The 288,358-nt window shown below is 36.1% G+C and overlaps 1 protein-coding gene and 2 pseudogenes across 1 annotated transcript; 2 read left to right on the top strand and 1 right to left on the bottom strand.

Annotated features, from left to right (window-relative positions):
* The first annotated feature begins 127,744 nt into the window (after positions 1 to 127,744).
* On the top strand, positions 127,745 to 257,440 carry LOC149559653 (SNF7 family protein). Its single transcript, XM_089824232.1, has 8 exons — positions 127,745 to 128,197; positions 161,625 to 161,684; positions 173,942 to 174,115; positions 253,458 to 253,640; positions 253,779 to 253,909; positions 254,360 to 254,528; positions 255,018 to 255,147; positions 256,795 to 257,440. The coding sequence occupies exons 1-8, from the start codon at positions 128,009 to 128,011 to the stop codon at positions 257,058 to 257,060; spliced, it is 1,302 nt and encodes a 433-aa protein (XP_089680358.1). The 5' UTR covers positions 127,745 to 128,008; the 3' UTR covers positions 257,061 to 257,440.
* On the bottom strand, positions 136,685 to 147,835 carry LOC149559655 (BTB/POZ domain-containing protein At1g30440-like; annotated as a pseudogene).
* On the top strand, positions 244,252 to 245,657 carry LOC149559654 (aspartate--tRNA ligase, chloroplastic/mitochondrial pseudogene; annotated as a pseudogene).
* Positions 257,441 to 288,358: the final 30,918 nt, after the last annotated feature.

Here is a 288,358-nt window from a genome sequence, read left to right as displayed (position 1 = left end):
TTTACAATAATAAAACCATAGCTCTGATACCACTTGTAAGAAAACTTGGCAACAAAGAATGTAACCGTTTCCACATAACCCATAATAGATCTGAAATAAACACGAAATTAAAATCCACATGCAAGAGAATAGAAAACATACCCATAAAATGTGACACAAGATATACCCTGGGAAACCCTCATTGAGGGAAAAACCCAGCCTCCAAAAGCATCCATCATCATGTATTATTCAGCAAAAATACCATTGCCATACAACCATGGAAGCCTTCATGGCCATAGCCACAACAGAGCAAACTATGTGAACAAGCATGAATCCACACATCCCATGCCATGCTCTCAACCTTCACAAATGCTCCCTTGGCTAACCTATCAAGCCTTGTCCCGCTCGACTCTTGCCTTTTGTCTTCTCCTTGTCACTCTCTATATACAACAACTACCCTTGTGGTTTTTTATATAGTAGCAAGTCCCACAAAACCACTTAGTGGTATTACATAAACCATGTGCTAAAACCATGTGCTACCTAACCCACTGACCCCACATTTAATATTGGGCATTTAATTCTTTTTTCCCCAATATTAAATAATTACATGAAATATTATCACAATGTTACAATACAACTCATCAAGAATATTCCATGGGAATCTTTACATGTTGCACGTCCATCTAGGTACAACATTACATAATAAAATATAACAATATTATGCAATGTGTGCAACACCCATTATCTCAACAAACATAGGATATGGATGGATATATTTGCCCAAAATGGATGGAGGGAAGGAAGGATATGGGTCCAAAATAGATGGAAACGGCGAAGGTGTAGGTCCCAAAATAGATGGAGGGGATAAAGGATTCATATTAGGTATGTAAGGACCCAAAATGGATGGAAAGGGGGTGGGATTTAGATAAGGGATATATGGACCCAAAATGGAGGGTTGGAGATAAGGAGTAGGATGAGGGCCCAAAATAGATGCGGAATAAGATGGATGGGAACTTTGTGGAGATGGAAGGACTTGGGACCATGTAGGAATAGCGGGGATACCAACATCTAGAAATACATTTTCATTTCTTTTTTCAATATGATGTTCATTATTTGGAACACAAGATGTGATTCCATTACTAGCTGAAGGAGTTGGAGCTTCGAATATGATAATTAGTTCTTCTTCGATGGATCTATCATCATGGATTATGGGAGATGTATGATCATGAAGCAGAGGAGATGGGAGGATAGGATCTTGAGTTGGGTGGGCTGAGGGAAAGGGATCTTGAGATGGAGTAAGTAAGATGGTAGGATTTAGATATGGAGGGGATGGTAAAAGTAGATCATGTAGGGGAATAAGTGGGATGGCGGGATCTGTTGTTCTATCGGAGGATATTTCAACATGCTTTTGGACAAGATCTTGACAGGAATCGATGGGAGTGGATGCATGAGGTTCATTATATGGGATTTGGATAATGCTTGGAGGAGGAGATGTGGATGGGATTTGGAGCAATTTGATGGGTGGTGGGAATTTGATGCTTGCGGGAAGTGGAAGGATTTTAAGCAATTTGATGGATGGTATGGGGATGATAGTTATGGGAGATGGAGGTGATATTATAGATGGGGAAGCTTCATTACTGACTACTTCACATGGTTGGATTAGATGACATGGCTTATCAACTACTGGAGGTGACTTTTCTTGTATTTCCTCTAGGAGATTCCTTGGAGACTCGTGTGTCGGAGGTGGAGGTGGATTGACAGGAATAGCTAGTTTGATGGGGATGGAAGATTGGAAGTTTGGTTGATTGGGTGATGGAGGAGAAGCTGGGATATCAGATGGCATGACTAGATAGTTTGGAAGAATGCATGGATTTTGTGGGATGCTTGGGGGAATGTTTCTAAGGCTTTCAATATACCCGTCATAGTCAACAAGATTTTCATCATCGTTGGAATAGGAGGTGGCAGGAGCAAGGACAATATGACTGAACACATCATGATAGGTTTGGGATTTCATGTTTTGATGATGAGTCAGATGGGGATGGGGTCTTGCATATGGATGAACACGAAAGCTCATGGTTGGATTTGGATTAAGCGCAAATTTTGGATTGGTTGATGAAGGATTTCCTAGGGAGAGTCAAAGCTGTATGACAAACCTAAGGAGGATTGGCTAGAGATTTTTGGCTTTCCTGTGGATGGAAGACTTCAAGGGCATGCTATCAAAAAGTGAGAGTTTTGCTTTCGTATGCACTGGATTGGTGGAGATTGTGTCAACTTAAGGATAGATTAATGATCCTATGGGCATAACACGAGATTGACCACTTGTGGATCCCAACCTTTAGCTCAAGGTGATGAGGGATAACAAGTGACAAAGCTAGATTACCCTAGACAAAGCTCTGTCAAAGGGATAACCTTGGTGAGGCTGGTGGATTGGTTGGATTGATTGCATAGCAAATTCTAGCAGAATGACAACAACTCTCTAAAGGCTTGGGTGTGATTTTGGATTGGGTTGCTAGCTAGCTGGGGGGGATGATTTGGAGAGACTTTGGATTTGGGATTGTTCTAAAGCAAGGAACTGGATAAATTCATTTGCGGCGGGGGAGCTTGGATGATATTCTAATGAGGTAGTGACTACGCTAAGTATGCCTTGAGTTGGGATATTTTTTCTTTTTTGGGATTTTGACCAAAGTTAGCAAACATTCATTCAAAAGCTATGAACAAACAAGTAGAAAAAATTTTGGAGCAAGCACATCAAATACACCAACATCCTAGGAAGCTTTCTATAAGGATGAAATTTGGTTTAGCTAGGGAGTCCTCGATGTACGCAAGGTACGTGAGGCCCAAATTCATAGATGAAGCCAAAAAGATGTCACACAGCCGAGAGGAGCGGTAACCCACTTCTCCTCTTTCACTTCTCAAAGGTATAAAATTCCTTGAGGCTTAGCCCGAGTGACAAAATCTTGATCCCAAGAGAGGTGTCTTTCGATTCACCTCCCGGTTCTTATACTCTGTCAGAACATTGGAGTTGAGGTCATCCAAGGGGTGATGAAATCCTCAAGCAGGCCTCCTAAAAAGAGAAACAAGGTTTTGGATCCTAATCTTATGCACCCAAGATGGCCTCGAAAGACGAAAAGGGGAGAGAAGACTTGGATGACCTTGGGCTAAAAAATACACTTGCTCCTTTTCCAACTGACTCTTATGTTTGTTGATCTAGACTTTGCAAGCACTCATGTTTAAGAGAGAATGTTCAATTCCAACTTTGAAATGTGCCAACAAAGAAAAATCGATCAAAGAATGAATACAAGAAGAAGAGTTAGGGTCAACAAAAAAGTAAACCCACGCACTTGGAGGCCCTCCAAATCAAGTATCGGTTAATTTCCTTTAAAGCATTCAAGAGTTGGTGTGATTTTGTTTTAAGCCCAAAACAAAGATGTGTGAAACTCAATTGTCAAGCGTGCGCCCGGAGGCCCTTCACGTCAATAGTTGTTCAATTTTAGTGCCCAAACTTGAAGTGTGATTGATTTAATCTAGAGTTTTGGTCATTTAAAATTTTTGATAAAGTTAAAGCAAACGTTCAAAGACCAAGTGAGTGAGTTAGATTGTGGAACATTTAACCCCTTTTTCAAGTAGACCCATCCCCATAAATGACGCTAAGATTGCAACCAATGGTTGAATTGATGGGTGATTAGAAAAGAGGTGAGTCCAAGGAACTACTCAAATTGATTTTTGCAAATTTTTATTTAACTTAACGAGGTTTCTTAAATGTCCAAAAATAAAACTTTGCCTAAATTGCATGTGGAAAAGAGATTTGTTTTGTTCAATTTTAAAACCTCCAAATGAAGTGTTTGATATTGCAATGGTTAATTGACCTTTTGCATTCAAGATTGGATTTTTTGTTTTAATCATACATTCATAAAATTAAAAAAAACTTGATTTTAATCCACGGCACCCAAGAGTGATTTTAGCAACATGCATTCAAAGACAAGTGATTAAACATTCAAATTTTTTCCTTTGAGCATTCAAGATTGAGATTTTGTGTGTTGTTTTAAGAACTTTGAAGTGATTTGTTTTAACCTTGGATCATTCAAGATTGTTTTGGACTCAAAAGTGAAAATGACTCTTTGGACTTTGGTTTTCATTCAAGATTTTGTGTTCTAGTTTGCATATTTTAAGCCCAAAAATGATATTCCTAGATTGTTTTGATGCATGAAAAACCTAAGAAACATTCAAAATTTTAAAACAAGACATTTGTTTGGAACAAATAACAAAGCTTTTAGGACAATTTTTGGCAACCATTTAGGACTTTTAGTTTTCATGAGATTTTTAAAAGAACTTTAAAATATTTGCAAATGAGGTTCATTTTATCCTTGATTGATGCTTTGAGTTTGATTTAGATTTTAGTGTGCACTTAGTGTTGATTTTGAACCTTTTGAAATGGAAACTTGAAGTTCTTTTTAAATTTCCAAAAATGAAGTGTTCCTAACTTTGCATGAATGCATCTAAAATCTTGATGTTGCAAGGATGAAAATGATTGAATTGGTTTAGTTTCACTTGTTAAAAAGCTTCTTCTTTTTTTTTGCAAATTTTTAGTTTTTAATGGATTTAAGTATGATTTAGGGGTTCATTTTAAGCACTAAAAAGAAGTGTGTATGATTTTTCTTCCTTCAAAAAAAAATGGCCAATATCTCCCACAAGAAGAAGAAGAAGTAGATGGAATAAGAAGAGGAAGAAGAATTCCAAGTGCTTTGTCCACCTATAAGCTTGAAAAATCTGCAAACACTATGAGATAGATTATGAGTTCCTTTGTCTTTTTCATGCTCATGTGGACCTACAAAACCAATTTATACAATCCTACCAATCACAAAAATAAACAAAATTAGCCAAAATTAGCAAATGACATACAAAACTTGACTAAAAAAGCTAATGAAGATGACCCATGCGAGGTACCACCGGGCGTGCCAAAATGTATATGAGCAATTGTAGTATGCTAATAGAAACCAAATTTAAATAAAGCTTCTACAAAATAAACAAAATTCATAAACTTCAAGATAGACTAAGATGATCTCTCAATTGAGAATATGAGCCATTTTTGGGCTCTCTCAATAAGAAGCTCTCTTGTTGAGTGGCTTTGTCTAAATAGATAGGATGTATGCTCAAGCTTATGCTTCAAAAAGGGCTTCAAATGGAGTTGTAATTTGGGTCTGAGTGTATGGTTTTGATGTAAAATGGCTTCTTAAAATGGCATTATGACTTTACTTCATGGATTGTGTTATTTTGCAAAGGGGAAGGATCCAATTTATAGGCAATAGGCTTGAGGGTTTGAGGGCTAAGATGCAAGGATGGGGAAAAGCTCATGGAGGGCTCAAATTGCATGAGAGGAGAGCACATGGATTGTGCTTCCTTACATCCAATCAGGGAGTGACACATGTCACAGGGTGAGAGGATGGAGGAAAGGGGAAGGATGAGTCAACAAAGGAGGCTCAAGGGATAAAATCTTCATAAAGACCCTCATAATGGCTTGTAAGAGCAATAAAAGGGCTTTGGAAGAGTCATTTATGGCCTAGTGGGCTTCATAAAATTTTATGGTTGGGATATTCTGAGGGAGATGAGAGAAATTTTGACTTGGACTTGATTAGGAAGGTTTTAAACTTGCTTAGGATGGTGCAAATGATTAGAGGATGGATTAGGATGGTTTAGGATTAGCTTAGGGATAGGCAAGTGGATGAGATTTAATGAGGGTGGGTGAAGGAGGAGATATTTGTTAACTTTGGCTTGGGTTAGTAAGTCTTAACCCATGTTTAGAGAATGTGACAAGGTTAGGAGGGGATTAGGATTAGGTCTAAAGACATCTTCTAGAAGAGTCTAGACTTTGGATGAGGATAAAGACTTTCTAGAATAGTCTAGAACTTCTTAGGATGAGGATGAAGACTTTCTAGAAGAGTCCAGAACTTCTTAGGATGAGGATAAATTAGATTTTTAGGAAATAAATAAAGATTTATTTATTTCAAGGGTTTGGGTTGAGGAGATATTTATTAAAACTTTTTTAATAAACATGAGGATTAATATTTAATCTTAATTAAATATTTTGAGTTGGGATTAGGGGTAGGAAATGATGGAATTAGCCTTTAATCAAAATTAAAGAAGGATTAGAAGATTTTGGAAGAGGTTAGTGGTCTTAAGGAAATTGGCCAAGTTTTGGGCAAAAAATAATTTTTTTATTTATTTTGGGTTTTTTGGTCAATTTATTAATTAAATAATTAATAAATAAAGAAATAATGTTTAAATAAGATTTAAACATTTTTGGGAGGGATTCCTTAATTAAATATTTTTAATTAAGATAAAGGGATTTAATGGCGTAAAAATAAATTAATTAATTAAATAAATAATTAATTAATAAATGATGATGTCATCGGGAATTTTTTTTAAAATAAAAATACTTTATTTTCTAAAAGTTTTTAGGTGTCTACAAAAGGTACATGTTTGCTTGTTGAATTTGAACCTAGAAATGTTAAAGATTCTTTGGATAATGAAAGTTGGATTAAAGCTATGAATAAGGAAATAGAATAGATAAAGAAGAATAAGACTTGGACTCTTGTTCCTAGACCCAAGGATAAAAATGTAATTGGCACAAAGTGGGTATTCAAAAATAAGACAAATAAAGATAAAGAATTTTACAAATATAAAGCAAGCTTAGTATGTTAAGGTTATTCTCAAGAAGAAGGTATTGATTATGGTGAAACTTTTTCTCTTGTTGCAAGATTAGAAGGTGTTAGAACTTTACTAGCATATGCAACTCATAGAGGATTTAAAGTTTATCAAATGGATGTAAAATTTGCATTCTTGATGAGGAATTGTTGGTAGGTATAGAGATAGAAATCAAGGATCCAATGGTTATCTTTTGTGATAACATCAATGTAATTAATATATCAAAGAATCCTATGATGCATATAAAATATCATTTTTTGAGAGAATTGGTACAAGAAAAGAAGTAAGATTAGAATATGTGAAAACTAAAGAACAAATTTTAGATATATTTACTAAGTCATTACTTAAGGATACATTTTTGTATCTAAGAGGTAAGTTAGGTGTCATTCCCCAATCTAAATTTTGCTAAATTAAGTTTAGTGATGCATCAATTAGAGTTTGTTTAATATCAATAAATTGATGCAGTATTGACAAGGGCGTATTGCAAATAAATCAATACATGAGGTACAGTGATATTCACTAAATATTATCTTTGGCATGAGATGTCAAAGAGGAAGAATTTTACTATCATATCTCATAGAAATTTTATAAAGATAAAGAGAAAGAGATGTCAAAAAGGGAGAATGAACTTGGTCTGATATCAAAGACAAAGTTTGCTATTAGAGGAAGATGTTGAAGACAAAGTTTTGTTGATAGAAGGAGGAACTGAAGGTAGAAGGAGTTCACACTGATAGAGGGAGTTCTCATGGATGGGAATCAGAATAAAAATAACGATATGTTCCTCATTTTATTCTTGCTCTAAAATTGTATTGCATTATGACATGTTGTGTTGTCATCAATATCAAAGAGGGAGATTGTCAGAAAGAATTGTTTAATTTTGTAGTATCTTTGATGTTACACAAAATTTCATATCATTTCTAGTTAGTGCATTCTAAGCTCACTTGGGCATTGAAGACAGTTTCCTGTGTCTATCAAGCATTGCAGAGTTTTCCTAGTTTAGAAGACAGTGTCTACTAAGTTCACTTGGGCAACAAAGGAAATTTTGTAGAAGTTGAGTGTTAACAAAAAATACCACACACACTAATGAATGTCAGACAATCAACAAGGATGAGTAGACCTCCAAAAATATTTTCTCCCTCTTTGTATTCTATTTTACTAATAGATATTGGTGAACCTGACTTTTATGATGAAGTTGTGCAGGTGGATACCAAGATTTAGTGGGAGTCTACCATGAAAGACGAAATGGACTCTTTGCCAAAAAATGAAACTTGGAATTTATGTAAATTGCCTGTAGGTAAAAGGGCTTTACAGAATAAATGGATTTATAGGTTAAAAGAAGAGGATGGAGGTAAGAAAAGATTTAAAGCCAGGTTAGTGGTAAAAGGATTTGCATAGAAAAAGGGTATTCATTTTGATGAGATAATTTCTCCTGTTGTTAAGATGACTTCTATTCACACTGTTTTAAGTATTGTGGCTACTAAAGATTTGCATTTAGAGTAGCTTGATGTTAATAATAACCTTCCTTCATGGTGATTTGGATGAAGAGATATATATAGCACAGCCACATGGCTTTGAGGTCAAAGGTAAGAAGAACTTAGTGTGCAAATAGAAGAAAAGTTTATACGGCTTAAAGAAAGCACCTCGGCAATGGTATCTAAAATTTGATAGTTTTATCCATGAGCATGGATATAGCATGTCTCATTTAGATAATTGTGTTTATTTTAAGAGGTTGGATGATGACAGCTACATTATTTTATGTTTATATGTTGATGATATGCTTGTAGCTAGGTCTAACATGGATCACATTAAGGGGTTGAAATGTCAGTTAGCACATGCATTTTCTATGAAGGATTTGGGGGCAACAAAAGAAATCCTTGGTATGAAGATTTGAAAAAGATAGGAAGAATAGGAAATTGATGCTATCTCAGGTTGATTATGTTGAAAAAGTGTTGTTTTCTCTATGGAGAATGTTAAAGCTGTCAGCACACCTTTACCTAGTCATTTGGAGTTGACTAAAGAGATGTGTCCTAAGACACAAGAAGAAGAGGATAAGATGTCCAAGGTACCCTATGCTTCAGTTGTAGGAAGTTCAATGTATGTTATGGTATGTACAAGGCCAGATATTGCACATGGAGTGGGAGTTGTTAGTAGATATATGAGTCATCTAGGAATTGAGCATTGGAATGCAGTAAAATAGATTCTCAGATATTTGAGAGGAACATCCAGTAAGTGTTTACACTTTGGAGGCTCTACTACTGACTTATAGGCTATGTTGACTCAGATTTGGTAGGAGATATTGATACCAGGTAGAGTAGTATAGGCTATGTATTTACTATTGGTGGGGCAGTGGTGAGTTGGGTTTCTATGTTACAGAAGGTTAATGCTTTATCCACTATAAAAGAAGAGTATGTTGTTGCTATAGAGGCAGCCAAGGAGATGATATGGCTTCAATTCTTCTTGGAAGAATTGGGACACCCTCAAAGGGATAATTATTTGTTTACATATAGTTAGAGTGTCATTCATCTTGTTAAGAATTCAGCTCTGCATTCAAAGACTAAACACATTCAGTTGCAGTACCATTTCATTCGGTCAATTTTGGATGATGGACAGTTAAAGATAGATAAGATACATACAGTTGACAATCTAATGGATATGTTTACAAAGGTAGTGACAAGGAAGAATTTGAATTCCTCTTTAGCTTCGGTTGGTCTTCTAGACTAAACAAGAATAAAAGAACAACATAGTCTAGGGTGGTTTGATCTAGTGGGAGCCTCATGGAGTAGTGGTATAGCTATAGGATTAGTCCACAAGTGGCAGATTATTGTCTTGTGTGGAGTCTGATCAGTCCCCAAGTGGGAGATTGTTAGTTTGTGGTGACTAATTAGGAAAGTGGTGTACATACTTCATAAATTCTTTGGGGTTCAAGGCATTGCCCTGAAAAAATTAGTAGTATTCACTAATTCACCACTAAATTTTGGGCTAATATTCACCAATTTATGGACAACATCTTGTAACCCTAAAGCGAAAAAAATACTCGTATAAAAGGGCTTAGGGTTAGAGATTGTTTTAGTGTTAGTGATGTGAAAATTGGTTCTTGTGGCAATATTGAGCTGTAAGGGATTATGGATTGTAATCATGTTGTAATCACTAGATCATAATAATATCAAACTTGTTGTTTGGTGGACATAACCCAAGGTTTGGGTGAACCAAATTAGATCTTAGTTTCTTGTGTTCTTTTCTGTGTGATCTATTATTTTCTGATCTTGTTTATATTTGCATGTAATTTTTATTTCTATCTAAGGTTTAATCCTAACAACTTGACTAATGAAGGAAATGTTGGATGGAACTGGTGTTAACCTATCTCACTTGGTTACCAAAGGAACTATGTAAATATACAGTGCTAATCAAGTTCACTTGGTTAACATAAGAAAATCAACTTAAGTTAGTATCTACCGAGCAAGGTCAACTAATGAAAGATTTTCTTGTTTTGGCATATTAAGTTCAATTAAATTGTTTGTTGGTTCTAGCCAACTGAGGATTGAATGTGTGGAACATAATTGAAAATTTGATGATGCTTAAAGGAAGAGAATTAGAAGGATAAGTAGAATATCCTTGTTGATATGCAAAGATACATTCAATTAGGAAGGATCAAGTATACAATCCAAAATTGAGATCTATAATTAGTAATTTAGTTGCATAAAAAATCAGGCCATTTCATTGTTACTCTCTAACCATTTTAGAAATGATCTAAATCTCTTAATAGAGTTGCCTTAATAGCTATTTGTAAATCCTCTAACAAGGTGGCATTTCTATTGAATTGTCTAAAGACCTCTAACAAGGCCAATCCTAAAAAGGTGATTAAATCCTCTAATAGGATCACACCTAACAGTGTGTTTTGTAACCTTTAACAAGGTTGGCTCCTAACAGGGCTCACTTCAGAAGAGTGAAAATCAATAACTAGTTGCAATTGGTGATTTTTTCCAAATTGGGTTTCCACATTAAATCCTAGTGTCAATTGTGTTCATGTTATTTCTTTTATGTGTATGCAAGTAAGTTAAAGTAAGATCAATCATAGGTAATATCTTAAGATTTAATAAGAATTTTTCAAGTTATTTTAGTGTTTACTGAGTTACAACATTTGTTAGTGTAAATTGAGTGCCTATATATTTGTCGAGTTACAACAGACTTTTTTTTACACTAAGTTTTGATTTGTATTGACATCTAAGGGATCTGGGTTATATTTTTATGGCAACTAATTCACTCCTCCCCTCTCAATTACTCTTATATTTCTAACACTATGTTGGTGCCACATTTTGTCAAATCTTTTGATATCCTTAAGAGGATTGGTCCTATTGCTTATCAGCTAGCATTGCCACCTATCCTATCACATATCCATGATGTTTTTCATGTTTCTATTTTGAGGCAGTATATTCCTAATGTGACCCATGTTCTTAATTGGGATGTTTTACGAGTAGTGGACAAGAAGCTTGCTTTGGATCCTGTGTGTATCCTTTAGCATCAAAGGTTGATTTTGAGAGATTGGGACATCAAGTAGGTAAGGGTCCAATGGGACCCGAGCAATGTGACTTTTGCAACTTGGGAAGATGCTACATGTTTGAGAGGATTGCGTACCTATCTTTTTTTGGCTTATAGGAGTAAGCCTATGCTAGTGGGAGAGGATGTAACGCCTCTCATGTTTTCAGTCTATACCTTGTTTATTTTGATTTGAGAGATACTTGATACTCTTGTTATATGTACTTTGGGATGACCTTAGGGTCGGATGCTATACTTTGATTTCAATACCATAGATGTTATACTGCTATGTTGTTTAGTTTATCATATCTACATGTTGATACTATTTTGAGATGATAGTAGGTCTATGATGATGTCTGGTTATCTAGTATTTTTGATATTTATCTGATTTGGTTTTATGTGGACTTATGTTATGGTGATTTACTTTATTCTTGTTTCATTGTGCTTTATGTGAACATGAGTGATGTAAATGGATTGTTTTAGTATAACTAAATAAATGGTTAAATTAGTCATTTAATGCATTTATTTCTTTGGCTATGATATTATATTTAATTGCACTTTATCATGTGTTTGGTGTGTAGGACTTATATCCCTAGTAGTGGCACATGGAGTTAGTGATTCAACTATCCATATTTTACCAATATTGTCCCTATATAGTCGATGTATCCTTAATTAATTATTTAAATTAAACATTTTGGTGATTATTAAATCCAAACTCATTTGCATTATGTGATTATACCAATGAGTGTGTCTATGCATTTAGAGGTTCGCATTGTCATGAAGGTTGTTAAGGTAATTTTTGTGATTTTGGATTTTCGGGCTTTAATTTTTACTAAATTTAATTTCTAGCAACTTTTTCATAGATGAATTCCTATTTCTACAAATAGCCTATTTTCTTTTGGGTGGATTCAAAGTTTAGCTAGTTTAACTGGCTATTTTCCCTAATCAATTATTCACTCAAAAAGTGAATAAGTATGGAAAGAGGAATTTAATTCCTCACTTTTCAATTTTGCAATTTAGAAATTTGAGATTTTTTTCTAAAATCCATTTATGAAGGATTGGTCTCTTGTTCATTGTGAGAGCTACAGGTGTGGGATCTTCATGAGGATGAACTCGTTGGATCCATCTTGGGGAGATCTTGCTTTGTCATTATTTTTGGCAGTATCTACAAGTTATTTATTTTACTTGGTTGTTTTCCATTTTAGCCCTTTTGGCTGTCAGGTAGGACTTTCCTGTTTTCTTGTTTCTACTATGTTTTAGCTTCTATTTCTGGTAGTAGTTTTTTAGGAGGTTGAGAACTAGTGTTCCCCTCTATTTCTATTTGTTGGTTCTACCCGATTGGTTGGGTATGAACATTTTCCCTTTTTTTGGGATGATGGTTTAGGGTTTCACATTGTTATATTGGTTGTTTTTGCATACGATGTCTAAACCAAATTTTATTGGATTTTCAAGGCTTATGTGCCATAAGAAGAAATGGGCATTAATTTCAAGTTTTTATAGTTTTGGGGGTTTTTACCTTGTTTTACGTGTTGCCCCATTTTCTTGAGTTTTCTTGGCATGATGTTGGTCATGGACTTGGATCATCTATTTGGATGTCAATCAGGCCATTATTGCACTTTTTATATTGCATTGGGATGTGTGTCACATCTGTTCTCTTGAATCTATTTTGGTTAAGTTATTTTCTATATTGTGTTCTCATCCAATCCTTGTGTTGTGATCTTTGTGATGGTGGTGAGCCACACACATGAGTACGTCAACGTACATCTATTGAGTGACTTGTAAGTCCCAATCTTTTGTAGTACTTCCAAAAGTTATGATTATTTGGGGTTATGTTGGGAGTATGCATGCCTATGGGCACTCATCATTGGATGAGAAAGGGTAGGGTAGGGTAGCATATGGAGGGGGATTCTATCTTGCATCTTGGTGACCATTTCTTAAAGGGTTGGTAGAGGAAGTTTTAATCAAGTGATAACTAAAGAAAATATTGGGTGGTAATAAAACTTAAGATAATAAGATGTATGTGTGGGGCCCTCTATTGAGGAGTTGAAACACATGATCTAAGCTTGGGCTTGTTGATGTCAAACGACTCTCTATGATGTAAGCCCCTACATAGTTGCCCATTGAGTGTCTGAGCAGGACCTATAGTTTATGCAGTGTCTATGATCTTGGTTTCATTCATCATACTATTGGGCATGAGTGTTAGCCATGGACATTTTCTTTATGTGTGTTTTTGGCTGGATCATTATCTCGATCAGCATGATGGGAGTGGACCTACGGGTTTCACATGGTTGGCAGGCATAGCTACCTTCACCACTACTGGAGACCAGTGTACAAAGATGGTTCTTTATTCTAGTATGACCATTGTTGGATGTGTTCACTTAGTACTTTAGGTTCTAGAGTATGCTTCCTTGTGATTTATGCTTTCATTGGAATGCTTTTATATGATGTTTAGATGATGTTAGTATTAACACATTTCTTTATAATAATGTTTAGCATATGATGTTATGATGTTATCTTCTTTGTTGAAGCATCTTATGCTTTACTTCTGGCATGTTAGCTTTCCTTATTCTTATGTTGTAGCACATTTTAGTAGTGACATCATCATAAGATAGCTCTGACAATCTAGTCAGTAGTTTGGGATGTTACACACGAGGGATGGATAGAACCCTCAAGGTCTCATGATGTTATTACGGTTGGGAGGAACTGCATACTTAGCTTATTTTTTCAATTATATCGATGTTGTTTCAGTACATAGCAATGTTGCTTTCAATTCTTTCCCTTCACTACTATGATATATGGTTAGTACAATTCCCATCATATAGCTATTGTTTTGAGTGCCTTTGCCTGGACTTTAGATTTGGTACTCCCTAGTGTGGAGGTTTAATTTCCTATTTTATCCCTTATTTTGGTTCTTAGAGTAATTATTTCTTTCTCTAGGCAACCATTCATTAGCATTGGATGATACATTAAAGTATCACATGTTCAAAGGAGAAGAATCATGTGATACTAGAAAGTATCGCATGCCCATATAAACTCTATCATGCGACACTCTATTGTATCGCACACCTCTTGGAGAAATGTTGTACGATACTTGTAAAGTACTGCACACCTTCTTCAGAAGTATCACCCACACCCTAATTATATTGCATGCCTTCATTAGAAAGGTCATACATTTCTAGAAAGTATCATACTGTGCTAATTTAAAGTATCACCTAGGTTTTGGAAAAACTTGTCTGGGTAGACAACGAGCACTTTTTGGTTGACCAAAAAAAACTTTGAGGTGTTTTTGATACCCTTTATGGTGTTCTCAAATACCTTGTAATTACATTTCAAATTTGGTACAGTTTTGGATTCAAAATCATTTGTGTCCTTCCATGAATAGTCATTTTGGTCAATAGTGGCATTTGGAGATCCGTTGGTGTTTGGGTGTTTGTTTAGTCTTCCATTGTGATCTTTGTGATCCTCATATATTTTATGTCATATACATCTATACTTGTTTTTTCAAAAATTATCTTGGCTTATATTTATCCTTGTCCCAAGGATCTATGGGTGGGTCATTATATATTCACCAAGTGGTTAGCTTCGTTCACTACTATAGTTCTATGATCACCAACCTTTCTATCAACTTCCAGGCATTCAAACGATTTGTGTCCTTTTTCACCATATTTGTAACAAGTACCTTTAAATCCACCTCTACCTATTCTTCTCCTCTATTCAAAAAGTTTTGGCTCATCTTCGACAATCTATTTATCCTTCACCAAGTGTTCATGTTTCTACTTCCCTCCAAAAATTCCCTGATGTCTTCTCTTCAACTTATCTTCTACCTTTAGAGCATACTGATAAGCATCCTTAATCAAATCAATCTTCAGCATACCAATTTCATCCTAAATATTGAATCTCAAACCATTAACATACTTAGCCATCTTTCACTTAGAAAATTCTCTATGTCCAAACTGAATAGTTAACTTGTAAAAATCCTTAGTATAATCCTTCACAAACATATCCTTTTGTTTCAAGTTCTGTAATCTCTTAAATAACTCAAGTTCATAATTAGCAGGAATGAACTTTTCCTTCAATTTATCTCATTAATCTCCAATGGGTGATCTTCATTTCACCTTCCTCTTCCCTATATTGTTGTAATTCTTTCCACCATAAAGAAACATGTCCTTTCAACTTATTTATGTCAAACTCACTCTGAGTGGATTAGAAATATCCTCTAACTCAAACTAGTCTTCTAATTCATCGATCCAATCAATTAGTTCTTCACGATTCAAAGTACCTGGGAAATTAGAAATCTTTGTTTTATGCTTCATCTTCAACCAAGCTTCAAATCTATCCAACCAACTAGTTTTTTCTTCCATAGACCTCTCCATCCTATCAACTCTATCCTCACCACTAGATATAGCAACCTCAAAGTCTTCAACAAATTTCTCATAACCAACTTTAGTACCCAAAATCCTTGGTACACCAGCTATAGCCCTCAAGATCTCAATGACCATATCATTCTTTATCAACTCCATCTTAGATCTAAAATCCTATCTAACCTTCTCTAAAATCTTAGTCTTCACAGCATCATAGAGATTTGTAACCTCCCTAGGGTCCAATCTTCTCAGAGGCATCCTCTAAGATCTTCAAAATCCCCTCTGCAAAAAATCCTACCTAAGAACCTAGTGACAAACTTGAGTTTCTTTCAAGTCAAATTGTAAGCTACCACCTTGCATAAACAACTAGGAACAAATCACAAGTCTAGGAACATAGATCTACAATAAAAATTGCATGAACTCTCTATGATTATGCTTTGACATTCACCCACTAGATCAACCTTTTCTGTAATATGACTTGACACTATGTAAGGCCATGAGAATACCCAAAGGAGATGTCCAAGCCCCTAGCTACTATCCAAACATTAGAAACACAACAACAACACAAGATCTGATACCAATCTCAACTCTTTAATAATAAATCAACTAGTTACATGCAGTGTGCCAAGTTGTAAGGCCTTCCTAGTTATAAACAATTACAAAGAAAATAAATCTTTTACAAGACCTCACAAGATCCAACCCAACCCTAACTAGCCCAAATCTATAATAACACAAAAATCTAATAGAAAAAATAAGAAAGATCTAAACTTGTGTTTTCAAGCTACCAATAAATCTCTTTCTTTCCTAAGCTCGCACTCAGCTACTAGCACTTCTCACAATTCATAACTCCATATTCCTTCTTGAATCTATGCTACTCCCACATTCTCAAGCATGCCTACAACTCTATCTAGAGCCTCCTTTTATACATGCATGATAACAAGTTTGAATGTTGTAGTAGAATCATCTAGAAACCCAAAGAAATTCAAAATTCCTTAGTCAACTTACAAAAATAAATAAAAGCACATATAATAAATAACCAAGACCCCAAATAGGTCCTTACACATCCCAAGATTGATCTACATCATGATCACATGCAACACAAATTAAATGCACCAAGTTAGTTGATCCAATCTCTCATTCATTGAGAAAAATCACTCAATGTCAACAACAACTACTGAGCAAGCATATCCACTAAGCTCCCACAAGCATCACTGAGCATAGGTTCCACCAAGAAAACCATCAACCAAGCTTCACAAGCATCACCAAGCCCCTTTAGTCATCGATCTCCTTGGGAAAAACTATAACCAAGAACTCCCCAATAATGATCTAGCATTTCCATCTTAGAACCAAGTTCCCTAACTACAAGGTCAAAACTATTCCATCATGTAGGATTGCCAACTACCCCAGGATGCTCCTGCATAACAACACATGCATGAAGGTTTGTGGTAAAGGTTTTATTCCTATGGGAGAGGGGACATTTAATGTTGTTCTTTGTGTACCATCCTTAACCACTAATCTCTTTTCTATTTACCAAATTACACATGGGGCACAAGGTAAAATTATTGAGTTCACTCATGATTATGTTTACATTAGTGACATGGAAATTAGAGAGGTCATAGCTATGGGATTTTTTGATCATGCATCAGACTTGTATTCTTTTTATTATTTTTTGTTGATGATGATAATATTCCTATTGTATCCACCCCTTTACCAAGGCTGACTTTTGCAAGTGGGGATAACTTTGGACACTTTCATCATTATATTCTTGATACAAGTGTTAATAATTCCACTCCTCCACCTCTTGCTTCTTCAGCCATGGCTACTTCTAGTATTCAACAAGATAATCATAGTGATTTAGATATTACAGTGTGGGATAACTACTTGGATGGCATTTCAACTTTTTTTGTTGAGTCTCCTAATGTAGATTTGGGAGACATATTTGAGGGGATTTCTCTACTCTTTAATGATAGAGTTGTAGTTTGAGATACTTCTTTACCTTCTCTGGAGACTGGATTTCCTAACTCTTCAACTTTACTTGGTTTTTCAGGTCTCATAGACCAACTTGATGCTGTGATGGAATCTTTGAGCTTGGAGACACAATTTAAGTCTTCAGAGATGCATGCTTGGAGACCTTCTACCTCCTTCCATTTGCACATATATTGTCTTCTTCGTCATTTGATGTATTTATCTCTTCCTAAGGGGAGATATGTTACTTATAGGCATCAAACTATCTTTTATTTGCAAGCACTTTTCATCTACATTAAAGCTTCTTCATTATGGGGGGATATCATGTCTCCTTGTTTCCTTTCTATGGGGGAGTCATTGTGTATATATACATGATGCATATAGTTCTTGGAGAGCTCTTGAGTACTTCATCTATGCATTGTGGCTAGTTTTTCATCTCTCCTTTTGGAGAAGGGTTTTTCCATGAAATTTTCTCTATTTCTCCACTTTATGAGAGATTTTATTTCATCTATTTCTTTGCATATTGTACATGGGTACCTAAAAGGGCCTAGTAGTTGGGACCCATCTTTCATTGTGAGTTTAAGTGTATTCCCCTAAGTTACACTTAATGGGGGGTGTTGGTGTAATTAAACATTCACAAGTTATATTTACTTAAGCTTAATTAGGATAATGCATTGCATAGTAGTTATTCATTGAGACACCTAGGATTTTACACCTCAATTAAGCTTATGGTATAGGAAAACTCTACTTTTGGTGGCTATAGTTGCTATCTCATTCCTGTTGAAATGAAGAAGATTGTTGAAGTATAGCAATAAAGGAGATTGATGAAACCTATAATGGAACAATAATTATTTTATCACTGATGTCAAACCTGCTACTTGATGGTAAGACAATTGTTAATTTGGTCTAAATGTTATCGTTTGATTGATTGATGAAGAGGATTTGAAAAGAAAGGATAACAAGAGTACCTAGAGAAGGGTTGAGTTATATAGTGTATAAAAGGAGCACTAAGACCAAGTATGACTTTAATGATATAGTGTATTGTGTATTAACTTAAGGATACAATGAAAGGATACTTGAGAAAAGACAAGGAAAAGGCTAAGCAAAGAAATGTGCTTGCCAAGCCTGACCAAGAAAATAGTGCAAGCCAAGAAAGTTAATGCAGGTCGAGCAGAAAGTTTGTTGCGACCAAGAAAATTCAATATTTTCCAAGCAAAGATAAATCTAGTAAGTGTCAAGTGAAGGAAGTTTAATATGTGTCGAGCACCAATAAGATAGTGTGTATGCTGAGCAACCTAGTGTTGACCAAGCATCATAAGACAATTATTATCAAGATAACAACATGTTATTACTAAGTGCCAATAAAATGAGTTTGATCAAAGATTTAATGAATCTGAGGCAACAAAATTGATTTCTTGAATTGTATGAAGAGTGTGGAAGATAAGTATGATGAGTTGGTGGCACAGAATTCAAAATAAACCATTTGAAGATGAATGTGAAGCGGATTGTAAGGGAAGTTTCTAGAAGGGAACAAAATGGAAAAGTGGGTAGATTCAATGAATCTAGCCTAACCCTAAGATGGATGATTGTGGTTAAGAGGAAAAAGATCAAACTTCTTTATACAAGGAGATAATAGGCCAGAAGCAAAGTGTCATAGTACAAACTAGAGATAGACAAGGACTCTTAAGGTGTTGCTTCATTTGGTGGCTGAAGGAATGGACCTACAGTTGGCATACTAAGAAAGAAGGCTTAAGGAGGTGAAGGTTAGAAGGGTGAACAAGTTGTCATAGTTAAAGAGGAATGAATGCCAAGCAGAATGGAGGATTCAATAAGAGATCTATAATCTACAAGTGAGTTGTTTTGTTATCAGATCTAGTCCTATTATTACTTTCTAACAATTGTATCAGTCTAGATAAATCCTTTGGATTAAGGTTGACCTAACAGTCATGAGTAAATCTTTTAATAGGGTGACATTCTAATGGAATGTTCTAAAGTCCTCCAACAAGGCTCACTCCTAAAAAGGTGATTAAAATAGTTTAATCAAGGTATAATTTAACAGTGTGCATTGTAACTTGTTGTCACGAAAGTTTGCATGCTTGTCCAAAGTTTTTACCTAAGAACAACCTTGTGAAATATGGAAACAACCTCCAAGCTATCAAACTTGAACTATGAGGTTGAGCCTCTAGTGAAGGTTGGTTCCCTTTACTATCAAGGTGCACCTAACTACACTTGGAAAGAAAAAGGGAGATGGAATGCATGAAAGAAAATCTACCTACTCTAACCTAAGGGGGTGATGCACCAAAATAGAGTGTTCAAACCAATCTCCGCCCATACATGCACTATTGAACCATCATGACACCAAAAGGTATACGCATCTAGACTTTTTTTAATCTAACAATCACATGTAGACCAAAAAACCCAAATAAATGACACAAGGAAGAAGAGATTCACTTATATATCATTCATAGGCCAAAAGGAGATATAGTCATGCAAGATTGGAGATATCCAATATACACTAATGAGAGGAAAATAGGTCTTTCACAATACATCAATGGCTAAAGGAGATAAGGAAAAATGTCATATAGATTCAGAGGAAAAAGGAATTTACAGTGAAATTGTAGAGAAATATCAAAGAAAGTAGATAAGAGTCTAACCTTTACAAAATTTTCAAAATCTGCCTTTATAGCTCAGGCATAATTGAGATATTTTTTGCTAGAGTTACTCTAAAACCATTGCCATTAAGGCTTCCAGAGAACAATCATGTAGATCTGGAGAAAATCTAATCTTGGCATAGATTTAAATGTAGTGAAATCTAACATCTTGCCAAAACAGAACCTTGAGAAGACAGAATTGATTCTATTAAACCACTCTAACAAAGTAGATGGATAAAACTAGAGGTGGTGGAGTGTTTTTTCATTGTTTCTAGTGTTGCATTCATTGGAGAGTGGTTGAAATTGATTGTAAAGCTTAGACCGCGCAAGAAAACCCAATTCCTTTTTTTTTTTGGCTCATGAATTAGCAAAGTTAGTAGGTCAAACAAGTTTTGCAACTGTGATGAGCCACATGGTCCAATATTCCTCTATAATTCTTCCACCTCGTGAGGTCTACATAAATTTGACTATCCCATTGGCCAACTAACCATGCCACCTTCTTAACATAACCACCAACATCACAAGAAATTGTGACCTAACCGTCATTGCAAACTGTTGTTGTTGTCACCCACACCCACAAGGACACATGTCCTCCATGAACTTTCCTACAATGTCTAAACATATTACAACTCCATGATGTGAGAGAGTGTCGATCATTGGTCTACGAAAGATAGACAATTGACAAAAATATGCATTAATACTAGACTTATTCTTTTACCTTTTCAAGCCCATGAACCACTCAACAACCACCTTAGCAACTTGGCATCCATCTAGCATCACCTTGTGGCCCATAAAATAAAACCCAACTCCATAGAGACCTATAGTAGTAAAGCACTTGCTCGCATTCCTTAACGTTTGGACACTTCCACAATGTAGTGAAGTGCCACCTATTGATCTTGGGAGATCTAACGGTTGATGAAAACCTGCAGTCTGCTGATAATCTATGTCAGTACCTTGACCAATGAAGTTCCTTTTGTATGCCAACTCAACTAACATCCCTTTCTTTTCAATGGCCCACAAGGAGAACATGAACCCATAGAGACACGTGGCAGTGAGGCACTTGCCTACATTGGTTAAAGTTTGAGCATTTTCATAAAGTGGGGATGCGATGAACATTGATTTGGGAAGATTTGGTGGCATCTAGAAACTTTGTACTATTTTATGTGTTCATTCTTGGCTTTACAATCCTATGATATCCTCTATTTCCATAGCATCGAAGCTTTGTCTCTTTCCTTCCATGATTCTATGGCATCCTCAATCTAACGACTCTTCAATCTGATGACATCCTCGTAACATCATGACACTAACATTTCTCCCTTCTGATGCTACAGTTCAAGCTTTGTCATAACATCCCAAATGACCCCTTTAGGGATTACAATCACTTGACTGGCATGGAATCTTATGACTTTCTCTCTCCTCTTCCAATGCTACTGTTCCTCGATCCTACAACATCCTAATCTTACAAGCCTTCATAACATCGTGAACCTTAAAATTCACCTTCCTGACCCTATGACCACATCGTGGTATTGGAGGACCCCAGCTTTTCCTTGCATGATCTTATGCCATGTCGTAATATCAAAGGACCTTGAAACTCACTTTACTGATTCTACAATTACATTGTGGCATTGTGAACCTTTGAATATTGTCCCACGATCTTACGATGGACCCCCTGTCGTAGCAATTTGAACCCTTAACTTTCATCTCCTAACCTTATGGTGTCATTAAATATTTTAAATATGGAAATTAATTGTTGTCCTTTAAATTCAAATGTGGTAACTTTGGAAGGAAGGTAATTTTGACCAACAATTTTGGAGACTCATAAGGAATGCAAGCCAGCTATGCATAGACCAGTGACCTTAATCATCCATTAGGCTATAGAGTTGTGAAAAATGTGGATCCTAGTATTATGAAACCCTAACCCTACCTTTGTGAGAGAAAAACCCTAGAAATCTTGCCTCTAACTACAAAACAAGAACTCTGCAACTGGAACCAAGCAACAAAACCCTCTACAACCTCAAAAAAACACATGTGCTCATGCACTTATTGGAAAGTAGGAAACAACTAAAAATAAAACTACTCTAATATATACAAGGAGAGGGGTCAAACAAACCCATTGGTTGGTTTATTGAAATAGCTATCCTTCCTCACGAACTGATTTCTTGTTCCATGCATAAGGGTAGTCAAGTAAATCAGTAGGTATGACAAGCATATTGTTGCATAGAACATCTTCCTCCCAATGTTGAAAATAATGAAGCTCTCCAACATCAAGGCATTACTTTTTGGAGCAAAACACACTTTCTCCTCTTTGTGATAATCTTCATCATGTTCTAGAGTGAGCATAACTGAGGGCAACTTGTTGATTTGTTTCAAAGCTAGATACCTTATGGGGCATCCTCTTGATGGTGTGGGGCCAAAGGAATCATCTTTGACCACTTGATTGTGCTTTGTAACGGTGGAATCTAACTAGTTTGGAAATAGCTCTACCTCTTGTGAAGAAAATTTTTTCACATCTTGTTCATGTTGTTCATGAACCACTTCCTTTGGAGCTACTAGTATGGATGACATATTTGGGAGAAGGGGTTGCCTCTGCTTCTTTAGTCTAAAAATGAGATAACAAGAGCCTCATTTCCTCCTCTCTTGTTGTAGCAACTTGCCTTGGAAGATTCTCCTCAAAATGTCTCTGTCTCTCCCTCTCTTCTTCTTGTTATTTTTGGAGATATGCCTAGTAGGCCATCTAATCCTCTTATCTCTCTATCGCTTGTCGCCTTGCAACCTCAACAAGCTACCTATTAATCTCCTCAAGCTGTCCATCCCAAGCCAATAACTACTCATCTTGTTTATGAAACTTGAGCTCCACATTCCTCTAGAATTCCAACATGACATCCTCAAGTTCTTTATATGGGGATATTGGGTTTGGAAGATTAGGGGTAGGAAGAGAGTAATAGTTTTGAGCAACTTGGCTATAACAAACTTGGGGCTGAGATTGAAATTGGCAATATGAGGGTTGAGGAATAAAATTTTCATGATATGGGGGGAGTAGTAACTATTTCTATGACATGGGTCCATGATTAAGCTTCATAAAAACTACCAACTTGTCAAAAACTTCTGTAATTGAAACTTCTAGTCCCATCGAGTGTGTCAAAAACTGTGGTATGACTGGTGGAGGTTATGGAACTAGTTTGAATCTTTTAATATCAATCCCACCGGGCATGCCAAAAAATATTTTCACAAAAGTTTGCATACTTGTCTAAAGTTTTTACCTAAGGATAGCCTTATGAAACATGGAAACAACCTCTAAGCTGTGGGACCTGAACTATGAGGTTGAGTCTTTGGAGAAGGTTGTCTTCCTTTACTATCATGGTTCACCTTGTAGACACCTAAAATCCCTTAGAAAATAAAGTATTTTTATTTTTTGAAAAAGTCCCTGATGACATCATCATTTGTAAATTAATTAATTATTTAATTTATTTATTTATTTTTATGCCATTAAATCCCCTTGTCTTAATTAAAAATATTTAATTAAGGAATCCCTCCCAAAAATGTTTAAATCTTATTTAAACATTATTTCCTTATTTATTAATTATTTAATTAATAAATTGATCAAAAATCCCAAAATAAATATTTTATTTTATTTTTTCCAAAACTTGGCCAATTTCCTTAAGATCACTAACCTCTTCCAAAATCTCCTAATCCTTCTTTAATTTTGATTAAAGGCTAATCCCATCATTTCCTACCCTTAATCCCGACTCAAAATATTTAACTAAGGTTAAATATTAGTTCTCATATTTATTAAAAAAAATTTAATAAATATCTCCTCAAACCAAACTTATGAGATAAATAAACTTTATTTATCCTAACCCTAAGCCTATCCCTAAACCCCCTTTTTAGCCTAATCCACCCCATCCACCCATACTAACCAAGCTTAGCTACTAACTCACCCACCCTCATTAAATGTCATCCACTTGCATATCTCTAACATCCCTAATCTAATCCTAAATCACCTCTAATCCCCCCCCTAACCTTGTCACATCACCTAAGCAAGCTTAAGACTTTCCTAAGCCAAGCAAAGTCAACAATCTCAACTCCCTCCAAAATATCCCAACCACTAAGCCTTCAATGCTCTTACAAGGCCATAAAGACTCTTACAAGCTCATTCATTACTCTTACAAGCCATTTATGAAGGGTTTTTATGAAGATATTATCCCTTGAGCCTCCTTTGTTGACTCGTCCTTGCCCTTTCCTCCATCCTCTCACCCTGTGACATGTGTCACTCTCTGATTGGCTGTAAGGAAGCACAATCCATGTGCTCTCCTCTCATGCAATCTGAGCCCTCCATGAGCTTTTCCCCATCCTTGCATCTTAGCCCTCAAACCCTCAAACCCTTAGCCTATAAATTGGATCCCCTCCCAAGCCATTCCATCACAATCCTTGAGTTAAAGTTATAATGCTAGTTTAAGAAGACAAAGCCCTTAACCATACCCTTATAATGCCAAATTGAGAGCTCACAAAGCTACCAATTTGCCATTACCCATATCCACCATTGAAGAAAACTTGAAGCCCTTTGAGCATACATACTAATCCTTCATTTAGACTCATCTACCAAGCAAAGAGCTAATTCCTATTGGGAGAGTCCATTCATTTGGCCCACATTCCTAATTAGGGGTTCCTCTTTAGTCTTTCTTATATGTTATATTAATCTTTGTTAGTTAATGCTTTGTTCTCTTAATAGATTAGTGTTTCTTACTAACATATTAGTATATATATACACACCTAACTACACTTGGAAAGGAAAAGGGAGAAGGAATGCATGAAATAAAATCTACCTACTCTAACCTAAGAGGGTGATGGACCAAAATAGAGTATTCAAACAAATCTCTATCCATACATACACTATTGAACCATCATGACACCAAAAGATATACACATCTAGACTTGTTTTAATCTAACAATCACATGCAAATCAGAAAATCTAAATAAATGACACAAGGAAGAAGAGAGTCACTTATATATCATTCATAGGCCAAAAGGAGATAGATCCATGTAAGATTGTAGATGTCCACAATACACTAATGAGAGGCAAATAGGTCTTGCATAATACATCAATGGCTAGAGGAGATAAGGTAGAATGTCATATTGATTCAAAGGCAGAGGGAATTTATAGTGAAATTGCAAAGCAATATTAGAAAAAAATAGAGAAGAGTCTGACCTTTACAAAATTTTCAAAATCTGCCTTAATAGCTTAGGCATAATTGAGATATTTTTCACTAGAGTAACTCTACAACCACTGCCATTAAGGCTTATAGAGAACAATCATGTAGATCTGGAGAAAATCTGATCTTGGCATAGACTTAGATGCACTGAAATCCAACATCTTGCCAAAAGAAAACCATGAGAAGAAAAAAATTATGCCATTAAAAAACTCTAACAAAGTAGATGGATAAAAATGGAGCTGGTGGAGTGTTCTTTCATTGTTTCTAGCTCTGTATTCATTGAAGAGTGGTTGAAATTGATCGTAAAGATCAGACTATGAAAGAAAACCCGATTACTTTCAAAAACAATTGTCTCATAAATCAGCAAAGTTAGTAGGTCAAATAAGTTCTACAACCACGATGAGCCATGTGGGCCAATCATCTTCTATCTTTCTACCACCTTGCAAGGTCTTCATAAATTTGACTACCCCATTCGACAACTAACCGTACCACCTCCTTAACGTAATCACCAACATCACAAGAAATTGTGACCTAATCATCATTGCAAACTGTTCTTGTTGCCACCCATGCCCACAAGAACATGTGTCCTTCAAGAAATTACCTACAATTTCTAATAATCTTGCAACTCCATGATGCAAGAGAGCACCAATCATTGATCTATGGAAGATCAATGATCAAAAAAAATATGCATTGATATTGCACTTATCCTTTTACCTTTTTGGGCCCATGAACCACTCATCAGCCACCTTAGCAACCTTGCATCCATTTGGCATCACATTGCAGCCCACACAATAAAACCTAACCCCATAGAGACATGCAGCAGTGAGGTGCTTGCCCACATTCCTTAAACTTTGGACACTTCCATAATGCAATGAAGTGCCACCCATTGATCCTGGGGGATCTGACAGTTGATGAAAACCTATAGTCCATTGACAATCTGTGTCAGTGCCTTGGCCAATCAAGTGTCTTTTGTATGCCAGCTTGACTGATATCCCTTCATTTTTTTTGGGCCACAAGGAGAAAATGGACCTGTAGAGACATGCGGCAGTGAGGTACTTGCTTGTATTGGTTAAAGTTTGAGCATTTTCATAAAGCAGGAATGCATTGGCTGTTGATCTGGGAAGATCTAATGACATCTAGCAACTTCATACTATTTTATGTCTTCATTCCTGGATTTATGATCCTATGACATCCTGATCCTATGATATATTCTACTTTCATAGCATTGGAGCTTGGTCTCTTTCCTTCTACGATCCTATGACATCCTCAATCTTACAACACTTTAATCTAATGACATCCTTGTAACATCATGACACTAATGTTTCTCCCTTCCAATGTTATAGTTAAAGCTTTGTCATAACTTCACAAATGACCCCTTTAGGGTTTCCAATCACTTGACCAACATAGAATCCTATGAATTTCTATCTCCTCTTCTAATACTACGGTTCCCTGATCCTATGACATCTCGATCTTACAAGGCTTTGTAACATTGTGAACCTTGAAATTCACCTTCTCGGCCCTGTGACTGCATTGTGGCATCAGAGGACCATACCTTTTCCTTGTGTGATCTTATGCCATGTCATAATATTGAAGGACCTTGAAATTCACTTTACCAATTCTATGACCACATCGTGGCATTGTGAATCTTTGAAAATTGCCCTGTGATCTTATGATGGACCCACTGTCATAGCATCGTCAACCCTTGACTTTCATCTCTTGACCTTACCATGTCATTGAATATTTTTAATATGGAAAGTGATCATTGTCCTTTAAATTCAAATGTGGCAACTTTGGCAGGAATGCAATTTTGACTAACATACCCTTTAATAGGGTTGGCTCCTCAAAGAGCTCACTTCAAAAGAGTGAAAATTAGTAGTATGTTATAGCTGGTTTTTCCCAAATTGGGTTTCCACATAAAATCCTTGTGTAAAATTGTGTGAATGAAATTTTGGTATTTCATGTTTACATTTCTACAAAGTTCATTTGACCTAGGATAGTAATTTACTAAGGTTTGAGAAATTGGATGATTAATGCATGCACATGTATTTGTTAAGTACTGAACATTTGGACCTTGGATAATTGATTCACCCCCACTAGCCACCCCCCCACCTCCCCCCCCCCCCATGCCCTCCCCTCTTAGTTGTTCTTAAGTATTCCAACAATTGGTATCAAAGTGTTTAGTGCTTGTGAAGGAAAAAATTTGAAGGTACTTAAAGCTAAAGATCAAGATGTAGAGAAAGGAGGTGCCCAAGTTAAACAAGTAAAACTTTTCTACATGGAAAAGTTTGATGAAGCTATATCTAGGAGGACTTGGAGATTATGCATAGATAACTATCACCACTAAACATGTTAAAGTAATTGGAGCCCTAACTACTAAACAACTGAAATAGAAGAAAGAACACAATCAAGAAATGTTGGATTGCATATGCCCTAATCTATTCAAAGTTTGAAGACATCAAAATATGTACCACTTCTAAAGGAATGTGGGATGCTCTAAAGAAGATATCTTGAGGAGACAAGGATGTGCTAAGAGCCAAAACAAAAAGTCTAAGAGGAAAATTTGATTAAATGAGAATGCAAGAAGGTGAGACTATAGTCTAGTATTGTGCTACAATCATAGATGTTATAAATGCAATCAAAGGAGGAAATGGAAATATTCAAGATGAGATTGTGATCAATAGAGAATTGAGAACCCTACTACCTATCTATGATATTAGAGTCTCTTCTATACAAGAAGTGAGGTGTACTCCTGATAGTAATCTAACCCTTGAAGGACTGTGTTATGATCCTAGTGGGTGGCCTTCACTAGCACCTTAGGGTTTTGGTACAATGGTTCATACCATGTGGTATCAAATCCTCCACCAAGGTTTGAGTCTCAGAGTGGGTGGAAACACCAACATTGCGGTGTTTATTCAAGGCTCATACGACCAAGGGAGGGCCCAACATATGGGCACACATCCAGCCCAAAGTCTGGACTATAGAGTGTAGTGGGATGTTATGATCTTGGTGGGTGGCCTTCACTAGCACCTCAAGGTTTTGGTGCAATGGTTTGTACCAAACTGGTTGGTAGACTCACTACTTTTGAACTTTCAAATTTTGATAATTTCAAATCTAAGAATATTGATTCTACTTTCGAAGCTAAGCTGATATTGAAAGAACCTAAAGGAAAGAAAAAGTTTTAGCATGTTGCTAGTGACAATGACACAGATTATGAAGATCTAGAAGAATTGGAAGCATTGTTGGCCAGGAGATTCCATAGAGGCAAAGGAAAATACAAAGGTAAGTTACCCATCATATGTTTTAATTGTTATGAAGTTGGGCATATTGTAGCAAGATTCCCTGAGAAGATAAACAATAGAAATGAGGAAAAATCTAGTAGAAAAGATGAGAGTAACAAAGGCTATAAAGACAAGGGAAATAAAGCTTGTTACATTGCTAAAGAATAATCTAATGATGAATTAGATGATCATGATGATAAAGTTGTGTATGTTTCTATGAAAGATGATTCAAATGAAGATGAGGCAACTGCATTAGTATCTTATGTAACCAAATCTAAAAGATGGATCATTGATAGTGGATGTTCTCATCATATGACTAGTGAAAGTAAGTTCATTACCCTTGAGGATTACAATGGAAATAGTGTTAGATTTGGTAATGATGTACCTTGTCTAGTGAAAGGTAAAGGATCAATAAGATATGGAAAGACTTAACTATAATCTATTGAGTGTGTCACAATTGAATAGTTCAGGATGCAAAGTTGAATTTGAACACAAGAAAGCTAAGATCTATGATGTTGATGGAGAACTCATTGGGAGTGGAGATTGGACTAGAGGTAATCTATTTAATCTTGACATGAATGAAGCTACTTTTCTTGTTGTATAATCTGATGATGTGTGGTTGTGGCACAAAAGATTATGTCATGTAAATTTTGAAAGATTGGTTAGTATCAATAAGATGAAAAGAGTCAGAGGTTTTCCAAAACTGAAGAACATAATAATGTGGTTTGCAAACAATGTCAGTTAGGCAAGATGACAAAGTCTAGTTTTAAGAGTAAGACTCACACTTCAAAAGAAATTTTAGAATTAGTTTATGTTGATCTATGTGGACCAATTGATGTGAAAAGCTACAAAGGTGACAAGTATTTTATTCTATTTGTTGATGATTACTCAATAATGATGACAATGATATTTTTGAGATAAAAATATGATGCTCTTCAAATATTTAAGTGGTATCTAGAAAAAGTTAAAAATTAAATTGGTAAAAGCTTGAAATGTTTGAGATCTAATAGATGTGGAGATTTTACATCAAATGAATTCAACAACTTCTACAATGATAGAGAAATCAAGAGACAAACTCCTACACCTAGGACCCCTCCACAAAATGGAATAGCTGAAAGGAGGAACATATATGTAATGGATTGTGCTACAACATTGATGATGGAGAAGAATGTTGCTTTAAAATACTAGAGAGAAGCTATTAGTATAGTTGTTTATACCTTGAATCAAGTTCAAGTCAAGAAAGGTACAAATTTCGCACCTTATGAATTGTGGGATGGACACTCACCCAATGTCAAATATTTTAAGGTATTTGGAAGCAAGTGTTACATTCTTAAGGACAATAGGAATGGAAAACTTGATTCTAAAAGTGAAGAAGGTATATTCCTAGGTTATTTTACAAGAAGTAAAGCTTATAAGTGTTTAAATACTAACACTAATAAAGTTGTGGAAAGTGAAAATGTAAAGTTTGATGAACATATAGAAATACATGAAGAAGATCAAAAGAAGGAACCTCAAAATGACAAAGCCTTTATGTAATACTATGAAGGAATGTCTACTAGTGTTGATGATATTGTGAACCAAGCTGCTAATCAACAAGAATCAATGAATGTCGTGTCACCTACAATGGATGTTGAGTTGAATTTAGGGGTTGAGTTACAATTAGAAGTTGATGTACATTTAGATGCCAAGATCAATTTACATAAAAGGAATATCAAGTTACCTAATAAAGAAGTACATAGTGAACCTAAGATTGAACTTCATGAATGACCTATTGTTGAAGAAAGAAGAATAGAGCCAAGATTATCTAAATATGTGAAGCATACATGAAACTAAATTAGTGAAGGATGCAGTAGAGAATGAAGACTAGAGTCAAGCCATGAAAGAAGAAATTGATCAAATTGAGAAGAACAATATCTAGACAATAGTACCAAGACCAGTGGACAAGAATGTTATTGGAACCAAGTGGGTGTACAGGAAAAAAATTGGATGAGAATGGTGAAGTAACAAAGAGTGAGGCGAGGTTAGTCTACAAAGGTTATGCACAAGAAGATGGAATTGACTATGGAGAGACATTTGCCACAATTGCAAGATTGGAAGGAGTAAGAAATTTTCTTTCTTATTCTACCTATAAAGGATTCAAAGTTTATCAAATGGATGTTAAGTCAGCATTTTTGAATGGTCTACTAGAAGATGAGGTTTACATTGAACAACCTGAAGGATTTTTTGATCCAAACAATAAGAACATGGTCTATAGACTGTACTTAGCTTTATATGGTTTAAGGCAAGATCCCAAAGCATGGTATGAAATATTACATAATTATCTTGTGAAGATTGGTTTTGAGAAGACTGATGACAACAACAATCTGTACTTCAAGGCAAAAGGATGTAAAGGAATTTTACTAGCTGAAATATTTGTTGATGATATCATATTTGGAGGACAAAATGCATTGTGTAAGACATTTGCAAATGAAATGATGAAATGATTTGAGATTTCTATGTTTGGAGAAATAAAGTTCTTTGTTCTATTAGAATTTTATCATAGGAAATATGGTATTTACATTACTCGGTCCAAGTATGTAAAGGAAATCTTGAAGACTTTTGATATGGAAGATTCAAGACCAGAAATCTAATACTTTCCAAATGTTTAAGTGGTACTTAGCAAGAGTTGAAAAGGAAATAGGTAAAAATGTGAAATTTTTGAGATCTAACAAAGGAGGAGAAATCACATCAAATGATTTTGAGATGTTCTATAATGATAGAGGAATCAAAAGACAAACATCTACCCCTAGAACCCCTCCACAAAATGGAATAGTTGAAAGGAGAAACAAATCTATAATGAACTATGCTATAACACTAATGATGGAGAAGAATGTTTCTTTGAAATACTAGAGAAAAGCTATGAGTATAGCTATCTATACCTTCAATCATGCGCAAATCAAGAATGATACTCATGCAACACCTTTTGAACTATGGTATGGATACTCACCCAATGTAAAATACTTTAAGGTATTTGGAAGCAAGTGTTACATTCTTAAAAATGTTAGGAATGGAAAACTTGATGCAAAAAGTGAAGAAGGTATATTCCTAAGTTACTCCACAAGAAGTAAAGATTATAAGTGTTTGAATACTAACACTAACAAAATTGTGGAAAGTGCAAATGTGAACTTTGATGAATATACAAAAGTGTATGAGGCTGAACCTATGAAAGAACCAAAATAAAAAAATCATTTGCATACTTTTATGAATGAATTTCTCCTAAAAAAGATGCTACGAATCAAGTTATAAATCTACTGCAAGTTATAGTGATTATCGAGTCACACCTTATGAATGCCAAGTTGTATTCAAGAACTGGGTTGCATTCAAATGCCGAGTTATAGAATGAAGTGGATGCACATTCTGATTCTAAGATTAGTACACATGAAAGAGAAGTTGAGATACCTAATAGAGACATGCACAATGATTCTGAAGCTGAGAGATGAAATGAAGAAACAAGAGATGAACCAAGATTGTCTAAGTATGTCAAAAGAAATCATCCTGCTACTCAAATCATTGGAGATAAAGATGCTAGACCAATGATAAGAAATATATTGAGAAGTGAAACATGTTTGCTAAGAATTGAGGAACCCAAATCAGTAAGAGATGCATTAGAAGATGTTGATTGGTACAAAGCCATGGAAGAAGAGATTAAACAAATAGAGAAGAACAAAACATGGAGTCTAGTTCCTAGGCTAGAAGACAAAAATGTGATGGGTACCAAGTGGGTTTTTATAAACAAGCTAGATGAAAATGGTGAAGTCAGAAGGAACAAAGAAAGATTAGTTTGTAAGGGATATGAACAAGAAGAAGGAATTGACTATGAAGAGACATTTTCCACTATTGTTAGATTAGAAAGAGTAAGAACTCTACTTGCTTATTCTACATACAAAGATTTCAAAGTTTATTAGATGGATGTTAAATCTACATTTCTAAATGGCATATTAGAGGTAGAGGTTTATATAGAATAGCCAAAAGTTTTTATTGATGTTAACAATAAGAACATGGTATGTAAACTATACAAAGCTCTATATGGTTTGAAACAAGCACCAAGAGGATGGTATGAGAGACTTCATAATTATCTTGTGAAGATTGGATACAAAAGGACTGATGATAACAACAATCTATACATGAAGATAGAGAAAGGAAAATGTATTTTATTATCTGAGATATTTTTTGATGATATCATATTTGAAGGTCAAGATGCTTTATCTAAGGATTTTGCAAATCAGATGAAGCAAGAATTTGAAATTTCTATGTTTGAAGAGATCAATTTTTTGGTGGGTTTGCAAGTATATAAGATGAAATATGGTATATACATCACTTAGTCAAAGTATGTCAAAGAAATATTAAAAAAATTTGGATTAGAGGATTCTAAACTAGTAAGTACACCTATGGTGATAGGACACAAGTTGTCAAAGAATGATGATTCTAGTGAGGTGAATCAAACATTGTACAGGTCTATGATTGGAAAATTATAATATGTAGTACATAGTATACCTAACATTGCATTATCTATAGGGATAGTTGCAAGATTCTCTACAAATCCTAGGGAGAATCATTTAATGGTTGTGAAGAGACTAATGAGATATCTAAAAGGAATAGAAGTGTTTGGTCTATACTACAAGAAGAATGAAAATTTTGAATTGAGAGCCTATACTAATGCTTATTGGGCTGGAAACATTGATGACAGAAAGAGCACCAGTGTAGGAGCATTTTTCTTAGGAAAGAGACTAGTTACATGGACTGGCAAGAAAAAAAATTGTACTTCACAATCTACTGTTGAAGTTTAATATGTTTTTGCTATTGTAAATTGCATAAACATTGTATGGATCGAATAGCTACTCAAAGGAATAAAGGAAGAAATCACAGAACCAGTGATACTTTATTATGATAATACAAGTGCTATCAATATATCAAAGAATCCAGTGATGCATACAAAGACTAAGCACATTGAAATCAAGTATCATTACTTGAGAGAGTTAGTTCGAGACAAAGAGGTGAAGATGGAATATGTTAACACAAAGGAACAAATTGTTGATATCTTCACAAAAGCATAACCTAAGGATGCTAATGAGTATCTAAGAGGTAAATTAGGGGTGGTACCCTATCAAAGGCTATCTAAGTAACAAGAGGAGTGCCTTGTATCAAACAAGTTGATGTTCATATACTACACATTGATGAAGAGATCTTACTTTAGGAGCTGCCTAAAGTAATCACAAAGTTGAAACTTCAAATCAGTCATAAGCAAGGTGATAGAGGGAGAAACTAAAAAGGCATATATTCGCATGTTTAAGATGACAAGTTTTTGGTATATGTCTTTGGCATTGTTTTCAAAGAGGGAGATAATATTCCTAATCAACAGTATGATTTACTGATAAAGAGGGAGAAAGATCAAGCCAGTATGTATAATTACTAAGGGGGATATGCATATCAATAAATTGTTGTCCAAGAGATAAAGAGAGAGAGAGAGAGAGAGAGAGAGAGAGAGAGAGAGAGAGAGAGAGAGGGATGATATTGTTGATCAGAGGAGAACACAAGTATGATGAGGGAGAAATCAAGAATATAAGAAAGAAGGAGAAATCCTAATCTACCTAGTAAAAGGGAGTTATGAGAAGAAATTTTGTAACCTAATTAGAAGATGGAAGTTGTTGATAAAGGGAGAGATTTCAAAGTTTTCTTTTTTTGGTATTTTCTTACTATTTTAACCTAGTTAGTTTGGCTGAACAAAGTTGTTTACCATTTTGATTGATTTGGTTGATCAGTTTGGTTTTCCTTTAATGCCAAAGAGGGAGATTGTTGAGATATTATTGAAAAGATCATTGCTAAGAGAGATTATTAAAAGAGGGAATTTTTGAAGAAGACTATGTGTTTCAATCATTATTTTGTCATTGATGTCAAACCTACTATTTGTTGGTAAGACAATTGCTTACAAGATTCAAGTATTGTCACTTAGTTGATTGATAAAGAGGATTTGATCAAAAGATGTAACAATAGCACCTAGAGGAAAGGTTGAGTTATAATTATGTAATGAAGTACAAGGATCAGTTAAGACAGTGATGACATGATGAATTGATAATATACTTAAGGTTACAAAGGTTGGTTACACTAAGAAAGTTTAGAAGAACAAGTTACACAAAGTTTGTCTACCAAGCTTGACCGAGTGGATAGTAGGTGCCAAGAAAATTCAATGCAAGCCAAGAAAAAAATTAGTTGGAGCTGAGTAAAAGTTCATTCTAGTGTATGCCAAGCAAAACAGTTGATGCCGAGTAAAGTTTAGTTGATGTCGAGCAATAGTAAACTTTAGTAGGTGCTGAGTAATTTCACAGTGGATGTCGACCAACATAGTATGTTCTCAACATCAAAAGGTTGATAATGTCAAGCTACTCAATTATTTAAAAGATCAAAGATTCGATGAATCTAAGCTAACAAGCTTGTTTTTTTGAATTTTGTGAACTAGGTAGAAGATAATGTTGATTAGCTAGTGGCACATAATTTGAGATTAACCATTTTTAGATTAATTAAAATGGATTCTAGAAGAATTTTTAAAAAGAGATATGAGATATGGGGTAGATACATTGTATCCTACCTAATCCATCCAAACCCTAATTTGGATGATGGCAAATGAGCAACAAAATATCTTAATTTCCTATATATAGGAATGACTGGTCATGAAGCAAAGTTGTCATGTGCAAGAACCTCAGGGAGACAAAGAGTCATGGGTCAAAAGAGTCTGCAATGACATGTTAAGCAAGAAGGCTTAAGGAGATGAATGCTTGAAGGGTGAACAAGTTATTAGAGCTACAAAGTAGGAAGGCCAAGTAGAATTGAGGACTAAGTAGAGATTTGTAATCTACAAGAGAAGTTGAAAGTTGTATCAGATCAAAGCCTTACTGCTACTCTCTAACAATTGTATCAATCTAGGGTAAATCCTTTGGATTAAGGTTGACCTAATAGTCATTTGTAAATCCTTTAACCCAGTGGCATTCTAAGTGAATGGCCTAAAGTCCTCTAACAAGGCTCACTCCTAACAAGTTGATTGAGATTCTTTAATAGGGTCACATTTAACAGTGTGTATTGCAACCTTTAACAAGGTTGGCCTTTCACAGGGCATCACTTCAGAAGAGTGAAAAAGAGTAGCATGTTACTGGTGGTTTTTCCCAAATTGGTTTTTCACATAAATCATCATGTCAAGTGTGTTGATGAATTTATTATGTTTCATGCTTTACATTTTTGCAAGTTGATTTGGCAATAACTTAGAAGTTTTAGTGAGTGCATAATCTTATGGATGCATGCATGAGTATAAATGTTTTATGGGTTCACTAGAGTTGTGAAAAATTTTATTTATACATTTGGGCCTTCGATAACTGATTCACCCCCCACTCTCAATAAGTCTAAAGTATTCCACATTTATATATATATATATATATATATATATATTTATTTATTTATTTATTTATTTATTTATTTATACATATAGATGTACATCTGTATGTACATATATGTACATATATGTATACATATATACATATATATACATACATATATATATACATATATATATACATATATATATATATATTTATTTATTTATTTATTTATTTATTTATTTATTTATATTTATATTTATATTTATATATTTATATAATATTTATAGAAAAAGTCAAGAGATAACAAGGCTTTAATTTTCAGTGTGGTGATATTTTTCAAAGTAAATTAAAGCCTTGATATTTATAGGCTTTTTCTATAAATATAATATATATATAGCTAGTAGCATCGGGAGACGACATTGTACGAATAAAATTCTAATATTTATTATATAATATTATGTTAGTAAATTAATTTTATAATACAAAATTATATTTTTATTATATATTTAATTTTATGTGAAGCTATTTTTAACTTGTAAAATAGGTCTAATTTAATGTAGGGTTATGGTTGGGGTTGTTTAGTTTAATATTAAAAAATGGTCAATGGTTTTGTGTAGGATTCGAGATTTTTTATTCAACTTTAAGATTATAATTCAATTAAATTTTGGGTTATGGTTCATTATTATTTTGTGTTAGGGTTAAGGTTATATATAGAATTGGATTTCTATAGGATTAGCTATAGAATCAAACTTAGGTTTTAGATTAAAATCTTAAACCTAATTGAATGTATGGGTTAGGGCTCAATATGGTTTATTATTCAATTAGGGCTAAGGTTATCTTTCAATTTGGTTTACTGGACAACTTATTATTCAATTAGGTTTAGTGGACAACTTATTATTCAATTAGGTTTAGGAATATTATTTGAATTTATTTCAAGGTCATAATATATTTATTTTATGATTATAATTTGATTTTATTGAGCGTAAGTTTGAGTTAATTTAGCTTTATAGTTAGGGTCCAAATTAGTTTAGTGTTAAGGCTAGAGTTCTATTTTTTTTAGTGTTAGGGTTAGGGTTCATTCTTGTTTAGTGTTTTGTTTGGTTTAAGGTTATCACAAGTCAATTAGAAGAAAGGGTAAATATAAGATCTATTCAATTTCCACAATCCATGTTGATGCTTTCAAATTTTTGGATTTGATTGTGTATAATTTTTTTACATCAACATTTCGGATCATACTACATGATCCATCATTAATATGCTAGAGAGAAAAGAACTAGAATCTTGATGATGGATCCTCTAGTATGATCTAAAATGTTGATGTAAAAAAACTATACACAATCAAATCCAAAAATTTGAAAGTAGCAGGGTAAATATGGTTTATCATTAGCATTTAGCTTCAAATAGAATTTAGTTTTCTTTTAGTAAATTAATTAGTCATAAGGTTATTGTATAATTATCATCAATAGGATCTCATTGGTTTTTTCAGGGTTACCCATTAATAGGGTTTGATCTTGTTTGTGATAATGATTTAATTCTATGTAAGTGCTCAATAGTAATTGATCTAGTTTAGTATTAGGATTATAAATATTTTGGCTATTGATGTCATTCTTTTTGTTTTATTGGGTTGATCATGATTTTAAATGAATAAGGGTTTATTTTGGTTGCATGTTAGATTTATAGTTCAATTTGGTTGTATAATGAATTTGGCTAAAGTTTAGAATTCAATTCAATTTAATATTCATATTATGATAATATATTCATTCAGTTATAGTTTAATATGGTACTATGATAGTTTTATGGTATATTTGAATTTATAGTTAGGTTAAGGTTTTTGTTGATCATAATAATCAATTATGAATAAGGATAGACCTAATTTTACCTTAGGGATATGATTTTAAGACAATTTCATTTAATGTGGAACAATATCATGACATAGGGTCCAATTATTTCATAGAGAAAGAAAACTTTTACTATTTAACACTTTTAGCCTAGCAATCAAGCCTTAGTAGATGATGTTTAAGCCATCCACTCTTAGATACACACACATGTGCCTCTCATAAATATTCTCTCACTATTGCATTCCCTAATTGTTTTCTTTAGCTATTACCTTTTCTTCTCCCCTTTCTCTATCTACCTCATCTTTCTTTTTCTCATTGTAACCATATATTTACCTTAATTAACATATATATCCAACTTGCATGTTTAACACTTTCTCTCTTCTCTCAGTCTCTCCCTCCCAACTCTCACCATCTATCCCCCCCTCTCTATCTAATGCCCTAATTACTCTCTTTATATCTCAACCTCATCTCTTTACTTATTTCTCTCTAGCCATCCCTTCCCTATAAGTACCATATATCTTTCTATCCATCTATTTTTATTTCTCCCTAATTACTCTATTTCTCTCTCTCCTACACTTCACTCACCATATCATCTCATGTTTATGCTTTATTTCAACCTCAAGTCTCTCATCCTCTTCCACTTCTCTTTTTCTCATTTCCCCCTTATAATCATCAATAATCTCATTCATATTCCCCCCCCCCCCCCCCCCTCTCTCTCCTCTCTCTCTCACACACACACTCATAATTAACCTTTCTCACTCTCTTGATTTATTTTTAGTCCAATCTATAACTCAAGTTTCTCACCCTCCCCCCTTTTTAACTATTTAACACATGTCTCCCTTGGAACTAAAACTCTATTTCCATATCTTTCTATTATAATCCCTACTCATCCTTTTTTTCAAGTACTATTTCATTTCTATCTTTGTTCTCTTTTACTCATATCCTTGTCTATCACTTTCTCATACCTCTCTCTCCCATTAATAAAACTTCATTTTCTCTCCTCCCAAATCTAGCCTTCTATTCCCTCTCTCTCATCAGATAATTACTCTCTTCCTAATCTATTTACTTATTTCCCTCTGACCATCACGTTGGGCTATAGTTACCATCTCTCTTTCTATCCCTCTCTTTTTAGCTCTCCCCAATTATCCTCTTTTGCTCTCTCCTACACTCCATTCACCATATGATCTTCTATTTATCCTCTATGTAAACCTCATGTCTCTCATCCTCATCAACTTCTCTTTCTCACATTTCCTCCATTCCCCTCCTGCCTCCACCATTGTTTATTATTTTTCTCTATCTATCTCATTTCTATCATTCCCCCTCTCACTCTTAATTACCATATGTCCCTACATTATGTTTCTCCCCCTCTCTCTACTCCTTCATCAACATATTTATCTATTTTGATCCTTAATTTTTATCTATCTCATCTTGCTACACATTCCCCTTCTCTCTACACCATCTCTCCATTCTCTTATATCTCCACTTATCCCTTTCTCTAATTATTCTCATCCTAACTCTCTTTCTCACCTCTCTCACTATACCCTCTCCCCTTTCTCCCCTTCATCCCTTCCCTTCCACATATATTTAATGTAATTACCATCAATCTCTCTCCCAAAAATAAATCTCTTTCACTCTCTCCTAATCATTCATTTTCTCTCTCTACATCATCTCTTTCCTTCTCCCCCTCTAACTACAACTTGATTATAATTGCAGTCTCTCTCTATCCCTCTCTTTTTAATCTCTCCCCAATTACTCTTTTTACCCTCTCCCATCCCTTTTCAAATTATATTTTTCTCTTATTCATCTTGCATGTGTTAGAGTAAAGCGTTGATTTAATTTCATTTATGAAATTCGCTTTACTCCCTTCTTAAGATTTTACTTTATGCACCTTTTGCATCTATATTTAATAATTATTTAGTAATTATTAAATAGCCTTTCCTTTTTAGGTTACCCTTTTTTTGGTTTTGATCTCCTTTTATAAAGATTGATCTCCTTTGTATTGTATTTGATTAGCACATTTTTTAGAGCAAAACACTTTGCCTCCTCTTGTCTTTTTCTTCTGTGACAGGTTTTTGCATGCAAGTATTCAAAGGCTTTGAGGATTTGTGTTGATCAAATCCTTCATGGTATCAAAGCCAAATCTGCTACAACTTGTTCGTTATTTGGAGAAAAAGGAGAACGAGGGTTTGACAGAATAGATCTAGAATTTTTTGGGTATTTTTTGAGAAAACAAGGGGGTTACTGATTTTTGGAGCAGGTTGAGGCCAAACAGACATCACGGATGGATTCAGAAGGCGTCAAAACTAAAATTTGTTCGATTTGGACAACATTGCTCCGAGAGGTAAAAAAATTTAGCCCAACGGGGCTGTACAGCCCACTGCATGCAAATCGAGGCATTTTTATTCAAAAAAAAAATTAAAAAATTTGTTTTAGCCGCTCAAGCTTCTAGCCACCCTGGTGCCACCTTGCGGCCATCAAAGCACCGCCTGCTATCGGTCAGTGCTCAGCCACAGTAGGTGAACCACCTACGAGCAGCCCTACCTGGCACTCAACCCCACTACCACCGGCGGGCCACCCACCGTCCGCCTGCACCACCAATGCCACCAGCATTCATTGTCACGACCTCGCCTCCATTAGTGGCACAGCTGCCTGCAATGACTGGTAGCCATGTCACATCCTGACAATGTGACATCACTTTTTTGAAACTGATATCAGCATTTCCTGGTATGACCTCCTTTTCAGGCATAGTGACATCATCCGATCCTTAGGCTCGCTGATGTCATTTCTTGATGGTTGACATCATCAAACTGGAGACCAAATTATTTTTTCCGACGACTGGCTATTGACAGCCATACTGTCAATTTTTTTCCCCGCTTTGTAATTTTCTAGAGAGTTGATTTTTGGACCTACAGTTGTTTTTTTGCGATAACTCTCGCATTTGGGGGTCTTTTTCAATTCTGAAAAAAGCGTCAAAAAGCTGATTCCGAGATGGAGATGATGGAAAAGGAATTTTTTTATTTTTATTCCAGATTTATACCTATTTTTGGTGTTTGAAGTCTATTGATGACTTCTATATTCTTGGGGGCATAACTTCTTCATTATAGCTCCATTTTTCGATCCGAAAAAAGCACTGGAAAGCTCTTTTCAAGCACTTTCTAGATTCTCAATCTTTTCACTAGTATTTGGTACCAGGTATTTTTGATTCATATCTGAAGCTTTTTTGCTCTTAACTCATTTACGCAATCTATTTGTCAGTTGGGGTTTGATTTATTGCATTGTGGGGGGCATTTTTATATTATTTTTTGTTATTATATCAGTATATCAGAAAACAAAACAAAAATAAAACCCTTTCTAAACCAATGGCCGAGACCACTTCTTCTCTAGAACTTTTGACCCCTCATAATTGTCACACCTGGAAGACCTCAATGACTCAGCTTCTCTGATCAAAAGGGTTATGGTCATGCTTGGATGCAGTTTAGCCTATTTTTTAGAGGCCTTTTGAAATTATGCAGCATCAAAACAAAATGGATGAGGCAATCGGATTGATTGCATTACACATATTAGATAGTTCACAGTTTCATCTGAACAGGTGTAACACTCCTGTGGCTATGTGGACCAAGCTTCAGGGCTTGTTTGGTACTATAAATGAGTTTAGGGCACTTCAGATAGAGACAGAACTTAGTTCACTTACACCAAATTCCTTTTTGACTATTGATGACTTCTTGATGATGTTTACTCAACAGAGATCCTTGTTGCAGAGTTGTGGAAAGATGAAGACTGATACTGAGTGCATCTATTTAATTCTCTCAAAACTTTGAGGGAATTTTTAGATATTTGCTTCCACAATATATTCACCAAAGATGCTTTGGGGAATCGATTTGTTATGCCTTCTTTTGAGGTCTTTTGTGATCGCTTGAATAGAAAGTAGTCAAAACTCACACAATTGGATACTATGACTAGTTCTAAGACAAAGGCATTGGTAGCTCAGAAATCTACAGGAAAGTTGAAGCCCAAATCGAAGGGTAAGATAGATTTAGCAAGCAATGAGAGTTCCTCCAAGCCTCCTCCAAAATCAGATGCTCGAAAACCCTCTCAGAAGGGTAATACTTCTAAATCTAGTGAGTCTTCCTCCAAGACTAAGAATTATACAGGTGAACCTTGCAATTTTTGTGGCAAGGAAGGACATCCAGTTTCTAGGTGTTGGAAATGTCTTGTGGCATTAGAAGAGGCTATGAAATAGTCTACTATTGCTTCTTCGAAGCCTCCACCTCCACCTACAAGGAAAGGACATGCTCTTTCTGCACGTGCATTATCTTCTCCAGCTCCTTGGATTCTTGATTTCAGAGCTTCCCATCACATGACACACTCACCTGATTTGGTTACCTCACTTGCTCAAAGTGCTACTACATAGATTGCAGTTGGTGATTCTTCTCAGCTTTCAGTCACAGGTTCAAGAACTATCTCTTTAGAGGGTGGTTCACTACAACATGTTCTCTTGGTTCCAGCCATTTCTACGAACCTCTTGTCTGTCTTTCAAATTTGTCATTCAGGCTCTAGAAAGATAGTTTAGTTATCACCACATGATGTGGTTATTCAAGATCTCCATGATCCTAATTTGATTGTTTCTACAGGAAGTGTTAATCTTTAGTCTCACTTATATCAGTTTGATGGCTTTGAGAGCTCCAATTCTATAGGTGTTTTTCTCATTGCTCATTCAAACATAGTGAGCAAACTTTGGCATGACCTTTTTGGTCATGTCAATTATAAATATCTACAACAGATGAGTACACAGGAGCTAGTGATTGGGTTACCTCAGATCTCTTGTACTGATGGTGTGTGTCAAGGTTGTGCACTTGGCAAACATCATAGAGATCCTTTTTCGACAAGTAAATCCACATGTGCTAAGGCACCATTGGAGTTGATACATAGTGATCTGATGTCATTTCCCACTCCATCTTTTTTTGGTGCTCGATATGTGCTCACCTTTATTGATGACTTCTCCAGACGCACATGGGTGTACTTTTTGAAGTACAAGTCTGATGTCTTTGATTCATTTCAAATCTTTAAGACTTTTGTGGAGAAGTAGTCTAGTCTTTCAATCAAGCGTATCCACACTAATAATGGGGGGAATATGTGAATTAGTCTTTCAAAGATTTTTGAACTAAGCATGGTTTACAGCATCAGTTCTCTGTTCCCCATACACCTCAGCAGAATGGGGTTGCTGAGAGAAAGAATAGGACATTACAAGAGATGGCCAATTGTATGATACAGTCTCATGCTATGAGTTCTTCATTTTGGGCTGAGGCTATCAATTGTGCCAACTATATTCAAAATCAGATGCCTCATAAGGCATTGTGAGACATGACTCCTGAGGAGGCTTGGACTCATGTCAAGCTTGATGTTTCTACTTTCCACATTTTTCGTAGTGAGGCTTGGGCATTTATTCTAGATGCTCAGTGAAAAGCCATTGAGAAGAAGAGCCGACCACTCATATTTGTTGGCTACTATGAAGATGTGAAAGTGTACAGGTTGTTTGATCCTAATTCTAGAGATGTCTTGTTTCGGCAAGATGTTCAGTTTGATGAGCGTTATCCTTCTATGGATCCTCCATCTTCTCCTTCTTCTTCACTACCTAGTACTTCATCTACTCCTCTATAGAATTATGCCTCCTCTGAGGAAGATTTAGAGATTGATCCTCCTCTGCCTCCTCCACCAGATGTTTTGCGAGTGCCCAAGTGGGCTCATGATACTATTGATGCAGTTGGACCTCTGGCAGGTGATCCTACAGATGTTCATCATACTCGTTCTCAGACTGTAGGAAGTGGCCTTTTGAGTCATGCCATTTCTAATGATCCTCAAAAATTTTCACAGGCAATAGGACACTCAGAGTGGGATAGGGCTATGGATGAGGAGTACTCTTCTTTGATGAAGAATCACACATGGGAACTGTGTCCTCTTCCAAAAGGAAGAAAGTTGGTTCAGTGTCATTGGGTGTATCGTACCAAGTATGTTGCAGATGGTTCTATTGATAGGTACAAGGCACATCTTGTTGCAAAGGGTTTCACACAGGTTGAGGGTATTGATTACTCTGAAACCTCTGCCCCTATTGCCAAGATGAACTCTATTTGCCTGGTACTCTCTCTAGAAGCTTCACCGAAATGGATAGTTTTTTAGATGGACGTGAAGAGTACCTTTTTGCATGGAGACCTACATGACGAGATCTATATGGAGTAGCCTCATGGTTTTGTGCAGGACTCTTCATTAGTATGCCAGCTTTGGAGGTCTTTATATGGTCTCAAACAGGCCCCTAAGGCTTGGTATGAGAAAATGGATTCCTTCTTGCTTGCTTCCCACTTGACACGGTGTCATTTTGATCCTATAGTTTACATTCAACATCATGGGGCTAACTTATTGATACTTGTGCTTTATGTTGATGACCTCATCATCACAAGAAGCTTAATCTCCATGATACAGGGTGTTCAAAAAGCATTGAGAGAGCAGTTTGAGATGACAGATCTTGGCCTTCTACACTATTTTTTGGGCTTACAAGTTGTTTAGTCTTTAGATGGGATAGCCATACTCCAGCAGACGTATTCTCATGACATGCTTCAGAGATTCAACATGCTTGATTGCAAGCCCACCCCTAAACCTTTTCAGTCAGGTGTTGTTTTATCTACCACTTGCTCTACTCCTACAATGGATTCCACTCTATATAGATAGCTTGTGGGTAGTTTGTTGTACCTAACACACACACGTCCTAATATTTCCTTTGTGGTTGGACTTGTCTCTCAATTCTCCCATGATCCTCATGAGAGTCATTGGCAAGCATCCAAATGTATCTTAAGGTATATTAGATGTACAACATGTTATGCCATTCACTACACATTAGGGGATCCTCACATTGTTGGTTTCACAGATTCAGATTGGGCTAGTGACATTGATGATCACAAGTCTACTTCTGGTTTTTTATTTTTTCTTGGTTCTAGTCCTATCACATGGTCTTGAAAAAATTAGAATGCTCACACATTATCATCTACAAAGGCAGAATACAGGGCAGTTGTATTAGCTAGTCAGGAGGTTTTGTGGCTTCGACAATTGATGACAGAGTTTGGATTTCCTCCTGATAGTCCCACCTTTCTATGGTGTGATAGTTAGAGTGCTATACACATTTCACGCAACCCTATTGAGCATTAGCGGACCAAGCACATCAAGCTTCACATGCACTTCATCAGGCATCTCATTCAGGATAGTGCCTTGAGCTTGGAGTATATTCCTACTGCTAAGCAGGTTGCAGACATCTTCACTAAACCTTTTGCATCCCTGTGATATCTTCATCTGTGTTCTATGCTTGGGGTGAAGGAAGTTGTCCTTGGGGGGTCTCAATGATGATTCCTTCCTTCTTTTTTACCACTATCTCTTTTTGGATTAGAGTTTTTCCCACTGGGTTTTCTCTATTTCTCCGTTTCATAGAGATTTAGTTGTTATTGGGTACCTCATCAGGCCTTGTTGTTGGGACCCAAGTTTTCTTTGTAGTCTCCTTGCTCCTTTTGCATTGTTTGTAGCTGCATTGTTGCTCATCTTAAGGTGGGGTGTTAGAGTAAAGCATTGATTTAATTTCATTTATTAAATTTTCTTTACTTCCTTCTTAAGATTTTACTTTATGCACCTTTTGCATCTCTATTTAATAATTATTTAGTAATTATTAAATAGCCTTTCCTTTTTAGGTTACCCTTTTTCAGGTTTTGATCTCCTTTTATAAGGATTGATCTCCTTTGTATTTGATTATCTTTTTCATTTCTAAAAATACATTAGCACATTTTTCAGAGCAAAACCCTTTGCCTCCTCTTGTCTTTTTCTTCTGTGACAGGTTTTTGCATGCAGGTATTCGAAGGCTTTGTGGATTTGTGTTGATCAAATCCTTCATTATGTATACCTCATGTATCTCATCCTCTTTGACTTCATTCCAAAGTATGTCTTCCATCCTCTTCAAATTCTTGTCCTCACATTTACTCATTTTTAATTATCAATAATCTCTCTCATATATCCCCTTGTAATTACAATCTCTCTCTCCTTCCAAACCCTTATTTATTATTTTTCTCTATCTATCTCATCTCTATCATCGTCCCTCTCACTATTAGTTACCATTTGTACCTACCTTATGTCTCTACCCCTCTCTCTCTTCCCCCATCAACATTGTTATTGAATAGATTTGTCCTTCAACAAAAATTACAAAACTTGATGCAATATGCCCAACAAGAAAGAAAAAATGCACTAACAGTTGAAGCAGTTATCATTGATTGATAATTGTCCTCTAAATTAAGAGGTACAGCTCCCTCATTTATAGATTTGCAATGAATTTAATGATAGGATATACCTTTAACCTAGAAGGTACTAAGGTTTACTAGCATTCATCCATAGACATGAAATGAATGCAATTTCAAGATTTATAAACTAAATGAAAAAAGAAACACAAATAAGAAACCACATGACTACCTAAAAAATCTTTCAAATTAAACAAGGGAGAGAGAGAGGAAGCTAAAAATATGTTTATGCAAAAATGTGAGTACATAATCACAAGATTACATACATTACATTCAATGTAGTAATACAAGATTGCATCTAAAATAGAAATAAAAGGACTTAGTATCCTTCCAAATCATAAATGTAAATGTGCAGATCATAAGACTAAGCACATTTATATTCCTCTTTATTTCAGAAACATGATAAAACAACAATAGTGTTGTCTCATCCCCCTGTTACAATCAATATGCATAAAATAAAACTTCTTCCCCTATTACAAAATAGAATTGTCTTCTCCCTAAAGAAGCTATAGAACTTGAAAATTAGAAAAGAACCCTTTTACAAATGATTTGCCCCCATTAAATAATTTTTCAAAGAAGTTTGGCAACTACCCCAACTTCTTACCGAACTCCCTTTTAACTTCTCGAGTATATTACTATAATAATTGATCCCATTAAAGAATTAATTATTTTACATTCTTTTGCTATATCCCCCACTTCAATTTCACAAATCTTTATGCACATTATGATAATAATTAATTCTATTAAGAATTAATTATTTTACATTCCTCTTCAAATTTAACCCACTCCTATCAACTCCCCTGATTTATTTCTTTTCACATTATGATAATTAATTCTTCTAGAATTAATTATTTGAGAGGTTAATGTTTTTTTAAATAAATTTGACATTTAATTATCTTGCGTTTGAATATATTAATTTTTAACTCTTTTAAGAATTAAATATTATATAGACCAAAATAATTAATAAATGATTAATTTAAAAGCTTTCTTTTTATTACTTTTTTTTTTGCATAGTTGAATGGGAGGGAAATATTTAGGGTTCCAAAACCCTAGGTAATAGTGACTCTCTCTACGGGTTGCATTATGTATCAAGATGTAGAGAACTCTAGAATCTCTGTTTGTTGCTATCCAGTGTCTTCCTCATTGGGTCATAGAGTCATTAACCTTGAATACTAAAATTTGTCATCTTGGTTTCAAAGTTGGAGCTCAAACTAAATCATTAGTCTCTTCAAGAGCTTTCTAATTTCAACACATCTTTATGTCTGCTACAAATTCTTGAAAAAATGTAGAAGGGATCACCCATGTGATTTCTCCAGTTCTGATTTTCCAGACTAATATTGACAATAAAAACAATACCAAATATTTATACTCTGAATGTGAGGCAATCATGCATAATCTTTGTAAAAGGCCCATTGGGCAGCCATCGCAAGAGAGAAGATCTCCTCCATTTCCACATTCTGTGTAACATTCTCCTTTATCATTAATGCACCTTTGGTGAGAGGCAACTTGTGTAGATAAAAGTATGCCTTTGGTGTTTGTCATTTCACAATTCAATTCCAGATACCTTCATGAAAAATTAATTACACTACCTTTATCAAGAGATTGTGATGAAATGTTTTGATAGCTCTAGTGGTTGCTTTCGACAATTAGCATTTTTGAAGGAACATATATACTTTTTGGAATAATTGGTTGCTTCCAAAAGTGGATGTGATGGACTTAGGGCTTGATACTGCAGATGATCTACATGGACAAGAGAAATTTGAGCTTTGATACTTTATATTTTGGAGCAAGTCGAGATATTACTTCAAACCAAATCTTTGTGACTAGATATAGACGAGAGCAGTCATGAGTAGCATCACAATTTTGAACACAACAAAATAATGGTACAAAAATACCATGGTTACACTTTGATACTTCTATCTCATTTCAACTATTCTCCCAATCTGCAAACACATTCTCATCCTCTCCTCAGGAAGCTACCTTCTATTGCTTCCCTGCTTCAAGAAGAGATATCCTATTTGTTTCTACCTATTGCAAATGGGATTCAACTTCTAATTTTAGTTCTCGCTCCCTCTCAACATAGAGTTACACTTCTACTTTAGCAGCTTGTTGATTCAACAACCTAAAAAATTCCTTGCATTGGAACACAACTAGGAATCATGATTGCATTGGGCATCTTCATGTTTGATTGCAAGGATCATACCATCCCACCTATGTACACAATCTTGTGCACTCCAATAGCAAGATGTGCCTACTCTTTACATTGAGTTTGACACATTGTAGTGCAACAACCATATCATGCTCAAAGGTTAGTTTCTCAGTCACGTGAGTTGAATCACCAAGACATCCTCCAAATCTAGCAAACTCTAGGTTTTCTTTGGATTCCTTGGTAGTCTCTACCACAACTTCATTGCTAGTTTTCATCCTATTGATCTCAGAATCTAAATTTGTAACCTATTATGAAAACCTAGAATTAGACATTTCAACATATTCCAGTATAATTCATTTATTAGGCTCGATACCTCATTCACCTCAACCTTTTGAGGATTTTGTTGGGTCTTGTAGTAGTTACAAGTTGGGCATCTAACCATGAGTAGATCTCACATGGAAGAATTCTCTAAATCAACTCCCAACTTGACAGTAGTGTTCAAGACTGGCATCAAAATAGTTCTTTGGCTTCTATTTATCAATATGTATGGGAATCTGCTAACATTTGAGAATGGAAAATGTATTCACTTATGTGTGGTATTGTTGTAAAATTTCTCATAGAGTGGATTCTAAATTGAGTTCATCACCTTAGAGATTTGTTGAAGCACAAGCACCAACTACGAACAAATCATCTCCCGTATGATCCCGCCTACTTCCTTTTATCTATAACTCTATACAGGCTGGAGTCATGAATTCCTGATAAAGAAGGCATATTGTTCCATCTTTTTACTTTGACCCACTGTTATACACTGTCAAATGAAAAGGCCAGATAGTAACCAACTATAGGTAAAATATGACCCATGATTTAATACATAATGCTTCCAAGTCTCCAACCAATAGATATATTCCTTTTTCCAAAGATATTCTTTTAACTATAGTTTGGCACCAAATATTTGCCCACACATTTCATTGATGACAAAGATGAATATTATTCCATTATACCAACTCACCATCATTTATTTTTCAAAGAACCCTAATTTCTTGAAGTGTAAGCACATAAATATTTAGAGCTCGTGTAGTTTGAAAAATATATCCCCTCCATTAATGAAATGAGCCATTGGGAAAATAGAGTCATAGGGTAGAGAACAAAGAGAGTTTCTTGCAGAAAGGAAATGAGAAAGGGAACATCAAAACACTTAAACTACCAGCACCACAAAAGTAAACAAAGCAAACCACACCTATCTACAAAAATAACTTTATATACATAGAATAGGGCAAGTAGCCCATACTCAGAAGAATGTACCTGGCTACTCATGGAAAACTATTAACTAGTTGAGAGAAGTATGTGTCAGTACGAAACAATGGTTGGTGCACAAGTGAGTCCATTCCTAAAAATTGGAGTACAACCATTGAAAAGAAAAACTTGACAGCCACAAGGCTTTCAAACAGTAGACTAAAACCAAGGAGCCAACCAAAATTATAGCTCATCAGTCATGGTACATTAATGTTCCATTGTGGAGGCTGGTTCTTATTAGCACTCTTGATATCTTCCATGAGATAATCAGAAAATGAAATGAGGCTTTTATGGTGAAAGCTTTTCTTGGAATTGTCAGAATGATCACTCATATAACTCTTAGTTAAGTCAACATCTTCCTCTTCCAAAGATTCATATTCAAGGAACCTATCTACAAAGTCTATCTCAAAATAAAAAGATTCCACTGTAGGACCAAAATCCATTAGCTCGTCTTCACAATCAAACTTGAACACTTCTAATTCAAGTTGTGTGCATGGAATTGGTCTGGGGGTAAAAGAATTTCCCTTGACTTCCATCTCATCTTTATCAATATCTTTGAATGCCTTGGGCTGAAAAGATTCTTCATTCATTTCGATGTGATCAAACAAAAATAATTCATAATCAACTTTAATCTTTTTTTGTGTATGTCGATCTTTCATACCTTCCTAAATAATGTCATTTGATGAAATATCAATAGTAGTCCCAAATATATAAGAATCAAATTTTGCATTTGAAAAATCTTATAATAAGTTTTCAATTGATCTTCCACCTTGTAGCCCTTGTTCATTAGGAGGTACGTTAAGGCCAATTGTTGAGTCAGCTGATTGTGAGACGTATTCATCCTCAAACTCAACATGTAGATGGTAGGCTCCAACTATACTATGGTGGATACTTTCAATCACGGGAGGAATTAGAAAATCTTCATCATTAAAGACTCTTAGATTATAAAAAAATGAAATAGTGGGTGTTGATTTTACTTCTTTGAGAATACACCTTTTTTGTTTAGGCTTTACCTTTAGATATTGTTGCTGCTCATAGCGACAAATTTCTACATGGGAAACTTCTTCACACTTAATTCTACTCAAGATCATGTCATCATCTAATCCAGTAGCCTCTCTTTATGCATCTTGCAATGTTTGTACTTTCAGATGAAGAAGAAAGAATTTAATTTATGTTTGCATGGCAATAAAAACATACAACTGATTGTTTTCGGTTGGTTGGCTAGTTAGAGGTAACTTACCAACTATTCTATTGAATGTATCAATGAAATATCTCATGAATTCCCCTTTTTTCAACTTGATTTGAAAGAAATTAAATATCAATTTAGCTACATCAAGTGTGGGCATAAACCTCTGAAGAAATTTCACCTGAAGATCATTTCTAATAGGTGATGCAACCGTCTGGAAAATTTTGGAACCATTTAGTGGCATTTCTCACAAGGCTTTGAACAAATAGCTTGATGAATATATCTTCTTCCTGCACACCAAGAACACATGCAACAATGATTGCTTTGATGTGGTCATTTGGATCTTGAGTCTTGTCTCAAGAAAACTTGGGAAGGTATTCCCATGATCTTTTAGGCAGGGCTAACTATTGGACCAAGGCAAACAATCCAATCTAAGCCCCCCATGGCTGAGTGGAAATCACAGCCATAATATACACCAGAATTCTTCAAAAAAATTTGATTAGAGTCACCAACCTTCATCCTCGAGGAGGTACCTTAAGATATCCAAGAAAAGAAAGCACTGGGACTTCTCTTTCTATTCCCCAGTAGAGTCACCAAAAAACTGTTAGTGAATAGATTTGTCCTTCAATGAAAATTACAAAACTTGATGCAATATGCCCAACAAGAAAGACAAAATGCTCTAACAGTTGGAGTAGTTATCATTGATTGATAATTGTCCTCTAAATTAAGAGGTACAGCTCCCTTGTTTATAAATTTACAATGAATTTAATGATAGGATATACCTTTAACCTGGAAGGTACTAAGGTTTACTGGCATTCATCCATAGACATGAAATGAATGTGATTTCAAGATTTATAAACTGAATGGAAAGAGAAAGATGAATAAGCAACCACATAACTACCTAAACAATCTTTTGAATTATAGAAGGGAGAGCGAGGAAGCTAAAAATATGTTTATGCAAAAACATGAGTACATAATCACAAGATTACATACATCACATTCAATGCAGTAATAAAGGACTGCATCTAAAATAGAAATAAAAGGACTTAGTATCCTTCCAAATCAAAAATATAAATGTACAGATCACAAGACTAAGCAGATGTATATTCCTCTTAATTTTAGAAACATAATAAAATAACAATAGTGTTGTCCCATCCCTCTATTACAATCAATATGTATAAAAAAAACTTCTTCCCTTATTACAAAATAGAATTGTCTTCTCCCTAAAGCAGCTGTAGAACTTGCAAATCAGAAAAGAAGAACCCTTTTACAAATGATTTGCCCCCATTAAATAATTTTTCAAAGAAGTTTGGCAATTGCCCCAACTTCTTACCGAACTCCCTTTTAACTTCTTGAGTACATTACTATAATAATTAATTCCATTAAAGAATTAATTTTTTTACATTCTTTTTTTATATCCCCCACTTTAATTTCACAAATCTTTATGCACATTATTATAATAATTAATTCTATTAAGAATTAATTATTTTACATTCCTCTTCAAATTTAACCCACTCCTATCAACTCACTTGATTTATTTCTTTTCAGATTATGATAATTAATTCTTCTAGAATTAATTATGTGAGAGGTTAATTTTTTTTAAATTAATTTGACATTTAATTATCTTGCATTTGAATATATTAATATTTAACTCTTTTAAGAATGAAATATTATATAGAGAAAAATAATTAATAAATGATTAATTTAAAATCTTTCTTTTTAATACTTTTTTTTTGTATAGTTGAATGGGAGGGAAATATTTAGGGTTCCAAAACCCTAGGTAACAAACATCTCTATCTATTTTGATCCTTAATTTTTGTCTATCTCATCTTGCTACATCTTTCCCTTCTCTCTACATTATCTCTCCATCCTCTTGTATCTCAACTTATCCCTTTCTCCCTCCTCCCCTCTCATAATCTCTTTCTCCTAATGAACATATTTATCTACATCATGTAAACCACCACTCCTTTCTCTCTCATAAAAAAACATGTATCAATACATTTTTCTATTCTAATCTCTAAGTTATTTCATCCTAAATATATTTCTTATCTCTCTCCCTATCCCTCATCCCCCTTCTCACCTTATTCAACTCCTCTCAACAATATTTAATGTAATAACCATTTATCTCTCTCCCACTAATAACTCTCTCTCAATAACTCTCTCTCTCTCTCTCTCTCTCTCTCTCTCTCTCTCTCTCTCTCTCTCTCTCTCTCTCTCTCTAAGTATCACTTTCCTTTACTTATAATCTCTCTATCCCTCTCTTTCTATCTTTCCCCAATTTCACTTTTTTACTCTATCCCACCTCTTTTCAAACTATATCATCCCCTTCTCCATGCTATATTTATACCTCATGTATCTCATCCTTCTTCATGCACTACATCCCTATCCTCCTATGTGTCTCTCTACATTTAACTCTCTCTCTCTCTCTCTCTCTCTCTCTCTCTCTCTCTCTCTCTATATATATATATATATATATATATATATATATATATATTTATTTATTTATTTATTTATTTATTTATTTATTTATTTATTTATTTTTATTTATTTATTTATTTATACATATATCAACTTCTATTTATTTATCTACCAATATATACCCTCCTCTACCTCTTTATCCATGTTCCTTCTTATAATTATTTATCTTTATCACTCTATATATTTTTTAATTCACTATATTCTTTGTCTCCTTATTAATTTCTCTCTCTCATATCATCTTTGTCAAGTATTATATCATTTCTCATATTCTCTTCTATCACTTTCTCATATCTTTCTCCCATAGATAAAACCTCATTTTCTCCACTCCCAAATCTTGCCATCTATTCCCCCTCTCACTCTCTCTTGTGAGATAGTTACTCTCTTTCTCTCTCTTCCAAATCTCATTACTTATTTCCCTTTGACCATCACTTTGGGCTATAGTTACCATCTCTATTTCTATCCCTCTCTTTTTAGCTCTCCCTAATTTTTCTCTTTTCCTCTCTCCTACACTTCATTCACATATGATCTCATGTTTATCCTATGTAAACCTCACATCTCTCATCATCTTCAACTTTACTTTCTCACATTTCCCCTCTCTCTCTCTCTCTCTCTCTCTCTCTCTCTCCCCCCCCCCCCCCCCCACCATCAAGATCTTTATTTTAATTTCAAACTATTTTTTATTAATTTTCTCTATCTATCTCATCTCTATTATTTCTCCTCTCACTATTAATTACAATTACAATATGTACCTATCATATGTGATCCTTAATTATTTTGTCTATCTCATCTTGCTACACATTCCACTTCTCTCTACACAATCTCTCCCATTGGAATTCCTTAGAATAATTGAGGGGGGTGAATTAGTTATCTAAGGTCTAGATGTACAAATAAAAATTTTCATAGCTTAGTGAACCAATATCCATAAAATATTTTCATGCATGCATCCAATAGATGATACAACACTTAAACTTTGTAGGTTATTGTCCTAGGTCAAAATAACTTTCTAGAAATGTAAACATGAAACATGACAGATTCAATAACACATTTGCCACATGGATTTTACATGGAAACCCAATTTGGAAAAAATCACCAATAACATGCTACTAATTCTCACTCTTCTAAAGTGATGCCCTATGAAAGGCCAACCCTATTAAAGGTTACAATACACATTGTTAAGTGTGACCCAGTTAGAGGATTTCAATCACCCTATTAGGAGTGAGCCTTGTTAAAAGACTTTAGATCATTCACTTAGAATGTCACCCAGTTAAAGGATTTACAAATGAATGTTGGGTCAACCTTAATCCAAAGGATTTACCCTATACTAATACAATGATTAGAAAGTAACAATAAGGCTTGATCTGATAAAAAATTACAACTCACCTAAAGATTATAGATCTTTGTTTTAGTCCTCCATTCTGCTTGACTTTCACACACTTTAGCTCTGATAGCTTGTTCACCCTTCAAGAATTCATACACTTAAGCCTTCTTGATTTTCTAATCAATAGTAGTCTCTTCTATTCGGCCACTGAATGAAGAAATACCCTAGACTCCTTCTCTTCCTTAGGTTCTCACACATAACAACCTTTGCTTCTGACTAGCTCTCTCTATAAATAGAGATTTTAGATATTTTGCCATTTCACCTCAATCATCTATTTTAGAGTTAGGTAGGATACTATGAATCTACCCACTTTTTCATTTGGTTCCTCTAGAAACTTCTTCTTTGATCTCCCTTAAATTCACCTCAAAATGGTTTACCTTGAATTCTATGCCACTAGCTCATCATAGTTATCTTCCACACACTTCACACAATTTAAGAAAACAAAATAGTTGGCTCATATTTCTCAAATCTATGATTTAACATGACTACTGGCACTTGGCATCAATATGTTGTCACTCAACTTCCATATTGTTCTTCCACTCGTCTTCAACTAGATAACTTAGCAAACACTAAAGTTTATTGATGCTTGACACCAACTAAACTTTACTCAACTTACACTAAGTTCATTTAGCATACACTAAAATTTCACTTTACTCGGCTCCAAGTGATTTTCTACTTGGCTTGCACTAACTTTTCTCAGCACCTACTATCTACTCGATCAAACTTAGAAGACTCAATTCTTCTTACTTGTTCTTCTAGACTTAATCAGTGTATCCAACCTTTATAGCCTTAAGTAGATAATCAATACACTATATCATTACTATCTGAACTGATCTTTGTACTCCTTTTTGCATACCATAACTCAACCTTTCCTCTAGGTGCTCTTGTTATCTCATTTGATCAAAACCTACTCATCAATAAAAAAATGATAGAACTCAAATCAACTAATTACTTGTCTTACCAACAAGTAGTAGGTTTGACATCAATGACAAAATAATGATTGAAACACATTCTCATACTTGTATCAATATTTTCTCAACAATCTCCCTCATTGGCATTGATGGAAAACCAATACCAACAATAATACCAAAAAGAAAATAATACCTTGTATTGAAATCCTCTCTCTATTGGCAACTTTCATCTTCTATATAGGCTACAAAATTCTATTCTAATTAACAAACAATCAACTCTTCCTTATGACTCCCTTCATCTATCATCTTGCAGGGCTTCTCCTTCTGATTTATATCTCCCTCAATACTTTCTCCCTCTTACTAGGTAGATGTATTTCTTTTAGCCATTTCTTCTTCTTTAGTAAACATCAAGTACACTATCTCCTTCTATATTTGGTATTCTTTATTTCTCCCTTTACTATTTCTCCCTGATCTTATATCTCCCTCTTTGAAAAAAATGCTAAAGACTTGTCATCTCAACATGCATATGTTAACAATTTCAGTTTCTCCCTCTGTCACCTTACTTGTTATTGATATTTTGTTCCAGCTCTTTGATTACTTTAGGCAGTTCCTAAAGTAAGATCCACTGCATTAATGTGTAAGATACAACATCCACCTCCAATTGATGCAGGGCACTACTTAGACTTCTTAAGTAACTTTGGATAAGGGTATCACCCCTAATTTTCCTCTTAGAAACTCATGAGCATCCTTAGGTAATGCTTTTGTGAAAATATTAGATATCTACTCTTTTCTATTCACATATTCCATCTTCACCTCTTTGTCTTGAACTAACTATCTCAAGTAATGATACTTGATTACAATTTTCTTATTCTTTGTGTGCATCATAGGGTTCTTTGATATATTTATAACACTTGTATTATCACAATAAAATACCATTGGTTTAGTTATTTCTTCATTCATACCTTTGAGTAGTCATTTCATCCATGCAATGTATGTACAATTTACTACAGTAGCAACATATTTAGATTCAACAATAGATCAACATCAGTATAGGATCTTAACTCAAACTTCTCATTTTTCTTTTAGTATAAACCATACTCTTATGTTCCTTTCAGATATCTCATAATTCTCTTTATAGCCATCAAATGATTCTCCTTAGGATTTGCAAAGAATCTTTCTACTATCCCAATAGATAATGCAATGTTAGGTTTTCTATGCACTATATATTGTAATTTTCCAATCATAGACCTGTATAATGTTTGATTCACATCAGTTGAATCATCATTCTTTGACAACTTGTGTCCTGTCACCATAGTGTACTAACTAGTATAGAATCTTCCAATCCAAAAAAATTCAATATTTCCTTCACATACTTAGACTAAGTGATGTATATACCATATTTCATCTAATATGCTTGTAAACCAACAAAGAACTTGATCTCTCCAAACATAGACATCCCAAATTATTTCTTCATTTCATTTGCAAATGCTTTACATAATCCTTCTTGACCTCCAAATATGATATCATCAACAAAAATTTCAGCTAGTAAAATACCTTTGCCTTTTTCTATCTTCAAGTATAGATTGTTGTTATCATCAGTCCTTTCAAATCCAATCTTCACAAGATAATTATAAAGCCTTTCATACCATGCTCTTGGTGCTTGCTTTAAACCATATAAATCTTTTTCTAGTCTACATACCATGTTCTTTTTGTTAGCATCAAAAAATCCCTCTGGTTGTTCTATATAGACCTCTTATTCTAATATGTCATTCAAAAATGCAAATTTCACATCCATTTGATAAAATTTGAAACCTTTGTATGCAAAGTAAGCAAGCAAAGTTCTTAGTCCTTCCAATCTTGCAACAAAGGAAAATCTTTCTCCATATTCTATTCCTTCTTCTTGTGCATACCCCTTGCAAGCTAATCTTGCCTTATTCCTTGTGACTTCACCATTCTTATCTAACTTTTTTATGTACACCCACTTGGTTCCAATCACATTCTTATCCTTTGGCCTGGAAACAATAGTACATGTCTTATTTTTCTCAATTTTCTCAATCTCTTCTTTCATGGCTTTACTCCAATACACATTGTCTAAGGAATCTTTAATTTTCTTGGGCTCATGCATGCTCAGTAAATATGTATGTCATGCCCACAAAAATAAAAAAATTTGCTAAGCAAAGTTACAACAAATTTTATTTTTGTTTATTTATTCATTTATTTTCTATTTATTGTAAATATTATTATTACTATTATATCTCTATAGTGCAAGACTAGGTTATCTCACAATTTAGTTATATATATATATATATATATAATTATTTAATTCGCTATTACTTACTTGTTACTTTATTGCCATTATTTTATACATGTGTCCTTGTGACATAGAACTTACCAATGATAATTCAAATACGTCTTAACATCATCGGAAGCTAGTGTTCAACTTACCTGACAAGGTATTCTTTTAGTCGAGTTTACTAAAGCTTCATTATTGACAATTGGTTTAGTGTTTTGATTTATTAGAATATTGTTATTAGAAATAATAACAATAGCTTACATTTATTATATATTTTAATTTATTTTCTATAATGATAATGTAAATTTCAAATCTTATATTATTTCCATAAGATCAATATTATTACCACATAAAATCTAACACTTATATTCCCTAACAACATGACTCAATAATCAAAAATTTAAACACTACTAAGTTATTATTTTCTTGAAGACCCAAAAGATCTATTTGCAAATATAATAACACTAAGTTTGTTACCTGATAATTTATAATAATGATGTTAAGTACTAAACATGAATTTAATAACAAAAAGGTTAATACTACCAACCTAGGCTCTTGGAAACATGTCCCCAAAACCCTATGCGTTCCCTTCCAACCTACTGTGGTGGGGCGCTCAAAAAAAATGGGAAATCTGACATGAAGTCAGAGGTACCCCCCCCCCCCATCACATCCAAAGACATCGATGTGTCTTATCTTAGCGCTAGGTGCAGGTTGCTCTTTTTATAACAATAATTTCTTAACATGGGCTGCCCAGCAACATGCTTCCCAAGTGCTTTTTTGATGGGAAGTAGACATGGGCGGCAGTTTTAGTGGGCCCTCATGTCACCTCCATAAAGTAGGCCCACCCCCCCAAAAGCTTTCCTAGGCTTTGGTGAGTTTGAGCGCCCAATACATGGGGCTCAAATTTTAAATTGGGTTAACATAGGAGTATAAAAATAGGTGGAAACAATAGGATAGTTTATTTAGTTTATTTATTTGATTTTCCATCAATATTATGATCATGTTTCCTAGACTGTCTTGGATATTGGTCACTGTCAATGAGAGGAACTTGTCAAGAATTTGAGTGTTCAACTAGTGTTAGCAATACTAGGCTTAAGTCACTGTTTAACAATTTGTAAGTTTAGCTAGGAGTTTAAGTACATGTCCACATTATTTTATTAATCTGTATTCTAGGGGCATTATTTTTCCTTCCTCCATACATTTTCCAGAGAGGAGAATGTGGGTCTACAACAAGTCTAATTTGAATTGATTAAATGCTACTTCTTTCAACCAACCTTCTTATTTTGAGTATGAATGTTGTATTATATAAAGTTCTAAGTGGATAGTAGAATAGTATTGTCTACTAGCAGATTTATTTGATCTTCAAGAAGAAAATTCAACATGAATGAAGATTAAACATATATAATGAACTATCAAGCAAAATGATTCCTAAGTTATAGTGTGCACAACCTACAACTTTTTTTTCATGTTTTCTATACACATTTTTCTTTTTTACTGAACAACTATATTCCTAATCATAAATCTACATGTCACTTAAAAAAATACACATCTATAATACATCAAAGAGAAGAATTAACTGCAATCTTTCTTCATAACATATGAAATTTAACATAGAGAACTTCATTACAATAAAGGTATGAGCATACAATTTTATTTTCTTTCAACCTTCCTTCTACAACTTACAATGATAAACTCTGATACAAATATCTTGTACATCATGAACTAACTCTTCCATAACTCATAAAACTTCAAATGATCACTTCTTAACAAGGATACATACATACATGTACAACACTCCCAACTCTTTCTCCCTTACATAGTTTCCATGGTAACAATGGTACATTCACTCTACATCATAATGAGACAACACAAAAGTCCTTCAAAATCATAAGCATTGAGAACATGAACAATCAGCCTATTTCACTTTGGTGGGTCTTCTCCTTTTTGACAAGGGTGAAACCCCATCACTTCATAACATACATCTTCACGAAACCTGCACATAACACACACAAATAGGAACCATGGAGGCTCACCTCCCAACCTAGGCTTCTTTGAAACCACCCACCGAGCAGGGGAAACAGGGTCCAAACAGGTTACACACATTCATCACAAGATTTTGCATGAATATACAACACAAAAATAGATAGCACCCTTCCATGGCTTGCACAATGATTCACCATTGGAATCATAAAATGTTGGGTGAAGGTGGGCTCTTCAAGGAGGAGAAATTCTAACAATATACATATCATGTTACCAATGCACTTTGCCTCTCAAGGCCTTCAAAGTAACCATATTCTCCTCATCCACCAAACCTCCTTGTACCTCCCAAACAACAAGATTCATGGCCATGATGGAGCCCAAGCTCCATGATGATAACAAACCTCATCATGAGGTATAAGAACAAGATTTCTTTTCTCACTTGCAATGTCAATCCCAACTTGTGCCCTTCACCCAAGGCTTCTCTACCCTCCCAAGGGTGAGTGAAGCCTTCACACCCATATTCACAATTCACATTCACATTCAACAAGAAACAACAACAAACAAAGGAAGAACAACAAAATAAAACTAAGAAAGAATCTCCATCAGCACAAGACACATTCATTTCTTCCCAACACAATGACAAGCTCATATCATAAGATTGACAATGCAATGCATCCCCCATTGATAACTTTCCACACTTGCAGACTCTCCTATTCATACTAAAGAAAAGGAGGATAAAAGAACATGTTCAAGTCACCAACCTTGGTCCAAGCTAGGGTAAGGATAGTTGTAGAAGAGCTCCCTTAATCTCCCTCCAAAACTTAGCTGTCTCTAAAATGAGAGAGTGGGTGAACAACCCACTAACTTGTCACTCCCCTCCTAAAAGGCTCTCCACTAACCATTTTTAGTAAGAACATCAAGCCTCCCTTTCTTTCATTGTTGCTCCTCCAAAATAAGAAGGTTGACCAAGTGGGATTGAGAGAGTTCTATCATGGAAAAACTCCCCATTTCGAATTGGTCTAAGTTAGCTTTGTTTAAGGGGTTCCTAAAACTAGGAAAACATTAAGATAATTAAATTTAGGCCCCTAACCTACTATACTACCATTAGGGTGGCTTTTTAACAATATAATAACATCTTAGGATCCCATTTAGACCCCCTAAACTCCTTGTCAAGTTTGAATTCGAATTCTAACATGATGTGACCCATCCAAGCACTCTCTCCCACATGGGAGTACTTAAGCATTAATTTGAAAAGAAGGAAGAGGACCAAGATTGAGTAACCTTGAGACCAACACTATAGGTGACATATCATCAACACATAGACTATACAAGTGTCAAGTGACACACATAAAAAAAATATATTACATTTTCCTTGACATGCCCTTAATGCACCTAGGTTATGATTAAACATGTTCACAAGCAAGCAAGCAATCATGCAATTACGAAGAAAATTACTTTCACAATGAGGCTTTTGAATCTTCCAAAGTTTCACCTTGGTTAAACTATGTCACAGGGTTTGGAACTTGTTTCCCCCAAGAATTTCCATGGTTCCTCTTCCTGCACAATAAACTCGAGCATCAGTAGTCCAAGGAGTCATATAACATATATAACATATAAGTGTATAGTGATAGTCATAATTCGGAAAAAAAAATTTCTATTTAAATCATCCAAGATGTTAGAATAACAAATCTACATAACATAAGTCATCAATTAAACATCTATGTGCATATTAAAATCAATTTATCATTTACTAGTGTATCATAAATCATCATAACTGCTTCTCTGACTATCATCATCATCCATCTCATAAAGCATCATAACCAAATTAACATCTATCCATAATTATCCTATCATTTAACATCACATCAAAGTTCTAATAATATGAATTCATGAAATTGCATCCACATATTTCAACCATTTCCTACACAATAGTAGGTTCTAAGTGCATACGATAATGTAAACCACTACTACTAAGTATCAAGGTGCGTAAATAAATAATCCATAATCCATCAAGTCTCAGATAACTGTCAAAATATCTAGACCCTGAATATCCAAAATGTAAATAAAATATCCATGTTATGATGGGTCGGGGTGAGGCCTCACAATGTATTACTTCTCAACCTATTTCTTGTCATTGGTCTAGCATCTCTATCTCTAATAATTTGTCCAGCAAGGTGATGTCTCTTGACATACTTTGACAATCTTGGTTCCACTCCACTTTCTTCATAAGGTCTATTAACTTATAAATCACTATGTACTTCTCTATCAGGTAATTCAACATCTCTTTCATGTACACTAATCTCATAATTAGAATGTGCCTCATCTTTAGTCTGCAACTCGACACTTGACTACAGTTTAGTTCTTGAATACAACTCAACATTCATTGTATGTGACTCAACAGTCATTGAAACTTGTTGTTGATTTGCAAATTTATTTATAACATATTCATCGACATGCATACCTTCATAAAATTATACATAAGATTTGTATTCCTCTAGTTCCTTCATAGGTTTAGCCTCATGTACCTATGTATATTCATCAAATTTCACATTTGCACTTTTTACAACTTTGTTAAAGTTAGTATTTAAACACATATAAGCTTTAGTTCTTGTGGAATATCCAAGGAATATACCTTCTTCACTTTTAGCATCTAATTTACCATTCCTAAAATCTTTTTTGAATATAGCACTTGCTTCCAAGTACCTTAACATATTTTACATTCGATGAGTATCCATACCATAATTCAAAAGGTTTTGAATGAGTACCTTTCCTGACTTGCACATGGTTCAAGGTATAGACATGTGTACTTATAGCCTCTCCTTAGTATTTTAAAGCAACATTCTTCTCCATCAAGAGTGTCCTAGCATATTCCACTATAGATCTATTTCTCCTTTCAACAACTCCATTTTTTGGAGGGGTCCTCAGTATAGATGTATGTCTGTTGATTCCTTTGTCATTACAAAACATCTCAAAATAATTTAATGTAAACTCTCCACCTATGTGAGATCTCATACATTTCAATATTTTACCTATTTCATTTTTAACTCTTGCTAAGTACAACTTAAACATTTGGAAAGCATTAGATTTCTATTTTATAAACATAACTATCATCATCCTAGAATAATCATCAAAAATAAGCATAATGTACCTATCACCCTTTTAGCTTTGCACCTCAATTGGTCCACACAAATCAGTTTGAACAATCGAGCCGAAATTCCTTTATATGTGTGAGTCTTACTCTTAAAACTAGATTTTTTTCATCTTGCCTAATTGACATTGTTTGCAAATTATATTGTCATTTTTTTTCAATTTAGGCAAACGTCTCACTCTTCCCATGTTACTGATACTAAGAAAGTTATCAAAGTTAACATGACATAACCTCTTGTGCCATAACCACACATCATCAAATTCTACAACAAGTCAAGTAGCATCATTTATATCAAGATAAAATATATTACCTCTAGTTTGATCACATTTCTCAATTAGTTTCCCATCAATATCATAGATCTCAACTATCTTGTTCTCAAACTCAACCTTGCAACATGAACTATTCAGTTGTGACACACTCAAAAAATTATAGTTAAGTCCTTCAACATAATAATCATTGTCACACAAAATCTTTTCTGTGAGTTTGATATATCATTTTCCTTTTATCAAACAGGGTGCATCATTACCAAACCTTACAATATTTCCATCATAATAATTCAAGGTAATGAACTTACTTTTATCTCTAGTCATGTGATGTGAATACCCATTGTCAATAATCCATCTATCACTTTTGTTCACATAAGACACTAGTGCAGTTGCCTCATCCTCATTAGATTCATCCTTCAATGCAACATACACTACTTCATCATCATGATCATCAGATCCATCTTTGGTTTCTTTTGTAATGTACCAAGACTTCTTGCCTTTTTCTTTTTAATCTTTGTTGTCCTCATCTCTTTTGCTTTTGTATTTATCTCCACTTCTATAGTTCTTCCTCTCTAGATATCTAGCAGCAATATGGCCAACCTCATTGTAATTAAAATACATGATAGGTAACTTACCTTTAAATTTTTCTTTGCCTCTGTGAAATCTCCATGCTAGTAGTGCTTCAAGTTGTTCTACATCTTCCTCATCTATGTCACTATCACTAGAAACATATTTGACCTTTTTCTTCTTCTTTTTAGGTTTTTTTAACGACAACTCAGCTTTGAAAGTAGATGCAACATTGTTAGGTTTGAAATTATCAAAATTAGAGAGCTCAAAGGCAGTGAGCCTACCTACCAAACCTTCCAGAGTCAAATTTGAACCTTGTATACATCTTAGTTCTTGTATGGAAGAAACTCTAATTGCATAGATGGGTAGTAGTGTTCTTAGTACTTTAGTTAATATAGTATCATCATCAATAATACCAGTAGCTCCTCTTATAGCATTAACATCTTTTATTCTAGAGTAATATTGAGCAACATTCTCACCTTCTCGCATTCTCATATCATTGAACTTACCTCTAAGGCTTTTAGATTTGGCTCTCAAAACATTTGTGTCTCCTCCATAAATAGTGTGAAGAGCATCCCACATCTTCTTTGCACTATCACAACCCTTGATGTTATTTAACTCAAAATAACTTAGGGTAGAGGCAATCTCCAACATTACCTAATTATGCTCTTTCTTCTTTTTTAGATTTTCAGCAGTTAGGGCTCCAACAAGATTGGCATACTTTGTAATAATGGTAGATTGTACATGATCTCCAAGACCTCCTAAGTGTAGCTTCATCAGACTTTTCCATGTAGGGAATTTCTTCTTGTTGAGGTTGGGTACCTCTAAATTTGACATCTTGATCTTTTACTTCTAGTATCTTCAAACTAGTCCTCTTAAGCAGATTGCTCTGATACCAATTATTGGAATTCTTTAGAATAACTAAGAGGGGGGTGAATCAACTATCCAAGATCTAGATGTACAAATAAAAATTTTCACATCTTAGTGAACCCATATCCATAAAACATTTTCATGTATGCATCCATTAGATCATACAACACTTAAATTTTGTAGGTTACTATCCTAGGTCAAAATAACTTTGCAAAAATGTAAAAATGAAACATAACACATTCAATAGAATATTTGACACATGGATTTTATGTGGAAACCCAATTTGGGAAAAACCACCAGCATCATGCTACTGATTCTCACTCTTCTGAAGTGATGCCCTATGAAAGACCAACCCTGTTAAAGGTTACAATACACACTATTAAATGTGACCTAGTTAGAGGATTTCAATCACCCTATTAGGAGTGAGTCTTGTTAGAGGACTTTAGTTCATTCACTTGGAATGTCACCTGGTTAAAAGATTTATAAATGATTGTTAGGATAACCTTAATCCAAAGGATTTAACCTATACTAATACAATTATTGGAAAGTAATAGTAAGGCTTCATTTGATAACAAATTACAACTCACTTGCAGATTATAGATCTTTATTTTAGTCCTCCATTATGCTTGGCTTTCACACATTTCAGATCTAATATCTTCTTCACCCTTCAAGCATTCATACACTTAAGCTTTCTTGCTTTTCTTCCCAATAGCAGTCTCTTATGTTCGGCCACTGAATGAAGTGATACCCTAAACTCCTTGTCTTCCTTAGGTTCTCATACATGAAAACCTTTTCTTCTAACCAACTCTCTCTATAAATAGAGATTTTAAATCTTTTTCCATTTCACCTCAATCATCCATTTTAGGGTTAGGTAGGATTAAGAAGGATATAATGAATCTACCCACTTTTTCATTTGGTTCCTCTAGAAACTTCTTCAATCTCCCTTGAATTTGCCTAAAAATGATTTACCTTGAATTGTATACCACTAGCTCTGTTGGAGATATAAGAGGAGTAACTAAGAGGGGAGGGGTAAATTAGTTACCACAAAAATAAATCCTAGATCCCTTAGATGGAAATACAAATCAAAATTAAACTGTGTTGTAACTTGGTAAACACACAAGAAAAATATTGTAAATCAGTAAACACTAAAATAACTTGGCAAATGCTTAACATGAAAGTCTTAAGATATTATCTATGGTTAATCTTAATTTTAACTTAGTTTCATACATTTAATAAATAGCGTGAACACAATTGACACCAATATTTTAATGTGGAAACCCAAATTGGGAAAAACCACCAATTGTAACTAGTTACTAATTTTCACTCTTTTGAAGTAAGTCCTATTAGGAGCCAAATCTGTTAAAAGTTACAAAACATATTATTAGGTGTGACCCTATTAGAGGATTTAATCATCCTATTAGCATTGGCCTTGTTAGAGGTCTTTAGACAATTTAATAGAAATTCTACCTTGTTAGAGGATTTACAAATAGTTGTTTAGCCAACTCTATTAAGAGATTTAGATAACTGCTACAATGGTTAGAGAGTAACAATGAGATGACCTGATTTTTGATGCAACTAAATTGTTGATTACAGATCTCAATTCTAACTTGTATAATTGATCCTCCCTAATCGAATGTAATTTTGCATCTAAACAAGGATATTCTACTTATCCTTCTAATTTTCTTTCTCTAAGCATCATCAAATCTTCAATTATGTTTGACACATTTAATCCTCAACTTGACCTTATATTTATATCTTACACATTGTCAAGTTGGCTTGAGTATAACTTAGAATAATTAATATTCATCTCCTTAGTCAACTAGAACCAACGAGCAATTCAATTAAACTCAATATGCCAAAATAGGAAAATCCTTTCTTAGCCAACCTTACTCAGTAGATAGTAACTCATAAATGATTTTCCTTTGTTAACCAAGTGAACTCGGTAAAGACTAGATTTTCACATAGTTCCTTTGGTAACCAAGTGAACTCGATTAAAACCAATTCCATCCAACATTTCCTTCATTAGTCAAGTGAGCTCAATTAATGCTCAACTTCTACAAACTTTACTTTGTTGTCCGAGTGAACTCGATAGGCACTGTCTTCTGAACTAGGAAAACTCTAGAATGTTCGACAGACACAATAAGTTGTCTTCAAGTCTTGAGTGAGCTTGGTACTAACTGGCAATGATATGACATTTTGTGTAACATAAAAAACAATACATAATTAATCAATTGTTTCCAACAATCTCCCTCTTTGGCATTGATGGCAACACAACATGTCATAATACAATGCAAATTTTAGAGCAAGAATAAAGTAAAGAACATATCATTAGTTTCATTCTAATTCTCATCCTTAAGAACTCCCTCTATTAGTGTGAACTCCCTCTACCTTTAGTTCCTTCCTCTGTCAACATAACTCTACCTTCAACATCTTCTTCTAATAGAAAACTCTCCCTCTTTGGTATTAGACCAAGTTCTTCCTCATTGACATCGCCAGAAAAAAATTCTTTTGATATAACAGCCAAACTCTCCCTCTTTGACATCTCATGCCAAAGATAGTATTCAGTGAGTATCAAATATACCTCATGTACTGATTCATTTTCAATATGCCCTTGTCAATACAACATCAATTAACTGATCTTTGATATGGTTCAGTTGATGCATCACTAAACTACATTTAGTGAGCTTCAAATAGGGGAATGACCCCTAACTTACCTCTTAGATATAGAAATGCATCCTTAGGTAATGGCTTAGTAAATATATCTACAATTTATTCTTTTGTATTCACATATTCTAATCTTACCTCTTCGTCTTGTATCAATTCTCTTAAAAATTTATATTTTATAGCAATGTGTTTTGTTTTGATATACATCACTAAATTCTTTGATATATTAATTACACTGGTGTTTTCACAAAAGATAACCATTGAATCCTATATTTCTACCTTTATACCTACCAATAGTTGCTTGAACCAAACAACATTTGAGAAATTAACTGTTGATGCCACATATTATGCCTCTATTGTGAACTGAGAAATACAATTACATTCCTTGCTTGTCCAAGACACTAGTCTTTTACCAAGAAAGAATGCTCCACCACTAGTGCTCTTTCTGTCATCAACACTTCCTACCCAATCAATTTTTGTGAATTCTTTCAAATCCAAATTGCCTACTTTTTTGTACCATAAACCATAATCTTCAATACCTTTCAAATATCTCACGATTCTTTTAATTGTCATCATGTGATTTTCTTTGGAATTTGTTGTGAATCTCACCACTATACCAACTACTAATGCAATATTAGGCCTATGCACTACATATGCAATTTTCCAATCATTGATTTGTATGTGGTCTGGTCTACTTCCTTGGAATCATCATTTTTGGAAAGCTTATGTCTAGTAGACATAGGAGTTCCAATTGGTCTTGAATCTTCCATTCCAAACTTCTTTAGTATCTCCTTGATATATTTAGATTGAGTAATGTAGATATTATCTTTCTTCTACTAGATCTATAATCCAACAAGGAATTTTATCTCTCTAAACATAGACATCTCAAATTATTTGCTCATTTCTTCTGAAAATGCTTTGTACAAGTCATCATTTCCTATGAATAAAGTGTCGTCCACAAATATTTCTGCCAACACAATCTTCTTGTCTAGTCCTTCTTTTCTATACAAACTATTGTTATCCTTTATTCTTTGAAAACCAATCTTTATCAAGTAGTTATGAAGTCTTTCATACCAAGCTCTATGATCTTTCTTGAGACCATACAATTATTTGTGTAAATTTTAGACCATATTTCTTTTACTGGGATCTACAAAACCTTCAAGTTGTTTTATGTAGACTTCCTCATCAAGAATTCCATTCAAGAATGCAAATTTTACGACCATTTGATAAAATTTAAATCCTCTATGAGCTGCATATGCTAGTAGAGTTCTAACACCTTCTAATCTTGCAATAGAAGCAAAGGTTTCACCATAATTAGTACCTTCTTGAGAATAACCTTTACATACTAATCTTTCTTTGTTTCTAGAAACTTCTCCATCTTTATTTAGCTTATTTCTAAATACTCACTTTGTGCCAATTACATTTTTATCCTTGGGTCTAGGAACAAGAGCCCAAGTTTTATTCTTCTCTATATGTTTTATTTCCTCATTCATTGCTTCAATCCAACTTTCATTATCCAAAGCATCTTTAACATTTCTAGGTTCAAATTTAAAAAGAAAACATGTACCTTTCAATTTGTTTCTTGTCATAGTTCCATCTGACTTATTTCCAATGATTTGATTAGGTGCATGATGCCTTCTAACATATCTTTCTAACACAAGTACTTTGGATTTAGAGTTTGTTTCATTGACCTCTTCATGATCTTCTATATTAAGCTTGGGTCCCACTATCTATGACTCAGGTCTATCAGACTTAGATTTCTCTAGCAACAGCTTGGTAGCTTTAGACTGCAAATTAGGTCCTTCTGATTATGACTCAGTTTGCACTAGATGCAACTAGGTAGTTTTTGGAGATTTTGGGGACTCGAGAGGTGAAGCTTTTTGATTTCCAAATAGATTTGGCAATGTATCAAGTTCATAGTAAAAAAATCTTTTGTAATCCTTAAGTTCTTTGTTGCTTGCTTCTTTACTCTTTTTTCCAAACTCATCAATTCTCACATGTGCACTTTCTATGATTTTATGAGTAGACAAATTCAAACATTTGTATGTTTTACTTTTGTAGGAGTATCCTAGGAATATACCTTCATCACCTTTGACATTAAATTTACCTTTCCTAGATTCTTTCAAGATATAACATTTGCTACCAAATAATTTTAAGTAACTTAAATTAGATTTGTAGGTTTGTAACATTATATTACAATTTTCCAATCATAGACTTATATAATGTTTGATTCACATCAACTGAATTATCATTCTTTGACAACTTGTATCTCAACTTACTCATTTCTCTCTAACCCCTATCAAAATATCTTCCTCCTAATGAACATATTTATCTACATTATGCAAACCATCATTCCTTTTTCTCTCATCTAACTATCACTTTCTCATATTGCAGTCTCTCTCCATCCCTCTCTTTCTATCTTTCCTGATGCAAGAGTATCTAGAGGTAAAAGGGCAATCATGTGTCACCCAAAAAAATGTACTTAGACTTAGTTTCTGTTTCATGTGTTTTCATTTTTGGATACCCATTTGGGTCAAATAAAGGTTCCAACTCTCATAGTCCCACTATCAGTGTGTTTGAAAATCCCAAAAAAAATAGGAGCATGTAATTGGGCCATCATTTTGGTAAACTAGAAGGTGTGAATTGGCCAAATGAATGTAATCATGATTTAGAGCATTCCAAAAAAAGAATCAGGTCAATAGGCCCCACAGTTTGAAAGTTATTGCAATTTTTTGAGTTTTTGAAACCTCCTAAGAATGCTTCAAAGTCAGGTTAGGGGCATTAAATGACCTCAAAAAGGGCCAAAAAATGGGGGACGAGTGAAGCTATCCATAAGGCTATACAGCACTTCAAGAGCTTTCCAAAAATGTAAACGGTTCGTCAATCGAAGCTACGGTTCAAAAGTTATGCCTCCCAGAAATTTAGTTACCATTTTTGGATTCTTCTAGATTTGCGCTGACTTCTACCGCAGCTTTCAGAACCTTCTATTTGGTCGGTGGATGCCTACTAGCACTTTCTAGAATGTACTCCTAGTCCTTAACCCTCCGGGGTCTATTTAAGGAGATTTCTGGCATTGTAAAAGGCAATTCGGAGTGGAGTTTGAGAGGAGGTACTGAAAGGAGAAATTATCTCCAAATTTATGCTATTGTAAGCCCTTAGGGCATGTTTTGAATTTTATTTTCCTGTACTATTTGTACTAGCTTATTTTCTCAGTTAATATAATTTTCCCTTTCTGTTGTGTCCATTTTGTTCTTGGGTTGTGTCCCCATCATTTCCCCAATTACAATTTTTAACCCTCTCTCCTCCCTTTTGAAACTATATTTTCCCCTTATTCATCCTCTGTGTATACCTCATGTATCTCATCCTCTCCCACTTTTTTGCCATACATGTCCCCAATCCTCTTCTGCTTCTCTTCCTCACACTTCCCCCTTATAATTATCAATAATCTCTCTTATATATCTCGTTATAATTCTAATTTCTCTTTCCTTCCAAACCCACCCTTACTCCTTTCCTTCCATAATCAATATTTTCTTTTTCTTTTTCCAAACCCTTGTTTATTATTTTTCTCTACCTATCTCATTTCTATTATCACCCCTCCTAGTATTAATTATCATTTGTCCCTACCTTATGTCTTTATCCATCTCTCTCTTCCCCCATCAACATCTCTATCTATTTTTATTCTTAATTTTGGTCTATCTCATCTTTCTACATCTTTCTCTTCTCTCTACATCATCTCTCCATCCTTGTATATCTCAACTTATCCCTTTCTCCCTCCCCCCATCAAAATCTCTTCCTCCTAATGAACATATTTATCTATATCAGGCAAATCACCACTCCTTTCTCTCTCATAAAAATAGACATATCAATATCTTTGTGTATTTTAATCTCTTATTATTTCCATCCTAAATCTATTTCTCATCTCTCTCCCTATCCCCTCTCCCCCTTCTCCCCTTCTTCACCTCCTCTCAACAATATTTAATGTAATCACCATCTATCTCTATCCTACTAATAAATCTCTTTCACTATATCCTAATTCCTCTTTCTCACTTTCTCTCTCTGCACCATCAAGATCCTTTTCTTTAAACCATTTTTTATTAATTTTATCTATATATCTCATCTCTATCATCACCCCTCTTACTATTAATTACCATATGTCCCCCCCTCCCTCTCTCTTCCCCATAAACATCTCTATCTATTTTGATCCTTAATTTTTTCTATCTTATCTTGCTACACATTCCCCTTCTCTCTACACCATCTCTTCATTCTCTTATATCTCCACTTGTCCCTTTCTCTCTCCCCCTCTCAAAACAACTTCCTCCTAATGATCATATTTATGTACATCATGTCAATCACCATCCTTTTCTCTCGTAGACACACACAAAACTATCAACATCTTTGCCAATTCTAATATCTAATTATTCTCATCCTAAATCTCTTCTCATCTCTTGACCTATACCCTCTCCCCGTTCTCTCCTTCATTTCCTCCCCTCCACATATATTTAATGTAATTACCATCTATCTCTCTCCCACAAATAAATTTCTTTCAGTCTCTCTATATCATCTCTTTCCTTTTCCCCCTCTACCTATCACTTTCCTATAATTGCAATCTCTCTCTATCCCTCTCTTTCTATCTCCCCAATTACTCTTTCTCAACCTCTCCTCTCCCTTTTTAAATTATATGTTTCCCTTATTCATCTTCTATGTATACCTTATGTATCTTATCCTCTCCCAATTCTCTCCCAAACATGTCCTCCATTCTCTTTAGCTTCTCTTCCTCACACTCCCCCCTTATAATTATCAATAATATCTCTCATATATCCAATTGTAATTATGATCTCTCCCTCCTTCCAAACCCTCCCTCACCCCTTTCCTTCCACAATCAATTTATTTATTTATTTTCCAAACCCTTGTTTATTATTTTTCTCTATCTATCTCATTTCTATCATCACCCCTCTTAGTATTAATTACTGTTTGTCCCTAGTTTATGTATTTACCCCTCTCTCTCTCTCTTCTCCCATCAACATCTATATCTAATTTGATCCTTAATTTTTTTCTATCTCATTTTGCTACATCATTCCCTTATCTCTACATCTTCTCTCCATCCTCTTATATCTCAACTTATCCCTTTCTCCCCCTACCCTCGGCCCCCCCCCCCACACCCCCCCCCCCCCCCCCCTCAAAATCTCTCAAAATCTCTTCCTCATGATGAACATATTTATCTACATCATGTAAATCACCACTCCTTTCTCTCTCATAAAAAATACACATATCAATATCTTTTTCTATAATAATCTCTAATTATTTCCATCCTAAATCTATTTCTTATCTCTCTCCCTATCCACTCTCCCCCTTCTCCCCTTCTTCACCTCCTCTTAAAAATATTTAACATAATCACTAGCTATTTCTCTCCCACTAATAATATTTTTCACTCTATCCTAATTATTCTCTATCTCTATATCTCCACATCATCTCTTTCCTTCTCTCCCTCTAACTATCACTTTCCTATAATTATAATCTCTATGTCTATATCTTTATACCTTTCCCCAATTTCTCTTTTTCACTCCATCCCATCCCATCTCTCTCTCTCTCTCTCTCTCTCTCTCTCTCTCTCTCTCTCTCTCTCTCTCTCTCCATAATTATAATCTCTCTTTTTCACTCTATCCCATCCCTTTTCAAACTATATCATCCCTTTCTTCATCCTCTATGTATACCTCATGTATATTATCCTCCTTCAGTCTCTGTGTGTGTGTATGTATTTGTGTGTGTGTGTGTGTGTGTGTGTGTGTGTGTGTGTGTATGTGTGTTTATATATATATATATATATATATATATATATATATATATATATATATATATATATATATATATATATATATATATATATATATATATATATAATTATTTATTTGTGTGTGTGTGTGTATATATATATATGTATGTATATATATGTATGTATGTATGTATGTATGTATGTATGTATGCATACATACATATATATGTATGTATGTATGTCTGTACATCTATATGTGTGTGTGTGTGTGTGTGTGTGTGTGTGTGTTGAAATTCTTTTAGAATAATTGAGAGGGGGGGTGAATCAATTATTCAAGGTCCAAATGTACAAAATAAAACTTTTTCACTATTTAGAAAACCCATAAAACATTCATACTCATGCATGCATTTATTATGTATTTACTAAAACTTGTATGCTATTGTCAATTCAACTTGCAAAAGTGTAAAGAATGAAACACAACACATTCATCATCACACTTGACACAATGATTTACATGGAAATCCAATTTGAGAAAAATCACTAGTAGCATGCTACCAGTTTTCACTCTTCGAAGGTGATGCCCTGTGAAAGGCCAGCCCTATGAAAGGCCAACCCTATTAAAGTTTATAATACACACTATTAAATGTGACCCGGTTAAGGGATTTCAATCACCCTGTTAAAAGTGAGCCTTGTTAGAGGACTTTAGGCCATTCATTTGGAATGCCACCCTATTAAAGGATTTTCCAATGACTATTAGGTCAACCTTAATCCAAAGGATTTACCCTAGACTGATATAATTGTTAGAGAGTAACAGTAGAGCTTTGATGTAATACAACTTACAACTTCACTTGCTAATTACAGGTCTTTATTCAGTCCTCAATGCTGCTTGGCTTTCATACTTTACAACTCTGACAACTTGATCACCCTTCAAGAATTTGTCTCCATAAGCCTTCTTGCTTGGTATGCCATTGTAGACTCTTCTCTTGGGTCACTTGATGAAGCAAAAACCCCTAATTCCTTCTCCTCCTTAGGTTTCTGCACATGACACTAATCTCTCTAACTCTTTTGCTTCATGACTAGACATTCCTATATAAAGGAAATTAGAATATTTTCCCACTCATTATCCATCATCTAAATTAGGGTTTTGGATGGATTAGGTAGGATACAATGTATCTACCCCATATCTTGTCTTTTCTAGAAACTTCTTCTAGAATCTATTTGAATTTGCCTAAAAATGGTTTATATCAAATTTTGTGCCACTATCTCATCAATATTATCTTCCTCTTCGTTCACAAGTTCCAAGGAAACAAACTTGTTGGCTTGTATTTGGCAAATCTTTGATCTTTATCATAATGCATCAGCTTGGCATTATCAATTTTATGATGCTCGACACATACTACATTACTCGGCATCAATCGTAAAATCACTCGACATCAACTAGATTTTATTGGTGCTCGGCATCAACTAAAATTTACTCGGCATTAACTGTCTTTCTTGGCATCCACTAGAATTTTCTTTCACTTGGCACTAACTGACTTTCTATTCGGCTTGCACTAACTTTGCTCAGCACCTACAATCCACTCGGTCAAGCGTGGTAGATAGACTTTGTTCATCTTGTTCTTCTAAACTTTCTAAGTGTAGCCAACCATTTTGCAACCTTAAGTAGATCATCAATACATCATGTTATCGCTGTCTTAATTGACCCTTGTACTTCATTACATAACCATAAATCAACCTTTCCTTTGGGTTCTTTTGTCACATCTTATTGATCAAATCCTCTTCATCAATTAATGAAGTGATAGCACTTAAATCTTGTAAGTAATTGTCTTACTAGCACATAGTAGGTTTGACATCAGTGACAAAACAATGATTGAAACACATAGTCTTCTTCAATAATCTCCTTCTTAATAATCTATTTTCAATCAGATATCAATAATCTCCCTCTTTGGCATTGATGGAAAACCAAACTAATCAACCTACATCATCAAATGATGAACATCTTGTTCAACCAAACTGACTAGGTTAAGACAGTAAGGCAATACCAAAAAAAGAACTTGTATCCTTCTTTCAAAAATGTCAATCTTCTGATTAGGTTACAAAATATTTTCCTTAAAACTCCCTCTTACTAGATAGATTAGGATTTCTCCCTCTTTCTTGCATGTGACTCTATCTTCATCATCAGCAATATTGATCTCCCTCTAAGATCAGTAATATTCTACTTTTACAACTTGCTCCCTCTGATTAGTAGATTACTTTCATGCTCATTTCTCCCTCTTAGCTTTTGATCAGTTTCTATTAGTTTTCCCTCTTTGACAACAATGCCAAAGACATATACCAAACACTTGGCATCTTTAATACATGCAGATATAAGCTTTTACAAGTACCTCAATTTCTCCCTCTGTCACCTTGCTTGTGACTGATTTGTAGTTCTAGTTCTATGATTACTTTAGGCAGTTCCTAAAGTAAGATCCACTACATCAATTTTTATCCTATGAACATTAGTTCATTTGATGTAGGGCACTACTTCTATTTCTTACATAGCCTTAGATAGGGGTATCACCCCTAGTTTACCTCTTAGATACTCGTGAGCATCCTTAGGTAATGGTTTTGTGAAGATATCAGCACTTTTCTCCTTTGAGTTAACATATTCCATCTTCATGTCTTTGTCTTAAACTAACTCTCTTACATAGTGATACTTGATTGCAATGTGCTTTGTCTTTGTGTGCATCACTGGATTCTTTGATATATTAATAGCACTTGTATTATCACAATAAAGTATCATAGGTTTTGTGATTTCTTCCTTCATTCCTTTGAGTAGCAGTTTGATCCATACAATATTTGTGCAATTTACAGCAACAACAACATATTTTTCTTCAGCAATAGATTGGGAGGTACAACTTTGTTTCTTGCTTGTCCATGTAACTAGTCTCTTGCCTAAGAAAAAATCTCTTCCACTGGTGCTCTTTATGTCATCAATGTTTCCACCTCAGTCAGCATCAGTGTAGTCTCTCAATTCAAACTTTTCATTCTTCTTGTAGTATAGACCAAACTCTTCTATTCCTTTCAAGTATCTCATTATTCTCTTCACAATCATTAAGTGATTCTCTCTTGGATTAACATAGAATCTTGTAACTATCCCCATAGCTAATGCAATATCAGGTCTACTATGTACTACATATTGCAATTTTCCAATCATAGGCCTATATAATGTTTGATTCACCTCAACTGAATCATCATTCTTTGATAGCTTGTGTCTTGTCACCATAGGTATACTTACTGGCTTGGAATCCTCCAAGCCAAATGTCTTCAATATCTCTTTCACATATTTTGACTGAGTGATGTGTATGCCATACTTCATCTCATATACTTGTAATCCCACAAAGAATTTGATCTCTACAAATATAGACATTTCAAATTCTTGCTTCATCTAATTTGCAAAGTCCTTACACAAAGCATCTTGTCCTCCAAATATGATATCATCAACAAATATTTCAGATAACAATATACCTTTGTCTTTTTCTATCTTCATGTATAGATTTTTATTATCATTAGTCCTTTCAAATTCAATCTTCACAAGATAAGTATGAAGTCTTTCATACCATGCTCTTGGTGCTTGCTTCAATCCATATAGGGCTTTGTGCAGTCTACATACCATGTTCTTATTGTTACCATCAACAAATCCTTATGGCTATTCTATGTAGACTTCCTCTTCTAATATTCCATTTAGAAATTTAGATTTAACATCCATCTGATAAACTTTGAAACCTTTGTATGTAGCATAAGCAAGTAGAATTCTTACTCCTTCCATTCTTGCAACAGGGGCAAATGTTTCACCATAGTCAATTCCTATAAAGACTACTCCTACAAAACTAATGCCACATCAAAAATCTCCATATAATGCGGAATATTTAGCAAGAGTCAAAGTCATTTGAAAATTGACCAGTCAAAATTAGTTGATTTAACTATCATTACTTTAACAAAAATGACACATATACATACATGCTGAAATCTAACAGAAACCATAATTTCATTACCAAATTACCATTACTAGATCCAGTTACTAGATGGTCCAATCATGATGACCAAGTTGAAATGAGCTCCAGAACCTATCTAAGAACACAAGGGCAAGAATATTGTAGGAGTGCTTTACCACCCTATCATGAAGTTGTTAAGCTTCCCCGAAATCTTTCCTGACATGAAAGATACCCATCCCGGCAACAAGATAGTCTAAACAAGTAAAACTTAGAGGAGTAATGGAACTATGTGACCTAATGAGATTATTCTCTATAGCCATTCACTGATCATCAACATTACTTAGAAACACCTACAGATCTCTTTCTATCATGTTCAAATTTTCATTATGCACTACCAACATACAAGCATATAATTAAAACAACATTGTTAATAATAATTTTTCTACAACCAAACCATAAGAAATAGATATTATTCTAGAACCGAGAAAAACATCATTGTAATTACTTTTGAATGGACTTATTCCCATCATGAACTATGAATCCATAGACACGATATCAGTAACTCATGCTTTCTAAAATTACTTAATTGCAAGAGTTCATATGATCATCATTATTAGTAGTTATTTGAATAATTGTTTGTATACAATGCACAATGACAAACTCACTATGGAATGTTATAGCATAGTAAAATATTGCTAATGAAATGTGTCTCATCTTTACTTGTGACTACACTTTTCTCAATTATAATCTAAAGAAGCAATGCCACTTTTTAATCTGAGAGATGTTTTCAAAACTTAGCATAATTCCTATAAAATATTCTCACAAGTAAAACTTTACACATCACCAAGATTTCACAACAATAAGATGGAAAATTCTATCAGACTCTAGATGTCAATGAATTGAGTAAGTTTCAGTAGCAAAACCTATCTTAGGTAAGTTGAAGCATTTTAGTTTATATCTAATACACTATAGATTATTTAATCTCTAATATCAACTCATATAATAGGTTGGTCACACTTCTTTATGACAACATCCAAACAACAACTAGGTTCTCACACAAAAAAAGAAGAGGGACATTATCCAAGATTTACTAACAAAACCCATTGATCAAGTTAAATTCAAAGTATTCAATAAAATTTTATTGATTATGTCAGTTCTACCTTGATTTGAACTCTTCACTCTTGCTTTTCAAAGTTATCATGTCAAACAAGGTGTGTAATGAAATCAAATTGTGATGATAGTACAAGTTAGTCACCTTCTATCATTAACAAAAAGAATGAAATTTTTTTCACCAGTATAACTTTCAATGCCAATAGGTCCACACAAATCAGTATGCACAATTTCTAAAATTTCTTCAGACTGATAGTTCTTGCTTTTAAAGCTAGTCTTTCCCATTTTGCCAATTTGACAATTCTTGCATAAACCAACCTTAGATTTTTTTATGTTAGGAATGCCTCTTACTTTCTTGAATTTACTTATTTTTACCCAATTGTCAAAGTTTACATGACATAACCTCCTATGCCATAACCAACTTTCTTCAATTTGAGCAATAAAACATGAACATTCACCAAGTTCAAGATAAAACAAGTTACCTTTTGTTTGAGTGCCTGATCTAATCAACTTACCTTTGCCATCCAACAGTCTTGTTTTTCCATGCATGAATTCTACTTTAAATCCATTATTGAGTAGTTGTGCCACACTCAATAGATTTTTCTTTAGTCCTTCTACCTAATATGCATTGTCACATACAAGTTCCCTAGTCAGTGAGATTCTTCCTTTTCCTTTTATACAACAAGGTTCATTGTTGCCAAATCTTACACTGCCACTATCATATTCTTCAAAATGTTCAAAGTTAGTTTTATCACCAATCATGTGATGAGAACAACCACTATCTATAATCAATGTATCATTTCTGCTCATATGAGAAATGAGTGTCATTTCTTCATCATTATCAGACTCATCTTTTACAGCAATGTAAACAATTTCATCTTCTTCTTCTTCATCAAAATCATTAGAATCTTTAGCCATGAAACATGTTTTCCTACCTTTATCCTTGAATGATCTGAAGTCTTTCTTCCTATTGCATTTGTGACCTTTCTTCTCATCCTTGTTTTGCTTATTTGGGCATCGAGCTACATTATGTCCAATTTCTTCACAAGAAAAACAGATTAGAGGAACCTTACCTTTGTATTTGCCTTTGCCTTTTGAATATTTCCTTGCTAGTAGAGCTTCAACCACTTCAAGATCACTGTCTAAACTCTGTTCTAATTCTTCATCACTATTTGACTGAGGATCTTTTATCTTTTTGCCTATTTCTTTGAGTGAAAGCTTGGCTTCGAATGCTGATTCAATGTTCTTGGTAGTTGGAACATAATTATCATAGTTATCTAGCTCGAATGTAGTCAATCTTCCAACTATGGCCTCTAAATTTATCATATGATTTGCTTCACATCTTCTTTCTGTAATTGCAGAGACTCTGATTGCATAAATAGGAAGTAGAGTTCTAAGAACTTTACTTATAACTATCTCCTCCTTGATATCTCCTCCAGATGCTTTGATTGCACTAACACATGCTTTAACTCTTTCAACATATTTTGCAATATTTTCATCCTCTCTCATCTTCATTTGATCAAATTGTCCTCTCAAACTTTTTGCTTTGGCTCTTCTTACATTATCATCTCCTCCATAGATCTCTTTTAGCTTGTTCCACATTTCAAAGGAAGTTTTGCAATCCTTGATGTCATCAAATTCTTCATAACTCAGAGCAGATGCTATATCTATCATCATGTTGTTGTGAGTCTTCTTTTCAGCAATATCATTGATAGATAATGTACCAGCAGGCTCTGCATATTTTCCATCAAGGTACTTCAATCCTGAATCACCAATAGAAGCCAAATGAAGTCTCATCAATCCCTGCCATGCTGAGAATTTGTCCATATTAAGTCTTGGAATTTCCCTCTTGTAAGACATCATGATCTTTAACTTAGATCCTTAAAATCTTTTCCTGAAAGCACCAGAGCTTTGATACCAATTGTTGGGATTATAGATGGAGTAACTGAGAGGGGGGGGGAGGGGTGAATCAATTACCACAAAAAAAAATCCATAGATCCCTTAGATGTCTTAATAACTAGTTACTATTGTCACTCAATAAGTATACGAAAAAATGTTGTAACTCGATAGATGCAGTGTATGTTAACTTATTACTGAACTTTAAGCATTCATAGTGATTAACATGTAGCCATAAAAGAAATAACATGAACACATGAAACACCAGATTTAACATGGAAACCCAATATGGGAAAAACCACCAAGTAACTAGCTACCAATTTTCACTCTTATGAAGTGAGCCCTATTAAGAGCCAACCCTGTTAAAGGTTACAATACACACTGTTAGGTGTGACCCTGTTAGAGGATTTAATCACCTTGTTAGGAGTGGCCTTGCTAGAGGTCTTTAGAAAAAATCAACTAAACTATCACCTTGTTAGAGGATTTACAAAATGGTTGTTAAACCAACTCTGTTAAGAGATTTGAAATCACTACTACAATGACTAGAAAGTAACAATGAATTGACCTAAATAGGATGCAACTAATTTGTTGATTACAGATCTCTATTCTGCATCATTAGATCCTCCTTGATCGAATATAGCTTTGTTGCTCCTTAATGATCTTTGATCATCCTTCAAATTCACTTCCACAATAATCAGTCTCCCTTCTTATTCACATTACATCAAATCCATCACTTCCTCTTAGAATTCGCAACTTGACTTCTCATATATATCATTCAGACTATCAAGTCAGCTCATTCACAAGTTACATTTACCAATAAACCATACATCAGTCAGCTATAGATCTTACTTTAAATAAATAAACATTATTTCATAAATCAATGAAATCCTTCATTGGTTGAACCTGCTTGGTAAATACTGCTTCCAAAAATTTCCTAAGTTAACCGTCATGACTCGGTTAACATTGCAATATCTGCAAAATCCTTTGGCTGTCGAGTTAACTCGGTAAGAACTAAATTCCTTCGCTATCCATGAGAGCTCGATAAGAACTATTTCTGCCACATTTCCCTTTGATAACCAAGTGAGCTCGATAACAACTAAATTTCTTTATTTAACCTTGAAAGCTCGATAACAATTGTCTACTTGGTAGACACTATAAACCTTCTTTACTAACCTTCTGAGCTCGATAGACTCTGTCCTTTGCCTTGCTGACCAACTGAGCTTGGTAGACTCTGACCTTTTCCTTGCTAACCAATTGAGCTTGGTAGATTTTGTCCTTCACCTTGCTGACCAACTGAGCTCTGTAGACTCTAACTGATGACTGATATGACATTTGTGTAACATCAAAGACAACACACAATTGAACAATTGTATCCAATAGCTCTGACATACAAAGACTAAATTTTCATGGACATAGATTTGGATGTGATAACATTTGAATACACTAATCCATTCTCAAAATAAAGAAACTAGATTCATACAAACCAATGACTCAATAAATTTGATTTTACACTACAAACAATATTTCCTTCCTTTTCCATTCCATACCTTCAAATCCTGAAACTCAAAGTAAGCCTCCCAGCACTGATATCCCTCATCACCTTCTAGTGTGCTGCAATAATTTTCTGAATACTATCATGCCCTATAGATTTTTCCTCAGACAAAGCCCCAAACCCTCTAGCAACATGCCCATTTCTCTTCTTCACACTATCTTTGCAAAATGATGAATGAATTGAAGGGAAAAAATGATCATTTTCTGCCATGTTGTCATTGAAATGGCTAATTTTTTTTTTAAAGCAAATAACAAAGATTAAGTTCAAAAGATGGAGGAATTTTGTTTGGATAAGGATGAAATTGTGTTGATATTTTCTTTTTCTTTTTTTATTAAATCTATTGTTCGCGTAGTTATGTAACTGATTCTTTTTATATCAACCATCACATTTTCTCGAATACATAATTAAATTAATTAACATAATTTCATAGTTCAAGAAAATGAATCCACATATGAAAGAAATTTTGATTTATTTGGAATTCAAATGAAGTGGCTTGTGAAAGTTCCTTCTTCTTGTCCATATCCTTTGCAAACTAATCTAGCTTTGTTTATTGTCACTTCACCATTCTCATCTAGCTTGTTTCTAAATACCCACTTGGTGCCAATCACATTCTTGTCTTCCAGTCTAAGAATTAGACTCCATGTTTTGTTCTTCTCTATCTGTTGAATCTCTTCTTCCATCACCTTGTACCAGTCATCATCTTCCAATGCATCTTTTACTATTTTGGGCTTCTTCATACTTAACAAACATGATTCACTTCTCAATCTATTTCTTGTCATTGGCCATGCATTTTTGTTTCCAATGATTTGATTAGCAAGATGATGCCTTTTGACATATTTAAACAATCTTGATTCAACTCTTGTTTCTGCATTTTTTCTTTCAATTTTAATATCATTATGTACATCTCTATCAAGTATCTCAGCATCTCTTTCATGTGTATTGATCTTAGTATTAGAATGTACATTTTCTTCATTCTACAACTCGGCATCTGAATGCAGCTCAGTTCTCGAATGTGTTTCGACATTCATAGGGTGTAACTTGATAGTTACTGAGACTTGTTGTTGGTTTGTTACTTGATTCTCAGCATCTTCTTCAGCATGCATTCCTTCGTAGAAGTATACAAATTATTTGTATTCTTATGATTCTTTCATAGGTTCAGGCTCATGTACTTCTTTAAATTCATCAAAATTTACATTTGCACTTCTCACAATTTTGTTAGTGTTAGTATTTAAACACTTATAAGTTTTGCTTCTTGTGGAGTATCCAAGGAATATAACTTCTTCACTTTTTGCATCAAACTTTCCATTCCTAACTTCATTAAGAATATAACACTTACTTCCAAATACCTTAAAGTATTTCACATTAGGTGGATATACATACCATAGTTCAAAAGGTGTTGAATGAGTACCTTTTTACACTTGCACACAGTTCAAAGTGTATATAGTAGTACTTAAAGCTTATCTCCAATATTTCAGAGCAACATTCTTCTCCATCAAAAGTGTTCTGGCACAATCCATTATAGACTTATTTCTTTATCTATTTATCAACCTCTATTTATTTACCTACCAGTATATACCCTCCTCTACCTCTCTATCCATGTTCCTTCTTATACTGTATATCTTTATCACTCTCTATATTTATCTCTTCACTATGTTCTCTGTCTCCTTATTAATTTCTCTCTCATATAAATATACACATATTTTATATTTCTCTCACTTTATATATATCTACTCCTCAATATTTGAATTTATTTATCATCACTCCCCATCAACAACATTCCATGAACTCCTTTCTCTCCTACTCTTTCTCTTTCTATCTCTATCTTTCCATTTGTGTCTTTCCATCTATTTATATATCTTTTTTTCAATCTACTCTTCTAAACATTTACATATAGTCCTTTATCTAACTTTATACGTCACTTCATATATACTATTTTTTTCACATTTCAAAATGATTGTCTGTCTCTATATTTAGCCACTTCTCTCTCCTCTCCCCCTCTCTCCACATCTGCCTACCTCTCCATCTCTCACTCATATAAGCATACACATCATATTTATTTTATCCTATAGCTACTTCTACCTAACTTTCCTATATTTTATTATTATGGTTATAATATAAACCTATTTATGTATAAGGTTTAATTTTCTTAATTTAAAGGTAACTAAATTTAAAATGATTTAGTTTTAGCATTAGGGTTTAATTTGGTTTTGAGTATGAATTTATTTTTAGGTTTAAAAAATAAAACCTAAAATAGAGGGAATTCATGTTTATAACATCTTTTGAGAGTAAAGGGAAATTTCATCCATACATTCCGGTTGCGAAATATTCAAACTCAAAGGTACAAGAAAATAAAATCCCAATTTCACTATTCCAAAGTAATCTCTTATTGAAAAATTCAACCTTCATAAGCTAAGGTTAAAAGAATTTGCTATTATATAAATTAGAATAGAAGATTTAGTTTAGATAATCCATCAAATAACCGCCTATTGTATTGACTGAAATACCCCTGGTGAGAAGAAGTCAGGCATATATGGTAAGGAGTCATCTGAATACCCCTAACATTAATGATATCCATATATAATGTAAAATACCCCTAACATTAATGATATCCATATATAATGTAATTCATACTTGTTCTTAAGCTTAAGAGGGAGTTCTCAATATCTGATGTCAGTCTCTCACACATGACGACTTCATAACAAAAAGAATGAGCTCTAGCTTGTTATAAATTTAGATCCCCAGTAGTAATTACAAGAATGAAGACATGGTTTAAGCGGATGCCAAATAGAGTAAGGGATCAGAGTGAAGTCTCTTTCAATTTGTTGCAAGGGTTTAGGATGTGTAATCATTCAAGGCACTTTGTGTTCAAACCAATCACATAGATTGTTCAACAACATTGCCACACCAAAGAAAATGCTTAATCCTTAACTTATATTAAAACCACTACTGTTATATATTCTTTCCACATCTATATGCATAACTCCCTTACTGTTTGTTGTCAAAAAAATTGATAGTTCTATGAAAATTATTTAACAACCTGTCTTCGATACAACTTCTTAGCATTTTCATTGTGGGGATTGCTTCAAGGTATGTCAAATTTCTTGTTTGAATCTTCGGAGGCAATGGAATGTTTGGAAATGTAAATAGAATCAATGTAAATAGAATCTCCTACTTATCAATGTAAATAGAATCTATGATTTCCAGCCTTTGTGAAGTCGACGAGGATTCTCTTCTCTAGAATGTGTTGATCTCTTCAATTAAATACCCAAACAAGTGTGAATGGTAGTACAATATATCTCAACAAAATATTACAAGAAGTTGGAATATTGGTCCCATATATTTGATTAAATCTAATGTGAGAAGAATATGGAATGTAAGGGACTGCGATTACAGTTTATAAGTTCGATTGGAATGATGAAATTGTTTTGTGTACTACAACGTAATAGCAATGACATTGCTATTGGTCACGATAGGTAAGGATGTTCATTACTACATTGACATTTTTCATTTTTATTGTGATGACATTTCATATATTGGCCAATTTTAATGATCCTTGTTGCAATGAGAAATGATTTTCGATTGTGGAAGCTCAAGATTTAGTAAGAGAGAATTACAATAAAAGAAATGGAACCTAGAAATTGAGTTTGATGGTGCAACTTCATATCGGAAAGGTAAAAGATGTTTTATTATGAGTAAAGAGGGGCTTTTCATAGGCAGAGTTATTTCGTTCAAAAATCAACCAGTTTCTTGGTAAACATGTAGATATGTTTTAGAACAATTTTGAATGAAACGCAACCATGTACACAATGTGATTAACAAAAGATTCATCAATGATAATGGTTGTCAGCTGGCTTCTCCAATCATATCCCCAAAACTATCCAGCTCTCTAGGCCATTGTCTGTGACTCCTTTTGCCATAATACTTTAAGCCACTATTTTATTGTATATAAAGAAAATATTGTTAGGCTGAAACTAAAAGACATAAATCATTTTGAAGGAAAAAAAACCTTCCAAGAATAACAATACACACCTACAGTATATTGGCAATGAATTTGGAAAATTTTGTGTGGATAGTATCTAACATAGTGTTGGACTAATCATGAACATAGGCAAGATCCGTTACTAACAAAAGATAGGTTAGAACTGTTAGCGAAGGAAACTGTCCCCTGAATTTAGGGAAGGAAACAATGTGGAGAAGATAAGCATAATATTTGATTCGCATTATTTGTTAGACAATTTTTATAAATAAGGAAATTATAATGAAAAATTGTGGTACGGATTTGGGGGTCTCTTATGAGACTGAAGAGCCTCTAAAGCCTCTTGGCTAATAAACAAAATAAATAAATACCTTTATTATTAAAAAAAAGAAGAGAAAAGTTAATTACTTTAATTTTCAAATATTCTTTACACACAAAGCATGCAACTCATAGTTATTACTATTAAATTAAATATATTGTCAATATTATTAAATTAAATATATTACCAATTCACAATAAGCTAATAATAAAACACAACAATCGCCTTCTACTTAAATCTCTCATTTCATTTGAAATGATCTTTTAAAAACTACAAAATATGTTATTTTAAGAGAGAAAAATATAAATAAAAAATAAAAACATATCACAATCTCTAATTTTGGTTAATTTCTCAATATAACCTTATATTATATAAATGATTTTTGTCATGTGTATATGCCTATGATAATAATAAATTTAGTTGTACCAAATTTTGTTCGCGTTTGATTTAATAGTTGATTAGTACTATATTTTTAGGAAATTTAGTTGTATCAAAATTTGTTTGTGTTTTATTTCCAATAATTGATTAGTACTATTTAACAATATTTTTAGGAAAGATTTTGATAGTTTAATTTTCGATAAGTAGGAGATAATTTCCACAGCAAGTCAAATTGTGATATTGTTATCAGGATTTAACTATGTGATTTTGAGTCAAAATCATTGACCCATGTCTCATGAGTAGTGATTCAACATGAATCCATCTCTCATGAGAATGAAAGGAACACTTAGCACTCATTGGATCTAGGTGATGCTCACAGGGGTTAAGCACCAGGACTTCCCGAGAGGTCACCCATCCTAGTACTACTCCAACCTGAGCATACTTAACTACAGAGTTTCCTCCATGGTTAAACCCAAAGCTTGCAACTCAATTTGCAAAACCTTCACCAAGTGTTGTGCCTTATGAACCATTCATTAGAATGCCCCTTAAGCTCATCAATTGATAAGTCGGAGATAATTTCCACAGCAAGTCAAATTGTGATATTGCTATCAGGATTTAACCGTGTGATTTTGAGTCAAAATCATTGACCCATGTTTCATTAGTAGTGATTCAACATGAATCCATATCTCATGAGAATAAATGGAACACTTAGCACTCATTGGATCTAGGTGATGCTCACAGGGGTGAAGCACCGGGACTTCCTGGGAGGTCACATGTCCTAGTCCTACTCCAGCCTGAGCTCGCTTAACTACAGAGTTTCCTCCATGGTTAAACCTAGAGCTTTCAACCCCATTTGCAAAACCTTCACCAAGTGTTGTGCCTTATGAACCATTCATTAGAAAGCCCCTTAAGCTCATCAATTGATAAGTAGGAGATAATTTCCACAGCAAGTCAAATTGTGATATTTCTATCAGGATTTAACTGTGTGCTTTGGAGTCAAACTCATTGACCCATGTTTCATGAGTAGTGATTCAACATTAATCCATCTCTCATGAGAATAAATGGAGCACTTAGAACTCATTGGATCTAGGTGATGCTCACAGGGGTGAAGCACCGGGACTTCCTGGGAGGTCACCCATCCCAATACTACTCTAGCCTAAGTGCGCTTAACTACTCATGAAACATGGGTCAATGAGTTTGACTTAAAATCACATAGTTAAATCCTGATAGCATTATCACAGTTTAATTTTCCTTGCTCACATTCATAAATTTGTTTTAAAATAGATTGAATATGACATACAATTTGTGTTAAGTCTTAAAAATGATATACTTTTCTTATAATGATTTTATAAATAACAAAAAACTTATAATATTTTTAAATTATATTTATAGATAGTCATGATTAATCATAGATAATGATTTAACATAACTAGTGATGTAAGCTAGTTTGTTTGCTAGTCCTTTCCTACTCGAAGGACTCACTGGGCTTTCTTCTAGCCTTTTAGGGTTCCCCTATGTCACCCTAACCTCAAGAGGATCTCTATTCTACCCTCCACACATTAGTAACCAGTAACACCAAGGTTTTCACACTTGCTTCCTTCCTAGGGAGTTCTCCTTAGTCCCTCAAACTCACCATTTCATCAAACTTGCTCATCATGCCTTTAGTATGGAGTGAGGAATGCATCTTAGTATTTTTAAGGCTCTCCCTAACCCCTTGGACTCATCTTCCATAGGTCTCCATATCAATTTCCTCAATCTTAACAAAACTGTCCTAAATAGCTCTAATAGAATTAGGCCTCCAAAGTTGGTTTTTGGACCACAATTCCAAATTTTGCTTAGCAAGGTGGCAAACCAATCTTAGATATGGATACCCTTTTGGAGATACTATGATATTTTGTGGGTCTCAAGTTCCCAACTTGTTTGTACAGTCTATTTCTATTTGTATGCCTAAAAATAAGGGTTTCCAACATTGTCAAACACCATTCATTAGGGTCCAATAAAACATATGGAAAAACTAGCCTTGGAGCCTTCTCCTTCTACATAAGGCTTCTTCACACATCCCTCCTCCCCAACACTTAGATTGAACTACTCAATGAATTCAATCCACTCATATCAACATATTAACTTTGTGATCACCTAGCCATGCACATAAGGCTTGCCTAGGGCATCACTTTAAAAACAATTGCCATGTTTTCCTAGGTCTTTCCTATTCTATGTACACTATACAAGGGCTCCACTTCCATATCCCCAAAAATCATGAGGATTCATGGGGGAGCTATTTTTTCAAAAACTGCCAAAGTAAGAACATTGAATTGTCTATGCACAAATAATTTCCTAACTATGCACAAATCAACTCAAATCAACTTGAACTCTAAAATGAAAAGTACTATAACAATATGAAGAATAAGAATCAAACACAAAAAATGAGACTTTCAATCTATTAGTCCATACATGTAATCAAAAAACTCAAAAACTATCAAATACTTAACTATATCTTGTGGATCTAATTGCAAAACTCTACTTATTACAACTTCTAAACCTTGGGATGGGTTCACTGTGAGGCCTCGCCTCGACCCATCCTAGCATCGATGATACATTATTATTTTGATACTCATGACTCAATACGTCAGAACATTATTTGATGCACTGAACATTATTATGCTATTTTACGATGTGTGATGCTTTACTTCGGTTATTTGATTTTGTTATTTAATGTTTTATGAACATGTATAATGATGAAACAAATGCAAAAATAACACATGGATTATGCAATTCTAATGGTCAGAAATATGAGTAGAATTAGATAAACAATTGATTATTAGAAAATGGATGCTTCAATTTATATGATTTTTCTGATACGTAATTTACATAATGCATGTGATTTCTTGATCTACTGATGTGTGCAATGAGTGTGCAGGAAATTTAGTTGAGAAAACTCAATGGAAAGACAAAACTAAACCACTTGTTAATTTTGTGCTATCTTTGTATTGTAATTCTTTAAACTTGTAATTGGTCTTAAAATTCTCCTAGCTTTTGTTGAGTTTTATTAAGTCTTTAAGGCCTAAAAACATTAAATTTAAGTACCCTAGGGGTAAGGGTATGGGTGGGGAGTACTTTCCACCCCTTTAGCCTCCTTGGTTGACTCTTAGAGTCACTCAAAAACCATATTTTTGGTTGATTGCGAAAATTGGTTATCTCCTCCATGTGTTGGTGACTCAAACTCCATCTTGAGGTTACTTGAAGTCTAGTTGAGTTAAGGATCATACTTAGAGGCATTTTTGGAGTAGTTTTGGTTTTGTCACCCAATCTCTAGTTTTGGAGAAAGTTGGAAGATTGAAGGAAGAAAAGGAAAAGCTCTTCTCAAACCACCATTTTGCCATAACTCTTTTGTGAAGGTAGGAGTTCCTTACTCTTTGATTTTGTTTTTCCATGTTTTTCTTGCTTGAATCATGCATAATTTGTTGTGTTGTTCTTTGTTTTGCTTGTTGGTGTGTTGGGATTGATTTGGAGGGATCTTAGCTTGTCTTTCCTTGGATGTTATTCTCATGCTTGCTTTGATGTTTTGTGTTTTGAGGAGATTTCATGGGGATTGTTTTGGCATCAATCACCCTTGGATAGGGAAGAGGTGGCCATGTGTGGGGGAAGGGCCTTAGTTGGACCTCAATAGTGTAGAGTCTCCTCTCATGGTGAGAGGAGGGAAAGAGGGTAGGGTGTATGGGCCCCTACTTGTCATCACATACCTTGTTTGCCATTGAGAATTCTTGAATATGGAAGGGAATGAAAATCCTTGTGGAAATAGCCTCGAAAGAGCCTTGTAAAGGAATGGAAGTTCTTGAAGTTTTAGCCCCGAAAGGGCTATGTTATGGTATGGTGATTGACATCTCCTATTGAGAAATCCACCTCCCCCCTATTTTGGTTCATTGTTGAACCTATTGTGCAAAACCGGGTAGGGAATGCATGCTTGAATTGTTCATCTGATTGTGTTGTTTTTTTTTACCTTCATGTTGGTTCTTGTCTCTCCCATGGTTTCCTTGATGCATTGAAGACTTTGATAAAGATCTTTTGTGAAAGCCCTTGAAGAGAACTCGATTGAATTGTAATATTTGTAAAATTGTATTTTAAACTTTGATGTATTGGCAAAGACATCAAGTTTTCTTACTAGTTCTTTCTCGATGGAGCCTTGAACTAGGATGAATAATAGAGAAAGAAAAGATTATGGAAACCTCCTTGTATTGCTCTTACGTGATTTCAAATTTATGCATATGTATGTGGGAAAATTAGCTCATTAGATAATGTTTTCAAATTATGAATTCTCAAGTTTCAATTATGTAATGAAAAGTAATTTGATATGTTGTAACTTCCAATTCAATGTTTATGTATCAAGAGGAAATGAAAATCTCCCATTGTGGTCACAAAGTCATCTCTCTCCTTGATAAACTTCATAATAGAAAAAATCAAATGTGATTGAGAATTATGCATCACCGTGAATTCTGATTATAAAGGAACATACACTGATTGATAAGACATAAATTATAGAGGAAAAGAAAGAATAATCCTATTCAAATCCTTGCATTTGTATACTTGTTCAAAGGAAATCTATGTTGTCCTCATATAGAATTCACTCTTAAGTCTTTTTAAAAATAATAATAATAATAATATCATCACTTAGAAATTGGCTTCAAAAAAAATGTATCTCCAGGAGTGAAAACACTCTCTAGAATTTGTATGGAGAAATTTTAATCTCCTTCTTAGAATACAAAGAATCATAAAAAGATTCTCTCAACATCCTCCTAACTCATTAAATGTTCTAATCTTAAATACATAAATAAAAGAAAATATTAAAAGAGGAGAGAGGGCTTATACGTTGAAAACATATATATATCCCTAAGTTAACCCTTCACCTAATAAACTTTATAAAGTTAATGCACCACTCCCCTATTCTGGCTTGGGAGTTAATGAATAGAATTAAATTCATTATTCAAACCACCTAGCCACTCACTCCTTTCATCTACCACCAAACAAGGAAAGTCTTAGACAAGAATATATTAGTAAAAAAAAATAAAGCCATCTACCCACCTAGGCATCATATGCCCTAGAAATTTAAATAATACCACCCCTGCCAAATCTTATTAGGATCTGACAAGAGTCATAAAATATTCCCATATCCTTATATAGGTCTTCTCCTCTTCCAAGATTTAACGTAGTATATTTTATACTTTATACTACCATGACATCTCGCCTAGGAAAGAGCCTTCTATAGCAATTATGAGATTGGTTGAAGTCGATTTGTAGGAAACAAGGTGAAGTGACTGAATTTGTACAAAGTAGCTACCTTGTGTTGACTTTTGGAAGCTTACATGGCTTGGAAGGGTTTGTTAATGTCTCATTAATTTCAACTTACACGCATACCCAATCATGGAGAAATTCGAATGGCAGAAAGGCAGGCATGTTGCAAGGAAAATGCAAAAAGACTTAATTAAGTTTGGGTCTTGTCACTACCCACATCATTCTAGGGGCCTAGCATGGGCTAGAATATAAAAGGCTAGTTTAGTAGATCTCCTCACCCACGCCTAGCTTATAGCATTGAGTGGGCTTAGAATTAAAGTTTTAGTATAGGATTAGTTTAGATAGAATATGATAGTTATAATAATTGTGATGTAAAATGTTTAGTACATGTGTTTTTCTAGGACATAGAAAGTAGGGAATGCTTTGGTACATCTATAAAATATAAAATGGTTCATGCCTCTTAAATATACTTATTGAAGATTAAATTGAATATTAGAATAGTGTTATGAGATAACATGTTAATGAGTATGCCTAGTATAGATTAATATGCATAGGAATATCATGTATTTGTATATACTTGTCTTACTAAATGCTTTAAAGGTATAAATTTAGTATAAGATGGTAAGGACTTAGTATAGGATTGATTTGTAATTAAGTTTTCGAAATATTTATTTGATATTAGTTCATGCAAACAAGGATTAGCGAGTGTTAAGGGAGAACATAATCTTAAATTAAGGATTAAATATTTCATGGTGAGCATCCTATTCGTTGTTTAAAACAATCATCACTCTTTAGTAGTAGTATGAAGATTTGAGCCACAACTCAGATTGGATGATTTTAGGAGAGGAAATTATAGGAATATATGATAGTATTTACAAATATTTAATCAGTAAATATGTTAACTAAATATATTCATAAATATTCATAATGTCCTCATATAAAATTAAGGTATAAATTAAGAATGGTAGGAACAAGTAATTTCTAGTAATATTATTTATAGATGATAATAGTAATACAATAACATTTTGTTAGGATGGGACATGCAGATCATTCATTTGATATGTATGCTATTCGATGAAATTTTTAAAAAAAAATTGTGTGTGTTTTTGCCCTTATATTTTGGGCATGACATCAAAAACTATCAAATACTTAACTATATCTTGTGGATATAATTGCAAAACTCTACTTATTAAAACCTCTAAACCTTGGGATGGGTTCACTTTGTGGTTTTATAAGTTTCCCAAGAGGTTGTATATAGTTAGAATAACCATCAACCTATTTCTTGCATTATGCAACTTTCCTGTCAAAAAGTTGTCATTGACAACTTTTTTCATTCCTTAGCAACTTTAACTTCCTTCATCTGTGAACTTCCAAATTTGTCTACTATGATCCATTTATGATGTCTAGGCTCAATTTAGCCTCTATAACATTAATTTATAGGATTTTGACCATTTTTACCTATTTGACAACTTTTGCACAATTTACATCTTTTGACATATTTTCCCAACTTCTGCCAAATGATTAGGTATAGCCTCCAACCTATGCACAATGATGTAAAAACATCATAGAGGACAATATAGCTCAAAACTACACCTTTCTCATATTGCTAGGGTATAAGACCATAACCCTAGTTTAGCTTCCTAACACCCAAAACACAAGCAACCTAAAGTAAGAAAACCAAACCACCATGAGTGGATTGAACCTAGTCAAGTCCGCCAAGGAACAAACCCAACAATGACCTTTTAAGGTCCAAACACACCTAACTAACTTGGCTAGGGTCAGTACAAGCCAAAACCAAAATGTAGAATGAGGACTAGGAGTGTTAGCCTAGGTGCTCCTGCACCATACTTCTTAAAACAAAAAGTTCAACCCACCCTTAGATTGAGTACGTTGGGGTCTATGCCTAACTTCTTGAAGTTTTCTTCCTTGATTCAAGTAACCTTTGAATCTTTTTCGCCATGCCACTTGACAAGATGTTCCCAATAAGTTGTAGTCCTAGTATTCTTGTAAACTCTTGAATGAAGTACTCTCCCAGCAGGAGTCAAATTTAGGTCTGCCACATCTTGAGTGACCTGCTCAAGTATTTGATCAACATTTGGAGTAGTTCCTCAATACTTAACCAGATCAGCAACATTAAAAATTGGTGATAATCCAATGTCTTCAGGAAGTTCTACCTTGTAGGCATTGTTACCATACTTGGCCAATATTTGACAAGGTCCCAATCTCCTCATCTAAAGTTTATGAGGGACTCCCTTATACAACCTAGCCATATTTAGATGGACCATTATAAGATCCCCAACTTGGAATTTCACATCCCTTCTACTGTCATCCACCTTATGCTTGATTTTCTCAACATTGTTAGTTAAGGTTTTCCTTACTGATTCATGGACTTCCCTCATGGAGTGAGAAAAGTCCTCAACATATTCACTGCCCTTGGCACCATCCTTCAATTCTCTTAGTTCAAACACCCCTCTAGGATGCAACCCATAAATAATTTAAAAAGGGCTCTTACTAGTTGATCTATTAACAATATCATTATAAGCATACTCATCCTGTCTAATGAGATGATCCCAAACCTACCCATATTCCTTAGTAAGACACCTTAGCAATCTGCCAAGACTTCTATTAATGACCTCAGTTTGGCCATCACTCTAAGGATGGTAGGCAGATCCAAAGGATAAATTTGTGCCCAACTTGTGCCACAAGGTCTTCCAAAAATAACTCATGAATTTTGTGCCCCTATCTAAAACAATACTTAAGGGTAAGCCATGGATCCTTACCACCTCTTTAAAGAACACATGTGTAATTTGGCAAGCATCATGTACTATCCTACAAGGGATAAAGTGTGCCATTTTACTAAACCTGTCCACCACAACATAAATGTTATCAAAGCCCTATTTGGTCCTTAGTAACCCTACAACAAAGTTCATGCTTAAACACTCCCATGGTTTGCTAGGAATTGGTAAGGGTTGATAGAGACCTACATTAGAAGATGTCCATGTTGCCTTTTGACATACCACACAACATTCCACATATTGTTTGATATCCCTGTTCATTATAGGCCAAAAGTATAACCTAGTAACTAGTTCTTATGTCTTATTGACCCAAAAGTGACCACTAAGCACCCCATTATGATTTTCTTGACTCAAATTCTCCCTCATTGATCCCCTAGGAACACATAGTTGACTACCCTTAAACAAAAAATTATTATGCAAAGTATATTCAGAGAAATCATCATGGAAATTGTTCTTATACTCCTTGCATACCTTGTAAATATCTACAAAATATTCATCATCATCATATAGGTTTCTGAAGCTATCAAACCCAATGCTCTACAATTGAACCTCTTGCACTATTAGGAGTCTCATGCTTAGTGCATCAACTACCTTATTCTACACCCCTTTCTTGTGCTTGATGTTAAAAGTGTAGACTTGGAGATATTCCACCCATTTCATGTGCTTGATGTCAGGTTTTTCTTGAGATTTGAGGAAATTGAGAGCTTGGTTATTAGAATAGACCACAAACTCCTTTGGAAGCAAATAATGCCTCCACTTCCTTAGAGCTTGGACTAGAGCATACAACTCTAGGTCATAGGAAGATTACTTCCTCTTTGCATCATTTAGCTTCTCGCTATGAAAAGCCACTGGCCTCCCTTATTGGCTTAGGATTGCCCCAACTACCACATTGCTAGCATCACACTCCATTATGAAGAGCTTGTCAAAACTAGGTAGAACATGAATATTTTTTATTGTCATTCTCTTCTTGAGTGTCTCAAACCCATCATTTTCTTAAGGAGTTTAATGAAACCTTGTCTTTATTCCACCTTCGATGGTGTCTAACATAAGAGAACAAATAGAACTAAAATATTTGATGAACTTTGTATAGTATTGGGCCAAGCCATAAAGACTTCTCACCTTAGTTGTGGCTTTAGGAGTAGGCCAATTGAGGATGGCATCCACCTTACTGGGTATTGAAAATATAAGAGCAGTAACTGAGAGGGGAGGGGTGAATCAGTTACTACAAAAATAAATCCCAGATCCATTAGATGTCAGTACAAAATAATTCAGTAAAAACTTAATTTTTCTAATGCTCAGCAAATAAGGAAATGTTGTAACTTAGTAAATACTGAGAATGCTTGGTAACTACTTAACATACAAATATTAAGATGTTATCTATGATTATCAATACTTTAACTTAGTTGCAAGTATAGAAAAGAAATAGCATGAACACATTTGACACCAAGATTTAACGTGGAAACCCAATTTGAGAAAAACCACCAATTGAAACTAGTTATTATTTTTACTCTTCTAAAGTGAACCATGTTAGGAGCCAACCCTGTTAAAGGTTACAAAACACACTGTTAGGTGTGACCCTGTTAGAGGATTTAATCACCCTGTTAGGAGTGGCCTTGTCAGAGGTCTTTAAATAATTCAATAGAACTGTCACCTTGTTAGAGGATTTATAAATGGTTATTAAGCCAAATCTGTTAAGAGATTTAGATCACTGCTATAATGGTTAGAGAGTAACAATGGGATGACATGATTTGGATACAACAATTGTTGATTACAGATCTCAATTCTAGCTTGTATACTTGATCCTTCCTGATCAAATATATCTTTTTAGCTCCACAAGGATATTCTACTTATCCTTTTGATTCGCTTCCTCTTGGCATCATCAAATCATACATACACTTCTCACACTTCAACTTGACCTTTTACTTATATCTTTCATATTGTCAAGTCGGCTCAAATACAACTTAGAATAATTAATATTCATCTTCTTAGTCGGCTAGAACCATCAAATCAATCAATTAAACTCAATATGCCAAAATAAGAAAATCCTTCATTAGCCGACCCTACTTGGTAGATACTAACTTTGAAAAGATTTTCCTGTGTTAACTAAGTGAAGCTCGGTCAACACTGCATGCATGCAAAGATTATTTTTTAATTGAGTGAGCTTGGTTAACATCGGTTCCATCCAACTTTTCCTTCATTGACCGAGTGAGCTTGGTTAACACTCATCTTCTGCAAACTTTCCTTTGATGCCCGAGTGAACTTAGTAGACACTACCTTTTGAACTAAGAAAACTCTAGAATGCTCAGTAGACACAGAAAACTATCTTCACTACCCGAGCGAGATTGACATACACTAATTGATAATGATATGACATTTTGTGTAACATCAAAGACAATACATAATTAATCAATTGTATTCAAAAATCTCCCTCTTTGGCATTGATGGCAACAAAACATGTCATAACACAATGAAATTTTGGAGCAAGAATAAAATAAGGAACATATCCTTAGTTTCATCAAGATTCTCATCAATGAGAACTCCCTCTGTCGGTATGAACTCTGCCTACCTCCACTTTCTCCCTTTGTCAAAAAACTTCTATTTGTAGCAACTTCTTATGATAGCAAACTTGTCCCTCTTACAAAAAACTTTCTATGAGTTATGATAGTAAACTTCCCCCTCTTTGACAACACATGCCAAAGACAATAACTTTGTTTAATATCAATGTACCTTAAGTACTGATTCATTTGCAATTTACCCTTGTCAATATTGCTCCAACTGATTGATCTTCAACATGCTCTAGTTGATGCATCACTAAACTTCATTTAGTGAGCTTCAGATAGGGGTATGACCCCTAGCTCACCTCTTAGATATAGAAATTCATCCTTAAGTAATGGCTTGGTGAGTATGTCTGCAATTTGTTCTTTTGTGTTCACATATTCCAATTTGACTTCTTTATCTTGCACCAATTCTCTTAAGAAGTGATATTTTATAGCAATGTGCTTTGTTTTGGTATGCATCACTAGATTTGTTGATATATTGATTGCACTAGTGTTATCTACTGGATCCTTGATCTCTATCTTCATACCTATCATTACTTGTTTAAACCAAACAATGTTAGAACAATTAACTGTTGATGCCACATATTTTCTTTTTGTTGTGGACTAAGAGATACAATTATGTTTCTTTCTTGTCCAAGACACTAGTCTTTTACCAAGAAAGAATGTTCCACCACTAGTGTTTTTTCCGTCATCAAGACTTCCTATCCAATTAGCATTAGTGAATACCTTTAAGTCCAAATCGCCTCCTATTTTGTAGCATAAGCCATATTCTTCAATACCGTTCAGATATCTCATGATTCTCTTGATTGCCATCATGTGATTTTCTTTGGGGTTTGTTGAGAATCTTGACACCATACTGACTACTCATGCAATATCAGGCCTTGTATGCACTACATACTGCAATTTTCCAATCATTTATTTGTGTGTGGTTTGATCTACTTCTTTGGAATCATCATTTTTTGAGGGCTTATGTCTAGTAGACATAGGGGTTCCAACTGGTCTTGAATCTTCCATTGATATACTTAGATTGAGTAATGTAGAAACCATCTTTCTTCTACTGAATCTATAATCCAATAAAGAATTTTATCTCTCCGAACATAGAAATCTCAAATTCCTTACTCACTTCTCCTAAAAATAATTTGCATTTAAGTCATCATTTCATGTGAATAATGTTTCATCAACAAATATTTTTTCCAACACAATCTTCTTGTCTAGTCCTTCTTTGATATATAGACTACTGTTATCATTTGTTCTTTGAAAACCAATCTGTACCAAGTAATTATGAAGTCTTTCATACCAAGCTCTAGAAGCTTGCTTGAGACCATATAATGCCTTGCATAATTTGCATACCATGTCTCTTTTGGTAGGATCTACAAAACATTTTGGCTATTTAATGTAGACTTCCTCATCAAGAATTTCATTCAAGAATGTAGATTTAACATCCATTTGATAAACTTTAAATCCTCTGTGTGCTGCATATGCAAGTAAAGTTCTAACACCTTCTAATATTACAATAGGAGCAAAAGTTTCACCATAATCAATACCTTCTTCTTGAGAATAACCTTTACATACCAACCTTGCTTTATTTCTAAATACTTTTCCATCTTCATTTAGCTTGTTTCTAAACACCCACTTTGTGCCAATTATGTTTTTATCCTTGGGTCTAGGAAGAAGAATCCAGGTTTTGTTCTTCTCTATTTTTTCTATTTCTTCATTCATTGCTCCAACCCAACTTTAATTATCCAATGCATCTTTAACATTTATAGGTTCAAATTCAACAAGTAAACATGTACCTTCTAATTTGCTTCTTATCATTATTCCATTTGATTTGTCTCCAATGATCTAATCAAGTGCATGATGCCTTCTAACATATCTTGCTAACATAGGTTCTTTGGATTTACTAATTTTATTATGAACTTTAGTGTCAAGCTCAAGTCCCACTGTCTGTGACTCAGGTCCATCAGACTCGATTTGCTCTTAAAGTAGCTCGGTAGCCTCTGATTGCAACTTGGGTCCTTCAGACTGTGACTTGGATTGCACTGTTTGCAACTTGGTAACTATTGGAGATTTTGGGGACTCGGGAGGTGAAGCCTCCTTTCTTTTAGATAGATTTGGTAGGGTATCAAATTCATAGTAAACAAATCTTTTGTAATCCTCTGGCTCTTTGTTTCTTTCTTCTTCACTCTTTTATGCAAACTCATCAATTCTCACATGTGCACTTCCTATGATTTTATGAGTAGAAAAATTCAAACATTTGTATGCTTTACTTCTGTAGGAGTATCCTAGAAATATGCCTTCATCACCTTTGATATCAAATTTTCCTTTTTTAGATTCTTTCAAGATATATCATTTGCTACCTAATACTTTCAAGTAACTTACATTAGGTTTGTAGCCATACCATAGTTCATAAGAAGTTTGATTTGATTATTTCTTCAGTTGTACTCTGTTCAAGGTATGAACTGCAATGTTGATAGATTCCTTCCAGTATTTGATTGCAACATTCTTTTCTATCATCAATGTTCTTGCACAATCCATGATGGATATGTTCCTTCTTTCAACAATACCATTCTGCTTTGGTGTACCAGGGGTTGATACTTGTCTTTTAATTTCTCTTTCAATGCAAAATTCATTGTATTTATTGGAGATGAATTTACCACCTCTATCTGATCTTAATCATTTTAACTTCTTTCTAGTTTCTTTCTCTACTCTTGCCAAGTACCACTTAAATTTTTGAAAAGCTTCAAATTTTTCTTTTAGATACATTACAATCATCATTCTAGAATAATCATCAACAAAAAGAATGAAAAAAAAATTTCCATTATAACTTTGTATTCCAATAGGTCCACATAAGTCTGTATGCACAAGCTCTAAGACTACTTCAGATTGATAGTTTTTTCTTTTGAAACTAGTCTTTCCCATCTTACCAATTTGGCAATTTTTGCATAGACCCATATCAAGTTTCTTCAAACTAGGAATACCTCTTACTCTTGTGTTTGTTTATCTTAACCAGATTATCAAAGTTTACATGACATAATCTTTTGTGCCATAACCAGATTTCTTCTATTTGAGCAATAAAACATGAACTTTCACTAAGATCAAGATAAAATAGGTTACCTTTTGTATGCTTGCCTGATCCAACCAGATTTCCTTTACCATCCAACAATTTGGCCTTTCCATCCATGAATTCTACCTTGAATCCAATGTTATTCAACTATGATACACTCAGTAGATTATGCTTTAGTCCTTCAACCCAATAAGCATTATCACATACAAGTTCATTAGTCAAAGAGATATGACCTTTTCCTTTTATGTAACAAGGTTCAATTTTTCCAAATCTTACACTACCTCCATCATAATGTTCCATGTGTTCAAATTTTGTTTTATCTCCATTCATATGATGTGAACAACCAGTGTCAATAATCCATGTATCATTTTTGCTAACATGAGAGACAAGTGCCATATTATCTCCTTCATCATCATATTCATCTTTTACAGCTATATATACCATTTCATCTTCACTGTTATTAGAATCTTTAGCCATAAAACAAGATTTCTTACCTTTGTCCTTGTACTTCTTGTGATTTTTGAATTCCTTCTTGCCTTTGTACCTACTACTTTTATTCTCATCCTTGTCTTCTCTATTTGGACACCTACCAGCAATATGACCAACTTTTTCACAAGAAAAGTAGATTAGAGGAATCTTGCCTTTGTATTTTCCTCTACCTTTGGAGTATTTCTTTGCAAGTAGGGATTCAACAATTTCAAGATCACTATTAGAACTTTCTTTTGTTTCTTCTTCACTTCTTGATTGACTGGCCTTTGATTTCTTGCTCTTTTTCTTGAGTGAGAGTTTGGCTTCAACTGCAGACTCAACATTTTTGCAACTAGGAACATAGTTATCATAGTTATCCAACTCAAAAGCTGTCAATCTTCCAACTAGAGCATCTAAAGATATTTTATTATTTGGATCACATCTCATTTCTTGAATAGTAGACACTCTGATTGCATAAATAGGAAGAAGAGTTCTGAGTACCTTGCTTACTACTATTTTCTCATGAACATCTCCTCCAGATTCTTTGATTGCACTCACACTTGCTTTGATTCTTTCCACATATTTTGCAATGATTTCATCTTCTCTCTTTCTCATCTGATCAAAATGACCTCTGAGACTTTATGTTTTAGGTCTTGTTACATTGTCATCTCCTCCATAAATGTCTTTCAATTTGGTTCACATTTCATGCATTGTTTTACAGTCTTTTACTTCATCAAATTCAGCATAACAGAGAGCAGATGCAATATCAATCATCATGATGTTATGATTCTTCTTCTTAGCAATGTCTTCAACTGATAATGTTCCAATTGGAGTCTTGAATAAAACATCAAGATATTTACAACCTGAATCATTAATAGTAGCCAAATGTAACCTCATAAGTCCTTGCCATGCTGCAAAGTTGTCTCTGCTCAACTTGGGAATCTCTCTTCTGTAAGACATCTTGATCTTTAGCTTAGGTCCTTGAAACCTTCTCCATAAGCACTAGAAGTTTTGATACCAATTGTTGGAAATATAAGGGGAGGGATGAATCAGTTACTACAAAAATAAATCCTAGACCCCTTAGATGTTAGTGTATATGAGCAATGTTAGTATGCTAATAGAAACCAAATTTAAATAAAGCTTCTACAAACTAAACAAAATTCATAAACTTCAAGATAGACTAAGATGAACTCTCAATTGAGAATATGAGCCATTAATGGACTCTCTCAATAAGAAGCTCTCTTGTTGAGTAGCTTTATCTAAATGGATAGGATGTATGCTCAATATGCTTCCAAAGGCTTCAATGGATGATTGTGGATTTTTAGTGTGGATAGATGGCTTTAGTATGGATTTGGCTCTCAAAATAGCATTATAACTTTACTTCATGGATTGTGTTATTTTGAAAAGGGGAAGGATCCAATTTATAGGCAAGAGGCTTGAGGGATTGAGGGCTAAGATGAAAGGATGGGAAAAAGCTCATGGAGGGCTTAGATTGCATGAGAGGAGAGCACATGGATTGTGCTTCCTTACAACCAATCAAGGAGTGACACATGTCACATGGTGGGAGGATGGAGGAAAGGGGAAGGATGAGTCAACAAAGGAGGCTCAAGGGATAAAATCTTCATAAAGACCCTCATAATGACTTGTAAGAGCAATAAAAGGGCTTGTAAGAGTCATTTATGACCTAGTGGACTTCATAAAGTTTTATGGTTGAGATATTTTGAGGGTGATGAGAGCAATTTCGACTTGGACTTGATTAGGAAGGTTTTAAGCTTGTTTAGACTTGTGCAAATGATTAGAGGATGGATTAGGATGGTTTAGGATTAGCTTAGGGATAGGCAAGTGGATGGCATTTAATGAGGGTGGGTGAAAGAGGAGATATTTGTTAACTTTGGCTTGGGTTAGTAATTCTTAACCCATGTTTAGGGAATGTGACAAGGTTAGGAGGGGATTAGGTTTAGGTTTAAAGACATCTTCTAGAAGAGTCTAGACTTTGGATGAGGATAAAGACTTTCTAGAATAGTCTAGAATTTCCTAAGATGAGGATGAAGACTTTCTAGAAGAGTCTAGAACTTCTTAGGATGAGGATAAATTAGATTTTTAGGAAATAAATAAAGTTTTATTTATTTCAAGGGTTTGGGTTGAGGAGATATTTATTAAAACTTTTTTAATAAACATGAGGATTAATATTTAATCTTAATTAAATATTTTGAGTTGGGATTAGGGGTAGGAAATGATGGGATTAGCCTTTAATCGAAATTAAAGAAGGATTAGAAGATTTTGGAAGAGGTTATTGGTCATAAGGAAATTGGCCAAGTTTTGGGAAAAAAATAAATTAATTATTTATTTTAAGATTTTTGGTCAATTTATTAATTAAATAATTAATATATAAGGAAATAATGTTTAAATAAGATTTAAACATTTTTGGGAGGGATTCCTTAATTAAATATTTTTAATTAAGATAAAGGGATTTAATGGCATAAAAATTAATTAATTAATTAATTCAATAATTAATTAATAAATGATGATGTCATCAGGTATTTTTTCAAAAAATAAAAATACTTTATTTTTTAAAGAATTTTTAGGTGTCTACATTTTGCCCCTCTTTGATGTGATGCCGCAAGTGGCATGACATCAAAGATAAGAAAATAAGATGCCCAAGGCTAGAGCAGAAGAGGAGAGAATGGACTGTGAGATGCCCCCTCAAGAAGGCAGCGGGGAGAGAAAGCAAGGCTTGGTGGCTTCTTGAAAAATACAAGAATCTGGGATGAGCAAGGAGACTCAGATTGGATTAAGAGAAAAGGTTTAGTTAGCTCAAACTCTTACTATGGGAGAATGATAAAGGGAGAATCAGAGGCACAAGAGGAAGCAAGCTTAAGATCTCAGGGATTGCATAGGATGAAGGAGCGAAGCGCTATAAAAAAGAATCTAGGATAGGGAGATGGATGAGGGGATTATAAAGCTGATGCAATAGGATTTCAAAGAGTTAGATTGGCGGAAGATGGGTTTCGGAGATCCCTAGGACTAGGATTGTGGATCTCGAAAGATGAGGCTTGGTGGGTTGATTTGGATTGGTGGATCCCTAAGACTAGGATTGTGGATCCCTAAAGCTAAGAGTGATGAGTGATTCAAAGAGATACTGATGCATCAGTTGGGGTAGGAGAAACGGATGCCGAATATGGATGGGGGATAATGGAGATGAAGAAAAACCATTGAAGCTTTTTGAGCGGGGGGGGATACTTCAAAGAGAAGTACCACCATGTAGTTGAGCACTAGATTTGCTATAGGACTGTTGGTTAATTGCCAAGGTTACCAAGAACATCAAGGCCTTTTCACCAACTATCCAGAGGACTGACGGAATGACTTAAAACAAACACACAAGGATTGCCCCAGTATCATGCATGAATCCCAGAGGAAGCAGTGTGGAAACGACACTGGGTAACCCACAAGCAGAAAAGAAAAAAAGTAAAAGACATGATCAAGACCTTACGCTCTGATTGCCCCATTCGCATTATACCATGATATGGAAGATCGTGGAAACCTTGAGGAGGGAACAAGGAGATTGCTTGGAAAAGATATTTCAAGACCCAACAGGGAAGAGTCCAAATCAAAAGAAAGCAAAAATCCAAAAGAGAACCGTTTGCCAACGAGATGGGTAGGACGAGGTACTAACGGACCAAGATCAGACATGAGGAAAGCTATATCCTGCAAGGACCTATCGGAGAGCACCTAAGCTGGTAAATTTGGATGAGTGATGCGTCTGGCAAGCTGAACTAAGAAAGATAACGCTTTGGTGATAGGAAATCTAGCTAAAGGATGCATTGGAATAGCTAACCAAGATGTGCGATGGGTGTCAGATGCCGATCAAGGAGAAACTGACACGAATACTGGATAGATACAATGGTACTAAGCTAAAGAGGATGTACAAGCTGACAGACCAAGATATTTATAAGTGAGCTAATCAAGATATGGTACAAGCTAACAGACCAATGATAGGTATGATACAGATGGATAAAAAGCTCAGGATGAGAGGATAGCGAGATGGCTCAAGTTGGTGCAAGAGGCAGAAGCTAAGGATGAGGTGATAACGAAAGATATGGATTTGACAAGATGCATCCAATGATGATGAGAGATTTTGTGACCAAGGATAGCTAGAGGAGCAAGATGAGATGGCTGGATAGGATGGTAGATAGCTAGGATTATGATAGATATAAAGAGATGACATTGGGTTTTCATGAGGATAGCCTAGAGCTAGATACCAATGACAAGGGAGGATGGACAAGACAAGATCTCCAAGGAATATAGTGCCCCAATCAGAAGATAACATGCTGAAGGAGGTCTTATGATGGATGTGATAGGATTGAAGCTAGGATGGAAAAAGCTGAAGGGGCTAGGGAGATGGATGATAGCTGAGATGATTGGCTGAAGCTGCATAAGATTAGCGGATGGTGTGAGATGGAAGATGGAGGATGGAGGATAGGTGGATAGATTGGAAGATGGAGTTGGATGTCAAGAGATGACCAAAAGCATGAGGGTGATAGGCTAAGCTAGGGATGGCGAGATTACGCATGACGCTTGTTTGCCAAGTTTTCATCATGGTACTTGTCCAAGGCGCTTGAATTGCCAAGTTTTCACCAATGGACGCTTTATTTTTCTTTTCTTTTTTTGACTTTTTGACTTTGGACTTAGCTGGAATGATTTTGGCTTTCTTCAGCTATTTTGGCTTTTTTGGGATTTTTCACTTGCTGTTGGAATGTTCAATTTTGTTGCTAGCTGTTGGTACACCGGATGTGTGATTTATGCAATAGATCGGATTAGATGGGATTGATGGTAGGAGATGGAGGGATGAAAATGCTGGAAAGGAGCATGAGATGGGGATGCTTGCAAGAGAAACATTGGCACATGTTGGGACGGGTGTGAAAAGAGCATATGGGGGATAGATGGTAGATGCGGGTGTGATGGAGGATTTGTGTAAGTGTGCTTGGGGATATAGGCACCCAAGATGGAGTTAGGAGATGGGGGACATGAGTCACTAGATGGGGGATTAGCAATGGCGGATGCCATTATGCATTGGGTTTCAACTTTTTTCTTGGGGATCCACATGGTTTTGGATTTTCTTTTCATAGGCTTTTGCATTGTTTTGCATTCTTTGATTGGATTTTTCCTTTTTGGAGTATGTCTTTTAGAATAGACATATGATTGCCTAGGATGTGGATTTTTAGCTTTATGCATTTTGAAGTTGGCATTTACATTGTTGTGGTAAGCTTTGGGAAGATGGTTAGAAGAAGCTTTGTGAGATGGAGAGGATATGAAAGAGCATGTAGGGGGATGATGATGGATGATGTGCCCTGATATGTGCCTTTGTTGATCTTGTATAGGAATAGGATTTTTATGATGGCTAATAGGAGGATGGAGGATGGTAGATTTTGGGACATAGGGACCCAAAATGGATTTAGCGGATGAAGGGGGGATATGGTAGGTTGTTTTGGGTTGCAAAGATGGTGGAGGGGGGATGACATAAGATTTCTTGAAGGAGCGATGGGAGACTGGCATGGTGGGCTTGGAGATAGGCTTGGTTTGGGGGTGTGGTGTACCAACACCTTTAGATGGTGAGACTTTGGATACATATCCAAGACCATGAAATCCTAGATTTTTTTGTGCAATAATAGGCTCTCTAATTCCTTGCTCTTGTGGTCCTAAACCTTGACCTTGATAATGCCATCAATTGAGCATTTGAACAAGCTGAGGAAACTTTTTGCTTGTAGAAAATGGTAGAAGTGATTTATTAGGTGTATTGCAATGGGGAGATACTGTTCTTAATTCTTTTGCTGAGAGAGGGCCACTGTGGATGAATGTAAGTGAACCAAGAGGGTAGATTATAGATGGTGGAATAGCTTGGATAGGTGGTAAGATGGAAGCATGGAGCGGGGGAGATGGAAGGATAGGATCTTGATGTAGCTGGTGGGATGACAAGATATCTTGTAGTGGAGGAGATATGGCTCGAGGTTTTGGAGATGGAGGAGATGGTGACTGCACTATGGATGGAAGACATGGTACGATGATATCTTCATTTATGCTTTGGGGGATGTCAACATGCTTTTGGGCAGGATCTTGATAGGATTGGTTTGGAGTGGATGGTGCGATAGGAAGTGAAGGGATTGATTCTTCAAAGGCAGCGGATGGATAGATGGGAGATTCAGTAGTGGAGATGGGTGAGTAGAAGATGGATGCATAAGGGTCATTACGAGAGATTTGGGAAATGCTTGGAGGCGATGTGGATAGGATTTGGAGGGATTTGATAGGTGGTGGGATTTTGATGCTTGCGGGAAGTGGAAGGATTTTAAACAATTTGATGGATGGTATGGGGATGATAGCTATGGGAGATGGAGGTGATATTATAGATGGGGAAGCTTCATCACTGAATACTTCACATGGTTGGATTAGATGACATGGCTTATCAACTGTTGGAGGCAACTTTTCTTGTATTTCCTCTAGGAGATTCCTTGGAGACTTGTGTGTCGAAGGTGGAGGTGGATTGACAGGAATAGCTAGTGCGATGGGGGTGGAAGATTGGAAGCTTGGTTGATGGGGTGATGGAGGGGAAGCTAGAATATCGAATGGCATGACTAGATAGTTTGGAATAACTCTTGGATTTTGGGGGATGCTTGGGGGAATGTTTCTAAGGCTTTCAATATACCCGTCATAGTCAAAAAGATATTCATCATCATTGGAATAGGAGGTGGCAGGAGCAAGGACAATGCGACCAAACACATCATGATAGGATTGGTACTTCATGCTTTGATGGTGAGTTTGATGGGGATGGGGTCTTGCATATGGATGAACACGGAAGCTCATGGTTGGATTTGGATTAAGCACAGATTTTGGATTGGCTGATGAAAGATTTCCTAGGGAGAGTCAAAGCTGCATGACAGACCTAAGGAGGATTGGCTGGAGATTTTTGGCTTTCCTGTGGATGGAAGACTTCAAGGGCATGTTTTCAAAAGGTGAGAGTTTTGCTTTCCTATGCACTAGATTTGGTGGTGGCTGTGTCAACTTGAGGATAGACTAATGATCCTATGGGCATGAAACGAGATTGACCACTTGTGGATCCCAACCTTTAGCTCAAGGTGATGAGGGATGCAAGTGACAAAGCTAGATTACCCTAGACAATGCTCTGTCAGAGGGATAACCTTGGTGAGGCTGGTGGATTGGTCGGATTGATTGGATAGCAAATTCTAGCAGAATGACAACAACTCTCTAAAGGCTTGGGTGTGATTTTGGATTGGGTTGCTAGCTGGCTGGGGGGGATGATTTGGAGAGACTTTGGATTTGGGATTGTTCTAAAGCAAGGAACTAGATAGATTCGGTTGCAGCGGGGGAGCTTGGATGATTTTCTGATGAGGTAGTGACTACGCTAAGTATGCCTTAAGCTGGGAGATTTCTGCTTTTTTGGGATTTTGACCAAAGTTGGCAAACATTCATTCAAAAGCTATGAAAAAACAAGAAAACAAAATTTTGGAGCAAGCACATCAAACACACCAACATCCTAGGAAGCTTTCTACAAGGATGAAATTTGGTTTAGCTAGGGAGTCCTTGATATACACAAGGTACGTGAGGCCCAAATCCGTAGATGAAACCAAAAAGATGTCACACAGTCGAGAAGAGCGGTAACCCACTTCTCCTCTTTCACTTCTCAAGAGTATAAAGTTCCTTGAGGCTTAGCCCGAGTGACAAAATTTTGATCCCAAGAGAGGTGTCTTTGGATTCACCTCCCGATTTTTATACTCCGCCGGAATGTTGGAGTTGAGGTCGTCCCAAGGGGTGATGAAATCCCCAAGCAGGCCTCCTAAAAAGTGTAAAACAAGACCACATACATGATCTTGGGCTTTAAAAGACACGCGTTCATTCCAATTGATGATTTAGATTTTGTAAGCTATGATTGAAGACACTTGTGATTATGGCATACAATGTTCATTCCAATTTGACAGCGTCGTCAGCATAATGAAAGTCGAGAGATCGTCAACATAAGAAATGAGAGCGTCATTGAAAATGCATCCAAACCATGCAATGTTCATTGATTGTTAGGCATTCAAGATTGAAATTTGTTGTTTTAATCATGCATTCAAGGAAAATTTGATTTTAATTCATGGCATTCAAGAGTGATTTTAGCAACATGCATTCAAAGACAAGTGATTAAACATTCAAGTTTTTTTCCTTTGAGCATTTGAAATTTTGTGTGTTGTTTTAAGAACTTTTAAGTGCTTTGTTTTAACCTTAGATCATTCTGTAGACACCTAAATTTGATTACACTATTTTAGTAATCCTATTTAGTTATCTAAAAAGGCATTATTAATTAAATTTCTATTTAATTAATCCTTTGTCATCCCCTAGTTGATTAATTTAATTAATCATCTATAGTCCTAATTGATAAATCAAATAATCTATTATTTATCAATTAAATCCTATTCTTCTATCTAATTCCAAAAATCCCCATTTATTAAATAAATCTATTTGATAAATGAAATCCTCAAATTCAAAAACCCCTAACCTATCTCTAATCCTCCATTTAGCCTAATCCACCCCATCCACCCATACTAACCAAGCTTAGCCACTAACTCACCCACCCTCATTACTGCCATCCACTTGCACATCTTTAACATCCCTAATCTAATCCTAAACCCAAGCCTAATCCACCCCCTAATGTTGTCACATTCCTTAAACAAGTTTAAGACTTTCCTAATCCAAACCAAAGTCTCCCCTCAAAAAAACCCAAACACTAAGTCATGAGTGCTCTTACAAAACATAAAGACTCTTACAAGCCCACTCATGACTCTTACAGCCATCTTCCACACTCTTCCCTCTTCCACACTCATTCCTCTTACATTACTCTTACATACTCAACCCCACTCATCATGCCCTTAACCAACCCTTAACCCTACCCTCTCACACTCATCCTCCTTGTGACAAGTGTCACCTTCCCATTGGTGCTAAACAAGCACAATCCATGTGCTCCCCTTTGAGTGCATCTTAGCCCTCCTTAAGCCTTCATCCATCTTTGCATCTAAGCCCTCCATCCCTCTACCCCTTAGCCTATAAATTGAATCCCATCCCAAGCCATTTCATCAACAATCTTTGAGCTAAAGTTACCATGCTATTTTGAGAACCAAAGCCATCAATATTACCCTTATAATGCCAAATTGAGAGCTCACAAAGCTACCAATTTGCCATTACCCATCTCCATTGAAGCAACTTTTGAGCATCTTGAGCATACATCCACAGCAAAAGGACACATCTACAGAATCAAGAAAGCATGGATTGTTTTCTCTTGTGAGGTTTACACTTCTTGTTTGCTTTCTTTGTCTAAGCATATATGTGAATTTAGTTTTTGGTTTGTGAATGTTTACTTTATTTGTTAATGTTCTTTGCACACTGATTCTGGTTCTACACATTCAAGATTGTTTTTGGACTCAAAAGTGAAAATGACTCTTTGGACTTTGCTTTTCATTCAAGATTTTGTGTTCTAGTTTGCATGTTTTAAGCCCAAAAATGATATTCCTAGATTTTTTTGATGCATGAAAAACCTAAGAAACATTCAAGATTTTGCAATAAGACATTTGTTTGGAACAAATAACAAAGCTTTTAGGACAATTTTTGGCAACCATTTAGGACTCTTAGTTTTCATGAGATTTTTTAAAAGAACTTTAGTGTGCACTTAGTGTTGATTTTGAACCTTTTGAAATGGAAACTTGAAGTTCTTTTTAAATTTCCAAAAATGAAATGTTCCTAATTTTGCATGAATGCATCTAAAACCTTGATGTTGCAAGGATGCAAATGATTAGATTGGTTTAGTTTCACTTGTTAAAAGATTTTTTCTTTCTTGCAAATTTTTAATTTTTCAATGGATTTAAGTATGATTTGGGGGTTCATTTTAAGCACTAAAAAGAAGTGTGTATGATTTTGCTTCCTTAAAAAAAAATGGCCAAGATCTCCCACAAGAAGAAGAAGAAGAAGTAGATGGAATAAGAAGAATATAGACAAGAAGAGGAAGAAGAATTTCAAGTTCTTTGTCCACCTATAAGCTTGAAAAATCTGCAAACACTATGAGATAGATTATGAGTTCCTTTGTCTTCTTCATGCTCATGTGGACCTACAAAACCAATTTATACAATCCTACCAATCACAAAAATAAGAAAAATTAGCCAAAATCAGCAAATAACATACAAAACTTGACTAAAAAAGCTAATGAAGATGACCCATGCAGGGTCCCACCGGGCGTGCCAAAATGTATATGAGAAATGTTAGTATGCTAATAGAAACCAAATTTAAATAAAGCTTCTACAAACTAAACAAAATTCATAAACTTCAAGATAGACTAAGATGAACTCTCAATTGAGAATATGAGCCATTAATGGACTCTCTCAATAAGAAGCTCTCTTGTTGAGTAGCTTTATCTAAATGGATAGGATGTATGCTCAATATGCTTCCAAAGGCTTCAATGGATGATTGTGGATTTTTAGTGTGGATAGATGGCTTTAGTATGGATTTGGCTCTCAAAATAGCATTATAACTTTACTTCATGGATTGTGTTATTTTGCAAAGGGGAAGGATCCAATTTATAGGCAAGAGGCTTGAGGGATTGAGGGCTAAGATGAAAGGATGGGAAAAAGCTCATGGAGGGCTTAGATTGCATGAGAGGAGAGCACATGGATTGTGCTTCCTTACAACCAATCAAGGAGTGACACATGTCACATGGTGAGAGGATGGAGGAAAGGGGAAGGATGAGTCAACAAAGGAGGCTCAAGGGATAAAATCTTCATAAAGACCCTCATAATGACTTGTAAAAGCAATAAAAGGGCTTGTAAGAGTCATTTATGACCTAGTGGACTTCATAAAGTTTTATGGTTGAGATATTTTGAGAGTGATGAGAGCAATTTCGACTTGGACTTGATTAGGAAGGTTTTAAGCTTGTTTAGACTTGTGCAAATGATTAGAGGATGGATTAGGATGGTTTAGGATTAGCTTAGGGATAGGCAAGTGGATGGCATTTAATGAGGGTGGGTGAAGGAGGAGATATTTGTTAACTTTGGCTTGGGTTAGTAATTCTTAACCCATGTTTAGGGAATGTGACAAGGTTAGGAGGGGATTAGGATTAGGTTTAAAGACATCTTCTAGAAGAGTCTAGACTTTGGATGAGGATAAAGACTTTTTAGAATAGTCTAGAATTTCCTAGGATGAGGATGAAGACTTTATAGAAGAGTCTAGAACTTCTTAGGATGAGGATAAATTAGATTTTTAGGAAATAAATAAAGTTTTATTTATTTCAAGGGTTTGGGTTGAGGAGATATTTATTAAAACTTTTTTAATAAACATGAGGATTAATATTTAATCTTAATTAAATATTTTGAGTTGGGATTAGGGGTAGGAAATGATGGGATTAGCCTTTAATCGAAATTAAAGAAGGATTAGAAGATTTTGGAAGAGGTTATTGGTCATAAGGAAATTGGCCAAGTTTTGGGAAAAAAATAAATAAATTATTTATTTTAAGATTTTTGGTCAATTTATTAATTAAATAATTAATATATAAGGAAATAATGTTTAAATAAGATTTAAACATTTTTGGGAGGGATTCCTTAATTAAATATTTTAAATTAAGATAAAGGGATTTATGGCAAAAAAATTAATTAATTAATTAATTAATTAATAAATGATGATGTCATCAGGTATTTTTTAAAGGATTTTTAGGTGTCTACAGTTAGTACAAAAAAATTCAGTCAAAACTTAATTCTGTTGATGCTCAGCAGACAAGGAAATGTTGTAACTCGATAAATATTGAGAATGCTTGGTAACTAATTAACATGAAAATATTAATATGTTGTCTATTATTATCAATACTTTAACTTAGTTGCAAGTATAGAAAAGAAATAGCATGAACACATTTGACACCAAGATTTAACGTGGAAACCCAATTTGGGAAAAACCACCAATTGAAACTAGTTACTATTTTTACTCTTCTGAAGTGAGCCCTATTAGGAGCCAACCCTGTTAAAGGTTACACAACATACTGTTAGGTGTGACCCTATTAGAGGATTTAATCACCCTGTTAAGAGTGGCCTTTTTAGAGGTCTTTAAACAATTCAATAGAATTGTCACCTTGTTAGAGGACTTACAAATGGTTGTTAAGAAAACTTTGTTAAGAGATTTAGATTACTGCTACAATGGTTAGAGAGTAACAATGGGATGACCTAATTTGGATGCAACTAAATTACTAATTACAAATCTCAATTCTAGCTTGTATACTTGATCCTTCCTGATCAAATATATCTTTTCAGCTCCAGAAGGATATTCTACTTATCCTTCTAATTCACTTCCTCTTGGCATCATCAAATCATACATACACTTCTCACACTTCAACTTGACCTTTTACTTATATCTTTCATATTTTCAAGTCGACTCAAATATACCTTAGAATAATTAATATTCATCTTCTTAGTCGACTAGATCCATCAGATTAATCAATTAAACTCAATATGCCAAAATAAGAAAATCCTTCATTACCCAACCTTGCTTGGTAGATACCAACTCTGAAAAGATTTTCCTGTGTTAACCAAGTGAAGCTCGGTCAACACTGCATACTTGCAAAGATTCTTTGGTAACTAAGTGAGCTCAGTTAATAGTGGTTCCATCCAACTTTTCTTTCATAAATTGAGTGAGCTTGGTTAACACTCATCTTCTGCAAACTTTTGTTTGATACTCGAGTGAACATGGTAGACACTACCTTCTGAACTAGGCAAACTCTAAAATACTTGGTAGACACAAAATATTATCTTCACCACCTGAGTGAGGTAGGCATACACGGATTGATAATGATATGACATTTTGTGTAACATCAAAGACAATATACAATTAATCAATTGTATTCAATCGCTAGGATCCATCTTAAGATTCCCTTGAGACAAAACAAACCCAAGGTATACCAGCTCCTAATGAAGTCACACTTCTCCAAATTTATCATTATCTTTTCCACATGCAATTTCTTGAAAACAATTTTCAAATGTTTGATATTCTCCTCTTTAGTTTTTATAAAAATCAAAATGTCATCTAAATAGACAACAAAAAACTTACCAATGTAATCCTTCAATACCATATTTATCAGCCTCATAAAAGTAGATGGAGCATTTGATCAGCCAAATGGCATTACAAGCCATTCATACAAACCTTCTATGGTCTTGAAGGTGTTTTTCCATTCATCCCCTTCCCTTATCCTAATTTAGTGATAGCCACTTTTTAGGTCTATCTTGGTAAAGTACCTTGCTTTCCCTAAACAATCCATTAGGTCTTCAATCATAGGTATTGGGAACCTATATCTAATGGTGATCCTATTAATGACTCTATAATCAATAAAAATTCTCCAAGTTCCCCCTTTTTTAAGTGCTAAAATAGTAGGCACAACACAAGGGCTTATACTTTTCCTAATTAGGCCTTAGTCTAAGAGTTCTTGGATTTGCTTGGCAATTTCCTCATTTTGTTGAGGGGTCATTTTGTAGGTAGCTTTATTAGGAAGGGTGGCTCCTAGAATAAAATCAATTTGATGGATAACAAGTATTTTTGAAGGTAGAGTAGTAGGTTGTCCATCACTAACAATCTCCTTGTATTCTTCTAGCATTTCTTGCACTTCTTTAGGTAGCTCTATTCTCTTTCCTGTCTTGTTAGCAATTTCTTCTTTAGGCTACAACACTAGGGAAAACCCCACCCCTTCTCCTTCCTCCAAGGTCTACAAGAAATCATTTTCACTCACCATGAGGACATTATGACTTGGAGATTTCACCTCTCCTTCTTCTATTAAGAACTGAATCTTGAATGTTACACCATCTTTCTTGAATGTATATGCACTTTTGGTTTCATCATGCATTGCCTACCTATCAAATTTACATGGCCTCCCTAGTAGAAGGTGACATGCATCCATAGGTAGAATGTCACAGAACACCTTGTCCTTATACCTCCCTATTGAGAATTCAACCCATGCTTGTTCACTTATAAGAAAATGTTGTCATTTGTTGGGCCATGTAACCTTGTAGGAATTACTATGTGGAATTATTTTCATGTTCAGTTTGTTAGCTACCTCCTCTAACATAATGTTAGTTGTAGAACCTAAATCTGTGATAATATTACCCACTTTTCCCATCATCTTGCACTTCACTCTAAAGAGAGCTCTTCATTGGCTTGGTTCTTCCTTGATAGGTTCTTTAATCAATGTCATTCTTATCATTATATTTCCCCCTTCTTCTCATTCTAATGGTACCTCAGATGATTTGTGATTGCTACTAGATTCTTCTTGCACAAAATTAACTCTTTTTGTACTCCCTTGGGAAGTAGAGCTTTTCTCCAGGCACCTATATGTAGGGTGTCCCATCTGATTGCAATTGTAGCTTTTCATGGCTACAAAGTAAGATCCCCTACCTTGACTATTGATTCTTCCTCTTCCACCATTGTTGGAGCTTATTCCCCTATTGAAACCCCCTCTATTTAAATTCCCTTCTTGTTATTTAGTCCACTTATTGTCCCCTTGGCTTTTTGAGTTTGAATCTTTGCCATCATACCCTCTTTGATTCCTACCATCTTTGCCTCTGCCTCTAATTCTACCTCTAAAGTTGGAGTTTGATTTCTTCTTATTCCTCTATTTCATCTTAAGAGCCAATTATAAACATTTATGGACTATTTTAGGTGTCCATGGACTGATTTCTTCTTGCATGTTTCACTTTTTCTTAGCTTCTTTCCAATGTAGCTCATGTGGTTTCTACACAAACTGAGAGACCATGCCCACAACATATGAAATATCAAGCCTCGTGCAAGTCAAGTATATGAGGCTACCAACCAATTGACGATACAAGGTAGTATCAACCAAGGGTGAAGAACAAGCAGCCTCAAGTTTGACTCGAGATAGAAATGGAGTCAATGTAGACTTGTAGTTGGCCATGTGAAATCTAGAGAGCATATCAAAGGCATACTTAGGTTCACCATAAAATATACTAGAAGGTGACTAAGAGATCTCAATCCCTAAGAAGTAATGAAAAAGGCCTAAGTCATACATTAAGAACCGATCATGAAGGGCAGTTTTGACTGTCGTGATGTGAGATGAATGACTCCCTATGATCAACCAATCATCAACATAGAGGACAAGGAAGGTGAGAGTATCATCCTACTACAAGATGTAGACGTTCAGATTATAATGGAACCGAGCGAACCCAATTGATAGAAGAAAGGAGTTCATCTTTGCATACCAAGCTTGTAAAGCTTGTTTAAGGCTATAGAGGGACTTTCAAAGGTGACAAACAAATGTAGGATCCTCAATAAACCCTTGTGGTTGCTCCATATAGATCTTTTCCTAAAGGTCACCATGAAGAAATGCACAGTTCACATCCATCTGATGAACTTCCCAATGATGGGATGCAACAATGGCAAGGACAAGCCAGATAGAATTTATTTTTGCAACTAGTGCAAAGGTCTTGGAGAAGTCAATTCTAGGAACCTGGGAGAATCCTTTGGCAACTAGATGAGCCTTATACTTATCAACTAACCCATCTACTACAAATTTTGTTTGATAGATCCACTTACACCGAACAAGTTTTATTCCCTTAGGAAAGGGGAATAAATCACAAGTATGATTCCTCTCTAAGAAACTAAACTCTTCTTCCATAGTAGTATCCCACTCAAGAACACCATACGCTTCTTGAAATGTTTGTGGATTAGAAGTTGTAGCAATAAATAAATATGGAGCATGCTCAAACTAAGACCTTGTTCTTCTCTCATATGAAAGATCACCAACCCAATCACCTATTGATTCTAATGTTTGTCAAGCCCAATGAGGCCCAATATCCAAAGAATGTGGAGAATGTGGAGGAGAATCATTCTTAGAATGATGGCTGGAGGAAGATGGATTCCCATCATCATCATTTGAAGTAAAAGAAGACTCCTTGTCTGGATTAAGGGGATCAAGAACTTCATAAGAGCTATCATCATGAAGTATAATCCCATGTTAGAGTAAATGGTTCTTTTCCATTTAACTCTTATATTAAGTTTACTCAAGTGAGCTCATAAATTAGGAGGAATTATATAATCTTGGATATTATTAATAGGACGATATTGTGAGTTATCCTTTTGACTCCAACAACTCCTAAGATATCACATGTGGTTAATTCCAATTTGGACACCACCTTTCTAGATTGTAGGTGGATGGTAGGTGGTTGATTCCATCAGCACTCTACTTCCTCCAAGTTGAGACACTTATCTCAATCTTGTTCTAAGTATCCTCCCATCTCTTGTCTATATAAACAAGCTAGCTCTTATGTATTACATATTAGGAAATATTGATGCTATTATGCCTTTAAGCATTTACATCATATATTATTATTATGACAATTTTATTTCCTCTTGATTAATCTATGTCTTCATTAGATTTTGGTTTTCATTTGTTTTATACATATTCTAACATGGCCTCAGAGAAATTTTGAAAGAGTAGATTATTTTATTAGAGGTCTTTTAAAATCTCTTATGCTCTTCTCTTGCATTTCTAAACAAACTATAGAATCATAAAGGATTTATGAAGACCCAGTAATCCCTCTTTTGCATATATGTGTTTTTTCTTAATCTATTGATTGCATCACTCTAGTGGATTCATAGTCATTATGATACTTTCATTGCATCTAGAAGTTCAAAAAATTCAAAATTGACTTTTATTTCATTCAAATTGGAGTCTGTTTGCATCAATTACAAACACATGCTTAGAGCTCAAATGTGGAGGAGGGCACACAAAATAGAGCATTTTTTGGTCAAATGAACCCTTCCATTGTTTCTAGAAGGCTTGAGAGATGAATTTTAATATATAATACATCCTATTTGGTGCCTAGAGCTCTCTGGCAAATTTTTTATTATCCATAGTCTTAGCATGCAAAACAAGGCAGCAATGGACATTTGAAAAATTAAATAAAATTATTTTTCAAAAGAGGTGGCTACCCATGTGAAAATTGCCCACGGCTACCCATGTGGAAACTATCCATAGTCAAAGTCAACAAACCACCGAAATACCCATGTGAAAACTACCCATGGCTACCCATGTGGAAACTATCCATAGTCAAAGTCAACAAACCACCAAAATACCCATGTGAAAACTGCCCACAGTCAAAGTCAGCAAACCACCAAATTGCCCATGTGAAAACTGGCCAAAGTTAAAGTCAAAAAACTACCCATTTGAAAATGGAGCCCTGACACATTCACTAGCCAACAAGGTAGACCACCAACCACTTCCTTTAACTTGCAATTGAGTACTCTACATTTAAAGTGTTTGAATTTGCTCAAATTCATCAATGTGGGATTAAACTTTTTGCATTAAACTGTTGACCCTTTAGGTTAAATTTGATGTTCATATACCCATATCTGTGAGCTATTTTCCTCTTTTTTGATGTACATTAGCCCGTCAAGTTTAAGCCCGTAGATCTCTAATTTATCCTTCAATTGCATTTTCATCTTGGTAGTCTAACTTTGAATGGCCATAACTTGGTCATCTAGACTCCAAATTGGATGCAATTTTTTTTTATTTGAGGTAGAATTATCCAAATAATGTAGAGGTGATTTTAGTTTAGAGTTTTGGATGCATATGCTAATTTGAAATTGTAGGTTTTCATGACTGTACTTGTTTAATTCTACATTTTATAACTTTTGGAGCATCATACGAGATCATACAGATAGATTTTTTAGTGTCATTTTTTTTAAAGTGCATAATTTTTTTAGAAGAATCCAAATATTCTATTAAAATATAGTCTTATTTGGATGAAAATTGTACTTTCAGCCTTTGGCCAATACTAGCATTTGTAATATTTTGGATTCATAGCAATCCTTTGTCCTGATTGTATAAGTCTCCATTTTCTTTAGATTGGAAGTTTTAATTTCAAAATCAAGTGCACTTTGATCCATATTTTGCAAAAGTGGCATTTCTATAAGCACTAGATTATAAAGTGTCAAAATCATTGCATCTCGCGGGGTGACTTTTGATCTAGTAAAAAGAGGGGTAGTCTCGTGTATACTCTCTTGTACTCTCATTACTCTCTTGTGTTAACCTTGCTTCTATTTCATTCTACACAACAAGCTTTATTTATATACTAAAATGGATCAATCAACAATACCATTACTCACACCCTATAACTACTATGAGTTCTAAAATAACAATCTATCTTAAGAAGTTAGGGTTGTACAGAGTAACAATGAGTTTTGAAATTGAACCAACATTACTTGTAGAAAAGCCTAAATGGCACAACAAATTTGGTGAAGCATATGGTACCTTATGCATGACTATATTCCATAGCTTCTCTTTTATGTGGAATCATCTACAACTCCTAATAATGTATGGAAAATATTAGAAGGATTTTTTCGAAAGCAAGATGAATTGAGAGGGCATCACTTAGAGAATGAATTGATAGGATAAAATCCATATAGCTTTGATACTATTCAAGACTTCTTCACTAAGTTGAAAGCTTTAAGATTTTAGTTGAAAGAATGTGCAATTGAGAAGAAAGATTCATAACTAATTCTAAGTATTCTTTCCAAGTTTGGTCCTACATATTCTATGTTTATCTCTTCCTTCTATTCTACCAAATGTTCCTTAGGAAACAACTACACAATGCCTTCTCTTGATGAGTTTTCTAATACACTCACATAGGAGTAGGATAAGTTGATTTATATGGGCACAATCAAGCCATCTAAGTCTCATGCCTTAACTACAAATCAAGGAACAAGCGAAAAAAGAGGGATTCCTAAGCAAGAAAAGAAACAAAAGTACCAAGCAGAAAATAATCAATGAAATAAGTTTTCTACTCCAAGAGTAGTAAATGATGCATCTTCTTCAAAAAGAAATAAGCCCAAAAAAGAGAGAACAACATGTTCCTATTGTAAGAAACTTGGTCGTGATGAACATAAATGTTTGAAGAAGAAAATTGATCACTTGTCCCATCTTCTTGAAAGGAACAATATCAAAGTGCCTAATTTTATCAAGTCAAATTCATCCATATTGGTGCTTAAACCTTCCCATTTTCTGATTGGCTACATGTAATTGCCTTGGGATTCCAACTATAGATTCATCCTTATCTCCAAAAGATCAAAATCTAACCTTAAGTTAGCTTAAAAATGGTTTACATAGTTGTTTGTGCCATTACAAACAAATATGTCAAAATTATTTCACTCAACATTTGAAGTCACTGATCCTTGACATGCATTGTATTTTTGTTCTAACTTGGCACCTACATTGCTCGGCATCCACTGTTTACTCAGCTCCTGAATCACTCGGCATGGTCTATCTGCTCAACACTTGAGTGACTTGACACTCATTGTAACTTAGCATGGTCAAATATTTGAATGTTGTACTTGATAGGTATTACTAATTTGGCATGAACTGAGTAAATGGCTTAAGTGTGTTGACACTAACAATTTTATCTCCTCTTGATTAATCTATGTCTTTCATTAGGTTTTGGTTTTCATTTGTTTTCATACAAATTCTAACATGGTATTAGAGCAATTTTGAAAGAGTAGATCTTTTTTATTAGAGTTCTTGTAAAATCTTGTATGCTCTTCTCTTGCATTTCTAAATGAACTGGATAATCAAAAAGGATTTATGAAGACTCAGTAATCCCTTTTTTGCATATATGTGGTTTTTCTTAATCTATTGATTGTAGCACTCTGGTTGATTGATAGAGTCATTTTGATAGTTTTATTGCATCTATAAGGTTCAAAAAAGTCAAAATCGGCTTTTATTTCATCCAAATCAAAGTTTGTTTGCATCAATTACAAATACATGCTTAGAGCTCAAATGTGGAGAAGGGCACACAAAACATAGCATTTTTTGGCCAAACAGACCCTTCTATTATGTCCAAAAGGCTTGAGGGATGAATTTGCATATATAATACATCCTATTTGGTGCTCGGAGCTCTTTGGAATTTTTTTATTGTAGGTTTTAATGACTGTACCTGTTTAATCCATCCAAATCAAAGTTTGTTTGCATCAATTACAAATACATGCTTAGAGCTCAAATGTGGAGAAGGGCACACAAAACATAGCATTTTTTGGCCAAATAGACCCTTCTATTATGTCCGAAAGGCTTGAGGGATGAATTTGCATATATAATACATCCTATTTGGTGCTCGGAGCTCTTTGGAATTTTTTTATTGTAGGTTTTAATGACTGTACCTGTTTAATACTACATTTTGCAACTTTCGAAGCATCGTACAGGATCATATAGATAGATTTTTTAGTGCCATTTTATTTTTAAGTGCATGATTTTTTTAGAAGAATGTAAATATTCTATAAAAATATAGTCTTATTTGGATGAAAACTCTACTTTCAACCTTTGGCCAAAATTAGCACTTGTAATAGTTTGAATTCATAGAAATCCTTTGTCCTGATTGTATAATTCTTCATTTGCTTCAGATTGAAAGTTTTAATTGCAAAATCAAGTCCACTTTGATCCATATTTTGTAAAAGTGTCAATTGTATAAGCACTAGATTATAATGTGTCAAAATCATTGCTTGTTGGGGGGGGTGATTTTTGATCTAGTAAAAAGGGGGTAGTCTCATGTGTACTCTCTTGTACTCTCATTACTCTCTTGTGTTAAACTTGCTTCTCTTTCATTCTACACAAAAATATTTATTTCTACACTAAAATGGATCAATCAACAATACCACTACTCACATCCTATTACTACTATGAGTGGAAGTCTAAAATGACAATCTATCTTAAGAAGTTAGGGTTGTACAAAGTAACAATGGGTTTTGAAATTGAACCAACATTAATTGTAGAAAAGCCTAAATGTCACAACAAATGTGATGAAGCATATGATACCTTATGCATGGCTATATCTCTAGAGCTTCTCTTTCATGTGGAATCATCTACAACTCCTAATGGTGTATGGACAACACTAGAAGGATTATTTAGAAAGCAAGATGAATTAAGAGGGCATCACTTAGAGAATGAATTGATAAGATTAAATCCATGTAACTTTGATACTATTCAAGACTTCTTCACTAAGTTGAAAGCTTTAAGATTGTAGTTGAAAGAATGTGGAATTGAGAAGAAAGATTCACAACTAATTCTATGTATTCTTTCCAAGCTTGATCCTACATATTTCTCGTTTCTCTCCACCTTCTATGCTACTAAAAGTTCCTTAGGAAACAACTACACAATGCCTTCTCTTGATGAGTTTGCTAATGAACTCACAAAGGAGTAGGATAAGTTGATCCATATGGGCACAATGAAGCCATTAAGTCTCATACATTGACTGCAAATCAGGGCACAAGAGAAAAAAGAGCGATTCTTATGAAAGAAAAGAAACAAAAGTACCAAGCAAAAAATAATCAAGTTTCTACTCCAAGAGTAGTAAATAATGCATCTTCTTCAAAAAGCAATAAGCCTAGGAAGGAGAGAACAACATGTTCCTATTGTAAGAAACTTGGTCATGATGAACATAAGTGTTTGAAGAAGCAAATTGATCACTTGTCTCATCTTCTTGAAAGGAACAATATCAAAGTGCCTAATTTTGTCAAGTCAAATTCATCCCAAGAATCTTCCAAAGAATCAAGTAAAGGAAAAGGAAAGGGTAAGGCCCTAATAGTTGTTGCCTTTATTGATTTGGGTGCTTCACACCACATTGTTTCATCAAAAGAAAGTTTAAGGCTTGCCTAGTTGCCAAAGAATTCTCCTAGGTTCCTGGAATTGACTTCTTTGAGACGTTTGCACTAGTTGAAAAGATGAATTCTATCTAACTTTTCCTTGCCATTGCTGCATCCATCATTGGGAAGTTCATCAGATCGATGTAAAGTGTGCATTTCTTCATGACAACCTTAAGGAAAAGATCTATATGAAGTAGCCATAAGGGTTCATTCATGATCCTACACTTTTTTGCCGCCTTTGAAAGTCCATCTATGGCCTTAAACAAGCTCCGTGAGCTTGGTATGCAAAGATGGGCTCCTTCCTTCTATTAATTGGGTTCACTCGGTGTCATTCTTATCCAGATGTCAACAACTTGTAGCAGGATGATACTCTCACATTCCTTGTCCTCTATGTTGATGATTTGTTGATCACATGAATCATTCATCTCACATCACAATAGTCATAAGTGCCCTTCATGATCAATTCTTAAAGTATGACTTAGGCCTTCTTTATTACTTCTTAGGGATTGAGATCTCTTAGTCATCTTCCAATATATTTATTTTCCATCCTAAGTATGCTCTTGATATGCTCTCCATATTTCACATGGCCAACTGCAAGTCTACATTGACTCCATTTCTATTAGGGGTCAAACTTGAGGTTTCTTGTTCTTCTCCCTTGGTTGATGCTACCTTGTATAATAAATTGGTTGGTGGCTTTATATACTTGACTCACACGAGGCCTGATATTTCATATGTTGTGGTCATGGGCTCTCGATTTATGCAGAAATCACATGAGCTACATTGGAAAGTAGCTAAGTGGATTCTTCATTACATCTAGAGTACTCACAATGATGGGATTCATTATGTAGCGAGTTTGGATATTGACTTGGTGGGATATACAGATTCAAATTGGGCAGATGATTCTCAAGATCATAAGTCTACTTCTAGGTATTACTTCTCTCTTGGTTTTGGTCCAGTTTCTTGGTCAAGCAAGAAGAAATCTACTATTGCTCTTTCATCCACTTAAGCTAAGTACCAAGGAGTAATTAATGCAGCCACTGAGGCTATTTTGCTTAAACACATCCTGACCAAGTTTGACATTCCTTTACAAAAGCTAATAGTCATATTTTGTAACAATCAAAGTGCTATTTAGATTTATTGCAATCCAATCCATCATCAAAGGACCAAGCACATTGAGATTCACATGCACTATATTTAGGAACTAATTCATGAGAAGGTCCCTGACCTTCAGTACTACCTAACATCTGATCAGACTGCATACATCTTCACCAAACCCTTCACTAAGAACAAGTTCATTCACTTGCATTCTTTTCTTGGGGTGCGGCAATTGTCTTCTTGTATATGATTTTAGCTTCATTTCTACTCTCTTTTGGAGAGGAGTTTTGTCCCATTGGGTTTTCTCCTTTTTCTCTAGTTATGAGAGGATGCTTTTTATTTGTACATGTGTGCCTAACATGGATTTGATGCAAGGAACCATTAGCTATATATTGCATTATAGTACTCCCTAAGTTGCACTTAAGGGGGGGTGTTAAATGATTATTTTCCATTTAACTCTTATATTAAGTTTACTTAGGTGAACTCATAAATTAGGAGGAATTATATAGTCTTGGATATTATTATTAGGAGGATATTGTGAGTAATCCTTTTGACTCCAACTACTCCTAAGTTATCACGTGTGGTTAATTCCAATTTGGACACCACCCTTCTAGATTGTAGGTGGATGGTAGGTGGTTGATTCTATTAGCACTCTACTTCCTCCAAGTTGAGACACTTGTCTCAATCTTGTCAAAGTATTCTCCCAACTCTTGCCTATATAAACAAGCTATTATTCCTTTGAGCATTTACATCAGAGATTGTTCTTGTATTGTTATTCTGACAATTTTATTTCCTCTTGATTAATCTATATCATACATTAGATTATGGTTTTCATTTGTTTTATACAAACTCTAACACAAAACACCTAAATACCTAGCCACCTTTAGAGGCTCCTCCTCTTGAAGCCCTAACCTCAAACACAACTTCTAAAACTCCTCAGTGTAAGTTTCCACATCAATCTCTTCCTACTTCAAACTTTGCCTTTTCTTGTGTAGTTGTATCTCATAATCCTCAAGTAGGTATTGCTCCCTCACCTTTGTCACCACGGCCTTCCAATTTGCAATGGTTTTCTTGCCCATCTTCTCCCTCTCTTCTTGGAGGTACTTCCACTAGGTTAGGGTTGATCCTCTTGGCATAGACCTAGCTACCTTAACCTTTTGTTTTTTGGTCACATCTTCACACTCAAAGTGGTTTTTGGCCCCCTCAATCTAGTCCATCACAAGCTTTGTGTCCATCTTTCCACTAAACAAGGGGTTCCCTTCTAGGGATTTTCCACCCAATGCCTTCATGACTTTTCAGAATGGTTCTTCATTTAATGAAGGGTCAGGTTTAGGAATGAGATCTTCCTCTTCAATCTTCTCTTTACTCTTATCACTACTTTCACCTTCTCAATCTTTCTTCTTAGTTGCCTCAGCAGCTTCTTCTAATTTTGTTTTCATTTCTTCTAGGTCTTCTTCAAGGATCCTATTTCTCTCCTTTTTCTCACCCATTTCTTTGGCTAACTCTACATTAGTCACCATTGTTGTCTCACTAACTGATTCTTCAACTTGAAACATCTATCCACAAGCCCAATCTTTTGACACTCTGATACCAATACGATGTAAGCTGGTTTGCTTGCTAGTCTTTTCGTACTCCAAGGACTCACTAGGATTTCTTCTAGCCTTTTAGGGTTCCCATATGTCACCCTAACCTCAAGAGGATCTCTATTCTACTCTCTACACAGTACTAACCATTTACACCAAGGTTATCACACTTGCTTCCTTCCTATGGAGTTCTCCTTAGTCCCTCAAACTTACCATTTCATCAAACTTGCTCATCATGCCTTTAGTATGAAGCAAGGAATACATATTAGTAGTTTTTAGGCTCTTCCTAACCCCTTGGACTCATCTTCCATAGGTCTCCATATCAATTTTCTCAATCTTAACAAAACTGTCCTAAATAGCCCTAATAGAATTAGGCCTCCAAAGTTGGTTTTTGGACCACAATTCCAAATTTTGCTTAACAAGGTAGCAAACCAATCTTAGATATGGATACCCTTTTGGAGATACTATGATAGTCTCAGGTTCCCAACTTGTCCATACAATCTCTTATTATTTTTATGCCTAAAAATAAGGGTTTCTAACATTGCCAAACACCATTCATTAGTGTCTAATAAAACATATGGAAAAACTAGCCTTGGAGTCTTCTCCTTCTACATAAGGCTTCTTCACACATCCCTCCTCCTTCTCCAACACTTAGATTGAACTACTCAGTGAATTCCATCCACACAAATCAACATATTAACTTTGTGATCACCTAGGCATGTACCAAAGGCTCTTAGGGCACCAATTTAAAAATAACTGCCATGCTTTCCCAAGCCTTTCCTATTCTATGTACATTGTACAAGGGCTCCACTTTCATATCCCCAAAAACCATGATGATTCCATGGTGAGGATTCATGGGGGAGCCATTTTCCCAAAAACTGCCAAAGCAAGAACAACAAACTGTCTATGCACAAATGATTTCCTAACTATGCACAAATGAACTCAAATCAACTTGAACTCTAAAATGAAAAGTATTCTAACAATATGAACAATAAGAATCAAACACAAAAACAAGCCTTTCAATCCATTAGTCCGTACATGTAATAAAAGAACTCAAAAACTATCAAATACTTAACTATATCTTGTGGATCCAATTGCAAAACTTTGCTTATTACAACTTCCAACCCTTGGGATGGGTTCACTTATGGTTTTATAAGTTTCCGTAGAGGTTGTATACAGTTAGAATAACCATCAACCTCTTTCTTGCGTTATGCAACTTTTCAGTCAAAAAGTTGTCAAACAACTTTTCAAAGTTGCTGACAACTTTGACAACTTTTTGCATTCCTTAGCAACTTTGACTTCCTTCATTTGGGAACTTCCAAATTTGTTCACTATGATCCATTTATGATGTCTAGGTATGATTTAGCCTCTAGAACATCAATTCACATGATTTTGACCATTTTTACCTATTTGACAACTTTTGCACAATTTATATCTTTTTGACATCTTTTCTTAACTTTTTCCAAATGACTTAGGTATAGCCTCCAACCTATGCACAAGGATGTAAAAATATCATAGAGGACAAGATAGCTCAAAACTACACCTTTCTCAGATTGCTAGGCTATAAGACCCATAACCCTAGTTTAGCTTCCTAACACCCAAAACACAAAGAACCTAAAGCAAGAAAACCAAACCACCTAGAGTGGATTGAACCTAGTCAAGTCCACCTAAGAACAAAGCCAACAATGACCTTCTAAGGTTCAAACACACTTAACTGACTTGGTTAGGGTCAGTACAAGTCAAAATCAAAATGTAGAGTCAAGACTAGCTGTGTTAGCCTAGGTGCTCTTGCACCAATTAGTAAGTCAATTAACGAAAATAATCAATAAAATATAAATAATTTTAAACATTAGAATACACTAAAATCTAGGCCAAAGATGCTATTAGAAAAACATTCATAAAATATAAATGTGTGAACCAATCATATTTGAAGTAAATAATATTTTTATTCGACAAAATTGAAAAATATAAATTATAATTTTATATATTAAACTTTAATATTTTTAATTTTAATTCTTTTGATTGGACAACCTAGGTACCACTCTTTTTTGCATTGGCACCACATCAACACGTACTAATAATGATCACACATATACTAATAGTTGATCATTTTTAGCTTTCTTAGTCCATTTGTGCAAAAAGTACTAATTTTTTGGTGAGCGGCTATTGCAAAAGTTAATAGAAAAAATTGACAAATTTTGACATATGAATTAGAAATTGTAAGTGTGCAAAGTTAGCTTGGATAGCTACTTCGTCATTTCCCCTAGTGCTACCACAAGTACACCAAGTGTCATATAATGACTGAGTACTTGTTGTTAGTTTTAGTATAAATTTAGTTTTTATTTAATAAATTTATTATAATATATAAAATATTTAAATAAATAAATAAATATATATATATATATATATATATATATATATATATATATATATATATATTTTTTTTTTTTTCTTAAAAGATTGTATAATATAAGTATATATAATATTTTTAATTGAATGAAAAAGATTAATTTGTAAAATATAATATTAAAAATCTTAAAAAGTATGAAAGTATTATGTTTTACAATCTAAGTTCAAATGATATAACTCACATTATTAATAATATAATTGTTAAAAACTATCATGCTGTACAGTCCATGGACTCCCCTTATAAGAATTAAAATGATTCATAGTTAGTAAATTAAAAATCTTAAATTTAACTATGTACAATTTATTGATATTATAATTAAATTTAAGAATAGATAAATTTAAACTACTTAAAAGGAAAACTTGTAAACACACGAGTACTTACGGCAAGTACTAATATGAAAAAACAAACAAACGACTGCAAATTACAACAATTAGCCCCCACTCTCGACAATTATTTTACCCTTCAACTTCAAAGACGCAATTAGCTTAGCATTCCATGTTGCGATCAATTTGTGCTCTGATCGATATATTCATCTCTCAATCAACTTTAGCTTAAAAGAAAGGGCTTTGGAGTGAAATTAGTTATTGGGTATGCAACTGTCAACAAAACATAGATTGAATTGTTTTAACCTTACTGGCATTAATGGGGACTGCAGTGGGTGAGTTTATAAAAAGTCAAGTAGCAGATTGGGATGATGATGTGATAACAAGTGCAAGGTTTAAGGCGTTCAGTGGGCAAAGGTCGGATTGGGAAGCAAGGTTTCAGTTCTGGAGAGATCTCATCATTAAAGTTGCTCGGCATTTCGGTCGAATTATAATCGATATAGAAGAGGTTAATTGTCTTCTCTTCCCTTCTTCGTTGGTATAATCTAATAATGAGGATTTTTGTTTTAATTTGGACATATGCACAAAATGACAAAACATTTTTTTCCTACAGAGCAATAGGAATTTGATTATATTGATGCTTTTTTTTCCCAGTAAAGCATTTTTAATATTTATATCTAGCAAGGCTATGTTAATATTTTGTGCACAATGTTTTACAGATTTGTGACCATGGATTTCTTTTGAATGGATCCATCAACAGTCATATAACAAACCTCACTAAATGTCTATTTCGTAGTTTAACCGATGTAGCCAGATTCATACGTGGTTCATGGTAGAATTTTTATCCATAGCTGACGTGAAGCTCTGTCTCAGGCTATATAGCCACATCATGCCTAAACATAGCCTATCCACACCCTATTTATATTCTTCTATAGTTCATTTCAAAATGATGTACTCCTATTTGTAGTGATGAGGAGATAATCAGACTGGATTATGTGCACTTGAGTAATGGGCCCTCAAACATGCTTAAATAGGCAACTAGGTTCATACCCCTTGATATGGTAACTCAAGACCCAACTGTTCTTGAAGCCAATTCAGATGCAAACAACTTTATAGAGCCTTCTTTCAGACTGCAAGACTCAAAGATCAACCCCTTAACTATTTGTGTGACAAGATCCTTTGAGTGTATACTCCTCTCCACTAAGTGGTAAAACAAGAATTTAGTACTTCAGGCATGAGTAGACCCTTAAGCTCCTATTCTCTGTCATTTGGATGCAAACTACCAAGGTTCCCAAACCTATTCTTCGTCCAAGATTTGAACTCCACACTTTAGGCCTAAAAGATACCTAATTCTTACTAGCCCTCCTAATGCACTTTTTCACTTGTTATTCCAATTTCTTCCAAATAACCATCCAACCAATTGCATATTAAAATACCCATTTGGGAGGACTCTAGATTCTCGAGTATTGGATTTGGGTTCTTCTTTTGATTCGGTCAACCCGAACTGGTTCAAACTGGCTTAATAGACCTAACTGGGCACATTTACAAAGCAACCCCACTAAATTGCTTCCACCCCTCTGAACCAATGCTTGGGAATGTGCTGCCACAACTTGTTAACACCTTTTCCAACCTTCAATTGTGCGGCTTGACTACCCATGCTCCCTTTATCCCTGTGAGCCAATTTGTCTCAATTCCATGGCTAGTCACTTAGAGATGCTTGGCTAGGGCTCGCTGTTTCTCCTAACTACACTTGGTAATCTGCACAAAACCTTTTGGAATGTAAAGTAGATCCCCTCTACTTGTGTTTTCCCAATGGCCATTGAAATCCAAGGTTCAAAACTCAAGAAAGGGGCATTTTAATGTACAAACCCTATCAAACCTAGGGGTTTAGACCCAGTCTAGCAAAAATGGGATTTGCTCCCTTCAAACTCCGCCAAATGACGCCAAACCAACTTTAGGGAATAGGTAATTTGTTCATCTACGCCTTGTAAATTGATTTAGAATCTTATGAATCCGTTCAAAAAGGAGCAATAGTTAGAAGAGCACAAGTTGCAGAAAGTAAAATTCTTTATCATTCATTAATCCAATTTTTTCAACATGGTGCCAAATCAACCCGAAGGCCTTCAAATAGGCCCAACTCAAGTTCCCCTACAGACAATTGAACTTCTATGGCTGTTTGGAGAAGTTGACCGTTGTTATTCTCAAAGCTGTCAAAGTTGTCAAGCAACTTTTTGACAACTTTTGCAATCTTGCACTCTATGACTTCAAAATTAACCAAACTTGTTTTTAAAATGACTAAAAACAACATAAGACCCTATCTACCCATTTCCTAGACCTCCTATGACCTGTTGGTCAAGTCTGACCATGAGGGTTTATATATGCTTATCATGTTGTTGGTCTTACAAAATGAGCCTTATTAAATTTCAAACATAACTACTGTTAGCGAACTGATTTGTCTTCTCAAGAATCTCTTATTAACAAGACTGTATTACCCTGTATTTGAGGACAATGTAAGTTCACAACAGTTGGGTAGGTTCAATGGTTCACCTCCCTCCGAATTTTATGAGGTACAACTCCCTCCATTGATCTTCAATGAATCTACTAAATTAACACATGTGATTGCTTTTAACCAGAAAGCATAAAGGTTGCACACCTTATTCTTAGATAAGGGGCAGAAATAAATGAAGTTCAATATATATATCACTGAAAAGCTTCTCACGTTTCCATGTACAAAAACTGTTAAAGATCACATAGTAGCAAATGAATTCATTACGACAGAACACTTCAAGACAACAAGATAGTATAGGAAGAAAAAGTAAACATTAACAAAGAAATCTTCTTGTCTATAATCCAAATAACACAGATTCAAATTTCTCCCATAAACTAACTTTTATTATCTCGATTCAAAGTTCAGACAAAAACTATCTCCATAGCATTCATTCCAAAATCGATCAGCTTACTAAGTATTCCTTTCTACTTCTTTTTCTGACCCCTATTCTATCTAAAAGTTCAATACTTATAGTTTTAGATTATCAAGAGGGTCTCCTTGAAAACCCGACCCTTTGGCAGTTATCAGTAACAATTATTACAACTGAACATTCCAAAAGTGGACACGTGTCCCAAAAGTTTAAGTAGTTTTAGAGGAAATTAAAAGATACTAAAACTAAGTAGACGGGCTATGTCTGAAATCCTCCACTTGCTCATCTTCACTGGCCAGACCAAGTGCCAATTTCCAGTTGCAAAAGGCGTCCACAAATTCCTGCAAAGCGTTGGAAGTAGGGTTTTTGAAACTTAGGAGCCCAATTCTCCATACATTCTTGTCCCATTTCATCTTCGTGACCTGTTTGGTGTACCTTGGGAGATTTACTGCACACAAGGCCAATATGGCTTCAATCTGAGTGACCTTGGTAAAATCTGAGGCCGTGGGGTTCTCCTTTTCTTTTACCGCTTTCATATCCTCTTCAAAAGTCTTGATTAGTGTCTCCAGGTCTAGGCTCCCTTCTTCGTACTGTTGAGCACATGTAGGGTTTATGATTTTCATGTCCTTGGCAAAGTCATTATACATACTCTTAATTTCTGCCTCGATGTCTTGTGCTTTCTTCATAGTAGACTTTGTTACAGAACGTTTCCACGTCATGTTCTCCTTAAGGACATACAACATGCTAGGATCCTCAATTTTCATGGGGTTCTCAGCTAGGAACTTCTCGACACCATCCTATTCTACCTCATTGATCTGGGTAACCACGACAGCCCACTTGGATTCTTCAGTTTCCCATGCCGGCAATTGAGTTTGCACTTCCCCAAGTAGGGCTTCAGCATTATGAAAACCGCACTGGATTCTTGAATAAACCTGTCAATCCAATCATCCATTACTAGGACTATTGATTTACCCCTTTGTAGCAGGTTCAACAGTTTCTTGCTCTCAAGAGAACTTTGTGGTGCTTGAACCAATGGAAGTGTCCATAGCCCATTGAGGGAATCAATGTATTCTGCCACGCCGTTGATTATTTGTTTCAATTCCTTTTTTTCCTTAGCATCCATTTCTATTTACGCTGTCAATCCAATCATCAATTACTAGGACTATTGATTTACCCCTTTGTAGCAGGTTCAACAGTTTCTTGCTCTCAAGAGAACTTTGTGGTGCTTGAACCAATGGAAGTGTCCATAGCCCATTGAGGGAATCAATGTATTCTGCCACGCCGTTGATTATTTGTTTCAATTCCTTTTTTTCCTTAGCATCCTTTTGAGATTGAACCAACATTTCTTGAGTTGAATACGATAGCATGTGCTCTTTAGTTCCACAATTCAGGACTCTAAGAGCAACTTTAGTCACTTTGAAGTCACCAACATTCAAATTGGTGGAACCTTCTTTAGGCTTGTATAGAGCAACTTCTCCAATGACTCCTCCTGTGTTAGAGTCTGTGACCATGTGTGCTGCATTTTTCATTTTCTTCGGTTTAGGAGTCTTGGAATTGTATTTACTAACCATGTCTTGAATAGGCACCGCTACAAGAATCAGGCTCCAGGTCTTGCTGACTGAACTAGTAAGCCAATTAGGGACAGCTCGTGATGGTTCAACTTTACCTGAACCCTTTGCTAGAATTGTCATTTCACTCACTGCCTGGGTGGTACTATCCATAGCTGCTTGAACTTATTGATCATTTATTGTGGAGTCTGTACTCTGTTCTTTGTCCAAGTTTACCTCGATAGCCTATTGAGTGGCCATTTTGCCCTGTTTCTTTGATTTGGTATGTGATCTGGTTCTTTGCACAATGGGTTGGTTTTTCACTAGTTCAGAGATTGGTTGATTCAAACCCCATTTGTTACCTGCACGATCAATGGGAACAAAAGTGTTACAAACAGGGGTAGATTGTATATTTTGGTTCAGCTCTTCTGATTGAACTTGGACCATCCCCTGTTTCCTCTTCGATTTCAACCATGCTTTTGTACACTTAATAACTGCATCAGTCCTTTGAGCTATGCCATCCTCCTCATCTTGAGACCAATCGAGGGTAGGTAGGACAACTGTTGCTTGAGCAATGAACCCAGATTTGATCAATTTTGAACCATCCTCTTGGATTCCTTTTATATTTAGCTTTAATTGGCAAGAGGTGATTTTGGACACTAGCAACCTAGAGTGATCTCTTTTAAGAACTTCCCTTTTAGACGAACAATCTTCCCAGTAATCCTCAATATGGGGTAATGGCATGATCTGGTCTTCTAACTCTAGTGCAGCCCTTGCAAACCCTTTGCTATCAAAACCTTTTCTCTCCTTATAAAACTTGAAGTCAAAACTGCAGACTTCACAACCAATATTAACAACATTTTCCATGTTTTCACAAGAGAGTTTCCCAAGTTTAATAGGAAAGACATTATCCCACTTGTCTTCGGGAAGGAATTTCTTAACCACAACACCCAACTGCCTACAGACTTCAGCCAGTATGAAGAAATCTAAAGTGAACCTAGGAAGTTTCACTGGTTCTTCATCAAAATTCCCTACTCTGATATCGGTAAATTTAGGGAACTGGATAAACATACTACCATAGGTCTATACTAGCTGCTGGGCTTTAATCAACATTCTCTGTTCATACATTCCGACCAATTCAAAATATAATCTGCCCATGAAAACATCATGAACCTTTCTTTAATTTGCTAAAGCATGGTTCTTTTGCAACAAAGGGCAATAATCATAAATAGTAATTTGATCATCAAAAGGTTCATGAGGCAGGGGTGAGAGGTCTTGTGTGCAGGCCAGGCAGTACACAATGTACAAGGACATGAAAACGTCCTTAATGTTTTGGGTCCATTTTAACTGCGACCTCATTGAACTAGCAATCATCTCTGCCCAATCTAGGTGTTGCTTGCCTTCAAGTATGATTTCTATATAGTAGAACATCCAATCCTCCCAAAGGTAAGCATCTGATGAACCTCTAACCCTGTGTAATAGAAGTACCAGGTCCTGTATATGGGGCTTCAAATGGTCTTTGTTTAAGCTGACAGGTAACCGTGAACCACCCATATAATTCTTTTTAGTCCAATGCCTAGTGATTGTGCTACAACATTTATCAGGTTCTTCTTTGAATTTAGCAAGTGGCTGATTTGGGGAAAAATCTATCGATTCATCAGGTATCCTAGGAATAGACATAACATTTTCCCGGGTGATTGCAAATAGAACCTCCCCATCATTCTTCTTAATACAGTTAGCCTTGACATTATAATGGTTCACACATTCCTGTATGAGTTCAGGGCTTATTATGGCAGAAGGGAAGGCAACTGCTTCTAACAAACAACTGTTTAGAATTTCAGCCATGCCTGGTTCATCTAATTTAGTTGATTGCCTATTGGCAATGGATGCCACATCTACCCCACTCAGGTCTGTATCTGTAAGCATGGGTCCCTTACAATTCATGCTAGTATTACTATCAAAAAGATGGAGAGATGACTTCATACTTTACCAGCACAAATGCGATTCTAAACACCTAGATTCTATATATAATGGAAAGCTTGCAGAGAAAAAGAAACTGAGTGAAATGGCAGAAATTACCTTGAATCGACAGTTAAAACACCAACAAACACTCCTTGAACCTCCGGAACTCCACCTCTGCTATGACTACTTGACTAAGTTTTGTACTTACCTTTTTCAAGAAAAGACCTTTAAATGATGAGGGAGGCTATGACAGATTTTGAGGCATAGATTTAGAAAGATTTGCATATAATAAGTACCGCTCGATTTGACAACCCACGGGCAGTATAATTGATGATGGTCTTTTTGATTTTTACCAACCTTCTTGCATCATAATGACCTTCACAATGGGAATCTTTCTTTTAAAACTTATGCTGTTTATCGCATACCTTTTCATTTAACTTCACCATTTAATGATTGCTATGCATGACGTGTCTAGGGAAAATCACCTTTTACTCCGGTGCCACCTCAGCCATACTGTACCCCATATCAAAGATTTCACCTTTTGGGAGTCATCATGAGGTTCACTTAGCCATCGATGAGATACACTGCCAAATCTTAGATGCTAGGACCCGCCACCGCTTGCTACGAGCTGCATATATTGTCGTACTGGTTTGAACCATTTTGAACCAAGGTTCAAAGTGGTTCAAATGGTTCAAAGTGGTTTAGAAGTTCAAATAGGTTCAAAAAGATTACAAGGTTTCAAAAGTTCAATTGTTTCATACACAAGAGGCTTTAATTAACTTGAACCCGAATTGAGGCTTGAATTAGACAACACAAATGAACTTGGTCACCGCAACTCTTAAAGAACAATTAATTTGACCAAAGATCCCAAAACTTTGGAATTGAGACAGAGAAGAGAGGCTCAAAACTGATAGTTCAAAGCTGAATTTCCAAACACAAACACTAGGCGACTTTGAATAATATGAGGTCTAATAACTACTTGGTCTATAAGACCTTATTTCCTCCTCAGGGTTCTACTCACAACATTCCATGAGCCTTAATGTTCCACCTTTATCTTCATAGGGTGTTCCTGCACCATGTAGTCTCCCATGCCCATAGGAAAAAAATTCCTTGCTGACTATAGTGTCTTTCATTTCTTTATGCCAAAACCTTTTGAACCAAATTTTGTGCACAAATTATGACTGTTTGGTCAATTAGGATCAGCGAAAGAGGTGAAAGTAAAACTCAATTGGGAATGGATTGTGAAGACCTAAGGCCAAGTTTATAAAATTGGGAATATAAAACATTGTGCAACATATCATACATATCCACTGAATTTATGGGTCACCTTATTGGATTGGGATGATTCTACCTAGTTCAAGTTCCTACAAGTCTACCTCATTTTCATTAAATCAGAAGCCTTGGAAAGAAAGTCAGCTCAAGAAGTAAAATCTCTAGGGCTTTCTTTGCATATCATTGCATATCCACTAGATGGTCCTTGAATTGGATCAAAGCACATTGGAACATTGGGGTTTCACTAGTTAGGACTTGACTGAGAGAACAAAGTCATTGCTAACTTGATTTAAATGTCGTGGGCTGAAGTTTGCAAGCAGTGGCTCACAAGATCTCTAAGGGCTGTGATGCAATTTGGTGTATTGTCCTCTACTAGGAGACTACCTATTTTCGAATAATTAACCTACATCATTGTGATTAGGAAACATTTAATTCTTTATAATATAATAAATAACCAATTATATTCAGCATTTATCCTCACCACTTCTCTAACCCTAATGGAGGACAATGGAATTACTATGCTAGGGCACTTGGAAACCATATACGAGTAGGCTCCCTCAAGGTTTAAGGGACACATGCTCATACCCATCTTGGGACTTCTCCCTCAAGGCATCAGATATACATGTCCTTACCCATCTTGGGACTTGTTGGTAAACAGATTTGTCACTGTAGAAATTGCCCAACGGAGTGTATGTGGCAAACCGTTCACAACAATTGGATAGGCCCTTGATATCCGGCCTTCCTCTGCGTTTAGAGGGGCAGCTCCCTTGTAAGATGAAATTTTGGATTTTTCAATAAAGATAAGAAGAACTTAGAAAATAGGAAGGAAAACCATTGATAGCAAATGCACCACACGCCTTCAACGTCTTCATAAAAATGATATAACGGTTAATGAGAGCAATCAAGGACTACGCTTGAGAACTTTCACCAACAGAATGCTAATTTAACCATTCATAAGTACTCTCACCATACCATGAAAATACTTATAGATGAATTAACACCTCAACAATTCAGACCTTTGAAAGATAACACCAAATGTATTTCTTTAATTTCTTTGCACCAAGAAAGTAAGGAAATAACTGATTACAAAAAAACAACGATTGTACACACTTTCCAAAAATTGCTTTGTTATCAGAGCATAAGTGTTCCTTGTATCCAGTTCCAAAAAAAGTCCCTTATTACATTGATTTTCAGGAATTTATAGCCAATCTAGAACAACCAACTTTTTGGTTTCGTAACTACCCAAAAAGTTAGAGTTCGGGCTATTCTAAGAAGGTTCCTAACCAACTTCAACTTTTACAACTCCAACTTTTCATGTCTAACTATAAATAATGGAATAAGAAGATCTTCTAACATGGCCTGATCTAGCTGGATTGCTATCCTTCTTTCCAGATTGCTTTTACAAACAGAACTTGCATTTAATATCATTGTAGTGCGCAACAATCCAAACAAAAAGCTGGTGGAAGTGACACTCTTCTGCATTGGCAGTAGATTCTCAACAGTTTCAAGCAGATGCCGTCCATCTTCCTCAGATGGAATTCTAATGTGTCTAGCACCTTGTTGCCTAGTAAGACCAGGAAGACGCCCTTTTGCAAATACTGTTAGTGCTCCTCCAATATTTTCAAGCTTAACACCTCTGGTTCCCTATGAAGAAATAAGTCTCTTATACAGTGGAAGACTAAGGACTGAAACATCGTCATGCCACCAGTCAGCTCGAACATTTTTTTTTAAAAATCTAGCTCCCGTGCTAATTCCATTCCACAAGACACTACCTCCAGGGCTTTGCATAGACCCATGGTCCATCATAGGCCATCCAAATAAGCTTGGATCTGAACATGCTTTCATAGCAATTGAGTCAACACATCTCTTCACAACCTGAAGCTTCTCTGCATGTGGAAGAACATCTTCACAGCCTTGAACTGCTCTAATGGATTCCTTCCAGTTAGGGAGAACTACTTGGTTTAGGAAAATCTCTGTCCGAGAAATCAAATTACCCTCCCCATAAGCCTCTGTCATCTCCAGATATTCAGCAATGCAACGCAGAAATAAAACATTCAAGGCTGTCAGCTCTAGTTTGACACTATAACAAAATTTTGCTACAAGTTCAAACGCGGTGGCACCACCCGGTATATCATGCAGCTGCAAATAGCATCCCTCTTCATCATCTGTAGACTCTTGAATAAGTTTTTCCAACTTTCCGCTCCCAGATATCAATGGAAACTTGTGAAGGTGAAAGAACATGTCTCCAACTTCAATTCGTATATCGCTGGGAAGACCAGTCGAGCAGAACCTAAATGTTCTTCTAAAATTCTTTTCAACTATATAGAGATGAATTAAAATAAGGATTCTCGCACCCACGAACAACCATATATTTGCTATTACCACAATCATCATCAAGAGTGCTTGAGCTAGAACAATATATTTTTGTGGCATGCTGATTTGTAAAATAATGATTTAAGTGGCTACTCAATCTCTTCGAGCTATGTGGAATTCCCTTAAATGATTATCACAACCTGGTTACCTCTCTCACTTTCAGTCCTCTGAGCAAAAACCAACACTGAGCTTATGCATTTTGTCATACAAATCATAATTGACATTAGTTCCATACTAATGACATTTAAACTTTCTTTGCTTTTGTGTGCAGTATTCACTTCTCAATGTGAGAAAAATTACAGATATGGATAAGCGTAGAGTTACAGCTGCATAAATATGCGTCATTTCATGGCATTATCAGGTTCACCACCCAAATTACATTGGGTACGCACTCAAAAATGAGTCATCTCCTTATCACATTGGCTGAGTGAAGTTTCTCAAGGAGCCGAGCTCTCATGAACTTTCTCCTGTTAATGCATAAAGATTTCCTCTGTTCCTTGCTGCGGCTCTTATTCCTATTACCGAGTTGGCAATGACATTAAATCAAACACATCAGATTCATGGTCAAGCCTGCGGCTTCATATGCTTTGTTTATGATTCCATTAAGTGCCACGATTGGAGAGGTGGAGATACAAATTGCCAAATCAGTCATTCACCTTGTCTATAGCTGACCATCATTCCAACTGCTGCGGGTTGCTCAAGACCAGCTTTGATGGAATAGCGCATATGCCTTGAGTATGGTATTACTTCAAATGATTCACGTGCCTTGTCATGCCTATCAAAGCTGTATATTTGCAAAGAGGACAACAATCAGATGGCTCATACCAGATAGCCTCCTCTTCATTATAGCCAACAAAGGGTTCACTCCAGCTTCCATCACAAAAGCCGCTCGCTATGCCAGGAGATCCATCGACCACAGTGCAAAAGATGAATGTACTTGCCGAATCTTGACTTCTTTGAAACAATTTAATCATCTCCTTTACTTGTTCCTCTACTCCTTCCAGCCGTATAGATAATCAAGCATTAGTGGAAATGTACATTGTTAATGAATGGAAACCGCATCACCTTCAAATCACCATGACTGACTTGCAAGTGGCTTCTCTACAAATAAAACCAATCTTCAGATTATATCTATGAACTTTATTTCCAACCAGCAGTTGTTTTGAAGTTGAGTTTGGGTTGGAATTGCTCGGGATAGGATTAGGTTAAAAAGTTGGAGTATGGGGAGAGAGTATTTTGGTACGTGGAGAGAGAAAAATTGAGTGTGAAAACTCAAACCCAAACTCAAACCATGTACTTCTCTCTAAAAGGTTTGAGTACGTGGAGAGAGAAAAATTGGAAGAGAGAGTGAAAACCCAAACCCAAAACCAAAATCCATACTTCTCTCTAAAGGTTGGAGTACGTGGAGAGAGAAAAGTACGTGGAGAGAGAGGATTGTGAAAAGGGGAATGAAACTCCTACTCAAACCCCTTACTTCTCTCTACAAGTTTTAGTACGTGGAGAGAGAAAGTTTGATTTTTCTTGAGGACTAATCTCTCTCTTTCTGATTAATTAATATAATTAAACATTTCTGTAAAATGTTTGGGTAACAGGACTCACCTGTCTTGTGTGGAATTACTTTACCTGTCCTTATGAGTATTTTATGGTGACATGGGCCATTTGAGAAGTAGGTGAAGTAGACAAGTGACCAGCTCAAGTAGACAACCAAGCAACTCAAGTATGCAGCCAAGCAGCTCAAGCTTGCAACCAAGTAGCTGAAGCAGGTAGGCAATTGGGTTAATCAAGTAGCCAAGTAGCTCAAGCAAGTAGGCAACCAGGTCAATCAAGTAGCTCAAATAGACAACCAAGTAGCTGATGAACAATCAAGACCTTGGTAAGCATTGTTAGAATCTGAAAAGATTAATAACTCAGAAAACTAGTGCAAAGAATAGATATCTAAACTATGAATGCAAATGATACAAAATCAAAATAGCAACACAGAGTTAGTCTCCAAGAGAGTAATGCAAATGCTAGAAGCAAAATAGCATTAAGAGGATGCAAAAACAAGAGATGCCAATACAAGCCAGGGAGCATGCTTATATAGGTTAGGAAGAGGGAGGAGGTGGCAATACCGACCAATGAGGAGCAACTATTGGACTAAAGATAGCAAAGCATCTTCCCAAGATAGCTAATGGATGCTCACATATGGGAAGGTGACACCTCGCTTTATTCACCGAATAAGACATGCTTTATTAACCTAAGTGAGATTTTTAAAAGTGTAGGAAAACCTAGCAATATAAGGAAAAATAAATAACCTACTAGGAAATAAAAAACTACACTAACACCCCCCCATAAGCGAAGCTTTGGTGAATGTAGAAATGGGTCTCGGCAAGTCAAGCTTGATGAGGTACCCATGTACATAAAATTTCCCCAAAAGAGAGAGAAAAGAGACCCCCCCAAAAGATGAAGCATCCCGCACCCTAGCAAAGCTTGCAAATGAAGGAACTTGCTCTCAGTGAAGGGTTTGGTGAAGATATCAGCAACCTTCTTGGAAGTCAGACAATAGCGAAGGTTAATGACGTGACCATGGATGAGCTCCCGGATGTAGTGCATGTGGACCTCTATGTGTTTGGTCTGTTGATGATGGACCGGATTTCGTGAGATCTGAATGGCACTCTAGTTGTCGCAAAATATGACTAATGACTGTCTAATTTGGATACCAAACTCAGTGAGAAGATGTTGAAGCCAAATGGCCTCAATGGCGGCATTTACAGCCCCCCGATACTCAGTCTCAGTAGAAGATAGAGCAATAGCAGACTGCTTTTTGCGCGACCAACAAACAAGACCTAAACCAAGTGAGAAGCTGTAACCTGAAGTAGACTTGCGATCTTGAGAATCACCCGCCCAATCTGAATCTGTGTAGCTCACCAAATCAAGCTCAATACCTGCTGCGTAGTGAATCCCACAACTGTGAGAACCCTGAATGTAGTGAAGGATCTGCTTGGCTACTTCCTAGTGCAGCTCATGAGGCTCCTGCATGCATCGAGAGACCATGCCTACAACATATGAGACGTCGGGTTTTGTATGAGTCAGATAAATGAGACTCCCAACAAGTTGGCAGTACAAAGTGCCATCAACAAGTGGAGAAGAACACTGAGCCTCAAGTTTGACTCCAGAAAGGAAGGGAGTTGGAGTAGGTCTTACAGTCATCCATATGAAATCTCGAGAGTAAATCTAGAGCATACTTGGACTGTGTGATGGTGATCTGGAAGGAGACTGAAAGATCTCAATCCTGAGAAAGTAATGCAACAAGCCCAAGTTAGTCATCAAAAAATTGTCCTGAAGGGCCACTTTGACAGCCTTAATGGTTGGTGAAGAACTTCTCATGATCAGCAAGTCATCAACATATAAAACAAAAAATAGAAGTGAATCACCTTGTTGCAGAATGTAGACATTAGAATCAGAATGGCATCGAGTGAACCCAACTGATAGAAGGAAGGTGTCCATCTTGGCATACCAAGCCCGAGGAGCCTATTTGAGGCCATAGAGAGACTTCCAAAGATGGCACACAAGTGAAGAATCTTGAAGGAAGCCCTGTAGCTGCTCCATGTAGATCTCCTCATGAAGGTCACCGTGAAAAAAAGCACTCTTCACATCCATCTGATGTACTTCCCAACAATTAGCTGCAACAATGGCAAGAACAAGTTGAATGGAATTCATTCAGGCAATTGGCGCAAAAGTCTTAGAGTAGTCAATCCCAGGAACTTGGGAGAATCCTTTGGCAACCAAGCGAGCCTTGTGTTTGTCAACTGACTCATCTACTGCAAATTTTGTCTGATAGATCCACTTACATCGAACAAGTTTTCTTCCCTTAGAAAGAGGGACAAGATCCCAAGTGTGGTTTCTCATTAAGGAACTATACCCTTCCTGCATAGCTGTATCCCACTCAGGAATACTAGAAGCCTCATGAAAGGACTATGGATCTAAGGTAGTAGCGATGAAGACATGTGAAGCATCTTGGAATTGTGAACGAGTCCGCCTAGTGTCTGATGGATCCCCAACCCAATCACCTGCAGACTACAAGGTTTGTCTAGCCCAAAGTGGACCGAAAGATGGAGAATCTAGAGGGGAATTATTAACCTCTAAATGATGACTAGGAGAGGAAGGAGGTGAGTTATCTGAATCACTCTCTGCATTGAAAGTGGAGGTAGAAGACTGCTTAGGTGAATTTGACTCATCAAAAGATCTGTCATGTATTCCAAGTGACTCCAATGTCAAAGTAGAAGGAGTTGGAGAAGTGATAGAAAGTGAGCTTGAAGATCCCTCTTCAAACTGAACACTCCTCTCAATGAACAACTCGTGTAGTGGGGTGGAGCAACCGATAACCCTTCACACCGTTAGGATAACCTACAAATATGCAACGTTTGCTCTGCTGACCCAAGGCCTTGCGTTTCTCTGTAGGAATGTGGGCCCATGCAGGAGAGCCAAAAACTTGAAAGTGCTTAATTGATGGTTTCCGACAGCTCCAAGCTTCAAAAGGAGCAACTCCCTTCAAGGCTCGATGAGGAACACGGTTTTGGATATAACAAGCACAGTTAATGGCCTCTGCCCAATATTGTGGTGCAAGAGATCTAGAGTGAATCATACAGTTTACCATTTCCTTCAAGGATCTATTCTTCCGTTCTACAACACCATTCTGCTGAGGATTGTATGGAATTGAATGCTGTAAATCATTCCCCTATGAAGTGCAAAATCTTTCAAACTGATGGTTGACATACTCACCACCATTGTCTGTGTGCAAAACTTTGATGGCTTTCCCGGATTGCTTTTCTACAAAATTTTTGAAGTCTTGAAAATGATCAAATACCTCTGACTTCTATTTGAGAAAGTACACCCAATTATATCGAGAAAAGTCATCAATGAATGTGAGGACATATCGGGCCCTGCTGAAAGAAGGATGCTGAAATGGACCAGCCAAATCACTATGAATTAACTCTAGTATTTGTGAAGCTCTCCATGCCTTACTTTTGTCAAACTTTTCCTTAGGATGCTTATCGAGAATGCAACCTTGGCAAACACTGCCTGAGAACTGAACCGAAGGCAACCCTGTGACCATGCTTTGTTGGTTGAGTTGATGCAAATAGCGGAAGTTAAGATGGCCAAACCACTCATGCCATAATTTACTCACATCATTAGAGTGAGTGAGCAAAACAATTGAAGGAGGATTAGGAACAAAGTGAGAAAATAGAGAGTAGTGACTGATGATCTGCTCTCCCAACTGCAACTATAGAATCACTGTGCAACTCACGTATCTCCATTGAATCAGGAGTGAACTCAACCCGCTTGCTTGCACCTGTGTGAGTGATTTGGTATACTGATAGGAGATTAGTTGATAATGAGGGTACACAAAGAACATCATGAATGTGTAATCCCCCACATCAATAGACCCTCTCCCACACACCTCAATAGGAGTGTCATCGCCCATCAAAATAGAAGGCATAGTACATGGCTCCAAGGATGCAAGATCTTCCTTAGATGAAGCCATGTGGTGCAAAGCACCTGAATCAAGAACCCAAGTGGATAGTGAGGAAGCAACTGCAACAAGGGCCTTGCCCTTTCCTTTCCCCTTGCTGTTTTCTTTTGCCTTGTTAGACCCTTCATTAGAACTTTGTTTGATAGACTCATGAACATTGATATTATTCTTCTCAAGAATGTATGTCAAGTGATCAATTTGTTTCTTCAAACATTTATGTTCATCATGACCGGGTCTTTACAATAGGTACATTTGACCTTTTCTTTCTTAGGCTTATCGCCCTTGGAAGATGGGGTATCAATAGTTACTTTTGAAGCAACCGGTATTTGATCCTTCTTTTCCTCGCTATTATTTTGTTTCTCATCCTTACTATTGTTGTTACTACTTTGTCCTTTTTGTTCTTTTCTGTCTTGGTTGGCAACCAAGGCATGTGACTTAGAGGACTTAAGAGTGCCCATCTGGATTAGCTTGTCCTATTCTCGAGTGAGATTGACAGCAAAATCATCTAAAGATGGCATGGTGAATTGAGTACCAAGTGCACCCTTAGTAGCATAGAAGGTAGAGACAAACACAAAATATTCTAAACTTAGCTTAGAGAGAATACTAAGAATCAGTTGTTCATCTTTCTTTTCAATTCCACATTGCTTTAATTGCAACCTTAGTGATTTCAATTTGGTAAAGAAATCCTGGATTGTGTTGAAATTGCCTGGACTTAAACTAATTAGTTCATTTTCCAACATATGACCCCTCATTGAATCTTGTGTACCAAATAATGTTTCTAGCTGTATCCATATTTCATTTGGTGTATCTAAAGACTCAATGTAAAATAGCAAGTCAGGAGAAACAAACACAATGTTCCATATGCCTCATCACATTTGTTAAACCACTTAGGCTTATCTTCATCTTTATCAGGTTCAGTTTCAAGTCCCATAGTTATCCTATTTAATTTAGCTTTCTTTAAGTGAATTGTCATGTGTGATTTCCACTCAAAGTAATTGTATGGAGTTAGGATGGGCATATTTGTTTGATCCATGATGAAGAAATGCAGAGAAGAAATGCTAAAAAGAAGAGAACCTAGCCACGACAATGCCCCCCCCCATTTTACTCAATCAAAGAACCCCCCCCGAAGAAATATGATTTGACACTTTATTTTAGTGCATTTACAACTACCACTAGCAAAAAATACTAAGTGGTCTTGATTTCAATGCATTACAAGAACCCTTACGAAGAGCATATGTTGAAAGTGAAACTTGGGCACAATACTCAAGGAAACAAATAGCACCACTGCGATCTACTTGAAAAATCATGCACTTTCAAAAAAAGAATCACTTCGATATGAGGTCGTATGGGAAAGTTACGATCCTCCAAAATTTTCAAAATGAAAACTGTGCAAAGTCACGGTCGAGAATCTGCAATTTCTGAAAAATTTATGCATGAAAATCAAAAAACGATTGCACTAATGGATAGAGCACAAAAAAATAGCCAAGATCATAACAAGAATCGTCGAAATCAGAGTCCATATGAGCAAGAACGAGGCATTTGAAAACTGCATTCAAATCTACGACTGCCAATGGAGAGGGGTACGGCTGTAGCTTTCTGCGCTCGATTCTGCAAAATATACAGATTGCATGCAAAAACTAAAAGATACTCAGATGGTTTTTCGGGGCCGCGAACAAAATCCAGAAATAATTTTTCTTGCTGATGTATAGAAGATGTAGCTGTAGTGTAAATCAGACACCTTTAACAACAAAAAACGACTCCAACAACCAAAAATCGACCCTAGCAACCAAAAGACATCATGAAAAGGTTGAATCAACTACATAAGTCAATCAATGATATACTGGAACCTGCAATATTGATTGAAAACATCAAATATGCAAGTTGGTTGTCAGATTTGAGATTGAAACCCCAATTTCATGACTTGTATGACGATCTCTGATCTCGGTGAAATGAAAGCCAAAATATGACTTTATCAAGCCTTCTGGACATGTTGGAACAACTATAAATGTTGCCAGTATAACCAGAAATGTTGCAATCACCCAAATTTCATAAAACACGTGTAAACCCCAGAGATTAAAAACATTTTTGTCAAACTTTTCTGATTCTCAAGATCATCTGAAGATGCGAGAGAAGAGCATACTGAGATTTTAGAAACCTACAATAAGATTTATTAGACTCCCCCAAATCTCTCAAATAAGGAAACTAAAATCTATTTTTGCACATAGAATGACTCCGATACCATGTTAGAATCTGAAAAGATTAATAACCTAGAAAAATAGTGTAAAGAATAGATATCTAAACTATGAATGCAAATGATACAAAATCAAAATAGCAACACAGATTTAGTCTCCAAGAGAGTAATGCAAATGCTAGAAGCAAAATAGCATTAAGAGGATGCGAAAACAAGAGATGCCAATACAAGCCAGGTAGCATGCTTATATAGGCTAGGAAGAGGGAGGAGGTGGCAACACCGACCAATGCGGAGCAACCATCTATCGAACTAAAGATAGCAAAGTATCTTCCCAAGATAGCTAATGGATGCTCACATGTAGGAAGGTGACACATTGCAACCATTCACCTAATAAGACATGCTTTATTAACTTAAGCGAGATTATTAAAAGTGTAGGAAAAACCTAGCAATATAGGGAAAAATAAATAACCTACTAGGAAATAAAAAACTACACTAACAAGCATCTCATTTTTGTAGACATGTAAAAATGGTAAATGCATGTGACTCTTTTTGTTAGTGTTGTTTGATTAGTTTTGGTCATTTGTATGCATTTCTAGTCAATTTTGATCATTTTGATTAGTTTGTTTAATCTTTCTATCTTTTCATCAATGTCATCTATTTTTTTGATCATGTTATTGCATTTTATCCCTTTTTGATTGTCTTTCTCTTGTTTGATTAAATAATTTCGACTATTATTTAATCTAGGTCATTAGTTTGATCCTATGGGAATAGTCATTTGATTAATTCTCTTATGTCCTAGCATGTGCCTTAAAAGTTAAGACAAATAAATTTCATTTATTTAAGCCTTCATAATTTTGTGTCATAATAAAACATACAATATTTAATTGTCCTTCGGTCATTTTAGACTGAAGTGAGTGTTGATTATTCCCCTTTCCTTCTTCCTTTTGACTTGTCCTTTCAACTTCCTTTTCTTGGTCCTTTTATGTGATCTTGTCCATCTATTTGCTTTGATCCTAACCATCCATTGCATGTGTTATCGTATTCTGCCTTGATATTTGTGCTGCCATTTGGTCAACTACTTTTGACCTCAATTTTCTACAATGGCATCTCAAACAAATACTCTTATTTAAGGGAGTCATAAATTCAATGACAGAAATTACAATACGTGGAAGTAGCATATGATAATGATTTTTGAACATAGATGTCTTGATAAAATTGTTTTGGGTAAGACTAATTGTCTCGAGGAAGTAGACAAAGAGCAGGATATGCTTGATGAACAAAATTGAGAAGAAGCTATTAGGCTCATTGTAATAACCCTGACTGGTTATAAACTTGATAAACACCAATTTTTTCACTATTCAATTGTTTGACATTTTGTCAAACACTTGGCAAGCAAGCTTAAACCGGATGAAAGTATTGCTTTAGGCAAGTTTGTTGTTAATAGTTTTTGAACAACAGTGGATGCAAATAGGTGAGCCACAACTAATACTCTAACTACTGAAATTAAATAACCAATCAAGCTACTAATAGAAATGTTTCCTCGTAATGGCCAATTGCAATTGCGATCACTTCTATTAAAGATATATCCAAAATAATCTTAAATCCACAGCTCAAATTCTTTTATCCAATGACCAAACAAATTACAGTTTAAGTGTGAAGAACCTGATATAAATTGGCTAGTAGCAGACCAACACATCAAATTAATCATCTCTCAGCCATCGGCAACAATGGTAGACCTGTTCTGGATGATGGCAGCCTAGAAAGAAGCATCTTCAGTCACCTAAAATGGATGTTCTTGCAGCCAATAACCTGCAGACCTGTTAGGGTAATCTGCTCCCAGTAAACTCACAGCTAACGCTGCTCAGAACCAATAATTTTCAGCATTCAAGTCCATGTAAAACAGAGCTACGAATGGCACTAATAGAGACGCTCAGGTGCGGGACAATAGGGGTATTCAATCCCTATTTTCTAATGCTGACAGTGCTATCCAAATTTCAGATTGAAATGGCCTTGAACTATAATGAAATTCTGCCCAGAATTGCAGCCATAGTTGTGCCATAAAACCTAGATTTATAAGATGCCCAACAGTAGCAATTCCCAATGCCAACCGGCCAGTGTTTAGGGTGTCCTGAAATGTAGTTAAACAAACACTATTTTGCAAATAATTTCCATGCCAATGCACAAAAGAATTCAGTGTCCAGAATGCATATCACAACTCATAGTAATAGACCAAACCCGTGCCTAGTACAGATGTAAATGAGTGCATATATGCAAGCCCTCTAACCATCATTTCTCCAGCAGCATAATATCTTCCTAGCCACAGAATAAACAGTAATGGAAGATACAAACGAACTAACAATGCCAATTCCATTATACCTCAGCAACAGAATGGAAAATCACCATACTCCAAACAATATCTCCCGGCCACATATAATCACAATACAGGAGACTCAACGAGTATTCAAAACTATGTTACCCCAAGTTTCCGGGACGAGGGGACAGGGAAATGGGTTTCCGGGACGGTTTTTTTTTTTGGCAGGAACAGGGGACGGCAGGGGATGGCTATACGTACGTACATATATATATATATATATATACACACACATACATATACATACATATCTGAATTTTCAAAAATATTCATCAATTCTACATTCATCACAGCAACATAGTTTAAAATTATCAATTGCATTAATCAAATATTGATTCATCAATGATCATAGGGCATAGCAATCAGCATCTAATCGAGTCATCAATAGTTCCCAAGAAAGAAAAAACCTCCATTTGTACCACTAAGCCTTGAACTCTCATGGTTGTGGTGCTCTTGTATGAATATGAAGACAGTGAATGATTCTATACTCTTGGCTGCCTTACTATAAAAATCCTCCAACGCTCACAGTTGTACCCATTAAACTCAATATTAATAAGGAACCTGGATTTTCAATTTGATGGAATGCCTAACTGATTGCAACCCTTTAGATTGTAAATACAATGCCCTCCAACTTAATTGCAGGTTTGAGAGGGTGAAAAACAACTCCAAAGAAATTATTGCAGGCCTGTATAGATGACTCGTAGGGCCCTAGTTTATGCAATGCAGGTCTTGAATAATGCTTGCCAGACAAGGGAGAATTTTCACAGGTCTACCCAGTAGATTGCTTCCCAAAAAAAAATCACGCCCAGGCGATTTTTATGTGAGCTTCCCACAATAAAATCGCCTAGAATTAATGGCGATTCAGGCCCTAAGAAAAATGCTGGGTGTTACCTAGCCTTAGATGGCAAAAATAGGCACTATTTGCCAAATAAATCACCAAGCCCAACCCCAGTAATGTGCAGATTAATTTCGCCCTAGATAGAGATGACAAAACACCCAATCTTCTGTAGCAATGTCTGATAAAGTCAACAACCAAGACGACAATATACCTGCAAAACTTGGCTCTTCAACAAACTCGACTTGAATCACCAAAACAAATCAAACTGCAAATTGAGGACCTTGCAGGTGACTTGCGTTTGTTTTGTGAAAAACTCGGCTCTTCAACTCTTAGCGCAACTTTGTCAGGAAGATGGGAAATGAAAATATTTCCTCACTAAAGTTTTAAAGTTTTAAACATTAACAAACCTAAAAGCTAGACATATAAAAACATTAAAAGTTTTATTTTTTAATATATTTGAAGTTGCGAGGTCCACAGGTGGCTTATTTAATTTTTGTGGTAAAAATCGAAAACTTTTTTAGAAGTCCCGGAAACCTCTAGGAAACGAAAATGCAGTCCCTGGGACAATCAACAAGTTTCGGAAACTCATTGACCGTTTCCTGTGTTTCGGGGATGCGTTTCCGATTTTCCTATCTAGGTGGGGACGGCTTGGAAACATTTCCTGCCATCCCCCCATCCCCGAAACCATCCCCGTTTCTGAAACCTGAGTCTTAGAGGTGGAAACGTGTTCCCGGGTAACATAGATTCAAAATAAATGAAATCACTATAGCTCAGCAGTGATTCAAATACCTTTTAGCCTCAAACCCTTATACCTCAACAAGGCACACAATTTAGAAAACTTAGAAAAGCCAAAAAGGCAACAAAAGCAAATAAATATCCAAGCATGATTTTTCCAATGAAATGAGCTCATATTTATAATCCCTTGATGAAAGTTTTTGAAAGAAGTCCACTTCAGAAACTACAAAAGTTTCCCAATAGAATTCAACACTTGAAACTTCCAAACACAACTCGTTTAGTAATATTTAATACTTGGCTTAGGCATATAAATTTATAATTAATTAAATATATGGCCCCTTTCAATGATGTCTCAACCCTCAACTTAAGTGAAGTTATAAAGTTAAATTATAACTTTATAATAAGCCATTTAATAATTTAATAATAATCTGGCCTCTGAAAACATAATAACTCCCAAAATACTCATCATTTAAATATGTTGTCTAAAATAGGAGACACACCTATTATTTCTCCATGTGACCAAATGCACTTTCCAAAAATAGAAAGGGTCCATCTCAATCAACACCCGACTTACCAAAAATAGTAAGTACACAAAACTAAGTCCAAACAAAGTCCAATCTGAGCCGAACGAAGACCAACCTTTAGCTTATTTAATTGTGGAGAAGACAAGACCCTCGTAAGCCAAGCCACACCAGACTCAATCAACCCCAGCTTACCACCTCAATCAACACCCGACTTACCACAAACAGTAAGTACACAAAACTAAGCCCAAACAAAGTCCAATTTGAGCCAAATGTTTACCGTACAGGGTAAAAGGATAATTAATGCATGTAGTATAGCACAATATAACATGGAACAGATACTTTATTCATATATGCAATATGCTTATTACAATAACTCCAATGATGATTATCCGAAGTCCATTCCAGACAGTGTACATATACCTTCCCGAAGGGGTGACTCAACTGTCACGCACCCTTTCGGATACAATTCTACCTGTAGGCTACAATATAGAATTTATCGACAACATCATTCCCCCCAATTCATATTCCTCTCGTGCCTGTACCAAACTGGTCTCCACAACACATTGCATTTGTAGCCTCTACTAACATAATACTGTCACCTTGGCTAATTTGACCTTGATAGCAACTCGTGTCGCATTCTCTGCTTCCAACTCCTAGGTACACTGAGCCAAGTGTCGCTCTATTGCCTCCAACTGGATGATTAGCTCCTCCTGAGCTCTCTATGCATCCACCAAGACAGCCTTATGTCCAACACCTACTTCGAGTGCCTCAAAGCGTAGCACCTCTCTCGAAAGGCTTGCTCTAGTGCTCTCTCCACCTCTGGCACATAGATACTCTATGCCTATAGCAGCTCCAAGTCTTATCAATTGGTCACACTTCCCACGACTGATAATTGAATTGACTGAGGGTCTAGGGGGTGTTGCCTCCGCAGGGTTCTAGGGCAGAGCCCCAGGCGCGTTCCTTGTCGCGATACAGGGCAGGGTCGAGGGGTAGCGCCCCCGTTGGCAAGACCAAATTAGCACTCTCAAACCCACACAAAAGTCCATGGAACACACCATTTTTGTGATTTTCTTCCAATCCCACACTCTTTTCGCCAACCGCTTATGTTTTTTTCATTACCTGTTTATATTTGTCCCTCTGGTACCATACGTTTTCCATTCTCAACTGTTTTGATTTTTCGTCGTTTTTTTTTTATAAATTTTTTTAGAACCTCCTATCACCCTTCTTCTATGTTTACCAGTGTATTGCAATCTACTTCCCTTCAAGTGAGTCTATATGGTGGTCTCAAACTTCTGTGTTGTATAGTTGACTATGCCTATGTCGTACGGTGTACAGCTACACCATTCACCACCTCCATTAGTTCTTCGTACGGTCACCACAGAGTATGACTAATCAGTACTTGTGTTACTCCTTAGTGTCGTATGGCCGTACGGTCTACTTCCTGTTGCCTCCTTTCTCTGTCTCCCTTTCCATATGGTGTATCATGTACCGCTTGTGGAATTGTCTATTCTTCTATTTAGCCGTATGGTGGATCAGTTGTCATCTCCTATACAAGGCCTTACGATCCATGTGCTTTTCTTAAGGCCATACAGTGCATTAACTTGTGCTCTCCTTGAGTCCATACGGTCCAATTCACTAGGTGGTTGTTACTCGTACGGTGATACTTATTCCCTTCCCTTGAGCCGTACGGTGTGTCATGTACAATATCTTCTCTTGTCTGGTCGTACGGTGTCCTTCCTAGGCTGTACAACATTTTGTTTTTCTTTACTGCCTTCCTTTCTTGCTTATGCTCCTGATAGGCCGTACAACCTTGTTTTATGGCGACTGTACTCCCTTCTACTCTCCTCCACATGTGCCCATACGGCCAGAATTCCTTTTGACGCTTGTCTGTACGGTGTCTTTGTTCCCTCACTTATGTCTGTGCGCTCACTTTCTTATAGTCCTAGTTTGTACGGTGGTTGCTTTTCCTTCTTCCCAATCTATCTTTTTCATGCTACTGTAAGGATTTCCAAAGCCGTATAGTAATAATCTTGTTCTTTATACTCATTACTTTATTACTTTCGGGTCCGTACTTAGAAAACATGCTCAACTTTATATATTATCTACATTTACATATATACATTAATAATTACTACTTTTATACTGTCTCTCAATTGTTTGTCCACGGAGGTGCGTTATTTCTTTCATGATAGACTTTTAGCTTCGACCCATTCATTGCATCAACTACTTCCTTCCCGTCGAGCATCCATAATTTTATTGCTTTATTATTGCCCACTTCACGGATTTTATATGGCCCAATCCACTTTATTTTAAATTTGCTTGGTCTAATCTCATTGCGCCCATTATACTTCAACACTAGCTGTCCCAATTGAAATTTGTTCAACTTCAAGTGCTTGTCATGCCATGCCTTATGCTTGTTCTTGTGTAACCTTTGTGGCCCATACCATGAATTCCGTCGGTTGCCACTCCTTACCGTCAATAACTGTATTCTTGATTCTAGAACCTTCACTCCGTACAATTGCAATTTTTATTAAGCCCTTCCTCTTTGTTTCATGTGCAGACCTTACTATGTGTTTTCCTCGCTATCAGCACCTTTCTACTATATATGTGGTGTGCTGTAACATTTTCTTTCTGTGCGGTCCGTTCACCGTGTATCGTACAATGGAATCTTTCCTTTTGTTGGGTTCGTATGGTATGTTCTTCCCTTCAACTTCCGCTGTAACCGCCTTTCCTTCTTCCGCTTCCCTGTATTCCTTCAGACCTTCATTTTCCTCTCCTTTCTCACCTTTGTCGACCTTTAACATATTACAGGTCAGAAAGAGCTCGTAATCCTCCATTTGCCAATGGAGTAGGCTATTTACTGAGTCTAGGTTGTCATCATTCGACCCTCCTAATCTCAACACTCGCTCTTCATCAGGTTCCATTCTCTTCTTCCTTTCGTCATCCCCTCCACCTTTGCCTTCGGAATTTGATGACGCTACTTCCTCACCTATCATCTGTGTGTGTAGGTTGATTATGAATCTTCGGTCTCCGCGTTCCATGGATAGGGTATTTCGTTTCCAATCATGTTTCACTTTTGCTTGTACCAACCAAGTTTGTTCAAGGATAGCGTCGTACCCTCTTCTTTTCAGTGGAATGACCACAAAATCTAATAAAAATGGTTGCATTCCAATGGTTACCGGCTGTGCCATCAAAGTTCCCAACGGTTTGATTCCATGTTGATCTGTCGTGAGTAACTGGAATGTAGGTGGTTGCAGTTAGGTTGCCCTTATTTCTTCCATATATCTTTTGGTAACACGTTCATGCCTGACCCTCTGTCCACAATTGTGTCTGTCAGTACAGTGCCCAGAATGCCCATCTCAACTACTGCCGGATGCCTCCTTGTCATAAGTGCCAGTAACATCGGGTCCTTCGCAATTGTTCCACTATCGTCTCTTCCCGTTTCCTCTGTCACTCTCGGGAGCGGTGTCATATTCATAATAGCCGTTCGCAACTGTGGCATTGTGAGAAGGTCATTTAATTTAATAGGAACTTCTGTTTGCATTATCTACCTTATCATGTTTTGTTCCACTAAGTTCCTTTTCGAAGTTTCGATAGTGTGTTTTACTTGTGATTTTTCTGTTTTCATTTGCCTTTATAGCTCTGTTCTTGCTTTTAGTAGCCTTTCCTCTTCTTCTGCATTATGGTATTTTGCTTTCTTCGCCTGCTCACGTGTAACCACTAGTACCTTCTCATCACATGTTTCAATGCTTAATAGATTTACCTCTTGTTTTGGGCATTTTGAATCTTCGTAGTCTCTTGGACCACACCATCTACATAGGAGCTGCGACATCTCCTTCGTGGTACAATCTCTGGTGAAGTGGCCCCAGAGATTGCACGCATGACAGGGTATCATTGGCCGTCCACTCTCGTCGTACTGTATCCAACTCTGGCCTCCATTATTATTATTGTTATTATTGCCACCCCTTTCGTGTCGATTATTGTTGTGATATCCTCCAAAAGTTGCATTGTTGTTTGTGTTTGTTCCCGCATACGCTTCCTGCGTCAGTAATATTTGTTGATGTCCTTTTGATTTCATGTTAAACGGGCACTCCTTTATTGAATGTCCCACCACCCGGCAGATATCACAGAATTGTTTCTTTTGGCATGAGCCCTTTGTGTGGCCATCCTCTTTACAGTCAGTGCACCACAATTCTCCCTTCACTGAGTCTGGATTCTTTTTCAAATTCTTAAATACTTTCATCTTTCTTAGCATATCTTTTTGTAATGCTTGAACTTTCTTGTTTGATTTTTCGTCACTGCTACTTTCGGATGATGAATCGTCTGAATTCGACGATTTATGCTTCTTCTTCGTACTTGTTTTTGTTTGCTTTCCAGGTCCATTGCACAATTATACGCATCGGCGTACGATGCTGGTGGTACAATCCTCATCTTTTTCAAAGCCAGCCATAGCCCCTCAACAAAGCATTGTTTCTTCAATTCGTCCTTTGGTTGACTCTCCATCTTCCCAACCAGCTCTTTCAGCCGTCTTGCATAGGCACGGATTGTTTCATTCTTTCCTTGCTTGGTGCTGCATATCTCTGCTACAATTTCATTGTCGTCCCGTAGCAGTCGGAACTCTGCTATGAACTCCTTTCTAACTTCTGCCCATGTAGTTAGCTTCTGAGGATCCGTGTCTGCAAATCAATTAATTATTGCGCCTCGTAGGGTTGCTGGAAACTGCTGGACCCAATCATCTTCATTTGTTACACCGTTTGCCGTCCATATTTTTTCACACATCTTGCAGTGTTTGATTGGATCTGCTGTTCCGTCACCATTAAACATCGGCAATTTCTCCTTTGGTCTTGCCATTACTACTTTCTTTTGATTCTAAGGTACCTGCTATGTACCTGCGCTATTATGCACACCCGCACTGCTTCAGACAACCGTCCGACTTCCAACAACCATGTTACTTGGTGAAAGAATATCTTCCTCAAGCGAAGTCGTTCGATTCTCTGCCTGTATCCGTTCGTCGGGTGTATCGGGAACGAAGAGTTCACTTCATACTCGTGCTTCCTTGGCACTTCGAGCCATGCGAGTTGCTTGCCTTTCGTTTGGATGCTCTACCCTCGGCGTATACAGGTTCAAGAACTCCTTCGTTGTTTCTTACACCAAAATCAATCGTTGTCAAGTCTCTTCCAGCAATTCCTTGGCACTCCTCGGCTTACTAGTTGAGTGCACTCCCTTCGTCTGTGCCTCTTCATCCCCTCGATATCCGTCGGCAATCTGCTGAAGCTTCTGTCTGTGCTCCACTTGCTGTGCTAAAATTAAAACTTCTTGTTCTGTACGTATTTCATCCTTGTCTTTTATCTTATTTCTATCCTTGTCAAGCAAATTCAGCATTAATCTTTATAACATTTCCTTCGCTCCAGGTTTGTCTGGCAACGGCACCAAATGTTTATCGTATAGGGTAAAAGGATAATTAACGCATGTAGTATAGCACGATATAACACAAAATAGATACTTTATTCATACATGCAATATGCTTATTACAATAACTCCAATGATGATTATCCAAAGTCCATTCTGGACGGTGTACATATACCTTCCCGAAGGGGTGACCCAACCGTCACGCACCCTTTCGGATACAATTCTACCTGTCGGCTATAATATAGAATTTACCGACAACACCAAACGAAGACCAACCTATAGCTTACTGAATTGTGGAGAAGACAAGACCCTCCCAAGCCAAGACACTGCCTCAGAAGACCCTCTATCCACAATAATTAGCCTACAAGGATCACGATAATAAGCCAATCCCTCAAAATCCGATGCTGGTAAAAATGGGGATATTACACTCATCAAACTTTCAATCACTGATGATTAGCTCTGGCAGGTTTCTTCCGGTAAAATAGGTACATAAATTTGTAGCTATTTGAAAGGTTTATATGAAACCTTGAATAAAAGTCGTGCATTCTTCCTGAAGAACATGCCCTTTTCGATCATGATGGTGGCCAGGTATCTTGCAATATCATCTCAATAAAATCAAGGATATTCAAGATCAGTTGGAACCCATTGGATGCAAAATAGAAGAAAACATGGTGGTGATCACCCTGAAGAGTCTTTTGTCTTCCTATGAGCACTTCATTGAAATTCTCAATATTATTTCCACTCAACTAGATATTGATTTTCTAATCTCTGCATAATGCTTCTACAACAAGATCGCTGGAAACAGTGATTTAATGGTGGTAGCAGCTCATCTTCAAGCGCACAATCTTTCTCAGCTAAATTGCATAGGCAACCATCAATTCTCTAAGTCTTCTCAACAAAATTCCTTTGCTTAGTCATCAAAAGGCCTCAAGAAGAAAAACATTTAGTGCAACTATTGCCATAAGTTTGGTCATATGAAGTTGGAGTGTTGTAAATGCTTAGCTTCTCAAGCCAAGCAATTTGGTTCACATCCTAAATCACATATTGCAGAGCACACTAAACAGGGTGAGTCTGCCTTTTATGCCTTGGCTAAAAGACCTATAGATTATATAAAATCCTCTACTTGGTATATTGATTCAGGTACCTCCTGCCACTTCATTCATTGCCGAGATTGGTTCACAGATTTTCAGCCATTATCACATTCAGTTATTTTTGGAAGAGAAGAGCACATTGTTGTTAGAAAAGGCAATATCCAAATTGAATCTAGAGGAAGGAAATGATGTGTACTATGTTCTAGGAATGGATCTCAATCTTCTCTTAATCAGTCAAATTTTGAGACATTCTTCTCAGCTAGATGTGATCTTCAGTTCACATCAGTGCAATATCATAGATCAGGAGACTCATTCTACTATTTCTGTAGGTGTTGAGGTTCATGGTCTATTCAGACATGTTGACTCTAGTGATTCTCAGGAGCTTGCTATGGCAACCCATCACTCCTCTTTAGTACAGTTTGGCATCGGTGGTATGGGCACTTAAATGCAGTATCTTGCTCAGCTTGTTCATGAAGATGTTTTCATTGGCCCACTAGAGATTCAGACCCAAAACCTTGGAGTTTGCAGAGTATGTTAGGCTCTGAAGCATCATTTCATTCTGTTTTCAGTTGACTACTCTTGGAGAGCTTCTAAGGTATTACAAGTGTTCCATACTGGTATTTGTAGACCTATGGCTACTCCTTCAGTTACTAGATCCAGGTGTTCCTCATTTGATGCCATTAGCTTCTGTTTTCAACTGAGCTTGGAGATCCTTTCTGGATGCATTCATTCAGCGACCGATTCATGGCTCCCTGAGCCTATCTTTGTGGATGTGATAGCATCCAATATGAACAATAGAATGTTTTACTTACTAGGTTGGGTTATTTTTATAGTAACCATTTGCATTGGGAGTTTATGAATGTGTTTTGTAATTGGAGAGTTTCAGCATATGAGATTACTCTTTCTGTTGACCATGACTTTGAATTGAAACTTAAATTCTTTTCTCCTTGGCATTGTTCAATATTGTATGGGTTTGAAATAAATCCCTGGTCAAGTTTTTTCAATTAATTTTGGGTGCTCAGAAAAGTGTTGGAGAATCAACAATATTATTGTGACAACAACAACTCATTCTCCGGTGCAGAAATTGATGGTATTAAACTACAGTTCAGTTACGTTAATCATTGGAGAACCTGAAAACGTTTTAACATGGTGCAGTTGTAATCTGTTGTCAAAATTAAGTCCAACTGTAAATAATCTCAGAATTATAAATCTCATGTTCATATTGGAGGTGAAAGATAACTATTATCTGCTCATTTGCATCTCTGATTCACAGGTCAGATTTGCAGCTTAAATTCTCAATTATTACTTGGTTGTATGTATCTGTTCCTTCCATGCAAAGTTGAGAAAATAGTTTACACATCTGCTATTGCAATTCGTAACAACCATAAATAAAATCATAGTTGCCTATCCAAAACTCTCACCTAGCATTTTTACAAACTGCTTGACAAAAAGACTTGGCAAAGAGGGAAAATTTGCGTAATGCCCATTTGGGATACTGCAATCTCTTATTTTATAAATTTTTTGGAAAGGGACTTTACAGGTATTGAGCTTTAGCTCTTTCTTTAGTCAAAAGTTGCAGAGCCATACATCGGGTGGTTCTTTGTTGTGCTGGTGATTGTTAATGTTGGCCAGTTTTGTCAATGATGTCAAATAAACGAGATGCTCTTATGACTATAAAGTTATGAAATAACAGATATCATATCTTGTTTTTTCATCAAATTAGATCAGTATATCTGCTGTTGTATAAGAAAAGCAGTTGGATATATATGTATTCTTGCTCTTGCACATAAATATCAGTTGCTCTAAATATATATTCAACACAGACTAACAGTTGAACATTGTTTCTGGTATGGCACACATAGTTTCAAATTTTCAATCACTTAGTTTAGAAACCGATACAGAAAAGGGGAAGGGTTGAGATTCTATACTTATTGAAATGTTTTGAAAAGTCTTAGCAGCATTCGCATTCAACAAGTGGTCAGCATAGAATTTCAAAGGTTCCACACACAAGTGTATTGCATGATGAAAAGAGTTGTTATCTCTATAATTTTCTGTTTGCAACAAGAGTATATTGCATGATGAAAAGAATCACATACTTCATTAGAAGTCGATCGAGGTAACAGAAATTACAATACCAGATATCTTTATCTATTCAGCATTGAAGGGTTTGTGTGAGCCAGATCAGTGACATCTACCAGTAATTTTGGATAGTTGGGAAAACACGGGAAAGTCTGTACTCTTTGATCATTTATATTGCGGCCTCGAATTTCCCTACTAACGTGAACCTTCAGTCTAAACGGGCAAGACAAGGCATTCTTTTGAAGAATAGATCCATGAAGAGTGTTTTCTATGGTGTCAGGATGCTTTTCCTATCATTTGATGGTGATTCTTTGAAGGATGATCTATTGCTTTATTGACACCATGAGATTCTTTATTGAGAGATTGTATCATCTTGTGCATGCAAGGAATAACTAATCAATAACTTATAAGACAGCTGTAATTGGTAACTTCTAGTTGTCTCAACCATATTACCGATTGGGAAAGGTATTATAGATATGAAACTTGAAGTTGATGGAGTAAGAGTGGTGATTCCAATGGCAATGTATCATGGAGAGGAGAGTCTTGATGAAAAGAAAAGTAGACATTGGTGATATATAAAAATGATGTGTAGAATATGAAGAGGGTGGGTTGATTGGACAGAAATGATAAGTAGGAGGTATTTTCCACAGCAAGTCAAATTGTGATATTGCTAGGAGGATTTCACAATATCACAATTGGGCAGAAATGATTTATGCTGTGAATACAATGAATTGATATTGAAGTTCTGTTTCAGTTTTTAAAAAGAATGGATTCCTTGTATTGGGACTTGAAGAATACATTGAGAGGAAAGAAATGATGTATGACTGAGACTGGGATTTGAAGGTACGCAGCTGTTACAAAGAAGTTCTTGTATGATGGAAGTGTTCTATTGGTAACCAATTGTTGAAATGAAAATTCAGGGCAGATTTTCACTGATTAATCTTATCCGGTTTGGAAAGATTATTGCAGATCATTTTGTTAAAAATCTAAGTTGCTGAATGGGGAATGAGAACTGGTATGGGTACGTGGGTACGAAATGCTGGTACGAACATACATTTTGGAAGGGTGTGGGTACGTTTTTGGTACATTCATATAGATATATATATGTATATATCTATATATATCTGTGTGTGTATCTATATATGTAGATTAAAAATAGAATTGAGTTTAGAATGTCATATACCTATACATATGCTAAAGAAAATCATTACAAATTTGAAATTTTGAAATATATCATTCTAATTTAAATTCAGGTTTCTATATCAATGAGATCAAGCCAGAATCTCCTGGTCTAGGTCTTAAAAATATCTAAAATATCAAACTAAAACACTACACATTTCAGCATTTGAAAACTCAAATCCCAAATGTGTACCCACAGGAGATTCATTTCAGAATCAAATTCCAGTACGTTTCGTAACCGGAAATGCCCAGAAAAGTCTCAAGATTCATCAACTTAGTTAAAAATAATAGTATTATGCTTTATATCTGAAGTTTGTTAGTATTGTAGTTGTTTGTTTACACGTTCCAAATTTTGTGAAGTTAAACTTTTGACAAGTTGTAATTTGTGATTTGGTGCTGGGTTGGTGCTCTTAAGATAGGGGTTTGGTGCAAAGTAACGAGAACCGGAATTGGATCGGAATTGGCAAGGCCGAATCGAATCACGAATTGGTCATGAATTGGCTATGATTTGGCAAATTTTAAAAACCCGTGAAATTTAGAGATTTTAACAATTTAAAACTTATTTCATGCACCCTTTATTGCATATAACTTAAACACACTATAACATCATCAAATAGAATCTAACATACATAAACAAGGAACATAAATGATAAATCCATCACATATGTAAAATATAAATTTTAGCTAAATAGAAATCATAGGATCATGGTAAGTCACGACATAGATATATAGAATTATAAATGTTGTCAAATCATAAATGTATGTAAGATGAAGATCCATAAAACCAATGACATCAAATCATAAATGTGTGTAAGATGAAGATCCATGAAACATATGTCTATCTGTAAACAAAATGAAAAGACAAGTCTACGACTCTAGCTCTAGCTCAAGTCTATCTCACTTCTCCTCTCTTTTTGTCATACTCAACAAATGGAAAGCCTTTTAGAGTTATAAGAAAGAGAAATGTGAAAAAAAATCATTAAAAAGGTTGTATTTTTTTATGTTTTTAAATTGCCCAATTGGGCTGCCCGATTTTTCCAGCTGATTCATGGCGATTCATGGCAATTCATGTTGATTCATGTGATTTATGGCAATTCATGTCGATTCATGTGATTTATGGCAATTCATGCCAAAAAATCGTTGATTTGATTCACCAATTTGCAAAAAATCGCCTAGCGTGAATTGAACCACTGAATCGCGTGAATTGCCGTGATTCTCGTTACTGTGGTTTGGTGACTTCTGCTCTTAAACATTGCAGTTGAAATTATTTGTGAGGTTTGATTAGGATAGTAGATCCTAGCAACATTTCTCACTGGGGTTTTTCCTATCCTGGGTTTTCCATGTAAAATCTTGTGTACTGTTTCTTGTGCAGTTGCATCTCTCTTGGTTTCAATATTCATTTACTTTCAGATATCAGTTTAGAAGTTTATTTTTAACAAATTAAAATTTGATTAATGCTCAGAAGCTTGTATCTACTGCTGGTTCTCACCCCCCTTTTAGTAGTATAATTGTGTTCTTCATTTAAATGCTTTGGACCATTTCAATGAGTAGTAGCTCTGTTCTTCTAAGCATCCTTTCATGGGAGGTGGAGGGATGGCCTTTCATCCTTCTCTAGTGGGTTGCTTGATATAAATCACAGAGGAGGTGGCTACTGCATTGCCTTAGATCTTTAGTATGATTCTGAGTTTTATTAGTTAGTTAAGAATGATAATTGAATTTTAATTTCTTTGTGAACTATATGCCATATGGAGTTAAGTGATTATATTCTGTTTGTTTCTGAAATAGAACAGAACTATAACCTTTGGTAGTGTGGATAAAAGGTACTTCTCTTTGGTTTTGTTATTTAATATCATATGTAGTCTGTGTTCTACATTTACCTAGGAATCTAGAGTCTAGAGTGATTGTTTCGTTTTCTAACTTACCTATTTGTGCAGGTGAAAAATAATTGGTTTGTTCGACAAGGCCTAACACCTTTGTGCCTCAATCATGTTTTGGTAAGATATATTGGATGATAAATTGAGAGATACTCTTCTTCACTTTTGGTGTGGTTACCTTTATGTCAAAATAATTTTTTTATAAGATATCTTGAATTATAATTTAAGAAATATCCTTCTCTGCTGTTGGCTTAGAATTGCCATTTCTGCAAAAAGCAAATAATGTGTTCTCTGTCTGTCTTTATTCTTTTGGTTACGTTACCTCATGAGTTTGAATTTCTTGATGGCTGTATGTTTTTAATTTCTTGAGTCTATAATATCATGTGGGAAAAATGATTGTATTTTATGTTGAATAGATTTTTTGAAAAGGGAAATAATAGCATGAGGAGATTTGCAAATATGGAAATCATTGCCTCAATGAATACAATAATATAGCATCCCAAATATGCATTTCATTAGCTAAGTGATATAAGGCCTAGATTCTAATCTTTCCTTAAACTATGTTTGGGAATGTGAGAAACATGTTTTTTAATAAAAAAAATGTTTCTGTCATCTAGGGGTGTTGGGAAAAACCTGGTGTGTTCTTTCTCCAACAAAATAACATCATTGATTTATGTTAAAGGTATTCACATGTTTGTTTGGAGAGATCTACCCGGTCAATAGATGAGTACCTTCTGGGAAATGGATGATTTTTCTGTTGTTTCCTTCTTGGATAGCATCCAATGTTTTTGTCATTGAGTAGTATTATTTATTCTAGACCTTTAGTTGTACAGTTTTTCTCATTGGTAACATGAGTGGTATTTTTTTTGTGGATGGCTTGAAAACCATTGCTGATATTACTGGAAATGCTGAAGAGAAGAGAAGAGATAGAGAGTGCTGTTTCTGGATTCACTTGTGTACAAGATTTTTCATCAATGTTTTGGATCATGCTCCTTGATCCATCATCAGTACGAAGAAAGTCAAAGGGATGCACACATGGTCCATCATCATGTGTTCCTTACCTCTCTTCATCCTGATTATTGATTATGGAGCGTGGATCCAAAAGTTGATGCAAAAACCTTGTACGCAATTGAATCTAGAAACAGCATTCTCTCTATTCGATGGACTGTGGAAATTTCTTAGCATTAAGAGATGTTATCTCATTGTTAGATTTTGGACAGACCTAGGGGAGAAAGATACAATGTACATGCTGTCATGCCCCTTCCTAAATAGTTTGCCTCCAGTACACTCATTTGATAAAGGTATTTTAAACACCGCCTCAGTATTTAAATATAAAATATAAATAAAAAATAATAAAAATATAAAATAGAATAAAGTTTGTTTCAAATTTAATTTGGACACCCAAGTTTATGCCTAGGTCCTATCCACCAATGAACTATTAATCCTGTTCCAGGTGCCATTTGAAGATATATTTGGGAGGTAGAAAGTATTGATGTACTACTGTACTTGCTCAACAGGGATGAAAACTCAGTTTGAGAGCCACCAAGGTTAGGATGAATGCCTTGCCTCATTGTTAGAATACCTATTGTTATTTCAATATCAAATTCTAGCTTGCAAGGTGCTCTTTTGTCTACTTGATCTCTTACAGAGACTGAGCAACAGAACTCTATCCAGATTGGGGTGGCATATAACAACTAGAACCAATCAGATCAGTGTAGGAAACAGGGAGATTTAGATTTAAGGCATCAAGGGCTACCTATAGTGCACTTGTACCCTGCCATTGAGCGCCCAGAACTTGCATTTAATACCTGAGCCTGTCAGCCATGGATGTGGGGGTCATTTGCAAATTGACCACAACACGATTGTGGGCCCACTTATAGCCGAAATTGCACCTATCTTACAGGACTGTAAACAATGCCTAAATACAGCTCACAATAGTCATCACCTCTGGTACATATAAAAGAGATCTGAGCAAACAGCATACTGGTTTTCATGCACCCAGTACATAGAATTCATTACTACATCAGTCTTTGGGCAAGCAGATCAAGCAACCCAGCTAAATCATTGGGGTTTTGAGGGTTTCACACCTCAAATCTACAGGGTGTGAGAGTGATCTGCAGATCTGGGTAACCAAAGGATTTCACTGGTGAACGGGATCGGTACTCCTATCTGGCTTATTGTTCTTCTGTCACTACTGTGAGTTCTAACTCATGTTCTCGGGCTCGCTGCTGGTATGCACAAGCTTCTTCTCTGCTGGGATCGATTGGGATTGATATTGACCACCTCCCTCCTTACCAGTTCTCATTGAATGCCCCTTCTCATCTCCTCCCCTTACGGCAGGAGTTAAATGAGCACGTCAGACTGGACATTTATAGATAGTACATTACCACCACCTGGATTAACCCACCTGATGGCCTACGTCCAAGGATGTCCTTCTATGCGGAGCACTTTTTGGAGATCTCTAATGGGATTATTGTTCGTCCTAGCTACCTCTCTCGACGGTGGTCTCACTCCCGGCGTATCTCTCTGGCGTCCTTCAGAGTTGGTTCTCACCGTCTTCGGGCTCAGACTGACCATCATATTGACAGCGGGGAATGGATCTATAAGCTGTGTACTTTAGATGAGATTGAGACAGAGACTCACTTTATTTTTCAGTGCCCTATCTATTATGAGATCAGAGGGAGGTTTTTCTGCCTGTTCCAGGATTGTTTCTCTCTTTCTGGTTTTATAGTTACTATGACCAGTGGTGCCTTGCACTTTATCTTCAGGAGGCCACTATACTCCATGATGGTAAGTTACAGTCACTACTTCGTCACCGGCATACTTCTACTCAGTTCATTACTTCCTTTTTCACACCCTTATCTCCTCTACGTGGTGTGAAAAGGTCGTCTAGTTCTACCAGTTCTTCCGGGCACTCTAGGTCTGCTAGACCCCGTACCGGCCTTTTGCATCAGCGGCACTCATCTACGACTTTACAGAGACAGAGTAGAGCTTCTATCCATTGGCATGCGTATCCTTTTGTGGCTGATTTCTTTCTGCCTAGAAAGGACTCTTAGTCTTTGTCTTGGCCTCTCTTGGTTCCTTTTGTTCTTCTTTGTTTGTTTTGCGCTTTTCTTTCGGACACCGTTTGGTGCTCCTGCTGTCGTCAGCTTTCTTCTTGTAATCCTTCAGTCCCATAGACCTTTTTGTTGTCTTTTGTTGGACATTAATATCGTTATTTTATCTTATCTTATCTTCCAGCTGGAGATACTTTGCCATCCTTTTCAGTTGAGGACAAAAACTGTATAGCAAAGTTCCTGGAAGAATTGTATCAGACTTGGATCTTCCAACATATTTTATAATTGCAATCAATTGTTACTTGAAACTGCCTCAAACCTCATCTCCATAGTACGCAGGTTCATGTAAAAATTTCCAATGGATTGCAATCACTGAATGCCAAGTAGCACATTTGTATCTCCTATACTCACCACATACTATCTCTCACTTCATACTAATTCAACTGTGTACTCAGGCTAGGAAAATTTCACGTGTAAGTCAATTTCAATCCATTGGTTACTATTACCTTAAATCTAAGTTACCGATTTGGGTGCAGATGCAGATTGGGGTACAAGAACCCGATGCCTGGACACCATAAAATGCAAGAAACATACAAAACTATATCATTTGATAGTGTGATACTTCATCATTGATCAAGTTAAATTTTAAATGCAAATTTACAGTTGACAAATATTCAAATAATCCATATCATATATGTCTATGTTTATGATTCCAATTAGAAATCATTACAATTACAAAATAAAAATGTAGTTCACGATTCCATGTTCATCAATCATGATTCACCAATTAAAACCAGAAGGATTATCAAAAAAATCAGCCTCATCTTCAGATGCTGCAAGTTCAAGATCATTTGAACCCAAAGCAGTTGCACTTGTACTAGATGCACTGTGTGTGGGGATGTAGTTATCATCTTAAGTGTAGAGTAGGCTTCCTGGGTGCCTGTTTTACTACAAAAATGTGCACCGAAACCTAGGGGTTTTGCCCTAGGAATTTCATACCTCTCTCCAAACTGTACAACCTGCACATGGAATGGTACAGCCAACATTTAGGGAGGTAAAATCTGCATTTCATGCTCTTCAAATCTGTTGCAATGTCTCCTGTGATTCTGTTCAGCAGTGTGTCCCCCAAAACTTTGCACTACAAGATGATATTCTCAAGTTATCTCAACAATGAAGCTCCAGCATAGTTCTTGTGTGAAACCATGAGCAGATCAACTGGGGAAAGATCTTTCACTTCTATAGTTGATAAGTTGATGTCCTCTATATGAGGGTTTCCATTCCCACAAAGCCTTTGGATGAACAAAATTCAGACCAGCAATAACCTGTTATCAATTCTTAAGCATAGTTTCAAAACGAGTTCAGATAACACTTTTGGTGACATTGGTGAAATAAAATATTTACTTTATTAAAAAAATCTTATAGTCTCCCATTTTTAATGCCCCGATTCAAAAAACACATTAAATAAATTTTAGAATATCACCCTTGTCTGCCAAAAAAAAGAGAAGCTCCCCAATTCCTTAAGATTTTGAAACAATATGCTAAGGCTTCAGGGCAGATAAATTAGCCAGGCAAAATCACAACTCTTTTTCTTAATGGTTGCTGGTTTCCCCGAAGCAGATAGAGGTCTGAGAACAACAAAACTCTAGGACTCCCTAAAAATGCAAAATGGACGAAAGGATGTACCTTTAAAGCCTGGGCAGGTAGGATAGTCATGTTTAAGGCCGTTATATCAGCCATGCCTATCTATTTGCTGGCCTAACTCACACTCACTGCCAGAATCAATCACCAATTGGCTCAGAAGATGTGGAGAATCTTCTGACAATACTTGGTGGAAAGAAAGGTGGCCTTGATGTCTTTGGATAAAGTTTGGAGACTGAAGCAACCGGGTGTTGTTTAGCTCCAAAATCAGCTATGGCAGAATAAAGTTTTAGGCGCAAAATTGGTGTGGAGGATGTATACAGAACCACAGCAGAAGTAGGTCAAAATCTTCCAAGAAAAATACTTGGACAATAATAATCTGAATAGAATTTTCATAATAGCCAATTTACTTTGAGGTTCTTGAGTGTGGAATTTCATGCTAAATTGCTGAATAGTTATTACAGATCTTCTATCCTGGGATATACATGCTAAATTGCTGAATAGTTATTACAGATTTTCTATCCTGGGATATACATGATAGTGGCTCAGCTTTGTTTTGTGAAGACTCTTGGGGAGGCTAGCCTAGTGTTGACAAAACTGTGGCTGTGAAACATACCAAGGCCTTCCTGAAACAGTGATGGGCTTGTTTCGTACAAGACTGTAGTATTCATCAATTACGAGCCATTACATGGATACCCGTAAGAATGGATGAAATTAATTGTGTGATTGAAGCCCTATCAAGTGAAGAGGTGGTGTTTCATAGAGGGCAAGAAAAGTTAATATGGGTTTCAGGAAAAGATGGTCTTTTCAATGCAAAGGATGGATACAAAGTGGTTGCTACTGCAGGTCAATAAGTTAGAATGTAGAAATCAGGCCAAGTATGTTAGAGTAAATTTTGTATGCCTGAGGTAGGGATCTTTGTGTGGGTTGCATGGAGAGGAAAATTTTGACTTCTGAAATGTTCAGGAGCATGGGATATGAAAGTCCATCTATATGTGCGCTTTGGAGAGGAGAAAAATCAACGAATCATCTACTGCTTGGTTGTTCCTTTTCACAAGCCTGCTGGAGTGGTTTTCTGCAAAACTTGGGTGAATCATTGCCCTACCGAATGATATCAAGAGCCTCTTTAAATGTTGGCCATCCATGCTAAGATTGTGCCTTTTTGGTTGTTTGTAGATCTCAAGTTCTCCTCTAATCTAGGATATATGTAAAGAATGTATCTGCAAATCTTTTAGGGAAAGTTTTTTACAAGCTATACTTCAATTTAGTGTTGTAAATTTAAACTATGGTATGTCAAAAGAAGAGACTTATTGCAATAAAAATTGTGCTTTTTGAAAAATGGAAGTGTAGAAAACATTTGGTATTTAAGTGTGTTGCCGGTAAATTCTTTATTATAGCCGATGGGTAGAATTGTATCTGAAAGGGCGCGTGACGGTTGAGTCACCCCTTCGGGAAAGTATATGTACATCGTCCAAAGGGACTATTGGGACATCATCATTGTAATTATCATAATCATATTGTAAGCATTGGAGTGCACATTGTGTACATGAATAAAGTATTTGTTCTGTGTTATATCTTATTGTACTACATGTGATAAGTATCCTTTTACCCTATACGGTAAACATTTGGCGTCGTTGCTAGTCGAACCTGGAATGAAGTGTTATGAAGATTAATGCCGAATCTACTTAACAAGGATAGGAATAAGATAAAAGATAAGAATGAAATATGCACAATACAGGAAGTTTTAATTTTAGCACAATAGGCGGAGTCCAGACAGAAGCTTTAGTAGATTATCGACAGACACCGAGGGGGTGAAAGAGCATAGACAGAGGGAGTGCACTCACTTGGCAGATTGAGGAGTGCCGAGGAATTGCTAGAAGAGACTCAACAGCGATTGAATTTGGTGGAAGAGACAAGGGAGGAGTTCCTTAACTTGTATACGCCGAGGGTAGAGAATCTGAATGGAATAGAAGTAACTTGCATGGCTCGAAGTGTCAAAGGAGCACGAGCATGGAGTGAACTCTTCGTTCCCAATACACCCGACAAATGGATACAGGCGAAGAATCAAACAACTTTGCTTGAGGAAGATCTTTTCTCACCAGGTAACGTGGTTGTTGGAAGTAGGGTGGTTGTCTGAAGTAGTGCAGTTGTGTAGAACAGTGCGGGTGCTCAGAACAACACAGGTACACAATAGGTACCATAGAATCAGATTAAAGTAGCAATGGCAGGACCAAAGGAGAAATTGCTGAAGTTTAATGGTGATGGGATGCCAGATCCGATCAAACACTGTAAGACATGTGAAATAATATGGATGGCAAATGGTGTAATGGACGAAGATGATTGGGTTCGACAGTTTTCGGCGACCCTGCTGGGCATAGCAATTGATTGGTTCACGGATGCTAATCCTCATAAATTAACTACATGGGCAGATGTTAGGAAGGAGTTAATAGAAAAGTTTTGACTACTAAGGGACGATAACGAGATTGTAGCAGAAATATATAGTACAAAGCAGGGAAAGAATGAAATGATCCGTGTATACGCAAGAAGGTTGAAAGAGTTGGTGGGGAAGATGGAGAGCCTGTCGGTTGACGGATTAAAGAAACGATAGTTTGTTGAAGGGCTACGACTAGCACTAAAGAAGAAAATGAAGATTGCACCTCCAGCATCGTACGCAGATGCGTATAATCGGGCAATGGATTTGGAGAGTGAGCAAAAAACAAGCAAGAAGATAAGATAAGATAAGATAAGATAATAATGATATTAATGTCCAACAAAAGAGCAAAAAGAGGTCTATGGGACTGAAAGATTACAACAAAGCAAGGATGAAGCCAGGAGGAGCACACAAAGGTGTCCGAAGAAAAGCAACAACAACAAACAAAAACAAGCAACAAAAAGCACTAGGAGTCTTTCTTGGGTGAGAAGAAATCAGTCACAGAATGATACACGTGTCGATGCGTAGAGGTACTACACTGTCTCTGACCTGTCCTAGAAGAGTGTCGCTGGTGCCTATAAGCAGAACGGGATCTGACGCATTTAGACAAGAAGCACAAATCATCGGACTCAGACAGTTCATCGTTTGAAAGTAGCAGTAATGACGAAGAATCAAGTAAGAAAGTTCGAGCGTTGCAGAAGGATATGCTACGAATGATGAAGGAATTAAAAAATCTGAAAAAGAATGTTGACTCAGTGAAGGGGGAATTGTGGTGTATAGACTGTGTGGAGGAGGGCCACACAAAGGACTTCTACCTGAAAAAAACAATTTTGCGAGATCTGTCAGATTATGGGACATTCCACAAAGGAATGCCTGTTCAATATGAAGACAAAGGGACATCAGTAGGTGCTACTGGCACAGGAAGTATCCGCTGGAGAAGGAACGAGCACAAACAGTAATGATGCAACCTCAGGAGGATATTGCAACAATAACTGGCGCGAAAGGGTGGTAATAATAATAACAATAATAACAATGGAGGCTGAAGTCGGATTCAGTACGACTCAAGTGAATGACCAATGATACAATGCCGTGCGTGCAACCTCTGGGGGCACTTCATTAGAGATTGTACCACGAAAGGGGCACCACAACTGTTATATAGATGGTGTGGTTTGGGAGACCACGAGGATTCAAAATGCCCGAAGTTGGGGGTGAACTTGTTAAGCATCGAAACATGTGATAAGAAAACACTAGCCATTATGCGTGAGCAAGCAAAGAAGGCAAAATACCCTAATGCAGAGGAAGAAAATGAGAGGTTGCAGCAAGCACAAACGGAGTTGGAAAAATAGATGGAAGCCAAAAAAGTACAAACAGAAAACACTACCGGCACCTCGAAGAGAAACGTGGCGGAACAAAATATGATAAGGCTGGTAATGCAAATGGAAATTCCTATGAAATTAAATTACCTTCTTACATTGCCTCAGGTGCGGACGACAATATTGAACATGACACCACTCCTGAAAGTAACAAAAGAGACAAGAAAGGAGGGTAGCGGAGCGACTGCAACAGACCCAATGCTACTGACACTCACTACAGGAACACATCTGACAGTAGTAGAAATGGGTATCCCGGGAACAGTCCTCACGGACACAATCGTTGATGGAGGGTCAGGAGTAAACGTACTACCAGAGGATATATGGAGAAAGTTGGGACAACCTACGTTGTGACCACTTACATTTCAATTACTCTCTACAGATCAACACGGGATTAAGCCTTTAGGGACCTTGATGGCACAACTTGTAACCATTGGAATGCAACCATTGTTACTGGATTTCGTGGTCATTCCGTTAAAAAGAAAAGGGTATGACGCCATCCTTGGACGGGGTTGGTTAGTACAGGCAAAGGTGAAACATGATTGGAAACGAAATACCCTGTCCATGGAACACAAATGTCGAAGATTTGTAATTCACTTGCATACACAAATGGTAGGTGAGGAAGCAGCGTCGTCGAATTCTGAAGGCGAAGGTGAAGGGGATGACGAAAGAAAGAAGAGAATGGAACCCGACGAAGAGGGAGTATTGAGACTGGAAGGAGAGTCTAACGATGATGACCTAGACTCGGTGAATGACCCACTCCTTTGGCAGATGGAGGACTATGAGCTCTTTCCGAGCTGTAATATTGTTAAGGGTCAACGAAGGTAATAAAGGAGAGGAAAATGAATGTTCGAAGGAATACAAAAAAGTGAAAGAAGGAAAGGTGGTTACGGTTGAAGTTTGTTAGAAATAATAAAATCGACAATGAACTAAAATAAAGAATTGTGATAAACATAATTACCATACTTCATAAGAGCTTTCCAAGACCAACATAAAGGAGGAGACAAGGATTTTGAAAGGGGAAAGCAAAGAAAATCCCTTGTGAATTATATGAATGAGGCAAATGCCTAAGAATGAAGAAAGAGAGAGAAGGAGATAATGTGGAGCCATAGGGCTCATTACATGAACTACATTGTGATTGTGTGTTTAGAATGAGAGAGAAGCATCTCTTATAAAGAGATGAGAAAAGGAGTTATTTGTAACTCCTATGTGAATGATTGCCACATTCATAAGTGTGTGCATAACAAGTGTCATAATCCTCTTAAGGAGGAATAAACTATTTTCTTTAATAAAGGAATTACAAAAAAGACTTGTCCTCACATGTGGACTAGAGAACAAACAACATAAGGGATACCTTGGTTTATCCCACTTAATAAATACAACCAAGGAAAGATTACCAATTCTAACAAAGTTGAAGGAAAGAACATACCGTATGGCCAGTACAAGAGGAAGAACATACTATACTAACCTAGAAAATTGAAAGATTCCACCGTATGGTACATGGTGAACAAATTACGTAAAAAGAAAATGTTACACCACACCACGGATTTAGTAGAAAGGTATTAGCAGCAAGGAAAACACATTGTACGATTTGCACAGGTAACAAAGAGGAAGGACTTAATAAAAACTTCAGCAGTACGGAGTGAAGGGTATAACTTAAATAAACTTGATAAGTGACGATTGCAGACACAATGGGCTACGAAGGTTACACAAAACAGGCGTAAGGCATGGCATGACAAGCACTTGAAGTTGAACAGATTTCAATTGGTACAACTAGTGTTGAAATATAATGGGTGCAACGAGATTAGATCAAGCAAATTTAAAAGTGGGTTGGGCCATATAAAATCCGCAAAGTGGGCGATAGCAGAGCAATAAAATTATGGATACTCGACGGGAAGGAAGTAGCCGATGCAGTGAATGGGTTGAAGCTGAAAGTCTATCATGAAAGAAATAATGCACCTCTGTGGACAAGCAACTGAGAGACAGTCTAAAAATAATAAATATTGGTGTATATATGTAAAATAAGTGTAAATAATAATAGAGGATTAAAAGTTTTCATAGTATGACAGAAGGCACCGATAGTCATTGGGAGCCATATATTACAGTACCATATGGCCTAGAAAGACAGGGAAAGCAAGGAAACATTAATTCAGCCGTACGACAAGCAATAAACAAAGAGGAAAGTGCATATGATTCATCTTGTACGATCTACAGAAGAGGGAGAGAGCAGTATGGCAATATGCCAGTGCACAGGTGAAGCAATTTGAATCACCGTACGGTCACCGATAGGGAGTTGTAAGACTGTCGTACCATACGGCCATGGGGAAAGAAAGAAAGGCGCACCGTACGGCTATGACATCCTAAGTTGGGGGCTGTACGACAAGTTCAGAGATCAGAGAAATGTGAATATCGTGCGAATGCAAACAAGTGGGTGTAATGTACCAAAAAAAAAAGGAGATCAGGCACCATACGAAGCAAAATATGATTCAAACTATACAACCGTCTGACATGAATTGATATAGTATGACCAACATTATACAAGTTAAAGCATAGTATACCATATGACCACTACAATACAAGGAAAGGAGCAAAAACAAGACCGTATGGACCAGGGAGCAAATAGACGCAGAAGTACAGTGTATAGTGATCCAATGGAGAGGTAAGAATACTATACGGATAGAAAGCACCGTACGCTATCAGAAGTAATGAAGTGTCGTACACTGTACGGTAAATGTAGAGAGATTACAAAGAAGTGCCGATACTGTACAGCCTGGAAGATCATAGAGAAAAATGTCGTATGGTAACAAGGAAGCATAAAAGAGACAGAGCCACCACCGTATGGCTTTTGAGAGCAAGAATAGTGGCTTCAAGAGGAAACCAGATTACACACCACCGTACAGACATTAGCCAGAAGAGTAAAGTTTGACCGTACGACCAGAGGTTGAAAGAAAGGACTACCATACGGACTAGAAGGACAACCATATGAATTGGGATGAAGAACTACCGTATGGACTGGAAGGAATGATGATCGTACAAACTAAGAGGAAGGACTATCGTACAGATTGGAAGGAAGGATTGCAGTACAGACTAGAAGGACTTCCATACGGCCTTACGGCTCACACAGAAAAGGGAACACTTGAAACACGACCACCGTACAATACAGAAGAAGGGTGACAGGAGGTTCTACCCTATACGGTAAACAAAGTGCCCATGAGAAAGTGATCTTCTTGGGAAAAAAAATAGTTAAAATCTTATTTGCTTCCATAAGTTTACATTTGCTCTCATGTGATCAATTTGTGGTGGACATTCAATATAAAATGCAGGGAAGCTTATGGATTAAAAAATAAATTAAATGCTAATATTGACATGCATTATAAAAAATGGTATTGCCCCTGATTAATACCATGAAAGACAAGTAGAGGTTTGGACATAGGATTGTACCTTAAAAGTCTGAAGGAGGACCGGTAAATAATTCATTTGGTTAATTCAATCGTAAAAATCTTATTTCTCTTTGATTTGAACAAAATGAATATAAAGGCGTTGGATTTTATCTATTCCAAAGTTATTGACCAACTAAAAAGAAGTTGGGGTGGTTTGTTTTGCTCAGTAGTGCTTTTAAACTGCTTTTCATATTTGTATCTTTCCAACTTTTATGTTCTCTCTGTTCAATTGCATTATACATAGCAGCTAGAGTGTGTTTAATATCATATCACAACCATTCTTGCTCATCTACTTACCTTCTCAAGGATGTTTAAACTTTATTTATTTGTCTACATTTAAAATTATAGTACGGTTTGTTCTGTCATATCAACTTTATAAACATATTCTCGCATATATTTTTTAAACTTAATTTTAACTCATTCTTTTCATTGTATTGTGCAGCTTGAAATGTACAGGTCTGGGGATCTTTTCAACAACCGAGGCCAGGATGTGAAAGGTCCAGCATCAGCTCATTTTATGTGGCTGTTTAAACAAGTCGCAAGTTTGATAGGCATATCAGCAACTCCCACTCAGGATGTAGTTGAAGGGAAGTTTGCTGTGACAGTATTGGTCAAGGTGACTTGCTTGATCTTAAATTTTGAATGGATTTCTCATCTTATTCTACCCAAATCAGATTTTGGTGAAGACATCTACCCAATTTAGAATGTTCAAAGGACATTTGTCTTCACAAAATGGACAATACAACCATGTCCAAAGACTTAAGATGTGACTTATTAAGTATTTGTATTGAGGACTAAGGCTTTTACTACTGGTTTGGAGACGATATATCAGAATTTCTATTTAGTCTGTCTAATAGGATCCAATTAAAATTATGAGCACTGATGGAATTTATAGGATTCATCTTGGAGCACTATATTTTGGGAAGTTATCAGTTCTTTTATGGCCAATATATGCATTTGAAAATGAAAGGTATGTTCATGCAACTTCCTTTGTTCCTCACCTTACTAGACAATTCTGGAGATTCTCTATGGTATATGCATGCCTAGAGATATCCCTTTCTAGATAATGAATGCCTCTGAAAGCCAGCTCACTGAAAAATACGAGATGCATTATAGCACATTCAGATAAAAACTTTAGATATTTAAGTAAAGTGGTAACTGTCTTGCCACAGTGCCCTAGATGACATCACTTTAAAGCAGAAACATCTGAAATTGATTGAACAAATATGAGTTAGAGTGATGAAGGTGATGCCACTCTTAGCTGTTCTGAAAACTGCAACAATATGTAACCATTTTGTATGTTTGAACTGTGCATATTAGATTAACTTTTTCTTTGACCTTTTGGCTTGATTTTGGCCAAATTGACCCCTAAAAGCTCTTGTATACTGTTCCATCTACCTACATCTGGAACTCCAGTATACTATATTACATATTCTTTAGATTGCGCTGGAGCAATAAGTTGAATTTCTAATGATATCACAGTTTTCCTTAAGAGGGGCACAAGGATGCAGGGATGGGTTTCGATGATGGAAGGACCAAGGGCCTTAAGTTTGGGGATGGCAGGGTGTATGGCAGTGGAGCATTGGTAGGGGGTGGCACTCATATACATATGGTTCTTGAAATATTTTTTTATAAGATGAATAAGTATAAGAATTGCAAATGAAACTTTGACCTACTATATAAATTTAAACTAATAGTAATAAACTGTGTCACAAGGTTCGCCGAATTTTCGGCTCCAAGTTCGAAATTCGGCGAACCTAAAAATTAAATGAAAAATTCGTGAAAATTCATCTCAAATTCGTGTGTGTAGACTGTAACCATGAGTGCCGGTCATCGCGTCTGTAGATTATAACCATGACTGTAGGTCGTGGGTTACAAGTCATCCAAACTCTCTACTTTCCTGTCTACTTTTAAGGCATTAACTTCTCTGCTTCTTGTTCGCCTTCAGCGTCTCTTGAATGCCTTGCAAGTTTGCAACGAACGACATCTGAAACGAACTTGGCTTTCATTCCCCTCCATTGGTGAAGGCGTCTGAAGAAAACTCTTTCCTCTCCGTCGGTGGTTCGGGAATGATTAAATTGTATTTAACTTTTTCATAATGTTAAGAGATTATTTAATTTTAGGTTTTGGTTAATAGTTTTAGATTTTAATTATAGTATGTTTAATATTTTATTATTTTGAGATTATTTAATTTTAGATTTAGTTAATAGTTATAATTTTATATTATTGTATGTTTTGTTATTGTGATTAATTTTATATTATTTGTTAAAAATTGTGAACAAATTTATATTATTTGTTAAATATTAAAATGTAAAACATGTTAATATTATTTTATATTATATAATCATAAATAGTATATATTTATAATTAAACATGTAAATATTATTTAATTTTATCAATTATTAAAATATATAATAATAAAAATAGCATATACTTATATTTTTTTGAAAATTACATTAAGGCGAATTTAATGTCGAATTTTTTTCGATATTTTTGACTTGTCGAACTTCATCCGAATTTCAAGGTCGTCGAACTCGAACTCGAACTCGAACCTTGTGACTTAGGTAATAAATATTAAAAACATGACAATGATTGCTTTAAACATTAACAATGGTGGGCAGAGTTTTAGATCTTTGGGAGCAAATCAAGAAAAAGTATAAGAATTGCAGATTGAACTTTTGCATAGTAAGTGAAGTTTAAACTAAAAAACGTAAAACCATAACAATGATTGCATTGGTGGGTTGAGGTTTGGGGTCAAGGGTCAGTGCCCTTCGCAAGGTTTTGGGGGCAGACCCCCAACAGGGTAAAGCGGCAGCACCTCTTGCAGAGTTTCAGGGGCAATGGTTTTAGGGGGATCAAAGGGTAACATCCCTTGTGAGGGCCTGCAGTTTTATCACAAACCTTCAAGACAGATTTCATTTTCATAAGTTTGTCACCTTTTAATGTTTTTACTTGGAGATTCTGACTGGGTGATGCCTTGGTGTCCCCAAGACGGTCAGGTACACATGGAAGTCCCTTGGGTGGGTATCCTGGTGTCCCTGATGTCCCCAGTATCCCAGCAGAGGTAGTGGTGCAGCGGGGGGAAATTTCTTTAAATCCTAACATCCCAGAAATGTGGGGATGTTTGTTTGGGGGAAGGGGAATATGTCCCCATGGTTCAGTGAAAGATATGGAATGTGAGGCAAGGTCAAACTTGGGAGAGGAGATATAATATTTAAAGATTTTTAGTTTTTTACAGAGTTGTCATTCATGCCAAGATAATAATGTTGTTTAAAGAAATCAAACCAATGTAGATTAATGAATAGAAACTACTATGAATTATGACAATTACAAAATGAAAAAAAAGAATATGATATGATCTAAGTTCAATTCATTTTGGTGCGGTGCAGATTCAGACAAGTCAGTAATCATCAAGAATGATGAAGGGACATCCAACTTTCCCCAAGTGTTTTTAAACATAAGAAAATTAGAAAGGAGATCACTGATCTGTTTGATTAAATAAGAAAATTCATAAAGCAGAGATTAATATAAACTAAGCAGCCATAAATGCTCATGATAAATGAATATTACACTTATATAATTATTTCATGTTAATATAAAAGAAAGCTTATATACTTACCTTAACCTCTTAATTACCCATGCGACAATTATTCACTCACTTATTATTCCTCTTTTACATTTTTGGTTGCTTCTATCATATTCCACTTTATGGAGTACCTCTCCCTTATTTATTACTTGTTCCATTTACTTTTGCATGGTCAGCCTATGCTCCATGTCACCTAGCTCCCATATATATCCCTTCAATCCCCGTTCTTTGTATAGTCACCGACACAGAATGAGGTGTCTTGGACTGCTTAGGCACGTTTAACCGTTTCCTTACCATGTATTCCCTTCATGCCTTTTCATGTAGTTTTAACCCATATTATTGACTCTATGCATCTAACAATAATGTCATCACATGATTAGGCACCTTGGGAGTTGTTTGCATGAATGGACCAAAAGCAGATAAAGAGATGGAATGAAGGGCTTGGGCAAATCCAAACTGAGACTAATCGGGTTATCACAAACTGACACTGCTCAAATCCAAACCGAGACTGATCGAATTATCACACGCTGTTATGCTCTTGTATTATCACAAACATAAAGCATGTTCCTCAATATTTATCATGCAAGTTTGACCATGAATCCACATGTGTGGGTGAATAGAAGTTGGCATGAACATGGAAATTAGTTTTAAACCTGTCAATTATCTTGGCTTTTAGTTTTATTGTCATGGTCTATACAATACTTGAACATAGTATGGAGACCTAGATGTTTTTTTGGAGTTTTCATTGCCACTATAGTTTTACTTCTTTGGCACACTTCCCAGTGATGTAGGCCGGGTTCCACCGTCTGTGCAATGTACCCATGGGCAATATAATGTTTTTATGCAGTCGTTCATGCAAATTGCTCTGTACACTTCAAGCGACGGCCCTAATGAGAATCCTTAGTGTTTGTAGAATCTACTATTCTGAATCTCGGAGGGCACACGCTGAGCTTGTGGTGAATATATATATATATATATACACACAACACAAGACCTGCACATGCCTTGTACTCTGCATTATTCTGCTGTACTGGTTTAAGTTGTGAACGTGCTCTGATACCATGTTGTTTTCCGGGATCACTGCAAGTGTTATAGCACTGCCATGTCCGGTATGTGTTTTTTCAAATGCATCAATCTCTTTGAATTTGTATGAGGAATAAACCGAGAAGAGACATGTCCCTTCATGGGAGATGTCTATTCATTAATATATTAACTGATGGAATTATTGTCATTTATGTTAAAGGATTTCATGAACATAAATAAAACTGTAAGTATCAATGTCAAAGGTATGAAGAAGTCATCATCAAGACAAATATAGAGAATTGATTATTGGACAAAACAAGTATTACTATATAAGAAAAGCCTAATAGACAAAGGAGATAAATAAAATACATCAAAAATTTAAATTGAAGATTTAAACTTCATCTAGAAGCTAAGAGAGAGTAATAAAAGATACAAATCATTATGATAAAGACATTTGGAGTGAAGGCTTTCTTGATATCAAGTTTAACTCAACACATTGGAGATATTGAATCTTAATCAAATGGCTGACCCAGAGAACACATAAGAGAAAAATAATACACAGAAAAATAATAAACAGAGTCACGCGCTTCATATATTCAGAGATTGATAGATACAGTGATACGGAGGATGTTTGGATATTCACAAAACAACATTAGGACTTCAGGTCTTAACACCCTTATGTAAAACGTTCAGAAGAAATACTCAGCAAACGGATTAAGTAAGCAGTTGACAGGTCAGATTTCAAAGAAAGCAACCTCAATATTTGATGCAGCAAATATCATACCGTAGAAGATGACATAAATCTGGAGCAGCGTTTCTGAATAAGAGCCATTGGGAGTGATGAAAGAAATTAATCATTGTCTCTGTTATTACCAGCAAAGACCACTGTGAAGAACCTAAGTGATACATGGAATATACAGTGCTCATGGAAAGTGCGAGTTCTGAAAAATGAATGCGAAGGCAGCGATATGTACTGAGGTTATTGTATGTTTGCCAGAGAAAATTTATTCAAAGGAATACAAAGCTCGATATTTGGGAGGCCCGTCAAGAGTATGAAATATGTAGAGTATGCAGCAGTCAGAATTTGCAGATTCGGTCAAGTTGGCATATACTGTTAATGTCATCCAATGAATACCATTGCATAGTCAGGTCAAACTAATAGTGGGTTTCCAGCAATGAGACATTGTTTAAGATTTATTGCAATGATATTAAAAAGGTTGGAGACTCACGACACAAGTCAATAAAAGCTCGATGTCATTATACAAGAATTCTTGACATAGCAGCGACCATTCATAGACCACGATGGAGACGAGTTCATCAATCATCACAGTATTGCACAAATGAAGTCAGCAATTTGAGAACCTACGATTGTACACCAATATAATTACAAACAGATTAAGTACTGTGTGCCTCTACAGGAGTTCAGCGAATGAAATTTTATACTTATTTTTATTATTGGCACCGTGAATTTACATGAAAGGAAAATGAATTTACGTCCATATCAAAGCCCAATCAAAAGGACTTGATCAGAGGTGTATTAACAGTAAACACACTGTGTCACCGATAATTCTCCACGACACCTGCATAAATATACATGGAGTTGACAAATTAATTCTAAGTAAAACAAGAATATCATCAGTGATGATGCCATCGGGAGTTTCAAAAACGATATATTATATGAAAATAGGCCATTAAACATGACTGCGTATAAGTCTGGAATAATTAGTAAGTGTTAAGTCACGATGGAGGAGGAACTCTACAGCAACAGCTCGGTATACAGTGTACACATATATAATATGGTGAGATATATCCTGGGTAGCGAGTCATTGAACAGGACAAATCCAAGGACGTGGCAAGGAATGAAGCCGATAAAAGTTACTGAAGGAAGCAATGACGCCTTAAATATTGTCCACGATAGCACCAAAAGTCTTATCACATCATAGATAAATCGATGCCAAATTTTCAGCATGGAAGATTCAAACCTGTCGTGTCAGTATGGAATCCACGCATATACATGCCAACAAGAAATTGATTATGGGAAGGTTGAGCGATCAGAACCAACAATGCTCTTATAATTAAGATTATTGTTTCTAATGAACTATATTAAAGTAATATGGATGAAAAGGTTTCGATTTGTTTAAAAGTGATCAAATAAAAATAATAATAATCATTTAAAAGACGGGACATGCCTCTTTATTTCATAAGGCACGTTTCTGAGATATGAAAGAATATTTATAATTTTATACACATTTTTGGTGTTGTATGAAAAAGTGAGAAGAAAAAGCAGAGCTGCAGAGAATAATAAGAAGGAAGAAAATTAAGAGTGGAAGTGTGACGTGCAGCACGTGAGTGAATTATTTCAGTGGATATATATATATATTCAGATCTATTGAATCTGATTTATATATGTGAGTAAGTGTAAGAAGAGAAGAAGCATGCAATAAAGAGAAGAGCCTTTGTTGTGCAAAAGAGTAGTCAGAACAGAGGTCATAAAGGATAAAGAATAATGATATTAAGTATAAGTGAAGGTATATACATGTATATCATATAAATCTGATATATTTATATTATAATTTTATATGTGTGAAAAAGAGTAAGAAAAGGAATGTGTATTTCATAAAGGGCAATTGCATTATACATCAGTTTAACTATTGAAGATTATTTCAAACTTGTTGAGAAACAATGAGAAGACTTACAACAGACTTGATTTCAAAAAATATTGCAGAAGCATGGAAGGATTTGTGTACTAAAGTTATTCATCATTAGTTGAGTAAGCGACTTTGTCAAGGTGGAAGAAGTTTGTGCGCAGTGCGTTGGAGCTCACAAAGACAGAAGTGGGAGTTGTGTTGATGCGAGTTTTGTGTCACTGCATAACATATTAGTAATTGGATGCTTGATACAGAATATCAAATACACAATTCCTCTCTTGAAAAGTTATCTCTCATGGGACATGAGTATAACTCCAATGTTCCTTACACCGTTGGATACTCGCTCAGTTTTATCAATGTGATTTGCTGGTAATCACGTAGGCGGCCTTACGTTTTCTTGTTTGAGAAAAATTTGGATCTTGGTGAGAAAATGGAGATGGTGGTTCGGTGTGAATGCTAGATGATGTTGATGGCGCGATGATGGCAATGTAGGGTGAATGGCGATGGAAGGTGAGAATGCCGATGTTTTGGTTTACTTCTCTAACTAACCTCTTCTAAGCATGAAATTTGGCTGCTCAACTACTCCTACTCCTAAGAATGGAAGGTTAGCAGATGGACGGGGATCGAATCTAATGAAGGCTAACCAACGGCCCTACCTCCATAGATGCAACGCTTCAAAGGAAAGTAAACTAGATCACCACACAAAGCCTCCCAACCAGCCGCTAGGATGCTAGTGGCCTAGTGTTGACCCCTATCAAACATCTACCAAAGCTACCATGCAACTATCCATTTTATTTTACTCTTACTCTAACAACTTGAAATGAAATTGCTTCAACTTGAAAAGAAAATTTAACTATGTGGAAGTAGAAAACATGCAATAACACCCAATGTTCTTAGTCAACATGCAATGAAAAAGAGAGCACTTTGGTATTATTTTCGCAACAATTTCTCCAATCCCCCCCTTTACAAATGAGAGCCAATGGCCTTATATAGAGGTCCAAAATACAATGGACGGTAGAGATCAAAACAAGATCGACGATCCAGATTGGATCCAAAAACCCTAATTAGGGTTGCCACCCCATCGGCCAATGAGAAGATGCCACCTCATCAATGGACCAATGAAAAAAGTGCAAAAGTGGCAACCAATGAGAAGGCACCAAAATGGTGGCCAATCAGAAACAAACACTTGTCCTATTTTAGAAGAAAGAGAAAGTTGCCACTTGGGCTTACATAAGATGATCTTCTAATATAATTCTTCCTTTTTCTTTTGTTCTTTTAGCTAAGGCAATGAACTTAGCTAGCCTTTCGTTAACTTCTTCCATAGGAGGACAAGGTGTGTGCTTCGCTCGGAGTTCTGCTGACTTTGCCACGCTGTTTGCTGCTTGTAGTATCCTTTCGTGATCCTTCTCATATTCCTTTGCAAACCCAATAAAAGCATTGAGTGAGGAAAGGGTGTTTAGATGTTTCCTTTTGACGGCAGCCTTTCCTAACTCATCCAATCTCGATCCAAATCCTGTCTCACTGACATCCTCCTCTCTAATACCCTCAAAATCAAGCGCCACCCCAACGTCGCTCATCATGGTCGAAATGGAAGTGTCGACGCTTGGGTCGTGTTGTGCAATCTCATCATGAATTTCTTCAAGTGTTCTGAATCTGGTAGTCAATGCGACATACCAAGATTCAACTATGCTCAATCCTCTCTCATCAACCAACCGGGCTCTTTCCAAATATGCCTCCGGTAGCCTAATGAACGCTTGCAGCCTAGGAATAACCAAATCCTTGATGGGAAGAAAATTCTTCCATTCCTCTTCAAATAATCTGAATTTGTTTCTAACAGTCACCAATGACTGGAATGTTGAGATGAAGGAGGGCAAGAAATTTCGCCCATCTTGGATTGTATCATAGATCCAACCCCTTAGTTCATGTAACTGAGCTGATACCTCTTCTGAATTGCTCCCGCTGTCTTGAGGAAGGGCTGCCTGATGCAGCTGTTGGATTGGCTGGCAATCTCTCCAATATTTGTTTTCGGCCTCCAACTTTACTATCCTTTCGTTTTCCTTCCTCAATCTTTCTCTGATTGATGCTATGCCTTCCTGAACCTCCTCACATTCCATATCATCTGTATTTCTTCCCAAATTATGTTCTACTATTTCGTACTCCCGGGCTGCAATCTCATCCGCTGCCTTATTGACTGTTGGTATAGCAATCTGAACCCTTCGGTGACCATCACTGTCGCTTCTGATTACCCTTGCCACCGTATTTGCCATCTGTTTTTGGTTCTCGCTATCATCCTTTTCTATTAGTCCTTGGATATCATCAACTGCGTGAGCCATTACCACCTCGCCTCTCGGCATAAGCATTTGCCTTAACCATAGTGGTGCAGTGCATCTCCCCAAATCCGGATTCGGTTCGACCAACAAAGCATCACCAACGGCCTTAGACGCCTGACTTATCTCTTCAATATCAACCGGCCCATCTTCTTCTCTACTAGTTTCTGCCATATTTCCTTACTGGTTCTCCGAGAGAGGGGAGTACTCCGTACTTTCACTGTAGCCACTTGATTCCGAATCAGAGCTCACCTCCACTGCGGCCCCTTTATCACTCGAATTGACCTCTTGGCTTCTAGCCTTAGTTATACTCTCCCTTGACGGCGCTGCCCGCTGTCTCTTGGCTGGAGGTTCCGAACGTTCTTGGCTTTTCTCTACCTCCAAAGCCCTCTTCTTGCTATTTCTAACTGCCTCCGATTGCCGGCCACTTCCTTCACCCTTCTGTCCGATTGATTCTACTAGACCTTCCTTCGGTTTCATCATCTCATAAGTAAGGAGAACCTTTTGTCTTTGTAGCTTTCTCAACTTGGCATTATACCACGACTCGGTATGCAAATCTACTGTCCTTGTGACTGCCTCCAAGGAAGGATCCTGATGATCGTCCCAATCCACTGGATTCAACTCTATTCCAACTACTGTCTCATAGTCTTCTCTCAACACACTACGATCATCCTCCAATTGATCGGGAATATCAAGGCCTCTCCATCTGATATCTCTCATCATGTTCACCGACAATCTCGAGAAAGCTAGCTTTCTCACGTGAAAATCATCCTTTGCATTGGCCCAAAAGTCCTCTATAGTGGGAACATGCTTAAATTCGCTTCCATGAGATGCCTTGATAAGACCAACAGGGTCGAATCCTTGCCTTGCTCTGTACCATCCTAGATGATACCACTCCAATTCCTTTTCCGCAGCCTCAAAGGTGGCCCGATTTGGGCAACTATCATTGCCAATTATAATTGAGAAGGAAACGCCTGTTTTCCCCTCATTCCTCATTACTCTATCATAGTGCTCAAGCTGCCTAGCCAATTCCATCAAAACTACCTTGTCGGGCGGGTATCTTGGAAGCCTCTTGGGACAAACTGTACTTCCTGCCACTCTAATGTATGTGAATTGCGGGAATTGGATGAACCAACTCCCAAACTTCTTAATCCTTGCTTCTGCTTCCGATGAAAGTCTCTTAGCAGGCGCCCCTTGTAATACCCTTACTGTCTTCATGGCGAATGCATCGCAAAACATCTTGTAATCCTTGTTATTGTGCAAATGAAGCTGCGGATAGCATTCATGCACCAAATATTGCCCCGGCCCATTACCAATCTCTCCTAAGGCCCTAAGTCCCGGACTCTCATACAATTTAGCAATTAAGTAAAACAGATAGGATCCCATGTAGAATTGCCTTTGGTTTTGAACTGTTCTAAGTTGCAACTCTAAATTTTCACTTATGATCCTAGCCCAATCAAATTTTCCTTTTCCCTTTTCAATTTCATCAATGAAAAAGTACATACAGTTTTCGAATTGCATAGCTTGAGCTAGGCCCATGATCCGGCTGAGAAGAACAATGAGATCGCCATATTCCGGCTTGAAATCTGCCACTGTAAGCCTTGTTGATTTGTTAACTCCTTTCCTTCCTTCGTGTATCCAATTCCGCTTTAGATGTGAGAAGTAGGCCTCTTGGTTACCTTGAAATGATTTGGCCGCCTGATCCACCATTACAACTGTCATGCCCTTGCTCTGAGGAATATTAAATGTCTCTTCAATTGCTTGTTCGCCAATGTTGGCCAACACTCTCTTCCCTTCGCCAAAAATGATGGATTTACTGTCTAGATCAAATCTGGATGCACACTCCATAATCAATTCCGGACAAGGCAAAGTAGGAGGAAAAGCTGCTGCATGTACAATTCCGCTCTTGTATATCCTCTTTGCCAAGGGGGATTGTCCTTCCTTTAGTCTGTCCCTCATCCGTATCATGTCCACTGTAGCGATATTAGTATCGGTTATTTTCTTCATTTTCGAGAAGAAGGAAGTTTTGGGCGTCATATCCTCTTTGTCTTTCTTAGCGTTTGCCCGCTTGGGATTCTTACTTGCACTATCATCCTCCATGCTCGTCGCCCTATTACGGGATGGTAGAGTGGTGGACCAAAAGGCAAGAAGAACCAAGTAGTGCAATTCTTAGAAAAGAGCGAAAGAATGGATGTCAGCTTAAGCACTCCTTGCAACTCTAGATGATGACTTTCACCTTAACTAATAATCTTACAGCAACTTTTCGGAACCCGGGATATGACATCAAAGAATTACAAATCCCTTTGCAAATTAGAAAACAAAGCCTCTAAGCTTATCCAACACTTGCCTTCTATGCAAAAATCAAACTTTCCTATGTATCTCTTCTCCCAACAAAATTGCCCAAATCTGATATAAAAATTGCAGCCCCTCTAGAAAATCAGAATTTTGTCTTCCACAAATTTCGGCCCCCACAAAATTCGGCTCCCACAAAATTCGGCTAAGCATGAAAAAAATCTGCCCTTCCACAAAATTCGCCCAAGCAAAGAAGCAAAATCTGTAAAATCTGCCACCTAGGGCACAAATCGCAGCCCACAAAGTGGAGCAAAAATCCCCAAAAACGCAAAAAATTTGGCCCTTAGACAAATCGCCCAACAATGGCAATGGAGAAATTGCCCAAAAATCGCCAAAAAACTGCCTTCCACCAATTTCGCCCAAGTCTGGAAATCTGCCCTTGCTTCAAATTCGCCCAAGCATGAGGAGCAAATGAATTGATGAAAATGAAATGGGAGGGGACTCCCTTTATAGCAGCTTTCACCTTCCTCCCAAGCTGGCCGACTTGGTCCTATAGAGGAAAAAAAAAACCAAAATTAAAGCTAAGTTAGTGGCCCACTTTAAATACTTTGCCAAAATTTTAATTTTCTAAAATGAAAACTGCACTTTTAATTTACTAATTAACCACAAATTGCAAAACGAAATTGAATGGTGCCTTGGGGATGCTAAAAATTTCTATTTAATGAGGGTTTGCTAATTAATACATCCTTGAAGTTGAATTTTGGCTAACCAAAAGCCATTTCTTAATATTAATTTACCAATTTCATTAAATACCAAAAGCTTTCAAGGCAAATTTAATCTATTAAAGCCAATTTTTGCAATTTTCCTCTAAATCGATTTTGCTAAATAATTAAAATTTTATGACAAAAAATAGAATTGCCTCTAGAGTAAAAATCGATTTTGCAATTTAACTTCATCTTACAAAATTAAATTCTATTTCACCAAAAAAAAATAAGATTTTCCAAGAACCTAAGTCTAACGAAAAATTTCCTTATTTGAAAATCATTCAAATTTACAATTAAATCCAAATTTTCAAAAGAAATCGTCTAAGTACAAAATTCACAATCTTATCCTGCCAAGTTGAAATCAATTTTGAACTTATTCGGCCTAAGGATAGAACTGATAGCTCTGGAAAATCAAGTTGAAACCGGGTGAAAAATACATCTAACCTTCTCCACTGGCCCTAAAGGCGATTAAAAAGGGGGTCCCCAAGATTTTGGGGCGATGTGTGAAAACCTCACAACATCTGGCGACTCCATGGGTGAAATGTTCCTGAACATTTCGAGAAACAAGTAACTTAGAACAAAATCTCAGGATGGCCTATCCGCAAATCACTTAAGGACGAGCACTCAACAAGGGAAAGGACTCTCAAGTTGAACCTAAGCACTCTGACCATAAGTTACTCACGTGTGTGCAAATGATTTATTCCCCGCTCGACAAGAAGTTGATAGTCTCTCAGATCCATTAAACTTAGCTATTATAAATATCCTTACTTCAAAAGCAACCCGGATAGAGCTCCGCTGCCAGTCAGGCGTCTATAGCCCCGACGGAGTTATCGCTGTGGCACCACAATCACGGTTCTGCCTTTAGTGATTATCTTTATAGCACCGGCAGAGATGACTGCACACCCTTTAACCAAATTTTATCTTTATTTTCACTTTAATATTGCCTTTTCTCTTTTCTCCTGATATTTTCTCTTTTTCTTCTCTCTTTTCAATCTTTTGTTTGGTTTGCAGGCAATGAAGCTTGCGGAGGGTTTGGAAGACCACAGAGGCGCTGAATCAGGTGTATGATTTTTACTAAGTCCAACTTCACTTTAAAACACCAAGAACTCAGAGCAATTAAGTGTGAGTAGAATGTTGTAACCATGTCAAAAGATAACTTAAGAACCTCTATAGAGTCTAACCCAAATTTAGTACAAGTCCTACCATAGACCAACGACTAAACACATCCTTTAATCTCTGAACCTTGTTAAATGCATTCGAGAAATGAACAAGACAGACTCCGTTTTGTCCCAATATAATATAAAATCTACACACCTCGCCCATGAGTGATAACATGGAACCCTCCTTTGCACTTGCAAAGGTCCAAAACCAAAACTACTCTCCGACTGAGGGAAGCAAAAAGATCTCAAGTCAAATGACTTGATGCAAATCAAATTCAAGCTCCCTCAAAACACCTAAACTAAGCAACTAAAAGAAAACTACTCTAAACAATTGAAAGGGAAACTACTCTAACCCTTGGGCCAAATGGTCCAAGATAAACTCTATTCTAAAGAACTGAAAGCAAACCTAAACTAACAACTGAAAGCAAACTTAAACTAACTATTTACAAAGGGCTCCGGACAGAGTCCTAGGCTTGGAAATAATGCTTGAGGAATTGCCCATTGACGGGCAATGGGACATCTTCTCCAGTGAGTGTCTTGAGTCTAAATGCATTATCTCCGATGATCTCAGCAATCTGGAAAGGACCTTTCCAAAGTTTGTCGAATTTATTATGTTGTCCTTTCTTTTCATGGGCTTTGTCCCAATATAAGACCAAGTCAGAAATCCTAAAGGCCTTGTTTTGTGCTTTTCTGTCAAACCAACGTTGTACTACCCCTTGATGTTTTGCAAATTTTTCCAGGGCTTCGTCTCTTTTCTCATCTAACTGCATCAGTTGAGTCAACCTGACTTGGACTCTGTCTTCGTTCTCATCATAGTATTCCTGTATGAACCTTAAAGTTGGAATTTTCAATTGAATTGGGAATACAGGGTCTTGTCCATAAACCATATGAAAAGGAGTGATCCCTATGGACTCTTTAACTCTTGTTCTATCTGCCCACAAAGCGTATCTCAGTTGTGTGTGCCAATCTTTTGGGTTCCTGTCTAAAAGTTTTCCAATCACAGTCAAAAGGTTCTTGTTTGTGGATTCTGCTAGGCCATTTCCCTGGGGATAGTAACCTGATGAAAATTTTAAAATAATCCCGTGATCAAATGCCCATGTATGAAATTTCAAAGAAGTGAAAGCAGAACCATTATCACAAACAAAAGCAGAAGGACACCCAAACCTGGTAGTGATTCTTTCCTCTAAAAATTTGATAACAATCTCAGCAGTGCAATTCTTGAAAGCTTGGGCTTCTGACCATCGAGTACAGTAGTCAGTTGCGGTTAGAATATACCTGTGTTGTGCTGAGGAAGGTGGATTGATAGGACCGATGAAGTCAAGTCCCCACATCGCGAAAGGTCTCACCTCGATGATTGGCCGCAGAGGCATTGCCGGATTCCTTTGTCGTTTTGCCGAAGTTTGGCAAACATGACAAATCTTTACGTGCTCGTGAGTATCCTTGAACAAAGTTGGCCAATAATATCCTGCTCTTAGTATCCAATGTGCTGTGGCCAAGTCTGATCCGTGTCCTGTTCCCCATTTATCATGAAAATGTTCCAAAATATTTTTGGCTTCTTCCTTTCCGACACATCTCAAATATATCCCTTCATGATTTTGCTTGTATAATACTGCTCCTTGTAACATATACCTTCTGCTCTTGAATCTCAATGCTCGCTTCTGTACTGGATTCAAATGTGAAGGGCACCGATGATTTAACAAATAGTTGGTTATGTCCTGGTACCATTCATCGGGATGTACATCCTCCAATTCATAAACTTGTTGCACAAGTCCAGGCCCCTCTGATGCCATGGTCTGTGCCAATTGTTGTCCTCTAACCAATTTCATTGGTAGGATTTCTATGTCATATTCTTGGATAGTGGCGACCCACTTGCCTCTTCTTTCTCCAAGCTCACTCTGCATCAGTAGCGTCTTCACTGCTATATCAGGTACAATTGCACGTACTTTACTTCTCAAGATGTAGTGCCTGAATTTCTTCATTGCCTTCACCAAGGCATAAGCTTGCTTCTCCACATTTGGATAATTCAATTCAGCTTCTCTGAAAGGTGCACTCATGAAGGCTATCGGGTGCTCTTCATCTTCTTCATTCTTCTGTGTTAAAATAGCCGCGCATGCATGATCAGAGGCGAAAGAATATATATTGAATGGCCTCTCATAATCTGGACTCACTAGAACTGGTGCATTGATGATAGCATGTTTTATCTCTTCAAATGCCTTCTTAGCTACTGGAGTCCAATCCACTTTTGCATCCTTTTTCAACATGTCATTCATTGGCTTCACGATCTCAGCAAATGCAGATATGAACTTTCTCACAAAGTTGATCTTTCCAAAGAACGATTTGAGCTCCTTCTTACTTCCTGGCATGCCAAGTTTGGAAATTGCTTCCACCCTCTCTGGATCTATCATGATACCTCTTTCTGAAATTATATGCCCTAGCAATTTACCCTCGGTGACTCCAAACATACATTTCTTCGGGTTCAGAGAAATTCCATACCTACTACATTTCCTGAAAACTTTCCTCAAATCCAGAATGTGATCTTCTCTGTTCTTTGAAAATACGGTTATGTCATCCATGTAGATTATAATGCACTTGTCTTTTAAGTCCTTAAAAGCATAATCCATGGCTCTTTGAAATGTTGCGCCTGCATTGATCAAGCCAAAAGGCATCCTTCTGTATGCAAATGTTCCCCACTTCGTGGTGAAAGCCGTTTTTAACCTATCTTCTTCTTCGACTATCACTTGATTGTATCCCGAGTATCCATCCATAAATGACATCATTTGGGCTCCATTTACAATTTGCAAAACCTCGTCTAGTGATGGCAATGGATAATTGTCTTTTTCTGAGGCTCTGTTCAAATTTCTGAAATCTACACATAGTCTTATCTCTCCGTTCTTCTTCCTTACTGGGACAAGATTGGCGACCCACGTTGAATGTCTCACTGGGAAAATGATCCGCGCATCTAGCAACTTCTTTACTTCTTGATATATCAATGGTTCTAACAAAGGATTGACTGGCCTCTGCCGCTGCCTGAATGGCTTACTCCCTTCCTTCAGTGGAATTGTATGTGTGATGATAGAAGGATCATATGTTTTCAAATCTCCATATCCCCAAGCAATTACATCTGGGAATTCCTTCATCAAACTCAATATATCTGCCTTCTCCTTAGGTGTGCAAACTTTCCCAATGTGAACTATTTTGGGACAATCTTCTGTCCCCAAATTAACCTTTTCACACTCATCGCCCCCTGTGGGTTGATACTGCATTTTGTGGAACTGGTCCATGTCAAATATCCTTTCTAACTCAATAATCCCCTTTGGAATAGTATTTTCTTTTAAGCTCATAATTCCTTCTGCATCAATCTCTGCTTCTTCATCCACTTCACCATCTATGATTTGCGCTGTGAAAACATCTGAATTGGTCAAGAATTTGAGGATATGTCTATCATCTTCAAACACTTGGAAATTCTTGACATTGTCTGGTACTGATGGAACCGATGCCAACTCAACTCTGAATTTCTTCAAACCATCCAACTTAATTGGTGCCAGCGAGCTTGCAGTCTGTGCGAGGGCATTTGCCACCTGATTGTTCGCTCTATAGCTAAACTTGATATTGAAGGCATCGAAGTCCTCTATCAAATCCCAAACCCTGTTTCTATATCTCTTCAATCTCTTGTCATAGCAGGCGAACTTTTGTTTTATTTGCTCAATTATCAAATATGAGTCCCCAAGAACATGTAGTATTTTGGCACCTTTCTTGATAGCGCATAACAATCCTAAAATCAAAGCTTCATATTCTGCCACGTTGTTAGTGCATGAGAATTGCAATCTATGTGCCTCTAAATATGTTGTCCCTGTTGGGCTGACTAACTCAAATCCGGCTCCAGCTCCTTGTTTGGTTCTGGAACCATCGAATCTTAGAGTCCATACTCCATTTCTTTCTAGATGCTTCTCCTTTTGGAGACTCTCCAACTCGTCTATTTCATCATCTTCTTTTATTTCCGCACTGGGTGGTGTAATTTGGTTCTTTGTTTCACCCATCATGTTGCTTTCTGCTTCATCAACTTGTTGAATCTCAACCTTCTCAACTTGTTGAATCTCAACCTTCTGTTTACCATGTTGATCTTCTCGTTTTAGAGCCCCTGGTATTCTCTTTTCCACTTGTTCTAAGGCTACTGTACACAGAGAGCAAGATAACTCCGAGTGGAATGCATTGTGAATTCTGCACCAATTGGGTAATAATAAGTCTCTTACTGGTGTTCGGTTACCCAACTCCATTCCTTGTTGCACGGTCCTAGTCACGAAATTCTTGAAATTTTCAAACATGCCTTCACCCTCATCGGACGAAGCATCTGGATCTGACTCAATCAGGATCTTAGTGGAATCCCTTCCTTTGCTTATGATATTCATTGTCAATACTTCTACTTTCTTTGGTCTGTAGGTGCTCATATTTGTCTCCACAAACAATATTTCGTTTGACTCCCCATTTTCGGTCACTGTCAATCTCAACCTTGAGGTGCTATCAATTCTAATTTGATTCGCCAAACCTTTCCATGGGAGCCACATGTGGGAGAAGTCAGTAGCCATATATCCATTCAATTTTCTAGCCCAATCTCTCCCTAGGATCAATCCGTAGGTATCGGCTACATCCACTACTGAAATGTCTACCATGTGTTCCATCCTCGGATCAGATGCCAACTGCATATGTATATTGTGTAATTCTCCTACCACTGGCACTTCCGTTTTATCCAATTCAGTAACTCTTCTGTTGGAGTCCAAAGGCGTGATTCCTAACCTTCTGCAAATGTTCAAAGGCATGACGTTGCTTGATGCTCCTGAATCTATCAAACAATTGTGAAGCAACTTCCCGAACATCCTTACTGACAACAAGAATGGGGCTGGTTCCTCTTTCCCTTGATAATATACCACAGGTGTCTTATGTGCTTGCTTTGTCTTCACTTCGAAATCTATTGTTTGAGTAATCTCTTCCTTCTTCACCTTTTCTTTATTGTTCACCGGATTTTGACTCTTTTGAGTTTGTTGTTCTATAGGCGTCGATCCTTGAGCCACATAAATTGGTTGAGGCCCTAACTGGCCATTGAAACTGCTAATGTCACCAGATGCAACCTCTTGTGTAGGGTTCTCCCCCTCACCATACGAAATTTCTTGAGATGAATTTGTCATATTCGCTCCTAGAGCGTCTTGGATTACATGCACCGAATTAGGAGGAGACCTCCCTTGAGTATGTGTTACTGTACTTTGAGTTTGAGATCCTTGTGGTTTGTTATCCTTCAAATTGTTAAGGAACGTATCCCTAACCTCTGCTATCTTCAGTAATTCGAACAAAGGGAGACTGATCTTGATCTTCCTCATCTCCTCTGTCACACTTTGTCCCAACTTCTTCAATTCTTCGTTATTGACAGTGTTGTTTCCCGTTCTTCCTCTATTTGTTTCTTGTGTCGACTGGACATTTTGTGATCTTTGAACATCTTGATTGTTCTTTTGTGTACCCTGTTGAAAATTCTGTTGTCCATTCCCACTGCTATGGTTACTCTGTCTGTATTCAGGGGCATCCCTTGAAGCATTTGGTACATTGCTCGCATTGGGGTGTGGAGGTGTATTGAAATTATTCGGGGGAATGGAGGATGTGAAGGGTCCGTCATTCCTCCTGTTGTTTCTCTGATAAAATCTTGCGTTGCTAGCCGGTTGTTGAAATGTTTGATTCCCACCTATTCCTTGAACTAGAACAGTATCCTCCAAAGGTGGGAAAGAAAAATCCGACTCATTGTTATATTCATTTTGATTTATCACCTCGCTAACTGGCCCATTGGCTGATTCGGGTGGAAATCTTCCTTGGTGCTCTTTATATGCTTCAAATTCTGGCGGGAATGAAAACTCCTCAAAAGTCAAACACTGATCATATCCCGGGGATGGAACAATCTCATACCCCGTGACCTTCACATCTTCCTGACTATTTGACTCATCTATTATGTTTTGAAACAGGTTAGATGCCCTCTTGAACTCAGCACATCCTAACTCCGAATGTAAATCAGTCTCATGAAATCTGCAATATTTGGACATAGCGGACTCAGCTAGAAATATTCTATCTACTGGTCTACTGTCCGCTGAGGCCTGATTATCAAGTGGCGACACCACATTTCCATTGTTTGGGCCTGTGTTCCAAGTCTTCCTTTGGTTAGACTGATTGCTATATCCTTGGTCTTGTGACTGATTGTTACCTTGATAGTTGTTGTTTTGATAGTTCCTTTGATAACCACCACCTTGATTGTTTCTTTGGTAGTCTCTATCCTGATAATTTCTTTGGTATCCCCCTTCTTGATGGTTTCTTTGATACCCTCCTTGATAACTTCCACCTTGATTCTGGTAATTATTCCCTTGGTTCTGATAATTGCTTCCTTGGTTGTTTCTATGGGAACTTTGGAGTTGATTGTTCTGATTTCTCAAATAGGTGACTTCTGTGGATAGCTTCTTGACTTGGTCAATCAACTCTTTCATCTCATCCTTCTCTTCTTGTGTCCTCGTGGAGGAACCTGCACCTTGTAGATAAATTGGTACTGAGGGTGGTGCTTGAGATAATGGAGGTCTCGGGTGTACCACCAATTGATTTGTAGGAGCTTGGTAAGCAAGTTGTGGAACTGGATTGTTCGGATACCTTACACCTTGAGGTTCTATTCCTTGTTGGCCTAATTGCCTCCCAATCTTAATTGCTTTAGTGTAAGCCTCAGTTAGCGTTGTAGGAGCAGGATTCGCCATCCTTGTGAACATAGCCGTCTGGCTGTCTAAGGCACTGTAGTATGCTTCCAATGCACCCGCCTCTGTTATTGTGTAAGGAGCTTGCAATCTCGTGTAAGCCTTATGGAAACGATCATTGAAGGAACTTATTGACTCTTTATCACGTCTCCTGATGTCCACAAACATTCTATGTAACTCCAGTGGTGTGGTGGGCATACCAAACTTTGCAATAAAGGCTTCCCTGAGTTGAACCCATCCCGTTATTGATGATGCTGGCAAATTGACAAACCAGTAATATGGTTCCTCACTCAATGAATAGGGGAAAAGCCTACATGCAACATCTTCTTCTTGAATTCTTCTGTTGCATAATGCCTCTTGAAATACTTTGATATGCTCTTCTGCTGTGCGGTTAGGGTTATTGACAAAAAACTTGGAGCAAAAAACCTCAGGATTCTTAGGTAGATCATGGTACTGTTGGAATGAAATGGGTGAAGCATTGTTTTGAATCCATGGTGGTTGAGCCATTGTTGGTTGATTGGCTTGAACTTGAACTTGAACTTGAACTGGCGAATTAACCAAAGCTTGGATTGTTTGACCACTTGAGGAGCTAGCTAAGTTTGAGATATCAGCTACCTGACGATTCCTTGACCTTTTGGGAGATTCTAACACAAGTAAGTCTTCTTCTTGGTGTGGTGTATTTCTCAATATCCTCTGTCTCTTATCCGATATCAATCTCTCAAATCTTTCAGGGGAAAAAGATCCAATCTTTCTATCCAGCTTGAATATAGTTCAGACCCGACTCAAGTGATTCTCTAATTCGAGTTTTCTTTGATAATAGCTTGAGCTTGTCTTTGCGCCTTTCTTTCTCTCTCAAGCTTCCTTTCCAATTCTCTTTGGCGTTCCAACTTCCTTTGAATTCTCCTTTCAATAGCTCTTGCTTTCCTTTCTTCTTGATTCAATACTTCAATGGTGTCCAAATACTCTCTGGTGTTTTCACTTTCCTCCCAAGCAATTGAGCCCAAACTGGCTACAAGGTGATCCTGAAGTGTTCTCCAAGTTGCTCTAGGTTGATTTGATCTAGGAAGCACCATTCTTCTTCATACTTATCTTGAAAGTTTCTCAAAAAGGAAAATTTCTTGCCCTCCTTCTAGCGCCAGATAATGTTGATGCGAGTTTTGTGTCACTGCATAACATATTAGTAATTGGATGCTTGATACAGAATATCAAATACACAATTCCTCTCTTGAAAAGTTATCTCTCATGGGACATGAGTATAACTCCAATGTTCCTTACACCGTTGGATACTCGCTCAGTTTTATCAATGTGATTTGCTGGTAATCACGTAGGCGGCCTTACGTTTTCTTGTTTGAGAAAAATTTGGATCTTGGTGAGAAAATGGAGATGGTGGTTCGGTGTGAATGCTAGATGATGTTGATGGCGCGATGATGGCAATGTAGGGTGAATGGCGATGGAAGGTGAGAATGCCGATGTTTTGGTTTACTTCTCTAACTAACCTCTTCTAAGCATGAAATTTGGCTGCTCAACTACTCCTACTCCTAAGAATGGAAGGTTAGCAGATGGACGGGGATCGAATCTAATGAAGGCTAACCAGCGGCCCTACCTCCATAGATGCAACGCTTCAAAGGAAAGTAAACTAGATCACCACACAAAGCCTCCCAACTAGCCGCTAGGATGCTAGTGGCCTAGTGTTGACCCCTATCAAACATCTACCAAAGCTACCATGCAACTATCCATTTTATTTTACTCTTACTCTAACAACTTGAAATGAAATTGCTTCAACTTGAAAAGAAAATTTAACTATGTGGAAGTAGAAAACATGCAATAACACCCAATGTTCTTAGTCAACATGCAATGAAAAAGAGAGCACTTTGGTATTATTTTCGCAACAATTTCTCCAACCCCCCCCTTTACAAATGAGAGCCAATGGCCTTATATAGAGGTCCAAAATACAATGGACGGTAGAGATCAAAACAAGATCGACGATCCAGATTGGATCCAAAAACCCTAATTAGGGTTGCCACCCCATCGGCCAATGAGAAGATGCCACCTCATCAATGGACCAATGAAAAAAGTGCAAAAGTGGCAACCAATGAGAAGGCACCAAAATGGTGGCCAATCAGAAACAAACACTTGTCCTATTCTAGAAGAAAGAGAAAGTTGCCACTTGGGCTTACATAAGATGATCTTCTAATATAATTCTTCCTTTTTCTTTTGTTCTTTTAGCTAAGGCAATGAACTTAGCTAGCCTTTCGTTAACTTCTTCCATAGGAGGACAAGGTGTGTGCTTCGCTCGGAGTTCTGCTGACTTTGCCACGGTGTTTGCTGCTTGTAGTATCCTTTCGTGATCCTTCTCATATTCCTTTGCAAACCCAATAAAAGCATTGAGTGAGGAAAGGGTGTTTAGATGTTTCCTTTTGACGGCAGCCTTTCCTAACTCATCCAATCTCGATCCAAATCCTGTCTCACTGACATCCTCCTCTCTAATACCCTCAAAATCAAGCGCCACCCCAACGTCGCTCATCATGGTCGAAATGGAAGTGTCGACGCTTGGGCCGTGTTGTGCAATCTCATCATGAATTTCTTCAAGTGTTCTGAATCTGGTAGTCAATGCGACATACCAAGATTCAACTATGCTCAATCCTCTCTCATCAACCAACCGGGCTCTTTCCAAATATGCCTCCGGTAGCCTAATGAACGCTTGCAGCCTAGGAATAACCAAATCCTTGATGGGAAGAAAATTCTTCCATTCCTCTTCAAATAATCTGAATTTGTTTCTAACAGTCACCAATGACTGGAATGTTGAGATGAAGGAGGGCAAGAAATTTCGCCCATCTTGGATTGTATCATAGATCCAACCCCTTAGTTCATGTAACTGAGCTGATACCTCTTCTGAATTGCTCCCGCTGTCTTGAGGAAGGGCTGCCTGATGCAGCTGTTGGATTGGCTGGCAATCTCTCCAATATTTGTTTTCGACCTCCAACTTTACTATCCTTTCGTTTGCCTTCCTCAATCTTTCTCTGATTGATGCTATGCCTTCCTGAACCTCCTCACATTCCATATCATCTGTATTTCTTCCCAAATTATGTTCTACTATTTCGTACTCCCGGGCTGCAATCTCATCCGCTGCCTTATTGACTGTTGGTATAGCAATCTGAACCCTTCGGTGACCATCACTGTCGCTTCTGATTACCCTTGCCACCGTATTTGCCATCTGTTTTTGGTTCTCGCTATCATCCTTTTCTATTAGTCCTTGGATATCATCAACTGCGTGAGCCATTACCACCTCGCCTCTCGGCATAAGCATTTGCCTTAACCATAGTGGTGCAGTGCATCTCCCCAAATCCGGATTCGGTTCGACCAACAAAGCATCACCAACGGCCTTAGACGCCTGACTTATCTCTTCAATATCAATCGGCCCATCTTCTTCTCTACTAGTTTCTGCCATATTTCGTTGCTGGTTCTCCGAGAGAGGGGAGTACTCCGTACTTTCACTGTAGCCACTTGATTCCGAATCAGAGCTCACCTCCACTGCGGCCCCTTTATCACTCGAATTGACCTCTTGGCTTCTAGCCTTAGTTATACTCTCCCTTGACGGCGCTGCCCGCTGTCTCTTGGCTGGAGGTTCCGAACGTTCTTGGCTTTTCTCTACCTCCAAAGCCCTCTTCTTGCTATTTCTAACTGCCTCCGATTGCCGGCCACTTCCTTCACCCTTCTGTCCGATTGATTCTACTAGACCTTCCTTCGGTTTCATCATCTCATAAGTAAGGAGAACCTTTTGTCTTTGTAGCTTTCTCAACTTGGCATTATACCACGACTCGGTATGCAAATCTACTGTCCTTGTGACTGCCTCCAAGGAAGGATGCTGATGATCGTCCCAATCCACTGGATTCAACTCTGTTCCAACTACTGTCTCATAGTCTTCTCTCAACACACTACGATCATCCTCCAATTGATCGGGAATATCAAGGCCTCTCCATCTGATATCTCTCATCATGTTCACCGACAATCTCGAGAAAGCTAGCTTTCTCACGTGAAAATCATCCTTTGCATTGGCCCAAAAGTCCTCTATAGTGGGAACATGCTTAAATTCGCTTCCATGAGATGCCTTGATAAGACCAACAGGGTCGAATCCTTGCCTTGCTCTGTACCATCCTAGATGATACCACTCCAATTCCTTTTCCGCAGCCTCAAAGGTGGCCCGATTTGGGCAACTATCATTGCCAATTATAATTGAGAAGGAAACGCCTGTTTTCCCCTCATTCCTCATTACTCTATCATAGTGCTCAAGCTGCCTAGCCAATTCCATCAAAACTACCTTGTCAGGCGGGTATCTTGGAAGCCTCTTGGGACAAACTGTACTTCCTGCCACTCTAATGTATGTGAATTGCGGGAATTGGATGAACCAACTCCCAAACTTCTTAATCCTTGCTTCTGCTTCCGATGAAAGTCTCTTAGCAGGCGCCCCTTGTAATACCCTTACTGTCTTCATGGCGAATTTATCGCAAAACATCTTGTAATCCTTGTTATTGTGCAAATGAAGCTGCGGATAGCATTCATGCACCAAATATTGCCCCGGCCCATTACCAATCTCTCCTAAGGCCCTAAGTCCCGGACTCTCATACAATCTAGCAATTAAGTAAAACAGATAGGATCCCATGTAGAATTGCCTTTGGTTTTGAACTGTTCTAAGTTGCAACTCTAAATTTTCACTTATGATCCTAGCCCAATCAAATTTTCCTTTTCCCTTTTCAATTTCATCAATGAAGAAGTACATCCAGTTTTCGAATTGCATAGCTTGAGCTAGGCCCATGATCCAGCTGAGAAGAACAATGAGATCGCCATATTCTGGCTTGAAATCTGCCACTGTAAGCCTTGTTGATTTGTTAACTCCTTTCCTTCCTTCGTGTATCCAATTCCGCTTTAGATGTGAGAAGTAGGCCTCTTGGTTACCTTGAAATGATTTGGCCGCCTGATCCACCATTACAACTGTCATGCCCTTGCTCTGAGGAATATTAAATGTCTCTTCAATTGCTTGTTCGCCAATGTTGGCCAACACTCTCTTCCCTTCGCCAAAAATGATGGATTTACTGTCTAGATCAAATCTGGATGCACACTCCATAATCAATTCCGGACAAGGCAAAGTAGGAGGAAAAGCTGCTGCATGTACAATTCCGCTCTTGTATATCCTCTTTGCCAAGGGGGATTGTCCTTCCTTTAGTCTGTCCCTCATCCGTATCATGTCCACTGTAGCGATATTAGTATCGGTTATTTTCTTCATTTTCGAGAAGAAGGAAGTTTTGGGCGTCATATCCTCTTTGTCTTTCTTAGCGTTTGCCCGCTTGGGATTCTTACTTGCACTATCATCCTCCATGCTCGTCGCCCTATTACGGGATGGTAGAGTGGTGGACCAAAAGGCAAGAAGAACCAAGTAGTGCAGTTCTTAGAAAAGAGCGAAAGAATGGATGTCAGCTTAAGCACTCCTTGCAACTCTAGATGATGACTTTCACCTTAACTAATAATCTTACAGCAACTTTTCGGAACCCGGGATATGACATCAAAGAATTACAAATCCCTTTGCAAATTAGAAAACAAAGCCTCTAAGCTTATCCAACACTTGCCTTCTATGCAAAAATCAAACTTTCCTATGTATCTCTTCTCCCAACAAAATTGCCCAAATCTGATATAAAAATTGCAACCCCTCTAGAAAATCAGAATTTTGTCTTCCACAAATTTCGGCCCCCACAAAATTCGGCTAAGCATGAAAAAAAATCTGCCCTTCCACAAAATTCGCCCAAGCAAAGGAGCAAAATCTGTAAAATCTGCCACCTAGGGCACAAATCGCAGCCCACAAAGTGGAGCAAAAATCCCCAAAAACGCAAAAAATCTGGCCCTTAGACAAATCGCCCAACAATGGCAATGGAGAAATTGCCCAAAAATCGCCAAAAAACTGCCTTCCACCAATTTCGCCCAAGTCTGGAAATCTGCCCTTGCTTCAAATTCGCCCAAGCATGAGGAGCAAATGAATTGATGAAAATGAAATGGGAGGGGACTCCCTTTATAGCAGCTTTCACCTTCCTCTCAAGCTGGCCGACTTGGTCCTATAGAGGAAAAAAAAAACCAAAATTAAAGCTAAGTTAGTGGCCCACTTTAAATACTTTGCCAAAATTTTAATTTTCTAAAATGAAAACTGCACTTTTAATTTACTAATTAACCACAAATTGCAAAACGAAATTGAATGGTGCCTTGGGGATGCTAAAAATTTCTATTTAATGAGGGTTTGCTAATTAATACATCCTTGAAGTTGAATTTTGGCTAACCAAAAGCCATTTCTTAATATTAATTTACCAATTTCATTAAATACCAAAAGCTTTCAAGGCAAATTTAATCTATTAAAGCCAATTTTTGCAATTTTCCTCTAAATCGATTTTGCTAAATAATTAAAATTTTATGACAAAAAATAAAATTGCCTCTAGAGTAAAAATCGATTTTGCAATTTAACTTCATCTTACAAAATTAAATTCTATTTCACCAAAAAAAAAAAAGATTTTCCAAGAACCTAAGTCTAACGAAAAATTTCCTTATTTGAAAATCATTCAAATTTACAATTAAATCCAAATTTTCAAAAGAAATCGTCTAAATACAAAATTCACAATCTTATCCTGCCAAGTTGAAATCAATTTTGAACTTATTCGGCCTAAGGATAGAACTGATAGCTCTGGAAAATCAAGTTGAAACCGGGTGAAAAATACATCTAACCTTCTCCACTGGCCCTAAAGGCGATTAAAAAGGGGGTCCCCAAGATTTTGGGGCGATGTGTGAAAACCTCACAACAAGTTGGTGCTTTTAGTAGGTTAGAGCTTGCAAAGTGTGGGAGTTGGAGCTTCCAGTGAGTCGGTGCTCATAAACATAAAGATCATAGCTTCTAGTAGGTTGGAGCCTACAAACCAATTTGTAAAAGAACAAGTTTATATATAAAACATTTATTTCTCGTGGTTTTCTCTTGCATTGGGTTTCCACATAAACATTGTGTTATTGTGTTCATGTGGATAATTGTTTATTTCAATTACTGAAATTGTCTGCTCTTCATTAACCTCTCTTTGATTTCACATGTTTATCCTACTAAAGCTGCCAAAACATCGACAAGTTTGCATAACTTTTATTCTTGCATTCTCTCATCTTGATGATGGATCACATATTGTGATCTGAAATGTTGATGCTAAAAAAACCTACACAATCGAATCCAAAAATAATATTTACACATTTCAAATGGATTGTGGAAGTCTGGTAATGTTAATAGATATCACCTTACTTGTGATATGAGGAAATATGGTATACACAAGAATATCAAGTCACATGACATTCCTCATAACTCAAATATCCATATTATGGTATGTGCACTAACATCAAGTCTCATGATGTCTAGGTGATTAATCATGGTATATCCATGGATGCATTATCCACCATGATTATCTCTTAAAGATCATTATGATCTATCAAATGATATCAAGTCTCATGATATCTATCAAAATGTCTACGACATATTAATCATCATGTCGTGTCTACAGATATCAAGTCACATCATATCCATCATGATAGTGAAATAGATCATTGTAAAGTTGTCACCTTATAATGTCAAATACAAGTGTTTATTATTTGAAAAGTCGTCAACTTTCAATAATGTCCACAGGGGCCCATAAGGTCATGGAGTCATGCACATTACAAAAAATGAGTTTACAGATTAAACATCTTTAGATATTAGTAGAAATAAAGAATAATTGAGACTCACTCTCAAATTTGACTTGCATTTTTCAACCATACCAAGTTTATGTTGAAAGTGTTCAACTTTTACCTTGGAGAGAGTTTTGGTGAGAATGTTTGCTGTCTGAACACTTGTACTAATATATTCCAATCGAGTCACATTCCTTTCTACCATGTCTCTAACTTAGTGATAAGGAATCTCGATGTATTTTGATCTATCCCAAAACACTGGATTTACTGAAAGCTTGATGCAACTTTGATTATCACAATGGATAATATTAGTATTCAATGGCTGACCAAACAGTCCCACAATCAATTTCCTAAGCCACATTGCTTCTCTTGCTCCCATAAAGGCTGCTATATATTCAGTTTCCTATCAATTGAGGACTGTTTCCTACCAATCCATGAAATCATTGCTGATCCTAAACTAAAACAACATCCTAATGTACTTTTTCAATTAGTCACACTTCCAACCCAATGCGAGTCGTGTATCCATGTACATCTAAGTCTACATGTTTGTTTCTAAGACCATATCCAATTGTTCCTTGAAGATATCTCTTAATGTGTTTTGTAGCAGCGAGATGCATCTCCTTTGGTTCACACATAAATTGGCTAAATGCATTCACGGCATAACATATATCTAGTCTTGTGTTGACCAAATACATCAGGGATCCAATTATCTTTCTGTGGAGAGTAGGATTTGCAAATTCTGAGTTTACTACTATTTCCTTTAAGTTTTGTAGATTAGTTTCCATTAGTGTGGACATGGGTCTACACTCTAATATTCCAAACCTCTTTAGAATGTCAACAATATACTTCCCTTGATTAAGAGTAATGCCATCTGACTGCTGCCAAACTTTTAATCTAAGGAAGTAATGTATAATGCCCAAGTCTTTCATGTCAAATTCTGAAGCTAAATCCCTTTTACATTGGGAGATTAGATGATCCTCTCCTGTGATTAGCAAGTCATCAACATATAAAATAAGAATTAACATATCACCATCAATTACCTTAAAATAGAGGTCTGTATTTGCATCGTTCTTGGAAAACCCTAATCCCACAAAATAGCGATCAATCCTTTCATAGCAGTGTTACTAGCCTCAGACTCAGTTAGGCCCAAATTGGGCTCAGACTCGATCTCGGCGGCAAGACTCGGCAAGGACTCAACAAATTAAAAAACCTTGAAATTCAAAGATTTGTAAGGATTTTAAGTTTTTTTCATGTATCATTTAGTCAATTAATATCAAATATACAATAATTGAGATAAGTAGAAGCTACTTTGCACACATATACAATTTTTCATAGATCACGTAAGTATAAATGCGAATTTTTGAAAGAAATTACAAAAAGTTAAATTGAATAACATAATAGAAATATGAAATATAGTGTAACTGTCAAATGCCTACAATATGTCAATATCCATGGAATATGCAATCCATGGAATCAAAAGTTCAAAACATATATTAAAAGAAAGGCTCATAGTAGCCTATGTCTTCCTACGACTATGCCTAAGATAGGTTATGGAAGTCTCTAGAGCCATCCTCTCTCCTTTTGTCTAAGGTTGAACCTCAGTAACATGAGCATTCTCCTCATCCTCATAATCCTCATCATCAGAGTCAGATCCATCACTCTTAGCCTTAGGGTCCTGTATTGGGTCTCCTTGTGCTCTAGCCTCCCCCATTGCCATTGCCACTGCCTCTACCTTTCAATCCACCCGATCAATTGACTCCAAGTCTTCATTATTGAAGACGTGATCTTCAATCTTTGTGTTCCACTCTGCTTGTATATCAACCTTCTCTAATATAATTGGAGATGTGTTGGTGCCCAAAATCTATTTGTGGCGAAAGCGAAGGTTGTAGTGAACAAAAACAAGATTATTCAAATTTCTTTTTCTATCAACCTGGTTTGCCTCTTTGAGTGTATATGCTCGAACATATTTTAATTTTGTTCGCACCTTGAAGCACTAGATGACTGGCTCAAGATACGAATTGCAATCCTCTAAAGATTTGGAACCTTACTGCCAAACATCTCCCACCATGCATCTAAAATAAGAAAATTTCAAATCAGTTCTATAGATGTGACTTTATCAATCTAGATTTTAGATTCTAAAGTGGTAATAAAATAGAATTTAGAATTTGGAATCATATATTTTTACCAGACATCAGTTCTGTCCACTTTTTCTTGTATAAGTCTCGTGAAAATAGGTCCCCTGGTGCTTTCTTATACAACTCTATCTCACAGATTATAACTGTTCCAATAGTTGCATCAGGGGACATTCTCTCTATGACATCATAGAGGCCACTCAACACCTCTTCATCAGCCTTAAAATTTGGGCTGAATTGGTATGATGGAATAAGAAAGTGGGCAGTTGCATGTATATGCCTATGGAGTAGATTGTGCGATTGCTTATCAATGACATCCCATATGGGACCATATTTTTCATGATTCCCTGCATAAAAAGCTCGAATGGCCTCTTTTGCACTATCCATGCCTCATAAATGTAACCCATTGAGGGCTTCTCTCCATCAACAATCCATAGAATAACAATAATAGGCTCTATGAATTGCAATCATTGTGAAAAACAAAACATTAAGTTTTAAGTTTTCCGTTTAAAAATGAACAATGTGAATGTAAATAAACATAAACAAGTGTTTAAAACTTTAACAAAAATAGTGAAATAAAATGGAAATGAGCACAAAAAGGAAAATTACCTCGACAATCTCCTTGGTAGGTTTTCAAAAGCCACTCTCATCAAAAACCCGATCAACCACCTCAACTGTTGCATCGAGCTTTGCATATGATGAATTTTTCCACTCCTCACATACAAACATACCTTTCAAACCAGCCTCTGCGTTAAGAAGAGATTTCAACGGGAGAAAATTTATTGCAAATCTAGTGACCGCTGGACAAGACAACTCTTTATTCTTTGTGTGTCGCCTCATAATGTTGAGGAACCGAGCATGATTATATATGAATTTGCAAATATTCCTTGCTTGCTCTACACATTTTTTTATTCAAGAAATTTTTCCTAGATCCTCCAACATGGCGTCAAGGCAATGAGCAACACAAGGGATTCAAAACAAGTGGCGGTGCCTCTCCATAAGAAGTTTACCAGCAACAACATAATTTGCTGCATTATCTGTCACAATTTGCTCCACATTCTTCTCACCCACCTCCTTCAACACTTCCTCCATTACCTCACAAAGATACTCAATGTTTTTGGTCTTCCTTGAGGCATCAATTGATTTCAAAAACACTGTGGAACCTGAGAAAAATAATTAAATTTAGTACAATCACAATGATCAATCAATTTACTATTAAATTACTAAATTCTAATTTTCTAAGTACAATATTGAATTACCTGATGAGGAAACAAGAAAATTCACCAGTGTTCTATTTCTTCTATCAGTCCAACCGTCAGTCATGATGGTGCAACCCTTCACGACCCATACTTTATACTGCTCTTCAATTTCAACTTTTACATCAGCAACACGATGGGCCAAAATAGGACCTTTTAGCTCCTCATCATTAGGGGTTTTGAACCCCAGACCACAAACAGTAACAACATCTATGGCAATTTACCAATATGGAGACCTAAAATTTAAAACAAATTAAATAAACAATATAAGTATACTTATTATGCAAGCACGACAAGACATACAAATTAAAAATTAAAGTTTTAAGTACCTTGCTACATTAAATGGAAGGTTGTTGTAGAAGAATAAATCTCCAAGTGCCAACTTTTCTTGCTCATGCTTCTCTTTATTCCAAGCCATGCTCTCAAGTGATGGTTGTGCACCTGGAGTTGTGGGTGGAACAAAGATGGAATTAAGTGAGGATCTTTGCTTACGCACCTGAGGTCCAATGCTCACAGTCTAAGATGTAGTAGTAAAAGGTGGAATTGGAGGGTGACCATGTCCATGATAACTTAAAGAGTCCTCTACACTTCTAGTTCCAGCTAATTGTGCCATCTCTTCTTGTTGCTTTTAAAAAAAAAATTCTTTCTTCTCTATAGAATCCTCTAAGAGAGCTTGCATATCACACATAACATCTTGAGGTATCTCCTTGCATTTTTTGATATCACGCTTTGGTATATGTGCAAGGTGATATGTCAATCTATTAATGCCTCCTCATTATATGTTGTCATACAATGCCAACATGTCACAACTCCTTTTTTATGCCCAGGAATAGCATGTTTCCAAGCCCTATCCCTTGCTACTGCACTAGGGTCAACATTAGGGTATGTTTTAGGCCTAGTTCCACTACCTTCAGGTTGAGACATGATGTTGCTGTTGTTGTAATATACCATAAATAAACAAAACAAATTTAGAATATAGAAAATCCAATTTACAAACACTAGGGCTGTTTACTTTTTTAAGTTATTCATCACCATAAAATGGAACAAACCTAAAGAATCCAAACACATGCAAATAAAAAAAGATTCATGATTGTTAATTTTTTTTTCAAAATAACAAGAAAAAAATGTATCTTACCTCTTTCAAATTTGAAGAAACCTCCTCCAAATGCTTCTTTTAACTCCTTTGAATGCTTATATGCACACTACAAAGTGGCACAAACAATCAACAACTGATAGACGAGAACCAACCGATTTGCTAATTTATCTCCCAAAACCCCAATACTCTTCTCTCTGTTAAAGTTTGTAGCTATGATAGAGATCTTTATCTCTCGAAATCTGGATATTATTATCGTTATTGTCATCTTCAGCTTTAAAGGACACTTAAGTTTAATTTGTAATATTAAATGTAAATGACATATGTCATTCACATGCATTGAGGCATGAATATTCGAAGAGTCATAATTAATTATAGGAGTTATTAGAATCTCAAGAGATCTTCGGTTATAATGTGAAGAGTCTCTCCTATTGTTATATATTCGCATCAAGCAAAGGATATTGTACACTTGAACATTTCATTATCAATAAAGATATATTTGTATTGTGTGGTTGTGTTTTTCTCTTCATTCTCGAAGGGTTTTCCCAGGATAATTATGATGTTCTTTGTTTTAGTTTCCTCTTTTTCTTATTGCTAGTTATCTTCATGGATTTCTGGGCTCTAGTTTTAACATGGTATCAGAGCTTTGGTTCGATAACAGCATATGGAGTCTTTTTGTTTAAAGTGATATCTATTATAATCTTGGTATTGTTGAATCATCATTGAGGTGTTTGCTTTTGGCATGGGCATTTGGATAAATTTTGTTAGAGGTTGTATGTGATTTTTGCTTGTCTATGATAAATATCTTCGAACTATGCTCTTTGTGGATTTTCTGTAACAATAGATTTATTTCTTTTCATATGTGTGCTTGTGTATGTTGAGGATAGGACACTGTCGGAGTCTTGTAACGGTTTATTTTTGCCTTCCATCATTTTTTTTAAACGTGTTGATATCTTAGTGTCTCCTTTGTCGGGAGTTATTGCAGCTGTCGTTTTGAATTTATATTGTCACCATTCCCTGTTTATTTCATGTATGAAGCGTATCCACCGTGGAGTTATTTGTCAAACTGTAGACGTCTGTATGCATCGTGGAGTATCATTACATGAGGCATATATGCTTGATGTGGGGTCAAACAAAAAGATTTTTCACCAAAGATTGTGATTTCTTCCAATAGAATAATAATCGTTCAAGGAGCTAATCCGCAAGTTTTTTGTTTGTGATGTTGCTCTTATTTTTTGAGACGTCGGGTTATTTTTTTGAATAGTCTCTCTCATTGCCGCGAGTTCAGTTTTATTTCTTATCCTTATGCTTTGGCGTGAAGTTTGCATGCTTATTGTATGAATCAACTGGAATTATATATATATACATATTTTAGGCTTGACTATTGGATTTCCATATTCATGTGTGATTTGTTGTGGTAATTTTTTTTTTTGTGGATCGTGTTTATTGAAGAAAAGACGTTATTTCATCTTTGTAAACTTTATGTTGTCGTAATGTCAGACTCTTGCAATAATAATAATGACGTGAGTATTTCTTCCCATCTAGCGATTCATGAGAAGGTAATTTTAGGGTGTGAATATGGTAGTGAGTTTGCGAGTCTTGAATGGAAGATCGCTTTATTTTTTATTTTATTTTTTCCAAGTGTTTCAAACTTTCATGAAGTAGAAATAGTGTTCTGGAAGGGAGTTGGTTGGCTTGTTTATTGGAAGGCAGATTAATAGTCTTCACATTATATGGAGTGGTGAGGTTGTATTGATTGTTACAATCTGCTAGTAGTTCCAGAATTGGCTATTTGAAAAGACGAGTCTCAAAGCATTATACATTTGCTCAAATTTCAGATCCTTATTGCAATTTATTTAGGAGCTTGTAGGAGATTGATTTTCTTCATCAGAAGTGTGACCGGGAAAATTTTATGGGCTATCGACATCTTTTAGTGATATTATTTTTGTTTTCTGGCATAAGTAGCCTCTTCCCGTGCTAACGACAGTCTTCGTCATCATGCTCTTCAAGTCACCGTGGCTAATGATTCATTATAAAAAGTGAAAAGTCTTGGATTCATTCATTTTCGGAGGTATGATCGTGACTTTAATTGGTGCATGATTGGGTTGTATTTATGCAATTAGGGCATGTTCAAGTTATTCACTCTCAGACCGTAAATGTTCAAATAACGGCAAGAGTGGTTTGTGATCAACATGTATCTTGACCATAATGCTTATAGTGGATATTTATTCAAGACCGGCAGAATATGTTCTCTTCCTCTGTTTCAGAGGACTATTATAGTTGATGAGATGGTATCTGTTGATGTGTGTTTTATGACTCACCAAACAGTAGAACAAAATACCGAAATATCTTATCCTCTCTTGAATAAAGTCTTGTGTATGCTAAGATTGCTAGAAGATCATACAATGACTTCAAGGTTCCTTTAATGCCAGGTCTTGACTGTGGATAAGATCGGTGGTTGATGTGATTTGCTAATGATCACAAGGGGCCTTACTTGTTTATTCATATTCATTTCAAGCCATACTGGATGTGGGAGCTATCTTAAGGTTTTGCAATGAAGCGCTTTTGTTTTTGGATTTTTCACAGAATATGCAGAAATTAAATAGGATGGGGTCTAGGAATTCTATTCTAATCCTAAGGGTAGTGATAACAACAAATAGTATTCTAGTGGACAAATTCCTCAGTTTACTGAATTCCGCTTCGCCAAGTTATACTACAACTAAGCATGAACCAGTGCAATCTTCAAGGGTTATGCCAAAGATTTTCATATCATCGCATACACCATCATAAAGAACAATGTATACAAATGATAGAAGTTGAGCATATGCATGAAAGGGGTTCAGGCTAACTTTACACAACGAATTAGAATCACTAAAACGTCAAAAGTATGAACCAAAGGAATTCATCAATACACCATCATATTCTCCATTGTAATCACCACACACTGACTATGCTAAACTTAATCTACTTGAAGAAATTTTAGGAGAACAAGCAAGAACTAAGATACGTCAAATATTCACCAAACTCCAATGAAAACTTTATTATCTCAGTAACTCATAGCAACAATCTCATAAAAATCTCCCTTTACAAATGAGAAAATGAGGCCTTTATATAGGTCCTCGATTACAACGGATGGCTCGGATGATCACAATAACCGATGGCCGAGATCATGCCACATCAACCCTAATTAGGGTTAGGGCAATGGAAAGGAATCTACATTAATGCCATAAGGAATCCACTACTGTAGTGGGTAATAAATGCCCACCATGCATGCTAATTTAAGGAGTGGGGTGTAATAAATGATCCCTATCTGCATTTAATGCATCTATCCTTGATTTCTTCGCCTGAAAGATCGAAATCGATCTAACACTGTTTCCAACTCCTCTGTACTGATGCTTGGTGCAAATTCTTGCTTGAATTCTAGAACTGCAATTGCTCTTTCTGCTTTTCCAAAGCTTTCATCCCAATTTGGTAGTAAGTCCTTAGTAGTGTGCATTGTATTTGAGAAGATGGGGAAGTTCTCAAAATCATCTTTCCATATATGTTTAGCTGAAAGAATTCCTCTAACTTGACTTTCAGATTATCAGTTGTCATTTCCTCTTCCCCCAATCTTTGTGATAACAAGGATGCAACTGCATTTGATATTCCTTGCTTGATGTTATCAACAATCTTTTTCCATCGACTGGATTCCCTGGTAAAGCTCTCAAACATTTCCTTAGCCATGATCACTGCACTGTACCATCGAATAAAATCATAGACATCCCCTTCGCTGATAACTCGACCATCAATCAATTCTTGCTTTGGGGTATCCATCAGACTCTGAATGTCGGCAATCACCTCTTCTTGGTAAATATGCTCATCCACCCATGATTCCTCCATGCACTAGATCCTAGAGACTGCAGCCAATGCCCTATTGTGCACTTGCACTAATTCTTCTGTATGTTTGAAGGCTACCTCCTGAATTCCTTCGATCCAAATCTTTGCACCCTGAGCAATCCGCTTGATTCTGTCAATATCACCTACCACTTCACTGGAAATACCTGTTGGAGGGACAAATGATGGACCTTCCTCTCTTACTGGATGAGGCAAGTCATTGATGTACTGACATAAGGCCCGAATTTCTCTTTTCTGCTTTTCATACCCTTCTTCTACTTTCTTCAGCCTATCCTTCAAAGCCTGTGTGGAGTCATCAAATTCTTCCAATATTTGCTCTCGGGAGGCCCGACCAAGATTTACTTCTGTAACATGATATTCATGTGGAGCAATCTGATTTTTCCCTTTGTCAACTGTGGGAGTCGCAATTTGCAAGATTCTAGATCCTGATTCTCCTCTGATGAATTTAGTATATCTTTTTGCTTTCCCTTGTTCTTCTGATCGGTTTGATCGGTCCAAAATTTCTTGTAATTCAATTGCTGGATCAACCTCCTTTTGTTGACGCAATTGAATTCGTTGCCTCAACTATTCCGGAATGGGTATACTTTGGTCCCCCGGAATTACCAATTGTTCTTTCCTTTGGACCACTCGAATGTCAATCTCCTCTTCACCTCCTGGACTATCCATTGTAACCTCAGGAACTACAGCTTTGGCACTTGGAAGATGTATTGCTACCCTTGGAGTTTCTTCCTCTAGTGGACCATCTCCATCATTAATCATTTCTCGCTCTAAAATCGTAGCAAGACTTTCTTTTGTAGCAATATCTTGATCTCTCCCTCTTTCTTGCATGGATTTTTCATAAGCATTTATACTCAACCTATCATGAATTGGCCTATCCAAATTCTCTTCTTGCTCAAATTTCCTTATACTTGTCCCTACATCCTGCCCTTCAAAAGTTTCTATCTCTTGGACACTTGGAGTTCGACTTGGAGAAGAGGGAGCATCTCCGTGTTTCTGCTTCTTATTTTGAGGTTCCTGGATGACTTCCTCAATCCTAGGACGCTTTTCTCGAGGTACCTCCTTCCCTTTCTTGGTTCCTACATCTTCGGATGGAGTTCCCCTTTCTTCAACAATCCCTTCAGATATTTGTCTTGATCTTTTATCCCTAAGTGGTCTGTGACCAAGCAACCTATATGTGAATCCATTAGCTGGTGCAACTAATTTTTCAAGCTTACGCTCGATCCACCACTTTGTAAAATCTAAGACTGGTTTTGAAAGGGCTTCGAGATCTGTAATTTCTTTCTTCTTCCAATCAAATGGTTGAGCTGTCATTTCTGGATTGAATCCTTTTCGCATCACATTTGGGTCCTCTTCCATTTGATCAGGAACCTTGAATATGTTGCATCTTCTAATAATGTTCAATGGTAGTCTTGAATGCAATCTTTTTCTAATCTCATTCTCGTCTGTTGCATTTGCCCAAAAGTCTTCAAGGTGAACCTTGTGTTGGTACTTTGACCCTCCTGCTGATGAGATCTTGTTGAAAGGATCAAAATCATTCCTCTTTGGATAAAGTGAAAGGCGGAAGAAGTTGAGCTCATCTGATGATTTCTCTGCAGCTTTTAGACATGGGCATACCTCAGTTTTCCCTTCTCCTATGGAAATTGGAAATTGCAATCCCAACTTCTTCTTCCCTTTCTGAATCTTGTCATAGGCTGTAAGTTGTCGAGTAAGCTCTAACAAGACCATCTTGTCTGTTGGATACCTGGGAAGTTTGTATGGTTCCGTGGAGAATCCTTGAACTCGGATGTATGAAAAGGTAGGAAACTGAATGGACCAGGCGCCATATTCTTCAACCAACTTCATCGCACCCATTGACATTCTTATATGTGGCCTCTTTTGTAGTGTTCTTACTATGCGCATGGAAAATATATCATTAACCCTCATGTAATCATCCTTTGAATACAAATGCAACTGCAGGTAACATTCATGGACTTTGAGGTGTTGGCTTCCGCTTTCAATTGGTCCTTTGCATCGTAGTCCATCATAATTTGTCCTCCGTGCTAGCATGTAGATGACATAGGAGCTCATGTAAAATCTCCTTGTATGCTCTAGATTCATCAACTGCTCATTTAGGTTATCACTTATGAGCCCAGCCCAATCTATTATGTGACCTTCCTCCATTACTTGCTCAACAAAATACCACATCCAAGATTCAAACCTATAAGAATGAGGCATGCCAAATATGCGACTCAACATCATGACCATATCACTATATTCCCTCTGCAAGTCGAGCCATACTATTTCTTTAGGAATCTTGGAATGATGCGGTCTATTCTTTTTCAATCATCTTTTGTTGATTATTTCTTCACAAAAATTGATTCTAGATGTATAGATTCTCAGTGCTTGCTCTTGTGTTTTTGTGACCATCCTTGGATTTGAAGGAATTCCAAATGTTTCAGAAATGGATGCTGGAGAGAAATCTGCCAAAATATTTCGTTTAGAATCTCGGATGGTTTTGTCTCTAGGACTGTAATGCTTGGTACATTCCCCGATTAACTCTGGATGCTGAAAAGAAGGAGGGAAACCAGCTGCAGCAAAAATTCCACTTCTCACAATTTTTGTAGCCAGGTGTGTTGGGTGATAGTCGTTATATCCGAGCATTCTCCAGTTAAAATCTTTCAAATCAAGGCCGCCAAGACTTGTATCTCCAATTTCTGTCCACTTTGACACGATTTTGGATTCAGGATAGAATCCTCTCCTTTCATTCTTTATCAATTGTCCTCGCGTTTCTCCTGTTCCCCTGGGCTCTGCCATTTTCCTTTCCTGCAAAATAGAAAACATACATACATAAGACCATGCAAGGAAAGCATTAAAAACAACAGATATGACTTGTCCATAAGACAAAGATTTTGGATTTTCGCCAAAATTTCGATACTCCTTTCAAGATTCACTTTTCAACACTTCCGCGAAAAATATGAAATTCCACAACTCACTGTGAAGAAAATTCCTTACTAATAGGATTCAAAATCTTTTTTCGTGAATTCCCAAAAAACTCCTTAACAATTTCAGAAAATTTCTCAAAAAATCTGCTTCCTTGAACTCCTCAAATCTTACTCCTATTCTCGATCTGCTCTTCAAATTTCTGTGTGAGCCCGAATGAATGAGAGGGTATCTTATATAAATCATTCTTCAAAAAGATGCCTTTAAAGCTGCAGACTAAAATTAGTTAGCTGCTTTACTTAACCATTAAGGTTTCCATTTTTTGTGCCACTTGTCGCCTTTTTGCTACTTGATTCAAAAAGTTGCTATCTTTGATGCTCTTAACTTCATGATGAAGCTTAGTATTTCTATTTTGATTTTTTTTAGTTTTATTAATTAAATATCAATTTAAAAAAAATCAATATTTAATTAACTTCCATTTTTAAATGAAAAATCAAATTCATTTGCAACTTTTTCTCCTTTTTTTTTTTTTGGATTATTATTCAAAAAAAATCAAATTAAATATTAGTAAACTAATATTTATTTTTTTAATGTAAATCCAAAAAAATCTTTTGAAGGAAAATCATTTTTTCGCTTTTCTTCTCTGAATCCAACTTTCACTTCATAAGAATATTCATCCTTCCTCTGAATTTTCTGATTTTTTTGCAAAATTTTCAATTTTCCGCTTTTCACGATTTTTTAACCAATTTACAAGAGCGGGCTTTTTCAAAATTGAGGATTTTTCCTTTGCATAATATTTCCTTCACTCCTACTGACTTGCGCTTGTTGTTTTATGAAAGCGGGATTTTCAAGGAATGAAGGATAGAATCCTTCATCAAAACATTCCTCCATTTCTTGAAAACTGCGCTCCGGAATTTTAGGGAGCGGGCTTTTTAAGGAATGAAGGATAAAATCCTTCATTTCTTGAAAATTGCGCTCCGGAATTTTAGGGAGCGGGCTTTTTAAGGAATGAAGGATAAAATCCTTCATCAAAACCTTCCTTCATTTCCTGAAAATTGTGCTCCGAAATTTTAGGGAGCGGGCTTTTTAAGGAATGAAGGATAAAATCCTTCATTTCTTTCCTTCATTTCCTTCCTTCATTTCTTGAAAATTGCGCTCCGGAATTTTAGGGAGCGAGCTTTTTAAGGAATGAAGGATAAAATCCTTCATTTCCTGAAAACTGCGCTCCACATTTTCAGGAACCGCTGGCATATTTCCTAAATGGGATTAAATCCTTGTCTCCTTCAGTCCTGCGCTCCGCGAAAGCTGGCAAAAGTTTTTAAAAAAAAAAGAAAGAAAGGGGGCCCTCGGCTGGGGCGATGGTGACTGGCGGTCACAACAGTATCCTCTCAACTGACTAGCTGCAAGATAAAATTCGTTGTTGGTTTTCTCAGGAGCCACATCAGTTATCATGTGAGGGGGTGTGGTGCATCGGGCCTGTTTAGTAATGACAACTTTGCTAATAATATAGAGTTGTGTTTCTGTAGCAGAGAAAGTGCTTATGGTTCTTGAAGTCTTGAGGATGGTTTCTGGAAGATTTAAGTGTTGTTCAACTTGTGTTGCAGAAGACGTATCAACATCCAGACGATGGAGTGATTCGTTTACATGAGTGTGCTCTACTCTGAGGAGAAAGACACAACGATCAACTTTTAAATATCAGGAGATAAGTTTTCATCTCAAGTTAAAAATTGATTTCTAATTTATGTGCTAGTTGTCATTGAGAATGGTTTATACTGGTTTAATTTTTTTAGAATGAAGCAATAAAATGAAAATTTTCCTTGCATCCAAAGGGTAATGTTTTAGCTTGAGAGGGACATTTTTTTACTGATCAAAATAATTTCGAATTAAGTTGATCTAACCTCTCTTAGCGGCAGGATCTTTTAGCTTCAAAGGGAGGCTTCATAATTTAAGAGGGAGTGTTTATGGAACCCCAATCATTCTCATATATGCTTGTGGTATTTATAAAATTTGAGACTTAAATGGAATCAAGTCTTAGTTTATTATTGCCTATTTTATTCTTGTGTGGATAAATGAGATTGTATGATCAGCTATGATAACTCTTTCACTATGCGATAGTTGGATGTCATGTTGAGAGAGTCCATGCTGTCATCACGTTGAGAGATTCCGTGATGAGAGTTGGATGTCATGTTGAGAGATTCCATGACAGTTCACGTTGAGAGAGTCTGTGAATAAAGGCTTAGCTGTGAGTCTTACAAATCTTTTCATGTTGAGTGATTCCATGAATATGACTCATTGTTATAGATTTTCATGTTGAGTAACTCCATGAATTATGTTTTGAATTCGTATGATCAGAATTTATCATTGACATTTTTGGTTGCAGCTTTGTGTGACTGTTCAGCTAAAGATCTCTCTCTTGCTAAAAGGGAGTGTTAAAGTTTGTAGCTGCGATAGAGATCTTTATCTCTCGAAATCTAGATGTTATTATCGTTATTATCATCTCCAGCTGAAAAAGACACTTAAGTTTAATTTGTAATATTAAATGCAAATATGTGTCATTCACATGCATCGAGGCATGAATATTCGAAGAGTCATAATTAATTATAGGAGTTATGAGAATCTCAAGAGACCTTTGGTTATAATGTGAAGAGTCTCTCCTATTGTTATATATTCGCATCAAGCAAAGGATATTGTACACTTGAACATTTCATTATCAATAAAGATATATTTGTGTTGTGTGGCTGGGTTTTTCCCTTCATTCTTGAAGGGTTTTCCCAGGATAATTTTGGTGTTCTTTGTTTCAGTTTTCTCTTTTTCTTATTGTTGGTTAGCTTCATGGATTTCTGGGCTCTAGTTTTAGCATCCTCAACTCTTCATTCTCTATTCTTTGTGTTTGCAAGTGATAGAATGACCTTTTTAGGTCTAACGTATGCATTAGAATGTTTACATACCAAACAAAAAAAATTATAAAAAAAAATTTCTTTTGTCCTTTTCGGACGTTGATTGCCGACCGAGGCTGCCTAACGGAACTCACTGAGTCAGCAAAGTTAGCTGACTCAGCGAGTCAGTTCTGACTCTGTGAAGACTCGGTCGAGCTCGAGGCAAGAGGCCATTGGCCTTGTTTTGCCTGGCTCACCTTAGGACTTGCCGAGTTTGGCAAGGACTCGCCGAGTCCTATAATGCTGGTTAGAATGAGTATCGGGATGTTAATAAGCGATAGGATAATATTAAAAAAACGACAAGTATTATATGGATGTCGGGCTGAGTCTAATAAGAGTTTTCAACTTCATCTTGAAACTCTATTCCACTTTCATAAAGAGAAAAACTATTCTCTTCAACGCAACCCTTATTCCGCTCTTCTTCCTTCAAGAGGGACTTAAGCTTCTGTTCACATTGTTTGAACACATTGCAAACCAATGTGTATGCAGATGAAGAAATTACACATTCTTGTTTTAAAACAGTCCATAACATAGATCGAATAAGCTAGGAAATTGTATCACTTCCTTTGATGGTTAGAACCATAGTATCCTGCATAGCTGTAATCACCTCTTTTCCATGTGCTCTTTTAATTGTTACTAGGAAATGATGAAATTTATCATAAATCATATTTTGCAAACCTAAATCTAATACGAGATTGCTATCTCCTAACTACTGCAAAGTTTTCATTATAGCAAAACTTCTTGAAGCATGAACGCTATTGACATCATCAAGACCCCAAAAACATTCAACCATTAGAACCATTACCTTCTTCATGATGTCATCGTCATAGGGAATGTGTGGTGCCAAGATTCTCAAAACTTCACAGAGGCTTGAAGTAACCATCAATCTAATTCCTGCACCTGAATGCGTTAACAACCAGTCTTGCTTCGAAGATATTTTCATAGGGATGAGAGAAGAATGTAAAAAGGTAGGAAACTGTTCCTCTAATCGATGATAATTACAAAGCTTGTCATGAGCTTCTCGCAGTGCTTTAACCAACCAAAATCTTTCTTCCGCCTCCATACTTAATCTCAAATTGTTTACTCTACAGGTTAGTAGGAATTTATGGTCTGATACCACTATAATAACCTGTACTATAATTGTAGCAAATTTCAACCCAAATTATATTTTCATGATGCAAACATTGGATTAAACATTTTGGTGTAATTGATAACATTCCAATTTATCACTGACTTCCTCTAAACATTTCGTCAAACAATTTGTTCACAAGATTAAATATTCAGTTTCAAGGTTTGCACAGTAGCTTATGAGATACATACAAATTGAATCTTTAAAATCTTTTACTGTAATTAATGGCATGATGTACTTGTCTTCTGCCACAAATTCAGTAAATACAATTTTAGACTCTCAAATACACTTGTTTTTATTTTATCCCAAATTGACACAGTTGCACTCAAAACATTTAAATGTTTCCAGAATTATCATCTCTTCCACAAGAAAATCTCATCCAATCCAGATTTGAATATTGGGATTGTTTGTTAGAGGAGATTACTGGAATCCACTCTTGTACCTATGTTGATTCAAGATAGGCCGAGTAATTCTGTTATTGCAGATCACAGAATTACTTCGCCTATCTTCTACAATGTTGAATCAACATTTACTAGTTTAATGTTGATTCAATGGTTGAAAATCTTGTCTGAAATTAATTACTTTGGAATCACTTGAAGTAAGTGATTCCATGATCAAATGTTAATTGTTGACTAATATAGGGAAATCCACTTTTGTAACCTATGTGGGGTTACATCAATATGATTATTAAGTTGTAAATAGGTGGGGAATCAAACATCTTCAGAACAATTATATTTTACATTTGCTGAATATGTAAATAGGAAAATATGCACCTGTCTATTACAAAGTAATTGGTAAAAATCTTGCTTATTATTAACAAAGACCAGAAGGTCAATTTATACAAAAGAATAAAACGATGTTTCTTTAGGAAACGATCATAAAGAATAGAAACATTCTATTCTAGAGAAAGCAAATTAAAGCTAACTAAATATTTACAATAGATAACCATTAGCTAATAATAGATGACTTATCTATTATTGTAATACCCTCCCTTAATGGTTAATCTATCTAGAACACCAAGCTGTCCTCTGAATTTGACAAACTTATCAGGATCACGAGGCTTGGTGAGAATGTCTGCAATCTGATTTGTGGTAGGAACATATTGCAACTCTATAGTCCCGTCTTCAACCTGTTGTCGTATGTAATGATAGTGGACATACACATGCTTGGTTTGTTCGTGGAAGACTAGATTTCGTGCTAACTTGATAACACCTTCGTTATCAACAAATAGAGTAGTCGGTCCTGCTGGTGATATCTGCATATCCCCGAGCATTCGACGAAGCCAAACAGCTTCACATCCTGCCTTAACAGTCCCTTTATATTCGACCTACGTAGAGAAGAGAGAAACTGCCTGCTACTTCTTACTGGTCCATGTGACTGCACCGGATCCCAAACTGAACACATATCTAGACATTGACTTTTTATCATCAACTGAGCCTACCCAATTTGAATCTATGAACCCACCGAGTTTAGGATTAGAACTTCAAAAGTACAGAAGTCCATAATCTGAAGTGCCCTTCACATAATGAAGCACACACTTTGCTACCATCCAATGATTAGCCTTAAGAGTTATCATAAAGTGTGAAATATAGTTGATTGCGAAGCTGATACCAGGCCTAGTAGCAGAGAGGTAGATGAGGTTGCCTACTAGTTGTCTGTATGTAGTATCATCAACGGAAGGAGAATCAGACTTTGTTGATAATTTGAGACCTTTCTCCATAGGTGTAGATGCAGGTTTGCAATCCTACATGCGAAATTTGTCTAACAGGACCCTGACATATTTGGACTGAGAGATGAATATACTCGAAGACTGTTGCCAACCTTCAACACCTAGGCAATAATGCAAGAGCCCAAGGTCAGTTGTATCAAAAGACTAGCATAAGTTCTGTTCGATTCCCTAAATCAAAGATGCCGAATTGCCAGTGATGATTAGATCATCAACATAAATAACTACAAGGATGATGTCACAATCAGTAGTCTTGATGTACAGATTTGAGTCTAAAGAACTCCTCTTGAAGCTTTGATCATTGAGGCACTGGTCAATTTTTATGTACCATGTCTGAGGGGCTTGCTTCAAGCCATAGAGAGTTTTTACCAATGTAAGAACCTGATGGTCTTTACTAGCAACCTTGAAACTAGGAGGCTATGTCATGTAGACCTCTTCATGGAGATCACCATTGAGGAAAACACTCTTAACGTCCATCTGATGGACCTTCCAGCCAAACTGTGCTGCCATGGCTAGGACTAATCTGATGGGGCTCATCTTTGCAGTAGGAGTAAAGGTCTCCTCATAATCAATGCCTTGACGCTGAGAAAAGCTCTTCGCCACTAAATGAGCTTTGTACTTATCCAAAGTACCATTTGATTCATATTTGATTTTGTAGATCCATTTGCAGCCAATGGGTTTCTTCCCTGGTAGAAGATTAGAAATGACCCAGGTGTTGTTCTTCAGTAGGCTCTAGTGTTCAGATGTCATGGCTTGTTCCCACTTTGGAATTCCTTTAGCCTCAGAATATGTTTGAGGTTCAAACACATTGTGAATGTTGGCCATGAGGGCAAAGTTAACAGAATCTGTAGTTTTGCTCTTTTTTCGAGTAGTTCTCCCATCAATGAGCTCATCATCACGAAGATCAGCAAGTGTCTTAGCCCACCACTTAGGCCGGATAGGAGAATGACCAACAGTAGTACCAGGAGATGCTTGATTAGTAGGATCCTTATCAGAAGAATCTGGATCAAACTTAGGTGAAGCATCGACAGAGCGAGGTGATCCTGCAGGAGAAGCCGGAGGTGTCTGTACAGGTATCGCTAGTATAATTGGAGTTGCAGGAGCTACTGGAGCCCTCCATTAAGTGGACCTAATGGAAGTCAGACTCCCAAATCATGAGCCTACATAGGCTAGTCTGTTGGATTAGGAACAAGAGAATCAGGTATGAAGGGTCCTTGTTGCTCATCAAAGACTACATCACGACTGTAGATGAGACGAGATGTCTCAACATTGATCAGGTGGTAGGCTCTGTGAAAACTGCCATATCTAGCAAGCATGAGTTTTTGACTCTTGGCATCCAACTTGGTGCATGATGCATCAGGGATCCAAACAAAAGCAAAGGAGCCAAAAACTTTCAGGTGACTTATTCTTGGCTTGCGACCTGACCAGGCCTCTTTCGGAGTTTTACCTTTGACCACCACTGTGGGTGATTGGTTCAATAGATAAACTGCAGCGTTAATTGCTTCTACCCAAAACTGCTTCAGAACATGTCTGTGTTCGAGCATGGATCAAGCCACCTCGGTGATTGTCCTATTCTGACGTTCAACTACACTATTCTGTTGTGGTGTGTGGGGTGTGGTTAACTGGCATTTGATGCCACATGTATCCAAGAAGCTAAAGAAAACATTAGAACAAAATTCCCCCCCCCCCATTGTTTGATCTAAGAGTAATAACAAATTTCTCATACTCTTTTTCAACTAAAGGTTTAAACTTCTGAAATACTATTAAGATAATATCTTATACTTTCTATAATGGTCAACTACTTGTCTATAGTCCGTCGTTTAGTCTAGATAGGAATGTTTCCTATCTTGTCTCTTTTGTCTTTAGTTCAGATAGGAATGTTTCCTATCCTGTATTCAGTTTTGTTTCTAATTCTGTCTTCAGTCTACGTTGTTTCTAAAAGAAACAACATCCTTGTAATTCTTTATAAGGAACACATTTGTTCCTCTGTTAATCAATCAATCATCCGAAAATCCGTTAATCTACCATTCTTGAATCTTTTAACATGGTATCAGAGCCAATACTTGATTTATAATTTCATTTGAAATTATTTGCCCAAATTTTTTGAATCTCGGCTAGGGTTTCTGTTCGGTTAGCAAATCGCAATTTTGGAGTTTCGAAGTGCAGGGTCTGCAAATCGCTGCGGATTTGTCTTGGCGTTTTCGGCAAACCCTACCTCGACCCGTCTGCAACTCCCATGTTTTTTCAAACTCGTCTCACGTTTTTTGCAAACTGTGGGCAGATTTTTTCTGGTGTTTTTTTCTTGGAGACTCACAGCTTTGCGTTTGGTGAAAGTTGTGGCTTCCATGGTCGGTCTATATCTACAAATCACAGTCGTTTTTGAAGGAAAAAAACACAGAACTCGCGTTTTTTCAGAACTAGCGTTTTTTCTAAAGTCGCTTTGCAGAAAACTCATCTTTTATATGGCAAAATCATTGATTGTAGTGCTGTTTTTTGTTGACTCTAGCATTCACGACCCTCTTTGCTAGCATATCTTCCTTTTTTGGGTGTTTATTTATCCAAATCTGCCATTTTTACTACAAATCCGACCTTCAAAGCTGCCAACTAAGGTTTTGCTTAAAACCCTAGTTTTTGACCTTCGAAATTTTTTTTGTTTGCAAATTCTTGGTGGGTTTTTCGAGAGCTCAATTGGGTTGTCTGTTTTTTCTAGGTTCCTTGATTTTCATGTCTCAATTTTTGAGCCAACGGATCCAGAAAACGACAACAGATTCCTTTTGGGTTTTCCGTCTACTCTTCTGGGCACTTGTCATTTTTATCTGAGTCAGCCTCAACATTGCCTCAAACTTCGTGCAAATGACATCTTTGACTAATCTGATGTTGGAGGGCAGTCTACGATTCAATGACCACAATTATAATCACTGGAAGCAGTGCATGTTAACCATCTTCGAATATCGTCATTTGGATGAGCTTGTTCTAGGCACAAAGACTCGTCCAACCTCCGACCAAGCAGAACAAGACAAGTTTGATGATCGCAATTGAGACGTTGTTATGCTTCTTAAGCTCTCTGTTATTGATAATCAGCTACTGCAGATTCTTTCTAGCAAGTTAGCTGCAGAAATTTGGAAATATCTGAAGGAGCTGCATGAAACATCTGACAAAAGTTGGGCATTCTTTCTAAAGAATCAACTGTTCTTCATTATGATGGATGAACGTATGTCCTTACAAGAGCATCTAACAAAGATTAAGGACATTTGCGATCAACTCGAAGCTATTGGTCAGAAAATGGAGGAAGAGGATATGGTAGTCATCACTCTGAAAAGTCTACCATCGTCCTATGAGCACTTCATAGAAACACTCAACATTACATCAACTAATGTTGATTTGAAGTTTCTAGAATTATGCACCAAACTTCTGTAGCAGGATTGTTGGAAACAACAGTTTGGCAGTAGTGCTTCTACAGCCTCCTCAGAGCAGGCATTTGCTGCAAAATCCTTTCAACAGAACATCGGCAACCATCAGTCTTCTTAGCCTTTCCAACATCAACCTTCTATTCAATCCCTGGATGGCTCTACCAAGCAAAATGTACAATGTAATTACTATCACAAGTTTGGCCATATGAAGTTCGTGTGCCGGAAACGTATGGCTGCCCAAGCAAGGCAAAATGCTTCCCAGCCAACAGCACAAGTTGTCGAGCTTCTTGATCAAGGCAAAGCTGCATTTTTTGCCTTCTGAATCTGTTTCTGTTTTTATGGGTTTGTTGATTTTCTCCTTAAAAATCATTTCATGTTGTCTGTAATACGAAAGGTTGCGTGAGATTCTGGGTTTTACTGTTTTTTCCACAAAAACGAAGTTTTGTAATAGCAATTTGTTTTGAGTCATAGCACTCTTCTGGCAAAGCTTTTTGGTTTCAGCATTCTGTAGATCCAGGGAGGGTCTCAGTTATCTAGAATGTTTCGACATCCGTACCTTGACCATTAAGGGAGGGTATTAAGATAATATCTTATAATTTCTATAATGGTCAACTACTTGTCTATAGTCCGTCTTTCAGTCTAGATAGGGATGTTTCCTATCCTGTCTTCAGTCTTGTTTCTAATTTCGTCTATCGTCTACGTTGTTTCTAAAAGAATTCTAAAAGAAACAACGTCCTTGTAATTCTTTATAAGGAACACATTTGTTCCTCTGTTAATCAATCAATCATCCAGAAATCCCTTACTCTGCCATTCTTGAATCTTGTAACAAATACAGGAAATGCATCTGATTTCATTTTAAGGAAATACACCCACATTTTTTGACTGAAATCATCAACAAACAACAGAAAATACACCCACATTTATGTCTGCGAGGATGGGGATTAAAAAGTAGGGCTAATCCTAGGCTTAGGCATCAAAGGTGCCTTCCCTTTGTTGCTAGGAATAGATGTAGAAGCCAAAGTCATTGCCAAGTGTTGCAAAGTCTACAATGGGTGAGGAGGCTTCCACTAAGGCATGCACTTGCCTTGTGCACCTAATGAAGAAGGGACATAGGACGGAGCATATTGAGTTGCAAGAGAGGGCTCTATGAAAGGAGCAAACTGAAGAGAGGAGATGGGTGCTATAGACATGAAATTCAATTACTTGGCTTTGTGTTTCTAATATGCAAGAAAATAAGCATCTTGCCAAAGACGTGTTGTGAGATTTTCACACATTTGCCCCATTGCGAATGATAATGCTCTCTTTTTTGCTTGGTAGTAGAGTCTTTGTCTCGGGTAGCCTTAGTTGGTTGCCATCTTGAAGTCTCGAGGTCAATGAGATGAGTTTGATGAACTTTAAGTGCTAGTCCATGGCCCTTTTAAGAGTCAAAGCTGGGGAAAGTAGAGTTGAACCAAAGCATCTAGTACTTGGATTGTCCATGGTGAGAGCAAGCCTTAGATGAAGATTGACATGAATGGATTTGAGAGCTTGATGAGAGTACAAGTTTTGATTTTTATGAAGGAATGAACAATGGAAGTAGATGTTGATCTCAAGTTGACCCCTTGAGGCACCATGAAATCTGATGTGAGAAAAATAAAAATCTAAGCAGAGAAAAGGATAAGCTTGAGTTTCAAAAGGAGAAATCAAGGAAACCTTAGCAAAGAAATGAAATTTGTTTCAAGTCCAGATTTTGGCTTTTGAGGATTTGAAAACTTGGTCAAAAGGCTGATCAATTAAAGGAGAATGAGAATTGAACATGCAAATGAAATAAAGTCAATGAACAAGCATTGCAAGTTGGAAAATTGAAAATGAATCAAGTGAATCCAAATGGGAAATGAAGATGTTTGGAACAAACCTTGGACCCTTGTTGAAAGGATGATGGGATTCTAACCATGCCTTGGACAAATTTGTCCAAAGAGAGGTCCGAATTTGACCTGCCCTTGAACAGGATTGTCCAAGATCCCTCCCATTTTGACCGAGCTGCAACAACATTCCAATATGTTTTTTGATCCCCCATATGCAATAAAATTCGATTCCAAAAGGAAAGAGATTAGAACCAATCAAGTTATTTCGGGATGGAAATCATATCTCTATAATGAAGTAACTTTCAATCAGTTTTGTTTAATCAATGATCAAATTGAGATCAAATTATTGGGAGCCAACATATTGCAATCAAAGGAAGATTCAACTCTACGAACAAGGTGAGTGAGAAATTGTTTTGGTTTGTGGTAAGCAAAGGCCTCTAACAATAAAACAACCTTTGGACAAAATGTCCCAAGGAAGGTCGAAATTCGATCTCCCCTTGGATAGGGTTGTTCAAGGGGACATTGGAATCCAACCTTGCCTTACACACTTATGTTTGTGACCCTTCAAATCTTTCCTAGATTCTAGTCAAGCAATAAGATCAATTTGCCCCCCTTGGGTATGATGAAAGTCCTTGATCAAGTTGGCCTTAATAAGGTATATGTAAGAGGAAATCAAATGGTGCCAGAGTTAGGAAATCATAAGTAAGATTGGTTTGCTGAAGGTCATCCAAAGAAATTTTTTTTGTTAAATTTGAAATTTATATTTTTAAAGGATTGCTTACTCATAATAATGTTTTTATTTTTACCATTCTTGTCCTATTACAGACTTAACACAAAGTTTCTTTCTTGTTTTGCAAGATACAAAGATGGTGATGTGAGGATGAAGAGGGACTATGGCAAGATCAAAGGAGATGACCATGAGAAGAATTCATGTGAAAGATGGCTTCCACTTCAAGACTTCAAGCAAATACAAAATGGAGAATTGAAGAATTCAAGTATCTACAAATGGAAACCCATTCATCAAGATTGCAAGCAAGAAGATGTTCAAGGTTGAAGCTCAATCTTTCAATTAAAGTTATCAAGATGGAATTCAAGAAACAAATGTACAATATCAAGATCAAGTCAAAGAGAAGAAATCATTACGAACTTGAATTTCCTTCATAATTACAAGTTTAATTGAAGATGCAATGACACAAAGAACCTCATGACTTCCGCAAGTCAAGAATCATAGATGGTACACGCAATTGCAATGAGAAGGTTTCCAAGAGGACGGAGAAAGCTTAGAAAGATGAAGCAATTTGAGAATGTCAACCATAAGAAACAATCAAAGACTTGATAGTATTGAGTATCAAGAGGTATTCCTTCATTACTAAGGAATTGGTCAAGTCTACAAGATAAAAATGTTGATATGACACTCACTCATGTTCAACCAATCAAAAAACTCAAATTTATGTGTCCAAGAGCTTCCAATCATATTATCACAAGTTTGCATGTGGAGGGCATCGAATGTCTTTACCTAACCAATTTTCTTGGTCCATAAAAGGTATGTAATTTTGTGATTGGCCCACAAGTGCTTTTATGTAATTGGATAAGCATTTAACCCTTATAGCTATTACTTACATTAGGGCTTTCTTGGGTTAATCTGAGCTATTGACCTAAAATCAATCTTAATCATGCATTGTACTTGAACAAAGATAGAAGGCAAGGCATTCTCATCTGTAACGAGGCACTTGTAGAGATTGTTGCTAGTATATTGTCAAAATCATTCCTTCACTGTTATCATGACAAATGTTTGTGAAGTTTTTGAAGTATTGCATGGTTTCTACATTTCCTCACTTAGAGTAGGATTTCATTTTTGTAGATGAATGGAAGATATTTTTGTTGGCAAATCATGATGAAACTAGTATCCATACCTTTTGTTGTTTGTTGATTGCCAATATTAGTGTAAGGTTAGTCTGGGCCTTATTAGAAGCAATTAACTATTATGGTAAAATAATGAATGTGTTCTTAAACTAAGATCATGAATGATCTATATATGCTAGATACAAGAGAATGTTTCTATAACGACCAGGAGAGAGGAAATAGAAACATTCTTGTAGAGTAAAAATAGGAAGTTTTCATAATAAACAAGAGTTTATGGAAACATTACAAAAACAATGACCATTAGAAAAAGAGGGAAGAGAGTAAATAGAAACTGTCTAATATTGTAATACCCTCCCTTAATATTCAATTTATCTTCAAGAAACACAAATTTGCATGTCCTCAAAAAGCGTAAAAGGTAGCGTCGGGTTGATTAGAAAGATCTGCATGTTTTGTAATGTTGGCCTGTGGCTGGGATGTACCCTGCTTCTGCTGATCAGAAGCAATGCAAGTCCTGCATTCTTGGATTACATGACCAAATTTGTGGCAGTAGTAGCACCAGGTTTGCTTCTTCTTGGAGCTATTTTGAGATTGAGCAAATGACTGAGATGGGCCTTTATCCTTGTTAAAGAAGTGGGCAGAAAATGCTTGTTCAAGTGTCATAGTTCTTTTCGTTGAAGTGCTACTGTCTTTCGAGAGAAGATTGGTAAGAGATGGCATGACATGTCTTTTGATGCAAAAAATGTGAACTTCAAAAATGACACAAACTTCGAGGTAGATTGACGGAAGACCCAAATTTTTTGAAGAGACACCTAGATAAGAGCTCAAAAAACTCAGATAGAATCTGCTTTCAGATTTTGATTCAGCTGGCTCAAAAATCGAGGCATGCAGAACGATGCACCTAGGAAAAAATGAGACTAACCTAGTTGAGATCTGCAAAAACCCACTAGAAATATACAATTTTTTTGTTAATCCAACAAAGGAATCGAGCTTAGTCAGATTAAAAAGCTTGAAAAAATTTGTAGAGTTCTTGAATAGAGGGCGGATTTGAAAAAAAAAACACATTTTAATCTACGCACAAAGAAAATTGCAAAAAAAATTGAACGTGGAATCCCTATTTGGGTTTGGAGGGAAAAGAGATGCAAATTTTGAATGCATTTGGGCAAATATTTTAAAAAATTTGAAATAATAATTTCAAAAAGAAATTAAACATTTTCAAAGAGGCCAGGAATTTGCTCTGATACCATATTATGGTAAAATAATGAATGTGTTCTTAAACAAAGATCATGATCTATATATACAAGATACAAGAGAATGTTTCTATAATGAACAAAAGAGAGGAAATATAAACATTCTTGTAGAGTGAAAAATGAAGTTTCCATAACAAACAGAAAGAGTTAATGGAAACATTACAAAAAGAGTGACCATTAGAAAAACACGGAAGAGAGAATAAATAGAAACTATCTAATTTCGTAATATTAACTCCAATTGGAAATGTTCATGCAGATTGTTCCATCATTGGGTATTTGAATGTGTTGACAATATGAACATCATCCACACATGCTTAGAAGAAACTACCCTATTTTATGTAGCTGATTTGGCAAGCAAGGACTAGTAAGAGTCTCACCTCACCATCAATAATCTTTTAGGTTATAGAGTTAGCCTGACTTTCTAACCCTATTCCTATTTGCAATTTATTTGATTAGAAGTAATTGAAGTGCCAAAAGTGTTAAACCATTTACAGTTGATATCCATTGAATGAATAACATAAGTCCCCATGCGATTACCAATGAATCACATCACAAAGCTAAGTCCATGACTAGAAGGAACTTTCTAAACCCATTCCCATTTGCAATTTGTTGCCAATAGCATTAAATCATTTACAGTTGATATCCATTGAATGAATAGCATAAGTCCCCATGTGATTACCAATGAATCACATCACAAAGCTGAGTTAATTCCATGATTAGAAGGAACTTTAAGGTTGTCTTAGTTGAACACACAATCATATCTTTTGTTTAGTTTCTAAGCTTCCTTATTCAAGAGAGGATTCAATATTTGACGTTTTAGTCTTGAATACTATGTCTCATCCTACATCTTGAATTGTTCATAGAGGAGGCACGGGCACTTCTGGAGTAGGCTAGAAATGGTCTAATAGTAAGTCCCCATGGGATACTAGTAAACAACCAGTGTCCTAGATTGTGTGAATGGGAAGTTGAGACACTTGCGAACAACAAAATAGGCGACTTTTGCAGAGACTAGCCAGTGAATGCCCAACTTGACTATTAAGAGGTTTTATTTTAGAACTCTTAAGGAATAAAGATCACTGCAAATGTAGTAGCACTCCTGTAATTTTTGTGTTTTCCAAGGCAGCGATCTCTTTTTCATTTAAATTGAGGATGAGCCAAGAATAGACATGTCCGCTATTCATTATTATGTGATTAATATAATGACAATTAATTTATTACTATGTATATAATATATATACATGTGTATATATGTGTGTTTGTGCACATAATATCTCTTGGATCGTTATATTAATTTCTTCAACATGACATAATAATTACACACACACATACATATAAATGTTGCCCCACTTTTCATCTTCTAATCAATTTGCAAAGTGGAAATTTGTGCTTTAGTGAGGTACTAGGTATAGTCTTAGTCTAATTCTAAGTCCCCTTAGGTGTAGGGAGTCTTCATCGGATTTTTCATAGCTGGATGGTTTTTTCCCTTTGTGTCATAGAATGTTGCGGGTAGCTTAGCACCTAATCCGATGGAGATTCACAAAACATGCAAATAACATTCACAAGAGTCATATTTGCTTGCGGCCCATAATTTTTCCTATGAAAACAGAAGCTTGCGGAAATCGGGACTTCGCCTTCTCCTCGGTGGGTTTTCAACTCATGAAGGTGATTTCCCGCGAAGAGCACCAAATGATGCATACAAGTCACAATAAGAAGATGATGAGGTACCTTATGGTAAATTCTTTTTTCCTTTGTGATTACCTACCTCAGGAAGTATTAAAGTTTCATCACAGCTCTCAGAATCATTCAAGGCGGAAAACTCAAAATTGACTTCTCCTCAGTGGGTTTTCAACCCATGAAGTTTGTTTTCCGCAAAAGGAAATTCTAAAGGAAAGGAAGCAAAAGGTGGGTCTCTAATGAAGCTTTGCACTCCTTATGGACATCTCGGAACCCAAAGGAAGAAATAAGTCAAAAGGTAAAGTTAAAAGAAAGCCTGAGCAGAAAAATGAAAATTGTCTTCTCCTCGGCGGTTTTTCAACCCATGAAGACAATTTTCCGCATGTTAAAGAAAATCAAGTCTGTAAGCGGATTGGACCCACAAATTGTATGCGAAACATCTTAAGATGATAATGGAAACAATCTAACCATTGCGGGAAAGATCTATTAAGTAGAATTTGATTGTGCGGATATTTTCTTACGAAGTACTCTGTTCATAACTTCCCAAAACTTGATGGGAAACAGAAAAGTAAGTATGAGAGGATAGAAAGTTACCGTTGGGCCAACGGAAATAGTGAAAAGACACTGAGATATCTGTTAAAACCTTGCATTTACTATTTCAACGAATCTCTCCTTCAATTTATTCATGTGGCGCGAATTTTGAAGATCACCGGATGAATTGAAGTTCCTATATAGATGGAAACATGAACAGTTACAAAAACTACTGCTCTTTCTTGAACTGTTATTTTGTTAAATTGCACAACCTTTTCAAAAGCTAGTATTTGTGCATTTGCTATACCTTTTGCTTCCTACATTTGAAATTCATCTCCAAACAGAATGGCAACCAGATTTGCGAGTTTTGATGGGCTGAATGGAATCAAGTTTGCGCTGCAGAATTTCACGGACACCTCTCTCCGTTTCTACGACATGCAAGATTTTTAGAAGAGAGAGATCAGAGTCCATCCATCCCATTACTGAGAAGCTCCGAGGATGTGGGCTAGTTGAAGCAGCGGGTTTTCCAGTTGTAGTCCAAGGTTTGAAATTGATATATGAATGCATAAAACATTACAACCCAGACACCAGATAGATTGTGTTACCAGATGATACAGTGTTGATCTCCATTGATAGGCAAATTGTGGTGAATTGCCTTCGAATTCCAGAACAGGAGGAATTTTCGGATTTAACAGGAGGAGCAATTTCTGAGTTCTTCACTAAGAAGATGATTTGGAGAAAGGAAATCACGCAATCATGTTTTCAGAAACCACGAAGCGCCAAGAGTAAGGTTCCTAAGACTCTTTTTGGTACTAATCTCAAGCCTGAGATCATTGACATCTTGGTCCTCTTGCACAGATTGAAAGGTGAGGTAGAAGCTTTAAACTTTGTTGAGCAATACTTCTTTTTGGTGCAAGTTATTTGCCCTGACACCCAATATATTGATTGGGCTCACGAGGTAAGAAAGATTCTGTCCAATGCTCTCCGCGCTGCGAAATTCTACAACACTTTCTATATGTCCTCTTTTCTCATTTGCATGTCAGCTTCTCTACAATTGTGGCCAAGCCTCCCAAGGGTAGAAAATTTCCCTGACAATGTAAAGTCTTATGAGTTCTACTCATGTTTGCAACTAGAAAATAGTTATGCAGAATATATAAGAGTTATTGATGTGTTTACAATGAGAATTTGCAGGGAGCTCCAAGGATGCCCAGAGAGGAGATTCAGCCCAGAGGCAATGGTGGCTATTAGTCAGTTTGGGAACTATTTCATCCAGTTCTTATCTTTTTCATATTTGCGTCTTGTAGCTTTTGATGGATTCCCTTTGAAGCTGCCCAAATATCCAAGCGACATGATTGTACTGATTGAGATTGTGAGGCAAGCGATCCAAGTGAATGTGCTGAGCGGGAGTTTGAAGAAGGGATATGAGTTCCCTATGAAGGTGGGAGAATTCAGTTGTGAGTCTCGTTCTGATGCAAAGAACATGCTTAAGGTGTTCGAGATGAAATATAAATTGGAGATGTATGAGGTCTTGAGGCCTATGTTTGACCCGAATGGGTATGCAAGGGAAGTGTTGCAGATTGGGAGCGTGATCAAACACATCACCACTGTTGAAGACTATTGGGCGGATTGCAAAGATGAATTTGAGAGCTAAGACCGTGCTTTTGCCAAATTCACAGTGGGTCAAGTGAAATTATATCAAATTAATATTGATGTTGGAGTAGAGGATGACGGGCAAAATATGTACGGTAATACATATCTGACGAAGTTAAAAGGCACTCCTATCAACTCTGAGCCTTATGAAGATTCTAGAGAAGAGCTAGATGTCATGATGGCTAGAATCATCAAAAGGACTAGGAAGTGGGTTGAGTGGACCACAGCAAGAAGAAGTCGAAGTAAGAGCACACCTGCACAAGCTTCTCCTATAGCTGCCCTTGCTTCCTCCTCCCAAGGTGGCACATCAGGCATAACCTTGGCCATAACTCAAGGACCAGCTTAACCATCAGATGGAGGAGATCAACCTCTAGACAAAAACATCCCTATGGCTAAGACTTGCCAAGACAGCTCCCTCCTGGTGATTGGAACCCAGCAAGATGCTGAGAAGAAGGTGGATGAACCAAAAGATAGTGCTGTTACTCCAGTTCCCTCACCTCACAATAGCCCAGTTCCATCTGTAAGTGCTACACTTCTCCTGTTGAGTAGCCCTCATGTGCAGGTAGTGGATTAGGAGATGGAGGAAGTAGTGATAGCGAGTCCACTGAGTCAGATGAGGCAACTAAAAAAACTGCAGAGGTGGAGAAAGGTCAAGATTCCTCTAAGCTTGTTCTATAAAGCCCAAAGAATCCCTTCTCTTTGACCGCGAAGGCAATCACTCCGGTCAAGAGGAAGATGTTCAATATAGATTCACTCGGGACGGCCTCCAAGGTGATAGGCACTGATTCTTGGTTGGAGGACACTTTGGATAAGAAAAGAAAGAGAAAGGACGAGGGTGCTCCCAAGAAGGATTCCTTATCTCTTGTAGTCCGCTCTGGATTTGCATTAACTAAGGTTAAGAAACAGAAGATCTTGTCTATTCTTGGATAAGACCTTGAGATAGGGCATCTGACAATGGAGATAGTGAATCCTATCAAAGATGGAAGGATTGAAGACATGACCATAGATGATTTCACTTTGCATTCGGTGGATCTTGGGGAGGCCAGACATAATACCAAAGTCGGCTTATGGAAGTCTACCAATGAAGTAATTGAAGGACAGTTGGAGAGCCTCAAATTGTCAAAGGTTAGGATGAAGGCGGAGATACAAGAATTGAATGGATTCATCAGGCAATTGGTTACCCCGCTGCCAAGTATCTCCAGGATGCTTATGACTAGTAATCCTACTGCTGTAGATGTTCAAGCACTTATCTCACAGCTTCAAGAAGACAAGCACTTTGGTTAGATTGGTAAAGAATGGAGTGAAAAGCTTAAGTCAGAAGGGCTCTCCATTATAGAGCAAATTGGAAATGTTATCTTAAGACTAGAAACAAAAAAAGATAACATTTCATCTAATAGAAATACCCTGGCCGCAGAGAGAACTAAGAGTGATGATTGCATCTCTTTGTTGAAGATGATCATCCACATGAAGGCAAAGGAAGCTGTCGAAGCTGAGATTTTGTCCAAAGGAGATGAGCCTTTGTTCGAGTGGCTACAAAGCATGCAGTTCAAGTCAGAAATGATCTTGGAGGCAGAGAAAGGCCTAAAGGAGACTGAGGATAAGGTAAAGAAAGATCAAGACAGAGATTACAAACTCCTAAAAGGACTGCACACAGATTCACAGACTAGTGGGCAAGGAAAATGAATAATCGGAATCACTGTCATGCAGACCAATTTCTCCAATTTTATAGATAGCCTGACAAGCATATCTTTAGGGCACCAGAATAGAGTTTTCGAGCTTTAGAAACTTGGCAGATGCGAACATGTGGCCATGGAGGAATTGCAAGACAGATTGAATGCCGTCAAAGATTTGGCTAGAGAACATTTTAGATAGCTCTTGAGATATACTAATGTGCATGTACAAAGACATGAGAAATTAATTCCAATCATTGTCGCTGCTAAAGCCTATAGGGAAAAGGCAAAAAAAGGAAAGAAGGCGAATTGATTTATATTCTGCCTCTTTCTTATTTTGATATAATCATTGTAATACGACAAACTGGTTTCTTGCCATTTGTCATTCTTTTGAGGAGATGAACCGATTAAGCTTCTATTGTAACAGTCATCTCCGAATCCTATATGTATTGAAATGAAAGATTAATAAATGGTCGGCTAATTTTTGGTGTGAAGTACTTGATGTTGCAGAGTTAATTCAATGGTATTTTGTATCAATTATTTCTTGTTCCATTTCTGTTAGTTGTTAATTGCATGTTTTCTCTTTTATCTAAATTAGAACATAGGAATGAACAAAGTTTCATTCCCCCATTTTGAGGCAGAGAGTTGAATGTGATATGTATTGTCATTGGAGCTTCTAAGAGAAATCCCTTAAATGTTTTCCTTCTAGTTAGTCTTTCCTTCTTTATAATTTAGTTTCTCGCTGAATCAGTTTAGTGTTAGTTGTTATGCCATATTGAATCATTAAGCTTTGTGAGTTCATAAGATGTGTGAGTTCATAAACTTAATAAATCCTCCAAAAGTCATTTCTTGCCTGAGTTAGTTCCTATTTAGGCCTGGCTCGGTTTACCTCTCTTGTTCTCGAGTTAAGAACATACCCATATAAGAGTTAGGAACAAACATAATTCATTGCAAATCCGCAATAGGGAGCTGTACCTATTAATTCAGAGAAAAGTTAGCTTTCGCAGGAGCAACTTTTCAACTGTTGTACTTAGATATTGTTCATATTTTGGGCATTCAAGAGTTAAGATCTAAAAGAACAATCTGTTTACCAACAATAAACATATATATTGTGTTAAGTATATATATCATATCTCATGTATACTAAATATATATATGTATCTTCAATAGTTTGTCTCATAGGATTTATTTGAAAAAAGTACAAAAACATCAACACTCCCTCTTAGCTAGGGAGTATGTAATGATCCTGCTCAAATCTGATCTCAAAATGCTGATAAAGGCTTAAGGAATTTCATCAAACACTTTGGATACAAGGGTCATATGACTGATATAAAATTTCAGTTTGCTTTAATGACTCTTTTCTTCGATTAGCATCAATGAGAATGCTTGCAAGAAGATTCAAAACTGACTAAACAATGACCTAACATGAATGTGCAACTTATTTTGACAATATTCAATGCATATATGTGACTAAAACTACTTGCAATATGCAGCTACAGCAACAAGTAATTATGACAAACACTTTGGATGCAATCTAAGATGGCATTAATGCACTTACAGCTAAGTGACATTAATACAAACACTTGGTATGCAAAATTATAACATTATTTATGCCAAAAAAGAGAACCTATAGCCAGTTGACATTTTGACAAACAATTGGCATGCAAACTAATAAGTTGATCATGAATGGCAATAACATATTCAATTATAATAGCAGTTGACCAACAACTTATATCTCGTTCTTTGCAATAAAATGTCTACTACAATGATGCTATGAATTGGTCAAGACTCTTGGCATACAATTGTTTGACAATAGTGCCAAATTTGATTTTTTGAGTATTCACTTACAGCAGCAATTAAAATGCCTATGATGACAATGCAAACTACTTAGTGAATGTAAGAAGAACCTGGTAATGATGATGCCCAATGTTGTTGATGAGGAAACAATAAAAATCCAATGTGATTGGCACCTTTCAAGCTCAAATCGAAATACTCAAGCTATTGCCCCTGTTCTTGCCTGGCAAAAGTTTAGATAATTAATTGCAGCACCAAATGCTTTCCAATTTGCCCCTAAAATGATTGTCTCGACAATAGGAATTGAATGCAACAATACCCAAAATGATTGACCTCCTCAATTGAAAGGTATGAGCAAAAACATGAGACTCACATAGGCTGATCAACCTCCATGACAGCAGATTATGAAGGTCTGTAATGATCTTGCTCAATAATATAATCAATCTCAGCAATACATCAGCTGCTGAAGTAACTTCTCCATCAAATGCAACAATATATCAGTTGTTGCAAGTACAATAATACATCAACTATTGTATTCAAATAATCTCCACTGTGAAGCACAAGATTGGACTTCCCACGACTGATAATCCACAATGACTGGGGGTCTTTTGATTCCACTCTTTCTGGCAACTGTTGGTGCTTCCCCTTTCCTTTGGTATCATTCGTTATTCATTCTGAACTGTTTCAACCTGTCGTCTCTTTTTTTTTTTTTTTTTTTAAGAAAACCTCTTGTCACCCTTCTTCTTCATCTACTGGTGTATTGCAATCTTCTTCCCTCTCTCCCGTTCCTACCATATGGAATGGCTCTCTTCCTGTATTGAAGATGTTCCCACTTTTCCTTCTCCAACTTATGGCTTCCCAGTTTCACAGTTTATTCACAACATGCGGCTACATACCATACGGTCAATTCTAGACATTCTCCTGCCATACGTCGTACGGTCCTCTTCTCCCCTTCTCGGTTGCTTTACTCCGTACGATGGCTATTCCTCTGTATTTCTACTTTGCTTCAAATGTTTTCTATCTCTAACGTACGGTTTTTAATTCACTTCTCCTGCGCCTGTATGGATTTTGTGGTTCCAGTACTTAGTTAATTTTCTCTCTAGCCGGCCGTACGCTTGCTATCTTTTGGCCGTATGGTTCTATCTTTTTCTCTAGATTGCATGGGAAGCAAAGCGGGCAGCCCTGTTAGCACAACTCGAGGAAAGTGCACGAGGGAAGCAGCAAGTAGAACAACAGTTAGCAACAGTGGAGCAGCGTTTGGTAGCAGCACTTCAGGAGGACGCAGCGAAGAGGGCTCATGACTAGAAAGAAGCCGAGTGTCAAGAGGTTGCATTGATGCTAAAGGAAGCAGTGGAAGAGAACTCTCAGATCAGAGCTGATTTGCAGGTCCGGACAGATTAAGTGTATTAGCTTCGACGAAGCCGGTCTTCACAGTCGGAGACACAACCTTCTAGTTCATGATGTATAAGTCCATGTTGTTTTTGTTGTTTTTTGAATAATGTAGTTAGTTGTTGGGTTTTTGTTGTGTGGTCGTCTGGAGACGACTTTTCTTTTTGGGGGGATGATGTCGACAGTAAAAAGTGTATCAGGATGCATTCCGTTGGTATTAGGATGTATGTCGTCGGTATCGGCCGACAAGGTGTGTATCAGGATGTATGTCGTCGGTATCGGGAAGGTTCTTGTGTATCGGGATGTGTGTTTCGGAAAGGTTCTTACTGTGTAGCTGACATGTTGTATGTGGCCAACGGACACCTTCGGGAAGGTTCCTCGAGATGTATATATACCCCCTTCGGGATCGTTGTAAAGCATCTTAGCATCATAAGCATAATGTAATGTCTTTGGTATGCGAATAATACAAGGAGTTCTATTGTTCTTATCTATTATCTGTATGTGTTGATTTCTTTACCCAGTACGGTCAACACTCAAATCTGATCTCAGAATGCTGATAAAGGCTCAAGGAATTTCATCAAACACTTTGGATACAAGGGTCATATGACTGATATAAAATTTCAGTTTGCTTTAATGACTCTTTTTTTCAATTAGCATCAATGAGAATTCTTGCAAGAAGATTCAAAACTGACTAAACAATGACCTAACATGAATGTGCAACTTATTTTGACAATATTCAATGCATATATGTGACTAAAACTACTTGCAATATGTAGCTACAGCAACAAGTAATTATGACAAACACTTTGGATGCAATCTAAGATGGCATTAATGCACTTACAACCAAGTGGCATTAATACAAACACTTGGTATGCAAAATTATAACATTATTTATGCCAAAAAAGAGAACCTATAGCCAGTTGACATTTTGACAAACAATTGGCATGCAAACTAATAAGTTGATCATGAATGGCAATAACATATTCAATTACAATAGTAGTTGACCAACAACTTATATCTCCTTCTTTGCAATAAAATGTCTACTACAATGATGCTATGAATTGGTCAAGACTCTTGGCATACAATTGTTTGACAATAGTGCCAAATTTGATTTTTTGAGTATTCACTTATAGCAGCAATTAAAATGCTTATGATGACAATGCCAACTACTTAGTGAATGTAAGAAGAACCTGGTAATGATGATGCCCAATGTTGTTGATGAGGAAACAATAAAAATCCAATGTGATTGGCACCTTCCAAGCTCAAATCGAAATACTCAAGTTGTTGTTGTTCTTGCCTGGCAAAAGTTTAGATAATTAATTGCAGCATCAAATGCTTTCCAATTTGCTCCGAAAACGATTGTCTTGACAATAGGAATTGAATGCAACAATACCCAGAATGATTGGCCTCCTCAATCGAAAGGTATGAGCAAAAACATGAGACTCACAGGCTGATCAACCTCCATGACAGCAGATTATGAAGGTCTGTAATGATCCTGCTCAATAACATAATCAATCTCAGCAATACATCAGCTGCTGAAGTAACTTCTCCATCAATTGCAACAATACATCAGCTGTTGCAAGTACAATAATACATCAACTATTTTACTCAAAGAATCTCCACTGTGAAGCACAAGATTGGACTTCTGAAGTAAAGCCCACAAGCAACAATAATTCAGCTGGTATCTCACAGCCTCAAAATTGCGTAACCAATGAGGGTTTTTGTCCCCAAAGATCCTCCAATGGCTGAAACCCTAGCTGGCTTCTCCACCAAATAATCACATCAAACAATCAACAATTCTTGGATGATGAGAATGAGGCCCATAATGTCTATTTATACTTTTTCCTCAAGAGGTTGGCCCAAAATCTAGAAGCTTCCAGAAATTATTTTATTTTTATTAAGTGACTTTATGATATATTATTTTATTTAAGTCACTTTATTAAATTAATTAAATATAAAGTTACCTTTTAATATTTATTTATTTGATAACTTTATAAATAATTAACTTAATACCACTTATTTATTTAATTAAAATAATTAATTAGTCATCCTCATAAAATATTCATTATTTTGGACAACTTAATTAATTAAATTAATTAAATCAAATTACCTCCAAAACGGGGACATTATAGAGTATAAACACATGATTTGATATTACCTCAATGTAATATCAAGAATGGCACGATTACGAGAATCTTTGATCAGAAGATATCCAATATAATGATATCATCTCATAATATTAGGAGCAATGGCCTCAAAATATCAAGTCGTGTGATACTCGCCAACTACTTCGAGTAATAACCTTAGAATACCAAGTCGCATGATATTCACCAGGTACTCAAATGTTCATAAGGTATGTGTACATGTATCACTTTATGATACTTACCATTGGAACATTAAAATCATGGCTTGTCCACAGGTATTAAATCCACCATGATATATTTATACAATACAACTCATAGATATCTATGTGACGATATCTGTCTTTTAGTTGATTGATTTACAAGATATAATCTATAATGATTTGCTTAGATATCAACCATGTGACATCCATCATGATAGAAGGTTTGACTATTGTAAAATTGTCACCTTACTCTAGTAACAATAAACAAACATCAATGAAAGATCGTCACCTTCCATGATGTTTCCACAAGGTCATGTAGTAACTCACATGGCATCCACCATGAACACTTCTAGAGGGTGGAACAAAGGCTTTCACCTCAAACTTTTGTCATAGAGAAGGATGCATTATAGTACATCTTAAGTAATCACCGATGTTGAGGCTCCCTCTCACTAAAGGCTTTGATCCATTACTTCAAGCTTGTCTTCAATTAAGTACAAACCTCACTTTGGCAAAATCTTGGAGAAAATATCAATTATCAGATCTTCAGTGATAATGTACTCTGAATGAATAGTATTCCAAGTATCCATCTACAATTTAGGCATTCGTATAAAGACCTTTTAGTTTGCACATATGAAACTTCATCTCATGAATCATAGTCCTTTGACTGCTACAGTTTCTTGATCACTCTAGAATCCATCTTGATATGGTCTACTCTCTAAATTAATATGACCAAGATCATCAAAAGTTGACTAAAGCATATCCTCTATTTGCTCCCTCTCTTTCCAAAGTTGCCTCTAATGAAATGTCAGGCCCCCTCTTGATATAGAAGGATATTCATAATCTCAATCATCAAAGATATTTGCTTCAAGAGCCTCACTTTATCTAGCATGATCATCAAATGACTAATGAATCCTAGATCAAAACTTCTTTGAAGCCACTGTCATAAGATTGAGTCGTGTACAACATTTGGTAGCATGCCTAATGTTCCAATCTTCTTTTCTTGCAAGAACATCAGGAAAAGATCAAGGCAAATAGCTCTTAGAGTACGTATAAAAATATAAATAAGAGAGACTATAGTGAGTAGACAACTGTAATACTTAATGATAATAAATAATTATCTGTACATTAACATCCTTGATACAAGTTGCTTCAGTGAAGGTCCATATGTGTCAAATCCGAAAATGCCTCCATATAAGCATTTGTCCAACAATGGGTATGGAAATTGCTTATTATTCCCCCCCACAATGTGAAATTCTCACTCTTATATCGTTGAACAATTTTGCATCACATCAAATATGTAAAACTTCTTTATGTTCTTCTTCTTCTTGGAGCTCCTCTTCTTTCCCTTTCAATTGCCTGCTTCCATATTATTGTTGTTTCCATGATTAGATGAGGAGTGCAAGGAGTGGCTCTCAACATTTTCGTCTTGCTGCTACATAAATAATTATCCCCAGAGGTAAAATACAGACCCTTGCCCACCACTGCCCATTTCAAACTAGAACTTTCTTGGGAGAAACAAAAATTTGACCATCATCTTTTTGTGTATCACTTAATGGAGCATATCTCTTGACCATTGCATATGTTAGTTTAGCTTTTTCTTGTTTTGATAACAAAAGATCATTAATAATTTCTGCTGACTTGATCTGGTTTGTCACGTTTGATTGACAACATTGATTGAGATAACATTTAAGTCAAGAATTGACTGCTTACTGGAAAGAATAATGGTCTTAGAGATTATTAATACTCCAGTCCAACTTCAGAATAATTGTCCGTTCTGAGAAATACTCTCGTGTTTGTTGTGTACCATAGAGGAAGGATGGGATGTGTAATTATAGATTCTTTCCAGTAAGGGTCGGCCTTTGATTACAGTTGGAGGTGAAAACGTTGTGACAAATCCTACAGTATGTGACACTTCAACCACATCAAACCAACTATATGAGCCGCTTCCTCCTGCCAATGCCACTTTATTCTAGTATGTAGCACAAGGGTTTGAGAAGTCATTTAATCTATTACACTATAGTGGGAAAATACAAAATGTTCATCAGATGGCTTTTCTGCTTTATATGTTTCAATTATCTACCTCTACAACCATAATACCAGATATCGACTTGTAGATAAAGCTTGGACTTGGACCGAATTTCACTGCCTGTAATTTCATTTGGTCAACTCAAGTTCTGCTCCAAGCTTCATGATGTGATCCTGAAGCCTTGATATTATAACCTTATGCAAGTGTATTCCAAATCCCTCATTGAAGCAGAAAAGTTTCCTCTGTTATATTCATCATGTATTGAAGAAACATTAGCTATTTCTGATTCTATGGGTATTTGGTCAATGATATGGTTCATCGGAAATAGATCTTTATAATGAATATGTGACTATTTTTTTTGTTGCATTAGTAACTCTTGTCTTTGGTGTTGACTCTGATAATATTATAATGAGTCATCGAAGTAGGGAACGATTCTATGGGTATTTGATCAGTGATATGGTTCATCGGCTATAGATCTTTATAATGAATATGTCGCTATTTTTTTTTTGCATTAGTAACTCTTGTCTTTGGTGTTGACTCTGATAATATTATAATGGGTCATTGAAGTAGGGAACTCTTTTGAGTCGGCTTATTGATTAAATATGTTGCATGAATGCTAACAGACCATGATATATTTATCTGTTCGACAAAAGAATGTGTGATACTTCCTGCCAACGTGGAACTCGAATGCTAATTATGCCCCATATTAAAATTCCAAATAACCTTTACAAGTATCAAATTTAATGTATTGACAACATATGAGAAAATGACATGTCCTATCCTTGTTGTTGATTGGTTCCTTCATCTAGCATTCAAGAATACAAAGTATGGTTTAGATCGCCAATTATATTTTGTCCAGTCAATCTTATGCGCTCATTCTGCAATAGTCCCAACAACATCAGGAATTAATCACATACTATCAGCACTATATATTTCATCACTCATACAATCTCAACACTAGCTTATAATACGAGATTTATAATCCCCGTCTTTTATTCTGCTTTCTCGATCCTGAGATCCCATGAATAATCAGATTCATCATTACTCTTTAATTTGCGGTGATTGTTGACTCACTTCAGCATTGTTTTGGACTCCCACAATAGGTATAACTTGTGCTGAGAATATTTAATAAAGATGCGAATGCTTGCAAAGAAAAAAAAACTATTATATTCATTTGTTTGGATGCATGACGTCTTCAATCTTTATATTAATGTTTTTGGCAAAGTTGCTTCATGTATGATTGCCAACCTCAAAGTTCTTGGCATTGAGTAAATGATGATGTCTGAATTGAGCCTCTCAAGAGCACTGAAGTAGGATACACATTCAACACTGATTATCATAGCTTATAAAATAAGGTCTTGATTGGATAGTCCTTTATCGCTTAGATGCAGAGATAATCTCACTATATTATTTGACTGCATTAGTGGACTCACCCAGGTAGATGCTCAATGTTGACCAATGAAGTCTAGTTGCACTGGTGGTAAGAAAGATCAAAGTAGCCACAAAATAACCTATCAAGCTCTACAAGTTCCTTCTTTGTTGAAAGCTCACAGGCTGGTACCCAACTTGCTTTGATACCATGTTAAGGAATAGAGATCACTGCAAATGTAATAGCACTCCCTTAATTTCTGTGTTTTCCAATTGCAACGATATCTCTTTCATTTATATTGAGGATGAGCCAAGAAGAGAAGTTTCTGGTCTATTTATAGCATTATATTCCTTTGGCTAAATCTGAATTGAAAGCTATACTCAAGAAGAAGTTAGTCGAATTTCTACTGGGGTTTCTGCTGAATTTCCTTGTTCCGAAGTAATTCTGCCATATTTTAGTTCGGGTCATATTGTTTAAAAGGAGAAAGGTAGTTAATATCCGGTTAGGGATATTACAGTAGTATCAGAGCCTATTTCCTGCCATCTTGTTGGGTATAGCCATAAGGTTGATTAGAACTAGTCGTAGATATTCAAATCGTATATGAGGTTGCACAGTTCTGAAATTTCTATCAGAGATAGTTTCAATAAAGGGGTGTCATCAAAGAGAAAATTGCAGGAAACAAGACATAAAGCATTTATAGGGCACTGAATGAAGAATCGGTCATTCTCTTGGGTTTTGAGAAATTCTGACCCAGATATATATATATATATATATATATACAATCAATAATAAAGGAATGGTCTGAACAAAAATGCAATTTCAGGTCTCAGGCAACAACACCCAATGCAGATAATTTTCCTAAATGCTGGAACATAAGTCCCAACTCATAGTTATTTTTGAAAGCAAGGATACTGTACACCCAGAAATTGCCCGTTTATGTCAAGTGATTTTAAATACAAATTAATATATTTCGGTTCTGTCAGTTAGTTATAGAGGCAGGTTTCAATTTGTGGCTTTCCCTATGTTGTTGTAGAGATTTCTCTTTACTCTGGAATCATTTGGACTATTGTCAAGGCACTTATCCAGGACATAAGAATTTAGTGAGCATTGAGTTTTTACCTCACTACTTGCGGGCTATTTCTAATTGAAGCTGAAGATTGTTTAGCGCATATAATGGTGATGCTGTCAGTATCGAAGCCTGTTAGTGACGTTTCAACCTTAGGAGATCAGAATAAGTCTTTGGTGCATGGCAAGTTTCATGCCAGTGATTCAAGTTGAAATCAGCAAATCAAACTCCTTTTTATTGCCGTGAGTTGAAAATCTATGTCAAAAAACCAGGAACGAAGAAATTCTCTCCTACATGTACACCTAGTCGTCAGTGCCTAGTAGACTCACACATCCCTGCGAAAACAGAGCCTAACTCGAGAAGCTTAGAAGGTCGGGAGAGTAATACAGTCATCTTCGTACGATCAAAGCAGAGGTTATGAAGTGTCGCAACATTAAACTCCAAGTTATAAGAGACGTTATCTGTAGGGTGAAGTTGAACATTCACCATATCATGAGAATTTATTTACGCCTATTGAATACCGAGGTCCACCATGCCATTTCCAGGAAGCAGGAATGTTTAATGTCGTGCGAAGATGTTTATAGGAAATGATGACAAAACAAAGATGAGGACGGTCTTAACTAGGGTGTAATTGACACCAAATAGCAACGTGTTTTAACTAGGGTGTAACTGACAGACCCAGTCGATGAGTGTCCCAGCGAATTGAATCGGGTGAAGGAAAATTGAATGAGTGCGGGCTTCAAACTTGCATGTAAGATCTCTTGGTAGTAGTTGGACGGTCACAGGAGCAGGTTTTCTGTCAGTAATGATAGACGGCATAACACAAAAGCAATAACTATTAGCCACCGTTACAAAGCATTATTTGCCAATTTCACCTGGCATTTTCAGTTGTAACAGCAGTGAGATAATTAATCCAGTGATATAAGAAAATCAGATGGAGCGATAATTATAGGGTGACACCTAGTGTTTTATTTTGCTGCTAGCATTTGATGTTGCAGGATCCAAGCAATATTTTATTTGACGTTTTAAGAAGGTGCGAATAACATTTTGAGCCGAGGAAGTTTTTATTTGACGCTACCGTGTTGAAGCATATACGATCAGAAATCTAAATTATAGATTAAAAGACATGAACCTATAATCGGGATTTGCGGGGAGAAACAAAAAAAACGATGGATTAATCTTAGGAAGATTTAACTATTCACAACCCATCAAGGAAAATTCGATTGAAGACTGTCTAAGCATGCTTACAGGTGGTTGGATGACTTAACAATAGTGCGGTATCTGCAACTGGAGCAAAGTTGGCGTTCAAGTCAAATGAATTCGTACCAGTGATTGTAAGATCTATAACTCTAGAAACAATGATTGATTAGTCTGAGCCAGTACTTCTACTCAAGATTGATGTGCAGGGTTGGGAATACCATGTTCTAAAAGGCGCCAGTTCGTTAGTGTCAAGAAAGCCTATTGATGCTCCCTACATTATATATGATGATACTTAGAAGATGTACATGACTTTGTGGAGATTGAAGCTCCAATTTTGTCAAAATCTACACTTGAAGGGGCCGTGATTATCTTGTTCCATCTCGGATTCAGCCAGGAGAACAAAGTACCCAACTATTCAAGGCTTTCAAGCAGATGTTGATGGTTTCAGGCTATGATAGATACTATCAAATTGCAAGGTGTTTTCGGGATGAAGACTTGAGAGCAGATAGACAGCCTGAATTTACACAACTGGATATGGAGTTGGCTTTCACACCAAAGGAAGACATGTTGAAGCTAAATGAAGATTTAATTAGACATGTTTTCCATGAGATTTGAGGGATTACACTTCCAGTTTCTTTCCCAAGGGTTACTTATATTGAAGCAATGGATCAGTATGGATCTGATCGACCAGACCTCCGCATCAAGATGAAATTAGCAAATGTGTCAGAAGTATTTCTTGGCTCAAATTTCCAAATTTTTGCTGATACCCTGGCATTTGGTGGAGTTATTAAGGCTTTGGCTATGCCTTCTGGATCAAGCAAATATTCTAACATGAATCTAAAGAAAGGAGATATTTATAAGGAAGCAGTTAAGTCTGGGGCCAAAGGTTTACCTTTTCTCAAGGTTCTTGAAAATGGTCAGCTTGAAGGAATTACAACTTTGATATCAAGCTTGGAAAATGGAAAGAGGGAAGAATTTCTTAATCTATGTTATGCAAAAACAGGAGATTTGATTCTTTTTGCATTAGGCCATCCTTCAACTGTGAACAAAACACTTGGTCACTTGAGAACATTTATCGCTCATGATTTAAGACTAATTGACAATACTGCTAGTGGATTAATGAAAGTAAAGGATGAATCAAATATGCTAGTTGCAAAGGCAACAGTGTGCCCAAATGCTCATTCTATGAGAAATAAGTCACTAGGAAGGTCAAGTAAACTTCATGTACACAACTCAGATGAGTCGATTTCTTGTTCACAATCCCTGCAATTAGCTGCATCAGGAGATTCAGTTGTTAAAGAAGCAGCACAGTTTTCAGCCCTAGTGGAAAGGACCTCAAGGCCAAATGATGGGTTGCAGTCATACAAGCAAATTCCTTTCGGGCAAAAACAAATAGAGGATCCTCTCCAGGCTAGCAAAGATGTTGATGATCTCATTTTCAAGTTAGGAACAAAGGTCTTGCAACAAGAAGAGTTGGCATCCACCCAAATTAAGTTTGGTTCTATAAACCATGGAATCCACTCCTCTACCCCTTTGAGTAATCTTGTGGAAAGTGTTGAAAATTCTGAACTGTGGGTATTCCAATCAGCAGATATAAGAACTGAAATACTCAACATATACAAGGAGTACCAAAGACTTCCTCTCCGAATTCAGAATGTCTTGTCATTCAGTGATTACATGGAGTTTCATCTAGACTAGCAAAATAAGACTGAGTTGGCAAAAAGTAAGTATCTGGAATTGGTTCAGGATCTTCTTGCAAGGGGCCTAGGCAAAAAAGTGTATGAGGAATCTCCAGTAGATCACGAGCATCGAATAGAGGTTCTTGAAGAAGATGAGTAGCCAACTCCTATTGATCTACAGCTTCCCAACAACCATGTGGAAGATGTTATCCACAGTACAAGTTTTTATGTTGGTGAAATGGAGGTTAGGGTTGACAAATAGGCGGGTGAGGGTGGTTGGACTCAAGATTATTGCAAGTTGGAATCTTTGTACAATGAGTCTTTTAATTCTAATGCCCATGGCATGAAGTCAGAAAAACATATCAAGATGACACTACCAAACAATGAATCGCTACGAAATGACAATCATAGAATGCACACCTTAAGGAGTCAATTGAAGGTTAATGAAGATAGAATTGTGACTTCTTTGGTACAGTATGATGGCACTCGCAAGTTGTTTGAGGATATCAATAGGAAGGCACGAAGGGAAGAGAAAGAAGATTGGCTTGTTGCTGATCTGCAGGTGGTCAAAACAGCACTTGAATACATGAAATCAGAATATTTGTACTTGCTTTCCGACAGGGATAACATTCTTAAGGTTGCAGAAATTCATATTGATCAGCTGGATAAAGAAAGGAATGAGATTATGGAGCTTAAAAGGGAGCTTAAGGATTCTCATGAGGCACTGAATGAGGCCTGATTTTTTTTATAGGAAGCAGAAAATCAGATTAGGACCATGAATCACTCTCAAGAGCAGGAGGATAAAGAGAGACAGGAATTTTTTCTAGAAGTAATTGATGAACTTGATAGCATTGAGCAAACGTATGCCTTGGATAATTGTCCCAAGCATTCAAGTACCCAAGTTTTAGATCACTTTCAGCTTATCGATAACCCCGTGTTTGAAGTTGACGCTGATTGGATTTCCAACAATCCTCTTTTTGAAATAAACGAAGACTCTCTTTTTGTTTATCATGATGAAGATGATTCTGATTTCAAGATATAGAATCCTGGTACGATTCCTAGCAATGAATATGGGTCACAGGATGGAAGTGGCAAATTGACTACGGTTATGCATCGTAGAACCAATCCACATTGGGTTCCTATTTTCACACCATACCGAAGTTGGTTGGATCATTTACATCAGCCTTTGGACAGATTTTGGTATAGTTTTGAGGGGAGTTATGTATTGGTCATAGGTAATGCTCTTTCAGCTTCATTCTTATTCATAGTACCTATGTATCCAGAGGTTATCTAGATTGATGATGATAGTATGGTATTTGATGCACACAAAGTATGGTATTTGATACAGTATGGTATCAGGTTTTGAGCAGTTCATTTCTTACATTATCCACTTAGGTCAGGTTTTCACATTCTCCTAGATTATACTTGGACCCTGGATATATTTCTATCTCATCATAGCAATGGGGCAGCGTAATCGAGTTTGGGATCCAAGTGGTGGCAGGTTGTATCTTTGGTTGGATGAGGATTTCATTGTGGTCCTATTCAGTTTGAGGCTGATTATAGTGATAATCAGTGTTGATTAGTTTACAAGTGCAGCATTTCTTCGAAGATTAATATGGGATCCAAGAATTTGGTTGACAAGTATTTTGCAGAGTGGTACCATGCTTCACAGTTTGACTCGGTTTGTCGACAGTTTGGGCTATTGGATTAACTACAGATTTATTGCTTGAGGGCAAGCAATCTCAAGGAGGGGAGATTTGTAATGTCCCTTCTTTTGGGACATTAGAATTATTAAGCAACGAATTTTCAATATTAAATTCGACTATGTTACTTGGAGATTTATTATTAAAGGTCAAATTAATATCTCATGTGGTCACAAGAGGACGAGGAGGAATAAGACGATTTGCCAAGGAGAAGTTGAAGAGTCACCGTTGTGAAGATATAAGGAGATGAGACTCATTCTTTTGGCATGCTTGATTTATTATTTTGATTTTCAATGCTCTCTTGTGAGAGTCATTCAGAAAGCTTAAGCTTTCAGCCCGTGTGAGGACGTAGCCCCTTGTGCAGTCAAGCAGTGGACGCAAACCCATTGTCCGTGGAGATATCATCACAGGTGTCTCATTGAGCTTACAAGTTCTCTTTTTTTCCAGTCTGACTGTAAAATCTGTGTATAAGATTGGATTTGTGGTTGGATGGTTATTGTATTGTTGTTGTATAATACAATAACGTTTTAGTTGATGGTCACTATATTGCTATTGTATAAGGAAATAACATTGTTTGCTGGTTTTATTATACCGTTTTGTAATGCATGGTTACATGTCGATATTATGAATAATGAGTTATATATTTGCGGAGAACTTTTTGGTTTATTTATAGCATTATATTCCTTTGGCCTAAATCTAAATTGAAAGCTATACTCAAGAAGAAGTTAGTCAAATTTCTATTGGGGTTTTTGCTGAATTTCCTTGTTCCGAAGTAATTCTGCCATATTTTAGTTTGGGTCATATTGTTTAAAAGGAGAAAGTTAGTTAATATCCGGTTAGGGATACAACATACACTATCAAGGTGGTTGACCCTTGAGGGGGAAGTGATAGTTCGTCTGTTAGAAATGATATATCACCAATATAATTGAGAGGGGGGGTGAATTAGTTATATATTAATCTTGAACAATTCTTTAATATTCAACCAAGTAAGAAACAATCATAAAGAAATGCGCATACACAATAACACCAGATATGTTGACTAGGGAAACCCTTGATCAAAGGGAAAACCCCGGTGAGAATGATGCCCACAAGATAGTGTACTAATCTGAATATTCTTGGTTAGAGGATGGACCCTGTTAGGAGTCTATTACAATACTTAGTACAATGAGTCCCTATTAGGAGACTTTGAATCCTTGTTAGGAGATTCCAACCCTGTTAGGATTTGTAGAGGGCAGCTGAACTCACTGTCGAAACAGCTTCAAGACCAGATCAACGAACCCACTGTTTAATTGATCTCGGTACTATTCCTTTCAAAATAATAGATGTGAAATGATCTTTAGCTTCTTCCTCTATCCAGTACGTCAGACTTCTTCACCTTCAGAGCATGCAATCAAATCTAGAACTCTGTGTCCATCAACAGTAACCCTTAAGGTCACTTACAAGCATTAGCAGATTACTCTGCTCCTCTACTTCACAATTCGCAAGTCTTCTCTGCTTCTTGATCTCCAATGATGATATCTAAAACTCGGAAAACATCTTTCCTTTATACCATACTCAATATTATTTCCTTGAGTCGGCTCCATACTTTATCATAAGTTAATTAAATGAAATACATATTTACTTAATGCTGTTGGCTCACAGTTATACACAATCTTAAACACGTGCGACTTTCGTACCTACGCACTCGTTGACGTCATCAGTGGTCAGTGTAGTGCCTTTGGTTAACTGCGCAACCCTTCATTTTAAATACAATGTGTTATATCAATCATACAATAGAAACTGTTTTCCCAATGCTCTATTTCGCTGCGGTTCTTTGTAAATCATTAATAACTTTTGTACGTTGTCGATTCAGGTTCTACGCACTTGTCCACATGTCACATACATGCTATAGTATATGTTGGTAAATGCGCATGAGCAGATACGCAATGTATTGTCCTCAATACAAAAATCACAATTTGCTGCTCTGTTAGTCTTTCTCAAACTTATTACTATGTTGTCATCAATGACAAACACAGTTATAAATACATCATAACAATGTTCTGCAATACTCCCCCATAGCATCAGCATACATGCTAACAATCTCCCCCTTTGGCATTGATGGCAACATAGATGAAAAACATCTAGTTCCAAGAATACCAACAAGTTTTTTCAAATCCTCTTCATCAATCAAATCTTGCTTCATCAGTGCTTCTCCCCCATAGTACAATGTTTTTCATGCCATACTTCTCCCCCATTGACATCAGTGTCGAAAGTTTCAGCAACCAATATTTCTACATCAAACTCTGCAACAACTTGCTAGCTCAATTGTCAAAAGACACTGTTCATATCAATATCAACAAGAGTCCTAGATGACTTTGTCCATCATAGATACTCCCCCATACAAGAAGCATCAGCATTCAGTCCAATCTAACAATAGTGCTCTGTACCCTGGACTGATGCACTTTTGCATCTTCTATTCTGAAGTAGGCAGGGGCATAACCCCAAGCATACCTCTTAGGTACAAGCTAGAGTTGCCGTTGCACCAAAAGATCGACCTATTAATGCCCAATACAACCACTAGACTTATAGAACATAGGAGGCGGTTAAGCCATGTTACGAATCCCAAAGGGGAAGGCTTGCGGTCAGTCCAACATCGTCATGTGTTTAGGTGGTGGCTGAGCACTCATCATATCGCACATGATTAGTCCCATTGACAAAGAGAACCTGTTCAGTTATGATGTCCACACAACATGTGGGGTCAACCATGATGCTTCATTGACCAATGCCAAGATATAAAGAGGAGAGGGTTCTCTGTTCTAAGGGTCATCAAGAGTGAATGTTATGTTCGTATTATATGGGAGGGATCGTCATTATGTTAAGGAATGGGCCATCACTCAAAAATAAAATATGATGGGAAAATTCACTAGCCTCGAGATCGATTAAAATCTCAAGTGATGAATCTCTTGTTGTTCCACCTCACCTCTGTAAGTGCTTGATGATCTAGGGGATTAAGACAACTTAAGTGATGATGAAGAGTTATGAAGTTTAAAGGATATAAAATGAAGAAATAAAAAGAACTAAATTAACTATACTTATAAAAACGTTTTAACTATCAAAAATGAAAAAGCTAATTACAAGGATTAATTGACAGCTTTCATGAGCTCACTACCTAGGACATTGGCGCGACTTGAGTACAACTATGTGGGTGCAAAATTTGTTTTGTATAGATAGTGCACAAAAATCGAGACACAAATTCGGGTTACTAACAAAAATTACAGGAATGAAGTCGGCCACAAACGAAAAGTGTGAAAAGGACTGTAAAATGGAAAGTAAAGATAGTACAAGAGAATAAAAGACAAGAAAGGACTTACCATTGGAGAAAATAGATGAATCCAACAAGCTGCTCTACTTCTAAGTTCGATGAACTTGTACACATAGAAACATGTAAAAATGTTGGGTGGCTGTTTGGTGACTTGCATCAATCAAGTTCTTGCCTTGGTGTTTCGACCTCCACAATAGATGTTTAGATGATATAAATAGCTAACCTTAAAAAGATAAATGAACAATAATGATAATATATCAAGAATATGATCAAGAAAATATGATATGCTTGACTAATTGTGAAATGAGAAATGTTTTGAGTGACTCCCCTTCATAGTTATGAAGCCAAAGCTTGATGAAGTGAAGGCAAGATGACCAAGATGCCAAAACTGAGATGGTCTAAGTGTCCCAATGCAATAACGTGCTCAAAGAAGTGTGAGTGTTGTCAAGATGAAGAGTGAGTGAAGCAACACGAAGGAAGATTGCAAGATAATGTCCAAGAAGGCCAAACAAGTGAAAAATCAAGTTTTAAGCAGCTAGCTCGAATCTTAGTGTTGGTGGGCAGTGGTAGGAGGTGGTACATTGCATGAGTGGCAATTCTAACATCTCAATGGCTCATTGCACATCTGTAGATTTGTAGGATGAATGCGCATCCCACAAATGTCTCCACTATGCACATGTCATCTGCTGACCAGTCTACGTGGCAAAAAATCCAAACAAGAAAGGATAAGGTAAAGTGGAGGAATGTAGAGGCTATTGGCAGGGCACTAGCATCCCTTGCGAGATTCACAACATGGTAATTGCCTCCTATGGATTCTATAAGTCTAGTGGGTTTATTGGGCATTAACAGGTTGATCTTTTGGTGTAATGACAACCACACTTGTTACAAGTGGTATCAAAGCTTGGTCACATGTTCAATTCTCCTCTATGAGTTACGTGGGCCTATGACAAGTGACGTTGGGGGGATTGTTAACAGAGTGCTGACATTTCTCGTGGGATTCATGACACGGTTACCCCTCGTGTGGATTCTATACGTCTAGTGGTTGTATTAGGCATGGACAAATCGATCTTTTGGTGCAACGACAACCACACTCATAAAAGAGGCTTATGTGGAATTTTGTCTTCTGGCTAAGATAGGCGCATTGCGAAATGGTAATTTACATAATGGTGCAAATTCACAACATTACAAGTTTATGTCATTTCACAGTTGAAACTTGGAGCCTTTGGGGATTTTTGCTATAATTCTAATTTCTAATCATCTAGTATAATTTGCATGCACATTGACAATGATAGCATTTGAATTTTGTTGATTTGCTTGTCGATTTTGATGTGAAATCTCAATTCAAGTCTAATGCTATGTATGAAGCTTCTACAATGTCTACGATGAATGCTTTATCAATGTCATGATATGCATATTGAAATTTCTCTATATTTTTAAAAATTCCCCCTTTTTCAACAGCCGTCTCCTGTCATCCCCATCCCCAAAACTTAGTCGAGCAATATTCCATGTCAACCCACCATGTTACATAAAATTAGAAACTCCTTGTATTTACATAATGTTTTTTGTTTGTTTATTGTCCAAATTAAGGAAAGATAGCTAATTAAATGAAACAAAAATCATAATCTACATAGCTTTGTCCGCAAATAGAAGTGGGCATTTGCAATACATCAATGGTTAATAGATTTATAACCTATCTCATATAATCAATCATATTATTAGCATATATAGATGATATATATATGAGTTAACACGGTCTCACAAGTTCAGCCATTTGACAATTCGTTTGTTTGTATTTTCAAAATTGCTCTCAGTACAAGGAGATTAAGGAATGCCAAACAATTGAAATAAGACGTGCTTCTCACAACAGCATATTTTGTTTGCATTCCGTGTGCACAAAATCTTGAAGATTATTTTTTTGTATCCAAACTTATATATTCTGCTAAAATGGGACCTTTAAGTTTTCTGCAGAGCAAATTTCTGAATACTATTGTACCATTAATTACTGTGCCTTTTATCTTTTACCATTCCATGATTTGATTTTCCCTTGAACAATCAAGTATTTATGTAAAATGTATAATGGAAACCACAAATACAAATCTCAAATCCCTGTCTTTCCTGTGACAATTATTTGGAATCTTTGGATGGATTTTTTTCTTGAGCATTAAAAAATTTGTTTGGCATAGTTTTCATTGTCCTTGACCCGTGGATGATAATAGATTGTTGCCATTAGATGGAGATTATTCACTTAGTTTTGAGTGCTTTGGTTGGAAAATCCTGCAGGAATAAGCTGAACAAGTAAGAAGTTCTTTAACAGAAAGCCATTGGGCTTTCCATTGTGTTATACTATGGAAAGATTCTAAAATCTTTGTGGAGGTTTTGAAGAGGCAAATGTGGTCATTATAAGCATATATAGATGATATATATACGAGTTGACATGGTCTTACAAGTTTAGCCATTTGACAATTGATTTGTTTGTTTTTTCAAAATTGCTTTCAGTACGAGAGGATTGAGGAATGCCAAACAATTGAAATTTCAAATAAGACATGCTTTTCACAACAGGGTATTCTGTTTTCATATCCATATGCACAAAATCTTTAAGACTAGTTTTTTGTATCCAAACTTATTTATTCTGCTAATGGGACCTTCAAGTTTTCTGCAGAGCAAATTTCTGAATACTATTGTAGCAGTAATTACTTTTTTTTAAATCTTTTATCGTTGCATGATTTGATTTTGGGCCATGGATGATAATAGATTGTTTCCATTAGATGGAGATTATTCACTTAGTTTTGAGTGCTTTGGTTGGAAAATTCTGCAGGAACGAGCTGAACAAGTAAGAAGTTCTTTAACAGAAAGCCATTGGACTTCTCATTGTGTTATTACTATGGAAAGATTCCAAAAACTTTGTGGAGGGTTTGAAGAGGCAAATGTGGTCATGGCATATTTTCTGGATTGTAGAATAGCTCAATACCTTCTAATTGACAGAGAAGACCATATTGAGGTAAAACTGCTTTCTGAGTGTATTGATGCATTTAAATGGGTAGTCCATAATGCAATGTGCCTGAAAAACTACTTTGATTGAATCTTTTAGCTCCACAGCTTTAATTTCATGTTAATTTTCTCGGTTTTCCTTTGACAGGGTGTAAAAATATCTCTGATCTCAGTTCCTGTGATTAATGTTTCACAATTGGATTATGACATTCTGCATTTGCATTGGACACTGGACAGGCTTCAAAAACAGCTTGGAGTGATTGATACACGATGTAAGAAGTAATGACCATATTCTTCGACCATTTTCAGTTTCATATAGAGAAAACATGCACTGTAGCAACTTAAGAAATATACATTAAGTTTACAAACAACCTTAAACCGCACAAGCTAAGAACAAAATGCCTTTGTTCCCATATCTATGGATTGAACTAATATTGCTTTCCTTAATGTGGTCCTAAATGCTAATAGTATTCTGGCAACAGCTAACAGAGTTTATCCAGATTCTTTGTACTGAAAGAAGGGTTGATTTTTCTGTGATTTTGGCCCAAAAAAATTATGAAAAATATCAGCCACTGAAAATGTGTATATGGTGGATTTAAGTTAAGGTAGAATAGGGACGCACAATCTGATTTTGTGCATGATGATTAGAATGGAAAGCAGTTAGAATGGGGATGTATAATCTGATTTTGTGGATGATTCATGATGATTAAAATGTAAGGCATTTGGCAGGTCAAAGACATTGGCATTATCTGCAATTCAGAGTGGAAACAAACAAGTTGCTCTCAGACATGTACGTTACATGAAGATGGCATTAGAAAGTAAAGAAAAATGCATTGGATTCATGGACAGAGTGGAAGAGGTTCTTGGTGTAATAGCGGATACTGAATCAACAAAAAAGGTAAAGCTCACAAATCCAATTTCAATTCTTTTTATACAAAGTATGTAGAAAAAAATTGATGAGAAATTAAAATTAAAATTCATTTAATCAAATGACCAAAGTGCCCAAATTGACTGAAACATACCATTTATCTATATTGGTACATCTGCTGTAAGGCTATAACCAATGAGGAACTGGTTAAACCATCTTCTACATTTAATACACCTGATATATACAGCTCATTACACTTGATAAGAAAAGATTAGAATAAATGAAAGGATACCATTTTTAAAAGAAGGCTGCTTGATGAGCTTCTGAATAAAATCAGCCAAATGAGGATGAAACCTTGACATGTTTTTTTGTCTGAAGGAAAAACATTGACATGTGAGAGAAAACTTTAGTGAAGTTTGAACAAATATTCTTTCCGTACCCAACAAGTGATATGTTATATAGCAACAATATTGCATTGCAACCAGGCCGAATTCCACTTTATATTATTTTCTTTCACAGGTCAGTGAAGCTATTCAAATTGGTGCACAAGCAATAAAGGAAAATGGCATCAGTGTTGAAGAAGTCCGTGCATGTCTACAGGATCTTGATGAGAGTGTTGCTTTGCAAAGAGAGATGGAAGATTCCTTGGGTAAGTTTCCTTCCATAGCCGTTTACTTCTGTTGTCGAAATTATTCTCTGATACCTATTGTGTCTAATCTGCTCATTTTTCTTGCATGGTTGGGACTATGTAACATTGGTATTTAAGGGCTGAATTCAGCCTTGCTTAAGTGAATGCATATATCAATGCTACAACTTTTTTTAAGATATATAATTTTTGTGAGTAGTTATTTCTTCTTTGCTTGTAATTGCCATCTGGGCCTGCATTTGTCATTCATATATGGCTTTCAGAACCTGAGTATGGCTGCATGATTCCATCCTCGTTGGAAGTTAGACTTTTTAGCATGGTTCCATATAGTTTCAGAATGAAGAGATGGTGGACGGGGTCTTGGGAATAGAAGCACCATGTACCCAAATTTAGGGACAGTACTCGAAAAGTTGCTTTCAAAAAAGTAAAAGAAATTTTAAGCTATTTTTATGCAAGTTGAAATTGTAAACAAGATGATTCAATTCAACCAAGAATGTATGGAAACTTTTGAATATCATGATTCATAATTACATCAGATTTCAAGTACAATGAACCAATGCCTTGGTAATCTAATTATCCTCTTCAACACCATTGAAAACTCTTCTTTGCTAGAATTGTTGGACCTATTTATCAGAATATCCCTCAAATGGAAATCAATCAGATTTCAAGTACAATGAACCAATGCCTTGGTAATCTAATTATCCTCTTCAACACCATTGAAAACTCTTCTTTGCTAGAATTGTTGGACCTATTTATCAGAATATCCCTCAAATGGAAATCAACTAACCTTTCTCCCATGGCTTGCTCCTTATGATTTTGCATGGACACCTTTGGGTCTACATCCCAACTATTCTATTGGTGTCTCTATGTATGCAAGCAACTTGCGGTCCATGAGATATGCAAGGCACAATATACAACCACAGGTTTCTTTTCTCACCCAGAGGTAAGTGTGTTACGCATAGAGTGGATGAAACAATCTGAACCAATTTCTCTGAATAGCAAAGGAACTATAGAGTAGTTAGAATTTCTCTATGAAATGAAAAATAAAATCCATACTGGATAAAATAATATTTTTTCAGGAATTGGACAGTCCACGCGAAATTAGACTATTCAAGTCAGTCCAAGAAATCAACATCTGGCCGGAATTGAACCACCTACAGCTGGATTTGGTAACAATGGAAAAAACTAGGAAGCACACTGTCTTGTCATACATGATTTTGTGAAAAGCAATTAAATACACTTTTTCCCATCTTCGTAGTAAAGATTTATAAATCATGGTCAATGATTTTGAATATACCATAAAGGTATGTTGTTAGTAACATAACCTTGAAATGCTACCGACCGGTTTACAGGGCACCATGCTGATACTCAAGATTTTGCATTTAATTGTTTTCCTGAAGGAAAACTTTATGAAATATCTAAGAAAAATTACCAGTGCCAAAGAAAAATCTTTATTCATCATGGTGTGTGATCTCTTGATCATTGTTGTGTATCTAATATTGTTTGCAAACAAAAGATATTATTCAATTACACACATTCTAACTATTCACATCTAATCTAAGTGTTTCACTCTTTGGAAGTGTAATCCGATTTCCAGTGTTTGCATAAAATGTTTTGATCTCCACTGAAACCAAACTTTGTGTAATGCAGGGGCAAAATCAATTTCATCCATTGACATGGAAAATGAAGACCTGGAGGAGGACTTCGAAAGACTTGAGATGGAACTTGAAGATGAAAATTTATTGAGTAAATTGGGTGCTTCACGGGATAAAATGTTTGTTTCAGAGGGTAAACTGAATGACTTAGAGAACAAAACACTTGCTTCAGATGCTGCAAAAGAAACTGAATCTCTGGAGGCAGCACGGGAACATTTACTGTCTCAGGCTCTGTCAAAACTGGTGCTTGAACCTGCTTAAGACATAATTTTATGGACGAGAAATTTGTGGAACCCATTGAATCTCAGTGTATATGAATCTTCAGCCTGGATGCCACTTTTCTTTCTGTGGAAAGATCTGCCCCAGCTGTATCTCCTTTCTCCTGTTTATAGTATTATTGTAAATTCTGAAACCATAGTTCAACTATTTAGTCAGATATCTGACATCGTCTTCAAGAATTTGCTATTTTTCAGTTCAGAAAACTTTAAACCTAACTGGTGTTGTGTTATCATGCTGTGAAACAAACAATGACAAACTCGAAGCTTGAAAATAATTTTGGACGCGCTGCAGGCAGATACATAAATGCTTTGTTAGAAGTTTATAAATATTAGAGCATATATGGAGAGACCGATTTCATCTCATTAGATCTTGTAAAGCACTAGGCTATCCTCTAGAGCATAGAAGGGAAATAAAAACTGAAGTAAATTTAAATTCATTTATCATTTCTGATAATATAGAGATAATTAGGACAAGCGGTAAATAATTTATAACTAAAATAAATTTAGATATTTAAGCTTCAGACCTATTCACTTTGACAGTCCTTGTTGGTTAATTAATTATTATAAGTGGCACCTTCAAATTGAAGAATAATTTGCTTATTCATTGTTTAGAATAAAATAAATAATCAAAAGATTAGAATTTTTTTCCCTCAAATAAAAACTGAAGTAAATTTAAATTCATTTATCATTTCTGATAATATAGAGATAATTAGGACAAACGGTAAATAATTTATAACTAAAAGAAATCTAGATATTTAAGCTTCAATTCTATTCACTTCAACGGTCCTTATTGGTTGATTACTGTAACTGGCACCTTCAAATTGAAGAATAATTTGCTTACTCATTGTTAGAAATAAAATAAATAACCAAAAGATTAGATTTTTTTTTCTTCTCAAATTTTAATTTTTAGAATCTAAATTTAAAAATATGGCACATTAAGAAAATTATAATATAGGAAAAAATATAATTAAATATAATCAAAATAAGTTAATATATGAAAGAATGTAATAATATATATATATATATATATATATATATATATTTGTCTATAAATTGATTATGCAATTCTAGCAATCAATACAATTGTGATTGTTTTATTCATGTCATCAATACAACGAAAATTAATTGAAGTAATTAAAAATCTTCATACCTTTATTTTTGAATAAGAGAATTTTGATTTTTGCTCTTATTAGTTCTAATATGGTAATAGGAAGACTAATAAATGACATTTTTATAATTATCTAAAATATAAAATTAAATATAACTACAAGAATCTCCTTCAATCTTTTTAATTCTAGGGCAATGATTGGTTGAACTAATTTTAAAATTGAATTAATATGCTTTAGTATTTTTGTCTTGGTCCAAACTAATAATATCTTTGTATAGATAACTCCAATATTTAAGCTATAATTTTATTGGTCATATTTGTAAGTTATATAGTAAAACATATAATTCACCCTTGGTAGACAACGATGTGGTTATTCTCTTATCATAGAATTTTGTTGCACTTATATTTTTTTATTTAATCATAGCATGAAACAGTGAATGACAAACATGTGTTTATGAACTTAATAGATTCTAAAGTGCGTTTGTAACTCCCTAAAAAATGCATTATGGAATCATTCAAACACAAGACGCTATTATTGTAAGCTTGACAAAGAAATTCTTTACCAATTACTCAATTGAATAATGGAAACCTTCTAGTGAATTTGGACAAAACATTCACAACATATAGGTTGTAACAATTGCATATACCTACTTATTAAAAGAATGATTGCATGAGTCAATTTTATACAATTAGATGGACTATTTTATGGATAGGATTTTCATTTTTCGTTCATTAATTGCTATCTATACCCCTCAATCTATAAGAGTTTGATTTTTTAATTTTTCTTTGAAACAACATTCCAATTTGCACATTGTATCAAAGGGGCATATTGTAGATACTCAATATTGTCTTCTGCATGCAGAAATAGTTTCACTAACTTTTTGTTTAAACTAATTATGTAATTTTTTAAATTAAAATTATTTAATTAGGATTTATTTTATTTTCTAGTTCTTCATAATTAAATAATTATGTTGATTATTTAATCTCTTTAATTGTGTTGGGAGGAACATGTATAAGACCAAAAACACCACACGATTTATAAGAGCTCGAGTAGAATTGAACCAATTTTGTTTCCATAAATGCAACGCTCAGAGAAATCATAATCAAGATAATAATCTCAAACTTTCAACATGGGTTTTATTTTTAAAGGTCCTTAGATTCTTTTCTCCAAAAAGGCCAAGTCAAACCATGTGCAAATTTGATTTTCACAAAGTTCTATTACACAACATCGTATGCCTCTAGTTTATACAATGTGCCAAATCTGACACCTTTACTAATCACCATGGATTATCTCACTCTTTTGCATCCTACATTATAGTATACTATGCTATCTATTTGCTCATTGATAATAATTTTTTTTAGTCCAGAGAGATGTTCAACATTATTAATCATTGTTATTGTTGAACACACTTGAATGTGAAGGGTGGGGGGAAGGGGTTGTGAATCAACATAAACTAAAACTTAATCATTCATCAACTTTTAAACAATCAAATCAAATGTGTGGAACTAAAGAGTAAAAAGACAACATGCACCTATTAGGACTGAGATGTCATCAACCTTGTAAATCATTAATTCAATATTTTCCTAATTTATTTTGTAATAATTTACCCACATGAGGTTAACTTGTTTAACCAATAATGGTGAAATAACCCATGTTAAAGAAATATTACTTTTATTGTTTGTCCTCTAGAAAAAAAGATAAAATAGCCACGTGTTCCCTCTTGAAATCTCTTATTTTGAGGTACTCAAACACTTGTAAGGGATTGTAAGTGTATGTATGATGGGCATGACAACCATTATGAGGCCCTATGCAAACATTTATGACAAAGACTCTTATATTGGTTTAAGAGTGCTCAAATTAGCTAGATGCCTTATGATAGCCATAAGAAGCACCTATAAGAGGTTATTCATGGGCGTGGGAATGGGTTTTTTCTAGGTGATTTTAACGTGTGTTGTTTTTGTGACATCATAGTGATAATCATCCTCACAAGCTCTTATAAATTGGTTCCTTGAGATAGAATTATTCATTCCATCTTGTTCAGTTTCTAGCTTGATGAAGTGCTAATGGATTCTACAAAGATATACAACGAAGTGTATTGTTGTATTCTTCATTAAATTAGTAATATACATGCTAACAATATGCTCTATGTTGTCATTGATATCAAATATTGGGGTAACATAGATAACAACCACTGGGGTGACATTTATGTTAGCTTGTTGAGGTTGAAAAGTTGTTGAGTATATGATATTGCTTGATGAAAAATATTTTAGTTTTTAGAGTTTCTAATGAATGTCCTAAGATAGTTTATAGTATATCTAGAAGATCGAAGTATGATAACCAAGAATATGCAAGAAATAGTGTCAGAAGGATTTCAAAGATTCTCTATATTCATCTACATGAAATGATTAAAAATTGTGATCCTGGTAATAATGACTAAGTTTTGTGACTATTACACTATCATATTTTCAGGCACCCAACTGATCATTTGACAAATATATTATATGCTATTTCATGGATAACATGGTTGGTTGCCAAGAATAATTGGATAGGATAAGAGAATGCCTTTCATTGGAATTTTGATGTATGTAGGTTAGTGTACTTGTCAGATGGTTTGTGCAGTGTCTTAGTTCATATGTTAGAGTTATCATTGCTATATTTTTGTTGACAATAAATTATACTAATAAATACTTATTGAGGATAATAATCAAATTAAAAGTGTGTTGTAAGGTAGAAGATGCTAGATCTAAGAACTAAAATGGCATATACCTTGTTGATGCTATTTCCCTTTGAATGTGATAAATAATATTGATGTAATAAGACAAATCTACATGACATTAGTCCTACAGTTAAAACTAAGGTTAGTATTGGGGTAATTGTTAGGTTTTTTTTTAAAACGTGGGTTAGTGCTATTGTGACACCTATGATTATTGTTAATGTTATTGTTATGCCTAAGGTTAGGGTTAGGGAACTGTTACATTACATTGAAGAAGTTTGTTAGGGTTCTTGTTATTGTTTTAATTAAGGTTATTGTTATGGTTATCCTATTATGGTTAACGTTAGTGCTATTGCTACACCTAAGGATGGCATTAGGGTAACTATTCAATTTTTCTTATGTGGATTAGTGCTATTGTGACACCTACAATTAGTGTTAGTCTTATTGTTACACCCAACATCAGTGTTAATAGAATTTCTAGGTTCTATTTAAGAAGTTTGTTAGGGTTTTTATTATTATTATTACAATTAAGGTTATTGTTAGGCTTAATGCTCCTATTTTAGTTAATGTTAGTGCTATGTTACACTTCAGGTTAGTGTTAGGGTAATTGTTACGATATTTTTTTAATATGGGTTAGTGTTATTCTAACACCTACAATTAGCACTATTGTGACACCTAAGGTTAATTTTTTTTTTATAATCCACTCCCTCACTCCCGCTCCCATCCCTTCCCACTCTCTCTAGAGATTTCCCCTAATCCCCCTTTCATTAGGCCTCTCTCTCTCTCCACCCAATTTTCTCCTACCCTTTTTTCCACCCCCTCCATCTCCTTCCTTCCGTCCCCCATATCCTTCTCTCCCTCATCTGCTCCCCTCCCCTATCACTTCTCTCTCTCTCTCTCTCTCTCTCTCTCTCTCTCTCTCTCTCTCTCTCTCTCTCTCTCTCTCTCTCTCTCTAGATATGCCCCTTAATCTCCTCCCTCTTTTGCACTCTCTTTACCCCTATCTCTAAGATCTCTCTCTATTGAAAACATCTCTCCCCCTATCTTCCCTTACGGATCTTTCTATATATATATCACCTTGTATCACTCTCTCCTCTACCCTTGGAGAATGCTATCATACATAAACACCTTCATGCAAAGATTATGTAAAATTAAGAGATTGTAACTAAGAATTAAATGATGAAAGAATAAACTAATAAAGTGAGAGGATAAGTACAAACATAGAAGGATGTAAATGAGAAACTAAATAAATATAATGAAAGATTGAAAAATCTTGATGAGAAACGAAAGAACCAAAGAAGACACAATGATACAACTGGTCTTGGATACAAAATCCAAGAATAAAACATGATTGGTGAAACATCTATAGGTAAAAAAGAAGAAGTAAAAAAAAAAGCCCAAAGGCAACCACAAATGACTCAGGTAAGAGATCTAACAAACCCACTTGTTTCAATTGTGGAAAGATAGGTCATATTGTAAAGTTTGCAAAAGAAAATTTGTCACTAAGTCCAATTCATTTGAAGGTTGTTTCTAGAATTTTCATAAGTATGGATATGTTCCATATGAGTGTAGATCCAAACCTAAACTCAGTAATAGTAGCTTCAATGGTTATTGTTACACATGAAATAAGGCAATGACAATTACATTTTGCACAAAACAAAGCTTTACATACCCATAAACAAGAATGTACCTTAAAATAATGCAAAGCTATAGAGATATAAAAGAGGGGGATGAAAAGGTAGCACGGTATGCCTACTTTAGCGAAAATAAGAGAAACACAAAAGAAATAACAGATCTATGAGAGAAAAAAAAGGAACATTCAATATATGCCCTAAATGAGATATCCTTTATGACAAAAATGCACTTGCAAGCATAAGATTGCACTCAAGATGCTAATCTTATATAAAATAATAAATGCATGCAAGAGAGAATGCCAAACTATAAGAGAATGTAATTTCACAAGGGATATTAGATGGATTGAAAAAGAAAAGTCATATTATTTCTCACTAAGTGTTTTAAATTTATAGTAGACATGTGATTTCAAGAAACATAATATTGCACTTGGGATGTAAATCCATTCATAACACAAAAAATGACTGAAAGAAAAATATCTCATCACATAAAATAAAAACAAGTCAAACAAGGGAGAAAATGGATTCCTCTATAGATAGAAAAGGGGCTAACAATGTCACTTAGTGAGAAGAAACATAATAGAGATGTAAATATATCAAGAAGAATGATCATGAAAAAGATACCATTTATCATTACAATTCATTGAAAACATATCATAAGCATTTAATTACTTATAATATAAATAATGATGAAGCATAGAAAAAGAAGACATTTTAGGTGTAATTGGACTGAAATTGAAAGAGAAACATTCAATATGCATACATTCATCAAATAAAAGGTGTTTGATCCTCAAAACCAAGGATGTTGGTTTTGGTAGATAATGTTTGGTGTAAAATCTAAGGTTCCCTAATCTTGAGGAGTTGAGAAGCCACCCATAGGGTTAATGAGATCTAAGATTGGATTTGTGCAAATGAGGTCATGATAATCATCTTTTTCAATAAGATCTAATTTTATTTGAGATGTGTCTTGAAAGGAACAATAAGAAGCATCAAGAATGTGATCGTTCACTTCTAGGTACTCTTAGGAGAAGGGCATACATAACTCATCTTGGCCTCATGTATAGAAGGAATGACAATGAAATGCATATATAGTGTTTGATCATTAGAAGTAATAACCATGTCATCATCCAATGTTATATAGATTTATGACATTGTGCAAGGCCTAGAGAATCCCAAAGAAGATGTCCGAACCACCAAGTAATATCCACACAATGAAAACAGAATAGAAACACATGATTTGATACCAATCTTAACTTTTTATTCATAAATAATTTGATTAAATATAATGTGCCAGGTTGTAAGGCCTTCCTGATTACGACCAATTACAAAGAAAGTAATAGTTCTGCAAGACTTGCAAGATCCAACCCAATCCAACCCTAGCTAGCCCAAATATGTAACAACACAACAATCTGGTAGAAAACCCAAGCAAGATGAAATTTTTTGCTAGCAAGCTACCAAGAAATCTCCTTATTTCTCAAGCTCACACTAAGCTACTAGCTTTGAACAAAATTTGTAACTCTAGATTTCTTTCTGAATCTTTTCTACTTCCACTCTCTTAAGCATATCAACAACTCTACCCACAATCTCCTTTTATACTTGCACAACCACTAGTCAGCCTGTTACAAATAAAATCATCTAGAAACCCAAATAAATACAAAATGTCTTAGTGAAATTAAAAAAAAGTATTAAATGCACATAAGGTAAATAACCAAGACTTCAAATAGGTTCTCACACATCCCATGATCGATCCACATCACGATCACATGCCACACATATGAAATGCACCAAGTTGGCCATTCAAATATCTCAGTAACATCATTTAGTGAGCCAAACCACCAAGCGTTCGCAACAACCATTGAGCATGCTTGTATACACCAAGAAAGGACATCCACCAAGGTCCCACAAGAATCACCAAGCACTTTCATCAAGAGGATCATCAACTAAGCACCTAAAGAATCATCAAGTCCCTTCAGTCATTGAGCTCCTCAGGGAAAACTACACCCAAGAACTTCCTAGTAATGACCAAACATCACCATCTTGTAACCAAGTTCCCTTACTCCAAGGTCAAAACAACTGTAACATGCAAGATTGCTAACTATCCTAGGATACTTCTACATCAAACACCCCAAGTGTGAAAAGATGTTCTTAATAACTGGAAGAACATCTTCCCAGATTCAACACATAAACCCTGAATTGGTTCTTCACATACATGTCCTACAAGTCATCAAATTGAATTTTCTTTCCTTTGTGCTATACAAACCCAAATCGCATAGCTCAGTCTCTCCTCTTTCTACTCAATACTAGGGCAACTTTATTGCTTTAAAAATTGTCTTTGTGTCGTCTATCTTCAAACTTCTTCAAAATAGTGTTATCCCAACACTATATCAAAGAGGGGAAAAATGTAGACACCTAAATTTGATTAAACCATTTAAGTAATCTTTTTTAGTCATCTCCTAAGGCATCATTAATTAAGTATTTAATATTTAATTAATTTATTGTCATCCCCTAGTTAATTAATTCAGTTAATTGACTATAGTCCAATTGATAAAATCAATTGACAATTCAAAGTCTAATTATCAATTAAATCCCTTTTCTCATATTAAATTAAATAAATGCATAATATCTATTTTATTTAATTCCTAAAATCCCCTTTGATTTAATAAATTATTTTAAATCAATCCCCAACCTCTAATTATTCCTAAATCCCTATCATTAGCTAAATCCAACCCATTCACCCATGCTAACCTTGCTTAGCCAACTAATTAACCCACCTCATAAGTGCTAGCCCCATTTCATCCTCTAACATGCCACTTGCATCCTAATCCCCTTCTAAGCTAAGCCTAATCTTTTCCCTAAACATGTGCACAACTTTAACCAAGGGTTAAGAAGTCCTAAGCCAAAGAAAAGTCAAACTCCTATCCCATCCCTCTTACATTCCTATCCAAATACTTTAAAGGCTCTTACATAGACATGAAGGCCTCTTATATTCCTCTTCCACACTCCTCCCTCATAACTCCCTTTGACCACCCACTTTGACCATCCCTTCACATCCAATCCCCTTGTGACACTTGTCACAAGGCTATGAATTTGAATAAGCACGATCTATGTGCTTCCTTCTCCTTGAATCCTAGGCTTCTATCCTTGCATCTTGGCCCTCCATCCTCACATCCTTGGTCTATAACTTGAAACCCTCTCCTCTCAAAAATCATACACCCTTGAAGCTAAAGTCATAATGCCACTTTGAAGAACAATCAACTCTTATGTAAACTCATAATGCCCCTTTGGAGAAAAAAATCCCTCAATCATGCCCTTACTATACAGGAATCCACACTCGCTCCATACACCATGTTTCATCCATTGAAGGCTTGAAGTACATTTGAGCATACATCTCCATCATTGGATACATCTACCCATCAAAGGAGGCTTGGAATGTCGATCGTAGGGGTTGCATTCTCTTTTACTTTGTTTCCTTTTGTCCACTTATTGATGTTAACCTTATTGTTTTTGTTGAGTGATTTGTCTAATCATTGTATTGTATTGACACTAACAATTTGTAGGCAATACGTGTGCCACTTCTTCACAAAATTTCTTGCAATAAACAACTATTTACTCTAACTCTTCATATCTTTCCTTGGTGTTGCACAGGGTTTTTCTCCACACTGATATCTAACCCTTTTAGAATCCTTCAACTCAATTTCCCTACCAAAACTTGGGTTCCTCCTACCAAGTTCTACATTCTACAATGGAATAAATGAAAACTTTTGGCCATCCTCATCAAAGGTAAATACATTCTTGATAGAATCATGCACAACCCTATAATCATACTACCAAGGTCTACCAAGTAATATGTGATAACTACTCATGTCCACAATATCACATAATACTTGATCAACATACTATACAATATGAAAGTCAACAAGACACAATTCCTTCACTTTGAAAGCATGTTCATCTTGTAACCAACCAATTCTATAAGGACAAGAATTTCTTTCTCACTTCAAACCAAAATTTTGAACCCTCTCCTCAGTAACTAGGTTATCAGTACTACCATTATCCACAATCACATTCCAACAACTACTAACATGCTTGAAACAATTTCGAAACAAACTCCTTTGTTGATAAGGTTCCACCATCTTCTTACCAAGAAACACTTGTCAAACCAACAAGTTATCCTCCTCTCACTCAAGCCCATTCACCAAGTGGTCAACTTCATTCACCACAATAGTTCTTTTACTGACCTTCTATTTAAGATATCAATGTTCTTTATCACATTTAAAACAAGTATCTTTGAATCTACCTCTACTTGTTCTTCCCCTCTGTTTAATAGGTTTTAGTTCATCTTCAACAATCAGTTTATCCTTCATCAGTGGATCCTCCTTCTCCTTCCCCCGGGGACTAGCTTGATATATTCTCTTCAACTTATCTTCTACCTTCCAAGAATACTGATAAGCATTTGCAACCGAATCAATCTTCAACATACCAATCTCATTTTGAATATTGAATCTCAAACCATTAATATACCTAGCCACCTTTTCCTAGAAAGTTGTTTATATCTAGACCAAATAGTCAACTTGTAAAACTCCTCAGTATAATCCTTCATAGACATATCCTTCTATTTTAGATTCTATAACCTCTTAAAAAACTCAAGTTTATAATCAATAGAAATGAAATTTTCCTTTAATTTCATCACCATCAATATCCACCTAGTGATTTTCAACTCATTTTCCTTTTCTCCATCTCTCTACAATTCTTTCCACCATAAAGAAAGATATCTTATAAAATTTTGTGCCAACCTCACTCTGAGTGGATCACCAATATCCTCTAACTTAAAGTAGTCTTCCAATTCACCAATCCAGTCAATTAGGTCTTCAGGATTCAAAGTACATGAGAAATTAGAAACATCCATCTTATGCTTCAACTTTAACTGAGCTTCAGATCTATCCAACTGACTAGTTTTATCTCTCACATATCTCTCCATTTAGCCAATTTTATCCTCGCCACTAGATCCAAAAATCTCAAAATCTTCAATAGCTTCTTCATAACCATCATTCATACCCACATTCCTTAGTACATCATCTATCGGCCTTACGATCTCAATGACAATATCATTGTTCATCAACTCCATCTCAGATCTAAAATATGATCTAACCTTGTCTAAAATCTTAGTCTCCAAAACATCACATATACAATCACCCTAGGGTCTAATCTTTTCAAAGGAATCTTCCAAAATGTTCAATAGCTAAGTGAAAAAAATCCTACCCAATATCCATGTGAAAAAATTGAGTTTCCTTCAACTCAGATCACAACTTGCCACCTCACACAAATAACCAGGAACAAATCACAAGTCCATGAATACATATCTGCAATACAAAACACATGAACACTCTATGATCAAGCTTCGACAATCACCCACTAGATCAACCTTCTCTCTGATACCACCCAATTCCATACAAGGACTAGATAATCCTTAAAGGAGATGTCCAATCCCCTAGATAATATCCACATAATGGAAATACAATAACAACACAAGATCTGATACCAAACTCAACTCTTTATTCATCAATCAACTGATTACATTTAATTTGTTAGGCTATAATTCCTTCCCGATTATGACCAATTACAAAGCAAGTAATAGTTCTACAAGACCTCACAAGATCCAACCCAACCTTAGGTAGCCTAGATCTATAACAACACATAAATTTGCAAGATATCCCAAGAAAGACCTAAACTTTTTCTTGCAAGCTACCAAGCAATCTCCTTGTTTCCTAAGATCACACTCAACTACTAGCTCTACTCACAATTTACAACTCCAAATTCCTTCCCAAACTTCTCCTCTTCCCATGCTCACAAGCATGCCTACAACTCTACCAAGACCCTCAAATTATACTTGTACAACCAAAATTCATCTTGGTGCAAATAGAATCATCTAGAAACCTGAACAAGTACAAAATGCCTTAGTCAGCGTACAAAAACCATTAGTGCACATAGGATAAATAACCAAGACTCTAAATAGGTCCTCACACATCCCATGATTGATCCATGTCATGATCACACATGACACATATTAAATGCACCAATTTAGTCAATCAAATCTCTCAAGAACATTATTTGAAGATGCAAACCACTGAGAATCAACAACAACCAATGAGCACACTAGTATACACCAAGAAAGAATGTCCAATGAGCTCCCACAAACATCACTAAGCATAGGTTTCCCCAAGAAGATCATAATTGAGCACCTAAAGCATCATCAAGTTTTTTGACACAAGGAGGAGGTGAAAAACTAGGGCTTAGGGCACACCCAGCTATCCAAATTACCTTGCAAGAGTTAACATAGTGAAAACACAACACCAAGGACAACCACCAAAGTAGGAAGAAAAACAAAATAATTTATTGATTCATGAGAATATCAACATACATGCCCATCTGTAAGGCCTTTTGGGTTATGACCATACACAATCAATTCTAAAAAATTCTCATTCCAATCATCCCAGTCTTCTCCATCTATCATTCTTTGCTAAAACTCCTAAAAACTCAAACCTAGACTTCTTTAAATATTTGCCAAAATGGCTTACAAAAGTATCTAGAACAAATAAAGGCCACAAGTTAGCTTGACCAACTTACATTAAATACATGTGTAGCCACAAGTCGGCTCACATCGGATATTAACTACCTATACCAAAATTAAATGCAAGCAAAGTCAACCCAAACAGGAGCCAGACATAGACTACATGACAAACTGGTACTCGACATCCAAAGAAATCACTCAGCAGCAATTGCAAACTCAACATCTCAATGCTCAGCAACTAAAGGAATCACTCGGCACACAAAGGATCACTCGACATCCAAGGAATCACTTGGCAACCAAAGGAATTCGGTAGCAAAGGAACTCAACAACCAAAGGAACTCGACAGCAAAGGAACTCAACAACCAAAGGAACTTGGCAACAAAGGAACTTGACAACCAAAGAAACTTGATAGCAAAGGGGCTTGACAACCAAAGGAACTTGGTAGTAAAGGAACTCAACAATAGTTGGCAGAATGAGCAAAAGTGTAGGATTGCAAAGAAACCTAGGATGCTCCAGCATCAAACAACTAGTGTTGGAGAAATGATTCTTCTGAATCATGCAAGTGTCACAACCTGAGTTGCATCCAACTTAGATTGAGAAACCCACGTAGCATCTTCAATTGGTCTACTCTTCTACTTCATCAAATACTCATAGAAATCTTTTCCTCTTGTGCTCTTACCAATTCTTTGACCCAATACCTGTTCAACCTCTTCAATCTGCTTCTTAGGATAATCATCTGGTACACCAACTTCATCATCTGACTCATGACACTTATATAGATCAACAACATTGAATATAGGAGATATATCCATGTCATCAAGTAACTCAATTTCATAAGCATTACCACTATCAAACTTCAAGATTTTACAAGGTCCAAACTTCTTCATTTTTAGCTTACTGCATGTTCCAACAAGAAATCTTCCTTTCTTCAAATGAATCATCACCTCATCACCAACTTGACAATCATGATGTCTCCTAGACTGATCAACATTATCCTTATACTTTCGATTACTTTGTTCCAACCTTGACTTGACTTCCTTATGCAAAGACTCCATGAAATCATAAAATGCTTCCCATGTAGCACTTCTCTTTTCTTCACCAACAACATCCCTCAAATCTGATACTCCTCTAGGATGCATTCTAGTAACAATCTCAAAAGGTGTCTTCCCTATACTCCTATTCATAGAATTATTCTATGCAAACTCAACTTGTGCCGATACCATTTCCCAATTACTTAGCTTATCTCCAACTAAACATCTCAGCAAATTACTCAAGCTTCTATTCACAACTTCTGTCTGTCCATCTATCTGTGGATGGAATGTAGAACTAAACTTCAACTCAATACCCATCTTCTTCCACAAAACCTTCTAAAAATAACCAACAAACTTACTGTCTCTATCAAAAATAATGCTTTTTGGTAATCCATGCAATCTTACAATCTCTTTAAAAAAAAGTTCAGCAACATGCTCGACATCTGATGTCTTCTTACATGGTATGAAATGAGCCATTTTAGAAAATCTATCCACTACAACAAATATGGAATCATACCCTTTCACTTTCTTAGGCAATCCAAGAACAAAATCCATATTGATGTCACTCCAAGGTTTCTCAGGAACAGTAATAGGTGTATACAAACCAGTATTTTGACTCACTCTTTTTGCAACTTGAACTCCACAATTTTTCATAAATTTTTGAGCATCCTTATACATTTGAGGTCAATAATACTTCTCCTTCAACAAACTCAATGACTTATAAATTCCAAAATGTCTAGCCAATCCACCACTATGCTTTTCCTTGATCAAATTAACTCTCATAGAACTTCTAGGAATACACAACTGAATATTTTGAACAACATACCTTCTTGAATAAAATATTCATCATACTTACTGATGTGGTCTATTAGATTTGGTGCTTTGCACTCTCTCCACACCTCGGAAAAATTTGGATCAGTATCATACAACTCTTTCATGTCATCAAAACCAATAACTTCAACTTTCATTTCAGTCAACAAAGAACATCTTCTATTCAATGCATCAAAAACTCTATTAGTAACTCCACTCATATGCTTAGTGACGACTGTGAAATTTTGCAAATACTCAACCCACTTCATATGTCTCTGATTCAGTTTATGTTGACTTCCCGAGTATTGTAAAGCTTTATGATTAGTATACAATACAAACTCCTTAGGAATCAAATAATGTCTCCACTTCTTCAAGGCTTGAACAATGGCATAAAATCTTGATCATACACTGAATACTTCCTTTTAGCATCATTCAACTTTTCACTAAAGAAAGCAATAGGTTTTCCTTCTTGACTCAATGCAATTCCTATTGCACTACCACTTGCATCACATTCAACTTGAAATAACTTATTGAAATTAGGCAAAGCTAAAACAGGCAACTCGACAACCTTTTATTTCAAAGTCTCAAAGCTCTTATCAGCTCCATGTGTCCACTTGAATTCCTTTTTGTCTCCCCTCATTGTCTCAGTCATAACATTACAAACAAAACTAAAATTCCTTATAAACTTCCTGTAAAAACTAGCCAAACCATGAAATGATCTTACCTCACCCACATTCTTAGGTGTAGGCCATTCCAAAATTGCTTTTACCTTCTCAAGATCCATCTTTAAACCATCAACTCAAATCACAAATCCCAAATATACAATCTCTTCTTGCATAAAAGAACACTTTTTCAAATTAATCGGCAACTTCTTCTCTTTCAATCTCTATAATACTTGTCTAATATGCTCAAGATGTTCTTCCTTAGTCTTACTAAATATCAGAATATCATCCAAGTAAATAATCAAAAACTTACCCAAGAATCTTTTTAGAACTTCATTCATAAATCTCATGAAAGTACTAGGTGCATTAATCAAACTAAAAGGCATAACCAATCACTCATACAAACTACATTTTGTCTTAAAAGCAGTCTTCCATTCATCACCTTCTTTGATTATGATCTAATGATGGCCACTCTTCAAATCAATCTTGGTAAACTACTTTGCTCTACTTAAACAATCCATAATGTCATCCATCCTCCGCATAGGAAATCTATATTTCACTTTGATCTTGTTAATAGCTCTGGAATCAATACACATTCTCCATTCTCCATTCTTTTTAGGTGCTAATAAAAGAGGTACAACACATGGACTCAGGCTTTCTCTGATTAATTAAACCTTTCTCTAATAACTCATGCACTTGTCTATTAAGTTTTTAATTCTCTATAGGTGTCAATCTATATGGTGCTTTATTTGGAAAACTAGCTCTAGGAATCAGATCCATACAATAACTTATACTTCTCATGGGAGGTAAACCATCAGGTATATCCTCAGCAACAATCTCTTTATATTCTTTCAGCAATTCTGCAATTTCTTATGGTACTTGGTCAATACTATCAATTGTCACTCAGTCACCACTATCTGGTACTCGACTAACACTGTTTTCTGGCACTCGACTACTATTGACACAACTCGGTTTCCTCATAATTATAGCAAAACAAACTTGATTCTTTTTCATTTCCTTTTCATATTTCTTTCCATTAACCATGCAAACTATAATTGTGATACAACTAACCTCATCTGGGATTTCAATCAAAGTCAACAATATGTGCTTCTTCCCATTTACCCAAAGAGTATATTGATTCAATATTCCATCATGTACAACATATCTATCATATTTCCAAGGTCTACCCAAATAAATATGAAAATAATCCATACGCATAATATCACACAAAAGTTCATCAAAGTAATGTCCAATTTTGAACTTCACAAGGCATTGCTCACTTACCAATATCTTATGCTCATCTTTGATCCATGAAAATGATAGGGTTTAGGATGCTACAGTCTCTACAACTGCAACTTTGTAAGCAGCTCTTCTGATGCCAAATTTTTTGAACTTCCACTATCAATGATCACCTTGCAACATTTTACAGCCATCTTACATCTTGTCTTGAAAAGACTTCTTCTAAGGACAGGTTCCTCATCACTTCCCTTATTACATAAGATTCTTCTCACCATCAGATTATCACTAGCCTCAAGTCCACTTGGTGAACCTCATCATCTCCTTGTATCACAATATTTCTAGTACCTTGCACATTTTTCAGAGGATCTACACTCAAAAGATCTATGTCCCTCTTTACCACATCTGAAACACTTACCATGAAATCCACCTCTATAATAAGAATTACCTCTTCCTCAATATGAACTAGTCCCTCCTCGATAAGAACTAACATTTTTTTACTTGGTCTTTCCTTTGTCATCATTCTTCCATTCAGATTTACCTTTGTCTTGCACAAATTTGTTAGATCTACTACCTTCTCTATAAGATCTACCTCTGCCTCTCTGGAATCTACCACCTCTACCTATTTGTCTTTGTTCATGCTTCTTTGTCAATATCTCCTCAGCTTTCAAGTCATATTGGTATGCTTCTTCCACACTTTCTAATTTCAAAAAAATTATCTCATCTTGTATTCCAGATCTCAATCCATTTATGTACCTTACAATTTTCTCAACATCATCATCCACATGTCTAGATCTGATGTCCAATCTATAGAATTCCTTGGTATATTCTTTCACACTCATGTCTCTTTGTCTCAAATTTTGCATCTTTCTCAGCAAGCTAAATTGGTAATCAACAGAGGGGAATTTTTTCTTTATCTTGTTCACCATCTTCACCCAAGTTCTGATATTTTCCTTACCTCTCCTTTGTCTATCAGTTTGCAAATGCTCCCACCATAGTGAGGCATGACCTTTCAACCTTGTAACTACAATCTTCACCTTCCTATTATTAGGAGTGTTTTAATACTCAAAGAATTTCTACATATCAAAGATCCAATCCAATACAAAATTGGTGTCCAATTTCCCATCATAAGGAAATTCTTTCACAATAGGCTTTGAATTAGCCCTAGACAACACTCTTAACAACCTTTCTTCATCTTGATCTTCTTCATTTCCTAGATTAGGGTTTGCTGCTACTGCTTCATCATCACTTACATCAACAATATGTGCTCCTCTCCTCTATACTGTCTCCACAACATCTAATCTAGCTTCAATTTGTGTCAAATGATCAAATAAAGCATTATCAACATTTCCTCTACCTCAAACCATCTTTACAAATGAAGGTCCTAGAAGATCATAACCCTCTACAAGTTATAGGTTAAATCCACTTATTTGCCACCCTACAACCCAAATTCACTTAGGGTTCTACACGACCTAATCATCACAAGGGTGAACCTCAAGCTCCGATACCACCTAACACAAGGAGGAGATAAACAACTAGGTCCTAGGGCACACCCAACTATCCAAATCACCTTGCAAGAGTTAACACAACGAAAAAGAAACACCAAGGACAACCATCAAAGGAAGAAGAAGAACAAAATACTTTATTGATTCATGAAAGTATCAACATACATGCCCAGCTATAAGGCCTTCTGGGTTACGGCCATATCCAATCAATTCCAAAAAATGTGCATTCCAATCATCCCAATCTTCTCCATCTACTATTCTTGGCTAAGACTCCTAAAAACTCAAACCTAGACTTCTTTAAATACTACCAAAATAGCTTATAGAAGTATCTAAAATAGAGAAAGGCCATAAGTTGGTCTGACCAACTTACATTAAATACATGTGTAGCCACAAGTTGGCTCACATCAGATATTAACAACCTATACCAAAATTAAATGCAAGCAAAGTCGGCCCAAACAGGAACTAGACATAGACTACTTAGTAATCTGGCACTTGACATCCAAAGGAATCACTCAACAGTAACTGTAAACTCGACATCTTAATGCTTGACAACTAAAGGAATCATTTGGAACCTAAAGGATCACTCGACATTCAAGGAATCACTTAGCAACCAAAGGAACTCGACAGTAAAGGAACTTGGCAACCAAAGGAACTCGGCAACCAAAGGAACTCAACAATAAAGGAACTCAGTAGCAGCTAGCAGAATGAGCAAAAGTGCAGGATTGGAAAGAAACCCAAGATGCTCCTGCATTATTCGTGTAGTCAATGAGCTCCTTGGACAAAATTACACCCAAGAACTCCCTAGTAATGAGCAAGCATCTCTATCTTATAGCTGAGTTCACTAACTCCAAGGTCAAAACCACTCCATCATGTAGGATTTCCTACTACCCTAGGATGCTCATGGCTTAATTTCTTCATAAGAAAATGAGTAATCCATGCCCTTAGGTTATATCCCAAATAGTAGGATTATCCACATTAGGAACATCATGTGGGATGTCCCCTTCTAGCTAGGGACTATCATTCTAGTTGTTGATTAGCCTATAATTGGGTCCTCATAAGTTAATTCATATGGAGAGGGGATCAGTTTGAGCACATGCAAGTTTGGTTGTTCAGTGATTTGTCTTCCTCAGAGCTCAGTGTCTTTGATTTGGGTTAGAGAGATGATTTAGACATTGTTTTGATGGGTTTTCCTATTTTTAATAGTTCCTATTTTTAGAAAGTTCATTTTTTCACGTGGGAAATAATTACACTAACTCTTGTGTTAGACTGTATGACCAAATTCTATGTTTTGAGAGAGTTATTGCATTTCTAGTGGATTCCAACGTTAATTAATGATTAATAATTTAATACTAAAGTTTGAATTGACTCTATATTAAATCACTTAAGTATAGGCCTATTTCTCATCAAATGGGGCCAATTGATTGAATTAAATAGAGGAGAAATGTTTAATGAAATTTCCTAAGTTTAAATCATTAAATACATTAAATGATTATTTTTCAAAACATTTTAATGAAAGAAATTGTAGCTTTTCCTAGGAGGTGTGATTTAGGTTTTTGAAGGCTTATTTATGATGGGAAAAGAAAGAAAATGTATCTCATTGTTATTTGCCAATTTGATCATTATGGTTTGGACCTTTGAGAAGGGTTTACATATTTTCCATTGGAGAATGTAGTTCTTCTGTGTATTCATCATGTGGGCCAGCTAAATATTTGGTGAATTTGACAATCAAAGGGAACATCATTCAGAGGTTCTAAATGTGTTTTAGTAGTGTGATCTTCAGTAGTAGGAAAGAAGAAGGCAACATTTTCATTTTAGAATAAGAAAGAATATATTGCATGATTGGATCATCAATAAAGTTGGAGCTTCAACATTAAATTTTAGCTACATGCATATCTAGTGCTAATTCCTAGAACCTACAATTTTTGTAAAAAAATCATAATAAATTCAAGGAAATTGTGTTAGCTGGTCTTACAGTTTGAAATAAAAAATTGCATCCATCTCTAGTGCATACCAATTCACAGCAGTGGCTTAAGAATTAGAATCATGTTCTTTATTGTTTTAACACTTACCTTTCACTAGTATTTTAAAGAAAATAAGTATTCATCGTACTTGTCATTTTTATATTGAAATCTCTACAAAGTTGCAAAAATTATTTCCTTTTTTTTTATAGAATTTTAGAAAAAAGCCTTGAAAATTCCAAAAAAATCACAAACTTGTAAAATAAAATTGAGACAAGAAAAACTAAAATAGAAGAGACTAGTTGGGGTTCTTACATTGGTATCAGAGAAAAATCATACCATCCTAAGGGTTAGGGATTTTACATGTAGCCAGAAGAAGTTGGTCCTTACAAGTACTATACATGAAGGAGAGCCTTTCTTGAAGGTGGACAAGTTTTAGATAGGCATCCGGTCACCATGGGTGATAGGCATGATGGTAGCCCACCTAGGAGAAATAGGAATGATGAATATCGAAAAACTAGTGAGTTATTTAGAGTCATGGATACAAGGAAGCAATATGTAGCTTAGGCATTGCAAGCTCTTACCACTATGGTCCAGTACATGAATACATTGACAACAAAAAATATGGACCAAGAAGATAATAGGAGTGTTATAGGATCTCTATAGGAATAAAGGACACATTTTAGGAGTACAGACATGCTTACACATCTTACCTTTGTTAGAGAGGAACTTATTCAGGAGCCAGTAGAGGGAGTTGAAGAAGAGACATTTGTAGACATCCTTATGGAATCCAATGATGAATGTGAACTATTAGCACTAAACATGTGAGAGAGGGTGACTTTTGAGAGGTTTTTGAACCAAAGAAGAGAACACTTGTGAAATCATACGAGACAAGAGATCTAGGGGTCATAATAATGAGTTTAAGTGTGATACATGAAAGCTTAATTTGTCCACTTTTGATGGTAGTAATAGATTAACAATGCAAGATTTGATCAAAAAACTTGATACCTTTCTAGCATTAAGGCCTATGACCAAGATTCAAGCAATAAAATATGCCACTTTAACTTTGGTAGTAGTAGCACACGATTGGTGGTATCATGGGTTGGTCACTCTTTAACATAATCAGGTGACTTCTTACTAGGATTTCATGGATAGATTGACTGAGATGTTTGATAAAAAAGATCCATAGGTCTACTTCAGAGACTTGGAAGAACTCAAGAAAATAGGGAGTTTAAAGTTTTTAATAAATGAGTTTCAATGGTCCTCAATTATGGTGCCAACTATTTTAGAGAGGAGGTTGATAGTTTTATTTATTGAAGGCTTAGCTGATCCATTGATAGGTTGGGTAAAAAATTTTGATCCTTTCACATTGAAGGATACTATGAAGAAAACAAGAGTATGGAGTATACAACTCTAGTAAATAAATTTCAACCCAAGAAAACTTCCTCCAGTAGGCACAACATACAAACCATTCTTTAAGAAAGACGAAAGGACTTCTTTTATGAATGAAAACAAAGATAAATATTTTGCACCTCTTGATAAAGAAAAACTTAATGATATAAGGAAGAAAAAATTGTGTTTTCTTTACAAAGGACCATACGATGCAAAATACGAGGATTTAGAATCTGAAAACTCTTATCACCAATCTGATTTTGAGGAATTAATAGTGGGTAAAGATGAAGAATGTCTCGAAGAGTTGAACAAAATGGTCACAAGTGATGAGAAAGTTGAGGGTAGATTTAAGGAGGCACATCTCACTTGTGTACAATAGGAAATATCATTTAGAATGAGAGGAGTCTTGATAGGGAAATGAGTCATCACTTTGCTTGATATAGGCTCCACTCATAATTTTATTGATTCTAGGTTGGCTAAGAGGTGTGGGGTTTAGACAAAGTAGTTTGAGGGTCTGAGAGTGAAGGTGACTAATGGATATGTCCTCGAGTGTGATAGGAAGATCACATGTCTACCTCTTAAAATAAATAACTTGGAATTTAAGGCTGAATTTTATGTGGTTAAAATGGGCGAAGCTTGGTTAAATGATTGAATTGGAAACTAAGGCTTGTGCTCATGGATTGGATATCCAAGATAGCATTCAAAACTCTTCATTAGACCTATTTACATAATCAACTAGGGACATAAAATTTAAATGATGTCTGTAAAGTTTATGCTTTAAAACTCTTTAATTGTCATTTCTATCCTAAATAATTAAGAACAAAAGTACTTAATATATACACAAGTGTAAGCAACTTTAACTAAATGGCAAAAATGGAAATAGAAACAAGATTCTACATTGTTTTCCTTTGCTATAGGAATAACTAATGGTTTTGTTATCAATGGTTGTAGGAGCAACAAAGTTCTTACTTAATCCTAAAACAATGAAAACTAATTCTACCAACTAAGTTTTCTCACCAAGTGGGCCCCCTTGGATGATTAAAAAACTACAATTGTAAACTTAAATGATAGAACACAATAGTAACTCATTTTATTGACATCAAATCATAAAATAGTACAAATTGGAATATGATAGTCTATATTTGAAAAATGCTATTGCAATTATAAACTTCGCTAAACTATATCCAGGGCTTGATTCAACAACTTTATTTAAAGAAGCAACAAAAACTAACTTCCTAAGATCTAGGCTCAACAATGAGGACTTAGAAATACAATAAACTAAAAAATCATGATACACATCTAAATTGAATAATTCTTCTAGAAAATAAAAAGAACATAATGAATTCTGAATTTGTATGACATTTGGTAATTAGGCTGACCTGATCTTCAGGGGTTCATATATATAAGGTGGATGCATAAACTTGCTATTAATTCCTTCATACACACTCCTTGCTTTGACTTATTCTTGCAATAGATTGTTACACATGCAATATTTCACAACACATATTCATTCCATTAATTCATAGTAAGCATTTAGTGCACATATATCACTCCTTGGTCACAATACTTGGCTATACAAGCCTACCAATTAGAAGTAAGAAAGTAAAGGGAATTCTTATCTATCAATACCAGACATATATAATCTCATTTATCTATATAAGTCTAACCATAGTAGTATATCTAGGAAACTATATAATTTCATGAACCATAGAAAAGAAGAGTAGTTATAGGTTTATACATATCATTATATTAAATCATCTTTTATCTTAAAGAGGAGAAATCCCATAAAAACCATAAAGACCCATAAACTTATGTCATTTCTTAAGCCCATTAGGTGACATGGATTTAGTACTTGATACAACTTGGTTGCATAAAATTGGGGTGTTCACTCTCAATTTGAGAGATATGGAGATGAAATTCTAGTCTGATGGTAAAAAGCACATACTTAAGGTCATTCAAGATAGTGAGTTTAGGATAATGTCTAATAGACGCATGGAGAGTTTGTTATGTCATGACCAGGTTGAGTGGGTAGCTTGTTGCACTTTGATGCCATCACAAGGGTAGAAAATATAGGTTATCACCTAGACATTCAAGAGGCGAGAATCAAACACTATAAAGCATTAAGTGATATTACACAGGGTAGACCTCCTTATAGAGGTATTGAAGACATCATTAACATGAAGGAGTGTTCCAAACCCATTATGATTAAAGCATATAGACACCCAAAAAGATTGAAGGATGAGAAAGAAAAAACCATCAAGGAGTTACTTGATATGGGCCATATTAGACCAAGTAAATTTCTTTTTTATTCTTTAGTGGTTCTAATGAAGAAGAAATATGGTACTCTTAGGATGTGCATCGATTATATAGTCTTGAACAAAAAGACAATTAAAAATTGGTACCCTTCCCATAGATTGATGAGTTGTTAGATGAGCTTCATGGAGCGTGTTTATTTTTGAAGATTGATTTGAGATCAAGCAATCATCTGATTTGAGTTAGAGAGAAGGATATAGAAAAGATAACATTCATATGTCATTATGTCCATTTTGAGTTTGTAGTTATACCATTTGAGCTAACTAATGCTCCAACTACTTTCTAGTACATAATGAACCTAATCTTCCAACCTCAACTGAGGAAATTAGTGTTGGTTTTCTTTTATGACATCCTTTCCTATAGTAGGGCATGGGATAAGCTCCTGCAACACTTGGATATAGTGTTGAGTATATTGAGCATAGAGTCCTTGTATGAAAATGAATCAAAATGTAATATGAGATTGTTAGAGTTATTGCATTTGGGTCATATTATTAGTGTACGGGGCATATGCATGAACCACGAAAAGATTCATGCTATTTTTGAGTGACCTAATCTAGTAAACCTTAAAAAGTAGAATTTTTGGGTTTTTTTGGGTTTTGCAGGAGATTTGTCAGTGGTTATTCTAGACATAAAACACTCTTGACATACTTGATGCGAAAGGGGGTGTTCTTATGGAATCCTAAGGCACAAGAGTGTTTTGATAAATTCAAGGAATTGATGAATTATTGTCCAGTGATAGCATTGCCATATTTTAGAAAACTATTTGAGTTGTATTGTGATGCATCTAGTGAGGGTGTTGGAGCGGTGCTTATGCAAGATAAACACCCAATTATTAATGATAGTAGGAAGCTCAGGGGCCTTGAGAGGAGCTTCAACATTTATGATTAGGAAATATTTCCCATAATACATGCTTTGGCTAAATTCAAGCAATACTTAGTGGGAAGCAAAATTTTATATTCATAAAAGCCCAAAATATTTCCTAGGGCAACGAGACCTTAATGATAGCCTGTAGAAATGGTTAAGTAAATTACATACATATGATTTTGATATTACCTATTTCAAAGGGAAATAAAATGTTGTAGAAGATGCCTTTTCATGGAGATGTCACTTGAGCTTAATGAAAAATATATCAGAGAACTACAGACATTTGATTCTTGTAGAATGTGCTAAGGATACATAGGCATCATGATTCATTTATGAATCCATTCAAGACAATGAATTTATCCTTGTGGATGAGATCATAATTTACAAGGAGCGTAGCTATTTGGTTTTAGGGTCAGAGGCGAGGAGGATGGTGTTGAGGTTTTATCATGATTCATCTATGGCAAGACATACAAGGTTCTATCAAACCTATTGATAGATTTGTGAACACTTTTCTTAGAAAGGGCTCAAATTTGAGATGTTGCAGTAACTTGGAGAGTGCCCTACTTGTCAATAGAATAAACATGAACACCCTTATCCATCCAATTTACTACAACCACTTTGGATTCCTAATAGGAAGTGGGAGTGTTTTTCCATGTAATTCATTATAGGAATAGGTTAAGATCCCAAAGAAGAGATTTCATTTATGTTGTTGTCGACCAACTTATGAAGTTTGCATACTTCTTTCCAATCACAATTACATACTCTACTACATAGGTGGTAGATTTGTTCTTTCAAGAGGTAGTTAGGATGCATGGCTTACCTTGGAGCATATTTAGTGTTAGGGACAACATGTTTATGAGTCACTTGTGGTAGGATTTACTGAGATTATGCAGGACATAGCTCACTTTGAGTACTAGCAACCACCTCTAGACAAATGGATAGACTGAGAGTCAATAAATGGGTGGAGGGATACCTTAAGAACTACATAACATGTTGTAGAAGTGTTGTGTTAAGTGGATTTATCTATGTGAGTATTGTTACAATTCCACTTGTCACATTTCTATCTAAATGTTTCCTTTCATGGCATTATATGGATATGAGGCACCAAGTTTCATAGATCTATTGTTGATTGATAATATAGTACCTAGTGTTGGGGATTTATTACAAAAGAGCCAAGACATTTTAAAGGCTCTTAAGGAGAATACCAATAAGGTATAAAATCAGTATAAGTAGGGACTGAGATGACTTCTAAGGTAGGGGATATGGTCTATTTGATGTTGTAGCCTTATTGCCAGTTCACTCTAAAAAAGAGTGGTGTTGAGAAACTTAAGCCTCAATACTATGGACTTTTCAAGGTGATAAGGAGAGTTAGAGATGTGCCTTATGAGTTGTATTTTCCTACCAAAGAGTAAATTCCATAATATTTTTCATGTATCACATCTCAAAAAGGAGTTAGGACACTAGATTATTCCTTCTATAGTGCTTCCACCATTTGTTGATGAGGCGAAAATGGTTTTAGTACTAAAGTCAATCATTGATCCATATTAGGAAGAGAAAACTTATCCTTCAATGAGGCTTGATTTAAGTTTCTAAAATCTACAAAAATTCTTATTTCTCCATTCTTTTTCCTCACTGGTACAATATTAGCCATCCAAGTGGAATGATGAATAGGGTATATAGTCTTGGCCTACATCATTTTGTCAATTTTCTTGAAGATTGCCCCTTCAACTATAGAATTATAATTTCTTTGCTTCTACCTAAAAGGTATTGCATCTATTTTAAGAATTATTTCATGTTTGAAATTTCCACCCAAGAAATTTTTTATTTCTTCATAACTCCAAGCAAATACATCTTGACATTCAATTAGCAATTTCTTGATCTCTACCCTCTCTTCTGGTGTGCAACATTTTCCTATGTTTATCATCTTGGGGTTAATTTTTTTCCCTATGTTGATTCCATCATATTTACCACATGTCTTTCCCTTCTTATCTCTTTCTCTCTTTATATATGCATCATGCCTATCAAAGAGTTTCTCTAAAGAGATTAAATGAGGTGGAATCTTATTACCTCTCAATTGAAACACATCAGATCCTCTCTTCTTTTTATCTCCTGCCACTGAATCATTACCTTTTGTATTATGACTTCCATCAAAATACAAACATTCAAAAGGATCCTTCCCTTCAATGAATTTGATTATTTTTTTATCATCTTCAAATACCTACCATGACTCCTCATTATCAAGGACATTAGGCCTAAATGAAACTTCTACATTATAGGTTTGATTTTTGAAATTAGGGTGTGGTAAGAGCAATGATGCAGAGACTACCAAATAATTAGTTCTTGAATTGAACTCTCTAAATACTGATGTAATTGAGAAGGAATCAAAACCCTCAATTTCATCCCACACCTTACTACGATAGTTTCACAATCTTGAATTCTTCACTGCATATTGATTTCTTATTTGTCTTACTACTAGCTCTGCATCTCCTTGTGCTTTAAGCATCTTGACTTCATTTTTATTTTTTGTCATTATACCAAGAAGGATAGCTTCATATTCTGCAGTATTAGTAGTGTTTTTGAAATCCAACTTATAAGCAAAATAAGTCATTTCTACATTAGGTGATATCAACACCACACCTACACTTGAAACAACATTTGCATAACTGCCATCAAATTCCAAGGTCCACAATTGATCATTTTTATTTGGTTCTAATCCTTTTAAGATCTCAAGGGTACCAGAGAACAACATATAATTTCCAAACTACATTTCCTAATACAAAATTTGAGATCTAGGATCATCTGATTTCAAAATAGTAAATTTTTCTTTCTCTTCTGGTTTTAGTTTCACCTTCTTGTCTCCAACTTGTATAGTGGCACTAGACCAATCTAATTTTATTTCTCCCCCCATATCTTCGCAAAAAAATCTACTTAAGAGCATTCCATAGCTTGTAGGAATGTCTGCTACTAGGATGGTAAGTTTCAATCTCTTAGAGGGATAAGCAGCAAGGGCAACTTGAGCATCTTTGATCTGTCCTATCAATGGCACTTGTTTGGCATCCATTGAGTAATATCTACCAAAATTTTTAGTTAATGGAAGACCTAAAACCTTTGCAATAGAAGCAAGCATCACATTATTAGAGGCTCTTGAATCTATGATGTAATTACTCAATCTATTTCCATTGATGAACAAAGAAATATAAAAAGGATCTGGCTTTTGATTTGGGTAGGTAGCTAAAATAGTAGATTCTTCTTCTCGAAACAATCTAGGAATTGCAAAATCTTCATTATCAAAAGAAGCTCCACTAGTGCTAGCTTTATTATGATGTTCAACATTGGCATTAATATTAGCATGATCTATCTCTTTACTATTGCAATGCTCAACTAATCCTTTCAATTGATCAGGATTAGATTTCAAATAATCCAATGGAGATATCTGAATTCTTGTTTCTTCATAATATTACACTATGTCAAAGGAATTAGCAAACTTACCTTTGTCATTTTGTGAAGATAAAATTACTATGCCACTCTCTTTATCAACTTTATTTGATGGTGCATTATTCTTGATAGGAACTAAGTTGTTGTTCTAATTCTATTGTTTTGATCTCTGGTCATTACTATTAACTTAGATCCTTCTAGAGTAGCAAAACAATCACCTCTTGTTTCTGAATTTGATTCATACTCCAAGAGATAATTTTCAAAGTCACCACAAGGAGCATGATCATCCTCACTTTCAGGATATTCAATTGTTTGTTCTTTTTTATCCACCATCTATCTATATCTGATCATATCAGCACATGTATCTCCATCATGATCTTCTCTTAGGTGAAAAGCACAAATATTTTGTCTTTTTGGAGCAGGTTCAATTGCTAGTCTCTGTTGAATAGGTGGTATTTACAATGCTTTACCTCCATTTGGATTTCTATAACTTTCCTGATGAGTTTGATAAGCAGGTTTATTAATTTCTTTCTTCAATGAAATGAGCTCATTAGATAATTTTTGGAGCATGGCTTTTGTAGTATTGGAAGTAATAGTTGTATTGCTCGTAGTTCTAGATTGAAACTCTCTTTTCAACTTACCAAAGGCTATCATGTCATCCTCGATCTCCATAACTAGTATTTGAGCATCTTGCAAGTTAGCTACATTTGTTCTTCTAATTTGGTATCCTAGATTAGCTGGCATGGAGCTATGTAGAAAGTTTTCTTATTTTCATCAATAGGTGCACTTACAGTAGGATTTCTTTTGAGAAGTTTATTGAATTTTACATTGAAATCTCTCATAGAAACTGAGGTTTATGTATTTATTTGTGCCAATTGTAATAACAAGGTTTGTGCATCTTTTGTGCTTTTGAATCTTTCCTCAAACCTTTGTTTCACGGTGTTCCAATTTGTGATGGATCCTATAGGTAGATCTTGAAACCAATCAACAGCATTATCCACCACTATATCTACAAATATTTTGACTACTACATCCTCATGTTGAGGATTTACTAAATCACAAGCCTTATGAAAAGCACTCAAGTGTTGTTCTTCAGAAGTAGAGCCATCTCCATTAAATCTTGGAAAGTTCTTCCTTGATACTTTTGGCAAATCATTATTAGCCCCAAGGGAAAGAGGACCAATAAAATTTCCCCATGGTTGTGCCATAGCTGTAGGTATAATATTCTCATTTGCTTGAAAAGTAACAAAAAGTGGAAGTGTTGCACCAATCAACAACAATGCATCAAAAGTAGGAGAAATGGAATTTCTGACAACCAAAGGAGTAGAAGATTGACTTCTCTATGTTTTATTAGGAGGAACAACTACAGATAAGAGAGTATCTTGGAGTTGTTTGGTTACAGATTCCTTTGCACATGTTCTTCCCCTTCTACAAAGGTCTTCTAAGATAGGAAAGTTAGCCTTCTTGAGCTCTTCATATATTGGGTCAATCTTTCCTTTCTCCTTGGCACTCTTAGTATATTTGGAATCTAGAGTGTATCAAATGTTCAGATAAATGGTATTTTTCAAATTTATCTTTCTAGTCTTCAACTTTGTAACTTGCTACACTTCTTCAACAGGTTGAGGCTATAAAATGGTGTCAAGTTCCTATGGCAAACACCTAAATGCCGCAAGTTCTTTTTTGCAACTCAGATATATATTTTGAGTGTAACTAATTATAAGGGGAATCTTTTATAACTTTCATTTGAATTCTCCCCAGTAGAGCTACCAAAAATTGTTGGTTAATAGTTTGTCCCTCTTGCTAACTTGGCTTTACCTTGACTCTAGATGTCCAAAATGTGAGGAAACAAAAGGATGTTACCAACAAATGGGTCAGTGTATGTGTTATGTCACTACCCTTTGAATAGTAAGGTACAGCTGCCTTGTATGCAATATATCCAATGAATTGTGTTTTTAATAGATCATTGGGATATGGGGTATGCTCTTAACCTCAGAGTAGAAAAAGATAAACCAGGATGCTCATAACTACAAACACCCCAGGAAAAAATAGATTTGGGCAACTTATAAAACCTAGCAGAATGGATATCACAAGCTACCTTGAAGTTCTTCTAATATCTGCTTCTACTTCTAAGTGCATATTTACCATCTAAATGCAAAAGAGGAATGAAGAGATAAGCACATGAGGGTAAATAGAATAGCTTTCATTATCAACCTTGAATGAAATGGAATCCAACCAATAACTAATAGATTCATATATATTTATCATTCATTTCCCAATGAAACTATCTAACATGATATGAAATAAATAAGAGAGGAAGCAGAATCATATATGAGGAAAGTAAATGGAATCACTTTCACTGCAAACATCAAAATGAAATGAAATCCACCTAATTATCATAGATTCACATACAATTGTCCTTCAACTCTTTATGTAGAACTAATCTAGGAATAGGCAACAAAACATGACCAATAAACAAAAAGTAAATGGAATTACAGACTCATTCACCATCAATTTTATCGACCTCTTCATATTCAAATGAAGTTACATTTATAGTTTGTTGTGATCCTCTTCTAATTCTGGCAGAGCAATAGTCATATAATAGAAAAGAATAAAAAATAAAATTATCATGATGTGAGAACTTGATATCTCTTCTACTAATGATCCATAATATTCTTGAAAACACCCCATGACCTTTTAGCTTCCTGTGATTTCACAAATCCTATAAGAACCTTTTAATCTTTCATATTCTGCTATTTCACACCAAACTACATATTCCATATTCCAATGGTTACTGCCAATTTAAATTTCCATTGTTGATCTTACATGATTTGATGATCATGATGAAACCTTTATTACCTTTGTTATGACTGCATAGCAAAGACTTTCAATGAACAAGGGCCCACAAATCCACATGTCAAAAAGTCACTTGCTCACATTGTTTAAACTTTGAGCATCTTCAAAAAGTAGGAAAGTGCCCATCGCTGATCTTCCAAAATTGGGAGATCATGTAAGGTTAACCCACTTTCATCATGTCAAAGAACCTAACCAATCGTAGCACACCAATTTGGCATTCATTCTGACAATCTTCTTTTGTGGCTCAGAAATTGAATTTGGCCCCATAGTTACACGTTTCAAATAGTTGCTTTCTCGCATTGTCTAAACTTTGCATAATTTTGGAAAGCGGGAACATGTATGTTGTAGATCTTCCAAGATACGATGGCTTGGAACATGCATGATTTCATGTTAAAAAAAGGGTGGCCGACTAACATGTAAGACTTTGACTTTTCAACTCACTAATGAAATGCATTATTTCACTCATTTGACTTGTCAATTTGGTGAGGTAGATGATCAAATGTGTTAAGATTCATCAAATTGATTTCCACTTAGGTCTTTGCCATCTTTGACTGTGTTCTTTACCATTTTTGTATTTTTAAGACTTATTCTCCATTAAATTCAACAGATCTTCTTGTATTACATTCTCATGATTTGTATATTATCTTCAAGCTTGGTCTTTGGTGTTCCTCTACTGTATTTTCTCTGTATATGCTCATGATTTTTCCATTTTACCTACATTATGTCTTTAATGGAATACTTGATCGTAGAATTAGGGTTTCTCAGGTATTTGTAGGAATGCTTTCATGAAGAGCTATTTTTCAACATGAATCTTTGCCTTCAACATCATTAAGAACAAGAAAATATGAATTATCATAATATCTAGACCTTCTTCTCATCAAGGAAATGCATAATAAACCCTCCAAACTCTAATTACCTAGTTTTAGACTTATGCATTGCTCACATGATTTCCTGCATTAGGTTAGCTCAAAGGAATGATGAGAAGAAAGATCATCCTATAGGCAATCTAGACTCAGACTCATGAGTTTGACACTTGACTTGACTCAAAAACCCTAAAGAAAAGATATAGACTAAAAATTGGGCAACAATGTCATGATGAACAATTGTAAAGACATGCACTGTAGCAGCAAATTACTAAGGAATATTGCAAGTTATGGCATCAAGCGAGAAAGTTGTGCCAAATAAAATCCCATTTGAATCT

The sequence above is a fragment of the Cupressus sempervirens genome, chromosome 4 (assembly GCF_028749045.1).
Source record: "Cupressus sempervirens isolate cs-2001-9-10 chromosome 4, ASM2874904v1, whole genome shotgun sequence".
Lineage (NCBI taxonomy): Eukaryota > Viridiplantae > Streptophyta > Pinopsida > Cupressales > Cupressaceae > Cupressus > Cupressus sempervirens.
This window is presented reverse-complemented; position numbering and strand designations above follow the sequence as displayed.

Excerpts from the sequence above, each read along its gene's own strand:
- LOC149559653 (XM_089824232.1), top strand. The coding sequence starts at position 128,009 with ATGGGGACTGCAGTGGGTGAGTTTATAAAAAGTCAAGTAGCAGATTGG. Across the intron at positions 161,685-173,941 it reads TGTGCCTCAATCATGTTTTG|CTTGAAATGTACAGGTCTGG; the intron begins GTAAGATATATT and ends TGTATTGTGCAG. Across the intron at positions 255,148-256,794 it reads AGAGATGGAAGATTCCTTGG|GGGCAAAATCAATTTCATCC; the intron begins GTAAGTTTCCTT and ends TGTGTAATGCAG.